The 270289-nt window shown below is 30.3% G+C and overlaps 9 protein-coding genes and 1 long non-coding RNA gene across 13 annotated transcripts; 2 read left to right on the plus strand and 8 right to left on the minus strand.

The window, feature by feature from the left end:
* Nucleotides 1–12978: 12978 nt before the first annotated feature.
* Nucleotides 12979–149641, plus strand: LOC126844894 (uncharacterized). The gene is made up of 4 exons (XM_050583363.1): nt 12979–13235; nt 145761–145927; nt 146375–146684; nt 147344–149641. Exons 2-4 carry the CDS (start codon nt 145765–145767, stop codon nt 148806–148808), a joined length of 1938 nt encoding a protein of 645 aa, XP_050439320.1. The 5' UTR covers nt 12979–13235; nt 145761–145764; the 3' UTR covers nt 148809–149641.
* LOC126844895 (alpha-tocopherol transfer protein-like) lies at nt 27435–61875 on the minus strand. Its single transcript, XM_050583364.1, has 7 exons — nt 61370–61875; nt 41301–41401; nt 41020–41173; nt 38617–38810; nt 32504–32614; nt 28638–28788; nt 27435–27745 (listed from the first exon to the last, which is right to left on the minus strand). Exons 1-7 carry the CDS (start codon nt 61542–61544, stop codon nt 27708–27710), a joined length of 924 nt encoding a protein of 307 aa, XP_050439321.1. The 5' UTR covers nt 61545–61875; the 3' UTR covers nt 27435–27707.
* On the minus strand, nt 67558–68727 carry LOC126844798 (repetitive organellar protein-like). Its single transcript, XM_050583210.1, has one exon. It carries the CDS (start codon nt 68725–68727, stop codon nt 67558–67560), a length of 1170 nt encoding a protein of 389 aa, XP_050439167.1.
* LOC126844800 (uncharacterized) lies at nt 114783–116851 on the minus strand. Its single transcript, XM_050583211.1, has 6 exons — nt 116753–116851; nt 116349–116472; nt 116172–116287; nt 115496–115747; nt 115286–115431; nt 114783–115056 (listed from the first exon to the last, which is right to left on the minus strand). Exons 1-6 carry the CDS (start codon nt 116849–116851, stop codon nt 114783–114785), a joined length of 1011 nt encoding a protein of 336 aa, XP_050439168.1.
* A 4739-nt stretch (nt 149642–154380) lies between the features above and the next one.
* Nucleotides 154381–180635, minus strand: LOC126844174 (alpha-tocopherol transfer protein). The gene is made up of 7 exons (XM_050582088.1): nt 179899–180635; nt 171833–171927; nt 161131–161278; nt 156444–156637; nt 155691–155801; nt 155473–155617; nt 154381–154590 (listed from the first exon to the last, which is right to left on the minus strand). Exons 1-7 carry the CDS (start codon nt 180086–180088, stop codon nt 154556–154558), a joined length of 918 nt encoding a protein of 305 aa, XP_050438045.1. The 5' UTR covers nt 180089–180635; the 3' UTR covers nt 154381–154555.
* A 6253-nt stretch (nt 180636–186888) lies between these two features.
* LOC126844173 (alpha-tocopherol transfer protein) lies at nt 186889–218329 on the minus strand. 2 transcript variants are annotated; one of them, XM_050582086.1, is made up of 8 exons: nt 218068–218329; nt 192481–192663; nt 191441–191535; nt 191200–191353; nt 190942–191135; nt 188090–188200; nt 187857–188007; nt 186889–187405 (listed from the first exon to the last, which is right to left on the minus strand). In XM_050582086.1, exons 1-8 carry the CDS (start codon nt 218093–218095, stop codon nt 187371–187373), a joined length of 951 nt encoding a protein of 316 aa, XP_050438043.1. In that variant the 5' UTR covers nt 218096–218329; the 3' UTR covers nt 186889–187370. The 2 variants fall into 2 exon arrangements, with proteins under 2 accessions (XP_050438043.1, XP_050438044.1); XM_050582087.1 differs by lacking the exon at nt 218068–218329 and adding an exon at nt 202883–203148.
* Nucleotides 218330–227123: 8794 nt separating this feature from the next.
* Nucleotides 227124–232028, minus strand: LOC126844804 (mitochondrial 2-oxoglutarate/malate carrier protein-like). Its single transcript, XM_050583221.1, has 6 exons — nt 231944–232028; nt 231618–231854; nt 229132–229216; nt 228822–229035; nt 228244–228343; nt 227124–227322 (listed from the first exon to the last, which is right to left on the minus strand). Exons 1-6 carry the CDS (start codon nt 232009–232011, stop codon nt 227124–227126), a joined length of 903 nt encoding a protein of 300 aa, XP_050439178.1. The 5' UTR covers nt 232012–232028.
* A 6778-nt stretch (nt 232029–238806) lies between these two features.
* Nucleotides 238807–246288, plus strand: LOC126844806 (EGF domain-specific O-linked N-acetylglucosamine transferase). Of its 2 annotated transcripts, none has more exons than XM_050583223.1 (9): nt 238807–239182; nt 239261–239449; nt 240404–240552; nt 240638–240792; nt 240872–241146; nt 243109–243309; nt 243652–243788; nt 244132–244234; nt 246006–246288. In XM_050583223.1, the coding sequence occupies exons 1-9, from the start codon at nt 239024–239026 to the stop codon at nt 246150–246152; spliced, it is 1515 nt and encodes a 504-aa protein (XP_050439180.1). In that variant the 5' UTR covers nt 238807–239023; the 3' UTR covers nt 246153–246288. The 2 variants fall into 2 exon arrangements, with proteins under 2 accessions (XP_050439180.1, XP_050439181.1); XM_050583224.1 differs by having other exon boundaries at nt 240872–241023.
* Nucleotides 246289–253195: 6907 nt separating this feature from the next.
* LOC126844586 (uncharacterized) lies at nt 253196–255167 on the minus strand. Its single transcript, XR_007686612.1, has 4 exons — nt 255039–255167; nt 254675–254779; nt 254478–254569; nt 253196–253990 (listed from the first exon to the last, which is right to left on the minus strand). It is a non-coding gene; the product is annotated as an uncharacterized LOC126844586 (long non-coding RNA).
* Nucleotides 255168–258813: 3646 nt separating this feature from the next.
* LOC126844127 (skin secretory protein xP2-like) lies at nt 258814–267850 on the minus strand. Of its 2 annotated transcripts, none has more exons than XM_050581995.1 (12): nt 267768–267850; nt 267455–267511; nt 267168–267296; nt 266983–267106; nt 264199–264299; nt 263479–263522; nt 263269–263410; nt 263152–263190; nt 260843–261032; nt 260604–260762; nt 259292–259705; nt 258814–259095 (listed from the first exon to the last, which is right to left on the minus strand). In XM_050581995.1, the coding sequence occupies exons 2-12, from the start codon at nt 267464–267466 to the stop codon at nt 259082–259084; spliced, it is 1368 nt and encodes a 455-aa protein (XP_050437952.1). In that variant the 5' UTR covers nt 267467–267511; nt 267768–267850; the 3' UTR covers nt 258814–259081. The 2 variants fall into 2 exon arrangements, with proteins under 2 accessions (XP_050437952.1, XP_050437953.1); XM_050581996.1 differs by lacking the exon at nt 264199–264299 and adding an exon at nt 266623–266723.
* Between the last annotated feature and the right edge of the window lie 2439 nt (nt 267851–270289).

Below are 270289 nucleotides of genomic sequence, written 5' to 3' on the forward strand. Positions count from 1 at the left end.
CTTAATGCAACATTTGGAAAAATATACATTTCGTTGTTATAGGAGTTTTGCCGTAGCACTTCGATAATTGAAGGGGTGAGTGGAAAAAGGTGTTAACTGATAATTTCAAAACTTTTTAGGAAGCAACATTTTATTCAATATATATTCAAATACCTGAAACTTTTTTAATTTTTAGGCTCAACACACATTTAACTGTTATAATATTTTGCTAAATTTTGTCATATAACCTAACTAATTCATTCATTCAAATTATTGTTATAAGTTATAACTATTCAAACTAAAAAATATTTGACAAAAACTGTCAGCTTATACCATTATCCACTCATCCCCATTTCCACCCCAAGCCCTTTTTTCTTATAGGCTGAGCAATAGCCTTCTTAGTACTAATCCGGATTTGAGTTTAGTTTATCTACTCACTGTTCTATCTCACAACAATTTTTTAACAGAGTCCGGACTATTAAAAAAATTAGGTATTTTGCCATTCTGGGTCAAATTAAAAATGTCAACCTATAAGGCATCATTTTAGTATTCTTTTTTGTCTTGGGAAATCTACTTTATGATCAAATAATATGTTTTAAACTTTTCATCCAAACCACGTTATTTAAACTATTTCATTTAACTCTTAAGTTGGAATGGGGGTCTTCAAATAAATAAACAATAGATGATAAAGATAAGTCTAAGTAGAAATATTTTATGGGGAAAAATGCTTATGTATGCAACAATAAAATAGAAAGTCGATGAAATTAAAACAATTTCAATTAATGAAAGTTTTGAATTTTATACGTTTGTAGACGGGTAAAATTAAAGTGTTCAATAAGATTATATTATGGTTAAATATAAACCAATTTAAAATTAAAATATTTTCAATTAAACGCTACGCATGAGATAGCTAACCTAAACTGTCACCTTGCTTGTCTGTCTTTCCAGCCGCCATTACTTTTAAACGTAATTCTAGAATATTTTTTTTTCTGTCGATATCATTTTAGTAAAATCTCATAGATTTTAATTATGTATAATAGAATTAAAGTTAAGAGTCATTTATGGAATATATTATAACATTCCGTATTTTATATTTTATAAATGAAGTATCATTCCACACATTCAGCCCTGTTTTCCACTTACCACTTAGTAATCTAATGAAGTTGACCTCAATAATGCCATAGCATTTATATTATTTAAAAACATTATAAAATATATGATTTTGATCAATATTATAGTTTCATTATTTTATGTGGCTATTAGTTGAAAAACGGTATAGTGTTAAGTAAAATTCGTGTAAACGTCAAATACATATATGAACGCACTGAGGAGGGCCGGACTCGTTACCTAAGCTGAGTTGTTTTTTTGTTGTAAGTACAGAATGCAAGACGATTACTTTTAAAATCTTTGCTTTCTTGTTTCGCTCGTTAGGACCCTAACTAAAAGCCCAAGGTTCATTCAATTATCGAATGGTCCATCACACATATTCACGTTAAATTATCGCCTTTAGAAATATCGCGCCATTGCATTTTCATCTTGTGCAGCGCACCGCCGCGAAAACAAAAATAATGTCTAAAGTGCGCAATATAATATTATAGTTTATACTTCATAAAGCTTAATACCAAGAAATCGTAATCGAGAAAATAATGTATAACATATTGTATAGCATATAGGTGTGCAAGCGTGTTGTTTGTGGGTGAAAAAGCGCAGGGCGCAAAAGTTGGCTAACGAATTTATCTATAGTAAATATAGCCGAATGTCTTTAAGGCGGGAAAACACGAAGAAAATGTCGGAATTTATTCGTCCGAGGTCCTTAATTGTATTTTGGAACCTTTTTTTTTTTGCAGAAGCCAACCGAAAAATCTTGCGGTTCTAATAGATACAACATGATGAGCGGGCTAACCGAAATACAAATTAATAATTTGATTGCCATTTCAGCGATTTCTAGAAATACAAATATATAGAAAATAGTAAGAATTACGGCACTCAGCATAAAAACATTACGTTACTTATTTATATTGATGATTGGGTATTGTGTCAAAATAATTACCTAATCAAACCCGCAGACTTAGCGCTTATTCGTCGTATCCGAGTAACGTTGCGATGGCGATATTCAGCTGGCCAATAAAAATGTATTGGTTGATAATGTGTGTCAATGCGATTGCTTCCATCACCGTAAAATACTAACTTGGACACTGCTATAGTTGTTGTAAGCCAAAAGTGAGCGCGAAATACCTTTCTAGTTCTATAGATATAACATTTGCATTTTGTTACTGCCAACGGCCTTAAGCAATATGATGTACTATGATTACGTTTTCAATATTGGGTTAGGGACATGGCATTATACAGGTGGGTTGGACCAAAAGCAGAACAATCTTGTTATTATGTATTCAAATTTGCCAAAAGTACGGCACAGAGGATATTATAATAATACAATATTGCCATGATGCGATACAGCAACGTTAGATGTCTAATTTTTCAAATCCCTATACATTATGTCCTGTACAGGCGGTAGGAAATAGGTACATTAAGTCCTGTTTATTTTGTAAAATTTGCTATCGGTTATTATTGGGATATTGTGAATGTTCAAAACAAATCAAAATTTAGAACCATTGGTAAATCTAAAAAACAGTCTGAGTATATAATGGGAATGCCCGGAAACCAGCATTCTGATGTAATGTGATAGCTGTTAATAACATTAATGATTTTGAATACTAGTGTTTTAATATTTTTTTTAACGTTCTATTTACATATTTTAAAAACAACGTTGAAATAGATAACAATAAATTATTACATATTTTACATACGTGGTTTACACCGATTTAGCATATAATTAGTTAAATAATTCTGGGAGTTAATCTAAACTGATTAAACAAGTGATCACATGGATTTAACTCCAGCAGTAAGTAATTTGGATTGCGCTAAATAGGCTTAAACCACGCATGCAAATGTAGTCATAAACAATAAGTAATAACACCTTAACCCTTTATAGTTAATTTAATTAAAATTAAATTAACGTACATTGTACAGTGTACAAGGTATCAAAAACCCTGGTAATTCGAAACAAATTTAAAGCGTTTTCAGACCCTAAACCCTGTAAAGTACTAAAAATAAAAACCTATCTCCAAATTCTCCGAAATCTAAAAAATATTGGTTTTTTGAAATTGAATTTTATATGAAACATACTCTCTCTATTAATTACCATTTAAAATGTGTTTGTTTAAATTTCTGTATATTTATTTAATAACAATAATCTAAACTGTATGCTAAAATACCTAGTATAGCGCTTTAAGGCATAAATGTTTGATAAGAAAACTATTGTACATTATTAAGAGTACATAGGTAAAAATATTCAATGAACAGAACTATGCAAAATCCGGAAAAATATTTACTTAGAAGTTTTTGAAAACCCGATTATACTATGTTGTTATATTCCAGCTAAATATCAGATTTTTAAAAAATGTTTATTTAAATTAAATAACATTATTTCAGACGATTATTATTATTTCCTAAGCGCTATTCGATAAAAATTGGTGTTTTCCTTTAGATTATTTCATCCATCTTAGTTATCAGAGAACTAAGATAATTTTATTTAAATAGAAATTACAATTTTTATTTGTATGGTTGTTGTAATTTTTACATTCATTGAATTGTGTATGATTAGTATGTTTAAAAATATTCATTTAAAAGAAATTTACTATATTAGTTGATAAACTCCTTTAAGTGTCCAAAGCGTTAATGACAAATATACTTATACCTATTAATTGATACCCGCCAACGAAAAACAGTTGCGTTCCCATTTTGTAATTGTTATAAATTTGTTTTATTTTAATTTTTACAGTTCCTTTGTTTAAATTTGTTTTTGAAAAATTATAGACTAAACGACATTATGGATCATCCGGACCAACGGTTGCTATCGCAGTATAGGTATACATGTTGCACTATTACACATATTATGCATATTTATTCTAAATGTACAATATAAAAAATATTGGCCCAAAATGGATGTAATTTCCTGGACAAACGGAAGCCTTTGACGGGTTTATTTAATACAACTACCAATAACTATTGCCATTTTCTGGAACAAATGGTTATATCATAGTATTATTACACATTATAGCACATTATAGTCGTAATATTATGTTTAGTGTATAAAAACAAAGGACTACATGTATAATACTATAACCTTTGCTGTGTATAAATTAAACGCATTCATAGAAGTGTAATATTTATTATATTAATATATTTTATAATTGTGTTATACTATGTAAAGTAACAATGTTCTTTAGTAATCTTAAGTGTAGCACCGCGTTTGGTCTATAACATTATGGGTAGGTATAAATACATACTAAACATTCAACTCTTGTAGGTATTGTATTTTTCAAACAAGATCTAATCACAATGATATATCGATTGCGTAGAGCTAGTATTCGTTTAATGTTTATTTTACTTCTCCGTGAAAAAAAAAAATAGTCCGTCGTTGACATTATTAACACATTAAGTGCCAGGCTAGAATTGAGTAATTGTGCATACTGCAAGTGTTAAACAAAATATTATAGATTATTACAACTATTTTATTACATCAAAGCGAAAATCGTGAATTTAAACTATGTTGTCGGATTATGATTAAAATATATACTATGATGGGTCATCGCGCGCATTTATTCAAACCCGGTTTGAACGTTGCTTGAGTATTTATAATAGTAAAATATAAATAAATAAGAATGGTATTATGATTTTAAGTTCAGTTGCGTTCATTACGGTAGTTACTAGTTTCTAAAACTGGTATTACAACTTTTATACTATAATTATTATCATAGTAGGTATAGGGTATAGTAGCGAGTAGGTAGTCTGTCAACCAGCTAGGAGTGACCAATAGAAAAAAGGCTAGTAACATAACTCACAAGAATGGGTCGTTGCTTGTTGTTATTTTGTTGTCATTCGTTTTAGGAGATATTTTATATAAATGCACACAACAGAAAATAACACAATATTTTTCTGCACTTTCTTACCTAATAATACAGCTGCTTAGTAATTAAAAACAAAGTTTTGAACAAATATATTCAGATTCTATATAATATGTAATTATATAAAAAAAAATATGCTTAACGTTTTTACAACAGCTGTCTAATTAAACGCCATAGAATTGTGAATAAATTGACACTCTATACCGTCATTCATTAGGGTAAACAAGAATAAAACTATTTATTTTAAAAAATACCCTTAAAAACATGTATAATATATTATTTATTATAATATGTTTAAGAGGATAACTTTTAAAAGACAAATGGTAACCTTCATATTTGATTTACCAATTAAAAGCAAAAATTATGACTAGTCAATGACCAGTATTGGATACATGTACTTGTTGAGTCATTTGTCTTTGTAATAAAGGCGGAGGAGTAGAAGTAGACTATAATATTTTTTTATCCGTCTGCATTACTCAAACGCACTTATGCCTTATCGTCTACAACTTAACATTTACCAACTAAAAAAGTGTTTATTCAAAACTAGTGGGCGACCAGTCATTATTTTCACTATATCAATATTGTTTAAACTTAACGTGTAATTTACAACATATTTTATATTGTGTAAAAAAGCGTGTCTTCCATGACAGAAACTTAAAAATATAAAAAGTCTTGGAAACAATTTAACACGGGGCCTAAGAGAAGTACTAACTTTAGTGTTCATTTGCCTGTAGTTACAAAAATTCGCCCTTTTAGACACACGGCATGAATTACAAACCTATTACAATTAGTCCTGCTATTAGCTACAATCATAGCCATTACAGTATTATTATTTCATCAAACAAAAATGTTGTATTGTAAAACTCCGAAAATTTTATATTTGCACCTAGGTACTTATTTTTCAATCAAAGTAAATGCTTGCTCCGCTTAAACAACAATAACACAAAATACCTCGGCAGTGTAAGACGTTTTCAGATTTCTATAATTGGGATAACAAAACACAACAGAGTGACGGCCAGGATCAGTAGCATTAATACAGGCCGATATAAGAGGTTGGCGTGCAGAGAGAGGGATGACCGCTGGCCGTTGTATGATAATGACGATCTCCGTGCACGGTCGATAAGCCGAATCCATTTGCTTGGTGTACTTGTATTTGTGTGTATTACTCTCTTCTGTAGATATTTGTGTGTATGTTTTGATGAGATTTTGCTTTTAGTCTCGATCCATCGAACACGGACTCGGTCGCATTATCTTTGTTGTCTTGATATTTTTCCGCATGATTTGACGACGGTTCGTCCATGAATAATAAAACGTTGGTCATTTTTTTCCCATATTATGTACATATTTAATTTATAAATGATTTAATTTATTAAAAAAAAGCCATTTGAAGTGTTTCTATTATCTTCACCGTTGTGTGCAATTTAATAGTACTATAATATTGTATAATGTATATTTTATAATGAAACATTATAGTATCTTAATATCTAACAACAAATTTTACTGTCTCAAAAAAAAAATTTGCTTCTTACCTTTTTTTTTTTAAGAAAAACGTAATTTGTTTGTTGAAAACTCACTTTTTGTATACAACGAAGTAATTATACCAGTAGTACCTTTGAAATAAAAATTTAGAGCTAAACGGTTCTAAATGATCTTAATTGAAATATTTTATAATAAAAGACGAAATACATACCAATTCCTATTTCAAATACATACAAATGGTAAAAATCACAAGATCAAGAACATATTGAAGGTGAACATTATTAATAATTTCTTTATAAAAAATAACCTCACCTGCCTCTATAAACATCGTATGTTAATAAATGGAATAACTAACAATTTTATTTTAAAAACAGAATTTCTATAGGTACAAAAAAAATTGTTTCAATTTAAAATTAAAATTGTTCCACAACTATGTCGGAATGCGAGCGAGTAGAGTACCACATAGGTTAGTTAGGCGCACACGCTTATTATACGGACTATTTTTTTCAATTAAATATTATATATTTTTTTTATGCATATTTTATCGAAACTAACCTAATACCGTATGCAATTGTTGTGTAACGACGATGGCAAAAGCGAAGGCGCCAGTGTACCTGAATCGACATCTCCGTGCGTCTTGAAGAAATTTCGGCCGGACCAGATTGGAATAAAGATAGATCCTTAAGTGAATGAGTGTGTGTGTATATGAGCTCACACACACACACATACACGGGTGGCTACAAAAATGGACTGCAATCATCGTAAATTATCGTTTTGTCGTAGGTATACATGAGTGTAGGCGACCGTAATGTGGTTTTAAAAGAACCTTCGGGTGGAAATCCTGTTTAAGTGGAAACAATCAATTCAATCCGACAAAAAGTGTGTACAAAAAAACGGTAGTTTGACTAAAAACCAATATTAGATGTAATAAATTACTCAGAAAACCCATCACGGTATTAACTATTAAAGGCGGTTATTGATTTAACAATAAATTATATTTTCTACTATTACAATATGGTTGAACTATTTGGATTTCCACTGCAAGCGGGCAGTACGACAATAATAATAATAATATATTACTACTATTATTATTATTATATTTATTATGTTTGCGTCGTGCTCACATGTAGCGCGTAAGAAATATTATAAGGATATTTTTGAGAAAATTCTATCATATGCTCAACCGAATATGTATCTCTAAATGTAGCTTAAAAAACATCCCGTCAGGCATCAATGGTTATAGGTTAGGTGTCAAAGGTGTCAACGAAAACACTGTATAGATAAAGTACTCTGTAGATACTGTTTTTTTTTTTATGTAACACAAAGAACAACTGCTGTGGGTCATCGATTGTGCGCCGTTTGTCGCGTTATCAGCGGCTCCTAAACTGTGTTTACTCAAAATTATGTAAACACCCGCGCACGCCGGTTTGAGTTTACAAAAATATTATAGACAGCTGTCCATTGAGCCTAATAATATGAAACTACTAAAAAGATAATGCCGCGTTACTGTTATCTGTGAAGGAGGTGAACGAGGCCGAGGCGTTATTCGACCGTGTTTAAAAACCCTTATGCAAACTCATCGCATCCTAACCACACAATAATAATTTATTATCACAGACGTTTTAATGTGCATCTGTTGTACAGAGTAAGAGTGTTGTTGTTCGAGGGTATCCTGTTTATTTATTATTTTTTTTTTTTATAAACAGCCACATCAACATGTAAATGCGCGTATTGAGTTGTGACGACAATAACTAATTTATTAAAAACGGACAAAATTTCGAATTTCGACTGTAATATCATTTTAAAGGGCGGATTTTGTAAATGGAAAACAGCCGGCCAGTTTTGGCCTTCCCTAATTGTGTTTGCTGTAAATCAAGAATGTTTATGTGTTCTCACGGGCTTGCCGGTGTTCCGGAATACGAAATCGTCGAGTAATATCATTGCCAAAATTTTGGATTGCTACTTTATAACATAACTTTTAAAGTTCAAAAATATATTTCTTATCGGATGTGAAAAAGTTATCTCTCGCTTTATTAATGCCATGCTAAACTTTATCGTCGAACCGGGAAGTATTTATTCAGTTAACGATCATCAACAGCTACACTTTCTTCCTATGCCTAAGTCAGTATACAATCTAGCCTATATTGCTATTAATAAGAATAGACATTTATTATTTGTTCAGTGAAACTCACGCTATACCGACTAATATTTGGTTGCTTATATTAAATATTCAACTAACAGTAGACAATAATATACATTAGCGAAAATGTGATTATTGTGTCTTTTCCCGGGATATAGGTGTGTTTATTTTTAAATATGTTGAATTCCTGCTAAATTAATTTTTATTATGTTACATATGTAAACTCAATAAGACACATTCTGCATAAATAATTCATAAAAATGAAATAATAATCATATAATAATATTATATTAAAACTAGGTTGCGTATATTATACTTGCATTTGGTACACAGGAAAAAAATGAAAATACGTGTCGTTTGTAATTTATCTTCAAAATATTTTCATATTAGTTCGTATACTTCGAAGAAGATAAGTACGAGTTTTCATTTTGGAGTTTTATACATTTTTGGCGTACACATATGAAATATTATTCGGTTTAATGTTTGCTCAATTTGTTTAACACGAATTCCTTTTCACATAAAATTGCACGTATTTTTATTACATTATTCTCTCTCTAGTCGCTAAAACAAATATGCAGGTTATTTGAATTTAATAAAATTACCTTTTAATAAACCATTGATCGTTTGTTCATAACAAACATATTGCGTGGACTTTTTTTTTGTTGCTAAAATCATTATTTCATAGCCTAAAGGAAAAATTGTTTGATCACAAAAGTCTAACATCTCTTATTGGAATTCAACTCGTCGAAATTAACTAATACTTTTTTCGAGTATGATATTACATAACATTTATTGTCATAACATATTATTATAACATTTATACGTACATTTATTTGTATCCTTACAGTGATTTTTATCGCGTTGGTCAATTTTGTTAATTTTTTGATAAAAAATATACTTATAGACTACAACACAGCTGTATTGTATAGTTTACAATCGTCTGTTAGCCGTATATGCCTATTGGAGCTTATTGTTATTTCATCATTCTATAATCATTCCCATAATTGTACACAATATTATACACTGCATAATAATATAAGTATGGTCCGACGACGAGGCTGTTTAATAGTTACTAACGGACAAACGTCGATAAACTTTTCACTGGGGTACTTAACCGAAGCGGCGCGAGCTTCATTTATTTTTAATACACGTACTTATTGTGGATGACAATATTATAATATTAGCAGCTGTAGACAATTGTTGAACCATTTTTTTTTTATGATAAATTAAATACGTTTCATAATTATTTGCGTCGATCTTACACTATTTTTTTTTTATCGCGATTAATCCGAAGGCGGTGCGGTTTTCAACACACGTTTCACGCGTTCAACAGACCATAAGCTAACATATTATATTTATAAGTCCTAGCGTACACACCGATATGTTATCATTATTGTTACACCTTACTGAGATTTAGCGTTTAATTAATGCCACGGACCGTTTTTACTGATGTTAGCAATTAACCGGCGTGATATCAAATATTTGTTTGGGATTTTTCACCCCAAAAATTTCATTTCGGATGGCAACGAAAAACTGATAAATGAAAGAGATAAAACACCGTCAAAATTTGACCGTGTATTTTATTGCCGTAACCAGGTGAATCACATTTTGAATTTATTTCTTTTTATGATAATTAATGGCTTTTTTAGATCAGTATTGCGTTCTCCGTGTTAGACAATGTAAGTCGCATAGATATTTTATTATAATGACCTATAAAATACACGATAAGAATATTTTTATATTGTTTCAATGCTTATTCATAAGGGAGAGTCTAGGAGTTGCGTCAATTGTGGAGAAAATGAGAGAGAATAGGCTGAGATGGTTCGGTCATGTTATGAGAAGAGATGAGGCAGAGGCAGTAAGAGGTGTTATGAAGATGCATGTAAAGGGAAAAAGAGGAAGAGGAAGACCAAAGAAAAGATGAATGGACGGAATAGAGAGTGATATGAGGATAGCTGGGGTATTTGAACGAGATGTAGAAGACTGAGCTCTATAGAGGTGTAGGAAGGGTGACCGACCCCATGTAGTAGGGGTGTAAGGCGAAGAAGAAGAAGAAGACTTATTCAAATATCTTTTAAATAATATAGCCACGATATATACACTTCAATGAATATACCTGTTGAAATATATGTTTGTCGATTATATTTAAGTATAAACAAAAGACTTAGCTGTACAGATGGCCTGTACAAATGATGTGTTATAAATTACTTCCACCAACAATGTATTGTTTAACGATCGCGTAGGTATACATTTCCTATAAGGTTACTAGTTGTTAAATGATGTACGCGATATTTAAAACTATTAAACCACTACTTTATTAATTGCTTGGGAAGACATTCGTTAATTTATGTTAGGTTTAAGTAGTACATTATTGTACATAAAATAGATTCTTTGAAAATTTGTATTTTAAAGTTAAAACAAATCTGTATGATATAAAATTCAAGTATGTGTATAAGATTTGAAAAAAAAACATAAAAAACATTTAAACATTGTTTTATTCTATATTTTTTTAGTTAATTTCTAAAGTTTTTAAAAGAATAATATTATACACGTTTTACATTATGGTTTACGCATTAAAGTATAATATTGTGATTAGGTGCTATTTGTATTCAGTGTTATATTTCATGATATTGACATTAAAAAAGTGTTGAACAGGGACACGATGAAGTCATTATAAAACAATATGATCGTGCCTAACACCCTCTCACCAGCTCCAACATTTTGTTAATGGATTTTTCGTTATTATATTGTGGTTTAACTTGCACTGCCAATTTTTAAAAAATGGCTATTTTTCACGCAAAAAGTTTATATTCTTCAAAATTAAATTTAAAAATAAACTCAATTTCTCTAAGAATTCTGTTTAGTGATGTTTATTATTTTCAAACAGTCTTAAATTTTATGTCGCCTTTATGTTAAGATGGATGACTTACTTTAGAATTTGGATATTATTTATTACGTAATAAATAAACAGCGAATGCTTGACATTATATAAAGTAATATTTATTTAGTAATTATTACTTTTATGTATTAATATAAATAATAGTTATGTAAATATGTGTTATATTATATTATAGTATGTTAGTAATTTATTCGTGTATCTGGGGTTACAATTTAGGCTATTAATAAACCCTTAGTTTTATTATCATAAAAAGTAATTTATTGAAAAAAAAGAAGAGTAATTGTCTACCTAGAGGACTTACTTCGAAAACAACTATTTCTGTTAAGTAGTTAAGCAGTTTAGCTATATTGCTGTGCTGCTATTTTAAACTTAGCATTTACTACCAAATAAGTAATTATCACTAAACAATCATAAATCATAATAAAAGTATTATTCAACACTTACTTAAAAGTAAGTATTGAAAACGTTGTATAAAAAAATAAATAGCTAAAATATAGGCATCAGTACATTATGGTTTGTTTAAAAAATAAATTGATAATAGGAAAACTTAAAAATTAAATTCTTTTAATTGTACTATAATTAGAAAGTATAGCTTTCAGATTTTTAGAATACTAATATTAGTTATTAGTACAAATTATTTTGTAAGTTTTATGTTTTTTTTTTTAAATAATAAATCTTTAAATCTAATATTGACATTTAGAAAACTAGTATCTTCGGCCATAAAAAAGATTAACATTTAGTTTCTTATGTAAAATGATCTTAACTTTCTGAAAAAAAATGTTGATTTTTTTCGAGTAACAGAAAGTCATTAAAATTGAGTTTATAACCTAAACAATTGGCTTTTTTGTGATGCCCAAAATTTGAGATTTTTACCAATATTTTTTTCAAAAAGCTGAGATAATTTTGCATATAATGTGTAAATTTAAAATTGAATTCCCCGTAAAAACGCTCAGAAAAACAAAACAAAAAAAGAGGTGAAATTTCATAGTAAAGTCGAAAAAAACGGAGAAAACCGACCACAGTAATTGAAATAGTTGAAATAATTATGTGTAAAAATAAGATAATTTTTCGTTTTAACCCATGTATATATTAGTAGAGTTGTGGTTATTTATTTTTTCAGTCATCATTGACCATATCGTTGTTATTGAATTATTTAAATATTTGTTAAGCCTGGGATCAAAAAGTGATCGGAAAATATATATAAAAAAGAGTTTATGCTACGAATTTATTAAATTATGGACCTGCATAGTTATCCCCTTTGGTAAAAGATTCACCGTTGCAAGCGGTGGCAAATCATTGCCAGACACTTTTGATGTCGGCGGGGGCCGATTCAATTCCAGAAATGCCGGCACATGACGTTTGCTATATTCCGAATGTGAAAATAAAAAATATACATATTGCCGTCCCCAGGAGCGATAAAACAAACTTTTTATAACCGTTAAATTCACACTCGAATAATCACACACACGTTGGTCGCAATAATGGCAATAATGATCAAAGCTTTATGTCGAATCGACGAGAACAGCCTATTACATTTTACAAGTATTATTATGTGTCATACTAGTGTGTTATTACAATGTACATCTATGTACCTTAATCTAACTTAACATAGATGTAAATAGAACTAGTGGGTGACTGTATATATACCTATCTGCAGTATGCAATGCTACACCGCTGAACCATCTTAGCTCAAGTTACTTTGAAACTCGGTTGTTTCTACAATTTACTTAGGCCAACAACACTGCGGCAATACTTCAGAAACCCGTTAGAGGTAGGTTTAAGAACATATTAGTACTAAAAATGAAAAATGGTAATGACTTTCGATTGGTATGTTTACATAATATAATATTATAATTGAAAGTTTTTTTTAAAATTAGAAGCTTTCTATATTTTTTCAACTAACCCTATCGTACAATAGTTAATAGACGTTTTTATTTGTATTTTTGCATTATTACAGCAGAGCTGTAATTAGGCTAGGTGATAGGTCATACATAAAATAAAATAACACATTATATATATATTATAATCACGGAAAAAAAATGTATAAAATATATATATATGGGCTGTGTATTTCAAAAAAATAAAGGGGGTTTTCTTTTACGATTTCATTTAACTTCATTCGTGTGTGTTAATTTCAGATACATACTCGCCGAGCTGATTACATATTTATTTCTCTCGCTCACCTTTTCTTGTAATTTCAGCACATACCTCTACGGTCTACATGTAAAGTTGGTAATATGAAATTCTTACGCTCAGGTTTTTTTTTATTAAAAATAAGGAATAACTTGGAAATTTACATATAAATATTAAATACATACAAATATTTGTATTTGATTTAGAATTGTATTTTATACTTAAATTAATTTAAAACTTAAAAGCCATAAGCAGTCGAAGAAAATTATCTTATTGAACGGAATATTGAATCAAACAAACATAATAAACACATACAATTTAAGGTTAAAATGAAATAAAAAAAAGTGTTTAAATTAAAAAAATGTTTGGCAAAAATATGTTTTTATACAATTATAATAAATAATAACATGTTTACGAGTATGCTCGCAACTCAATTTATTTTTACTAGACATAAAATAAAAATCATAAAACGTTCATTAAACGATACAATATAATTCTGCCAACGAAATTTGATTTATAAAAATGCATATGGTCTTATTGAACCAAAAAATATAATCAACTTTTATACACTTATGATTCAAGTATTAAGTACATGACATGTTTTCATACTTATTATAATATAAAAATATACAGTCAGAAATTGAAGATTTAATATTATTTTTTAAATTAGTTACCCGCGCAATTTGATTTTATATAAAGCAACGGTACTGCGTGGAAAGCTTGCATTCTAAAGGTTTCTTAGAACAGCTGTCAACTATTGTAATACATGTTTATCGAAATACAAATTACCGGTGGCAATGTACTTGTCAAATTCGCTGTTGCAAGAAAATATCTATTGTAATATTCGACAAACTAGTGTAACGAAATTCGCTGCTTCCGAAAACTTTCCTTATACTTATTTATATTTTATTTCTCTGAATAATATAAGTATATTATTATTATAGCTTCTTGGAAGTAGTTGATGTTGATTTTTTTGGGGGAAGGAAACATTGCCGTCGTCCTTCCGGTGTATAGGGGTACATAAAAGCTATAAAATACAATATTCTTTATGAATATATTATTCATCAAGTATAAAGAAAAAATACTTCATACCTTTCACCACCTTTTTCACGTGTCTGTGTGAATAGCGCTACCTGTGCTTTACTCTCGTACGGCGCACCTTCGGGATCAAGTTGAATTTTCCACCCTCTGCGTTTTGACGGCTATAATCAGTATTTTTATTGTGACTATTGTTGACAGGTTGGAAGAGAAGTAATCATTTTTCACACATTCCCAGTTCGCAAAAAAAAAATTATAGAACCAAGTTAGAGTACTAGAAGCATTACTAATTTCTTATTGCCACCAGCGGGGGAGGGGGTGAGGGCATAAAAGTAACAAGCTACTTTTTTACAAACTAGTTTAAGTTTAATTTAGTTTAAAAGTGTTAAGTTTCCAATTAATAGTCTACTGTAACAATTTTTTGTATAAAAGCTATAATATGCTATGTATAACATGAATATATGAATATTATGTTTTCGGTCTGGATACAAGAAAATATTTAATGCCGCCATTTTCGCGTTACACTTTCAGTTAGAGTTAAGTGATAAGTAATAAGATATGAGTGATAAGAAACTAGAGATGTGATAAGATATTAGTGATAAAAGGTTACACATAAGAGACAAAATATAAGTGATAACAGATAACATATCCATGATTGAATATTTTTCTGTGGAGCGAAGAGAATAACTAGGTTTATTTTGTTCAAAATATTTGTTGAGTTTTATGAGTAGAGTTTTTGAAAGCTGTTGTTTATAATAATATGTTTCACGAGATGCCATGTCTGCGCAGAAACAAAAACGCCTGACTCGTGCACTCCTCTTTTTGGTTTCACACTAAATTTTTTTTTTTTTAATTTTATGTGCGCCCTTCAATGGGTTAGATAATGGGGAGAGGGTCGTGTTTTTTAGCATTCTATCCTCAGAGTATACGAATTTGTACCAATAATATATTTCCTATATAATCCTAATATAATCCTATATTTTTATAGGATTATATAGGAGCGAACGCATTGGAACTGAACAATTTTTACTTACATTAGAAGGTCTCTGGTATAAATTACTGGCTGTAGGTGAGTTGCGGCCCGAGGTGTTGTTTACGATGTCGGAGACCGGTGAATTGCGGCCCGGCAGTTTTCAAAGGACGTATGAGTTGCGGCCCAGCAGTTTTTGATAGATGTATGAGTTGTGGCCCGTACAACCTTTTTTATCTTGAAACTTTTATCGCCAATTTAGTTATACAGGACGATTTTTTTAAAGAGATCCACTCAATATCTTATAGCCTATAGGTTTTAATTAATTTTTTAATTTTAATTTTCGCATTGTTTTTATATTATGTGATCTCGTTGCTTTTGAAGTTATTATAGTGTCAAAGTTAGGACAGATGAATTTTTGTCAACTCAATAATATAAAATAACTAAAATGACAACGACGGAATTGCTCATCGACAAATAACATGACGAAACTTGACCAAAAAACAAATTTTTGGGAGATAATTCAGCCAACCTCCCCGTGGTGTCTTCTGAGTAACGCTAATAGGCTAACATAAAGTGGTAATTATTATGTGGCCGCAACTACGTCATACGTCTCTCTCCTAAACCCGGGCCGCAACTCATACGTCCCTCTAATAAACCTGGGCCGCAACTCGTACTTGATTTAGGGATTGGGCCGCAATTCACCAACACCGAAATTACTGCATATGTTGAGTCATAAATAGTGCGATTGTTTTTAATTTTAATTATTTAGGATGCATTTTAGCTTCTTCGGGGACAAGTAAGGGACAGGTAAGGACAGGTAAGGAATTAAAACGAGTGATTAGAGACGCCATCGGATCAGAACGGAAAATGAACGAAGAATACAATAATAATAATAATACGATGATGATTATTATTACATATCATATGGTGTGTGTGTGTGTGTGTGTGTGTGCATCTCGTATTGTTGTTACACAATTGGGAAAACTCACAAATGGGTTGGCGGTAAAGCAAAAAACAAACTCTTATTAGGCCCTCGATTGTAATTCGCGTTAAATTAAATACACGTTGTGAGTATCTTATATTATTATTATGGTGGAAAAGAGAACGGCAATAATAATAGTTAGTATATGATGTACGATTCCAATTATATAACGCAGTTTGTATGTATGTAATTATGTGTGCAAAAAAGATACATCTATAATACACTGAAAACAGTTAAAAAGTTTTACATTAATTAAAAAGGAGGCGGAGGAGGTGATGTGGATGAACTCAGTCGAACAGCTATGTTTCGACAAAAGATAGAGGGCCTTAAGATAAAGTCTTGATGACACGATTGTTTTTTAACGAACCTTTTGACTCTTTTCAATATCGAATACCTACCGCTATTTAATTATAACATCTAACCTAAATACACCGTAAATTAACTCAGCCGTTATAGAATTTTATTAAAATATATATGTATAATATATCCAGTAAAATGTCTTTATGGGACGTATTAAAAACAAATAAAGGCGTTTTATAAGCGAGTAAAGGACCGGCGGCGAAAAGATAATAATATATATAGGATTATAGGAAGTCACGTATAATTTAATATACACTATATAGACTGCTTTTGTGCATTTGCCGCTTCAATTATAAACCATCGTAAACACGTCATGAATAGACAGTAGCTGTAAAACAAACTAATTATACAAGTTACATAAAACTTGCACGTTTTGTATAAATATTGACAAAATTATTTAAACACGTCAAATTTTCAAAGAGAGATTAGGTACTTCAAACGTTGATCGGCCACAACTCCTTTGCAAAAAAAAAACATTTCTGTAATTCAACTCTTTACTTATAAACATTTGAGGGTAGCATACAAAACATTTTTTTAATAATGTTATAATGTCACGGTTATCAGGGATAGTGGTTACAGCTACATTGGTTGTTACATTAAGCATATAAAAAAATAGGTACGCAACGTTTAATACGTTTGTCACGTCCTTATCCTAATAATAAAAGGTACACGCACCAATAAATAGATTAAATATTAAATAAGATAAGCTTCAAACTTATTTGTTTATTCATTTAGAACATTTGCCCCCCCAAAAAAAAACATTAGGTACTGTTCAACATAAAGTAGGACACTTTACACATAAAGGCCAAAACTCTATACAAACAGGACAATAGACAACCAAATACAAGATTACTATTTGTTTACTTAAACAAAAAACATAGTGAAATTAAAAATGTTTAGAGACGTTTAGTATAAGTTTAGTCCCTCTCTTTTGTTTAAAACACTCTATTGAAATGCATAACATGTATTTTAAACGTTATCATTTACCACTTACCAGAACCATAGATTAATGCCGTATGTGTTTTGGCAATGTTGTTTTGGATTCGAAGCTGTGATGAACCGTACATTTTTAGGGTCCATTCGTTAGCTTTTTTAATGGGTTTAGCTCCTAGATTACTTAGCTGGAACATCCCGGTAAAACTCAATTATTTAAAAAAAAAACTTAAACTCAAGAGAAAGGTCGTTTCAAAATAGTAATTAAATGCAAACAGAAACTAAGCATTGCAAATGTAAACAATCCGCTAATGGTAAAACTGTAGAATCAAAATCTCATTTTGAAAACTATAATTTAAATACATTTAAAATCCGTTTGTCTTTTACTTTTTTTTTATGTTGTTAACAATGGATAGTAAAAAAAAAACTAAAAAACACGCTTAAGTAGTAAAATAAACTAAAAAGTAGAAAATAATTTTCAATATAGAAATCAATTAATAAAAATAAATAGTGTTATTGTGAAAAAAGTGTGGGGCGCTTTTCAAGAACTGATATATGTAGCACCCCACGCTTTTTTTACAATAACACTATTTATTTTTTATTAATTGATTTCTATATTGAAAATTATTTTCTACTTTTTAGTTTATTTTACTATTTAAGCGTGTTTTTTAGTTTTTTAAACTATAATTATTTTCCACTTTTTAGTTCGATGTGCTTTAAAATCGTGTTTTTTTAATTCTAGTACATACGTGTCTCTATTACTTGAAAACTTCAGGTAAACAACAATGAATACACGCATGTACGTTCGGCTGCCTACCGCTTTTAGTTACATAGTTACATACAAACATACATACAAGTGAAGCTAATATAAGCGTGTTAAAAACACAACAAAATGTTTACGCTGTTAGAATATCAGGTGCCTATTTAAAAACAACAATTCTAATAGGCGAACAATTAGTATTTATAACCATTAGCATTAAAATTAATATTGTAATTAATTTGTTTGCTTATGCTATGCAAATTTAAAATTTTTATACTAACATACAGCTAAATTATGTTTAAATATTTAAAAGTTGAATAACCTTTTTCACGGTTTAGATTTTTTTTAAAAGATTTTTTCCAACCAGATCCTCATTTAATATTCGCTAAGTAATAAAAATAACGTTTGGTACAATGTATACATATTAAAATAAATTTAATGGTGTTTACATTATTTAAGAATAATTAAATTGTCGTTGCATGATTCAGGGTCGAGAGGGGAGTATAAAAGAAAATCGGGTATTTTTCAAATGGATTTTAGATTGGCCTCATTTAAAATTTAAATTTACGCCTTTTATCATTATTATTAATGTTATTATATCATTTATTTTTCTTCTGTTTGGAACTAATTTCTATTCCTGTCATTAACTTAGCAAAATATGATATACTTTAAAATATGTTACATAAATTATCATTATTTATTTAAAAACAATGTTAGTTTTAATTACTATATATCATTGCATGTTTAAGTTAGTTTCGATAGGTATAAATACAGCAATTGTTATTATGATATTAATATTGTTGACTGTTGTACTAAAGAAGTATAGTGGTAATTAGTGTAGTCAATAGACTACTGTTAGCATTTTATAACTGTATTTGGCTGACCCCATATAGTTGGGATAAAGGCGAAAAAGAAGAAGAAGTATATTATATTATTATAATACATGGGAGATTTTTGTCGATTGGCACGCGTTACTGAACATATGCCTTTTAAATATGAGTTCCCTGAACCATACATAGATTTGTGGCTTTTTTATTGGCCATATATTTATTAATGGACCATCGCTGCTACTATATTGCGATCTGTAAATGATACCGGGTTTATGGTATGTTTAAACCATAATTTATTTATGATACAAACTACAATAAAATATGTTATCAACGGACCTTTTAATTGGACGAACGTACAAAATATAGGCCTAAAGTTAAAATGGTTACACTCGTGTAACAATATAACCAAAATTAATTTTTATTTATATTTAATATTACCTAATATTTTTATTTTTACGCAGGTTGTGTTGTTTTAATATTTTTTACCAAAATATGTCTCGGGAGATACACGTTTTAACACGTTTTAACATGTATTTTTAATTTTCTATTAACATAATAATATTATTTATGAAGAATTTGTCTACATAATATTTACATATTAGGTCATTTTTGGTACTATTATAGACCACGTTACAATGGACGTCGATTTTTACATTTTTAAACGGACTCTAGTTAAAATCAAATTGTGCCCTTTTCATCTAAAAATATTTCAATAAACTCTTTAATCTTTAATTTTCTTCTTAGGGACACATGCGCTGAAGTTTTTCAGAAACTTGCATTTTATAAAACATGTTTTGCATTCTAACGGTTATTTAAAAAGCAGACTTGCAGATTATAGAAAAAAAAACAATAGTTTATTTTTGTATTTTTTTAAACACGCGTAGGTATATAAGTTTAGTGTTTAAGCCTTGTTTACTTTAAATAGGAAATATACTTCCAGGTTGTTTCCATCGCCATGTTTCAAAATCTGTTAAAGCAATATCGGATAGTAACGCTTGAATAAACAACGTATAAAAATTAAAATACATTGCACGTTATTCGCCAATGGCTTGTGCTACCGAGGCTTTCTTGCAGTTAAAAAAAAATTGATTTATGTTATCATATAAATCGCCTGAATTGGTATCTGCTATTAAATCCAGCGCTTAGGTGCCTTCCGTTAATCTTATTTGTCGCCGCTGACGATTGCCTAATGATTTTGAACTTTACATTTTGATAGTTTATAATGATTTCTTATTATTTTTTGAAACATTTTTTTTAAAAATTGTTGTTTATAATAAAAATCATAACTGTAAATTAAATCCTATGTATTATTGTTATATCTACTGTGTCGCAGTTCACCGAAATAAAGGACTTGTTTCTTTGTAATAATATAAGTATCATTTTAAAAATATGTTTGTCGTGCAATGGATGTGTGCGTGCGACGAACCGAGGCGGAAAGAATAAGATTAAGTGAAAGAAGTTTGATCTTATTTTGTTTTTTGTGTTTTACATTAAAACGGATATAGCGAAGCGGCAGTGCGGTTTGTGAGCTACGTGCGCCGAAGGGATTTGGCAATAGACGGGAGTAGGGAAGAAAAGCGGTATGGTATAACAATAAGACGTACTTAGGGTTAATCCTAACGCCGCCAATGTTTAGGTAGAAAAAAACAGATGAGTCTTCGGTACAGCTATCGACTCACCGAGTTTAACAGTCGGAAAATTGACTACGTCTTTTAAATTAAATCTCTTGCGATCAATAATAGTTAACGTCGTTGATTAATTTTAATTATTTTAATATTATTTAATGAATTGTTTGAAAATTATTTTAATTATTTTAATACGTTTTTTTAATTAAATCTCTCGCAATCAATAATAGTCAACGTCGTAGATTAATTTTAATTATTCTAATAGCGGTTTTCATTCGATTTTGGTATCGTTGGTTCATTTCTTGATTACTTTTTTAAATTTAATGCGATTTTACTAAACACTATAATATAGTTATATACACTCGAATCCGTTTGTTTGACAGTTTTACTAAATTCAAATCAATTTTTAAAAAAAGTCTAACAATAATTGAACATTTTTTTTTATGAAAGTTTTAATAACTGCAGACTGTAGACAAAAAGTTGTAGACCAAAAAGCCAGACAAAATTTCGATTACTTTGTTATGTAAAGATAAACTAATTCTTTAGCATCTTTACTAGCTTATGTATTAACCGATTTTTGATTATTAGCTGTTTTTTTGTAAAAAATTGCAAATTTAATTAATTTAATTAATTTAATTACAAGAAACTGAAATAATTTTAAAATGAAAATCGGCTTTCTACATAACATAGTAAAGTAGCCAAAGAACACGAATCTCTTTACAGAATTGAAATTGGACATTCCCATGTAGTCGACTTTTTTGTCTAAATAAACCAAAATAGCTTTTACTCATAGGAAATTTTTGGAAAATTAAAAATAATACCTTGAAGCTTATACAAATTAACCGTTTAATTAATTAAAATCGTCAACATTTATTAAAATCAATTTTTTCTTAAATATTGTCTATACAAAACTCCTTAAAAATAAACCGCATGCAATCCCCTCAACTTCAATTTGTTTTATAATCGCTATACGTATCGCCTTAATATACAATATGTGTGACGACTGCGCGGTGTCCTCTTAATATTATAGTTTTTGTTTGGAATGACTTAACACACCCTTTTCTAGGGTTTCCAAGTTCTAACTCTCGATATCACAATCCATTACATCCGAGACTTTCGTTGTTGTGTACCTACTCTTGGCTTGTGTTACCATTCACATGATACTTTATTATTTTAGCCGGACCAGATTTTTCTGATCACATTCATCGCTATGATAACGCAGGGTCGTCACGTTTTGTCTGTATTATTCATAATAGCGACAAAACTAATCATTATTGTGTCGGCGAACTACGGCTAAAGTTATAGGCAACATACGCGTCGGTCAAGTGTTTTGTCGGTATCGTTGACTTCGGCCGGGGCGAGGGGAAAAATGCGATGTGAAAACCATATCCATGGAATAACGGCAGCCGCGTGCAGTGTACCTAAGCGACAAATTTATTTTTATTTTTTTTACAATAATTATTAGGCTATTATTATTGTTAGCAGCCGAACAAATTTAACCGTAACACTCAAAGCGGCGGCGTTTCGGTCGTACTCCGATCGAACACACGGCCGTCGCTATCGTTTAACAATATAATGCAAAAACGGGACGCAATCGATTTTCCAGGGCCAAAATGAATGCCGAGGGGGAGGGCAAGTTAAAGCGATATGAGTATAAACTATAATCGTCGGATGATGTCTGTTTGTTCGGCCAGGGTGTGTTCGCATGTACCCGGAGTTTCGTATACTTGGCCCGGGGTTTTTAATATTACATCCGGTAGACCGGACACACACACACACACACACACACATAAACGAGTTCTTACACTATTTTTATTGTTGGAAATAATGTTTATTTTATTATTATTGTTTTAATACCTACTACGAATCCGAGACGCTCGCGTTATTATGAATAATCCACGCACTTATGCACCGTATCCGCCGATAAAGCGCCAGAGTAAATATTATAATTTATAAGAGCAGTTGCGTTTTTTTTTTTAATATAATAAACAACATCCTTTTTCCCAGTAATCGGACTGTGTAAACGTGACTTTGGAAACACCTAAGTACACAACAAATATTTCATAAAACGTGCGAACGTTCGCTGCACAGTAATATCGGTAGCAAACTAAACGGGACAAACAGGATTGGGTACCGTAACAATAAAGCACATTCTATAATATTATAAACCTATAATACCATATAATGCTCTTAGACATTGCTTTCTGGACCCTCTCCATTTATAACTAAACAACAACAGTACTATATCCTACTACTGCGACGGAAGAACTAGAGTCGGGAATGGTCCACTTAGTCGAAACTAGAAAATCATTAGGCCGCAGATGAAGAAACGGTCGAAAAAATGTGGTCAAATAATTATTTGTTCGAATTATTGTTTTATGTTTGATCAAAAACGATAATTGTATAAATTATCCGTCAGTAGTGATGCTCTTGATCTTATTAATGTAAAAATAGTAGGGCTTATAAGTCTTTTTCAGACATCTTAAGGCAGTGGCAATTGAACCTGTCGAACATCACTTTCAGACTTCAGTACAGGTAGATATAGTACACACAATCTTGGAAGAATGCAACCTAATAGCTTATTCGCATAAAACACCGTAATATATATATTTTTTTATGTGAATTAAAACCAGAATAACAACATATTGTTAAATGATACAAGTAAAATAGTTATTAAATTATGAATCTATACTCATGCATAAACAAAAAGAACTTCAAGTGTAAAAATCCGACAAAACCGGAGAAATTACACAGGAACCGTATCTAAAATATTATTAAATATAATCAAAATTAAAGAATGATGATCATATCTTACTTACACTTAAATGGAAAAGCCAGCGTCGAGGATGAATCTGGAAGTTACAAATGTTGAAAGGGTTGTTAGTACCCATAGAGGAGAGAAAGTTTAAAAGATTATTTTTGTTTGAAGGGAGAGAGAAGAGAGAGAGAATGTAGGGTAATGAAAAAGAAGATAAGATGGAAACTTCTATAAGCACATATTTTATGTAAACGAAAATACCGCCGTGTTTGATTATAGGTATACGCGACGCACATCTTTCTTGATTAAATTTATTCGGATGCAATAATTGTTAATTTATTTATTAGTAATTGGTAAGTCGTTAGATTATTCATATCGATTCGACTTCAGTTTCAAATATTTGGTGATAGTCTCCTCTTTGTAGCCGTTTCGTGTCTTGTGCTTTCTGCCACTCAAATGTCGTTAAGTAGCCGAATCAAATGGGTTTCGAATTCAGTTTGAGATTATTAATTAGTTCCCGACATAAAGTCGCTTGTATCTGTTTTCCATTATATAAATAATTTTGAATTTACTTACTTAGAAAATGTCTTTAAAATATAGGTCGTTTCTTGTAAAAGTGGTGTAACTTCAATTTTTTTTATAATACACACATTTTTGCTTAATGAAGTCACATTTAGCCATATAAATATCAATATGAAAGAGAAACAACAGTTAAAATAGAAAATACGGAATGAATACTTGTACCTATGTTTTTCTTACACATTAATTTACAAAAAGCTCGTTATTTCAAAATTAAATTACAAAGAGATAATTCCCTTTTATAACGAATAATACATATTTAAAGGGGAAAAATTAACTGCAAACGCTTATGTTACTCTTAAATGCTTTATTTATAAGATTAAATTAGCTGTTTTTATACTATTATTTTACTATACATTTCCTAGTAAGTTAAGTTATTTACTTGTTATAATCAAATATCCCTAAATATAAAGTTAGGTATAAAAGTTTTGTTTTAATGTTCTTTGCATATTGGAGGTAGAAACCTAGAGGAATCTATATACAACTAAAACCAGTATTATGGCACAATCTCAAGGCAGCCTGAAGCATATGAATATAATGATAAACATTTAAATTTTTATGACTAACCGAAAGAGTTACGTAATCTAACGTTGTTCAGCTTCTATTACCGCTACTATTTCAGGTGAAAAAATGATGCATATTAGAAGTTATTTATTGTGCTATTACATAGTGAAGTCAGTACAGTTTTGGTTAGCTTAGGACATACATTTATTAGTTATTTTGACCGAAAACTCTACAAGAAAGAAAGGATTGAAAATATGTTTGAATAAGTTAAAAGAGCAATTGAAATTAGAGAAAAATTAACTACGAAAGCACAAATATTTTATAAAATATAATATCCTAAATCGAATTATCTCAATGACCAAAATAGTCAGTTAATCTATAAAATAATTAGGTTTGAATCGAGAGCTAATTAAAAAAAAAATGTATTATAATACATACTTTAGAGATACTTATAGGTAATTAGAGATGCTAAATATTGATCAATTTTAAAACTGAAATATAACTACAGCCAAGAGTAAAACAAATTTACACATTCACCAACATGTTATTGAAAGAAATCATTTTTAGACCTTATACCGAAACATCCCTTCTAAAACAATTATCATTAATCATAAATCCGGTAAAATTTGTAAATTAATTATAAGTCTGTCTGAGTGTGCTGATTTAAGATTAGTGACAGGTAAGTCCTAATTAATATAAAAAATAAGTAATAGTATTTTTCGAATTTGCGGACTTAGGATTTACCCATAATATACTAAACTATAGTATAGATTATAATGCCCACATAATAATTAATTGTTAGGTGTTAAACAGCTTAAGCTTACTGAGTCACAGTATAGTGTTAGAAAAGTTTTCAGTAATCTGCTTAGTTGAATTTATATTTAATGTAATATGCAAGTATATTGTGTAATAAATAAAATCAGCGAGAAACACCAGCAGGAATAATTTTTTTAATATAGCCTTTAGATGTGCGTCAAAGGCCAAATGGGTTTTCGAGGTAGATATTATATTACATATAATGTATTAATTGGCCATTTTGACGCAATTTTAATTATCATCATTACCTGGGATCGTAAATCCTATGACCGTCGGTTAGCGCCTGTTTTATTTTACTTTTATATTTTCCTACCATCGGGTTTCCAATTGTTTGTATTTTGTAATGTAATGTTTAATATTTCTACTGTAAAGGTATGAAAGGTATGAATTTGTTTACAGAGAATTTTTTATTTTTATTAAATCGTTATGAGTGTAGTAAAGCGGTTTTTTTATGCATAAGCATGATAAATGGTAACCATCATTGTTAATACTAACAGTTATGACTTAAATTAAATAGTCTCAATAATAAAAAAATATATACAACTGTCACTTTATTTTCATTATTATATTCGACGTGGAGCTAAGGTGTTTTTTTTTTACAATGATAAGTTTTTATTTAATTTTTTTTTTTGTCTGCACTTATCTCCAAAACCGTTGATCACATTTCTTCTTGTTCAGAAATCGTACTTATAAGGTATTATTTTGTGGCCATAAAATTATAAAGTTCACTCCTTCCCCTTCAAAATCGTGGAAAACACCCGAAAAATGTATATATTTTTCATCATAAAATAACGGCGTTCTATAACTTTTTAAAACAAAAATAGTCGAATTAGTTCCAAATTAAATTTTAAATGTTAATTTTGACTAGTTTGATCATTTTTTGTAATAGAAAAAAAAATACCTGAATTTTGTTTTATAGCATTTTCCAATAATCCAGTGATAGTAGTAGCAAATTTTTAATAAAACTATTTACTGAAGATAAAGTTTCAATTCAAAGCGATATTTAGCTGTCGTCTTTAGTTGGCGAAAAAATATGTTATCCCACATTAGGTACCTATTCAATGTTCGGCGCATCTGGTTTACCTTTGGTATTATCTATACCCAAGCCTGAGCGTGCAGAATGCAGATATGAATATTTCTTGTTTTTTAAAAAAAATAATTCCAATTGGTAATGTTTTTCTTTCTTGACGTGTTTCGTTCGGTACACACAGATATGCATACACAAAAAAAAAAAAATTAAATATTTCATATACTTTAAAATAAACATTTGTCTTAAAATATATTTCTGTTGACGTAATAACTTTTAAGTGCTCGTCTCTGTTGTCTTTATTGCTAGCGAATTTCGTGCGTCAGATTCTAGAGGTATAATATTCAAGTGACTCGCAGAGTTGTATAAATCATTTTACGGTGACAATATTATAATATACCGTCTTCGTAGAAAAAAAAACAATAAAAGTAGCTGTCAGCGCATTAATTTAATACCAATATAGAGTGATGCGTCAAAACGTTTGACGGAACACCTAAACAACACAGAAGTGAATTGTTTTCCTTAGAATAAATTGAATGTGGTTGCGTTTGTCTAACAAACTAAATCAATAAATAAGTCGTTGAGCTGTGCTTAAGAGATTTTCCAAGTGTTTACCCAAAATGGTAATATATGCAAAAATGAAAACACCTCATTTGTATTGTCACGCTTAAGTACTAATATGATGTTTATTTTGAGTAATAATAATAATAATAATAATAATAATAATAATAATAACCAATAACAAATTATAACTTTAAATAGCGTAAAAGCATTAATAAAAATAGTTGAGTGTTTATACGAAATAATAGCGTCCGGCCAATAGGTCGAGCTAAGGTAAAATATAATAATAATTATAATGTAGTGGATAGTTAAACACAATGTCTTGTAAGGTTTTCACGGCATGATCGTTCGGTTCGATTGTTGTCTATTTGTTCTTCTTTTTGTAGCCATATTCGTTTGTCACTGCAACAAAACAAACAAAGTTAAAACCATTACACTTATAGTTGGTTAACAGTAATAATTATATTTTTGGTATCATCATCTTTTACTAAATTAATGTAGTTTTTTTCAGAAGACAACTGCACCGCTAAAAACAAGTTTGTTTGTACACGGCTGTTAAAAGTTTGCGCCTAAAACCGTGACTTGAGAGCTGCTGTACCTTTAGGGCTGTTTTAACTAATTATGACGGTGATAAGCGAAATAAAACAGAAAGAGGAAAATGACATTAAAGTACTCTGCCCATAGACTACAGTGTCGGCAGACACATACCAGATGTGATTTCACTTTAAAATACAATTTACAAAAATTGGTAGCTTTTTTACTGAATGTGTTAATAAAGGAAGTACATCAGTTCTGTAGTCTCGAGAGAGACAAGAGCGATATAAATGATTACAAGTAAAAGTTATGGTCGTAAAAACTTAAGCTACCTAAGTGTCAAATGTGTATTGTCGTAGAAAAATAACAATCGTGTTAAATATACGGTTAAGTTTTCGGGATGTTGTTTAATCAGACTTATGAGTAGGTAATAAGAAGAGAGAGTAGTGTAGTGGAACTTAAAAGATTTAAGTGGCCTGTATCGCAGCGACTGAACGAGATCAAGACGAGAAATGATTGTCGAAGAAGTCACGTAGGAGTAGAAATACTAGAAAACGACAGAGAACACAATGCAATTGAATAGTAAAACAGGAAGGGCAAAGGCTGGAACTAGATTGTTAGAGTTAATTGAGAATGGTATGTTAATGGCGACTTGGGGAGTGATAAATAATATGAGAACTACCGTATCAAGTGGACGTTAAGGACATCTCTCAAAGTGGGTCTTGGATAATAACAAAAAAAAAAATGCTTGAGACGTTACCTTTGTAGTTATCGTTGTAGTGGCAGAGTAATTGCCATAGGTCTAGACTTTGGTCTGTTTCGATGTCCATAAGCCCGCCGTACTTGGCTGGCAAACATTTAGCGTCCAGATACTCCAGTAAGGAAGAGTGATCGTAACCGTGCAAAAACATCTAGAAATAAAATATAAAATCAATAATTGAATCGGTTATTTCAGAAACATATTAGCTGGTGACAAAATCTAAATTTTACAGGACAAGTGAAAAACTTCATCGGCCAACACAGATAGGGGGAAGAAACTGTTTGACAACACATCATTTATTTTATAAGGCACATAACCGTGATGGTTTACACGACAGAGCAAATTTTTTATTTTGTTTCATTAACAGAAATTTGAACTTGAATTATTGGCTAGACTCGAGGGGGGGGGGGTCGAAGCATTGATTTAGAAATCCCATAAGACGGGACTTATGGTGTTTTTATTGTAAACGGCAAATCCCCAAATTAAAACGTTAGAAAATGTATGTCTACGTGTAGAATCATAAACAACCAAAAAAGAAAAGATTTTGGCTAAAATGGTGACTTTTGGGATTGCCGATACCAGAGGTTCAATTATTATTAAATCAAAAGATTCGCCTTGTGAGATCGGTGTCTTCTCCTTCAGTGCGTTGGTTCGAGCCAGGATTAGAGAAAAAGACGAATAAGAAAAGATAAACAAATCGATGGAACTCGAGTTTAATTAATTATTTACAATCCGTTTGCTCGGGGCGGCGCCGTCGCTTTATCCCGCCGTGCCCCGTACACCGCGTCCGGGATCTATCTGGGAAGCCGTTTGCCGGTTTTCGCCAAATAAAACGCAGCCGTATAGTTTTATGTATATTAGCTCGGAGCTGCTTTTATGACAAACCCTGAATGTGTGTGTGTGGGCAACCTAAACCGCGTGACTCAAAACCGTTTTGCACGGCTCGCCTATGCTATGGTTTTCCGTGAAAATCACCGACCAAACGTGATGCCATAAACTAGTCGTCCGGCACGAACGCCACCAACAGGTGTTTTAAGTTCCTATTAAAAAAAAAAATAAAAAAAACACCGTCGAAATGATGTGTTATTTCGTTTCGAAAATTCATCTAACAATAGATCGACCCCGAGTTTATTTGATGACGGTTAACCGATTTGTACAGTAATCGACAAATACAACGCAAATGATTAATTTCGACTAATCCGTAGGCGTATTAATTAAAGAGGAGGAGAGCTCGGCGAGGTTTAAATACAGCCCGACCAGTTTGTACAAGTCTCTTTATAAAAATAAATTAATACTCTTATTTAATTATAGCATATTTAATTTGAACACACAGATATACACTTGTAAAATACCGATTGTTTATATTTTCTCAGCGCTGGTGCATCGAGGGAATGTGATAAAATAATATTTTTAAAAATATTAATTATGTTTGTGTACAACGATAACCCACTGAAAAATGGTTTTGTTTAAAAAAAAAATTGCTCAGACAACATTCAACCTACGGGCTGAAACTTATGAATTTGTTTCTCTAATCTAGTCATTCTGAATAGTAAATATTGAGAGAGAAGCGGTTAACAAATAGAAAAAAAGTTATTTTACAGACGTATTTTCATTAAGGAGAAAACACAAATTATACTTTTTTTAAAACACACTTTATAGTTTTTCTTTTTGAAAACTTTCTTATTAATATTATTGTACATAATTATAAAACTACCTACTATTTACCTATTTTGTATTTCCTAGAGCGCTATTAGGTTTGAAAACTAAAATTGTAATGTGTGTATTTAATTAACTTTTTAAATAAATAATAGTTTACTGGAAATTTTGACTGGTTGATAACCAGTTTTGGATAAATACTATTAAAGTCATTAAATACTAGAATTTAGAATGGAAAGAAGGGAAGAGTATTATTTTTATCTGTGCACATTACTCTACCGCACTCAACCTTCCGTAAACTTTAGTGGTTTAAAAAAATGTACACGTTGCCATTTAAGTTTGAAAAATTGATAGTGCTGTGGGAAAAAATAATATTTGAATATTGTCTAATACTGTAAAACCATATTAACTAGTGTTTTAAAAAAAAAAAACCTATAAAACTGCAATTATTTTAAGAGAAAATCAGTGTCTTATATTTAATAAGTCGCCCTGTATAGTTTTAAATGAACTGATTCTTTTGTGAACAAATTTTAATAATTTACTTCTTAATAAATAAACCCTTGAATGGGTGATGTGGCATCCCTGAGTTTGTGCTTTTGTGTTTATGGCAAAATGACGTTAGTAATATATCTTGCACACGCGTCATCTGTCAAATGAAGTTATCAAGTTACAATAGCTTTATACTATTTTTGTTATAAGCTTGTTGTAGTATTTCTATATGATGTTTACACACTATTCGTAATACGATACTAATGCAATATTAATCAATGTTACATCCCGAGCACGGGTTTAATATAGCAAGGACGTTATAAACTGAACGTTATTCTAATTTCTAAACTATAATATAAACCCTTGGTCAGATCCCTTCATTTTGATCGACTTTGATTGGAATTCATTTGAAGAAACTTGCAGGCAAGTACTTTAAGTAACTTTAATTAACTTCTTAATGTTGGCCCTCAAGTTTTGCTGGCTCATCTGCACCTTCAGTGCTGTCCATTGTCTGGTAGAAATTTATCTAATTTATAATATAAGGTTGACTATAGATTTTCAAAAAATTGTACATATTGTAGCCGCAGACTAGAAATACCTACACACTAATTTAAAAATCTTAAGTCCTGATACTCTGTTTGAAAAGAGAAATAAACAATAAGGTTTCGTCTCTTCTGAGGAAAGGGTCTTCGATCATTGTTTTATTTGTCAACGAATATTAATAGTACTATATAATAAATATTCCATACAAAGTTTTAATTTAAAAAAAGTTAAAGACCGTCTTACTTTAAAAGTTGAAAAACATGTTAACTTTTTGTGTTTTTTTTTCGATTTAGAAAAAGGGTGAACGTTTTACACGTTTGGCAAAATAAAGTAACTTTTAGGTAGGATTTCCGATCTACTGACTAGCGTTACTCGAAGGAATTGGCTCAGCTGTTTGTAAGATATTATAGCGGGTCAAGTCACAGGAAAAAATATAAAAAAACATCGAATGTACAGAATCTACTGTACCTATCAATACATTTTGTAGATTGTTTACACAATGAACAAAAATCTGGGTGTTTTACATTCTAGTATACATTTATTATTCTACAACGCGAAAATAAGATTTTGAAAACTGAAAATAAATCAAAGTCCATACAAATATGAATTTAGTTACAACGCTTATTTTCGTTAAGTCGTATTCATACTCTAAGAATCTTAATCGTTTTGTTGAACTAAGAGAATGTCTAATAATTTATTCAGAAGTTTCTTATAGGACATTTTTGTTAAAATACATTTTTTAAAATATTATTATTTATTCCTTAAAAGAGTTTAAAAACAAGTCTACAACATCATTTAGAGTTATCGACGTTTTAGATTTACATTATAATATATTTACTATTCTGTCAACATTGTTGACAAATTAAACAAGAGGATATAGTTGATCATCCGCGTTTCCCTTTCTCGAATGAGATTCAATGTAAACATTAATTAAAACTTTAAAACGCATGGGCAATACCACAAAGACAAACAGTAAACAAGTGAATAAAAATCATAAGATGATGAGAAACAAGAGAAGATAAAACGAGAAAAGTTCAACGTTTTGAAGGTGCCGTCAGTTTACATAAAGTTGGTATCGAAAATTGCCAATGCGTAAGTCTTGACTTTAAGTAGAAGGATCAAGTTCAGAGAGACTTAGTAGTTAGTTCGATATTATGTAGTTTGTATGAATAACTTACTCGATTCCTGAGTTTCTCTTGCATGAAAGGCTTGAACATTGCGAATATCATGTTGAATATGTACGGTTGATTGATGACATGGACTTCTTTCAACCTCGCCGGCATACAATACTATAATAATTCAACAAAACAAAATTATATAAGTATATAAACACGGTAACGTTTACATGATTTGTACCCATTTTTAATATATAAAACAAAATTAGTGTGTTTTAGCAAAGTATATAGATAGGTATATTTTCTGCGTCCAAGTGATATACCTGTCAATGACATTGCCATAAGTTTGTGGTGTTTATTTGATTTAAAAAATTTAATTCAGTTAGTTTATTGTAGACCGTACACTAGATGGAAAAAACTTTAAGGAAATGATTTATATTTGACGGGTCGAAAACACGTCTAAAATTAGAATACACTTCTTTTACACTGTCTGATCTGAATTATTTTCTTTAGTTCTTCACTTTTTTCAAAAGTATTATAAGAGATAAAGTTTTGTCAATATAAAAATATGCAAATAAAACATGCCAATCTTAACCGTGTGTTTTCTTATACAAAAACAAACTTTTGTAAGACTTTAGGATAAGCATACCGCTTAATATTATTACTACTGTATATAACGGTTGTGCGATGATATTGTGTGCGTTGAAAGAGATTTATGAATTTGACAATCCAAAAATGGGTATTTGCAAACAATGACCAAACCTAATAAAAAAATTGTGTTTTTTTTAAATACCCCTGTATTCCTAAACTTTAAATTTAAAATCTGTGAACTTTTTTAGCTTTTATTTATAAAAAAAAATGCCAATCAATCAAAAGTTCCAATTAACGCATGTCTATATTGGTTAACTGTTAGCAAATAATTTTAGAACCTATGTTCGGAGTTCGGACTACTATATTTATTGTTATTTCCACTAATTAATATGCAATTTTTATGTGAAATCGTTAGAGGTTAAACAAGTGTAACACAGATTGTACATCGGCTAAGACTTAATCCTAACATGTTTACTATACTAATATTGTTTTTATAAATAAACTTTTTTTGATAAATTACACCAAATTTGAGAATTGTAGTTGTTGGTGTATTAGATTTTATTTTCAATTATTTTCCGTCTTAAACCGTTCAGTATGTACAAATGTATTATTTTCTTTATTAGAATCACTTAATATAGGTAAATAATTTATTATTAAGTATAAATGATTACTGTTCAAGTTACATACTTTTTTGTCAAATTATTATTTGGCTATTCTTTGTGTTTTGCTTAACTAGTACTTTTTATAACACAACTTGTAGTTATTTACATAGTGTTTTTTTGTATTCCAAACTAGTGACCACAGTCAACAATAGACCCGACAGCATTTTGTTCATATTTAGTTTTTTTTTTAATACTGTGCAAGTTTTTGTTAGTTGTGGATATTAGTATAAAATACCACATTTAGGTACAATGAGTCTTGAAGCACAAAACAGGTATTGTAAAAATTACAATTTAATCACTCATCTACATCTCTTTAAATCAATATATATGATAATTAATAGAATTATATTTTACATAGATTGCAAACTATTTTTTCCCTAGATTAATTATTTTTCATGCACTTAAGTAAAAATAATAATTGATAATATATTATGATAACATACGACTGACCTAAAAAGCCAATTAGGTTTTCGATAAAGTTTAATTCTATGTCCGTATCGCACATTATTCAGGTCAATATACATAAATCAGTAACGAATAACGTTTTTTTTATTGTTTTTTATGTACCTTTGATCTGGCACATTAGCATTATTAAAGCTATCTATTGACCTTTGCCCTTTGTATAGACTATAGACACATTATTTATTATTTCGTGTGTAAAAAATAAACCCTATAAAAACACCTTTGAGGTTATTCATCATGACTTTTATTATTTTTAATTTATATATTTTATCGTAAAGCCTTTTCTCAGTTCTCGTCGTTCAATGTTGATAATTTATATTTAATAAAGACACTCTGTACTTATGTCCAATAGGTATATGAAAATCGTACAGGGCCGACCTAAATTTACCAGTTTTCAGACGTACTGCTGTTTTAAACCAGCATTGAGCTGCAGTTAAGGTAATAGAAGAAAATTAATATATGGGTTGAGCGTTTTCTTTTTCGCAATAAAAAAGATAAAAACTCTACATAAAGTTTTTCTTTTAATTACTCTTACCGACGTCGGACTTGTTTGGGTTTGATGGTAGCGTTTTCGTGCATTGTATAGTCTTTTTTATGGTTCTAGGACATGTTTTTTTTATTTTAGATTTTATTTTTATTTTAATTCCTAACAATTGTGTCCGTCTAAGCCGGACTGCACTGAACGCCTCGGACGCAGTTGGGCAATTAATATTATTATTTATTTAGCGGCAAGAAAATCGCATCGGTTGTTTTTATTCGTCTCACTTGGAACCATTAATTTTTACGGTCTTATCGGCTTAATAATAAATATAAACACATTCTAAACGAAAAAAACGACGCGGACGGTATTAATATCGTTGATTACCCCGTTATATCGCGAAATCTTTTTTTTATTTAATAATGACGACCACAGACAGACGGGCCTAACGGCTGAAAAGCGCCGGGATCTTAACAGTAAGTATAAAATGTTCCTTGTGGTTTAACGGATCACCGCCGACGATTCTTATTGGGAAAATGATCAATATTGCATTTTACAGTTATTGACACCACCGTGGACCAAGTCGTAGCCAAAACAACAGTGAAACAAATCACCTTTGAAATAACAACCACATTAATAAGTTTACTAACATTGTTTTGTTGGTTTAATATTGACTAGCGGAGTCGAGTGATTTCTAGCAAATCATATAAATAGAACAGCTATATAGTTGTTGATTGAACTGTTCATTATCTATATTAATCATTTCTCTTACACAACGCCGGCTTGAGTACCAACTTACACGATTTCTATGCAAAACTGTCAAAGCAACATAAGCCGCTCTGTACAGATAACTGGTAGTTTAGAGAAAATGCCAATAGCGGGGAGCACAAACCGGAATGTATACTTAATTAGTAATAAGACCGGAGAGGTTATTAGAGAATAGGGCGGGCACGAATGGACGACAGGGTAGGCTCATGAAATTGATTAAAATAAAACAGGCCCTCGCAGGTGTGTTTAGGATTTTGTTGCTTTAGATCAAATCACCTGCCTCTCTGCCTGGACCCCCTACCACGTTAATTTGTTATTTTATCAAACAATTTTCCATGTCTTTAACAATTTTCATGTCACATTTCACTCTCTAGATCTTCAAATTAAAGACGCTTACAGTGTAAACAAAAATATGACCCTTCTACTAATTTGGAACACTGACAACAACTTACCTAAATATCGACAAAATTATAATAGTCAAATTTGCACATATTCAGAGCGAAAAATATTAGTCTTAAGATAAATCTAAAAACCGTCACCGGACAAGAGATAAGACTTCATTCATAATATACTTAGTATTATTTATTTATTTGCTTATGCCTCGTGGATAATAAAGTACAGTGAAACACAATAATATTTAACAAAACGGAACGGTAACAACTAATAATAGTAGATAAGATATAAGTACTATAAACAAAACATATACTACACGATATATACACATCATCTTTTTGTAAGTTTAGGAATAATATCAAAATGGAAATTAAGGTTTGGTATCTCATTAGAGACCAAAGCAAAAATAAGTTTGTGCGTAGATATGAATTAAAAATATGTAACTCTTTCTTAAATTAAAGCACACAACTATCCTGTCCCTGATTTATTATGTTGGATAAAGAGAGTAAATGAATTCCTAATAAAAAACCTTAATGCATTTTTACATACCTAATCCTTTTGTTGATGATAATTACTAATTGCCTTGTAATCTATCTTTCAGGTGTTAGGTCTATTGAGAAATGTTTTTTTTGTTTAATAAAATATATTTTTATTTAATAAAATTATTAGTTTTATATTTTTAGATAATTTTGATGAGTTTAAACGTAATCAGAGATATAATTATTATCAGACTGAAAATAATGAAAACAAATTAATACATTTTTTTCCATACGAATTAGTCGTATACAGTGTGTTTTGGTGGGCGTCTAGTACAAACAAAATTCTAAATGCAAAATAAGGTATGATTTGGCGCGATATCTAACTCTTTACTAACCAGCACCACCACTATATCCATTTCAAACATAAAGCATAATTATAGTATTTTTGTCATGTATTATATTTATAGTATAGTGTCTAAAAACTAGTACTATTGTTTAGTAAAATAGCGTAGAATTTAAACAAAGTAGTCTCGTGTATATATATGAAGGGTACAGGGGAAAAACGGTAGTTGTCACATTATGAACATTTTAGAGTATAGCAAAAACAAAGTTCGTGAATTCCTCTACCTCTTACACAAGAACAAAAAAAAAATCACATTAAATACCACTTTAACAATAAATGTATTTATTTAAACAATCTATTGACATAAATAAAAACAATTATTGGCATAAATTGAAAAAAAAAACATTCATAATGTGACAACTACCGTTTTTCTCCTGTGCCCTTCATATATTTACAATTAATTTGTAAGTATAAAAAATATGGAATTTTTTGATGTTCGTAATGTATAGTTTCTGGTCTTAGTATCTCAGTCTGCTCCCTTTTGTCCTTTTCATCAATTCTCTAAGCAATTAACTCTCACGATCCATAAAGTACTTATAATTACTGATGATGTTAAATTAGACAAGAAAATTTACTCCCCCGCAGACTGCCTGGTTTGCAATCTGAACTTGAATCTTTTTGCAGTTATTAGGTTCACTGTGTTGAATTCACTTTCAACCTCGATAAATGTCATATTATTATGTTTTTTAACAGGAGTTTTGCTTTTGTCTACCATTTTTATTTCCTTAATGACTAGTTCAACGTGTTTTCTCCGTTAATGATCTAGGATTTTATATCTCATTCCATCTTGTTCTTTTGATCAGCACATTACCTTTCCAGTAAATAGAGCGCTCAACATTTTGGGCTTTTACTCTATAGTTTCTTCACATCCATAACACGTCTCCGTCTCATTATTTCTCTTTGGACCGTTCTATTTTGAAGTATGGTGTGGCCGTATGGCACCTGTATTTTTGGATAGTTGTCAACTCTGTATTGAGCGATACTGTTACGTTACCTGAACATAGAAAATTGAGCACGGGAAAATTTGGCGCAGACAAAGATTAAAAGCTCCGGCCAGAGAGCGCGAATAGCTAATAAAATTGATCAACAGACAATCAATAGTTTTCCAATAGATCCAACACAATCGTTTTACGTTACTACATCGTTCTATAGCTGATGTGCTTATCATTTTTGAAATTTGTGGGGCGTCATATCATGACTAATCCGTGTTGTAGTCACCTAATCTTTATGGCGCCGGTCGACAGCAACGTGCGACAACATCGGGTAATAATAATATTTTACATAATTATTATTATGTAGTTGTTCAATATTGAAGTAAAGAAAGTAATTTTATGTATATACTTCATATACATACATATCTTGCTCCAAGTCCGTGGCGCTGGATATAAAATATATGTTTAATATTGGAAAAATATCAAAATATATCTAGAAGCTTAATTATTCTCTTGCGCTCAATTTTCCTTTGTTGCAGTGCCATGGAACCGTTGAGCGAGTGTAAAATAATTGTCTGTCTTATAGTGCTTTTACTCTTAAGATTGCGCCCCTCTTCACTATTATTCCATTATTCGTTATTCTTTAGACATTTCTACTTTAGCCTCACCACGCCGTGTTGAGACTGATGCTTATTTTAGTTTCTCCTTGGACCTTGCTTAATGGCTCTATATAATGCTCTTGACTTACTCTCCTTAGTCTCAATCCGTGTTCCAGCCTACCTTATGAAAAATCGCTCCATATTTTACATGTACAACTCTCTCCATAGAATGTTTTATCTTCTTAGAAAATCATACTTTTAGGCCACTTAAATTCAGTTGTTTGCATTAGTTAACTACCTACATGTATTCCATTACGAAATTTCCGTTACGGCGTTAAATAAATAAATATATAAACATGTTATACTATACTAGTTTCGCTAGTTAAAAGTCTGTCGATCGGTCGCTTACCTGTATCCAGTCCAAGACTAGTTTGGCGAAATTAGGAGTGAACTGCCACACGTGGTTTACGGTCAGTCCGGCAAAGTCGATAATGAGCGCCGTACCGGATACTTGCGTTCTGGGTTCCAAAATTGCAGCCTCTATTACCAATTCGACGCCCCTGAAGATCTCGGTTAGCGTGCAGTTCTTTACTTTCCACCTCTCTGCAAACCAGATAAACTTTTATTTGCAATTTTCTCAGAAAGGTGATTAGAGAGCAAGTGAGTGTTCAGCGAAGCACTTTGTAAACATACCAGAACTCTTATAGACCAAGACATTTTTTTTAAATTTTTTAGATTTTTTTTTGCTCTTATGCTGTATAGTAAATTGTACGATCGTGAGCATTCGTTTTCAATGGTGTTATAAAAAAGTATTGAGCGTACCCTCACGATCGTGTGGCTTCGGTCTGTAAGGGTTAAGCGTGAGAAAAGATCATATATATATATATATATATATATATGATAATGAATCCGTAAAGTGTATTATTGGGTGTCGCCCAAATAAATATTAACAGAGTGTGGAGGAAAAAAAGGTTAAAGAGGATTATGTCGAAAACAGTAATTGGCAAAACATTTATACGAGTAAACCGCTGCCGGGAACTTTAGTGGTAAAAATAATATTTAAACGTTATTAGTTAAAAAAAAAAAAAAAAATAGAACTAAAGGATTCAAATGGTATCTTGTAGTTCTTTTGTTGTTATTATAATGTTTTGTGAGCCCAAGGGACGCAAAAAAAGTGCATAGTAATAATGTTAATATTGTTACTGTTATTGTAATCAATAAAATTTAAATCTGTGACTTCAACGAAAGGCGTTATACTATCAATATTCACGCGTGTACATGCTAATGAACGAAATGTAAGGCAAAATCCACAACAGCATAACTATTATGAATGGAGTCGTTAATTGAACCAAACGAGTGAGGCGAAGGGGTAATTAATTTTAATGATGGTATGCTGAATCGTTGGCTAATCAGGACAATAATATAGAATCTATAATAGTTAATAGAGCATAACGTATTATTTTAATAGAAAATAACAATTTACAATTTTTTATTGTGGATAGGGTTTCCCGGTAATTTTATAGTAAAACCACAAGTTACTCTAATTTAAATTAACTAGGAAATAATATTTTATTTGACTGGTCACTGTGGACAATGACCGACTAGATCATTAAATCGTGTAAGCGAATTGGGATTCTGGCAACAGAATTATCCAGTTTTAAGGCCAGAGATAGGCAGTATTTAAATTATATTTGAATTTGCCTGGCCCATCTGTCATAAGGACACAAACGGGATGATCAACTTAGCGTAAAACATTAAATTTCTTTTAAAAATAATTACAATTTCTAGTTTTTCTCCTTGAAAACATTTTTAATAATTATATTACCTTATTATATATTTTTGATACTTTCTTGAGTGCTATCAGCTTTTGAAATTTAAATAATAAGTGTTAATTTATATAATTGTTTGAAATAAAAATAGTTTACTGAAAATATTATACATAAACAGTTTTAAGGATTAATTACTTTTAGTGTTATTAAAGTTTAAAATGTATAATGGGAGGTGAAGTACGGTTGACTAATGCATAATAAAAATAATACTAAACTTCCTGTCGTATTAAACTTTATTAAGTTTAAAAATAACTATTTAAAATTGGTTATGAACAAGTCAAAATTGTATTAAGTAATAAAATATAATGTATGTTATTACTTAAGTTTCAAAAATTGACATAGCTCTGGAATTTACCAAGAAAAGATAAAAATATTTCCTAATATTGTAAATGATCCTAAATTAAAATATCACAAAAATAATATCAAAGAAAGTTAATGTCTTACGTTAAGTCTAATACCCTGTATATAGAATGATAAATATTGTTTTTTCCTGTTCGAGGATCATCAAATTGTAATCCGTGAACGTCAATTTTTGAGCAAGAACAAGGTGTTTTCATGTACATATACTTAAGTAGGTACCTAGTTTTGTTTTAGGAGTCGATGTCAACATATTATTTTAACATCATATAAGTAATTACATAACGGCCGCTACGATGAAAACAAGTGAGCACTAAAAAATATTCAACTAATGTCTTGTTGGTCAATCTATGTTACCAGCTATTCGCAGTATTATTTAAAACAAAATGACCGACAGGTTCATACGATATTTACATAAAAACCAGTATTTATAAGTGTATGTTGGCGTATTCATTTCTCATTGGCGATATTGGGTGAAGCACTTTCCATACTGCGTTGGTCAAATATAATTTTGAAAAACTCATTTACCGGGGATATAAAAAAGGGTAGCTGTAGGGTGTTGCTGTGTTCAGGGGGTGGGTGAGAGAAGGAGAAGCACCGTGGACTTAGACAATAACTGTACTTACGTCCGACTTCTGTGAGCAATATCCGCCGGCCGTGTTGGTCGCGTGACGGCAAAACCGTGAGAATGTTTTGGGAGAACACGTTCTTTTCCAAACTGGGTATTAGGTCGGAGCAATATTTCGGGTTTTTCTGTCGCAATTTGTACAAATTCTTCACCTGAAATTAAAAAAAAAAATCGACGTGGTTTTGTTAAACAAACACATCAACAACGTGCACAAAGACCAGCAAAATGGGTGGCTTTCAATTAAAACGCATAGCAATGCGCAACTTTACAAGTACATACCCTTTTGAATGCGCTTTCCGGATAGAACTTGCAGACTCTCAAGAAGGCCAACAAGAGATTCTCGGTGGATTCGTCCGTCGGCAGGTGTAAGTTTTTCTCTTCTGCAAAAAGATATTCATACCCGTGTTATATAAATATAATATTTAACATTGTTAAAAGCGCTCTGTAAGCTTGTTTCACTGAATTCAACGTATGGAACGCGTATTGCCTATATATTCGGTTGCTTATGAAAATGTCCCCTAGTTGGAGGCTGCTATTTTGTGAACAGTTATTGTTTTGTCCATGATATGTAATATTTTTTTCTAGGATTTATAAAATAAACGACGGAGGTATCATCATGACATCATCACCTAACCTAACGTTTCTATTTAGTACATGACCACAGACTATAATATGAAAATAGTCTGTGATATGCGACGGTGATCTAACCCAATATTTGAACATTTTTACATTCTACGAAATTGGTACACAAAATGGTTGCATTTTTCAATTTGAATACTCGTCTCGTATATTATATCGAGTTCAGTGGCTTCTCTTTGATGTTTTCCACTATCCTAAAAGGACGGGTTTGTTGACATTATTAGATTTGCCGCCGGACAAACGCACATAATATTGGATAGGTGCAATATTATACCGGATCGGTGAAGTCCAAATCAAAATTCATCGAATTCGGCGCGTTCGGTAGTCGTTTGTTCGTATCCGTTCGAGCACAATAGTCAATATAATATGAAATCGAATGGAGTTCAAAATTAATATCGATTTTTTTTCCCACTCGCCTTTACACGCGGCGTATAAATTCTTGCGAAACTGTAGTTTCGACAGAAGCTGTCGTCTATATATATATTTGCCGGAAACCAGAAACTATTGAAACATAAAAAGTTAGGTTGAACGAGTCGAAAACGAGTGCAGGAAGGCGCAAACGAAAGTTTTGTGTGTTAATAGACTCGCTAGACTTGAAAATTATTTAACGACCGTGTAGCACAACAGGTAGTTCTTATGGGTAGGAATACATTATTTTTATTATCAATTAAAAAAATAAATAAAAAAACCCATACAGTCGATTGAGAAGTGATGACAATATGCGGAAATAAATCAGTGTAAGGTAGTCGCGAAGATACGATAGACGTTTCTACTGTCCAGCTCTGTATCTCCAAGGAAACAAAATTATAAGAGAAATAGCAAAATTAATGTGACAATAGATAAACATTGGAGTTGCGGTTGGACGACCAAAGGGTACAGAAAGATATCGTTCAATGATAATGTCTTAGGCGGTTAAGACTATTTTAAATAATATTGTAAAAACCGTACGAGAAATTGTTAAACGACCTTCTTTTGCTCGCGTGGCCGTAATCGTCAAAATCGTAAAACATGCTATAATAATAAATGTACATATTTTTTTAAAAGCACATAATTTGTGTCGCGTAAAAAGCATGTCAAAATCGCTGTGACACCACTGAACTTATCGATTTTTTTAAAATTAAACTACAATTAGATAAGCGAATTTGATTTGCATTAAATGACGCCTATTGTAAATTAAATTTAGTTCAATAAAAAATCTATAACACAACGGAAATAAATAATAAAATATATCAAAAAGCCACTAAATTCTATACAGCCATAATTTTGTGGAAAGTTATTGTTATATTAACGTAGTCCGTTAAATGTTTTCAGTAATTGATATGTTTTTTTACTGTTCGTTTTATTAAAATAGGAGTAGTGACGGTTGTTTATTATCTTGACATTCCGCCAAATATAACGACGATTTTTTATCGCCTGTACGCTAGATACATATTTTATAGACAATACAATATATTTTACAACGACACTTTGAACCCAAACCGTGCGCAGTAGAGTCACATCTACCTTTACTGAATGGTTTTTAATAGGCCGTAAAGGTGGAAACGCGTAAAATGTTACTGTAGAAAAAAAGTGGTCGTGATTTTTGATTTTGTATTGGCGTTTACTGGAATAATATTGTATTTATAAAAAAAATGAATGGTAACGAACTGTTGTCAAACAACTGTCAAAATCATGCATGTATTACACATACATTACCTGTATGACTATAATATACAGCCTGGTTTATTCTTTTATCATTGAACGTTTTCCGGGACTAGCCGTTAATAACAGTTGTAGGTCGGTATTTTTTTTTCTTTAACAGTTATATCCTTTTACTACTATTGAAATTAGAGCTGTTTCGGTTGCGGAGGAAAACACTATGCGGTAATTTTATGTATTGTTAGCTGGTGTTTTAAAATCCACGCATGTTATTTTTCGTTTCATACTATAATCTATTGTTAGCTTTGAACTCAATCAAGCTATTAAAATATACGAGTGAAACAAAATTACATATTTTTATTTTTTCTAACTGACAGCACGATTCAATGTAAACAATTTAATTGCTCTTTGTTATTTTACTATTGGCCTTTTTTTATTTACATGATAAATTATGTTTTTATCAAACAGAGAAATTAGTAATGAATCCAAACAAGGTTTTGATGAATTTCCCGATGGCAAAAACACAAGTAACAGCTGCTGTTTGAGTTTAATTATGTTTGATTAACTCAATAAAATAAGAAAATTTAACAATCCGCGACTCACAATCAGTAAAGAGTAGAACACAATCTTGTTTATCGTACGTGTGTTAATTAGACCGATCATCGCCATTTTTAACCGCTAATAATAATATTTTTTTCTCTATACAGGTCAAATTCCGAGCAAATAACGTTTCCTTTATGTAATCTAACTTAGCTTAAAGAATAACCTTATTGGAAATTGGAACAAACTCATTTGCTCGGCGTGACCTTTCAAAGTCATTGGTACATTTTGGGAAAACCACATAACATAATAATTATTGTACGCCGTAAGAAATTGTTGTAGTCGAAAAGTACAATTATTATTAACCTATATAAACTTGTACATAATATATAGTTATATGTAATAATTATAAAAGGTATTTCATTAGCAAATAAATCAAAATATGTCACTGATGGCCGGGGCCTACTTGGCCTGACCCGTAAAGTTTCGCATATTATGACAGCCAATATAATTCGACACTTGGTCGAACACTGTGCTATAATTACATAAAATCTATATCTAATCAGGATACACAATGTTATAGAAATTGTATTTTTCATATACAAAATAAACGGCTGTAAATATACGGGCTTATTGATGAAGTGGATCTATGGAGTGGTATTTTTTTTTTTTTTTTATAGTTGTTTTTTTCCTTTACAGGTAGTTTTAAAGAGACTCCTTGGCGTCTCGTCGGAAAAGCTTTGTTTTATATTCAACGGTTCACATTAATTAAGTCAGAAAAAATGACCCTGCATTTTCATTGTTGTTTATAGTATCGTTTAGATGTATTGTTAATTTATGGTTTGTTAACACAATAACGCGGGACTGACAAGTTAAAAAAATAATAATAATACAATGATAATACTCCGTGTATGAATATTAATGAAAGATTATGTCGCGAGCGCAAACAAATTATTCAAATACACGTTTTTTTTTTCATTAATATTTTTAGTTAAATGGAAAAAAAATGTATTATTTCCGCATCACGTCGGCATACGCGCATTGGTGGAAACCCGAAAATGTTAATTCAATATTATGATTTTAGAAAATAGCTAACCTAATACTATAACAGCTCTGTTAGTGAAACAACACATTATATTGTTTTTTAACATATAATGTATTATTTTTCTTCTTTAATTTCAATTAAATCTGCAGCTTAGCCAATCTCATGATTAGTATCTTTTGGTAAATGAACATTATACTATTGTATTTCCAAATGAGCGCGCATGGGTTTATTAATTAAATCCACGCTTATTTATCCTTATTTTTCTGTTACTTAAAATAATTGTTTTTACAATAAATGTTATGTGTTTTTTCAGGCTTGACACAAAGCATATATTATAGCCTTGTACATACATAGTTGGGCGTAAACCTATTCGGCCAGCATACTTTTCGACAAAAACTGATAACGACCGATTCCCTTTTTCTGCCAATTCAATTTAAACACTTAACCGATCATACAATACTAGGGAAACAATGATTTAAATATATACATATAATACAATATACTATATTATAATTTCGTGTAAATGTTCTATGCTCTAATTTATTATCATACTTAACGTTTTCCTTTTTAAATATTACAACAACATACTAAGAACAGATAAAGTACAAATCTCCTCGTCTACAACCTCTGTTTATCGCATGATCAATCGTCCACTCTGTTTGATAGATTTTTGTTGAAAATGTATGTTTTTTCATGTATTGAAGAAACTCTCAAGAACATATTTTAACAACAACTCAATCATTGCAATTCAGAAACAACACATGACTAAAATTAGATAGGTTGGTACACAATCTTGGATAGATCGAGTATATTTTAAAATCAGTATTGAACTAATTATTTCCTGTAATAGAATAATACTATAATAACATTATTAATTAAATCTTACTCTATATTATATTATACGTGCATTACTGCGAGTACCTGCAGCTTGAATATAATAATATATTTAGTTCGAGAGACCTTTTTCTTTCCACAGTTCCGCGGTAACACCGTAATATGTTGGGACAGGGTGTTAAAGGGTGTTAATTAAATCTATTTGGTTCCTAAATATGTTATTATTAATTTAGTGTACACAATGTCCTAGTTAAAAATTCGGTTTTATATTGATAGTAATAATTTAATGGCGAAAAAAAAGTCTCTGCTTAATATAAATAAACACCGTGTCAGTGACAGAAACACCACGCCGGTATATCAGCAGCATCCAAAACGAAACGAAAACTTAGAATGAAGAGTCTGCCTCTCATCAGTTTATCTACACGCAAAATACAAATGCTATAACCGTCGCACTAGCACCAGCGCCTACCTTACGGTTTAGTCAACGGTCGTTTTGCGTTTAGCTGAAAAAAGAAATCTACTCACTAGTTTAGCATTTGATAACGAGTTAAATAATCTAGAAAAATGGCGGCTGTTTGCAGGACATAAATCGTTATTATAAGTTTACGCCTGTACGACATTGATAACGTTATCCACAAAAAGGAACATTACATAATAATATTATGTGCCACGCATTACGTTTTAAATGCAAACCCCAACATTACGAATTCGATTAACGCGACTGAGATCTATATACGAATATTTTTTAATCTTCTAAAATTGTATAATATACTATTTAACAATCCTACAATCCTAGCAATCGCGCGTAATTCTAATTTTTTTTTTTTTTGTAAATTCTGGACACTTTGCAGTTGATATCGCTGTTTTAGCGCCAAAACTATATCTAAAGTGGTTAAATAATTTTTTTATCGGTGCATCGCGGTGACTATATAACAGCTTCTCGAAGATAAAAATATTGTACGCGTTTATCATATACATATATACATATGTAATAATAATAACTATATTGATACAATATCGCTTTTTAAACTGAATGCTACAGCCAATGTGTACATAGTGTGTGTAGACATATTTTGATTTTGTAATAATAATTGTGCTCGAATGCACCGTGCAACTGTGTCGACAGATAACCCGAGGATGGTCGACACGGTGACCCGCTTAGTGCCGGTTAGACATATTATCCAGGTCGGTCACTTATCAGCAGCAGAATACCAGCAGATTAACCGCCATTTTGCCAGCTATTAGATGATCATTATTGTCGGTCGTTGTTATTGATTTTACAATTTTCGGTCAAGCACTTTGGCCCGTGCCGAGTCCGCATAATGTATGGTCTGTCTCACCTATATTTTTCATAATATTATCTATACGGTTGGACGATAAATAATAATTGTGTTCTACATATTTTAGGCTCAGATTATTTTTTCACATACAAAAAAATGCACCGTTTACAACGAGCATCGTGGGTTCGAATACATCACCGAGTCTATCCAAAATATGACCAGTTTAAATAATTTTTTACGTATATTATACTTAATTAACTTTTTAAATTAAGAATATTTTACTAAAAATGTTGACTGGTTAATAACCAGTTTTCAACAATATTTTAAAAGTTATAACAGTTTAAAAGTTAGAACGGTAGGGGAGTGCGCACAGATAAAAATAATATTACACTCCACCTTTTCGCCTGCCCTAAACTTGAAACTTCAATATTATAAGTTATCCAAAATTGGTTTTCGATCAGTCGACATTTTTAGTACTATATTCTCAATTTAAAAAGTTAATAAAATGTACGCGTTACCATTGAAGTTTCAAAATATGATACAAAAATAATTCGTTTAGGAGGGGGGAAGTGGGTAGCAACATACAAATTTATGGAAAATTGAGGTCACATTATTTAAAAACACTATAGGAAAAAAATTCAGTTATTAATTAAACTTAATGGGATATTGAGTGGCTCATGATCAAATGATCACCTCGTATATAGTTTATTATTGAGCGATTTGTTTGTAAATGTTTACAATCGGTCGTTATTGTAACGTTATCGTGGTTTTTATATTGCATCTACTCTAAGAAAACGATTAATTCAAGTCGGAAATTTTATTGTTTGTAAACTCAACGCCTTGGACTTGAGATAATACTACTACGATGACAATCACGATCATGCTTTAAATTATTAGTCTAATACGATTTGGTCAGAATGTAAGATTGTATGCGGACGCCAAAACTAGCGTAACGTCTTTGGCCATTGTGAGGGCCGACAGGGCTTTGAAGTAGAAAACAATTTATGAAGAAAATGAAATGGAACCGATACAGTCGATTTGGTCGGTCAATAGTAGCTACGGTCCAAATGAAAAAAAATCCAGGATTCCCCGGATAATGTTGAATATATTTATTGAGCAGTACACGTTTGGTCTATACACCTATTTCCACTGTAATAATAAGGCATATGTATTATATCCTATTATATTCTTTGTCAAGCTATTGATTATATGATTATATCAACACCTACATCCAAATACATTAATAGTTGAAGGGCAGAGGGGAAAATCGGTAGTTGTCACATTATGAACAGTTTAGAGTATAGCAAAAACAATGTTCGTGAATTCCTCTACCTCTTACATAAGAACAAAAAAAATCACATTAAATGCTACTCTAATAATCAATGTATTTATTTAAACAATCTATTGACATGAATAAAAAAAATTATTGGCATAAATTGAAAAAATTTTTTTTTCATAATGTGACTACTACCGTTTTTCCCCTGTGCCCTTCAGTATTTAATAATTTAACGGTCAACCCGTTTATTGATTGTAATTGATAATATCGAAACGTTTCATTTCAATTAGCCTTACAAGTAAATGCAAATATAATACTTTATTTTGTGTAAAATTAGATAAAAGCACAGAAATAACAACGGCAAGGAAAAAAATTTAATAGGGGTTCCTTTAAAAATAATTTTGTGTTTTAATTATATTATCTTTGTAAAATGAACTGCCTGTGTTGTACTTAGCTTTTTATTTTTATTGTTTTATTTGAATATCGAGTTTTGTTTTGACGGAAAACTAAAAAAATGTACAAGAAGATTGAAAATAAAATACTTATTAGTATATTTTTTGTTTTGGCTTTGCTTCAGATTTCAGTGACGGTTAAATGATGTTTTTTGGGTGTTGAACCAAAAATGTATTACAGTATTACACCATTGCACCATGCTGAAACAGGTGTTTAAACTTGGTATAATATATATTAAACATTTTAAAAGCATAAACGTGTGTTTTTTGTTATACAAGCTAAAAGAAACGCTTCCAGGTCGAATAATTAAAGACAGTTTAAACGGAAATCTCCATAAATATTATGAATAACTTTTAAATAAATTTCAAACGGTATTTTTCATGTTTTAATCTGTTAAATTTCGAGTTGTGCGTTAACTTTGGTTCCTTTGAGAAAACAGCAACGACAAAAATGTTCATATAAATTCCAACTAACTTGGCTTTATTGTATACTTTGTAAACGTCGAGAAACTTAATTATTTTTCGATAGTAAACTACACAAGGCACAGTGCTAAACTCATTTTCTGTCAACATCTCCCTTAATGATACACTTGCTGGTGAGATTGATGAGAAGAAGGAGGGATGGGTTGCGGTAACGAAGGAACCGATGCGTTTGGTTTCGCCGAGTCAGTTTTTATATGTTTTTCGATATGGTTAACAGCCCTTTTGTTATTATTCTAATTATTATGATTATTATTAGGTAAAAACCAAAAATTTTATAATCCGGCGTGATGTCATCATACAAACAAATGGCTGCCGGTGGTAAAAAAATGCTGGCAACGGGCCATCCAAAATGTTTCAAGGTAGTAAGTATTCATAAAATGAGAAACAAAACAATACCGTGGTATTGCGTACCGATTCAGTTGCCAGTGAGAATATTGAACACACGCCAAACCGGAATGTTCACACTACGATAGCACTTTATCAATAACAGATTATTAACATTTACTCAATTAACTAATTACCATACGAATAAATAAATTATCTAATTGGACTGTGGAAAAAACCTCGATCATACCGAAAATGTTAATTTTTTTTAAAATTTTCTATTTTATTAGTTACAACTGTTGTTATTAACTAATTAATAATATTTTAAATAATAAAAGCATTTATTTTTTCGTTAGTGTGTAACGTTAAATAACCGGAGACGTTTTGTAATTAAAAAGGAAACAAAATGATATATTATTATGTCTTTGATGTTAAAAAAATACACCTGATACAGTTTTTTGCTAGCATTTAAACGAGAAATTCCCTTCTATAGTAGATAGCTCAAATTCGTTCGTTTGATCACATTTTAATAATTACCAACATCAAAAGTCCTAACCATCCAGCAGTTTATTCCATGATTACAACCAAAATACGCGCTTGCAAATTCTGAAACCCGACTTGCAAATTTTTGCAAAATATTAGTATAGAAGCGAGTTTAACTACTTGAGTGGGCCAACTTCACATAATATGTAAATACCTGTGTTCTGTTATCACTTCATAATTCATAATAACTATTTAATTTAAGCTTTGTATTTCATTCTTTGTCAACACAATATCATTACAACTATGTAAAGGTAAAATTATATAGAAGGTTATATCTGTGTATTTTTATCTGATATGTAACCAATATCAGAAAACAAAAAACCTAATATATTGTTTACAGTTCGTTTGAGTAAATGATGCCAAAAATATATTTTTAAAAAATGGGTAAAACTTTTTCTGATGTTTGATTAATTAATTAAAAATGTGTTTCGAAATAATTATTTACGCATAGTTTTTGTGAAAAACAAACGAGAAAACACAATTTTTAATTAAATTTCAGTCAATAATTTATTATACAATTACACATACAACTGTGCTCCAGATTGGTCTCAATGTCAAATCCACTTTTTTGTAGTTTTCAGGCAGTAATAAAGAATGTAAGAAAACTAATAATTGTCCATTGCATGTCGTCCATAAGACGTGTTGTTCTACAAATATAATACCAATTAAATGATTGATTATTGACATCACGGTTTGACAACAGATGGTTAAGCACATCTTGTTGTAATTAAGTACTAGCGTAAAATATTGGTTTCAACCCACATTCATGAACTATATTTTTCAAACTAATTACCTTTGATGTAATAAACTGTAATATTATGATTTTGCCTTATACGAGTTTGTAATTACAAACGAGTTTATTAATATAATTAAAATAATTTCATTTAGAAACAAACGTGCCATTTACAGTACCTAAAATTGCTCAAGATTAAGTACTACTTCTAAATTGACGATACGTTTACATTTGTTTGAACTCATAAAAATGATAATTATGAAATTTGTTACATTGCTATTATTTACATAACGCTATCTTAAATACGTGCATGCACTTCTTTTTATCTACTTTTGTACTTAATTGCGTAAAGAAGTTGTTAAAATAATATTAAAATTTACAGATTTCAATTTTATTATAAACTGTTGTAAATACCACTAACCACGGTTATAAATAATATTATAACGTTGTTATTATAATGGTACATCACAAAAATATGGACTCTACTACTAACATTTACTTAAATTACAGATTTAAATATATTTGTTATTAGAATAATCGGTATTAGGACGCGGAATTTGAAATCATAATTTTTTAGATAAAAAATTCAAAAAACATTACATTATTATGTTAACAATAGTTATCTGTTTTTGGAAACAAACAATACAAATATAAATGCCGAACATTAAAATAATCAATACGGCTAATATGTCGATCAAAATTCAAATTCCAATGTTACAAAGTACTGTATTTTATAAATTATGTGACTGAGTTTATTTAAAGGTATACATAAGTCTTTATAGAATATGAAGATATAACATGAAATGTATTCCTCGATAACTTGTACAAAGCTATTAAGCCAAACTACATTATAACAGAAACTGTTTAATGTTTATTATAGTTGTTGGTATATAAATGATTATAACTAAGTGTATGTGTATGTTATAAATTATTGTTTAATTATTATAGTATATTTATTACAGGTACTTATTAGACATTAGGCATACGTTTATATTATAACTATGTACAATGCCAGCGGTATATAAAGGTAATTAATGGCTGCGACTTGTGCGACTTATTAAATAATATAATTTTTTTATTCGTCTTCTTCATAATTTCACCATCAAATTTCTAATGGTGGACATAAATTGAGCTTATTCCTACAACTTTTGTATAACTAACTGAACAATGTTTGGGGAAGTTAAACGAATGTTATAATACATTTGTTGCATATCTACGAGCGTATGATTCCCAATTATACCGACAGAATATATTATACTGTAAAGGTGTCATTAGTGAATTTTTGTATAATTTTAAAGAAACATTGTGGAAAAATCGAATGCTATAACTATAATATCGTGTACTTGATAAACTTGACATGGCGTCTAGCAATGTGTTTGGCTTACAATATGTGTAAAAAAGTTCTAAGACATCTTTTGAAATAATCGCAAACAAAATCACACTACCGTAGGTCACACATTATCATCTATATTTTCTTTACTGCTCTTTTGAAACTTCCTCAATACAGTTACGTGTGTACGTTCAATTTAATAATGGTTTGTATTGTTCCGTTATTTTACGCACGTGGCTGTTCCAATTGTCGCCGTGTTAGCAAAATCAAACTGTAATTATATATTACATTATAATATCATTGAAACATACTGCACGCGCTGGTGGCATGGTTTACTGACAAAGGAGAAATTATTGTTTTGCACATTACGGATCGCTTAGAATACAATAAGATTCAGTTGCGTTTAGCTATTTCCAACGGCCCACGGTTGTTACTTGTTATGTTGACCTCAGAGCCAATACTAGTAAAAACAACCAAATTCGAAAATATTATTATTTTGAGGTCACTGTCAGTTTCGTTTGTACTATCGACATGTCGACGTATATATATATTTCGACGGCAGATAAAGTGTAAATACTGAAACACAGATAAGTCCTTGGATCGACGAGTTCATGGGCTTATTCGAACTTTATATCTATTCTAAATAATACATTATAATAGTTATAATATACAGCGTAGAAGTTAACCGAAAATTGCTCGCATTAGATACTAATATGTACTATCAGGAGTGCATCCATAATTCTCTCGGCAGTTATTGTTTTTTAAACTTTATTATGTCCACGCTATTATAACAATTTACAGCAGCACAATATTTCTGTGTTCTATATCGTTTTTGATCCGTGCCAAGGCACAATTAAACGGTGTTGAGATATGAGCAACAAAAACGTTTGGAGAATAATTAATTGATATATATATATATATATAAATATATATATTATGTATTATGTGTTTTTCATTTTTTATACGACTCACCTTTTTGATCGATAGTAGCCTACTCAAATTAGAAATCCCTAAAATTATATATCCCTAGCAAACTCCAAGTACTTTCTCATGCTTTTTTTTTTATTTGATTAATATGGGAAATTTTAATTGTTCATTAAAACAATTTTAACTTAAAAACTAATCAAAATAATTTCAATTTCCAAAAAGATTCCTAATGCTAAGTATGACATGTGAAATTCCTTCATTTAAAATTACGTGATGAATTTTTTATATTAAGTTATCAGTTTGATGTTGAAAATTAGGGGAAGCGTTAATCTTAATATATGTCGTCTAATGTGAAGCTGCCGGCAGCTACAAACCTTGAGAAATACGAGTGTTTTCTTGAAATGAGAGCTCGAGGGGGTGGGGGGTCGAGGAGTAGCTTTATTCTCGTACATATACTGATCTAATCGCGTAGGGTGGAATTTAATCCACATTCACTTTGTGCGCCATTTAATTCTCCTGGATACGATTATATTATAATATATACATATTATACTCGTTTCTTACACATACAACACCGCAAAAGACGGTATAGGCCGCTGCCCGTTTGCCGGCCTCGGTTTTCCGTGTAATGCACTCGGTTCGAAATTAGTTAACGCCGTGCGTTATGGTAAGTATAATATAAAAGCCTCGTATGCGGTCACCATTATCCCCGTCAGGCCTTTCCGTCACTCGTGAACAGCAATTAAATATCATATAATGTTTTCCATATTATATTGCACACAAAGGAACGCAAAAAACTAGGTAAACACCTGACCACGTTTTGTGACTCACATCTTACTTAAATTGTAAACCTGGATAGAATGAACTGAGAAAATTACGTTTGGTCATCGCTATAATAGTACATGGACAAATTAGTGAAACGTCCAAGAGACAATCATTTTTGTTGTAAATCATTTACTAACAACGAAAAAACCCCAATAAAAATACTTAGTACATTACATTGAAACAAGATAATAATGACAAAATAAATTGACTTATTACACAAAAAAAAAATATAACAGTATCATTATTATTATGTCAGTTATCACTGTAGTACTAAAAATATTTGCACCGTACAAATAATTAATAAAAACAAGTATATTTTATCTATTATAACACCACCATTTTTGTTTTATGTTATATTATACCGATTTTAAATATATTCATTATGAGTTATGACCTTCTTAAGGCTAAAGTCCGATCTGTACATAGGTTAAGTTTATGTATCATGTTACACATAGGAAGCAACATGTCGCTATACATATAGAAAGGTCGTATTGTCTTTACTCTTTAGCGGGAATTGGGCGGCGAGGGTCATTGCATACTGAACGTTTTACTAATCTTTTGTATGAGTAGGAGGCGTTTACATTTGCATAACTAAGGGTCACTATTTAAATTAATCTACTTTTGAATCGGTCCAATTTATAAAGCAATTTAAATTGCACAATTCTTTGTTGTGCGAGGGTGGTTATTATTGCACGTGAACCTATTTTAAGGATAAAATATGTAAATTGTTGAGAGTTTATAAGTTGTTAATATACATTTATTTTTATAGAATTAACGGAATGGAATATTAAAGCACCCTTGTTGTAGTAACTGCGTAGGCTAATTGGAAAAGTGGCTTATTTCCCTACAGTATTTTTCTTCTTTCCTAATATCGAACAATAAGCTTATACTTAAAAACACAGGGGTCGTCGGTCGTAAAGACCATTTCAAACGACAAGAAACGACAATTTCCAGAAAATTCTTTATTCGTGTTGTGTCGCGAAACAAGAACTATGTTGTCGCGAACGAATATTCCATTACTGCTGTTTGGCGCCTATAAAAGGAATATGTCTTATTTATCATAATAGAGAGTTCTGGTGAAGTTTTAAAGTATAACAGTTTTTATGTCGAGTAAAAAACCTACACGAAGCGATGTAGGGCTATTTTTTATTGAGATTTTCTTTTAGATTATAATAAAAATTTCTATTGCAAATGAAATATGTCGAGAAGGAAAATAGTTTTTAGTGGTGAACCGATGACACAATAGTGATTCTATTACTTGCTCAGAGACGGGGGGGGGAGGCAACCTTTTTCAACGACTTGTACGCACGACAAAGAAGTTATTGTTAGTTCGGTGGGGATGGGGCACGGAATAAACCTTTACGCTAACATCCCTTAGGAACGATAAGCTGTAAGAGCTCAGTGGCATTCGGCTCGGAATTATTATAGATTATTCGGTTCAGAGGCGGATTTTAAGTTTTTCTGTCCTAGGCAAACAGTATTGATCGTCCCCCGTCGTCGCATAAATTTACTAAGCAAAGAACCGATCGACTGTGGCGTTACATATTGGTATGAGAAGAGGAATTACAAATTTATCTATCCGAAGAAAGGTGCTCGGCACAAAATGACATCGCTCGTTTGTCTAATCGATAATCGTTACATAAACGAACGCTCAGCGTGATCAATTCAATTGTCTTCGATTGTTGTACTTGGAATTGAGTAATGGACCGCGAACGAGTTAGATTATACAAAGTCGGCAAAATAGGCTGAAAACTACGGTGCAGAACTTCAAGTGAACATTATAAGACAGTACAATCGGCGGTGACGTGCGAGTTGATCGCATTATCTATTCACCCAAAACAATATACACTGTACAGCTGCTATTCATGCTACATTATACTTTTAATGTCGACATTGTGTACGGTTGCAAAGCATTTACATTGTTTTTGTCTATTTAAAGTTACGAATAAAGCAATAATATAATATCAAATTTTGCAACGACGGTGTAGACCGAACGCTAGGGAAAGGGTTGATGTAGCCATATCGAAACCGTAGCCGCTAATTATTTATGCTGTATGTTTTTGATGAGGTATATAAACACTGTTGACCCACACGGGGGCAAGCCGCTGATGCTGGAAAGTTGCAAACGATAGGTATTAGATTTCGATAATCTCTCAGACGGTCAAACTGGTTTGGCCGACGGGCACACTCACGGGTAGCGCTTGCCCGTGCTCGGCGATATCGGTATAGGCGCTTTATTATTATTAGTAACGTATTACACACAGTTGCACAATGTGATAATAATTGCTATGTGTGAATTCCATCGTGGTCGTGGTCGTGGTCGTCGTCGTCGTCGTTTTTTCCCTAACCGGGTTACTGCGAGTCACCGGGTCGCCTTGACCCGCATCTTGGACACCGTTACGGTCGACTCACATACACAAACAGAAAACACACACACAAAATAAATATATAGGTACACTGCAGATTCCCGGGTGATCGATGGACGGCCACAGAATTATAGACGAAAGCAGAAGGTTCACTTTCAATGTAAACAAAAAAAAAAAAAAGAGACGGCCAAATGGTTAAGTCTATTTAGTATTAAATAATATATGTATGAGTCAATAATATAATATGTTTATATTATATATTTATATCTATGGACAACTAAAAATATCTTGACCGGACGCGTTTGCCAAGTTATTAAAAATTTGAAATTGGACAAACACAACAATGTGTAAACAATCGAATGTCGACAAAAAGTAACCGGATAGAGTGAGGTTTCCATCGATTTTGGACGACGGCGGTGAGGAACGATTTGACACGTCAAACTTTTTAGGTCTTCGGGTATACCTCGAATTAAAATATGCTTTCGATAGCCTGCAGTCCTGAAGAAAAACGGGAGCAACAATAGGATACCGAGTCAAAAATATAATTAAATTGAAAACTTGGAAACAGACAAAAAAGTCGTATTTTCCAATGTCGACAGACCAGCGAGTGCGCTTTGAAATATGCTATGAAAGTGCTACCCACTTCAATTTTTTTTTTTTATCGAGTTAACGCTCCGATAACAAGCATTATTACTTATAAGACTTGTGTACACAAATGATAAGTACGCATATTTTATTATATTTTTAATTTCGAATTCCAAAAATCCGTACGAATCATTCGGCTAAAAGTTTACCTTATTGGTTTTAATTTTTTAAGCAAAATACAATAAATTAAGCCGTATTACAATATATATTATTATTATAAATCAGTTTTCAAAGGTTCCGGGAAGTGCAAAACCCGGTATTTCGGGATTATACACTTGACCGCCTATTTCATCAATATTCTATGAACGGTTCAATGTGATAATATCGTGTAACGTATACAGTGTGTATTTGACAAGCCCCTAGCATCATTGTTGGTCAGAAAATGGACGGACGACCGAGGGGACTACGCTCGATTGTTGTGCGTTTGCAATAGGTTTATCTCGAAGTCAATTATTATTATTATTATTTTTTTTTTTTAGATTGATTCAAAACATAGCTGTATAAATGCCATAGCCGAGTTGTGTACAATACAATTTAAGAACACGAACTGGTGTTGTTGTCAGTCTACTGTCGAACCGCAACCGTCGATTTTGTGAATTTACATTTAGATAAGCCGTCATTGACGAGGTTGTGTATACAATTATTATCCGGCGATGTAAAACTCACGTTCCCGGCGCGTCCTCAAGTCTGTCAAAGAAAACACACATGAACATTGTACTTAGGCACACGCATTGGTTGGCCTTGTCGGTGTTTACATACGCAACGCACATATCTCACCCGTGTCTCTGTACGGTCTAAGTTATAATAGGTTGGCACGTAGTCGTTTTAACGCTGCCGACACAGCGTACAAACACCTAGCTATAATGGGTCTACTGTCAATATGTTTTTACTGTGCTGATATACACAATGATGTGTGCTTGTTAACGAGACAATAGAACGATTTTTGTTTTTTTCAATCATCGTTTACTATAGGTATACTGTTGTCGTTGTAAAGAAATAAAAATGAAAAAAAAAACATAGAAATCTTCTTTTCCTCATGCCCGGTCGACCACGATCAGACGCTTAAACACAATGGAGGAATGGGCAACGAAAAAGCAATTATACGATTGTTCCGACATGAAAAATTAATTTTATATCCGTCGCAACGTCCTTTTTGTAATGGATTCCCGGTACAACTGTGTATTTTCATTGGTATCAGATTCGGCGGTCTTAAACATTGACAAGGGATTTAATATACATTTTTTTTTTAATATAACTTTATTTTTTATTATCAAACCGCAATTCTTCGTTTCCGAAACGTTCTTAATGGAGGGAAAAAAATTAATACATTTTTGTTTTCGCCGATTATCATCATATTGTATATCTGGTATAAATTCGTTTTCCACCTTAAAGCTTTAACCGAAACGTCGCGGTTGTCAAACATAAAGAATACGCCGCACTACAAAATAAGATACAAACTAAGGCGTTAGACGTGCCATCATTTTTCAATAGCGCAGACGAACCTATATTATCTAGGTTAGCTTAGCCTCATGACCTAACTTCAAATTAATCGAATGATTCGAGTCCAACATAATATTGCTCAACATGTAAATGTGGGCGATTTCGAGATTATAGTCGCATATTTTCTACCAAGAGATCTAGTTGTTGTGGGTATCAGAGGGGGTAGGAGGGCTTTATCCGTTGACTACGCCTTTATAAAGTAATGGCAATTAAAATTAAAGGAAAAAACAAAAGCAAATTTTATAATATAAAGAAAACTACAGATGCATTTAACCGTACGTTAAATTTACTAAAAATGTTGTAGCAAAAAAAAAAGATGCCCGTTGTTATACATAAAATAGATATATACATTAAAAATATATTTTTTTTTTTGAAAAATTTAGATGTACATAACAATATTTCAAATGGCAATATTCTACATATTTTTTAGAATTCTTGGAAGCTATTAAGATTCAAATTTAAAATGCTAAGTTATAGTTATGCAAAATTCAAAAGCGTTATAAATATTTATACGTCGTTCCTGAAAAACAATAAACAAAAACATGATTTTAAATACATCTGACGTGTAAGTTAACTTTTATTACGTTGTTTTGCAACCGACCGCATCTAGGCTAAAACGGTCATATCCAGATGCAAATATTAATGTTAATCGTCAAGCTCGCTGATAATTTAGTATTCAATAAATTGTAGGTATAGGTTCGATATATGGGCTCGAGTAGTCAATACGTTGGCTTATACCTATATAGTGTTGTGGACGTTTACAGTTTACTGACCTAAACGACTTGGCGTGGATGTGACGTTGAGTTATTCAATTTGAGAGACACCAGCCAGTGTATGTAATATGGAAATATTTAAATCGAATTCAATTGTCTATTGTAGTTATCCGCTAATCAAAACTGACACAAAGTCACGGGTCGTTTACCTGTCTTCGACCGTCGTGTCGTCTACTAGTGTGAAAAAAAAAAGGAAGGGGGAAAGAGACACGTCTGTTGTTAAAATGCATGTATTTGTTTGTGCTTTTCGGTTTAATTCGTCACAGATCATTCGCTTAGGGATGTAAATTGTAATCGAATTAAAGCTCGCACATATTTAATATCGTCGTGCAATAGAACGTTAGTCAGCGTTTAATTGCTGATTCTATTTATTGCTAATGTATTAGCCTGTAACCCGGCTGCTTATCGGTTAGAACATAATAATAATATCTTTGGTAATAGTTAAAAATATAAGGGTTAACACTACATGTAATGTCAAGCTGGGAAGGACAGGGTTTTACACCACTTCATCATCGACAGGACCCGTTTATAAAGCAATTAAGTAAGATTAAGATTATTACGTAATTTTTATCTGCACTGCAGTTTATTTATTTGTTTAAAAAATATATGAATTTAAAATGAATATAAAGGTTATGATTTTACTATAGGCATATTCCCTCTAACATTATTTTGTTAAAAATATGTTTAAAAAAATCATTTTTTTTAACTATTCACTTTATTAGGTTTAAAATTTTAAATTACCGAATGAATCTTTTCAGTATAAAATATTTGTTTTTATTAATAGCTTACAAATTCATTTGAGCTATAATACTATATACCTACATAGAAATCCAAAATTTACCATTGTTTAAACGATTAAGGTTATTGAGAGATGAAGAGAATACCTATCTAATATTAGCTATACATAGTTTTGGCTTTAGCCATTTATTTTAATTTTTTAGACAGAACGCGCCGAGTGTTCATAAAAAGCCGTTAAGGTTTTTGGGATTGAAACCCTTTTGATGAAATTGGTGTATAAAAAAATTAACTAGCCGGTTTTATTTAATTCAATAGAGATATGCCTTGCCAGTAACACTCATAAACCATCCAGTTCATCTCTGTCGAGAAGACTAAATCTGGTATCGAAATTTAATCAAGAACACATCCGTAAGAAATGTCAAGTTATGGGGATGTATTAAGTTGCCGGAATATATAAAATTCCCAAGAGCCGGATTGTTAAGATACTTTAGGTGGCATGCCAATGATTATTTTGTACTAAGACTACCTTCAAACAGAAATATATGCGGTAGCTGGTAGAAATTAGAATGCAATCTCTGTCACTGTGACAAAATACATAGTATGTTTCTGAAACATAACTACAGTTGAGTTAAAATGTTTAATATTCTCAGCAACATAGTCGTTATTTAGGTAAAGTTCAACCGATTTAAAAATGTTTGTTAATTATAAACTACTAAAAAATAATTGTTTACTAACTTTAAAAAATGCACAGTTTTATTCTGAAACATACCGAGTAGAACACAATACAGGGTAAACGGTAAAGTCGTGGCCAAACTTACGGTCCAAATAAAAAAAAAGTATAAAGATGTCGTTTGCAAATTATTTTTAAAATAGTTTTCATTAAGCAAACAATTTAAAAAATCGTTTGGATAATATGTGTTTAATTATGTTTTCCAAAACCAAAAGTTATAATTAAGTTAAAAAAATATGTTATAAATGTAGGTATATTAATAATCATTATTATATTAAATTTATATTTTAATTACTAATGAAAAATGTCAATAATAATTTGATTTAGGATTTTTAATATTTTTATTTTAATTCAAAATGTTTTAATCTAATAATGGATGTTTTTTTTTTTATGTAAGAGACCAACAGTTGATATTGCTAGGTCCGTACGAGGGCCATAAGGTTACTACTACCCGTTTGATCACCCTTTATTGTTTTAAAGTAAACAACTTCTTGAGTTTGAATAATACTATGGACATAGTTTTAGTTTTTGTTTGTTAGAAGGTGGGCCCGTGCACTCGGTCCAGTAGTGCGCACCCTCTTTCCGAAGTCCTACATATTATTAACCCTTAACTTGGCAAGGCCTAATTTTTAAACATCCAAAATAATTTTAAAAATAATCTTTTTAGATTGGTAAAGATACAATTCAAGGGTTGATGTTATTATCTACGATATTTATTTTCGGTTACCTTCGATGAGCCGCCTAAGTTGGTCCAGCGCTTCTGCCCGTCTTTCCGGGGTTTCCCTCAGCTCGGTCTCGGCTTTTTCCCTGTATACTTCTTCCAAGTCGGGTTCGTCTTCGAATCTGAGAGCGTACTCCGATCCCATTTTCACGCAAGCCGATCCGTCCTTGTTGACTTGCATTTTGTTAAAAAAAATTGCTTATCAAACGGACTACCGTGGACGGCGAATAATTTCAATCGAACGTGATAGCTCGGACGGGATAAATTAATTTTTTTTTTTAATTATACAGATGTGTATATTTTAAACGGTTATTGATTGAAAAGATATCGGTGCGTCGATCGTCCGTTTACTGTTGCTCGTCTGGCGCTCAAGAAGCATGTACTACGCACGAGTCGACCAACCGGTACAATGTGAGACGTCGTCGGCAGCAAAACGAATGTCTGAAGGTAGAAAAAAAAACAAATAATGATAATCGGAGAAAAATTGCAACACGACCCGTATGCGCGTCCCGTACCCGCAGTGTGCCGCCGCCGTTGTCGTTTTGGACTGGTTTTTTATTTTTATTTATTTTTTACATTTATTATTATTATTGTGTTCAATCTGTCGGAGGGGTAGAGAGGGGCAACGGTCAACGAGCCTATCGCGGCAGCGACGGGTGTGCGTGTAGACCGTGTACGCGTGTAATAATAATAATTAACATCGGTTATTGTATTAGTGAGGTATACAAACTGGTACCATAATGTTGTATTACGCGGTATTCGCTACGACGGCTTTATTATTCGATATTGACGGGTTTGCAACGACGGATTCGTCCGCAAAAAAAAAAATATTATAATATATTATACTCGATTTTCAACTTTTTTCTACTTATTATCAAAACGTCATCGTCGTCAAAAATAATATTATTGAGGTTGGCACAGGCTCCGGACACTGATAAATTATTTGACACTGACATTATTATTTTTAGTTGTGTATAGACATAACATACAAATATACAATACAAAATAGACTTACAAAAATATGGTAGTTACATTTTTGTTTACATTGAAAGTGACTTTTGCTTTCGTCTATATTCTGTGCCGGAAAGGCACAGACAGTACTATACTACTATGAAAACAGATAGCCCACTCGGTCGAAAACAAAGGGCATTTTTCTAAAGACTGATTAGGGACTAGCCAAGTTATCAGTGTAGCCGCATGAATAGTATGAGTTATTGAGCAGATATTTTACAATATTATTGCACAAACTCCTTATCAATCATAATATTTAAATGACAATTGACTATATTATCACAGATTAGATAATTTATTTTTATTTAATCTGTTCTATTATTATGACATTTTAAACTTGAATCTGCGCCCTGCGGTCTGTTTTCATTTGGAGTCATGGTTTTTGTTTACATGCGGAGTGAGCTAACTGTTTCCATATGAAGGGCTGCGGGGAAAAAAGATCAATGACAATTATTTTTTTGGAAAATGATATTTTGGTATTAAATTATTTGTATTGAGGTATTGTATCTATTATGCACTCGAACCAGGGAAAAAACAGATTAGACGAGAGTAACGACCGCCGGATGTTTAGGCATACAGACAAAATGTATTACGTTTTGAAATTAAAAACATGATTTTCTCAGAATGAACAAAAATTGACATTGGTCTTTTTTCCCAACAGCCCTTCATATAGTCTGTGAGCAAAGTGTATCCACTCGGATGATGAGTCCATCTTGAGACTTTGTAACGATCCTTGTCGGTATCGAATAACCGGCGATAAATAATGTTTGTACAACGTACTAGTAATTTTTTTTCGTTTTGTACTATATGTATATTAAAATTTACAAATTATTATGAAATCATAACATTTAATGGATTATTTTCTGACATTTATCTTTATTCAATTCAGGTACTTACAATAATAATATTATTCTCACGTATAGGCGTAAATAATATTATTAACATCTCTCAGTGTGATATACCACTCAAACTCTGACTCAAACCTATAGTTATAACAAAACAAATGCATCTATTTGAAATAATTCTCCATTATTGTTTATAGTAGCTTATTTCAGTAATATGTTGGTAATACAAAAAAGTATTTTAAATACATTAAAAACTGATAAAAAAATGTACATTTTAAAAACTTCCTTCTAGATTTCCGAATTTAACTGAAAGCTTAAAAAATTCTATTGTTACGTTATTTTAATAATTGAGGAGAAACCAGAAAAACCCAAAAAATACGATTATATAAAAATATATCAGTTAAAAGTCTGTGTCTATCGCTGGCGATGTCGTCGTAGTTTTAAAGGTACGAATTAATTGCCGTTTGTCCTTTTTAATATTGTTTCAGTTTTACCATCTATCGTAGCATAGTATTCTTAGTGGAGCTCACCGCTTAATGTTATTTATACAAATTTAAAATATAAAAATTAATTATATAAACGAGAAGTTCCGCCACTGGGCGGTCTCTCCACAAGTTATTCAAGTTATGTATATATTATTTTATCTCAAATACTTATTGTATGTTTTATACAGATTGTATTTTATTTTAATAAAAAAAAAAAAATTATATAAATTATAATATGTACCATAACAATGTTAAATAGAAACCTCAATGCAAATTAAAATAACATTGTGGTTTTAATTCAACTTCATAATTCAATTATTGTCAGTTTCAAACTTCATAAATAACGATTACTGCGTTTAAGTTAAAATTTAACAACGGATATTAAATGTGGGTACTTTTTGTTGTTTAACGAAAGGCTATAAGGTAAATTAAGTTTGTTATAAAATTAAGTAAACTTATTTTTAGCTGTAATGGAAGCAATTAAAATGATTAATTTCAAAAGTTGGCGCTTGAATGAATACTAATACTTTTACCATTCGTATTACTTTTGTTTCACAAAATTATACTTACATCTGCTCCGTTTATTTACAATTTCCTCAAATACTTAAAATGAAATCTTACTAAGAGAATGGTTATAAACGTCCCGTGGTTTATATTAAAGTCCTAGTCATTCAAACCACCTACGTTAAATTTAGTGAAACCGGATTAGAATTATTTAATAAGAATAACGGGAGTACAATTGGAGACAAGATTTAAAACTGGTCAATAATTATAATATTATGGTTACAATTATACACCTGACACAATCGTGGACTACTTATTATAAGTTTAATGTAATATAATAAATAATTATGTATTATTATTTATTTGTTGAAAATGTGTTGGATGAAAGTCTGCATTGTGTCTTCTGGTATTTACATTATACTAAAAGTTTTAACAATTATTCTATCAAACAATTTTATTTTAAGTTAAAATAATGTTTGTTTTTGTATTAAATAATTATATTTATTAACCTAACCTTTGGTCGAAGATGATTTTTTACTAGCTAGCCAAGTTTCTAATAATATGTTCTTTTAAACTCTTAAATTGTTACAAGGTTTGCTGTTTTTAAATGTTTTAATTTCATTTGTTTGTTTTGTACGTCTTTTGAAATTAAATTTCAATGCTGTACTTGTAAATATCAAGTGTTAAATAAAAATCGAAGACAACGATTATTATTTACAATAAAGTTATAGATAATAATATCGAACGGCTTTAAATGAAAGTAATTATGTCACTTTCGATGAATTTTATTACTTTTTCTAAACCAGTTGTTGCTTTAAAACCAGTGACAGTCCTCTAAACCCATTGATAACCAACTATTAAAACACTTTTTTTTTCTTTTTTGGCCATTTCCGTGTATATTAATAGTTATTGTAAAATTTAACTCGCACTGTAAAAACTATTTATACCTGTTTCCAACCAATTGTCCTACACTGTATGTCTTTATCTTATTACATGCCAATTTCACTTAGGTATATTTTGTTAAGTATATCGTTAATACAATTACTTAGCCCAAAAGCAGCAAATTGGAACAGCCATACTACTTATTAGACATTGGCAACATACTTGTTTTGCAGAATATTGCAAGTTGGTAAATTATAATTTTTAAAAAGTGCTTGTTCAGTATCAATGGTTAACTTGTTACTTGTATATTTAAGCTGTTATAGTGTTATCTCGTTTACCGATACTGACTACTGTGTTATAATATTCGTGTAAATTGGCTAGGTTTTATTTTAATATTTTTGTCATTATCATTAACAGTGTTGGTCGAGTTTTTAAAACAGGCCAACTTGCAAACAATATCTATAAACTAACAAATACATACGTCTTGACATTTTTTTAAGGTATGAAGCATATTGAATTCAAAGAAAGTTGCATGTCTATGCAGGAATACAATGTCTTTAGTAATAAAATTACTTTCAAATAATTGTTTCGACGCTAATTTGTAGCTGATGTTAAAAAAAGTACTTAATATCAATAAAAGCATAGTTAAGACAATAATGTGCTTTGTTTGCCTATTCTAAAATTGTGTTACCGTTTCTAACCATTTACCGTAAGTAAAAATTTAATACAAATATTTACACATATCAATCTGGAAATTCATTACGACACGAGTCGATGAATTTTTTCAGTTAACCCTGTAAATATAAAAAAAGTCTGACTTTTGAGAAAATTGCATATGTTATAGCCCGTTTTAGAATTATGTTCAGTCTAATTTTCAGAACCTTATTTCTACGCTCGAAGAAATAAGTTTCCATTGTTCTAGTGGAAAAGTGGTTTTTTTTTAAATGTTGGATTGTCAACGTTTACGGTATGTCGACAGTAATAAAGAATAACCTAAAGAATATCTCGCACAATTTTGGAAGTAATTAGGCTATTTAAAAGAAGCCACCGTAACTTTAAGCTGAGGAACATGTCCCCTTGAAAAAGGAAGGGGTAGATTAAAATTTTTTTTTGTTTTCAAGTACCCTGTAGTCTTAATTTATTGGCGATTTAATAAAATATCGTGGGTCCAGACACAAAAAAAAAAAAAAAACAATAACATATCTCTGCGGGGCATTGTCACTCAGCACCTGAGGTTAAGCTGTGTCCGTTGCCACTTGATCCCGGATGTGACCACACGTGACTTTTAGCGGCAGCCCAAGCCATGAACCCCACCTCACCCGTGTTTCACACTTACCAACCAAATCCTAACCCAAATCAACCAAAAACACTAACAAAAAAAGATAATGACTTTAGTAGCTGAACCTAAAAAAATTGTTTAAAAAACAAAAGCTAAAACAGTTTTAATAAAAGTAAAAATAATTATTATAAATATAAATTTGTATAAATTATTCGTTTTGATGTAATACTCTCTAATAAATATATTGGATATTATTTCCATGTATTTCTCGATAAACTAGGTCGAACGTTTACTGTATAAATGTTTAATGTTTTTGCGATTAATTATTGTATAATAATAATTAACAATTATAATTATATTTATATAGGATGTATCGGAATAAACGTCATGCATTATAGAATAATTTTTTGTGTCATATTTTCAAGTTCAAAAACAAAAATGATAATAATTGTTGTGAATTAATTGTAGGTTCGATGTGGAGCTGAATAGTGTTAGCTAATTAACGGATTAGTTTTCAAATTATATTTTTAAATTATATATTTTTGGATCTACTATAATATTTTATTTCCCACATTCATTCTTCTAATTTCTTCATTCATAGTACTATTGTCTATTATTAACTCAGTAGTAGTACTAGTAGTATCCTGTGTTGACTCCTGTATCTTTTTAAAGAATACACATAGTGTTTCTAGAATAGTCTTAAGTATTTTATTGTACTTTTTAAATTTACAATCGTGTATTAAATTTGTAGATAATAATTTATGGCTTGTATTTTGCAATAACCAAAAACCGGATGTACTTCATTTAGATAAAATATTCGGTCATGTTCTAAAGTGCATAACTACTACTACTAGAAGACCTTACAGAAAATCGGAAAATAAATGCCAAACTTATTCAAAAGAAAAACTTTGTTTCTCTGACATAGTATGCGGTCTATAAATGATAGAAGTTTATTACTTATGCAATACCGACCAATAGTATATTTAAAATGTATTAAAACTTCCATTGACAATACAGACATTTTTTAAAAACGTATACGGAATTTGTTAATACATAAAATATAATAATATATAATGTATCCAGTTTGTTAAATTATGAGCAGTATTAACATTTTGAAAAAAAATTTTCTATAATCCTAAAGCGCATTTGCGTTTGTTTTACTCTAAATTATTACGCGTTAATTGGGCATTAACAGGGCGGTGACCGTGTTAATGAATCGCTGATCGTGCCCAGCTCCTTGACTAACTGTTCCAGGTTCCTCGGTTTTCCTTTGGAACAATCGTCGAGTGTTTTGCAGTCACCCGTTATTGTATCCAATACTTTACAGAAGTCGGCCAGCTGGTTTCCGATATTTTTGTTGGGGCAGGCGTTCATAGAGTTGGACATGAGTTTTTGGCTGAACTGCAGGTCGGCAATGGTCCTCTTTAGCTCGCAAACGTTTTCTGTTTCATCCGTGCACAACTGTCTCGTGTTGGTTAGGTCCTCTTCTAGCCGACAGATTTTCCTGACCGTTGAGTCTAATTTAAATTGCAGTTTGTGCTTCTCGTTGAAGATCGACTGGACTTCCTCGTCAGCCGCCAGCCTTTTTGCTTCGTTGCGTTTATTCGTCGCTTCTAAAGTATTTTGTAAATCTCTAACGGCCTTGTTCATTTTGTCGTTTTCGCATTTTAACCGTCCCGACTCTTTGGTACACACATCCATTTGGCAACTCAACGCCTCCACCTTAGCTTCTAAACAACATTTGTCTTTCTGGAGATTTTCTACGTGCTCGTCCGCTCGAGATCTTTCATTTTCCAGAGTGCATTTCAGTTCGTCTTTGAGCTGTTTCAGATCCAACGTTTTCTTGTTCAGCTGCTGTATTTTATAGTTTTGCCCGAGAAAAACGTGTTCCATCTCCACTTTTTCTTTTTCCATCGTTTCGATCTGCGACTCCAAAGTTTCCTTTTCTTTAACAATTTTCTTTTTCATCATTGCGGTTTCGTTTTTCAATTGCACGTAGTTTTCCCGTTCTAAATCCAACTTGCTGTTTAATATTCTCAAATCCGATTGTATATTTATTAGTTGCTCTCTCTGTTCTTCCGCCGTTTGCTTGTTCCTATTGTTCTCTTCGGATTTCTGTTCCAAGCACGCCTTTTGACTCTCGATTTTACATTTTAACTTGTCTATATTATTCAATTCTTCGCATAATCTATTTTCTAGAAATAACATTTTTTCTTCCAAGTGTTCGTTTTGTTTTATTAAGTGTTTTGCACGGTTGTTGAGTTTCATGTTTTTTTCGTTCAGTGCTATAAGTTCAGCATTAGTACCCGTTATCTCGGACTTACGCCTATCCAAATCTCTTGCCGTGTTTTGATACATGCACCACAACTCCTCGTGCCCTTTCGTTAACTGAACAAACATATCTTTTTGTTTCTTTATTATGTCTTCCATGTACGCAGACAAGCCGCCCAACTGTTTTTTTATCTCTTCCTTTTCTTGCACGACCTCATCGAATAGCGATACTTTTGTTTCCAATCGTCTTATGTAATATTTTAAATCTCCTACATTGTTTGTTGCCTCACCACATACACTTTTGTTCTATAATTACAAATATCAATAAACACCAAGCAACTAGTCATTTTTTTTTTCCTAAATTAAAATTTAATAATTAGACAACTACTTACACAACTCACAGACGAAATCATTTTTTTTTTTTAACAATTGTTCCGATGTTAAATTTTGAATTGTCCAAAAACGAATTCTACTAGGTGTATTTTGACAATATAACATTGTTTATTATTATCTATATAAATGAGACATTTACATAGTGACAGTACAATTAGCCAGAATATCTAGTCGTTAGTTATCCGATCCAGTGAGTTAGAGTTGTAACTGAAGATTTTAAGTGCCAATTGTATGTATAATAATAATAAATAATACAATAAATTAAACTCAAGGCTGTTGATTTCAAGGTTTCAAATTAAAATTTAAAAGTCAACACAGTGGGTTTGAAAGTGAACGCTCCGATGAGACTCTATAGAGAAGTCAGCATGAATTAGCACATATTATTGAGTCATTGTAATCAGAAATGTAATCCTCGGATTTATTTGGCCAGTTTTATTGAAAGCAGTTTGCTTACAATCTTAAAATAATTATCTGTCTCTGTTATAATGTGCAGATGTTTTAAAGATAAAATTAAGTACACACTCTAGCTTGAGACTAAGAGCTGAGAAGGGAATTTAATGGTGTCTTCTATGGCTAGAACTACGTCACCTTTTAAACGTATGGACAAACATCTTCATATAACTACAACTTACAAGGTCATAATATGGATTTCATGATACAGATTTATATCAACACTATATAATGCATAAGTGCTAAATGAAGACAATATAAATACTTTCTGAAACAAAATAAATTATAAGTAATGTTAAAAATAATATGACACCAAACTTTTAACAATTATCATTTTAAAAGTAATTATTAAATACTAGGTTTCAACCAGTAAGTGTTCACAAAATTATTTTTATCAAAAAAAAACTACTTTCATGTTTTTGTTTAAGTTACAAAAGTTAACAGCGCTCTAGAAAATACAAAAAAAAAAAAATTTTGGTTATTGTACAATACCATTAATAAAAATATTTTCTAAGAAAAAACAATAAAATTGTAATTATTTTCGGAGACATTGACTTACGTCAAATGGATCACTCTATACTTAGTTAGTAACAATATATAAAACTAAAACTAAAATTATATTATTGAAGAACCGATTTGCTGAATAGAATATAAAGAAATTATAGTAGACTGTCTAGTAAAAAAATAATTTCAATCACATGATTTAGAGAAAAATCTGTTAGTTGATTGATTTTTTTATTTCAGTTATCGGCTTTTAACCGGGTACGAGAGAGTTTTCAAAAACCAAAAAAGTTATAAAAAAACCTAAACAAAAGTTCTCTATAAAACAAAAATTTTAAAATTCCATAAGAGCAGTCAACTAGTTCTTAATAAGTTTCATTAGAAATTTTATAAAAAAAGTTGGTTTGTTTATACATGTTCTAATGGAACTTAGTTTTAAACATAGCTATACATATAAGTGTTCTTCTAGATTTAAAAAAAAAACATAATTCTTAAATTTAATTCCTAATCTTTATTTATTTATTTATTTTGACTGGCGGGTAGCTCAATTTTAATGAAAATTATTATAGTATACAATTTTTAAAATACAGATCATCAGTTTAAAAAGAAACGATACAAATACACATTAAATCCATCAATAGTTACACATAGTGAAATATCGACATTATACTTATTTACTTATTTCATACATCTAATCACAGGAGCATTTATATTATAGTTTGTTGACTGGAATGGCAGATAAAAAGTATTAGACTGCCTAGTACTACGACTAGGAACAAAGAATTTTAAATTTGAAAGTAAAATCGGACAATAAATGTTTCCATTGTTTCCATTTTTTCATCTTGTATATAATATTGGTGTAGTATTTAAACTAAACTTAGATCAATTTTAAACGACCGTGTACGTATTGTTTCACCTGTAACTATGCTCCACATTTGTCGTTTATACATTTTTTTTTTGATCTTGTGTTGTAAAAATAATTATTTTTTATTTCAGATTTAATTTCTTCAACCTGTACAGCACTCATATAAAAAAAAAACGCTAAATATGTACTTTTTCCGTAGGGACGATTTATAATTTATTTAGCGATTATCTTATCTATTTCGCTTGTTTCCCGTTTAAAGACTTTGAAAGCTGGTCGCATTTGCACCGTTGTCTTAAAAGTCGATGAATATATAACGTAAAGTAGATGTTGTATGTATAAAAAATCCTGGAATTTTCATCAGGGATCCAAGATGGTGTCGAATCTACCTGTCAATTTAACGCGTCCGGTGGGTAGATGGACGGTGAGTGAATAAATAATTTATTATTATTAATAGATATTAAAATTGACGATAAAGCTAATCAAATATAATAAAACCTATAAGTATACTGGACAGTGTACACAATTTATCTATACTATATAATATATATATATACAGTTTTCTCCTTTAAAGGATAAAAAATCACATAGTGGGGCACTTCACAAAGTCGCGTAGTTCTTCAAGGTAAAAAAATGTTGTAAAAGACATTGCAATTCAATCAAAAATGTCTCCAAAATGCACAACAACAAAATAATTAATAAACCCACAACGCTCCTGGTCGTGTGATTATTAATCAAATACATCGAAAGTGCTGAGGTTAACTATGGGTGTATTTCGAGACTTCGTAATTAAACAGGATGAGTAATTAGAAAGCAGTGTCATTTTCGCTAAATAATTAATTAATTCGTAGTTTTTAGACATACTTTAGAGACTCGCGGAGGGAAAACGGCTATAATTTCCCACAGTTTTCACACGACTAGACCGGTATCGAATTGCAAAAACGGACGTAATACCTTCAATATCTTGACACTATTACCTTCTTTATTTTTATTTTTACAAACTCTATTGAAAAAATACAATGTAGCGGTGTACACGCATAAACACTTCTATGAGCAACGTTGTGTCTACAGTTAAAACATTGACGTCGTTGACTTATTAAAATTAGTACCTGTAATAATAGTTGGTACTGTTGAGTTTAATCAATTATAAATTTAAAGGTTAAGACACATTTTGTATATTATAAGAATTGTATTTATGAAGTCTCAAGTGTTAAATAAAAAATTCAAATAATTATAAAGTTCTCTTAAAAAACTAAAATGTTTTATTTAAATCAACTATAAAACATCATAGTACCTAAGTGATAGTCAATAAGTTGTGTTGTTTTCCTTCAGGGTAACATATTTTTATTGGAAAATAATATGTTAACGTTTGAAAGGTCAATTGATCGTTTAGTTTTTACGCAACCTACTGGAAATGTCAATAATGGACAGTTAAACTGAATGGAACACCTAAATAAAGTTTGAAAGTATTCTTATTTTTTAGTTATTTTTCAATCAGTTGAAGTTTCTTCTTTTATTCGACAAAATACAAATAAACTCATTTGAAGCACCTTACACCTAATGGAAAAAAACTTACTTAGAACCTACTTATATCATGTATGTTTTTCAATAACACAGATTGTGATTCTCATTGATTCAAAACTATACTCGTAGAAGCGAAATAACAATAACAATTCCCAGCCATTCTGAAGGAAAACGTTTATGATATTTTTTTGTTTGTCCATGTAGTGGATAGTATAAATTCGGTAATTTTTAAAAAAGTTATAGGGCGCTGTACCCAGTATTAATTTGAAAAATATGTACATTTTTAAGGTGTTTTTCTCGATTTTAAAAGGAGAAGGGATGAACTTTTAAAATATTTTGGCACATTAAAGTATCTTTTTGGTATGATTACAGTTCAGTGGTTTAAAAGCTGAAGATATTGTCCAAATACAAACATATTATTTAAAATATATTTAAAAAGAAAAAACAATGGAAAGTCAATGTCGTTGTAAAAATAGTATCTTCTCAGCTCCGCATAGAAGCTAAAAAATGAATACTGCTACTACGCTAATAAGGAAAACTTTGACGGTCTTTGTTTTGAATGCAGCAAAATGTTGAATAAGTCATAACGCTAATTTCGTTAAAAACGCTTTATTTCAGTCTGTGGTTTGTGTTGAGAAATAATTTATCTTGCTCATTTTTATTTATTCACCTAAGTATGCGTTTTAAGCACCTATTTACCAATATTCGTTTATGGCAAATACCCGGTAATGTGTTCTTATGAATTTTAATGTGCACGGCTGTGACAATTAAATTTCAACCGTGAGTGTAAATACTCAAGACCTGATTTATAAATAATTATTACACAAAATCTGTATCCAATTAGCGTTGACGTTTGACGATACGCTCGCATCAACCGAACCGTTCAAGCGATTCTAGAGAGATCGTGTTAACTTACACTCGGTTAGAATTGTTGTAATTATTTTGTATCCTCAACGAAGCTTAAATAATAATAACGTTAAATATATATAATTGACCACAAAAAGCGAATAAAAAAGCCGCAGGAAAAACTATACATAGATAATAGACTAGCTGTAAATGTTAACAGTCTTACAATTAGTGAAATTTCTTAATACAATATTGTACTAAATATATTGAGGGATACGTATAATATAATAATTAATGGCTTACATAACAAACCGCTTGAAATAAAAAAAAATGTAAAATAATAAACGTTAAAATTAAACATCCGTGTTAAGATAATTTCATAACGCTGGATTACTAATAGAGTAATATTAACTGTAGTAATAATTTTAAGAGTTTCGTCTCGTGCATCCCTTGAGATTATTTTACCAATTCTGCATTAGTGCGTATGTGTATTCTTTAACGCGATATTATTATCAAAAAAGCCTTATAAGCGTTAGAGGGTTTTTAACTCTCTTGTACTTTGACGTTTCGGTAAATTTGTTTTGAAAATAAAAAAAAAACCCGTTCAACAATTTTGATTGAAATACTATTCTTTGGCTCATCATACAGTTTTTTATTTTAACAAATTTTTTATTAAAAATTCCATCCCTTGACTCACCATACAGTTTTTATTTTTTTTTTCGAATATATTAAACTGCGCGAGTCATACGACGCTGTGTTTTTTTTTGTTTCCAAAACGTAACAAATATTTTACCAAGGTACAACATAATATTATAATAAAAATGGTATAAAGTAAACAAGTACGAGTTATGAGTTTTATGGTACATGCGATATAACAAATTATTTTCTAATTTTTCCGGGGTTGACATTTTTTAAATTGTGCACTCATTTTCGACGAACGTTTCTTTATTTAAATGCATAAATAATGTTATGTTCAGAGGTGAAGCGTGATATGTTTGACATTCCTTATGTTATTGACAGAGAATAAGCAGGTGCAAGGCACGATAAACACTTAGATATTTCCGGCCAAATTCGTTTTCGAATTGTATATTAAATCGCCTAACAGAACTTTTTTAACTCACATCTGCAAAACAAATTATGTCTTTTATTCGAGTTTTAACATTTGGCTCTTTAGTAATATGGTTGACGTGCATACAATTCTGGTTCTGATGGTCGATAAAGCCAACTGCCTTTGATTTTGTAAATTCTCGCTATCGCAATTGTCCGCTTATACTGCAATTAACTGTATACCTATTCAATTGAAAAACTAACTAAGTGATCGTCAAGCGCTATGTTATCTTACAAGAAAAATCACAAGTCTTTTTTGTGTGTGATGGTTTTAAATATTATGGCAATTGCCGTTGCGATATCGTTTCCTACTTCAGCATGTCAATGGTTATTTAAAATATAGTGGCGTTTGCTATACTTCTAGGTATACATTTTTTGAACAGTTTATTCACACATAAAGATGAAACATATTTTTTCTCAGCGTCTCTTTAAAGCAGTGAATCTGTTAATAACGATGACAGACGGTAACATTGCGACACAGATAAATTTTGCTATTTTTGCAAATTTTATGTATGAATTGTGTTTCAATCAATAGTGTTGCTTAGTCAACAATATTTATTTGTGTAGTCCAAATAGTAGGCTCTGGAAGGAAGGATAAATGGAAAAAGACCTAGGGGTCGCCCTAGGCAGCGCTGGACAGACAGGGTCAACGATGATCTCAACAAGTGCACCCAGGGAGTGACAATAGCAGACAGCGTTGATAGAGATAGATGGAGGAATGTAGAAGAGGCAGCAAAAGTCCTTCAAGGACCGTAAAAGCTCAAGAAGAAGAAGAAGAAGTCCAAATAGTAGAAAAATATACTTAAAAAATAAGTCTGTATGCGGCACGGATTAATGGCGATTAAATTGCATAAATATCAAATTCGAGTTGTCTCTCTCTCTCTCTTATTCTTTCTCTCTGCAAAACTAAAACAACACACAATTTTATCTAAGTTAAATTAACGGATTCGAAGTTAGAACTTCGACCTGTTAGCTTATTAATAAGTTTTTAGATTTGAGCATTAATGCGTCAGTTTAAAAATGCAATAACAATATTTGTTTCTAGACGTTCGTTGGTTAAACTGAAAAATCGTCGGTCTTACATAAGCAAGCCGCAGAGGCTATACATTTTTTTCTATAACAGTGACGCAATGTATTTTCAACCATTTTGTGATTTGTTACACAAAGTTTTTAGTCAAGAATCAATTTCTTAAAAAATACAAAAACTTCTTGCGCCCAAGTTTAGGTAGGTATAATTATGATTTCTTTGAACAGCTACATTAATTGGTGGATTGGGGGCGTCACTGAAACTTTAGGGATTGCAACTCCGACGCTTTCATCTGGACGAGCAAGTATATAATTATTTCGTCAGGTGACAGAATGCCGGGTGGGTTTATCAGAAAACTCCAGTTTGAAAGCGACAAAAGTCAAGTGCAATTATTTCATGCATAGTTGTGCAAGAAACTGTAGTGGAACGCAACCCCGTGCAAAACGAGAATTACAGACAAATTAAATCTGTGTCGAGTGGTTTAAATTAAACCACTTCAATAGCTATTGTTAGATTTTAAATGGCTTGCATTTTGTTTACAAAGTTAAGAAATTATAACAAAAAAAAGGAGTGTTGTAGAAATGCGAAAGTTAGTATGGCTGTGTATCTAGAATGGTCAAATAAAGAAATAAATATCTGGTAAGTAGTTTATGTGTGACCCTCTGTTGTAGATTTGTAAAGTAGCAGAGATTTGGGAGAGGATATATTGGATAGGGGTTAGTAAGGTCGCTAACGGAAATGAACGTAGTTGGGTAATAATGAAAACAATAATATACCAATGGTTTAATGCAATATAACTACTGAACAAGTATCTCAATTCTATATTATAGATGTTTGTAAAGTAAATCGTTTTAAATGAAGTGACTCGAATTGTTTTTACAGTGATAAACAAAATATACATGGATTTATCTATTGTATTCAAGTCCTATGAAATTTGTACTAATGTTTTTACATTTTGATAATTAAATTGAGTCGTGGAATATCTTGCATACATGATACAAATATCAAATAACTTAGTAACAAGACTTCAATTGCATAAGTTATAGGACAACGTTATTTTAAACTAAATACAGTAATAATTATTGTATAAGAAGATTTATTGAGTTTGATTTATACAGCTGGAGAGCTTTTATTAAGATTTTTTATAATTTATTTTGTCAACCCATATAAATATAAATATTTTTTTAATTCTGATATTTTGAGTAAATTAACTCGAGGGAAATGGGTTATGAAACGTAGGAATAGTGCTGAGCTAGTGCGATTAAAATATAGTTTGTGTATAACATGTTGCCTAGTTTAATTTCATCATTGATTGTATAACTTTTAATCGTGTATATACTTGCAATTTGAGTAAGTTCATGTTTTTTAGTGTTTTTGTATATTATATGATACTTGCTATTTAATTTCAATTAAAATGTTATTATTGATTTTTTAAATCAATTTTAAGTATCCACCTTAAATAGACGATATTCCTTTGCTGGGTGATGAAAACTTGTTTAGAAAATTGGGGTTTTACCTAATGTGTTTTGTTGTGGTTTTTCTTTTAATACCATTTACTCGTAATTTAAATGAACCTTTATCTATTTTGTGTAGAAGAGGTATTTCTCTAGTATAATATAATATATTTTCTACAAGGTTTGTTCTATAGGTGCCTATTAGATTACTTCATCGTGGATTTGCAGAGATCTTTTATTGCCAGTGTTATACATTTGTGGCCGGTAATTAAAGATTTATAAATAAGTTCAGTAAGTAAGTAAGTAAGTAAAATATAACTGAGTGTTTATAATAAATACATTCCACGTTTTTAGCACGATATTTTTAGTTTCTTTATGTGAGTAGTACATATATGTTTACTGTCGAAGCTAAAAAAGCATTTAATCTTCCAAGTATACGAAGGGTGTTGCCGATAGGAACTTGGGAGTTTTTTGAGGTATAGTTAGAAGTTTGTTACTGAATTATCGTAAAAAATAATGCATTGGCTTTTTGTTGAGGGAAAGTTGAAACTTTCAGTAGACCATGACTTTAAAAGATAAGCGTCTGTTGAAGAATTTCAACTGAGGTTTTCATGTTTTGTGTACTGCATTATATACAGAAAACCGTCTGCAAAAGGGGGAATTTGTCGGTTTTGGTATTTATTTTTGAAAATGACATTGATTGCTGTGAAGAAACAATATATATATATATATATATATATATATGTATATATTTATTTGTATAGTCGACTTTAGTTTTTTTTTTTGGTAATTATTTATATGTTTATTATAGAGTAACATAGTCTGTAGTACGTGATAAATACAAAAAGTTTATGACAAAATATTAATACTCTAGCACAATCATACCGTAGTCACTATATTGAATTCAGCTTGCTTATATTATTTAGAATCCCTGTCGTGAGATTTTTGAGAACAAAATAAATTGTTCAGTTAACAATAAGATGCTTAGTTTTTCTTCGTTTTAATATTTGGGTAATAGAGATAAATTATAGTAGGAAGAAGCATCGTTTGATTCATCTTCCGGGTAGCTTAGCGTTTAATTTATATTGCTGCGTTTCTCGTGAATGACTTAATAGCTACCTCCAAGAAATGTAATTTTAACAGTAATACATAATGTACATTTTAAATTTCTACGCGAAGGCTTATCTCGATTAATCAACATATAATTTAAACAAAACCCAAACTCCAACCTACTTCAAACTATTTTTTTGGCTCAATAATAATTATAATAATATTTTTATCTAATACTGTATCAATGTACTTCAATACCTTGTGTGGACAACTTTAAGTGTATATATTTGATGATATCAAGTTTTCAATTTGTTTTAGACCGCGTGTGTAATATTTTGTAATATCTGGTCGTTGTGCCGTAAATACTTTACAAATATAAAATCATTATTGTTTAAAAAAGTAAAACAAAATTGTGAGTAAGTATATTTTGTGTGCAAACGCCTGAGTGTAATACAATGGGAGACAACAACAAAATGTTATTACGTGTGTTGGCTACAAAACTTATACACCCGACACTGCCCTTAGCGTATCAAAACTTTTCAACAGTTTGTTATTACTTTTTTGGCGCTTATATTAAAAATGTCAAAACACACTTTTTTCGATTTTTAGAAACGCATTGAAAGAACCTAACACATTACACACACATAACGTATAGCATAGCGACCGCAGGGGAATACGTTGTCAAGAGTATTTTCTTGGCGAAACTTTTTGACCACATTAAGATATTGTCCACGGTTAAGTTTTATTGGTTTTAGATTGCAATCTTAAAAATAAAATAGTAATATAACACGTGAACATATAATATTATAGTAGTGTAATATAATTTATATATATATATTTATTTTAAGGGTTTTCTATTTAAGGTTTAAGTTTTATAAAAATTTTGATTTGAGAGTAATCAGTAATCTACACAACATTAATTATACTAGCTGATTAAAAATTATTTACAAAAATACTTTTAAAAAATACATCTTTAATATTGTCATGGATAAGAATAAGGTTAATAGTCTGTCTATAATTACTTTTTGTCATTGTTATCCATATAAATTATAAGTTAAAGCAATATGTGGTAACTTTTTTGACTGGTTATCTCGATTTTGAAAGGGAAGGTGTAAACTTTTACTAATACGATTAAAGTGGACTGCACATCATACGGGTTCCTAATGATACAGTGATTTTTATCACTTATCAGACATATGTTACTGTTAAGTTTAGATGTTAAACGGGTATAATAAATTAAATATAAAAATTGTATATAAATAAATATAAAAATAAAACAATAATATTAATTCTTATAAAGTATAAATAAATGATTCAATGTCTTAGCATAAAAGCGCCTTATAAATAAATGACTGTAAATAAGAATGAAAATCTAGACACAATTTAAAAAATGCAGTAAATATCATAAACGTTTAATTAAATTGCACAATTTAAGATTTAAAAACAAAAATACATAAAAAAATTAATTTTTCGTATCCTTTAAAAATGTAACTCAATTATTTATAGATTGACTATAGCAATTTTGTAGATAAAATGGCTAGATAAAAACTCGTAAGTGCAAGAGATGCCGGGCCTTGCATTAGTAATATGTATACATACAATATATGTATGTATATATATATTATATTCTTACCGCAAATACGCTTGAAGAGCTCAACAACATATACGATTATACGAGAGCATCTCAACCGTGACGTTCAAGTATCCTATCAGCCCAGGCAGCGCTAACTTATTTTGAATAGTGTTGCTTTTAGTGTTATATAGGTGCCCGCCTGTCTTATCGAACCTTCATCTTCCGGCAAATCCTAAGTTGAGAACCTTTACAGATTACAGATTTACTACTACGTCGGTAATTTATTCTCGTATTGTACTCAACAGTAATTCCGTCACTACGTCGAAACGGACGCTTGCAAACGGATTACATAAATGTTATTATGTAGGTATAAGTCATTATGTGTCTTTGAAATCTCTCATTTTGTTTTTTTTTTATTAGTAAAGTCATCCGGCCTGTATCGAAGCTGGTATCAAAATATGTAACTTGTAAGAAATTACACGCAAGTGTTAATCGCTAGTATTATTATTTCAACATTGTTTATTTTTTTACTGTAAACATTATTTACTTAAGTCTTACCAGCTTTAATTAAAATTTTTTTAAGTATATTTTTTATTTAGCAGTATTGATCATTTTATGAAACTTTAAAGTCTTTTGCAATTTATGTTTGTCGGATCAATCGAGTTGATATACAGAAAATAGTTTTTAGATTTCGTAACACATTATTTATTACACTTATTGTTATTTGCGAGCATAAAAAACAAACATTTTTTGTTAGCGTTAATCTCTTTGCTTTCATGCATTGTTTTTACAAAGATGTCTTTAAACTTTCTTTTACATTTTTTTGTGTCTGAGCCCACGATATCTTTTAATCCGCTGAACCAATTTCTTTATGTAATAAGTGTAATTTTTATTAGAGGCATAGTGTATAAAAAAACTCTTATTATTTAAGCACGCATGTTAGGTTTAAACAACAAATAACGAACACATAAACATGTAGCTTTACTATGATTACACACCCTAAACTGTATAAAACTGAAATAAAACTGTTTTCTATATACTGCTATTTTAAAAACAATCTGAAAACCACACCATTTCATTCCTAGTAATTTTTCTTTTTATTTAAAACAAGTATAATATTATCTTTTATGTTAAGGTTTGAGCAATTGAGAGACATTTTGTTAAATACTCGAATACCACATTCATATTGGATTGACGTTACTTGGCCACACAACAGGAGTGTATAAGGCGGTATTTAATAATTATCTAACAGATAAAAAATATAATATAATAATAATTGATCGTATAGACGTCATCGCTTTTGATCTTAATATAAAAGGATAACATTTTATACAATTCTTAATATGCTAGTATTTTTGTTTTTATAAATCTTATAGTAACAGATCTTAAAATAACTTGAGTTATAACAACTTTACTTACACGCTTGATTTATTTTATCCCCCTCGATTAGGTTCTGTCGTAAAAAAATAATATGTTTTTAATTGTTAACGTAAATTGTCCTTGTAACGTTGTTCAAAATATTTGTTCTGCTCCATGATACTCACATGTCTGTTTTGCAGAAGGTTTTCAAACTAAATCGGATTTTGCATTTGAATTAAAATCATTCGTTATGCGTTTCAGAGCGGGTAACTTGTCCCAGCAAAAAAACTCGGTTTGCTTAATGCAAAGGTTCACTAGGTAAAAAAATCAGTTTCTTTTTTGTACAGCAGCGTTAAAATATTTGATGTACCAAACTAGAAACTAGATAAACACCACATGATCTGGTTTAAATAACAAATCCTACTTGTACATTTATAACTTTATACATTATTTTTCATGATCGTATTGTACAGTAATAGTTTGGATACAAGAAGTTCCATACTGGATGTTAAGCGACGGTTGCAATCAACTATTGTCGAACATCGACGGCTTTTCTTAAGAAAAACGCTGTACATGGCATTGGTATAGGCGAAAAAATAATTTTGTACCACCTATAATTTAAATGCTGGCACCATACACATACATCACAACACTGTTTGATTGAATAGTTTTGTTTTCATTTTAGTTAACAAGTTTTCAGACGAAGCTAGAAAGGTTTTTATTGGAAAATCAGTTTTTTTACATAATACAGAGATAGAAACGACACAATATTAAAATTACAGTATTTACCTTAAAATATTATCAGCATAAATATAATTTTAAGGAAATTTATTACCCAATAATTATTAGTCCTCTAAAGACAATCAAATTAATTTTTAAAGTGTATATAAAAGGTTTTACTCGCTGTGTTGAAAATAATTTTGACGCTGAACCGCTATAGCTTAATTTATTGAATTATTAGTTCAATTTATCTTTCAAACGAAATGAATTTAGTTATTAAATATTCCATTTGCGAGGAAATCATTGTTCAATACGAGTTCTCACAAAATTACACGGAAAAAGTATATAATTGAATTACCATAACTATAGTTATTAGTTAATATAAGGTCGCATTCTTATACTTGGAACAACTGAATAAATACTAAGGCAAACTACATAAATGATTAATTGAAACAATTTAATTGACCTAAATATTCATTTAGCTGTTCTAAAATTAAATTTCACCGTGTCCCAATTTTAGCCAAGTATTTTTTTATGTGTGGTTTATTCCGAGTACACATTATATTGTTGTGTTAGTTCGATGAAACTGGGTACCTACTAAAGTTAATAGTACAAAGGTTATTATTTCTAGATATTATTGATATTTTTAATCTACATACATTAAATCGATGACTATCTTGTTACTCGATGACGGTTTGCGTCTGAGCGTTGGCAAATTGTAACTTTAATGTTTACAATATCATCATTAGAGGTTCGGACTAGTTTTTTTGTGCTAGTTGTAGTTAAAAAAGTATTTAAATTTAACTTTACGGATCAGTAAGTAGATTTAAAATTAATCCTATGACATGCTATACCCTTTAAAAGTCCTATCACTGACTTATACATGGACTATACGAATTGCTTCTTTTTTTTTTGTAAGCTGATAACTCTACCAACAGATATATTATTACGTTCGTAAACAAGAAAAAAAATCACTAAATTGCAGCAAACCAAAAGTCGAAAATAGATAGTAAATAATATTAGAAATTGCACGAGTGTTTCTTTTACCTTGTTGACTGAAATTGTCTGTTGGTTGAAGATAATATATTGACATTAAAAACCCTAATGATATCTCTCTACACCACAAATAGAAGAAATGTATTACTTTTATGTGTGTTTTTTTTCAGAAAAAGTTGGGATATGAGAACTTAAAAGTTTCCGGGAAATCTTGTGTTATAATAAAATGAAAACACAAAATCAATGGCCAGTGTTGTCGACGGACTAAAAGTAAAAAAATACAGATCATATAAAAAATAATAATATGTTGTTACTTGTTACGAATATTTTTTTTAACGTTGATGTTTAATTATTAATATAATTTAAAATCGGTTTAGTCTTGATGAGTTCGTTAATAATCAACTGTGAAAATACCAAAATCATCCAAAATAATCACCCGGAGCTAATCGTATAAATTCGGGTTTAAGTAAGCATGCTGCTAGACATTTGGGAATTGTACAGTTTACCGGCAAATGGTCTTCAATTTGTTAATTACTATTATAAGATATTATTAATCAATATTACGCTATACGTCTAGCGGTAAAAAAATTATACGCTTAACAATTATTTAAAGAAATCTTATATTATATAAGTTATGTAATGATCTTTAAAGTTATCATTATTGTAGTAATTGTGTTTAATGATTTCGTTAATAATATACAAATTTTCATATTGATGACTATGTAATGGTTGAGTGTTTTATTATTATCAACAATATTGTTCACGTTTGTCGCCGATAGTGGTCTTACCCTCAGTGGGTATTCAATTATTAATGCATTTTGGAATGGCTAAGATAACTATCTTAAAGCGGCCGATGCCAAAAATATACTAAATAAAGTAAACGATTCCCGTTGTGTAGATTAACCCCAGACTATTTCAATCTAGTAAAAATACACATTATAATTATTATTGTAGGACACCGCACGCGGTGAAAACCATCGAGAATTAAAACGAAAAATACACTAACAATACAATAATAGTTATTACAAATAATCACGTTTTAAAGGATTTTTGAATTGACCTAGTTGCGACACAAATCACAATGAAATTGCATAGGCGTGTATTATATGTATATAATATGCGACGCTGTTGCCCATCTCTCGAGCTGCCGTAACGACCTCGGCCAAGAGAGTTTAAATCAAACTTGAAAAACACAATAATAATAATAATTAAATTCAACAAACAGCGTCTGGGACCAGTCAATAATAATGCCATGCCATTAACGATCTCGTTGATTTCTTCACCATACCTATATTGGTTCTCGACTGTAACGTCTTACCATCGGGTCAACTTATCCGAAAGGTTACCTCGAGTCAGTCGCAAAATCCTTTATTTTCACTTTCCATGTTATGATCAATAGGTATATACTATAAATATACATTTAGGTATTACAGGTGATTATGTTATATTGTTATTGGTTGATCATTACATTCATCGATAATTGTTTTTACAACGTTTAATACCAATGTTAACGTATTAACGTTAACTATAATTTACAATAATATATTATATTTTTATGGTTATTACGAGGCGGTCAATGTCAAGAACGCTATGTAGTGTGCGACTTTATATAATAACATTATAATATTTCCGATTCATTGATCCTTAGAGAAGAACCGAGGTTGTATACTTAAATGAAGTTAACGCGCGTGGGTGTTAATTTTTCAGTTTGTACCGAATTTTTGTTCTTGAAGAGTTTTTTTTCTATGATAAACAGCTTCAAGTGTGAATTCAAATAATTGTTTGTCGCATACGTGCAATATATATAATAAACAGTAAAGGACGGATTTATGAAATATGTTGCGTCCGACGCGACGTGTGGGTCGAGAGCACAGGTTTTTAATATAAAAAAACAATACTTGGCGTTTTTAAAATGGAAAAAAAAACGTTCAAATACCAAGAAGTCCAACATAAATTTCGCTTATGACGATTAATTGCGCACAAAAGCTAATACAATGGATATCATATACACAAAGGTAAGTGTACACATTTGTAAGTGTAAGTCACGTTCGCCCTCGTGCTGCTATAAATCTCCAGAAACTAGGATTACAATAATATATTATGACGCTGGTTTAGAACTTGCGGGTTAGTGCTCAGGGGACGTAGTTGGAACCAAACTCAAATAGACCGTTAAGATAGTCTCACTTTTTTTCAACATTTGTGGATTTGTAATCAGCGCGATAAACGTTATGTCCAACTGCTATGATTAAAAACACACTTCCTTTCTAGTTGTAATTACTTTTTTGAATAACCATTTTATTAGCATTATGATAAAAAAATTTACCTCAATACATTACACATTACACATTACACATTACACAACACACAAAACATTCCATGTTACGACCCAAACGTTAACTCAAGTAATGTAAAAGTAATATATATATAAATTAAAGCTCTTTTATGGGTGGTGTAATGTTTAGTATTTTACCTCTTTTTAAGGGCAGATTTTGGAAATCGCAATTATTTTCATTTAAGGAAAAAATTATGCCATTCTTGGTGTGTATTAAACCTTTTTTGAATATCCGACCCTTGATGCTTAAATAACCTTTTACTATCTCCAGTTTTATACCTAAGATATACTAATTCAAATTTCATAAAATGCAATTTTCATAACTCTATTGAGATGCAATCTAAGTATGGAACTTAATAAAATAATCAAATTAATTTATATCCGGTTATAGTTTATTTTGAAAAAATGTATTTAACTGTATACCCGTTTAGTTTTGTTTTTATTAGTTCTCGTACAGCCGATATTTTCAGGTTTAATAAAATGGTTTACCTCCTGGCTCCCATTACAAATCATAATCTAATAATTGTATAATACAGTCGTCATGGTTGGAATAGTTTTTTCTGTTGAGTTCTATGACCTGTTTAAACTAAAACTTAGTTCTTAACCTACTTGTAAAACATAATAATACAGTTTGGTCCTAGACCTAAGGTTGATACATGTAATTATGATTATTAAAAGAGTTTTTTTTTTTTAAACATATTGTAGTCAGGAAAAAAAAATTACCATTAACAGCTGATTGGTAATCGCGACGCAATAGCATATATTGTCTTATGCATTGTATGTATTAGGTACATGTGGTTTTTTGTATACCTAGTTATGTTAATAACTCTTTCAAATCAAACGGTGTTATACACATTGTCAAAGTTCAAAGAAATCACAAAGGTACGCTTGCGAAAAGTATTAATTGCTAAAAAAAATGCATTAATGCAATAAATTACGAATTTATTGTTGAGGAAATAAATCGAGAAAATAATATATGCGTTTTTATAAGTGAATACCGTGTGATGTCTTGGGTGTTTATTGGGAAACAATCTTGTGTTTTTTTTATTAGAGAATCAAAATAAGAACACTTGAAGGAATACAGTCGAACAAAAGTTTATCCGTACACCGAACACTTATCCATGATGTAGACATCAATAACGAGTCTAGCGCATGTTATTTTGTCGACGGGTGTTGTGAACAAGAGTGGCTGTAAAGAAAAGTGAATGAATAATAACTCTAGATACAAAATTCCTCTAGGGACTTAAATTGACTGAATCAGGTGTATTTATATTGTCCATTCACTGTCGGAAATAAGTTGTTTTATTATTATTTTTTTTTTTGTTTGTATCGATTTGAAGTTTGGCACAGATAGTGTGTATGTGTGCTCAATGCCGAACGCAGCTGTCTGGCAACAATTTAGGAATGACGTTACATTTTGATCCAGCCATAATACAGGCCTGTTATGTTAAGTATACGACGAATGCTATTGTACATTGTTTTTTTTTTTTAATGGTGTAAATACGTCGCAGCTGGTTGGATTTTGTGAACAATGCTCTTTTAACGGTGTTTGGTAGTCGCAAAAAAAAGTTCAAATCACGTTGAGCTTAACGCAAGAAAGGTTGAATGTGTTAACTGGCAGTTAACAACTGCCAAGGTCATGTCGTTAGTACTTGGCCCCAGACAAATATTAGAGCCCCGAGGTTTAATATAAACTATTTGCATTTCATATAACATTATACCTACACTTAAAACAGAAAAAAAAAATAAAATGCTAATGCCATGTTAGTATAAATTAAGTGTTTTATTTTTAATTTAACCAAAATATTTGGTCATTTTCTATCCTTAAGCGTTTTTTACGAGTGCTGATAACATAATAATGTTTCTTAAATTGATGTGTACAACTATTAGGTAGTTCCGTCGTTAATTGTAAGTTAGATGTCTACTATATTATTTTTAGAGTGTTATAAAAGCCATATAAATACTTAAAAAAGTCAAAAAGACTATTTTTTTTCAATTCAGTGGATACAGTTTGCTAATACTTTTATTTTGCGAGAGTGCAATTAAAAACATAATTATGTTAAACCCTTTCAAAGTTTATTTATAAATATATGATTAGTCCTTTATTCTTTGGGCGCGTTCTTGTCAGCTTAGTTTAAAAATTAAGTACCTTATTTATCAATATATACTAAAATTATAGGCTAAACCATATTAAAATATTAAGACAAATTGGTAAGAACGGTCATAGTTCCGTTTAATAAATAATTTGCAAACTAATTAATTTGTCTAATTAAAAATGTAACTTTATTTTATTATTTTACACCTTGGTTTTAAACAAAACGTTTTGAGTTTCACAAAATTATATTTTAGACTTTTATTAAAAATTGAGGAGAGGTGCTGTATGTAATATAATCCTCATCAGCCAACACTAAAACTTTTACATTGATTTAATAATACTATTTTACGTAGCAGATAATTACTCAAAATTGGTTATGAATTCCTAAAAACAGTTTTAAATAGTACATCTATTGTTCAATTAAATAATAACCATTTAATAAAAGAATAATAAAGTATGAAATGTATAGGTTTAATTTAAAAATTAAATGTATGGTAATTATATATTATATTTATGGTCATTTAAAGTTAATATTTACTCAGGATACTTGTCTCTCTAGTTTTTCAAAAAAAAAAAACAATAATAATAATATAATATAACATAGTGTCTGAAACAAACAATGACACCATTGACCATTGTAAAAAACATGGTTTCTCGAATTCTTATTTTTGATTTTTAGTTGCTTGTTACCTTTTAATCAAGAAGGATGTAGAAGAACTATTCTTTGACCAATCAATAATGTATATTTCTTTAACACTGGAAATATTATTATAAATTAAAAACGGAATAATATATATATTTTTTTAAAAGTAAAAATATATATTTTAGGTTGATCTAGAAACTTACTATAGTTATGTAAATTATCAAGTACAAACAAGTAATGTATTTATAACTCTCACTCTATTAAATTAAAGTTACTAATGTAAATATTGTTTCAACAAATTTAACGTTTAAATTTCAGGTTCATCCTTTAAGAACTCGATATTATTTTGAACTCGTCAAGACTTTAATTATTGTATATAAATATATAGGTATTACTTTACCTTGGTTCTAAAAAGGTATGATATAAATTGTTTGCCAAAATCAATACATGAGTATTAAAAAAATCGTTCTTTAGATTGTGTTGAAACTATGGCACTTACAGAATGAAAATTGAAAAAAAAAAGTATAAAGAATCTTGTCAAAAATTAAATACGTCCTAGTCTTATAGAAAAAAAACACTTATTCGCCATAAGTTAAAAATGTGATTATTTTATCAGTTAAAATGTGTACTTTTTTGTTTTAGTATTTACTTTAAAAAAAAAAACAATTAAATATTTATGAACATTTAGCCTGTATTACTTGTTGGCGGGTGCCCTATATATATTAATTTATTTGAATACCGCAGTATCGTGCGTAGTGAACGTATCTCAGCTTCGACAAAGTTGTAATTCCTTTGATTAGAAATAAACCGTTTCACGACACTATCTTTATAATACGCTATTTGTAGATTATTTGTAGATACCGCGTATTCGCTCATATACTTGGTTCTAAGTTTGTTACTTGTTTGACGAACCGTAATGTCACATCTCCTCATGCGTATACCGACTTCTCCTATACCGCAAACTCGTATAATTTGTGTTGAGTGTTCAATTTGGGATTTGTGGTAAATAATGATGATGTTAAAACGTACACTTGGCTTTCGCACTGCATTTCCGAAGGAAGTCGACTTTTATGGTTATTATAGTATGTACAATTCAAATAAAAATTTAAAATTATAAATGATTATATTTAGCATAAACCTCGGTCGTTTTTTGCCGAGTAAGGCTGCAATATTTACCTCGTTCCATGTTGTGTACACTCGTTTAATGATTTTAATAAAAGTATTTAGTGTTGGGCCGCACGAAAGTGCGTTAAGAGTATTACTGGTTAAGTAGTGGAACATAATATTTTGAAAATACAGTTAAATGGCTTATAATACACTGTGCAATGCGGAATGAGAGTAGAACTCGAACTTAAAGTCGTAAAGACCAATAATATAATATTATGGAAATAATAATTCATAGTTTACTTCGAGGAAGTGGATAATTTTATCACTACTCACGAGACGTCTGTAACAGTACGTTTTGCCTAATAAAAACGACTGAGCAAATTATAAATTGTATTTTAACATAGATTTTTGTTAATGATTCACGCATAAATGTCACACTTAAACGCTTAAGTTGTTTCGCCAACATGTAATAGCTATTGTCAATAACCTCTAGATACTTTTTATATACTTTATGTCTGTTGTTCAAGTTTTTGTCTGGATGATACTTTGTCATGCATGCCAACAGCTGTCACACGCGTTATTGTTTTATTGTACTACGAGGACGCCATGACACTTGTAATCAATTAAGATATTTTGCAATGGGAATATTTTATTAACTCTGTCTATTTAACCGTATATCGGTATAAATTATTTATCTTACACAATAAATAGCCTAATAGCTAGAACGTTTTATTTTTTAACAATGTTTGTATAAAAAGAACGTAGAAAACTGCGATTAGCTTTGCACATTTATTTGTGTTCTTTATAAACGATAAAAAAATATACTTGAACATCAAATCGTTACAATAGCATACATATTAAAGACACAGAATAATTAATGAAAAAAAAAAATATATATATATATATATATTGTTAATATGTGTACACAGTCTACACATTGTTAATACTAGGTATAAAAAATCCAAAATTAAATTATTTTGTTTGTAATACTCACTTGGCCCAACAAACACATATAAAATATTTAAAATGTGATCGTTAATATTCTATTCGTTATATCGATATATTAAAAAATCGTAATTGTGGAGTTCTAGAAGTGTCCACTTATAACATTTGTATCAAATAAATGAAAATATCTATATGAATGCTAAGCCTTTGAGATAAAGAACAATTATATGGAAAATGTTTGACAGTATTACACCATCCCTTAAAGATTACAGTGACTGATTCAGAATTAAGGATTTTTATTTTAATTCAATTTTAGCTTTGATACAGTGCTGAGAATGTATCATTTTTACTTAACTTCGATACATCTCTCATTAAGAGAGACATATTACTAGAAGAACTGAAGTAGCTCAGTATCAAAATGATATTTTGTAAACAAACGATTGTAATATAAATATTAAAGTATAAACAGTTTGTTTGAAAAGCTTATACCACTGTATACCAAAAATGTACAATCAAATTACCGGTTTCAAAAGCACATTATGGTTCCTCATCATCACCGTCTTAATACCCAAACATCAGCAATTGAATATTTTGTTTCGATATTTTACTTTTATACAGGGTTAGCGACAGTTGTGTGGAAATGCAGTTCAATGATGAAGTCCCACACGCAGCTCAGCTGTAGTTAGTGCAGCCACCCAAGAGCGAAAGGTTCGATTTCCGGTCTGATACTAAATTAGTAATAAAAAGCTTTAGACTTGACTTTGATTTTTTAAAACTTTTTTAATTTATTCGTTTTCAAATTATAAACGGTAATTATTAATAAAGCGCATTACCGAATTACTCGAATGGTAGAAAACTTTTTAATCAGGGCATCATTTTTATCGTCTCCGTACGCGTCCGGTTCGTTAAAACTTTTTTTTTGTTTTAACTCATCGTCATGTCCCAATAATTGTGAAAACTATATTGCCTTAAGTACTATAAGGGATACCCAACTATACGTTTAGAGTAAATTTAATTGTAACCAGAATTAAACATTTTTTTGGGCCTTATGGAAATTCAGCTAGATTAGGCACCCGGCTCAATTAATTTATAGGGTGACTTATTAAGTACAACACACTAATTACCGCTTAAAATATTCGCAATTTCGTAGTTTATCTTTTTGATAACATTTTTGTTTATCATTTTTTTTCTTTTGCTTTATACGCCATGTAGGCCTTTCGCAGCGTCTACTATGCCCTCCAACTATCTCTATATTCTCCGTATCTTATATTTTTGCCATTTCATCTGATTACTTTTTACACGCTCTATCCAGCGTTGTCGTAGCCTCTTTCAGTCTGGTTTATTGAGTAGAAATATATTAATCAATATTGGTATTTCGCCCTTTATACGTGTCCAGCCCACTCCAATCTCACTGATCTCAGAAAACTCCGAATGCTTTATATTTTATGTTATTGTACAGTTTTATTCTGAAATTACCAAATATTTACCTATTTTAGTATTTTCTAGAGAGCTAACAATATTTAACACTTAAATGGAAACGTATACGTTTAATTAAATTTTTATAGGAAGAATAATTATGCAGAAATGTTTTAATGATCGATAACCAGTTTTGAATATTTACTTTTAAAGCTATATTTCAGGTTTAAAATTTAAGACGGAAGTCGGAGTGTGGTCGAGTAATGCGCGTAGATAAAAATAATAGGTAGTACCATTGATAAATTGATTATAAATAATATAGATAGCCCGCTGGCATGTATTTTTTGATGCGCGTAAATGTTGCCGTTGAAGAGCGCTTTATACTGTTTTTAGTTATGGCGGTAGATACCCTGAGCGCTGACTATCGACGCGCAAGCGCACTACGTCGTTCCTGGCTGTATTACGCCGATCGTCAGCGCTCACGGTGCCTACCGCCATTACTAAAAACAGTATAAAGGTCGATTCACTCATATCAGTGACGTGACAATGCCGTGACCGTTCCGAGATTCCGCCAGCCGTGATTTCTATTCACACTGGTCAGTGTTTCATCCGTCATTAGGTCTAGAGGTCGTGGCCATAATGTTTTCGGAAAATGAACTACTGATGATTGCTATGGTTTTGGACGAAGAAGACTGAAGAGGAAGAAAAGGTGCTTAAAAACGGATGTGGGTTCATAAGGCATGGACAAATAGGCCTACAGATGGGGAATTTTCTACATTATATAAAGAATTAACAGATGATGGAACGAAGTTTTTCGAATATTATAGAATGTCAGAAAATTCGCCGTTCATATTTTTAAATCACTATCTACAACGACCAGCTGAGAATAGAAAGAACCAGAAAATAGACGGAGTTTTTCTATTCACAGCTCGCGCAACACGCAATAGCTGAAAACCCTACCGACACGCGGTCGTGAAATTGAAAAAATATCGTCGGGAATTAATGTGATGATCACGGTACGGTGTCGGCGAAGGAAATGTTTGCACTGTCACTGTCACGCGCCGGTCTTGTATGAACAGGCCCTTTTAAATGCCTGGAAGAATATTTTCGATCTTGTCGGCGGGACCACGTCCCGGTCACGGCACTGTCACGTCACTGATATGTGTGAATCGACCTTAAAGCGCTCTACAACGGCAACAATTTACGCGCAGCAAAAATTACATGCCAGTGGGCTATCGATATTATTTATAATCAACGGCACTCCCGTCCTGAAATTTCAACTTAAATAACTTTAAAAGTAATTATTTAAACTGGTTATTGACCAATCAAAACTTTCAGCAAATTATTCTCCTTTTAAAAAGTTAATTAAATATATACGTTCTCGTTTAAGTTACAAAACTTAATAGATACCTAGGAAATAATTAAAAAGATAAATATTGGTTAATTTCATAATATTGTGCAATATTATATTAATAAAAATGTTTTCAAAAGAAAAACTAAAAGTTTGAAATTGTTTTCTGTAAAAATTCGTGTCTTTTGTCAGTAATGGATCACTCTGTGTATGGACAGTATGGTATTAAGGTAAAGTGAAAAATGTTTCTCGATTCGGATTGTAGCGTACCTAGAAAAAGTTTTTAATGCTGGGAACTCACTCAGTATTCAAACAGTGTTTTGCATAGTTAATTTATAATCGTATCAATGCTAATAATACATATTCCTAATCCCCAGGTATTCAAACACTTAACAAATATACAATATACATAAATATAATTTTATATAGTTTGTATTGCTTGTATGCTTTAGTCGTGGATTATTTTTTACCCAACACTGTTGGGCCTAGAGACCAGACCTCTACTACCCCATCCTTTTTTTAAATCCAAGTACCATTGTGATAATACAGTAGTTCTAAACAACAACAAAAAAAAAGTGAAATAATATAGAACATTCTTTTTTTTTTATCTAGATCCGGTATTGTGTGATAATTGTTCAATTATTATTCAGGTCCAGATAACAACGCATTAGTTTAATAATAAATGATTGCTTGTGGATGTCAAGAGGCGCTACAACTATTTCCAGCCGAATTGACCGTTCGATTAAGGTTGGCGGTTGTCGTATGGCCATGCAAATGAATGATCGTGGGCAATAAGCGTGGACGGTTTAATATTATAGAATTGCAATTGAAGTGTTGGAGAATCCGAAAACAGATTAGGCAAAATAGCAAACAGGTGGAAATGCGTTTATTCACGCCCCGACGGACACCGGTGATAATCGTGCGATTAAAACAATGTCGACGCCGGTAGCCCATATAATATTATTATACTACCATATAACAAACGAAACGTGTCTACCTGACGATTTAGTATTATATAATTTATATAGCAGGCTTTCAAAATGACACGGATCAGTAATTTTTCCAGAGTAATAATAGTTGTTTAAAAATTAAAGTAGTTTAAATTACAATTTTTTTATGAGATCGAATGATCAAAATTAGTTTTTAATACCTTCTATGCATATTATCAAAAATATTATTTTAAGGTAGGTTTGGAGAGGTTACTTTCAAAAGTCGCATATAAAAACTATTAATTTGATTTACCGAATAAATACAGAATAATCTTATTAAATATACGACTATAGTGAATAACCCCTTATCGACGACTACCTCCAACGTTTTTTTATTAGCAGTTAAAAATATAGACCGGGGGAGGGGTGAGGTAAAGGTAGCGGAAGGTAGAATTAAGGGTGGTGTTAATTTTATCCGTCCCCACTACTCAACTGCTCATTCCTCCTAGCTTACAACTTAGTTAAATAACTAAAACAATATTAATTGTTCAAAATTACCTATCGACTAGTCTTGTACATCATTTATGTTAAATAATGTAACTACTATTTGTAATCATATATTTTATAGCACAATTATTTCTGATACTTTTATGTAATAATTTAATTTAAAACAAATATTTTATAAAAAAATTAATTGCTTCATAATATTATTTTAAAAGTTCTGTGTATAATGTAATACAATATACATATTATCGCTTTCAAACGGCTTAACCGTTGACCAAGCTATTGTTTTTTATATTATATATTTTTTTGACATTTTGGAATCTAAACTTCATCCGTGATAATATTAAAAATATCTGATGACATTTTAAGGCATTAACAATATTAATAATTATCTCGTCGTAAACCTAACCGAGCACTTCAGTTCAGAGACCACTGGGTCGATAAAAAAAACCTACAGTCATCAGGAAATACCCCAAAAGTGAACCAATAACCGTTGCATCACTTTCACTATCCACACACGGTCACCAAACATTTTAATGGACAAAACAGTGAAGCAGACGTAACATGTACAAAAATTGGCTGTGTATTATATGGCTGAACCGTCCGATTGTCAGCGACCGTGAGTCATTTGCGTGAAATCTGATCGGCTTGCACGAGAATAGCTGTTGAGCTACTCATCAGACTCGAAGATTACAAAATGTTTGTTTTGAAATACGTTTAGTTTCGTATTTTTCTCTGTAATTTATGTTTTCGTTAAACTGGACACGCCAAAGAAACGGCCTCGCCGACAGTAGTAAGACAACAATAATATTCAATACTACCAAAATACATATCTATCCTTTCTCTAATGCAATTCAGCAAGTAGGTATCTATAATTATACATATAATATATTAAAACTAACTGGCCCACAGTTATTAAGGTGTCCATCAAATGTTTTCATGTTGTGTACTTGTGCAATAATCTCAAACAACATGTATAAATATGATAATTGTTTTGTCCGTACTCTTTATAATTATTTTAGATAATTTTATTTATGGAAACACAAATTTCAACTTTATCTTTATTAATCTTTACAGCTTAATTTAGACGTATTATTATTTATTTGACTAGTGCGTCAATGCGTCCGTTATCTGTTAATTATGTGTTATGTTCATGAATCTGTTCGCTAACAATAAAAGTCACGAGCAATGCAAAATGATTCGTTCATTGATCGCTTACACATGTAATATAAAAGATTCGTTCATTCAAATAACACTTTCTTTCTTAACCTTCATTCATACAATTCAAAAAAGGAAAAGTTATATTATTAAATTTACTTTTACAAAATAAAAGTTCCTGTTGAAAACTTTTATGTATAGCAAAATATAGTAGTTGAACGAATATTTATATTATGTTACATTCAGTTCATAGTTTACTAGTGACTTAGCGATTACATTTTAACCATTCATGTTACCCTGTTGGAACCCTGTATGCCACATACTAATTGCATATACCCTCCCAAAAAATAGGGATTTGCAACCTTTCAGTCAATATGTATATAGTGTTAAAATAAAGCTGAGATATTTACATTGCTATGCTATGTGCGGATGAAATATCTATGGCTTGGAGTATGAAAGTAAATCGTCACCATTATATTGTATATTAGGAAAATGATCATGCGAATCGATCTTTCCTCAACTAGTGGTTTCATAAATAGGCATGCATCATACATAATATATATCCCTAAGTACCTAAGGTACCTTGTCAAAATTATAATACCTATTATCTAATTTAAATAACAGTCATGAATTCCATAACATATAATAGAGGTATTTGTAAACAGATATTGCGTTGCTATGATATCCATATTTTAGTTTTCTACAATGTCACCTTAATAATTTATTTAGTGATTAATTTATTAGGCATTATTATTATTATTAACGACTATAATTTAAACTACTTTTCAATTGTCACCTAAGGCTTACAGATAATGTTCCATGATAATATGTTATTTACTATTTACCATTTGTTCTTTTACATCTACACAATGACTCACATAAGAGTCGTACATATATTATGATGTATATATGCACTCTATCTCCCGTCCTGAAGTTTAAACTTGAATAACTTTAAAATAAATCATTCAAAACTGATTATAGATCAGTCAAAATGTTCAGCATGTTATTCTTCTTTTAAACAAATAATTAAATATATACGTTCCCAGTTTTAAGTTTCAAATGTTGATAGACCTCTTTAATTTCCTACATATTAGTATTTATTATATTTTGGAAGTGGCAAAATTGTTATTATTACTCATAGTCCCAGTCACACTTTTTAAAAAGTTCGGGGTCTTAAACGTTAACATAACATTGTACCTAGCACACGCAGCAAACGACGTAGGATGTACTTGTTGCAATGTAAATCAATTGCCATCAATCTTACTCTGTACATGCGTAGTGCGTACAATACATACATAATATTATTATTATTGAACTAGCTTATCTGTGAACCACGTACTGAGAAGGTATTACACTAAAGTAATTGTGTATTGTTTGAATACTGCGAAACGCGAGGCCGAAACCCAAATGTTCGCAAACAATGATATTATGTTATAATTGTAATCAAGAATACATGCCTAATTTTGATAATGCTCTTTGTACCTCCACCTCTGCTTTGAACACAATAAACGTTTCGTCAGTGTGACTATGTACAGTGAGGTGTTACGTTACCCATACTATTCAATACACACGCTTAGTCGGTCAATTTGGGTATATGTTAAATTTACATTGAGTATGGTAGACAAAAATTCATTGAAAACTCGCATTTAAATTTGCAATAAATTATACATAAACCCGTCATTTGTTTGAAAGGCAGTTAAAATGTTTAAATCGTTGGCTTCCATAACATACTAATTTTCATTTATGCTCAGTTCGATTGTTATTGACAATTTGATGTTTTTACATTTATGTTGGCAGCAAAATGTAGGCCTGCAAAACATGTCAAATATAAAGTTGAAACTTCGTAACAATATCAGGCATACATATTATACTTGAATTTATTTATTCCATGATGGTTTATGGCATACTTAAAAAGACTTTTAAATCAGCGATTCCACTTCATCTAGATTTTTTATGTTATTTATTAAGAACAAGTGATAAAACAGTTAATCAACTTTTAAAACTAGGCTGCTGCAATATTTATTCTTTTTCTACTTAACACTATATTTTTTAAGATGCTATGCACTTTTATTTGTTGTGATTTGTTTTATAGTTTTGGTTTCTGGGGACATCTTGGGACATGGTTTACACGATAAAAAGTTATGAGACGGCCTCTAAAGGTACCTACTACTGCAATACTAATTGTAAATGTATTTGTACACAATATTGAATATAATATTCTGATTCTAATTATTTTCCATGTAAAGTAGAATATGTTTTATTTCTAATTAAAACCGTTATGTCAAATCAACATTGTTTGACTAATAACACTGATGTGCAATATTCAATCAACTTTTTTGTGTCTGGACCTATGATAGATTTAAATAGCTAGACAGACTTTTTTTTTGTAATGCATGTCTAAAGATATAAAAAACGTAAATGAAAATACAAAAATAAAAATCTCGTTATCCTTTAAAATCGATAAGGACACCCTAAAAATGAACACAAATTTCATCTTAAAATTACAAAATTCTTTAATTTTTAGAAAAATTATCGAATTAGTTTCAAACTTATGTGGGAACATTTTTTACCTAAGTATTTACTACCGACATACAGTGAAAGATTAAAAAAACATAATAAATTCTTTCCCCAAATGGGATGAAACTTTGTTTTTTCAGCGAGTTTTTTGGATGTAAGGTCTGAAATTAGACTGAAATCTTTTATAGTTAATGTGGTTAACATTTTTTTTTATTCTAGAATCTTCTAGTAACAATTTTAGTTAAAAAAACTTCAGAAAACTAATTAACACGATAATTACGATTATTACATAATAATTATAAAGAATATTATTTATATTTATATTTAATAGTTTTTACCATCTAAAGTTGGCTATTGCCAAACGACGACAGCGAATGATAACTGTGATTCTAGGTGCTACAATAAAAACCACAAACCTATGTTACAACAGAGTGCACCAGCCACCACGACTTTCTTTTTGCCAAAAAACAACCATGTAAATTATCATTTTAAAACAAATTGCATAGAACTATACAAATCCGTAAGCAGACATCTAAGGCGAAACAAATACAAATTGCTAGAGCACTAAACTGCATATATACGGAATTATTTTACAAACAGTGCATTCAATTAGCGTTTAAATAGTTTTGCAATGACCTTAGTGCATCTTTAAGTACATTTTTACTAGATCCGTAGGTACTTATTTCACACTCTTAAAATTCCCTTTTGAACACTTTGGTAATGTATTTATTTGAAACATAAAAAATATTTTTTAAAAAAACCGTATAAAGCGATTAACAATAATAACGATGAAAATATGTCAACACCGTATCATATGATATTTGTGGAATTTAGTAATTTATAGATTAACTAGTGGATAATCGTTTAAACCTAACCGATACGACCATTATACATTAAATTTTAGAAGAATAATTTAATTTGTGTATTAACGTTAATCCCGATAGCATTCTACTGATGACTGGCGAGTAAAATTAAGTTTAAAACAATAACAATGTATGCCATTATCAAACAGATTACAAATGTTGTACTAGTTTTTGATTTTAACTAAAACTCTTATATCAAATTGACGGTAAATATTTAAAACTACATTTTAGCATTAACGTTGGTTTTAGAATATAGTCAAATCAGCGGTGTGTACACAAAAATTGACATCGATTTTAAGCGCATTTTTGTGGGTTGGATGATGGAATTTGCATCCCTCCATTATAATATTATTAAATAACTAAGAAGAGGTGTTCCTCTGCTGACAGCGGATAATATGATATGTAATTTATTCAATGCCCGCGTGGTCTAAAATAAATAGCCAAAGGTAAAAATTATGTAGATTGATACCAACTATAATAATATTTAAAATTATAGACGTGTTTACAAAGATATTAGTTAAGAAAATAACCACAATTTTAAATAGCTTTATAATGATTTTAGCAGCTTATCTGAGCCCATAACTATTAGTTTGTATTGGTAAACAAACAACCATTATTTTTTAAACTAGGTATATCATAAACAATCGATTGGTAAATCCAACCAAATCAATATTTGTTACATGACTACACAATTCTATTAGATAGACACAATTATAAATAATACCTTTTATTTGGACAGACTATTACCGTTGAGTATACACTCAATGCTATTACTATGCAATATTAATATCAAAACAAATCAACAACACGAATACGATAATATTTCTTTTGTCTAGTTTCCATAATACACATATTATATTTTTGTTTGGCAAAAGTGTAAAATTGTTTAATAACTCAAATTTTTCGAATTTTATTTATAATGTGTGTTTTAAACCATTGTATATTTGAAAGTTTATAATATTATAAATTGGCCCGTTAAGCTACATGGTGATGATAATATTAAAAGTGAATTTTACAAGTATGAGTAATATTATGATATACTTAGGTAGGTGGTGTACAACAAAAATTAAACTCCAATATGTGAAACATGCTGTACCAAAGTAACCGTCAAACACATTCTCTCTGAATGTCGCAAATACCAAATACACAGACAACATCTCAAATAATTGAATAACTGAACGAGTCATTGGGACTTGAGGAAAAGAATGTCTTTAAAATGATAAGATTATTTAAAACAACCGATTTGTACAAAAAAGTGTTAAAAAAAATGTAATAATGAAATTAATAATTATAATTAATGTTTAACAAATAACCTATGTTGTCGATATTTCAATAAAAATCAATAAAAAAAAAAATTTATTTAGAGCTTCAATAAGTTGCAAACGAATGTTTCAAACTGAAAAATAATTACATCATGTAGATAAAGTCTGACTTCACTAAGAGTTCCTCAATCAAAAAACAAGTGTAACATACAATAAAAACTAAGCAGTTAAAATGTTGGCATAGTTAGAAATATAATTTACAAAAAAAAAAAAATGTTTTACTTATAACTTCAAAAGTAGTATACACGTTCCGACTTTACCATTATTTTTAGTGTTGAAAAACACGTATAAGGAATACAAATATTTTGAAAAAGTTGTTTTTAACAAAGTTATTGTATTTTAAAAGAATTTAAGTAACATATTATTATGTCTTTGATCATAACTTCAAAAGTAAGTCCAACTTTGATGATTTCGCCGTCAAAAACTACAAGATTTAAAAAAAAAACCAAACTCCCCCCCTGGTTGCGCCACTGTATGTATTTACTCCAAAATATGCCATGGCGAGTACGATACAACAATACTAGTTGAAATACTTTAACTCTACTCAAATTTTAAATTTATTTATTAAACTGTTGACGCCATCTAGTGTGAATTATCGGTTCTGAACATCCGACGATTTTTGGCTAGATGGCGCCAGACAATATGCAATCTGGCAAGCCAACTTCTATGTTATTAGGTTTTATGCGAAATGCAAAATAATTGGTGTTAAAATATTAATTTTCACAGTGACCTAATTATTTTTTACTCTAGTGGTTTATATAAACTTTTTTCTTTTGTAAACAGCCCAAAGGCTGGTTTACGTTAACTTTCCACTCTCGACGCTTCCCCACTTCCTATTTAGTTCACAATACCATCTGCAGTTCATATCTCTTGCTATTTCACTAATGTAGTCCAGTGGCCCTCTGAAATTATTTCCCTCAATGTAATGTGTCCAATTAACTTGTGCTTGGTTTACTGTACTTATTAGTTTCCTCTAATTTCGTTGTATTGCTGCCCTACTGGCAACAATATTCTAAAAGTTTGAAGTATCTAAATGTCAAAACAAATCTTGATGTAGGCAATATATTAATAATGATGATACTAGGTTTTATCTTTGGTAATCAGTATCATTAACGTATATCACCAACATGGCTTTACCGACGCCTTAACACATGCTAGACACTTGTATCTATCTGTCTTTGGGCAGACAACTGTCTAGAGAGAAAGAGATAGAGCTACCATTCTCTTCATAGACAACCGAACTAAGGCCTTATAACCTACTTCCAGTCAATAAAAATCCATACACAATACCACATGTCAAAACTGCCAATTTAAAAAAAAAACATCCAGGAATAATACGAGTAATTAAAAAAACTGTACCAATACAAAATTATTGGTTTTAATACTGAACAAACAGCCTCTTGTAATAAATAATTCAACTGACAGTTAAGGTGTTCTCCGGGCAAAGAGCCCATCAATTTATAGGCCTTTTTTGAACCTTGATTATCAAAATTATACAGGGTGATTCTTTTATCATTGACCATTTAATATCTCACTGGGTTTAATTAATTGATTTTTTTTCCATATGAATCGCTTTTTGTTAATAGGGAATATTATGTTACATTTTTTGTTAAATTTGTTTGCTAGTTTCAACTAGCATAAACTTAAATTAAATATTTTTACAGTATCGAAATTTGGTATAAATGTCGAGTACCATGCACGTCATAAAAAAATTATTTACAAAGTTACCACATTTTGAAAGTTATGCAGTTTTTTATCATTTCTCAAAAGGTCACCTATTGAAACATGTGCCCCTTTTAACAAAATCGGTTCATATTGTTTTTATACAATGTGATCTCAATTTTTCACAATTTTGTTTGTTTTTACGCCCCTTTCAACTTAGATTTTTTGATAGCAACTTTTAAAACTTAAGTGATAACGTATAAATTTTATTACCTTTTAAAATAGAAAATAATGTATTACAAATTTTGACTGGTCGATAAACAGTTTCGGATAACTATTTTTGAAGTTATAAGAGTTTAAAAAATAGGATGGGAGGGGAAATTCAAATTTCTATCTTTAAATTTTTTTTTAAAACTCAAAACATACCGCATACATTGAATAACATTTTTTTAATTAAACATAATTGGCTGAAAATGCTGCCTGGTTGATGACCAGTTTTGGATAATTACTTTTAAATTTAGTAAAGTTTTAAATTTAAGACGGAAGGTGGATTAATTTCTGCTGATAAAAATAACATTGCATTCCTCTCTTCCTCATATCTTAAATTTTAAATTTTAACAACTTTAAAAGTAATTATTAAAAACTGATACTAAAAGGGTAAATAATTAGTACATTTTGTATTATTGTAAAATACATATGAAAATGGGTTTAAGAAAGAAACGCTACAAAATTGCAATCATATTAAGAAAAAATGAGTGTCTTATCCTTAATGAATGAACCACACTGTATTTATAATAATATATGCGTGATAAAATGTTACTTCTTTCAAAACTGGTCAAAGTGACCATTGTTTTGCATTTTATTTTTGTATTTTTGGTTGGGTTATCATTTTAAGGGCTCAGACTTATAATTCATTATGAGATTGTTTGATAAAAAATAAATAGTAATGCACAATTAGGCCAGGACTAACTGCGCAGTATAGACCTTTCCTTAAATAGTTCACAGAACGGATTTGGTGTTTTTTTATAAGATTGATCTGCTTGGAGTTTTTCTTTAATTTGTAATAGTAGGTTACTGTCAAACAATTGGGGGTAAAAATAGTTTTAAGTACATATATTATATATAGATATCAATAATCTTGTTAACTAAACTATGAAATTATTTGATACTAGTCTCAACGTGTATATTAGAAAACAGTGTATTCAAATTTAATTTATTCACTCCCGATGAAATACCCAAAAAAATTGGCCTTACTGAAATGTCTAAACATTAGGTATAATTAGGCAAGATCCATGATCTTGGGAGCTCAAGTAATGACTAAATTTACAATTTAATTCAACCTAAAAAGAAAAAAATACTTCTATAGTCGTATATGTTACAATAGAAATCACTAAGCTTATAACCGTGTGCGTGTTACCTTTGTATAAGTTTAATACAATTATATTTATACCCTTGTAGAACATAAAATATTGAAAAACAGTAAACGATTGTAGTATAAAAATATACACGTAAAACAATATTCTATAAACGCTACAATGGATTAGATAAACTGTTATAGAAACCTAAAAAACAGAAGCTTAACGGTAAGCCACTGGTGACATATTGTAACACCTGAGTATATACTGAATTACAGTTGTTTTTAAAAGTTGTAACATTATAGTATGAACACTTGCAATAAGGTACAATAATCACAAAACGTATTAAATGATTTTCGGACAATCTTGTTCAAAATTATGGATTTTCTCTTCATCTTAATCACCGTTTGTGTCGCGTTCGTAAGTGCAGGATCAACAGAAGACAAACGAGCCGAGGACTTTAAGAACTATGTTACTACCAACAGTTGGAGAAAGTTAAAAACTGTTGATTTGTATATTGGAAACAAGAATACGACATTGGCGAAGGAGATACGATCAGTTGGTTCAAAAAGTTTTGACGAGAAAAAGGTAGACCACTATTCAGATATGATGTTCAAATCGTTGTGCTGTAAGTATTCACATCAATTTATTGATTTAATTGCCATTCTCGAAATGCTCGTAGAAACGTGCAAAACGTCGGCTGCAATGTTTTCGGAATGTGTGTCGAGTATCAAATCGTCAGTGAAACAAAAATTTCTGTTGGATATTCTTGTCAATATTTTTTCTTATTCCGAAAAATTCGTTTGCGAGGTGGACAAAAATTTTGCTAACGCGGTCATGTACTTATACATAAACAGCGATAAAATGTACTCCGTTTCAATGCATGCTAATCACGATCGGATAGCCATTGATCTCCTGACTAGATCAATTAAAATAGTTCACTTCCGTCTTAAAAATATGGTCGAAGCTTATACAATTGCATGGTGCACACCGCCGATGTTTGACGATGACTTAGCGCGCAAATCCGCTATGAGTCGGGGCAAGGATAGGGACCTGTACATTGAAGACGCTATGGTAGAGCATCAAGACATCGAGGATATGTTTATCCCCCGATCCAGTCATCAATATGAAAATGATATCGCAAAAATCTTTGGCGTAAACAAATTGATGTTAAAAGAATTTCTAAAACTTAAATTAACCAATCCCAGGGGAACTATTTACTTTAAGTTGTTAAAAGTAAAATGGAAATTCGACGTTATCACGCTGTACGATGCATTCAAATCTGTGTTGGATAACATATTTTTCGAGGACATCGTCAAATTTCAACTGTTGGCGTTTGACTGTTTGAGAACGGTCGCATTCAAATTGATTTTATTACTTATGAAAGTCGACCCGATCACTTTTCAAAACCGTACAATTGATAGTCCTGCTTACAATTCCGCTATTAGCGCTCTTATGACTTTCCAGGAACTAGGTTTGCTTCAAACGCAGGACTTATCGTTTAATATTCTCAACCCAAAGATTCGACTCAACGAATATTTAAAATATTTTATTGCCGATTATTTGACCAAATCGAACGTCCTCACAGACGTAACCGATAGTTTGCTGGAACAGTTAGGCGTAGAGTGCAATTCGTTAATGGTAATTAGTGTTCTCGAAAATTATATGGAAAGCATAAAAGCCTTAAGGTCCTACCCCGCAGACGTTGTACGAATCAACAGCATGCTTAGGGATGCCGAGTATGAGGAAGTGGGTTACACGCAAGTCATACCACCGTTGCATAAGTTAACTGACGTCAATGTTTCCTACATAACGGTTAACTGCAACTTGGCTTATCTTTTAAAGAAGCACGTAATGTCGGCTGATTTTATATTGTCCAAGTGTGAGTATTTAATCCAAGAAATGATTTCAGGCAAAGAAAATATTATATGGACTATAAGAGTCAGGGATTTAAATAAATGTTTATCTCATGTAAAAAACGCTATCCTTTCGATCAGCAGGAATTTACCGGTTATATTTGAGACTATGCGAGTTATAATTGAGAACAAACCAGATGTTTATCCAGTTAACCGTAATGTTATTGATTCTTGCTACGCTTTACTTTTGTGTATAAGCAATAGAGAATTATTAAGCGCGATCGGGGTTTGGTATATAGGTTCAATTCAGCAAAAACTTAACTCGTTGGGAAATATCAAGTCAAACATGACCGTATTTAAACGGTACCAATATATGATCATGAATAAATTGGAGAACTTTTCTTTAAGTTATTGTCCCAACTCATTAGCGGAAATTGCCAGTCGATCTGAATATGTGTCGGCCGAGGAGTTACCATATGACTCGATTAAAGATACGATGAATAATATAGAAAACAATATGACACTTCTCGTGTCTTCTAATGAGCAGGCCATTTACTTGTACTTGGCCGACTCTCTCAATATAAGTACACCCAAGGCGAAAATGTTTAACATAAACGTTGTGTTGTTAAAAAATGTAATCACCAGTGCGTCTAATAATCATAACAGTTTGTCAATTATAAATGAACTCAGGGTCGAATTAGATGGTCAGGAGAAAACCATCATCGAAGTCTACGAACTAGCTAGGAATATTGTACATCCGAAATACCTCACTTGGTATCAGCTAGTCGTGTCCAAAGTTGTCGCTTTTATTGCTTACAAAAAACTCTTAACAATTTTACAAGTCATGTATTTTAATAACATTATCTTATTAGAAGGCATCAAATACGATTCCCTGACAAAATCACTAAGCGAATTTTCGGTTATACCGTTTTCGGAAAAAATACCAATGTACATAAAAAAATTGCATGACATGTTTGTGTTAAATATTTTTGATACCCTCGAGAATTTGCAATCGTCAATTGAATTTGTTATCTTAGCGAAAAAATCATTGCATATTAGAGACATTGCACCCGACATAGACGTTAACGAAATGACCTTAGGATATGCAATTGGAAACTTCAGGGTATTTGTCAATGATATACTTGCCTTACAACCGGATTTGGACTACGTTTTCTCGTTCTTAAAACTGTGGTATTCTAAAAGAATCTTTATTTAAGAAATTCAAAAACATAACATTTTTGTATTGTTGTTAGGTAAACTCGCATATTATATTATGTTAAATTGAACACAATTTTATCATTAAATACCAACATATCTATTATCTTGTATGATTATTTTAAAATATATATTTTTACTGTATACACTAGAAATTGAATAACTTTTTAGTTTTTTTGAATACCTTATCACGTATTTTATACATGTATTTGATGTATATATAAATATAAATATAATGTTTAACAAAATATGTATAATAGTAATAACCGATGCATAAGTAGATTTTAGGGCATTGACCAGATTTATAATTTTACAAAAGTTTTCAAAATTGTCCAATAAGTGTTTTCCATTTCTTTGTGATTTATATAAATTATTTAAACTTTGTTAATTTAAACGTCTAAATTAATATTATATTATTATTGTAATAGCTAGGCTAATTAATATTTTCAAATTCAGTTTGTTCTATGTAAATCAATATTTTATTTAAATATCAATAAGAATTATGGTGCAGGCAATTTTTTAATAATGGTGTTATTAGGACTTATGATTAATTTTACTCAAAACAAAAATGTTTTTATAAAATATTTTTTGTAATGTACCACTAGTTGGGCTGTAATATTATGAAAAATTTAGTTGAATATTAGTTGAATTAAAACTTTATCAAAGGCACAGCCTACTGGTACATGTACATCATTGTAATACTAATACAATCTTAGCTCCGTATTATAGCTAAAATTTATAGCATTTTAAGTCAAAGTGGTTAGTAAAATAACGTTTTCAACCTAGGAGATTAAAAAAAAAAAAAAAATTACTGATAAAATAAAAAGTCAAAAATTTTCAGCAGTTTTCTCTGTTGTGTGTTTTTTTTTTAAGTTAAAACTTCTACTTGCTATTAGTAATAGTAAAAGTAAATGTAATAGTAGTAGTAATAGTAATAGTTTTAGTTAAAGTAATACTATGATAAATAATAATAGTAATAGTAATAGTAAACGTAATAGTAAAAGTAATAATAATAGAAGTAGTAAAAGTAATAGTAATAGAAATAGTAATATTAATAGTAATAGTAGTCGTAATAGTAGTAGTAATAGTATTATAAAAAATAATAGTTTTAGTAAAAGTAATAGTAATACCTAGTATCAGTATTATAAATAATAACAGTATTAGTAATAGTATTATAAAAAATAATAATTTTAGTAATAGTAAAAGTAGTAGTTGAAGGGAAAGTAAAAGTAATAGTAAAAGTAGTAGTAATAGTAATAGTATAGTACAACTATTACGAATACTATAACTATTAATATAACTATTATTTTTTATAATACTTTTACTTTTACTGTTATTATTTATAATACTACTACTATTACTAGTACTATAACTAGTACTATAACTATTATTTTTTATAATACTATTAGTATTATTATTTATCATAGTATTACTTTTACTAAAACTTTTATTATTACTTTTACAATTACTTTTACTATTATTACTACTACTATTACTATTACTATAAATAACCGTAGAAATGTAATTAGCAAATAGGATAGAAGTATCTTGGGTATTATCAGCAAAAATATTCTCATAACGCATGGTGTCAGGCAAAACATTTAGATATTTTCTATCTTTAACAAATTTCCAGAAAGAACGAGGATTGGTAATTAGGTTATTTTGAATTTTAAGTAAATAACTATCATAACATTGTTTGGAGAGTAGTTTACACCTACGATGGATATTTACGAATTGATCATGGATTAAAAGAGCACCGGATTGTTTGAATTTTCTATGTAACTTTTTCTTGCAGCGATTCATATTTTTTAGTTCTAACGTTATCCAAGGGGGGAAAGAATCCTGATAAGAAGTGAATTTAGGAATAAACAAATCTATGGCACTTAAGACAGCATCATTAAAAATATTTGTGGCAGTATCCACATTCTTACCATTAAAAATGTTAAGCCAATCCACCATTGCTTAATGAGAACAAAGAGCTGAAAAGTCAGCGCGTTTAAAATTATATTTACATTCAGTTAAATTCATAGCATTAAGTTTAGGTTCGAAGTTAGAACTAATATTTAACGGTGGGTGGTGACAACAAAGTTGTTCAAGTTTGAAAATACTAAATCTAAAGTAGAACCGGATATATTGCGTACCGAGTTAAATTGACGGAAGTTTAAGCGAGCAAAATTTTCAATAATCGCAAGCGATTTCGGCGACAACGGCCCGTCAACTGACAGACCGAGGAAATCGTTACTGATGTGAATGTTGGGTAAATTGTAGTCGCCCATAAACAATAGGTTAGCATTTTCACCACGATTAGATAAAATCTACTCTACCGTTCTAACATAAGTAAGTACGATTCTACCGCGCACAGAGGAGGTAAATAATGAACCGATAATACATTTAGTGTTGTAGTAAGAATTGACTGATATAAATAGTTGTTCGACATTATTGAACGGAATAGAAATTAATTCAGCAATATACTTTATCTTACACAAATCATAACTCCGCCATCTCTGTTATAAGAACTAGTATTTATGTTTCTATCAAACCTAAATACATTGTAATTAAAAAGGCCAAGATCATCAATTGTAAACTCATTATTTAGCCAAGTTTCGGTAAAAACGAGGTAATCATAATCATAGCAAGGAACATTACACCTAAATAAATTTAATTTCGACCTCATACCTCTAACGTTTTGGTAATAACCCACAAAATATTTAGACATAAAAATATAGTTTAAACGAGAGTTATATTTATTTACTGTTGGAGCACTGGGGTGGCTGATTAGTTTTTTTTCGATAGTTGGGGGTAACCGTTTATGTACTTGTCGAACTGAGCAAGTAAAATTAGCTTCTAAAGTATCCCACGTAATTAATGATAGTTCAGGTGTACCACAAAGGTGTCATTTATCACCCATTTTGTTTTTATTGTTTGTTAATGAAATCCCTATGAAATGTCTAATGTTTGCGGATGACCTAAAAATATACACGGAAATTACATCTGAGGCTGACTGTTTTAAACTTCAGGACGATTAAAATAAATTTGTAACCTGGTGCATGAATAACAGTATTAGTAATAGTATTATAAAAACTAATAGTTTTAGTAATAGTAAAAGTAGTAGTAAAAGTAATAGTAAAAGTAATAGTAATTGTTAAAATAATACTAATAGTATTATACAAAATTCTTGTTATAGTAATAGTAGTAGTAATGGTAAAAGTAGTAGTAATATTATTATTAGTAGTAATAGTAATAGCAGTAGTAAAAGTAATAGTAATAGTTTTATAAATAATAACATTAAAAAAAATAGTATCATACAAAATAATAGTTATAGTTGTAGTAATAGTAGTAGTAATAGTAATAGTATAATAGCAGTCGTAAAAGTAATATAATTAGAAATAGTAAAAGTAAAACTATGAAAAAAAATAATAGAAATAGTTATAGTATTATAAGTTTGAGTCATAGTAATAGTATGATAGATATTAATAGTAATAGCAATAGTAGTAGTAACAGTAAAATTAGAAGTTATAGAAATAGTAAAAGTAATAGTAGAAGTAATAGTAGAAGTAATAGTTGAAGTAATAGTAGAAGTAATAATAAAAGTAATTAAAATTGTTAAAGTAATGCTAATAGAAGTAGTTCAAGTTATATTAATATTTATAGTAATAGTAGTTATAAAAATAGAAGCATTAATAGTATTAGTAAAAGTTTTAGTAATAGTAATAATTAAAGTAATATTATTAGTTATATTAACAGTAGAACTATAAAAAATAATAGTTATAGTGATAGTAATAGTACTCGCAATAATAGTAGTAGTTAAATTTAGTAATTAAAATTGTTAAAGTAAAGTTATAGTAATGGTTGTTGTAATAGTAGTAGTTAAAGTTATATTAATAGTTGTTATAAAAAGAGAAGCATTAATAGTATTAGTAAAAGTTTAAGTCATAGTAATACTATGATAAATAATAATAGTAATAGCAACAGTAATAGTAAAAGTAGTAGTTATAGTAAAAGTAATAGCAATATTAGTATAGTTATAATAAACAAAACAGTAATAGTAATAGTAAAAGTATTAGTTAAAGTAATAGTAAAAGTAGTAGTAAAAGTATAACAAAACATAAATATTATAGTAACAGTAATAGTAGTCGTAATAGTAGAAGTAATAGTAAAAGTAATTAAAATTGTTAAAGTAATGCTAACAGTAGTAGTTCTTGTTATATTAATAGTTATAGTAATAGTAGTTATAAAAATAGAAGCATTAATAGTATTAGTAAAAGTTTTAGTAATAGTTATACTATGATAAATAATAATAGTAGTAGTAATTGTTAAAGTAATAGTAGTAATCATAGTAAAAGTATAAGTTATATTATTATTAGTAGTAGTAGTAGTAGTAATAGTAAAAGTAGAAGTTATAGTTATATTAAGAGTGATGGTAATAGTAGAGTTAATATTGATAGTAATAGTAGTTATAAAAATAGAAGCATTAATAGTATTAGTAAAAGTTTAAGTAATAGTAATACTATGATAAATAATAATAGTAATAGCAACAGTAATAGTAAAAGTAGTAGTTATAGTTAAAGTAATAGCAATATTAGTATAGTTATAGTAAACAAAACAGTAATAGTAATAGTAAAAGTATTAGTTAAAGTAATAGTAAAAGTAGTAGTAAAAGTAGTAGTTATAGTTATAGTATGATAAATATTAATAGTAATAGTAGTAGTAATAGTAAAAGTAATTAGGATTAGTTATAGTATTTTAAATAATAATGACACGACAAAACCACTGTCGTTATCTCGTTATTTTATCGCCTGGGCTATATTACTCTTGTAGGTTGAGTTCAGATTTAGTGTTGGTTTTTATGCAGTATACCGCCCCAAAATGTATTTTATTTTACACATTTTAAAAGGATCATTAATGTTTTGCATTTTGTTTTACTGTTATTTATTAAAAGAGCTTGATAGTTTAAGTTATCTAATATTAGATATTCTGCTTTGTGCTAATTTTAGGTTTTAATTTTATCAACTTGTTGCTTTAATTTTGTATAAAATATTTTATTAGTTTATTACTATGTTCATATTAAGATATATTTAATTATAATTAAAAGTCATGGATGATAATACTTTATTTTATGACTAGATCAAATCTCGTGAACAATTAACTTTACTGCTTCTATATAGTTATCAAAAAAACATAATTTTTTAAGTCTCCATAAAAAGTCATTGTTAAATAACAGGCCCCAGCCGACCGTTATTGGCTATAAACACGTTAGTAATATTTAATTAATAAGTAATATATATAGGTAAAATTTATTGTTTTCTCCATCACAGTACCAGTATACGATTTAATTTTAGTTTAGATGTTAGAAACTCAATTTTTCTTTAGAAAATAACAAGAAATTAATATACAGGTGGGGCAGTAAAACGGACGATTTTCAAATGTATTTAAACCCTTTTCATTTTAAGGATCTATGAAAAGGTTTTTTTAGTTGTATTTTGTTTTGTACATTGTCAATCTTGTAAAATAGAGTATAATAGAGCTTTGAAATAATATAATTTATGAAGTATAAATAGTTTGTGTGAGATTGCTCTAATGGAAGGATATAATACATAATTATTAATTTTATTGAGAATAAGCGATTATAATTTAAACTATGGAGTACAAACGATTGAAACATAAATCGTCCACCATTCCGACTAAATTTAACAAGACATTGTATATGTGTTATTTGGTCCACTACATTTTTGCAAAAAAAAACAGTACAGTGGGGTCGGGGCATAGTGGGTATTTTATACAAAAGGACTAGTACAGTAGAGTATAGGCATAATAGAATCAAAGCAACGAGGGGACGGAGAGGTCACAGGTCTACAAGAATTATTATAAATAAAAGTGATAAAATTGAATAAAATCACTTTCAAATAAACGCTTTGATACTTATTTATAAATACCTCAATTTAATACTTTCTAACTTTGCTGGTTTATACTGTGCTTGGTTTGGACTGTACTATCTTGAAAATACTAACTACCGATTTGCATCGAAGCGTTTTTCTAAAGTGATTGTATCACTTTCAAATTTAAAAATTCCTATAAACCTGTGACCTCCCCGTCCCCAATATGCCCCGACCCAACTATGTTCCGTACCCACTATACCCCGACCCCACTGTACTGTTTTTTTTTAATATGTGTGGACTCTTCTGGTATATATTTTGCTGTCATTAGTACACTGAGTACCACGTCTTTTTTTTTAGTTTTTTTGATTCCCGACTAATAACGAAGTAAGTTGAGTAAAAAGAATACTTGTGAATAATTAAGTACGTTTAAATATTCAACCTGTTAGCGTTTACCAGGGAACATCACATGGAGGTTACTAAATAGTCTCCCAAAAATTATGTTTTCTATATGAACCACATATTTGAGAAACAACGCAAGTCCAAAAAATGTAATTAGGAGAAAACAATAAAAAAACTGTTTTAACGCTACCAGTGTTATATATCGGCGAAACTGAAAGGTCCAATGGAAAGTGCTCGTTTAGGATACACAACTTAAAAAAAAAAAAAAATATTGACCTCGTTCTGGCCTTGGGGGATGCATTTGAAATTGCTGGACTTACGTCATTTCTCAAATACATGATTTTCCGTCATGCAAATGTGTGGTTTTATTACTGTAGTGAACACTCTGGACTTATGTTCATTCTGAAATACACGTAGTTAATCATAATAAGGCGTGTTTACTTATAATACTATATATCAATATAAAACGTATCCCATGTGTTATCTCATTTTTCAATATTTGGTGACTTCCGTTGTTTCTCAAATATGTGGTTCATATTATAGTATTATAAAAAAGTTGTTCGTGATTTTATGGCAATAATGTCTTGTCAATAACAAAAAATGTTAGGTTTCAATCCGTATTGTTTCTTCGAACATCCTTTTTCCGAATGCCAATAAAAAAAGTTTTTCAGCCGAGTCTGCAACCACGAAAGAGCATTTACAAGTAGTGGTGGAAGTATATTAAGATTCAGTAACAAGCTAGTATATTAAAACATCAAGTTTCTGGCTAATATTGTAGTGTTTAATATTTGGCTTAAACAATTCATAGAGAATTTGGGCCCTTAAACTGTTTTGAATTTATTATTTAGTTCTAATCTAAACGTTGAACGTATAAAATATCTCTTATCTTTTATATCTTTCCCTATCCCGTACCCACTAGCTCCCATCCCCTATCCCCTATCTCCTACCCTATCTCTCATCATCTACCCCCTATCATTCACCCCTATCTTCCACTCTATCTCCCACCCCTATCACTCACCCTATCTACCACCTCGTATCTACCACATCCTATCATCACCCATATCACTTACCCCCTATCTCCCACCTCTATCTTGTTACCATGTTATCTCTTATCAGATAACATTGTAACGCTTTTTTTGGTAACACTTTTTGACATTTTCATGTCTTAGTTCTGGCACATAACCGAAAAAAGCGTTACCAAAAGAGCGTAACGAAAAAAGCGAAAGAGTTGAAGATAAGGTGGGTATGGGAAAGGGGTAGAATTAGCTATGACAAATAACCGAAAAAAAGCGTTACCAAAAGAGCGTAACGAAAAAAGAAATGGGGTGGGTATGGGAAAGGGGTGGAATTAGCTCTGGCACATAACCGAAAAAAGCGTTACCAAAAGAGCGTAACGAAAAAAGAAATGGGGTGGGTATGAGAAAGGGGTGGAATAAGCTATGGCAAATAACCGGAAAAAAGCGTTACCAAAAGAGCGTTACCACACGGAGATGGGTCGGAGGTGGATATAGGGGTAGGGGATAAGGGGTTAGTGATAGGGGTGGGATATAGGGGTAGGAGATAGGGGGTTAGTGATAAGGGTAAGATATAGGAGATAAAAAATATGTTGTACGTTCAACGTTCAAATTAGAACTAAATAATAAATTCAAAACAGTTTAATAGCCTAATTTCTCTATGAATTTTTTTAAGCCAGATAATAAACACTACAATTTTAGCCAGAAACTTGATTCTACATAATTATACTAGCTTGTTACCGCTCGTTAATATACTATATCATTATCTATAATTCCACCACTACTCTAAATTTATTCGGTACTTCAACAAGACATGAAAATGATCTTTTGTGGTTGCAGACTCGGCTGAAAAACTTTTTTGGTTATGTGCCAGAGCTAAGACATGTAAATGTCAAAATAACAAAAATGAATAGAATTATATAGAATTATAATTGTATAAATTCGTTATAACTGAATACAATGTAGTATGAGTACAATAGCTATAATACTATTGGGTGTTACAAAAATGAAATATGAATACATGTGACGACAAAGTGTAGTGTTTACAGTGTTACTTAAATAATCATTAATTGATAATAATAGTGTCATGTTTTAATATTTATTCCACTCAAACATTGTAATTTATATTGTGTTTCAATAATATTTTTAGGCAAGTCAAGATGAAAAGACACTTAAGCATTTCTTGTAAATATTTATATTTATTAAATGGCAATGTCAGACTATGTTAATGTATTTATAAATATGAATATTATCAGAATTAAATTCTACACGTAAAATCTTAGAAGGTAAATTAGAAATATCTTCTATAGCTTTTCTCTGAGAGTTATGTGTTAAAACCATAGGCTTTAACACATAACGGATAACTAATAATCAAAAAATAAATAAAATTAGTAATAATTAAAAAATAATTGATTTAAAAAGTCTAATATTTCTAAAACATTGACTGCGGGTCATAGTATCACCCTGTATCTTGTGATTATTTCAAAAATTAAAATAATCTGTTCAATTGTTCATACTGTTATTAAACATATCACATGACATGTTTCAATTACTGAACAAAATTAACATTACCATTTGTAAGTATTAACACGGAGAGTGTCCATATTTTCTGAGATCATTTTTTTTTTTTTTTTTTTAAACAAAACCTTTTAAGAAAGTTTATATATGTATATTTATGTATCGGTTGCACAACTGTTACGAAACAAACTAATATGATGGTTATCAACCACACTTTCTGTCCTCTTTGATGATGTGTTTGACGAGATCCAACACTCGGCAGGCGTATCCCACTTCGTTGTCGTACCATGCGCCGACCGATATGAATTTGTCAACCACGTTGATCTGGTTGCCATCGACTACTGAAGAAAACTGAGTGCCAATGAAATCCGAGCTGACGCTCTTCTCTTCGTGGTAAAACACCACTTCTTTCATGCAAGACTCCGCTTGTTTTTTTATCTCGCATTTAACATCCTCCACGCACGCCGATTCCTTAACGCTAATAGAGATAATGATAAAAAAAAATGGTTACTGACATTTTATACAGATTTCAATTAATAGTATTTAAACAATGACTGTGTTTAATCTCGACCCGACATCAGTTTAATCGAATATACTTTTTTGGAAATGTAGTCATTGGCCGGTTAAACATGGGAGTACAAAATGAGCATTCCGAGTGACCCAGTCATATCGCTACCCCCCGTGTAAACGACGTTTGGTGTAAGTACTTGACAAACAGCTTCAAAAGCGATACGTCCAAGGTGGGCACTCTGGCAGCGTCTCCGTTGATTTTCCCCTTGAGTTCTGGCATGACAAGCGCCACTGCCTTTGCGGCACCTGTCGTGCCGTGAATGATGTTGTATGAGGCGGCTCTCTGTGTGCCAAAATCACTCAGTTAAGACATAAGAAATACCCAGTGTATCACAGGTCGTATTTACTTTCTTCAACCCATCATGGACGTCCTGGGTTGCGGTCATGGAGTGTACGGTCGTGAGCAAAGCGCTCTGAATGCCAAACTTTTGGTGCAAGATCTTCACCAACGGGGCGGCGCAGTTAGTAGTGCATGAAGCATTGGACACGACCTCCATGGATTTTTTGTACTCGTCAAAGTTCACTCCCCTGACAAAAGTGGGGGCGTCTTTACTAGGTGCAGTGATCACAACCTTTTTGGCTCCTGCGGTTATGTGTTTCTATACAAAAAACGGTACAAGAAAAAATATAAACAATTAAAAAAATTTAACGAAGCCCAAAAATTATGTAAAACTTACAACAAATCAACAAAAATATTAGTAAATTGTAATTTTGGTTAGTTCATAATATCAACAAAACTAATATCATTACACTTTATTTATAATTGACAATTATTTTTCACGCCACTATTTAAGTTAACCTCCTCCCAAATTAGTTGTTTTTATATAGACTTTTGAAACTTAAATGGTAACGTATATATTTTGAGTAAATTGCGAAGATAAAAAAGTAATATTACACTCTCCTCTTCCCATCCTAAACTTGCACCCTGTACATCTATAAATAATAGTTATTTACGATAGCTGCCCAATAATTGTTGATAAGCTCTAATTACTAATTTAAAATTTAGATAGCTTAAATGAGAACCTTGGCCGCTTCCACTGTAGTGAAAACTCCGGACGACTCGAGCACATAATCCACTCCAGCGTCTTTCCATTTGATGTTCTCCGGATTTGCTTCGTGAAATACTGTGATGGTTCTCCCTTTAAACACACGCGGATTAGTCGCTTATACATATTACCGTAGAAAACATTACTCGCTTACCGTTTACGAGTATACACTTCTCTTTCACATCTACTTGTCCGTCAAAGGCACCGTGTACGGTATCGTACCTGAGAGAGTTGGCTATCTGTTTGATGTCGAAAAACGGTTGATTAACAGCCACCACCTGTGCGGACGAATGAACATTCAATTTTACAAGTATTCAGAACCATTAAGTACACCCAACGACCATTTTTTTTTTTGACAGTTTTTTTCATAATTTGTTTTGATTTTTTTACCATAAAGAGTATGTCTAATATTTCGAGCACGTTGTAATCTCAATAAGGATTTACAATATTATTTTTAGACATAACAAATTTAAAAATAAGAAATTTAAAGAAATCCTATATGTAATATTATGGTATATATACACGCTAAAGATAAATATTGTTTGCTAATTAACTTACGTTCACGTCTTTAGAACCAGCCAAACGAAGTAAACACTTGCCGATACGGCCAAATCCGTTAATGGCGACCGCGGGACATGACCCGTACCTTACGCCCATGTCCATCATTGACCTCTTCGATACAAACCACGAAGGGGCTTTGAGAAGATTAAATAAAGGGCGCATGACGTTTAGCGTTATTACCTATTGTAAAGATAGGTAATACAAATAAGAGAATTGTCTTGGGTTTTATTCTAACGCGACCTACTAACAAAACTAGACAACAATAATATCGAGTATGGATAGAATAGTAGAATAAATCAATAGAAACGCATTTTTTGTTTAATATTTTTTTCACCGCCAGTGTTGTTGTCCATTATTTTAGCCAATACATATTTTTTAAATGTGTTGACGTATATTATTAACAAGGCTATACCGACGCCTGAACTCAAAACTAGATACTCGGCTACGGGTGATGTCTCTCTCTCTTTGGGAAGGAAATTGTCTAGAGAGAGAGAGACTAGAGACTATCATTCTCCACATAGAAGACCGAACTGAGGCCTTATAACCTACTGCCGGTCAATGGGAATCCATACGCAATAATAATAAACTCAAAACTGCCACAATTAAAAAAAAAAATATTCCAAGAAGAATACGAAAAAATTAAAAAAATGTACCATTATAAAACTATTAGTTTTAATATGTTAACTCAAAACTGTAACAATTAAAAAAAATATATTCCAAGAATAATACGAGAAATTAAAAAAAATGTACTATTACAAAACTATTAGTTCTGTACCGTCTTTCCCTTAAATACCGTATTTCTTTTTTTTTTTTAATAATATAGCGTATATTTGAAAAAATAATGTATAATAAGTAAATAAGGAACAGTCTCTAGTGGTAAATAATTCAACTGACAGTTGAGGTGTTCTCGAGGCAAAGAGCCCAACAATTTATAGGTCTTTTTGAACCTCGATTATCAAAATTATACTTTTAAACGTTAAAATAGTATTTTGATATGACTCATTTTTACAAGTCTTTTCTTACTTAATTTTTTAATTGTTTTTAGTAACGATATTAGAAATTAAACTCCAACAAACCTGTAGGAAGTCTGTATATTTCTAAAAAAAATTTAAAATTATTACGGACTACACTACATGATATGTGTAAATCATTACGGAATCTGCGTGGTGTACATGATGCCCGGAAAACAACCGTCTTTCCCTTAAATACCGCATTTTTTTTTTTTTTTTTTAATAATATAGCGTATATTTGAAAAAATTAAGTAAGAAAAGATTTGTAAAAATTACATGCGATCATGGTGCAGCAGGACTTTTTTACTTGATTTTACTTTTAAGTCATTGTTCATTATCAATATCAGCTGTTGTGCAGTGAACATGTGTTCTACCGCGCAAATATATAGTTAATTTTTCTCTCTGCATAGTTAATATTATCTCATTATGCCTAAGAGTGATACTCTTATTAAAAGGACTGGTTTCTTAGCCAACGTGGCTCGAGGCGAGCCAAGTTTAAGCGGTATTCTATTGTCGCAAAATCATTAGTCATCTGAAGATGACAAGTTTGCAACAATTGAAAGTAAGGCTGAGACCTGGCTAAACGAGTCTATTTTGAATGCTGAACTTGGTTTTGATGAGTACAGTGTGTACCGTGTTGATCGAGTGATACAACTAGTTTTGTTTAAGAGGTGGTGGGGTAGCCATTTGTGTCCATAAAAGCTTAGTATATGATGTTATTACCACTCCACACGACAACGTTGAACAATTCCGGTAACAATCTGTTACCGGTGGTGGAAGTTTATTCTCGGCGCGTGTTATATTCTGCCGACTAGCCCGGTCAGTGTTTACTCTACCCATGCTGAGTCCGTTGAGTACATCTTATCGAACGCTAGTGCTAATAAGACTGTTATTTCGACAGCTGATTATAATCTTCCTGGTGTTAAATTTTATATTGAAGGAGTTGGTTTAATTTATAGTGGTTTAAGAACACAGAGTTCTGACGTGATTTTCTTGTCATAATATGTATCAACACAACCCAGTTCTTATTGTTAATGACATATCTCTTAATTTACTGTTTTCAAATTCTAGTTCAGTTTTGGTAAACCATGCTTTAGATATATTAGTACCTCTTGATCCACATCATCCAGCACTTCCAATAGTTTAAAATGATAATACTCCTGTTCAACATGATTGTCAATCCACTTGGTTCTATAATTTCAAATCAGGAAGACTATATAGGTATTAGGGTGGTTCTTATTTGGGTGATGTCTGAATTTTTACTTTGCCGGAGTGTCATTCGATTGGAAAAAAAAATAAACAATTTTAAGCCTAATTAGAAATTTCTAAGTCAATCCTAACCTCTGCCTGTAAGCAGTTAAAGTTTTATATTTAAAATACATGCAATTTTTGAATTTTCTAGTGATTATATTGTTACGATGACTAGTTATTGCCGAAAAAATCCTAATGTATCACACCGTTTTGAAGTTTCACTTCTGCCGCGGGTCCCGAGACCCACACAATTTTTTTTCTTTATTACAGTTTTTTAAGCAAAGTTTTAAAAATTTAGATCTGAAAATTAGACCGAAGGTAGATCTAAAATGGAACTATAACATATACAATTTTCTCAAAAATCTGTAGTAAACTTTTTTTTTTATTAAGGAAAAACACCAAAAATTGGGTAAATTTACACTTTGGCCGTAGTCAGTTTCTAGGTTGCTATGTGTGAGTGAATCAACAGCCAATAGGTAATGAAAATATTTTCATTATATTGTTAACTACGATATATGGGTAACTATGACAGTACATTTCTATAGACAGACGATCAACCCTTATCGTATAACTGGTTTGAACATACTATCCACAGATTCTCATCGAAGCGTTTATTTAAAAGTGATTTTACCACTTTCAGTTATAATAAAATCTGTAGATCTGTGACCTCTCCGTCCCCACTATGCCCCGACCCAACTATGCTCTGTATTGTACTGGCTTTTTACTATTATTATTATTATAATTATGTTCTACAACTATTATCTTAATTATTATGGTTTATGTGTACTCTGTTGCCCTGGCGTGCGTAAATCCTTTAAATAAATAAATAATAATTGTGTAATTGTTTATTGTCGACAAACTAAGGCATCTTAATAACGATGCGCAGGCCTATTGACTGAAATGCCTGGATTATTCTTGTGTTTATCGGTATCCAAGAAGAGAACTCCGTAAGACCATATGGGCTGGAGTAAGTACGGTACTTAAACAAAAAACCCTTTTAAAAAAGAAAACTATCAAACCGCAACTATCTTAAAAATAATAATAGGTGTCTTATCCTTAATGACTGAACCACCCTGTATTTATAATAATTTAATCATGATAAAATGTTACTTTTTTCAAAACTGATCCAAAAGACCATTGTTTTGCATTTTTTGTTAGCTTGGAATTTTGAGGGCTCAGACATATAATACATTATGAGATAGTTTGATAAAAATAAATAGTAATGCACCATAAAGCCAGGACTAACTGTGTACCTAGTGTATACGAGTACAATTCCTTAATTACTTCACGCACCGTAATTTGTTTTTTTTGCTCCAAATACGCCACGTTACCTATACATTAAATATAGACCTAGTTTTGCATTTTATTCGTACAAGTCGGATGTGTTAAAAACAACAACAGTCTTATTTACTTGGTAATCAAAAAAAAAAAAATGTACAATTCAATTCAATTCAAACAGAAAAAAATACGTCTATAGTCACATACGTTACAAGAAAAATAACAGTAATACGTTTGTGTCTTTACCTTCTTACAATTTAAAAACAATGATATCTTTGTAGAAAATAAAATATTATTGTAACACTTCAGCATATAAAGCATTTCAGTTGTTCTCAAAAGTTGTAACATTATAAAATGAATACTTGCAATAAGGTACAATAATCACAAAGCGTATTAAACGATTTTCGGACAATCTTGTTCAAAATTATGGATTTTCTCTTCATCTTGATGACCGTTTGTGTCGCATTCGTAAGTGCAGGATTAACAGAACACAGACGAGCCGAGGAATTTAAGAACTACGTTACTACCAACAGTTGGAAAAAGTTAAAAACAGTTGATTTGTATATTGGAAACAAGAATACGACATTGGAGAAGGAGATTCGACCAGTTGGTTCAACAAGTTTTGACGAGAAAAACGTAGACCACTATTCAGATATGATGTTCAAATCGTTGTGCTGTAAGTATTCACATCAATTTATTGATTTAATTGCCATTCTCGAAATGCTCGTAGAAACGTGCAAAACGTCGGCTGAAATGTTTTCGGAATGTGTGTCGAGTATCAAATCGTCAGTGAATCAAAAATTTCTGTTGGATATTCTTGTCAATATTTTTTCTTATTCCGAAAAATTCGTTTGCGAAGTGGACAGAAATTTTGCTAACGCGGTCATGTACTTATACATAAACAGCGAAAAAGTGTACTCCGTTTCAAAACATTACAATGGTGATCAGACAGCCATTTATCGCCTGACTAGATCAATTAAAATAGTTCACTTCCGTCTTAAAAATATGGTCGAAGCTTATACAATTGCATGGTGCACACCGCCGATGTTTGACGATGATTTAGCGCGCAAATCCGCTATGAATCGGGGCAAGGATAGGGACCTGTACATTGAAGACGCTTTGATACAGTATCAAGTTATCGAGGATATGTTTATCCCCCGATCCAGTCATCAATATGAAAATGATATCACAAAAATCTTTGACGTAAACAAATTGATGTTAAAAGAATTTCTGAAACTTAAATTAACCAATCCCAGTGGAACTATTTACTTTAAGTTGTTAAAAGTAAAATGGAAATTCGAGGTTATCACGCTGTACGATGCATACAAATCTGTGTTGGATAACATATTTTTCGAGGACATCGTCAAATTTCAACTGTTGGCGTTCGACTGTTTGAGAACGGTCGCATTCAAATTGATTTTATTACTTATGAAAGTCGACCCGATCACTTTTCAAAACCGTACAATTGATAGTCTTGCTTACAATTCCGCCATAAGTGCTCTTATGACTTTCCAGGAACTAGGTTTGCTTCAACCGCAGGACTTATCGTTTAATATTCTCAACCCAAAGATTCGACTCAACGAATATTTAAGATATGTTATTGCCGATTATTTGACCAAATCGAACGTCCTCACAGACGTAACCGATAGTTTGCTGGAACAGTTAGGCGTAGAGTGCAATTCGTTAATGGTAATTAGTGTTCTCGAAAATTATATGGAAAGCATAAAAGTCTTAAGGTCCTACCCCGCAGACGTTGTACTAATCAACAGCATGCTTAGGGATGCCGAGTATGAGGAAGTGGGTTACACGCAAGTCATACCACCGTTGCGTAAGTTAACGGAAGTCAGTGTTTCCTACATAACGGTTAACTGCACCTTGGCTTTGCTTTTGAAGAAGCAAGTAATGATGGCTGATTTTATATTATCCAAGTGCGAGTACTTAACCCAAGACATGTTTTCAATCAAAGAAAATATTATGTGGAATAAAAGAGTCGGGGATCTAAATAAATGTTTATCTCATGTAAAACACGCTATCCTTTCGATCAGCAGGAACTTACCGGTTGTATTTGAGACTATGCGAGTTATAATTGAGAACAAACCAGATGTTTATCCAGTTAACCGTAATGTTATTGATTCTTGCTACGCTTTACTTTTGTATATAAGCAATAGAGAATTATTAAGCACGAATGAGGTTTGGTATATAGGTTCAATTCAGCAAAAACTCAACTCGTTGGGAAATATCAAGTCAAACATGACCGTATTTAAACGGTACCAATATATGATTATAAATAAATTGGAGAACTTTTCTTTAAGTTATTGTCCCAACTCATTAGCGGAAATTGCCAGTCGATCTGATTATGTTTATATTTCGGACGAGGAGATGCCTCGTGACTCGATGAATAATACAGAAAACAATATGTTACTTCTCGTGTCTTCTAATGAGCAGGCCATTTACTTGTACTTGACCGTCTCTTTCAATATTAGGACACCAAACGCGAAAATGTTCAACTTGAATGTTGTGTTGTTAAAAAATTTAATCGACAGTGCGTCTAATACTCATAACAGTTTGTCAATTATAAACGAATTCAGGGTCGAATTGGATGGTCAGAAGAAAACCATCATCGAAGTCTACCAACTAGCTAGGAATATTGTTCATCCGAAATACCTCATATGGTATCAGCTAGTCGTATCCAAAGCTGTCGCTTATATTGCTTACAAAAAACTCTTAATAATTTTACAAGTCATGTACTCTAAGAACATTATCCTATTGAAAGGCCCCGGATACGATTCCCTCACCAAAGCACTAAAGAAATTTTCGGTTATACCGTTTTCGGAAAAAATACCAATGTTCATAAAAAAATTGCGTGACATGTTTAAGTTAAATATTTTTGACACCCTCGAGAATTTGCAATCGTCAATTGAATTTGTTATCTTAGCAAAAAAATCATTGCATATTGGAGATATTGCACCCGACATAGACGTTACCGGAATGACCTTAGGAGATGCTATTGAAAACTTTAGAGTATTTGTCGACGATATACTTGCCTTACAACCAGATTTGGACTACGTTTTCTCATTTGTAAAACTGTGGTATTCCAAAAGAACATTTATTTAAGAAATACAAAAATATTACATTTTTGTATACTAGTTTATCTTTATATTATGTTACACCGAGCACAATTGTATCATTAAGTACCAATACGATACGATACGGTATATCTATCACCTTGCAGATTATTTTCAAATATATTTTTTAACTATATACAATGCAATATAATCGTTTTTCAGGTTGTTTTAACGCCTTTTCACGTATATTTTACATTTATTTGATAATTATATAAATATATATAGTATTTTACAAAATATGTTTAAGTAGAATTTTGTGCAGTAACAATAAAGTACAGCTAATCCATATTTATAATATTCAAAATTGTCCAAGATACATTTTCCACTTCTTTGTGATTTATATACATGATTTTAATTTTTTTTCTACAATAACAATATATTATTCTTTTAATAACTAGGCTAATTATAAATAATTTAAAATTTAGTTTGTTTTAAATAAATCATTATTTTGTAAAGTACAATTGGTAATTACAATTATGTTTAAAATATATTATTTAATATACAAACAGTGAACTAAAAAACAACAATATTGCTGACTTGTAATAGAAACTGCCGTCCTATATCCCGCTGTAAAAAAAATGAAATGTACTGGACCAATTACTTCGAGTAGCAACTCTTTAAGTCTCAAATTTCATTTAATTGGTACTTTGGAGAAGCAGAGGGAAGTGGAAAAAGTCCACTTCTTCACCATTCAAATTTGAGGGAAAAACCATACTATTTTTAAGGTTAGTAACCATATCCACCCTAATATCAAAAAAATATACATTTTTAAGCACATATTATTGTCATTTGGAACAATGATTTTATCGATATTTGCTTTTTTTTGTTAACATAAACGACGTATATTCGATACAAAACACATGTTTTAAGACGCTACAATTTGAATTATTTTGCACCGCTTTTTCTTCGTCGCGAAACTAAAGTAACTATCCGAACACAATTTACTGCGCAGCCACCTTTCTATAGAATATAACAAAATTGTCTATAAAAGTATATTTTGTATGAAAAAACTAAATAAATATATAATATTGCGATGAATTGTGTTTTAAGGCGTACTGTATACGCTTCGGACAAACGAGCAAATGCATATGCTAACAACCTTGAAATCAAATTATCGCTAATTATTATAAATACTTCTAGGGGTAGAGGTTTTACCATTATTTTTGTAACTTTAATTCGTCCCTAAAGCAGGTCTAAACCTAAATTTGAATTCAACACGATTTTCAATTTAAAATATTAATATAATTAATAAAAATAGAATATAATTTAATATATTCTGCACTATTTTATTTAGTCCCTCAATATTATAACTCAATTTAGGTTATACCTATTAGAAATAGAAACGATAAACCTGTCACCTGCATTTGCATAGTAGACATATAAAAGTAAAAAATAAGGGGATGAATCAGAAGTATTAAATAAATAATTAGAATAGAGTAGATAAAAAAGACAACTTTATTTAATCGGTAATAATTTATTTTATCGGTAGACATGTCATGACACAGTATTAGACATAGAATATTAAGTACATAGTAACAAAATGAGTAATATGGCATATGTTATTGGAAAAGTCCCCCAACGGTTCTTCTCCCGTAAGGTTAGGTTAGGTTAGGTTAGCTAGACTATACCTAATATAAAGCCTAACATTTTAATATAAGGGGGAAAATATGTTGGAAAATTGAATTTATTACCTTTGGGAACGCCAGACCTTATATAGGTACAGTATGGATAATTCTTATGAATGCTACTGTAATTCTTAAAATGTATCAATATATACATATAAAGTACCTATAATAAATAGTGGGCAATTAAAAGAAAAAAGTTAGTAGTTGCATTACAACGGAACAGGTATAATGACGAATAATATGAAATTCCTAAAACCTTTATTTTATAGTTATTGTGAATAATTGTGATGCGCTAGCGAAACGTGTGACGCCATCTATGAATAAAAAATCGCACGTCAAAGCTATGGTGCACACTTCATTAGTGTTATTTACAGAACGTTTATCACTGCTTATCACATGTGATCAAAGGCGCCAATTGCTTCGTTCATACACCAGTAACAAGATTTCCTTAAGTGTACTCGCTTCGGAAGTACATATTGTTCAAATATTTTATGTCACTGTAAACAAACATAAAACAAAAATATGCTCGATACCACCCACCTTTTTAGTTTTGGCAGTGACAACAGACAGTTGTGGTGGTCGGTGTGAATATTACACCGTTTATTAAATAAAACGTTAACTTCCAATTATAATTAAATTTATATAGTAATATTAAACTATTAGATACGATGATGATGACGGCGTTGGGCCTTCGTGGTCCGCTAAGGTACATGATGCTGATGATGAGATACGATGATTACATGGTATTTGTCAGACAAAATACTAACTGTTAAAAAATACAAATTTAGACTGCATAAAATAGGTGTAAATACAATATGGTAGAAAAGAAAGTATAAATTAATTTATTTGCCCTATAATAAGGTTGTTCGCTACATTTGAAATTTCTGAACAAATATTTCGAACTTATAGAACTTTCTGGTAATACAGAATAGTCTTTAACCAACTTGCTTGTTGCTAATGGCCTTTAAACGGCTTATAAAGCTTTCTTAGTCTTTCACATTGTACACTTGATTAAATGCGATTGCCAGACTGATATTACACAAGTATAGGTAAGCATTGTGAAAAGTTCACTGTACGAAAAAAAAATAATAATCAACAACTCTTAATTTGAGATAAAACACTGCATGCACACTGAGATCCGAATAAAAGAAATACGAAAAGTGGTCACGTACGGATTCTGTAGACATTTTGACGTTCAGACAATTGCTTTATTTTAAAGGAGAGGGGCATGTGGGTTGTTTTGGATTATAAGTTAGTTTATTTTAACTCTAGCCCAGTGTGTAGGAGATTTATTTATTTAATATAACTGTGAAAATACAATGTATATAATTGTGCAAATGACTTTACAAGATATTTATTATAATTGGAATAGTTTCTATTTATGATTTAATAGTTCCTTTTTTCATTGTTGTTTTTAATTTATTTATTACTATTTGAAGACATTCTTTAGCGAAGTCAATTAAATTTGTGACTTCCTTTTTATCCTCATTTTGTTTCTGGTATGCTAGTTTCAGATACTCTACAAATAGAGGTGCACTCACATTATCTAAAACAAACAAAAAAAAATAAACATTTTTTAACAAATTAATAAAATATCAACAGCAGCTGTACATGTCCCAGTAGCCCAGGAATATCCAAAAAGCGACCAAATTATATAAAAAATTATTGAAATCGGATTGAAATTATTTTTCGGACTGTCGTCTGTCACAGCATCCTTGACAGCGATTTAAAAAAAAATTAATTTTTCTCAGGCTTCATATATATAGTTAAGGAAAGAAATTAATACATATTATTTATGACAAAATTATCTGTGTTTCATCATCCGTATTTTTTCGATATACCTAATACGCTATATCATTTTTAAAAAAGTCAAAAAAGCCCTTTCTTGATTAATTAATTATTCATTAACTGGTTGAAATATTTAAAAAAGAACGATGGTAGAACACAGACAATGTTGTCGTCTATATTATGTGAAAATTCGGTTTCTTAGTTTTGATTACAGCCTTTGTAAAATTATTCCGCGCAAAGCGGGTTTTTTGAAGAAAATAACGGGTGTGTGGCGCCCTCTTAATCATCACCTATCATTCGACTACAAAAAATGTATCCCATGGTGGCGGACTCGTACGCAAGCTGTTAAAATATAATATGTAATACCTATGTGAAAACCGTTCATCCAAAATATGCATAATAATAACTAACGAAACCTTTAATAGTCCATGCTCATTTTCTAACCCATCACGAAAAAAGAGAAAGAATAAATGCTCGAAAATAAACTACCACCTCACGCAGTTTCTGACGGGGCATGAGAGGAAATGGTGTGCAAACAGTCTCCTCCCAGGTTGTCGATTACTTGAGAGAAAAAAAAAATATGTTTATGTATGTTTTTTGTTTTCTATGCCAAGCTGGAAATTATATACAAGGTTTTTAAATGAGACTTTTGTTTTCTTAATGCCCTAAAACAACTGCTTGACAGCTTCGCAACGAAGCTAAAAAAATGTATTAAATGATAAATGAAATGTAATAATATATGCTTACCTATAAATGCCTGTAATAATTCCTTTTCCTTATGGTATTCCCTTATGGCTATTAAAAATTCGCTATTGTCAGTATAGTCACCCACATATGTTTTACCAGGTTCAACAAAGTCTGCAAAGGCCTCGAAAATTGTTTGTAGTTCCGACTGAAATTTGTTTTAATTTTATCATTCAACGAATCAATATAAAGGCGTTATTCGATTACATATTTATTTGAATATATCATGAATGAGAAACTTTTATTCTATTATTCATTCATTTAAATTTAATAAAAATTAAATTAACTTTTTCCCCATGAATTCAAGTACTGCCCAAAACTAAATTAACCATTTAGGTCGTCAGTGTCAATTTTATTTTTACCAAATGTTAGTTTTTATATTTTTTTTATGTTGGCTTTAAGATATAAAGAATGTTTTATATCAGAATTCCCAGTATAAAAAAAAATGGGATACATTTAACAATGCTAATGACCTTAATACACGAACATTGTTTATTTTTTTATCAACAATTATTTTTTTATTAAAAGCTTTTTAACCCTCTAAAAAATTTTGTTCAAACATAAAAATATAAATCCTATCATTCTCCGGTCAATTAACGAACAAAATTAATATAGTAACATGATAACATTTGATCATTGAACGATAAAATAAATAACAAAAATGGCAAAAAAAATAGTAAGAAATTTAAAAAATATCTGGGCATTAAACTTTTTCATTTTTTAAATAAATATATTTAAATTATACTGAAGCTACAAAACATAAATGTAAAACACATTGAATGTTAATATATTTTTAGTGTTATGTTATTTTCTGTAGAATTATTACCGTTATGGAACAATAATAGATAGGAAAAGAAAAACAGTTTTTGTTTCAGTATAATTTGAATATATTTCCGAGTAAAAAAAATGTACCAAACTTTTTTAAGTACTAAAAAAATAATTTATTATGTAGTCACTATAGTAGTTGCTTGTAATCGAACGAAGAATATGCTAAGGTTTTTTTTTATTTAAAAAAAATGAAGGTGAATTTTATTGTTTTGTTTTTATAAATTATTATTTAATTTAAATACGTCAACTGGGGTATTAGCGTTTTAAGTTTCTTCTTTTGTTAGATGTCCATTGGCAGCCAAGACACACGATATTAACAAAATAGTGAAATTATACATTTTTATTAGTGTTTCACTCAGGAACAATAGCCTACACAAAAACATTTTTCTATTATTTCACTTATACGTGAATTAATTTCAGACCCTAAATGTTATGCTTATAATATTATTATCTTAAATCATTAAACTTTTTCATTTCCAATCTTGCTGAATTGTAGTTTCTACACTTGCCATTAGTTTAACCGGCATATAACAATATAATTAATAAATACTACTGGTCGATAACTATAAATATAGTGTGTACCAAATATAAAAAAAAATAATAGCCGATACTTATTTTTATGTAAACTAATAAAATAATGATTATTATGAAAAAGAAAATGATTATTTTTGTAATAAAACATTTTATTTTTATCCATATTGCAAATATATGCAAACTATTAAACATTGCAATGCATAACAAAACGATAAAGGCATAGTATTTATGTATATTTTAAGGTTATTAGTACATTTAACACCATATTATATAATTATCATTTTTTGTTTATAATAATATTTCAATTTAATACAAAAAATTATTACCTATTCAATAAATTTAATTTATTTGAAATTTATGAGCGACTAAAAAGAATATATATATAGTTAGTTGAACCTCCATTTTTATTTATGACTGCAAAAATTCTGTCGGGTATAGTTTTTTACAATTTGTTTAACGGTTTTTGAGGAACACTAACACAAGATTTTTGAATTGCTTTTTTTAATTAGTTTGTTGTCGAAAACTGCCTTTAACTTTTATAAACATTTCTAGATAGAATTCCCCAAACATTTTCAATAATATTTAACCGGTCAGTCTAAATAAGGAACAGAATTAGTTTCAAACCATGATTTAATTATTCAAGCAGTGTGAATCGGGGCATTGTCCTGTTCAAAGATAAAATTTGACTTGAATATGTATTGAAAAATTGATTTTTGAGATGTTAAGAGGTTTTTGTATTTGATAGCATTTATTCGGCCATCTAAAAATAATACATGTTTATAAAGTTAAACATATAGGAAACATATTAATACAGTTTTGTATTTATAGTCTAAATTGTATACCTAGTATGAATTGTACCTTTAAAAATTAATTTAAATATTTATACTTTTCAGTAATTATACATTCGAATATTTCTTATATTTTAAAATTATTAAGTTTTAAAGTATTTTTATCATAAAGACGCACACCTAATAAGTTGACATTATAATGAAATTATAATTTCGAATAATTAGTTTTTATAGCTGATAATAGAAATAGAAATAATAGAGTAATTAGATAAAATAAAAGCAATGTTTATAGATCGAGACAACCTATGGACTATGACATGGGCAAAATAGGTAGAACCGTATACGTATTGTCCAAATGTGATAGAGGAGGAGTTAAGTTTTAAAATGAGACCTTTTTATCTGGTCACCATATTTATACCCAATAGTCCATCATACCATAACGGAACCTCCACTCATTTTACATTTTGAAAGTATTGTTTCTTCTTTTCTTAAATCATGATAGTAAAAAAAATAACCGTCAGGACTATTAAAACAGAATGTGACGCAGCTCTTAAAATTACTCTTTTCTCACGATCTGACAATGCTGGAGGTCGTCCAGTAGATTTTTTAGTGTTATAATTTCAATCAAGTTTAATAAAATCGTCAAGAACTGTTGAGCTTCTACTAAGTCGACGGTTGGAGAGCCCAATTTCCTTGAAAGCCATAATTTTACCATTTTCTTCATCTGTTAGTGGTTCTCCTAAGCCCATAGTAAATTATTCTCAAAAAAATTATACTACTATACTTTTCCAGTATTTTGTATTACATTTTAACGAAAAATCATCAAATAAACAAAAAAATAAAAGTCAATGCCTTTAAAATTATATCGCAAAAGATATATTCAATTTTTATTAACAGCCATTAATTCATTCATTGTAATTCAAGAGTGTTGTTATTAAGACCTTAATGTACAAGATAAGATAAACCCTGTAGATAAATTATGTAATAAAATTAATAGGTTACATATTTAAGCTATATTTTATAGACATATTTTTACAAAACACCCTGCCTCCAACTTTTTGTCTTGCAGTGTATTCCATGCAATTATTGGTCTCTGGACACCTACGAGTTACCACATACGGTCATGAATAACTTTACTGCTTTATTTTTTATGTCATTTAATCCCTTTTAATTATATTTTCTTGGTTTTGTCGTTGTTGTTGCTTTTTTGTTGTATTATTTATTGAAATAAGGAAAAAACCAAATTTTGTTATGTTTGAACAAGCACAGAAAAAGACTTGTTCAAACAGTTACCTGATGTCATACACCAATGCGTGCAAAAACAAGAATATATATCCAAAACAAAAACAACATCTTTAACATCGACCAATTTGTATTATTTTAAGTTTCTAAAATTAACGATAGCTGTTAAGCTTGTCCTTCAGCCTATTTCTCAAAATTCTCCATACATATTTGTATAACATAATATAGTAAAATTATATAATTATTTAACTGTTCTTTACCATTCTTAGTACAATGCAAAACCAAATTGTGTTTTGAAAAAAAATGGAATAAAATTTACAGGTCAATACCGAATGTATATTCGAATACGTTAGTACGTCAGTGAGGTGGCATATTGTGTAAGATGGTTTTCATAGTGAGGATAGGGATAAGTCTATATACCTAACAATGTAACAGTAATTTTACCTATAACTACATTATTTCCGGGTACCGCGTCCAATTATTTCATCCGGCTACCTGCCCTTTGTGCACACCCTTTCAATTTGGTTTATCCGCTCATGCGGTGAAATCATTTTTTTACACTTGAAAATAATTGGTTTTCTGAACGCGGTTTTATATTTATTTTGGTAAACAGTCTGATGAAAGATGAAAATATTAGCGCTAAAAAAACTACCACACAGTGTTATGGTTTTTTTTCTGGCTCTGGACAACATTCATTTTTAACGAAATATTTATTTAAATAAAAAAAATACACGGATTAAATATAAACGATAATAGTATAACACTAAAAATGAAGAACTAATAAAAATTGAGTTGTGTTCAGCAATAATGCGTTTTTTTTAACCTTTATTTTTTTCTGGAAAAGTATTTCTTGATACATTAGGTATTGTATTGTGTATTTATGAACACAGATTTATTATTATAATCCCTAAACTAATAAATTTACCGTTAGGAACTAGGGGTAGCAATTCGTCTACTTAGGCTCGCAGTATAGGACCTATACTGATATGCGTCACGCTATTGCTAAACGCTAGTGAACAATTGTATCAACATCATCATTCATCTCCAGTACTTAATTAATTTTGCAAATAGGTAACATAATATATAATATTTATCTTAAAATATTCATAAGCTAAAAGATTATTGCATGTTACATTGTGATACGCGATCAGGTACAGAACAGCTGTTCATTGAAGTAAAATTATAAAAGAAAAACGGTTGCTATATTGTCTAGTCCATTAATATACTATAATATATAATATTATGTCGAAACCGCAGATAAGATACTATTTAGGGTAGGGCAAAATATTATAATTTACCATATTGTCCTTTCAGATTTGACCACGACAACCTTTTATGTTTGGTGGTTTACATTCTAATACATACTAATGTTATATTAATTGATGGTTTTTACTTCATAAATACTTTCGCCACTCTGCATCGAAGCTAAAAGTATTTCATTTTTTATAATATTGATTGGGGCATAATTAACCAGTCATCCTGCATATATAGATACACTATTTAATCACTATTAACACATCACAATATAACTGGACAACGGCTTATTTCATTAATAAATCACTTATACTATTGCTATGAAGAAAAATGAGTTTTAATAAATTGTTATAATGGTTAATGAGTATTTTATTTTTCGAGAAAACGTGATTAATACTTTAAAAGGAAGTAAGATGAAATATGTTGAACATCATGGATGTTTTGCAAATATTATATTATTTGTATTATTTTTCTGTAAAACATTTTTTTACATAGGTTTACTATCTACTATATTTTTTTTTACCGTTGGTGTTTACACCTTTTGTCGTCTAACCTGAGCTTAATTAAATATACGCAAAACACATGTGGTATGCTACCGTAGTTTGACTTTTGCATCTCGATGTAACCAAAATAAAATAGCCGTAGAATATATAAAAAAAATGCAATAATGTTTTGGACAAATTAGTTTTCAAGAATAATATAACATACCCTGATCTTTTATTTATTAAATAAAAATAAAAATTGGAGACAGTAAATGTTGAAACTTTAATTTTAAATCGATCCGACTCAATACCAAGAAGATACATTTTGTGATTTATAGAATTGCCACTCAAAAGAATTGGTCCAGACACAAAAAAGTGTTATATTTTACACGTTGAAGGTCTAAAGGTCATATTAAATCGTCGAAACTTGAAAATGTTATCGAATCGGATACACTATTAACATACCATTTGCGCACATAGATATTGTATTATTGTACGACTACTGCCTATAATAGTCCGTAAAACAAATAGTAACCTAACCTTAAGTATGGCTATCGACAGATATTCACAAGGGAAAAAGCCATTAAAATTGGGGTCGGGACTTAAATTGAACCGAACTGACTGAAAGTGATAAAATCACTTTTCAAAAATGTCATTAAAACCTAAAACATATGCTTGGGCACTCAAAACTTACAAAAACACAAAAAACTTTGACCTCTAAAAAAGTAGCAGTCTATACAGACAAAAAAAAACCTACACCATAATGCAAATATATTTCAGATACCAGCTGTTGACTGTTGATTCACCCTTACTCATTGCAACCTACAAACCTACTACCGTAACATTGTAATTCCCCCCTTTAGTTTGGTTTTCCCCTAATAAAACAAAGCTTCACTACAGTTTTTTAAGTAAATTTTATGTGCCCCATTCTAGAAAAAACTTATGGTATACTAAGTAAATACAACTTTTTTTTTTTAATAAGTAAAAACTTAAATTAAAATTCAATTTAAAGATTAAACTTGCTCCCAAATGATTAATTTTAATACTTTGCAATTATTTTTACTACCAGATGCTTGTTGTTTTAATTTTAAGCTACTTAGTTAAATCTCAGCCAGACACCAGAATTTTGAGTGATAGCTATTTATGCCCACTCCACCTTTACCCAAATGACGGTACTAGTTATCATAAAATTTAAATTATAACTTAATATTATATTAATGTAGCGAGTGAGGATGTTATAGAAAATTTGCAAATCAAATTAAACCAGTATGACGATAATAAGGATAGTTTAATCTCTAAGGGTTTTTCAGATACTATTATTCGAAGTCAATAGGTATCCATACTAGATATATTTAATTCTTGTTAAAGCGACACAACAACATTCTGCGTTCATATCGTTTACAATCAGTTGACATAAATATTTTCTGGAGATGATCAAATTATATTTAAAAATGTAATAAATTGTAACCGCTAATGACGATTTTTAATTTTTTTGCATTTTTGCATTATTTTGATTCTTTTTACTTATTTCCTTTACCTTTTTTTTATGTATTAAATTACAATAAAAAGAGCTTTTTAATGATTTACTGTTACAACTTTTAGTAAGTTACATAAAAAAAATGTAGGTACTACATTCACAATTTGCCTATATTATATATTTTGTTCCAAGACGTATACATTTGTATTTGTGTATCGTCAGCCGTAGCAGCTGAATCGCAAAACAAATAAGAAGACTCACATCATAAGTATACTTTAACAACTGTCAACTAAGGCCACCGTTCGACTGTTTATGACAAATTTCAATATTTTACATAATTATTGTTACTTTTGTCTTTTAGTAGTTAGCATAAAAAAATAATCAAAATATCAATTGCTAAAGATTGCTCTGTATTTTCGGCAAAATATTGTTTATAATATTAAACCGAGTTAAATGCATTTTCTTTTTGGTATTATAAAAATAGTTAACAAAATAATTTTGAAAAGTATAAGCAAATGTCCTACTGTTGCCAAAAAAACCCTATCATGTTTAAATATACTTTAATTATTACTCCCTTGAAACTATTAATGCAGTTAGAAATTTAGGAATTCTTTTGTCCTCGGAATTATTGTTCAATGTTCACATTGACTTAATAATATATAAGGAAATAAGGATTTATCAGGCGTAATTGTCAACATTTTCAAATTGTAGCATTTCTCGTGCATATTAGTCTATCGGTTCCTAATGGAATATTTTAAGGTTTAATTAGCGCATACTAGAATCGTATTTAAAAATGTTAAAAACCTAAAAAAAATCGCGTTTCTTGAAGTTTTTTTTTCTTTAAAAGAGCATTATAAACAATAACTAAATATTATTTTAAAGCCTGGTTGCTTCGTCAAGGGTTCATCAGCATCGCGATGCCGTCGTCCGTAGTCCCGTCCATCGACCTGGCCCTCACCCTTATGCGTGTGGGGAAGTTTAATATGATATTGATTCGCCGTTGCCCGTACAACATCCAGCCTAGATCTACCGGCAATGCGTTGCGCGTTCTTGGAAATAGGGATGATCGCCATGGATACGGTGAACCGGCAGCTCGACGGGCGCAGATGCGGCGGCAGACCTGCAGCCGGGTGTACCTCGGGGCTGCTGCCTGCACCCTGAGTACAGTTCAACTTTGATCGACTACCGGGGTGACGGCGCGGCGGCTGCTCAGACTACCAAACACCAGTTCAGAATTTGGTCAAAACAAAAAAAAACGCCGAGCACGTTACTTGTTTTCGTCGACTTCAAACCGCGCGCCACTAGGTAATATGAACATAATATAATTAATAATAATTGTTGTATTAGTAGTTTGATGTTATACATTTTTATGAGCTACAGTCGATTAACGGGTGGGCGTTAAAAGCGGTTATGTCAACAAAATCAAATATTTTAAAATACAAAACGTTATTATGTAAATGTAGATTGAAATTAACTTATTGGTTTTAAAATCAAAATTTAAATATTTATCTTGCCTAATTGATTGAGGTTTTTTTACTTACCGGCTTAACTTACTGTACTTCTGATATTGAAAAAAACAAAATTTGTGCAATTGAGTTATGAGCACCAACTGGTGCAATTTCAACCAGGACAGACGTTTTATAGCCCAGGTTGAACACCAGGGTAAACATGTTTTCGCCTTTTTTAAATAATATAATGTAATTTAGGAAAACTAAGAATTTTCGTTCTAAAATGTTATATTCATAATAATATTATTCCATACTATTATTTGCGTATAGTTCGCGCCATCTAGCGAACTCTCATAGAAATATTTATCCCCGAGACTTTAACTTATATTAAAAAGGAATATGATTCATATTTTCTCAACTATATGGCGCTACTGCAGCATAGTAGTTAGTAACATTAGCTTACCGGACCACCGCCCATATTATACCCAATCATAATATACTCTTAGACTGAATTGGATGTAGTCCATATAATGACATTACATATTAATTATAATTAGAGATATACGAATAATAATTGATTATAAAATGTATACTAGGCGGGTATAGTGATAGTTAGGTCATAACGTACCAATTTGCCACTTGCAAGACTAGGCACTAGCGTGATGTTAAGTTTAATATAATTAAACAAAACAAAATTGTTAATTTTCTATGAACAAAATTATCGCATATTATTATTTAAAACATCTTATTTTTTTTTCCTTATGCTTTTTCACTGCTTTATAGAGGTTTTGCTGCACCAAGTAATACATTTTAGTGTTTCATTTTACTAAGACGGAACGATTAGCTCCAATCTGGAGAATTAGACTGAGCATGTATTTATAGAAAAACTAGGGGCGCTAGATCATATACTAGGTATAAGCTAAACGACGAACCCTGGTCAATTTTCCTACGCTAAAAAAATATAGTCAATACTTAAAATTATCAAAAGATAGATAATGTCATTTTCATAAAAAAAAAAACACTGTTGTAGCAGTCGGCTCAACTGCGTCATTATTATATTATATAGTGTGGGTCACGAGTACTAGGTAGGTTTATATACAAAATAACAAATGTTTGAGCATCTGTAAAGCTTTGTGCCCCACTCTGTTGTAAAATAATGTCTGGTCATTAAACATTTATAACGGCAATGATAAAAGTGGAAAACATTAAAATAAACAAGTTTTATACAAAATAAGCTGTTATGTTATTATTTGTTTTTTTTTTTAATTCGTTTAGATAATTTTATCAAAAGCAAACAAGTAATCATATAAATTTTTAGGAATGCAGCAAGTACAAGGCTATTAATATATTTATTTATATTGGTTTAAATGATTTTATAATCAATCCTGGTTTTATGAAAACACAAATTTTTATGACCCCACTTCTATTTAAACTTACAATATTTTCCCTTAAAAATACAAAAAAAAAAAAAATTGAATATACAAAAAACAAATACCTAGCTATTATTTCCTTTTATTTAAAAAATCAGTTAAAATATTGAACGTTTCAATATGTTAATTTATAATAATTAAATTAACGTAATAGTACGTTACTATTTTTAAAAATTGTATACAATAATCCATTGTAATTTAAAAAATAAAAAAAATACCTAATACCTAATACCTCTAATGTAAATGTATTTTAAAGAAGCAAAATTTAAACTACCTGTAAAAAGTATTTGAAGTATTGTCCATCGTTGTATTTGTACCTGGGTTTTTAATTTAAAAAAATATCAGAAACTCGCTTAATAATTGTAATAAACAAAATAAGAATACTACTATTAATATGAAAAGAAAAACTAAGAATGACCGTAGTGATCGAAATAAAATAATGCTTACAAGTCGATGAGGGTAGAAGGGATAGGGAAATATTTACTAACAATGTAGTGGTATGCCGAGAGAGAGAATTATGGAAAGTAGTGTGGGACAAGTTGAAGATACGATAAAGGGCAATCTTTTAATATTTGTTAACTAAAACAGTTTACCCAATTTACACACATACGTCGGTAAATAATAATAGTTAAGGAAGTGCTCGTTGTGCGTTTAAAGATTAATTATGGAAGAAGCCGCCAAGTCGACTGATCGTTAGGCTTTAAATACTACAAAGTAAAGAAAGTTGTACAATCTCGTTACTGTAAAATTAGCGTAATAGATTATTATTATGTATTGGTCAAGGTCAAGTATAACCCCATTTCTGAAGCCTTGTGTTTTCTTGTATGTTGTCACTATCGTATTATAGCTATGCCTGGCATACTGTCTACTCCTGCTGCGACTTCCCGGAAAGGCATCAAGCCCCGCAGATTAAGAATTAGAGTTCCCGACGAAGCAAGGCCTCCGACCGATGAAGACAACGACAACGACAAAGATGATAGTAACGTAGTTCAAGTACAGCGTTACTTGGATTCATTGCCGCCGTCTCGTGGCCCAGCTATCATCGAGCTGGTTTACATGGCTTCAGACGACGATGACGAGGAAGAAGATAAATCGGATATCGATAGAATGTCAACGTCGTCGGATTCCGAATAAATATCAAGTAAGATATGAAGTCTAAATCAAATGGTCAAGTGTTCACAGTAGGAAAGTAGTTGGCTATTTCCGTCTTACCATCAACTGAATAATTATAATATTATATTTGATTATCTGGATCGATAAGTACTCGGAAATTCTATCAGTCGGTTTTAGCAGAAATATCGGATTTTAATACACCGAGTCAATGAATTAATTAGGACTTATATAATCCTTTACGATTAATAACGCCTAACGAAGAAGATCTAGGCTTACTGTAATATCGCGTATGTTATAAAATGAAGCTAAAAAACAAAACATCAGTTACACAATTTCAAAACTCACCACGCCACTACACCGTGTTATGAAAGTTGTTTTATAATCTTAACAAATTTAATTTTAACAGCAAGGTTGGTGGTTACTGTGGGGTTTAACTTGTACAGTCAAATACTGGAACGAATACTGTGAACATACAATTCTTGTATTGGATTATACTGCTTTATCATAGAATAAAAAATATATGATGAACTAATTTGGCCCAACTCCCGTAATATACAAACTCTTAAAAAAATTCAGATTCGAAAACGTCTTAAGTCGTATAATTGATAAAAGTAACATTGTCAATTGAAAAATTTGATTTTATCCATTAATAATTAATGTTCAATATTATATTTTAACCTATGGTAATATTACATTACTATGATAATATTACATTATTATTAATAGATATATTCGAACAATTTATTCAACATGTGTTTTTTTCTTTTTAGATATCACGATTTCGACTTCTTTATCCAGAAAACACGATGACTCATCGACCTTTAAACAGTAAAATTTAGAACAGTAGTTATTAATCTTTTATTTCCCTGAACATATTTTTAATGAATAATGTACGACACATGTTTGTCGTAGAGAAATACATTGTAGCCTGTAGATAGTGTCTACTTGACACAATATTATAAAAGTCTTAACTCTTAAAAATATTAGAAATACTGTATTTTTATTTTGAATTCGGGATAATGAAAATGGCCGTTAGTAATTATATATTCTATTATTATAATATGTATATGTATATTTCTTAGTTAAGTAATTATTATAACGTGGACTTGGACTAATTATTTTCCGTACCTACTCGGTGTAAACGACCGGATCAGATTTATTGGCAGTTTCATTAATATCTGTTACTTTCTTTATAAACATTTCCCCTAAAAAATTCCCTATAATTCCCTAAAAGAAATTAACAAGCATTTTGTGATCATCAACTTGCAGGGTAATGTTTGCTTAAAAATGTATTTTGAAACAATAGCGATTTTCTATGATCGCCAACATTTCTGCATTATTTAAACTCACATTGATCGAATATCTATGATCGTTACCCGGTGCGAAAATTATGATTTGTTTTTTTCTTTAATGGGTTTTAAGCATAAATTAATGTTAATACCCTACACCTCTGTTCTTCACAGTTTGCCTCTTCACCCTTTAAACACGTCCACGCATCATTCAAATAATATTTATATCCAATCTGTAATGCTTTTAATTTCTCTTATCTTAATGTTTCTGACTTATTTTCTTATCATCTTAGCATATTCCCATATATTAACTCTGTTGTATGCGCGCCTTCTGAATAAACTTTTAATGTCCTAATTTATTTTTAACATGCACATGAAGCTAGCAATTTATTATCTTTAATTATTTTTAATAACTTAATTATTCATATCATTTTTCTTTAAATTAATACGATTAAAAGACATTATTATAAACACCGACGTAATTTAATTTGTTTTTTTTCTTCTTCACTTCACTATTCATTTTTTCTCTTTTTTAAATACATACAATTTACAAAATTTTAACTTTTATTAAATTTCTCCAATTTTTTATTCCATTATATTTTAATTCTAAACTTTTTAAAAAATGTATCTAATCTACATTTTTTTTTCTTTCATTTATATATCTTAATCTTAATATTCAGACATGTTCTCTTTAATTATTTTTAATATATCTTAATTTTTCTTGAAGGTTAAACTTTCAAAAAAAAAATCGATTAACTTTATTTTTAAAGCGATCTTCTTATTTTGTGTTCACACTAATTTTTTTCAATTAATTTTCAAAAATATAATTTCAAACGTATTTGAAATTTAGTTTCCACATATTTCATTTTACTAAACTCCATGTTTCTAATTATAACTTAGCACATTTCTTGCGTCAGTTTTTCTTATTCTGCTACTTATCTTTTGATAGTGTCTATAATACTTTTTACCTTATAATACCTTATTTCAAATATCCCGTCATCACAAGTGACAACTTATTTTGTTTTATATTTTCTACTCTTCTAATTTATTTAGATAGTAATAATATAATTAAACTCTTTTCTTTATACATAAGTTATTTTTCACTAATTTATCTATTCTATATTTAACACATTTGTGCACGTTTCTCTAAATTTTTTTCTATTTTCCATACAATACACTTTGTTCAATTGCTTCACTTTCAGTTAGGTACCTATAATTATTTCCAAGTATAAAACTGCCATAACTAAATTATACTATTACTCATTATTAGTTTCTTAATGTATTTTAGTTCTAAAATAAATTATAAAATTACCCTATTGTGTTTCATTCTTTTCTATGTAAAATGGACGTAATTCTATTTTTTAAGTTTGTAATAAATTTGTTATGTTAAAAAATATACATTTTTAAAGCGTACTTATTCAATCATTAATTTTAAATGGGGTAGTATTTTAGTGTGTGGCTCATTTCTATAAATACACTTCATACTAGTATTACTTTATTACCACGATTTTTTTTGTCGCTTTATTGTTTGACCTTTATTGTTTTCACGACACTCGTCCATCTCTTCCATTAACAGTAATTTATTGTAATCTTGATTGTATGAAGACTATCTACCATTTAAACATTTTCGTATTTGAGATAACCAGTATTCTTGTGTTATTTGTGAGATATGTATGTTATAACAACTTGTCTAATCTGAAAATAATCGCATTTAATTGTATTGAACGGCCTAAACAGTTTATAATATTAATATTTTACTATTGTATACGACGTCGACACGATTGACCTCGGCACAGTGTCATATTATTATAATTCTATGGAAAAATACATTGTACAACAGATTTGATGCGAACAAAATAAGGTGTAAGTTTAGCGGATATTTTATACAATTGAGCTCGGATGGGATATCTTCACGCGGGTTGGAATCGGATTTTAAAATATACAAAGTCCATCGTGTAATCCATTAATATCCATTAGAACATAGATGGATAACGCTTTAATACATTATTTGTTATATCAACAGTCAATATACAACGGCCATCATCGCTAATGAAATTTGACAAGTTCATGTCTGGTAAAAGCCTGTCGGCATCAATATTCTATATTGTATACTAAATTATAGACACCGTTCGTATCAAATCTGTTATGATAATAATATACATATACATATTTATATATTGTTAACGAGCATTTTTATTCTGATTTTTGTACCTTCTGTATTTTGACTTTGTACCGATTACCTAATTCTACCAATAAAGTTAATATTTATAACGTTAAAATATAAAATTATTAACCGAACCAGTAACCGAATTATTAACCAGTTACATGTCCACGCACATTTCAATATTATCAGATTTTTTATTAACAATTGTATTCATTTGTTTTCTGTTTGTGAGTTAGTATTTATGATATTACGTACTTTCAGTCGTTTAGTTCACAACAATGTAAAAACTATGAGTTGTGGTTTTAAGCGTGCTTAACCATGTACCTCAATTTATAAATAGTTAATTGAATTGGACACTTTACAGTTTTTTTTGGTCTAAGCCAGTAAAGGGTTAAGAAGGGTAAATTATACTTAGCCTATACCTAAGAAAACGTACACAAATTAAAATACATGCAATAAAATTTAATGTAAATAGTTTATTCTGAAGTCACAGAGGTTGCAAAATGGTTGGTTAATACAAGATCAGCGACTTTCAGGTATCATAATGACTTCCAAACCAATAAACGAAGAACGTCGGCATTTCCATTGCTGGAAATATATAAATATTAAGCTTAGGACTAAGACATGATAACGGACTGTCTGTACTTGAATTAGTTATAGTAAAAACTACATTTTTTTAGAACCCAATATTACATTTTCTATGCACTACAAAATAATATAAAATTATAGATCACATATACATCAGGACTCAAATACAAGGTGGACAAAATATGTAGCTTACTCATAAAAAAAAATTAATTCTTATTATTAATAATTAATATTTTGGAGCGTAGCAAAATAAATACTTTAAATTGGCGAATATAACATATCATTATTATTAATATAATATATCATATACTAGAATGTATGATCATATGACTGGTCTAGTAAATTTTCTTAAAAAATAGAAGTCTTCACCAACGTTCATTGAAACGGGAAACACAGTTAAGCTTTTGCCATTGTACAGGTGTAGACTGGCAGATCCGGAGACCAGGAAATTTCCCAAACGCTGGCCAAATAGTGCAAAGAGTTGACCGAAGCAGAGAGCGGGGGACGGGCTATTGTATCTATTGACGTACACTGCATATTTTTTAATAGTAAAAAATTAAAATATATAACTTTTTATCATAAGTATCCTTCCCTGGAGAAGTCGTTAAATTGTAATTTCTATCATTTATGTTGTAATAGCTGATAAGAATTTGTCGAATATAGTTTGTTTGGGTGAAAGGATCTCCACCACTCCTTAAGTTGTCTCGGCGATAAATTTCATAACACTTTTTTTATATTTTCCACTAGCGTTTGTAATACAGTTTGGGTACAGCATTTGTATTTGGATCAATAAACCATTTTCGATAGGTACACATTGTTAACAATGTATTCTTTTAACTTTTATCCCTTACTATTAGGAAATTGGTTACTGCTTTTGTATTTGCTTTTATAAAATAGATCAACTAAACCGATAATGATATTATGGCCCGTACCCCCTATGAATTGTTATTTTACTAATAATATTTTAACGTTTGTTTTGACAAAATCAAGCATTGCTTATAATTAAATATTTTGACATCAATTAACACCTATGTAGATCCTAATATGTAATTTTTGATCGGAAGTGCTATTCCGGATAACATCTAGATATCAACAAAGTTTTCAGAGGTAAGTTGCTTGAAATATTACTAAACCACATTGTACAATAATATCGACTACCATATTATTAATTTACAATAGAAAACGTAATATTTTCCTCTGAATAACATGCTTGAAAATGAATAATGCTATTGATAAATATTTACTTTATTCTGTTTTATCAAGATCCTTTTCATTATTACTTAAAATACATATTTATGCACATACATTTATTTCCACAATGCTTTTTCTTGATATTAAATACTTTTACCATCTACAGATATGCAACGAAGCGTTGTTTTATATTATTTAATAGTATAGTTACTTAAGTTAATTTATAATAATTCCTGAAAAGCTGTGACCTCCCCGACCCAATATATTCCATTCTCGCTATGCCCCGGTCCAACAGCTGTGTTGCCTTTTAAAACTTTATGTGACCCCACGTTAGTTTTTTTTTATTAAGAAACGAGTTATTTTCATTTCCATAGAACTCCACAGTGAGTGATTTGATTTCGATTCTAACATCTATAACCATGAAATATCAATAATTAATACAAGGGATTTACTTATTTACACAGCTTATACCCATGTAATTAAGATATCGCTTAAATTATTATATAACTTCCTAATAGATGCTGAGTCAAAGCCACTTTAATAATATACAGTTTTATAAGTGTTAGGCAATAAGCAGGGTTGTAAAATATTTCCATATGTATATACTTATTTACTTACTACTACTATACTACTTTATATACATATTTAAATACTTTTTAAATAACTAAAGGATAATTCGATAGTAAATAAAAAAACATTTGAATACAACTATTTTAAAATACATGTCGAGTCACTTAAAACATAGCAACCTAGAAATTTAATACTGTCAAAGTGTAATTTTTCATTTCAAGTTTGATTACAGATTTTTGAGAAATGTTATAGGTCCGTGCTAGATCTATCTTTTGTCTGATTTTTATGTTTTAATGCCTAAAACTTTACCTATTAATGCAGAATCAAGAAAAAGATTCTACCCCTTGTATAGGAAAGGGCTTATGATTTTGTTTGGTTTGTCAACGTTTATTGTTAGACTATGTCTAAAGAATATTCTATTCAAATTTAGAACTATTTCGATGGTTTTTGAAAAATGTTCTAAAGCAGCATATTTTAAAGTCAAAGCTATGTACATTTATTGTGTGTTTTTCATGATTTTGAAGGAGAAGGAGTGAACTTTTAAAATTTTCTGCTTAATAATGTACCTTTTAGATACAATTTCTGATCTATAGACTTACTACATAAATAAATCGGTTCAGGTGGCTTAAATGTATCGTGGGTCCAGAAGACAAAAAAACGCATTATTGTAAAAATGAATTAAAAATGTTTTTAAAAATCACACAATAACGAAATAAAAAAATGTGTATATCTACTAGGGACCTTCATGAGACAATGAAGCGCAAAGGGTCAACCTATGCACATTTACCTACATGGCCCGGTCTAATGGAGCCAGTCCGCACCTGATTGTACAGTTCATATATTAGATTCATGACACTATCGAAATTGGGCATAAACGCGGTAATACGCTTAGGTCACGTTAAAAAATGATCCAAGTTAGTTTTTTAACATAAACATAGCAATATTTTATTTAATATTAGCTTGAAAGTAATTATTACATTTTAGAATCCGAATAAACTTTACAATTATCTGACTTATGATATTCTTTAATCAATTATACAATTTTTTTTAAATCTAAAATTTAAATTTAAAAAAATATATAATACAATTTGTTTTGCAATTAACGAAAGCTCATTTCATTAAGTAGATTTTGAAGTAATATAACCAACGCCTAATTTATATTTCTTGAAGCCTAATCAATAATTATGAAATTTAACACAATACCATTGAGTATAAATTGTAAAAAAGTGTATAATTTACTGCAGTATATTTATGATTGTAATTTCATTTTAAAGGTTAATACAGCATTTTAAGTCATACCAGTTGGAACGTTATTTATGGGTGGAGATTTGAGGGAAGGGGGTTTGGGATTCTAAAACCTTTAAAAACCCTTAAAACACAAAATTAGTGCCAAATTTATTTTTCTTCAACAAATCTCTTACTAAAAACTAAATGTAGGTATTTTTAAAAGCACTAATTTTAAGTTTTTAGTATCCCAGGTCCCCTAAATCTTCACCCATGACGTTAATACAACTGTACAGTGTTTTATACAGTTATACTATAAAAGCGATAAAATTATCTTATTGCCCTTTACACAGCTATAGTCACGCCTTGTTACAGATAAAAGTTGTGCTCTAAAGCTTTCCTAAATCCTAACTAGTATTGAGTATACTATAATATGTGCTTGATACAAAATGGCTTTCAAATGACCTATAACTATGCTTACGAGCTACTGAACAAATCATGTTACCGAAATATTTAAACTCAGTTAAATACCGTTATTAATAATATTCTTATGATTATCTAGATCAATGCAAAATAAGTATCAGCACTATTCAAATACGAAGTCGTTCGTTGTATGGCTTACCTTGTTGACATTAATAATATGGATGTTCACCTATTATTCAGTGACAAAATATGCTTTCGCTGACGACAATGGCGTCAAAGTCGAACGGTTCGATTCAACAATGTTCAGTAAGTAGTTGAGAGTATAAATAGTTTTATAATTATATTTAGTACTATTAATTATTAAGTATATGATTCGGTATATAGTTAAAATAGTATTCACTATTAACACCAATAGAGAAAGGGATATACGGATATTTTATATGCTTTGAAAAATACGTTTGTGAATGTAACTGTTTATAGTTTAATATGTATATAACTTTATATTAATAGTGTTAATATAAAAACATTTTTTTTTAAATATTTTATTACGAGTATGAATATTGATTACACGTTCAAAATGTATTTCAATACATATTTTAGAGGAAAAAGTACCAAGCGATTTTTTTCTCATTTTGCAATATTCTGAACAAGAACTATATAGAAAACACTATCTTTTCATAAATAAATTGATAGTTCAATTTAATATAAATTTCCATTTTCGCTCTAGCAGTAACCAGTTTGTTTGCATTTCAGTACCAAATGGATACTTGATCAATACATCAGGATGTCGGATACCGGAAATGTTCACCAGGGGACCGTCGGTAGACAAATTTATGGATACTGATCCTAAAGTAGACTGCACTAGCCACAAACATGACAGTCGTTTGAAAGGTTTCAAGGCAATTACGTCAGATGAGACAGACCTCATAATAAACCCCGATATCTGGACTAAGTTAAATTTATCCAAGAACGATACTTCATTGACATGTTATTATCAACCCGTGAGCCGACTAAAACCGACAGCTTCGAACAAAAAAGCCAAAAAATTTGACAATGAGTTTTTGTAAGTGGGTTCTGTCTAATAATTAACGCCTATATGTCCAGTTTTATCAAGCATTATTAACATCACTTGATATATATATTTTTTTTAAATTACCATTGGTCCGGGAATTAATACCTATGAACACCTATAATGTTCCAGAACAACTCTTGTTCCCTGAGATTATAATTCTAAACGCATAAAATGTATTAGCTTAGGATTAAAATTTTTTTTTAAAGTTTAATAAAAATGTATTGATAAATGTGTTGTTAAATTTAAACAATCACATTTATATGTAGTTAATCAATTTTAACGGATATAAATTCTATCGGGTATTATTTGCCCGTTTATACATTCTTCCAGGTATAATTTCCCCTGGCCACTTTAAACTATAATTAGTTTTTCCGTCTACCATTTCTTAAGCACGTTTATTTATTTTTTAAATCACCTCTAATTGTGTAGAACAAAATACACCGTTTTGTGTTACTTCCAGCGTGTTCTGTACATTTTACAATGTTCTAAAAATTATTATGTAGTGTTTTTTATTTTATTTTATTTATTGAACTCGGAACGGAAAAATAATGATTAAAACAATACATTTACATACTAGAAAAATACTGGGACTAGACTAGACCAAAGCATGTATGAATGAATTTAAAATGATTTTTTTTTTTTGTCATTAGGACTGGGACGAAAAAACAATTCAACGATAGGGTGACGGTGAAAGACGAATTCGTGAAAGCATGGTGTATATTAAAGTCGACCGAAGTGTACAGGTCCTATCACGGATTTGTGATTCCCGGGTCGACTACCGCAGCGAAACAAGTCGAAGGAAACGTCAGCGTGCTCGTGATAGGCTTAGACGGGATGTCGCGGTTGAACTTTAACCGTCAGATGCCCAAAACAGCAGAGTTGCTATCCAAATTTGGAGTTGTGGAAATGTTAGGCTACAATAAGGTGGAGGACAACACGTTTCCAAATTTAATGCCAACGCTAACGGGCCATTCGGTCCCCGAACTTGCGGCTAGTTGTTGGTCCAAAAAAGAAGATTTCTTTGACAACTGTTCGTTTGTATGGAATACCTTCAAGCGTGCTGGCTACGAAACCGGTTTTGGAGAAGACTCACCGTTAATTGGCGCGTTCAATTACCAGAAGAATGGATTCCATAAGCAGCCTACCGACAGGTACATTAGGCCCATGATGGTTGCCGCCGAAAAAGACATCGGCCATAATAAACCGCTCAATACGGAGCTGTGCATTGGTGACAGCATGCAAATGGCGTTTTTGTTGGATTATATACGGAAGTTTGTTCAATCCACGGACGACCACTTGACCTTTGGCTTTTTCTGGAGTACCAGTCTCACGCACGATTACTTAAACATAATGCGTGCCGGTGACGAGTGTCTGAGAGATTTTTTCGAATTCTTAAACCAGTCGGGACATCTAAACAAAACTGCGGTGGTGCTGATGAGCGACCACGGTCTAAGGTGGGGGCCGTTTAGAGAAACCTACCAGGGTAGTCTGGAGGATCGACTTCCCATGTTGAGGTTGATTCTACCAAAATGGTTCCAGGTAAAGTATCAGGCGGCTATGAAAAACTTGCGGGTCAACGTCGACAGGCTGACCACGCCGTACGATACGCATAAGACCCTTTTAGATTTCCTCGACCTAAAGCAGTTGGAGAACAATGCTATCAATCAGCGATCACTGTCCCGCGATCTGGGCATTAGCCTATTCATGGAAGTTCCTGAGAATAGGACCTGCGAGTTGGCCGGCATACCTAAACACTATTGCGCTTGTCACAATAAGGTCACCTTACTTCTAATTAACGACCCAAAAGTACAACACGTGGTTAGCGCTCTCGTGCACCACATTAACGTCAAGTTGAAAGTTCATCCGAAATGCGAACAGTTGAAGCTATATAAGATATTGTCTGCCAGCGAGGAGACCGGCGGCAACGGCAAGCTTGAGGACTTCGTAGTTCAAGTGATCACCACACCGGGAGAAGCCAAGTTCGAAGCGACCGTTAGGTACACGGACAATAAGTATCAGGTGATCGGCTCTATAAGTAGACTAAACTTGTATGGCAATCAGAGCATATGCGCTAATGATACCGAAACCAAATTATTATGTTTTTGCAAGAAATGATCATCGCAATAGTGTCCGTACGATCCATAGCAGTTCTATGAAAGAAATATTTGTATTCATGAAGAAAAAACGTCCCCACAGACAACATTTTTATAACATATTGTGTACGCTTGTCTTTTAATCAATTTTGGAAATAATTTATATAATTTAAAATACAATTTTTCAATAGTTTTACGTTAGTATAGGTTCGACGATTTATAATGTAGGTATAAATAACTTATGTTAACCATATATTGTACCAAATATTTCCGGGTACTCTCCAAACTATAAAAGTTCAGTCTCATAAACGAATTTCACTGACTTGTTTTAAGAATGAGTTGAAAAAATGTATAATATGTGAGTATACATTAAGGCTTAATGGTTACATTAAGCCTTTTTATAAGCCGCTAGGAAGACATATTGTGTCGTCCGAAAATGGTTACTTCTTAATTGTATACATAATACATATCACTAAAATAATAATACCGTATATTATTATTTGTATGTATTAATTTCCAATACAAAGTCATTGTTTGCATAATATATCAATAATAAAAAGAACTCCATAAGCAATACGTATGTACTGAAAATAATTAAAATTATAAGATTAAACTTAACTTTTTTATTATATTTATGTATTATTATGGGAATCATAAAATTCCGTCTTCCACCATTGAACATTACATTAAGTAAGCCGTTCTTAATTTTAAATCCGAAAAGTATAACAGTATAGCTATACTAAGTGTTTACTGATTTTGTTACTCGGATAAAATGCAAAACTCTGCTTTACTCTGATTTATTGTTGACTGTAATATTGTCTGATTTAATGTGTGTACGAATTTAATTATTAAGGAATGCGTTTGTTGTAATTTAATATTTTTTACACCATCTATGTTTTAACATGAATAAAACAGTAAAACTATGTTTGACTTTAATAATTGTATTGCTGACAAACGAAAACGACATTCGATCGGTTTAATACACTTGATTGTCTGTAGTATTTAGTTTATATATTTTACCCATGCACTAAGTATTACAAAAAAAAATAATAAACATGCATACCGAAAATTTAAAATTTGACCGAGCTGGTAAGGTAATATTGTTTAATAATCATTTGTGTATTTTGGTATACAATGATAAATATATATTCTTTTTTAATAAGTATATTGTTTTGTCTACACCGACAATAATTGTTAAGCCGATTCATATAATTTATTAATCAATGATCGTACACTAAAAATAATTTATACTAATGCTCTACATAAGACCAAAAGTTAAAATAAATCACTTCTACGCGGTATTAATAATAGTTGTAATTCTATAATAATAGGTCAATAATATTTTGTCTTTTATAATATTTTACACAGTATTACCGTTTTTTATATGCGTATTCTATATTTTGCTACGATACACATTTAGGGCGCAACCGAGAACGGAATTCGTGCGGTTAGCGGTTTTGTATAGGTAATATTTAAGAAAAAAGTGGTTTAAATAAATTTCGACCATGTCAATTGATTTACCGATTAATGTGTATAAGCTTCGTGGTATTATTTTTAATTTAAATCATTTTGTCTATGAGTAAAAGCCATTTTAGTTAATATAATAGTACGTTTGTTGTCCATCGCACAGGCCGAACCAGTGATCCGATTAGTAATCAGGAAACAGATTTGAATTCGTTATGAAGTTTACTTGGGATCCTACAAGGTACTTTTTTGATATTTTTTTCTTACTATGAATGAGAAACGTTTAAACATTTTATAAAATTTCAAATTTTTAAATTAAATTTGTAAAGGGTTAAATTCAAAATTGAATAAAGTGCCTCGGGGATCTCAAGTAAACTTCATGAAAAATTCAAATCTGTTTTCAAATTTATTATCGGATCAAAAAATGGACAAACGGACAAAAAATGATGTTTTGACTGAAAAAAACGGCCGGTATCGAAACCCCTTAATAGCTATTAAAATATTACACTATGTATTTTTGTATTTGGTGGTAGATTTGCCATCCTGTGTGGAGTACAATCGGCTATAAAAAACTATATATAGATCATATTGGCTAGTGTAATAAATCCTCTGAGTGTGTTATATTTTTATAGGTAATTTCTAAAACACAGTTAATTGGCACATTGGGTACTCATGTATCAGTTACACGGATCTCTACAGCTGTGACCCGGAGCGGAGGCCACGGCAGTGAATCATCAATATACAAAATATATGTATATTATTATGTCACACACACACACAACTCGCTCGTTGTGGCTTCTGTTAAATTTGTATTACACGCATAATACTTGATGTTTACTGTGTGAGTACAAAAATGATCTCCGACTGGTATAGAGATATCGCTGGACGAACGACCCAAGCATACGTTCAGTGTGGTCTTCGAGGCAGTTACTTTTTACGGGCGCCAAGACGCTGCAGAACGCCCTGCTGGTCGCCGTGCTGTCCCCGGGATCTGCCCTTTTTCAAAATCACGTTGACCACCAGCCCGTCGCGATTGCAGTGGTCGCAGGCTTCCTTCTTGACGAACTGCTTGACCTCGTCCACCTCTTCAAAGTCCGGCAACGTGCCCAGACACTTCTTGAACCCGTCCGGCCTCCGGATGTGGATTTTTCCGTCCTTCAAGTACACGTCCAACGACTTGTCCGACCCACACCTCGTCACGAACGTGTCGTGAGCGATCATATGGACGCCCTTAAGGGGAAACTGCTCTGCCAACGACTTGCACGGTCCCCTGGGCGATGAGATGTGCTTTTCGGCGCCGCCTGGATCTAGCGGGATCGACAGGCGCCACCGAGCCGGCGTGTCGGCGTTTGAAACACCAGCAGCGTTAGCCGTCGTCGTCCCAGGGTTGTATCGTTCGTCGTCTCGGTGTTTGTGTCTTTGATACGCTTGCAACATGTCCTCGTCATCAGCTGAAAAACATGTGGTCATCAATTGAATGACACGTGCATCATTCGAGAATATTGTACAAACAGCGCACCTACATGACTGATAGCTTTAGGATAGGACAAATTGAAATGATTCAAACCAAAATAGTAAAAGTGATTTTTACAACATTATTTAAGCGACCAGAATTAAAACTGTATTATTTTCAATTCATTCTCATGGATGATGTTCATTAGTTTTTTTCTATATATATATATATATATATATATCTTTTAGTCAATGATGAAAATGTATGTATGATATTTTGATGTTATGACATATGGACTGGTTCATGGTTAGTGAATCACTCTGTATGATAACACATTATACATTGTTAATAGTTAGGTTCAATTACCTACCCTCATTTATAAGACAACACTTATTATCAGATTTAGATATAAAATGAGGTGGCGTAGGTGAAAGAAAATGTCTAAAAGGGATAATGGGTGGGATTTTCACACCATCATTGACAAATATATAGTCAAAATCTTGTTATTGAAAGAATGACAGGTGTTTGTTTCTAACCACTTCAATTGAATTAAAGTTATGAGGCTACTTCAATGGAAGTAGAACCCCACAGGCCACACGTTTTGTATATATATAATTACTCGAATGTATGACGTATACTCTTTTTATAAAGGTATTTATAAAGCTGTTTTAATCGTTTAAATACACTCGGGCGATAAATAAAAAATTATCAATGTTAATCGTTTGGTCAAAATAATGGATGCCGGATGACTTTTCATTAAAAAGTCCTCTCGACTGCGGACTGTGTATATTAGTCAAATCTACAATGAAATATTTAAATAGTATATAATATTATACTACCATTCTATAAGCTCCTCGAACAAAAAATGGTAAGGTTAGGTTAATTAAAATATGTAGGTATACACATCCGTTATGATTTTAGGTGAGACATCGGATATTAGAAGAGTCGTAAAGAAATGTTGGTAGCTAACTTTTGTACTCCGTAAAATGAAATGAAGAAGTTCCAGATAGTTCAAAATAGATAAGAGATAATAGCCTATTATTTAATAATGGAAATAACTCACATGTACAAGACGACCATTCTCCGTTGGATATGTTGGTAGTGTGTTTTACCGGCTTGGCGAGACCAACGTATTCATGTACAAAGAATTTTCGGCCTAAGTTTTTTGTGCTAAAAGGGTCAACGCTATTGTCTTTACTCTGAATTTGGGTAGGCCTTTGATGTCCTGATTCGTCTTGAGTCACGGTAGAAGCGTTTTCGGCTGGGATCAAAACGTAACAACGCTTAACAGGTAAAACTGATAAGTCATTCGGCATCATTAGAATGTATGCAAATTGTGTTTAAAAACCGACATACGGATTGAGTTTCCAGACACTATGTTTACAAAAGGAAATATTTAATAAAAGTAGTTAAATTTATACCGAAATCAATTTAATATATCACTAGTGAAAATTTTAAAAATATTATTGAACCAACAATATATAGCATTTGTTACTATAGTTATGACGTCAAGCGGTTTTTCAATAAATGTATGTATATATTATAACTCGTAATTACTATTTATATTGGGTCTTAAAGAGCCACTCACGCTTTTCGTTACTTTTAAAAATTGAGTCCCAAAGTTAATTTTTTTGCAAAACTTAACACGTAAGGGTCTGACTAGCTTCGTCAAAAACTGCCATAAGCCCTGTCATTAAACTTATTTTTTAGGCAATGAAGTGCGTTACAACACATAGATACTACATATTATAATATATATACACTTTTCTATTGTTGTAGTTACTAGTTAGCCATTATGTTTTAATTATCATTTATTCTCCCAATATTAAATACGATTATTTTCATAACATACATATTACCGTCGTTTACTGAAACTATTCTCGTACCGCTACAGGCTACTACATATTATAGCTAGTGGCGAACCGGGATTTACTACTTTATGATGTTATCTATACATTGTCTCACGAATAGAGGTGGTTAGACGGGTTCAGCAGTGCTAGATGCTTCATTCGAGATGCGCAAAACACTGCCTATCTTTCGAGAGATAGAGTATAGAAATAATTTTTTTTTTTTGTCCCAATCTGCCCCTAGTGCTAAACTATATTATATATTAGGGCGGTCCTAGTCGATAGGGAGGATTGTCCTGAATTATACTTTTTAATTTCGTTTGAATACAATTTAAAACGTTTTACAAATTGAAGGGCTGCGGGGAAAAAAGATCAATGTCAATTTTTTTTAAAATGAGATTTTGGTATCAAATTATTTGTATTGATGTATTGTATCTTTTATGCACTCGAACCATGGAAAAAAACAGATTAGTCGAGAGTAACGACCGCCAGAAGTTTATACATACAGGCAAAATGTATTACGTTTAGAAATTAAAAACATGATTTTCTCAGAATGTTAAAAAATTGACATTGATCTTTTTTCCTTGCAGCCCTTTAATTGTTCAGACGAATTCGATAAAATCCGTAGTAGTATGTAAACGTTCAAACTGGAACAAAAGGAAACAGACCAAGTACCTATCTAAATAAAAAGCTACAGCTTTATAACGAGGTTAGGCTCTAGTTAAATTGTATAATCTTTAGTGCATTTAAAGTTTATGATATAATAATCATTAGTCATTATATTATGTACTTATGTTAAGAAAAGGGAAACAAAAAAAACACAATTTCAATATTATACAAATAATATATAATACCTATCATATATATTTATACTTATCTAATATATTTAAAGTATTATGATTTAAAAAGGAATAAAATGATTAACATAAACCAAAAATGAAAAGGAAATGCATAGAACTAAAAATTAATGAAATATAGTATCGATCAAGTAGTCACTTGCGTTTATCAAACATGTACGTCGTAGCCAAGACTTTCCATTTCTGAAACAAGAAAATAAAATGTGATTAAAATATACAATTAAATAATTCTAAGGAATTGGAGTCCAAAATTATAAGTTATATAAGTAGCATCACCTATAATTATAAAATTGTTTTTAAAATATTTGATCAAAGTAATAATAGTATTAAATTAATATCACAGCAGCTCTAAATTATTACAAAACAACATTTAGTTATTGATTCATACAGTAAATTGCTAATGCCTTATCTAAATTGTTTGATAAACCGTTTATACACATTTATAAAAGTAATTTAACTTTAGGCTATTTATAAACTATTGGATATAATATAAATTATACAATGTGTTCGTTCTATTCTGGTTTTTCTCAATAACTCTACAAAATTTCTATACTTAATAATTATTGCTTTAGAAAAATTAGTTTTTGAGTAAAATTATGAAAATATTGCACATAGTTTTATTTTATAGAAAATCCACTAAAAGACATAAATAAAACCCCGGTATTATAATTATTATTTTAATAATACCAATTTAAAATAAATAATAATTCAAAATAGTAAAGGAAAGGAAAAAAGCTACAGTCTACTTAAAGCCTAACGGCTAAAATTATAAAACATGGAACATGCTTTAGCCTGCTGGCTCCTGAATAGTGATTATTTCTGATTGATAATCTCCTTGCGATTAATGACAATAGTATAGTCATAATTATATGTTCTGGTCAAAACGTTTGAACGACGACTCGTTATATTATATGTTCAAAGTAGACGCGCTACTTTCGTGTCGCATTTAATGTTGTTATTTTGTGTCGTTTTCGAGCTGAGAGGCCAAGGCTAAAGCATGTTCCATACTGGAACAAACCGCCTAGTGTGTAAGACACTTTAAAAAATATAGGCCTAATAATATACCTTCGACGATTCGTTTGTTTTTCTTCATGTTTATGAACCAATGTTGATAGGGGTAACTTGGTCTGATTCCACCGTATACCGTTGGTAAGTATTTGGGGTCGATGTGCTTGTGCAGTGACTCCATGTTCTTTCCGTGGAAAAAAAGCTGAAACACAAATACTTAGTTAAGTTTGACTATCTCAAACTTTTAAACCAATACACCAAAATATCACACTTACCATTTCGTGGTATCTGCGACCTAATAGTGGTTTGAACAAGTTAAACACCGTGTCGAATACCCAAGATTCGTTCAGTATGTGAATAGCATACGTTTTTATGGGAATAGACGACTGAAATAAAACACAAAAATATATTAACAAAAAAAATTATATTGTAGTATTCGAGCATTTCATGAAAAAATAATGATGAATATATCTGTAAATAATATAAATGAATGAAATATTTCAATAGGTAATTTCATTTTTCGAACATTTATTATATTTTTTTGTAATAAATGCAATGTTGGTTTAATACCAACAAAACTATGATTTTTACCGCTTAATTAATCATACTGCATTATTCCAATGCAGATAACCAATAAATTATTCAAACGTAAATTATGTATTTTTCTAAATTTTTATTCAAATCTCCTCACTTAAGGAACTATTATTTTTAAACCTATTTATTGTTTTTCCAGTACTGTAATCACTATTAATTAGTAGGTATTACATTATACAAATGTTATAAAACATTTCTTAAACGTGTAATCGTAAAAAAAGTATAAACGCGAAATTTAATACGAATTTTTGGTATAATTCATTTCCATAACTGCCAAATAAAAATTACCTATTACAAAAACCTTGTTGTCATGTGTGATTCTTGACATATTACAATATTACATGATAAAATATATTTGAGATATTTTTTAGCAAGATAAAAATAAAAAAATTGACTTCATTATGAACATTTTACATAATATATCTAATACTTACAACAATGAGCTCAAAGATTTTCGAAACTACTTTCGGCGAAACTTGGTAGGCGTGTTGCATTGTGAATCCACCCAAATCAAATATGACCACACCACCGAGTATCTGGGCTGTTGGCTCAAGCACGCCCAGTTCGAGTGTAGCATATGAAGCTTTCAGTATTTCCGTTATGTCGAAGTCGTTGATGTTCCATTTGCCTATAAGTCAAACGGCTATGGTCAGTGTTGTAGCAATGTAAGTAGTTGAATAGATGAAAATATATAATTATTTGTTTATACGTTTCTATATTATTTTAATGACAATTATTTAACAAGAACAATAATAGGTTTTTTCATTTTATATTTAAACCTTTCTGACTTTATTGTATTGTCTGTTTAATAATTAGTATAGTTTATAGTATATTCGAAATATCATGTACAGTATTATTCGTGTACCTAACAAAAACATGAGAGAAAACATAATTTACGAGGGTAAATAATTATAATTTGTTACGGGCATACTTTAAAATGTAACTCTAACTTCACAGCGTTGGCTACAAATAAGCCTTTACTATCACCATTACAATTAATAGAATACAATATTGTCTTTAGTCACCGTTCCAATTACGGCGCTTCGGTTATGTAATTTTGACACGAGACCGTGTGTAGGTTAGGTGGTGTTGAAAATTCGTTGGGCGTATGTTGATGTTGATTGCCACATATATTATGTTTTTTCTGCACAATCATAATGATCGATTCAAATTTTAATTACGTTTACTAGTGCACTGAAAACATGATCGGATAAAAAATTGTTGATCCCGGTGCGATAGGAAAACGTGGAGAATTCGATGTTTAGAAAGTATTATCGGAATTTTTAAATGTCATGGGATTGGATTTTACACATCAACACTGTAAACTACACAGATAATTCCATAATAGCATGTCACGTTGTAATAGTAGTAGATCGAGCCGAATTTCAATTGAATTTAATCGAGTCCTGATATCATTCTGAACAAAATATATTATATCATCTTAAAAACTAGACGGATAATTTTTTTTTTTATGAAGGACATTATTAATGGATAATAACATTAGTATTGGCCTGATCAAATGGCCGGAAATTGTTTTTAAGCATTGACGCCAAACATAAGTCTTATACTCCTTACTGAATTAAACTTAATCCAACACAGCAAAATTATAATCATTATGTTTTTCGATTTTTTTTTTTTAAGTTATATACTATAAGAGTATTTTTTAACTAATATAACTAATTAAAAACACCGTCCACTTGTTGTTTTTGGAAATATGAAAAAATGTAACATAAAATGTCGATGTGAATCGTTCTCAGGATAATTTTCTTTTAAAGAATAGTAGTTTTATTGATTTAATATAATGTGGCAATGTGTTTTATTATAATTACTTAGTTCTAAAATAAAACTAGTACTCAAAAACGATTCATTTTCTAGTTTTGTTTACTACAGTGGAATTAATATTATTTTATTTTTAAATATTATTTTTATTATTTTTTTAAGTTTCGTAACGCATTTGAAAACTTAGGGCTGTCCACAATGAACTAAAATGATAGTATTAGATATGTGTAAATACACAGGGTGGTTGATATTATATAATTTGACTATCACCTGGACTTGTTTACGTGTACCGTAATTATTTAATTGACAACACAAAAATATTATCGATACGATAATAATTATTGTCTACATATTTATACTTAGATACATGGAATGTCTCTAACCGTCGACATTTTTTTGCTTATGCATGCAGAGACCTTCGCCGTGGTATTGACACAATAAATACATAGCTGCATTATTATTAATGACAATAACTGCGGGAACTTGCCGTGAATATAATTTTCCTACAATTACAATCACCGGTAACTACACATTTCACAGCGATTGTGAATTAAAATGTGAACAAATGAACAAAAAAAAATAATAATAATAATACCGAATCTTATATAGAATATAGGACAGTTTAAAGTAGAAATTAAGAATTTATGACACCCAAACTGAAAACAATTAATTTCAATAACAGTTATTGTTTTACTATAACACAATCACAACCAACGCATTCGAGGAACTATTAAAGTTTAACCTCTTACGCAAATTGCATTTACGATTAGCAAAATATGCTATTTAATAGTATTTACTATTAATTCTATTATTTTATAGTGGTATTTTGCATTATCATTAGCAGTAAAGCCTAAGCGTATTACTAAGCGATTTATTGCTGATTTTATAACGATTATTTCTGTGAAATTCAGGATTACAATTTAAAATGTGTTTCATAAAACATAACGATATAATAATGATAGCCTTATGAGTGTAGTAACAATGGATACGTTTCGGAATGGCCTAAAGGTAGAATAATAAGTAACACATACCCTACTACAACACAATAATTTAAGATTGATCAAACTAAATAACCAATATAATATTGTTATTGGGTCTGATATATAACTGATTGTTAAAATAACAGTTATTTTAACAATCAGTGTGATTTTCAAGACAATTTTCTAATAGGGAATTACGCGATACGATCAACAAACTATATCACGAAATTGCTTATGCCACGAAAATACCTTCCTTCACCCTACAACGAGTTTGAGCCAGGTTTAAAGCTGTTCCTACAAGCATTATAAGACTTGGCTATTTCAACAAAATACACGATAGCTCGCAGAACGGTTTAGTTTTTATAGCTAAGACTTGCAAACTAAATTTGTTTAATATAGTTACACAACTTATACATTTATACGCATCGCTTAAGAATATTTAATAATTTCTGTTAACATTATTTTAGCCATTTTATCAGAAGAAGTTGAGTGGTAACTTTTAAATTATCATGTTTTCCCCTTTACACACGTCATTGGCCCTAATCAGTTTCCGTAGGTTCTATAAAAACCTAAGATAAAAGTACAGTTTTTAACATTTGATCTTGTTTATGTTTTTTTTTTACTTTGTTGCATTTTATAATCTACAATTAGCACACTGTTGTGTACTTTCATAGTTAATTATACTGTTGGACTTTAAGCAATCCCAATTGAAGAGAATAAAGTTATTTAAAAAATAACGTTAATAATTATTCTTATGTATTATTTTTAGTTTCTAATCAATCGTTAAGATTTATGACGTATGATTACGAAATATTTATGTTATTCGATTCTCATTTCTTCTCTGATTGATTTCAATAATATTGATCAAATATCCTAACACATTGTTATAGTTTTATACTATTGCTTTATTGACATTAATAATAACACTCATTTTCCTCTCACCCCTCGTTAATTCAATATATTTTAACGTTCACTTCAACACATAAGACCTGGTCCCACAACAGTGCTATTGAACAAATTTCCTTTCACCCACAGCTGCACATGTTGCCTCTTTCCGCCTTATCCAAGAACACAAATTATCTTGAGAAGCCACATCTTCAATTTCTCCATTCTCTTGTATGTGTCATAACAGATATAAAATAAAATAATTAAATTTCCTAGTATTATTTTATTTATACCTCTTATAATATGTAAAGACGTTATAGATCCCCAACTCTGTTGCTATTAGTAACTTTAATTGGATTAATGATAATAGATAATATTAATCGTTAAACGAGAATATAAATATCAGTTGAGTTCTGATACTTAATACTGTTTTGTTTCAGTACATACACTTGCTCTGCGACTCCTTTTATTATTTCTAAATCAAATATTTTGCCATTTATTTGATTTTCAAGCACGTCCTTTAGGTAAAATATTACTGGTTATAATCAAATTGACATATAGCCTACACTGATCCATGTATTTAACTATTTATAATAACTATACAAACTTTATGTATAAATTGAATTTAGTGTAATTTTGTGTCAATTAACATCTTAAACGTCAATGTTCAGTAAATGTTAAACGTTCAACAAATATATTTTAATAACAATATAAATTTTCCATAATGATAACTTTTAGAAAACCTTTAATAATGGTAGATAATACCAAATACTAATATGCACATTACACAAAACTTTGATACTCATTTATTTAATTACTATCATTGATTTGCGGCAATAGCCGTTCCATACGCACTGTTTTTTACGGCCTATTGGCTATAAGCAACGATCGAAAGCGCTAAATCAGGATTTATCGGATGTGTTTACATTTAACAAAGATGTCAAATCTAACACTTAGTGCATAATAACATTATGTAGGTGGGTTAAACGAAAAACTGACAATAAAATAATAAGCATAAGGAATTTGTGACTTTTCCAATTGTTTACCAAATGATTGTCTAATATTACAACGTTTTTGGCAGATTTTTAATTTTAGCAAATAACGTTCCATAGTAAGTTAATTTATGAAACCTTTCGCAAATATTTTGTAGATGGTTCAGTTATTTTTGTGAGCAAGTATAAATTCTAAAAAACTACTGATAAGCTGTGGTGTGTACTGTGTTTACCGGTATTGTAAAGTATTGTTACCACGTTACTAATATTAACTAATCTACCAAAGTTATTAATTTTTATTATGATAGCAAGTATACATTATTTAGTAATACCTATACCGTACATTAATTATAATAATAAATAATTATTTCAAATTATTAGTGTAATTAATCGATATGCAGAAGTACTACTACATCTAACAATGGTTTAGCACTAACTCATCGTGACATAACAATTATTATCATTACTATTATTATGATATTCACCTATTCTGTAGATCAAAATTCGTCTTCCTGTCTGCTCTGTGTACGGTAACACGCTGAGCACATCGGCGTCTCCAATGAACGACAAGTCCAACGGATTGATTTTGTAATAATCTGGGTTGTTTTCTCTAAATCTACAGTAGTTGACCAACTGAAACACAAACAAATTCACTAAATCAGCGATAAAAACAAATAGAAATATAATTAAAACTATCTTTTATTTATGCCTAAAATACAATAGTAATTTATAATTACACAAATGTTAAAATACTCTACTGTGATAACTATAGTAGGTATATAAGAGCAATAATTTTCAGTGTAAAAGAGCAATGTCAGCAGTATAAACTGTCGTGTCCCGGTGTGAAAAGTAATTACCAAATTGATTAAATTTAATTTTTGTAACTATAAGTATAACCTATTTTTTTAAACATTTCATTTTCGAGTCCTTCGATACACGACCTATTTATTTAATAATTATCGTTGTTCTTATTTTTCACTTTAACCAATGAATGACGTTATACTGATTTATATCAGCTGTATTCAACGGATCGGTAACAGTGCAATAATATTATAATAATAAAAAATAATTAAGATAACGATAAATTGCGGTACGCCAATTGTGTGGCTATTACAACACACAATGTCGCGTAACGATAAAATAATACTAATATTAATAATATAATACAATTATTTAATTTGTTCATCATTCATTTCTGGTGTAACGCTCGACTAATTTGTCACTACTCGACCGGCAAATCAAAACCCTGTGGTTAGTCTCATATTGGGCAATACTAAAAAAGTGTTTGAATTTAATAGCACACTTACATCAAAATCATATTTTATTATATTTAGAAAAAAATTACTAATATGTTTCTTTTTTGTCATATTCTTGGTAAACATATTAGTATTGTTCTTACAACCTTAGAGAATTAAAACCAATCGTCACCACGACTCTATCACATCACAACTACTGCAACAACCAATATGATGATGTTGTTTTTAAATAATTATTACTGACTAGTCTGCATGATATTAATTTTAAACGTTTTATTCACATCCCAATTTTCGATGAACCCACTGTTAGGCGTAAGGAAAACCATAGGATAAATAATAAATAATTTTTTTACTTGATGATACAGCGTTTTAAATTTTAATAATAAAATAAAAATAAAATTAAAAAATAACAATAAAAGAAATTAATAATAATATCTAATAAGGATATTGTTTATCTGTTTTTAATTATAAAATGCTAAATGCAATTAATCCTTTTTTGTTTTAATTTTGTAAATTGTATTAGGCGATTTGCATGTTGTCAGGACTCACGTATAAGTAATTTATTATATTATTATTACTGTTATGGTAAAAAAATAAGACCTCGGTTAGGTTAGGTTAGGTTAGGACTTTTATTTAAAAATAGTCAAAATGGGAAATGCTATCAGCTATCGTAATATTGTTAGAATAATCACTGAATTAATCTTAAATGTAATGTGCAACGTGTTAAAATATACACTGCTGGTAATAAATACTAAACAAGCTAAAAATTAAAAATCCATTAAATATTTAATTGATTTAGGTCCAGCTAAGAGTTAATATTAACTGACTATAGTCAACTAACTTATATCACGTTAATTTTATTTAAAATCTAATATTTTCAACCCGGGTTATTAGATTTTTTTTATAGATTAGCTGTTATCAAGCATCTTATAATAATACGAAACAATATCTGGTCAAATTAAATATCAACTATATTAACAACTTAAAACCAGATGTTTCTACGACCAGCCATTAAAAAAAATTATTGCAATTACTAGTTATGATTCGTCGAACTACTGTTGATTTTTTACTTTTTCCGAGTAATACTCTTACCAAGTATTTAGCAATATCGTATACATTAAAAAACTTGAAAAATTGTGTTGTCATAATAAAGAAATAATGTAAATAAGTGAGGTATGTTTTTTTTTTAAGAAATAAAATCGAAACCAGATTCACAACACAGACGGTAAATACGTCCTCGCCCTCTCTGTCGTTTATTAAAAGTCTAACATAATATTATCATAATCCGTAAAGTTGCGTTATCGTCGGTCATAAGGAGTTTGTAATAACTAACCAATTGTCAATATTTCGAGAAAAAAAATTTAATAATTAATTGATAATAACGACGCGACGATAAAAAAACACTATTGTCATCTATCCATTGTTTTGGGTGTTTCTAAAATAAAAAAAAAACGCACACAGACATAATTCGAGTGACCTACTATTAATGTTATAACTGCACACGGTGCACGTGTCGTTCATTATTTTTTTTTTACTTTGTACTTAATTGATGATGGCTTATAAGGGACCAAACTAGAAACGTATAATAACGTTCCAGCCTTTCGTGTTATTATCGTAATTCATAATAGTTGAAGGGGTGAGTGGATAAAGGTGTTGCCTCACAATTTCAAAACTGTTCAGGAGACAACATTTTAGTCAATATATTCTAATGCTTGGAACTCTTTTCATTTTAAGGCTCAACACACATTAAACATGTTATAATATTTTACTAAGTCGTGTGATATATCCTATAACACTCATTCATTCAATTTAATCTATTTTTAAAACTATTCAAACTAAAAACTATTTTATAAAAAAAATGTCACTTAACGCCACTATCCACTCACTATCCTACAACCGTGATCAACAAGTGGAAAATCGGTGATGATAATATTCGAAAATTTTATAACGGCCGAAAACAAGCAAAACGTCGATCAGCCGTCGTCTGAAAACGTCACGTGTTACACGTTGAAAGTACCTAAATGCTTGTTACGTTTTATCATATATATATATATACACACTCGCATGGTGTATAGTGTTATATTATTATTGGCGAGTACTCAACACAGTTTGTTGATCCTTTGCTTTCACGGCCGTCGGTGAAAGGAACCGACGCGACGAGGCCGCGCACTTATTTACACTAATACATCAATAACGTGCGCCACCTATGCCGTCTAATGTGTAATATCTAGTAAGTAACAGTAAGTTAAGTAGTTAAATAGTAAAGTAAGTAACTAAGTAAATTCAAATAAGTAACAGTAATATGAAGCCCGACAAATGCGAAAACACAAACATAATCATAATTGTGCATTATTCGAATAAAACGCGATTATCTAAATATAATCAGATCACACATTATTCTTGTGAAAATTATTCCAATATATTTTTATTCAAATAACTTTCAATCATAAAATATAATTCAAATAATTCCCACGTAATTTGTTTTAACACGATTCCGTAAAAATACAATAATATATAAGAATGATGGGAATACGAATTTTCACAACTGGGAACACAATTTAAGCAATGAGCTTATATTATGAGTTGTGACCTTTTTTAATTTCCACGGTAAGCCGTCGATCTATGATTTTTTCCTAGCCTTTCATAGTGTTTAGCCAACATGTTCTAAGGAACCTATTTGGTATAAGCGCCGTCCTCGTCGGCCTGTATGAATGTTACAGCAAAACGGCACTGCATACAGACTGATGCATCAAACCAGTTATACTATAATACTATGCGGTCGATGAGTGGCATAAAAAAACGTTTAAAACGAACGCACAGATGCAGTATCGAACAGTTCAAAGACGCCGTTTCGAAACACGTTTATGGTTCGACAATAATTATTATTATAATTGATAAAAATAAATAGAATAAAGGTGTCTGTGATGGCCCCGGGGCATTTGTAATGCATCCAAAAGGTCTTGCGGTTACGACATATTGTTTCTCATTATACAACCGTCGAGATGGATGCAATTTGAACAAATTGTGATCGGTCATACATAATATACGTCCATACGGGCAACGAACAAATGCGAACCATACGGTTTAACGCCAATAGCTATCACTATCAATCATTAGATAACATAGTAAAAATACATAATATACGAGTACAAATTGTACTTGTGCTTTTAAAAGTAATAAAATGTCGAACTCCTGCGTCAAACCGATACAAAATATAATATAATATACGGTTGCTATTTTAAAATTTGCTATTTTCCGGCCGCAATAGTATGCTATTACCATCCGAATTGGTTACATAGTCTGACTGACTTTACTGAATCCAATTCGAATCATGATACAGGCAAAACACACTCGGATAATAATCATCTTTAGGTGTGCAAAATGTCGACTCTTTACACATAAGCGATATTATGATTTAATGATGCTAATAACAGGGTCACGTCACACCCTGCTCACGGTTATTAACGTCTCCGTCATTTGCATTGTCTTCGTGTCATATTTTTTTATTATTTTTTTATGCTAACACGCAATATAAGCATAGACAGAATAGATAAAAAATATAAACATCAAACTTTACACAACCATGATGACTTTATCGCCACTTAGACACGCCGAGATATCCTCAGTCGACCGCTATATTGTCTTGATTAGCGGGCAATTTGATTAAGGTTATTTCCATGCATTTAATCTCCTTGAATTTTACTTCTGAGCCTTGATGCAGCCAGAGAAAACGACATGTTACATACGTATTTTATTACTTTGTTTTATAATACACAATAATTATTACTCGTGTGAAAATTACAAATAATAAAATATTATTTTATCGCGTTCTATGCGTTTAATGCGAGACTTTTTAGAAGTCTGTACTTTGAACACTATTCACAAGCACGGGAATTATTACACAAGAAGCATGCGTAATGTGTTTTCAGTTTTTATGTATCACATCTCAAGCTCGTTTCATTGTTGTTCTAGGTATATGCATCAAATCAAATTCGACGCAGTGCTGCGAAGGTATATTGATTTTACAGTGACAACCTTATGCCAATATCATACAATGTTTTTGTGCGCGGGCCTGGTTCTATGATGCCATTCTAACTACTGCACTAGATGGATTTATAGTTGAAACAGTTCACACCTTCTCAATAGATCTCACCCCAATAAAATTTTGCTTATATTTTTCGGCTTAAACCCTCAGCTAGTATTGATAAAAAGTTGAAATAATCCTCAAATGTATTTGCGGTATTAGCCACAACACTCTAGATTATACAGCGAAAAAACAAAAAAGGGAGACTCGTTTTTGGATTAACAATAAAAAAACAACTTTTTAAAAAAATTGTATTAAAAATTGGTAATTTTACAGAAAAAACTGTAAAAAAATCAAATGAATTAAGTACGACATATTATGTCATGACTTAGGTATCCTTTTCATTGTAATTTGTATTAATATTTTTATTTTTGTTATCTACGGCCACATATTGGTATTAAAGCGTTTACTTGAGAATAATTGTATCAATTTTAATCATAAAAGTAATATTCTGTTAAATTGCAAAGTAGTTACTATAAGAAGTCATAACTACAGAATTCATAATGTCTATGAATTTATAATATATGATGACAAAATATGCAAAGAGAGAAAACGTTGAGCAATTTAGATGATAAACTATGTTAATCCATTAAAACGGGACGTCCCGTATATAAAACACATTTAGGTAATACACGCCAAATGTTATTATAATTTATTCTAAACGAGGCACAGCAGTTTTCACTTTTCAGAGGGCAAGTACGTATATAATATCTTATAGTATTTGACGTCAATACATATATAGTCGAACATCCATGTTTGGCAGAGCATGGTCCATTCGAAACCAATTTTAACTGTAGACAAACGTGCACGGTATACGGATCGAGTTAATTTTTGTTTGAATGAGAACACACCTAGACCATACCCCTAAGTAATCAATACAACAGCGTAATTAAATATGTAATTATTACTTATTAATATACTGGGTGTATGCTCAGTCATGAGGTTTGAGAAATGTGGGCGTTTCAAATCAAATTGATTTCATATCCTAAATTTGTTTTTGCATAATTAAGAGATGGGGTTAAGGCAACAAGCGTTCCACAAAATATCACTCATTAGTCATTATATATAAAAATATTTTTAAGGTAAATTAAAGTTTTTAAATTATGTTTTTTCCGAAATGTTTTACTTTTTTTGACTGTTACACAAACTTCAAACTTTTTAGTTTACCAAATTTTGAGCAGATTTTTTCAATAATTGAATTACTTACTAAAAGCAACATAATTGAAAAATATCAAGTTCCTTATTATTGTATTTGTTATTTAACGGGCCCTCTCGCAGCCTCATTTTTTGCTTAAAAACACGCCTCATTAAGTGGTTTTGTTTCTATAATTTAAATTTTATTTGAAAGAGAAAACTTATTAAAGCGCATCTATTTCCGATATTAAACACGCTCCTATTTCCCATACCTATCGACTATTTTACGGTTTAAAAATCATACCTCGTCAAAATTACTTTTATAACACCATCGCCTCCGTTCAATTTTTTTTTTGCTATTCCATCTCATTTACTCTTTGGCTCATCGTGACAACATCTCATTAGCCACTAATAGGCAATTTTACGACTTTCCATCATCTATAATCCTAATGTTGGAATTGACAAGAGTAATATTTCAGAACTTAAAATTAGCCTTAGCCCCCGAGTATTAGAAAATTATTAGACAAATCATTCTAAATTATACCAATAATTGTCCTCTGATTGGACTTTTTTTTATGTTAGTATTTGTATGTAATTATAATACATTTATAAAAGTAAACCCCCTCATAAATTGTTGGCACAATCCTATTCCATGGTACCTACACGTATATAAAGGTTAAGTCGACGTTAATATGGATATAATTTACAATATAATATGCCATGTGGCAATGGGAATCAATTAAAATCATTCGAGTGTATATTAAAAACCGTAATGGATAAATGAGACATCGGTTTAACAGTGACATTGGAATGGGTATAAGAACGGCGGCGAGAGGACGAGGTAAATTTCTAGAATGTTCCTAATGACGCCACGTTATTCCTTACAATAATGTAAATACCAATGCTTTGTGCTGATAACCGTCATAAAAAAAAAAAAAAATCCGTACATAAAAGTATAAGTAATTGTAAACGAAGGTAGCCGTTGTTTGTCAAATTGGCATGCTCGTGTTGTGCAATATGGCTGTAGGTAAAAAAGCATACTAATAACAACCTATGCGCGTTCTGGTAACATAATGTACTTGTTTTCGATCCGGACGGGAGACTACCTTGACCGTTAAAAACCGGAATGCTTCACCGGAAACCCGAGATGGCGGTCGGTAAGGCAAACTTGCGATTATCCGTCGCCGGAACCTCTCCTTTGATTTCGGTGATTTCAAGTAATCCTGACCAGGGTCAAATCTATTTCTTGTATTTTTACCATCCCGGACTTTCCGGGGTTCGCATGACAGTAGTTCCGACTCAAATAAAAAACGTTGTATTTCCTGTGCCGAATAAATTAAACGACCGTCCCATCCAAACCATTAGCAGTTTAAATCAAACCCGATTGGATAATGTAAATGTATGTATATATACCACATGATTATTGAAGTCATCCAGTAAATATTTTTTTAGACAGGAAGAGTTTATTGTCAACACGGCCAAAATCCGATTTTAAAGCCAGTTTAACTATACCTACATTGGCTAGTGATCAAAATATTACTTATACCAAACAAATTTAACGATGTGAAGTGCTTGGACACATTACGCACAGCTCTATCTATAGAATATTAACGGCGTGTATATTTTTAATTTAAAGTTCTTTAATCCGGCGTAAGTTGTTGCCCGTTTATTTAAATTAATTATTAATAATTAATTTACATGGTTTATGTATAATAATCTTAATAAATTAAAAACCTGTAATACTAACTTAACTGAAGTTTACCTAAAAATAAAAAGATTTTAGCTCATATTTCTATCCTAAACATTAGTTTCAGGCTAATAAAAAAATATGTTGAGTTGGGCAAATACAAAGGAAATAAGTGCTTATTTTACTATGTTTACTTGAAATGTAATAAGACAAGTGAAGAAGATAGTATTAAACAACTTGTTACTAGCTTTAGCTTCTCACATCTATATCAAAGATCACTAATCAAAAAATGAATACGCGCTTGTATGTAATCATTCATAATAATTCCATATAATCTTGAAGTAGAAAACTAACTGTAACGTTTAGTTCTCCTTCAAAACTGATTATGTAGAGGAAAGCGTGCTGTGTATATACACTATAATTCAGACGTCGTGTCCGTCCGTGACCCAAAATTTATTGAAAACCGTTTCCAAAATATGCGTACGTTAATGCAACGTGTTACAAAATCGTTTTGCTCCAGTTAATAGTTTAACAATGACAATTGCCGTTGGAATCTGATTTTGGTCATCTTCAGTAATCCGACGTAACCAGGAGTGATTTTCAAAAGCGGTGAATACAAACTTTGAACCTGGGTCTGGCTGAGCCACTGAAGGTATGCAGTATTGTTTTAGTGCTGGGAATTATTTAGATCAATATACCTAGACAAGCTGTTATCTAGATAAAACCTACTCATATTTTATCTTTCTAGATAACTGTTTTGTTAGTAGTGTTTAATACTGATTTTTTTGCATATTTATTAAATTAAAAGTCATGAGTGTCAAGTAAAAACAACGAAAATCAGAAGTACTACATACACAATAGAAATATAATCCCATTCCAGACTTACGAAATAGTATGTTATTATTTATTTTTCCGTACCTCAGGTTTAAATAGACCTCCCGGTGTTCGAGGGCGGCGGGTGCGTTCGTACCGGCCCGAGAACGCACCACCAGCAATTGTAAATAAAGTTGTATAAATTAGTAAAACTATTCTATAGTAGTTATAAGGTAGTTATTAGCTATAAGGTAACTTGTAATTCAATTTCAATGGGGCCTAATGTGAATACTGTTGTTGGGCCGCCACCCGGAGAGGGTGTGTTATTTATGCTGACCTCAAATAGTAGGGATGAAAACGAACGAGAAGAACAAGAAGATTTAATAACTGGATCACAAGCCAGCTCACTTGTACACTGCCAAAACACAGTAACACCGACATATTTTGGAAAATCTTGTACTAACTAATGAACATTGTCAGCCCGCTAAATTATTAAACAGTAAACAGTAAGCACACTGCACAACTAGTATAACACTAACTTAACGAGTGTTCAATGTTCAGTAGAGTTGCTTTTCATTGCGATTTTCCAATTGTTTTTGGTTACTGTGTTTTGACATTTTGCAGACGTGCCGATTGCGTGTCTACCTTCTGTATAGATCTGTGAATTACCGCACCAAGACATTTCGAACCGAGACGGACGACATAGTCCGGTTCGATGGAATATTGTTCACAAATAGACGTGAACAATAATATATTAGTATTTGGCGTACGTCAGCTTATTCTATTTTCGAAGGCGTCGCGGATTAAACAATAAATGATCAGGTGCACACAAAAGATAACTAATAGCCCTCACGGAGTCTTGTTTTGAACGCTATTTTTCGTTATGACGCCGTCCTTCGACTACAGTGTTGGCATTAATTATTTTTGTTGTCATTATTATATATAATAATAATATGTTTTGCGAAACAAAAAAACCATCGTTGTCGTACGGAGAGAACGGTCGGAATCGCGACCTCAGACAACAATCGTCGCTTTCCCGCAGTAAACCTAATTCACAGTAATTTTTTTCCAAGAGCCTGAACAACACAAATGCGTTTACACCTGTTGGCCAATTCGTATTTGCGGCGCAAACGCGGTCTACGTTGCACGTATACTATGAGATATCCTTTCCTTATTTTCCCTTACTCTAGCCAGATTCAATGCGTCTACCCCTGAATCCTCCATAAATAGTGAATATGTCTCTGAATTGTTTAGATACCATAGACTAACAGATAATACATAATATAGATGGTCCAAGAAAATAGATAATATTTTTACAACATTAACTAAAATTTAAATATGTATACGGGTACCATGTAATACGGGTTGTGTCATAATATGTAAATAATTAAAACCTTTATGATATGTTTTGGTTGTACTACGTTTCATACGACACAATTCAAATATTTGTAAATCATTTAGGCAAAGTCTAGTCGAGTCTAGATTACCGATTGGACAGAGTTCAGGTCAATAAAAAAAAAGTAAAAACAATTCCCAACGGTCTGAGTATGCTATCGCATATTCTAATATTGCCAAATGTAAAATTTATAATGTTAAAAAATAATAAATGACGCCATAAAATACTTTGTCATAAATTACATTTCCTTTAAAAATAATGTCAATTTAGTAGTTTTTCATTTTGGAGCGCTTTAATTCTTGTTATTTTACAATATTAGACGATAATCAAATTTCATCTTTTAATTTTTCTCCAGAGCTCTATTCAATTTAAAACTTAAGTGGTAGCATAATTAATATTTATTTATCTTTTTAGATTAAGAATCATTTACTGAAAATGTTAACTGGTCGATAACCAATTTTGGATAATTACTTTCAAAGTTACTTAAGTTAAAATTTAGGACGGTAAGGGTAGTGCCACAGATAAAAACAATACTACACTACACCATGCCTCCCGTTCTAAATTTGCTCTGGAGCTCTGGAAAAAACTATAAAAGTTGAATACTTAATAATTTTATAATATTTTAAAATAAGATAAATAAAAATGTTTTTCAAAGAAAACTACAAAATGATGCAATTATTTTCGTAGAAAATGAGCGTGTTACGATAAATAGCCCACCCTGTATACGCAATAATATAGTATACCACAGTAACAATACTAATGCAAACAAATTCACTTTTTAATATTATTGTATTATTCTAAAAAACACTTGACTCACCAGTTTGTACGACGGCATAAGTTTAAAATGCCGAGCTCGCAAAAATCGCAAAAGAAACAATTCGTCCATTCTGTGAGGTGTGATTTCTCCTTTTTCTGGAAAAATAAAATAGTACAAAATCAAAATAATGTTTTCCACAATTGTTTTTTTTTATAAATTGCTTATAGCAACTTGTTGTGCACTACAACACATTGAAGAGTACATTTAGACTATTAGTTATTACTTATTGTTTTAATAGCTCTTTTTTTTATTATTGTTTTATTTTATTAATTATTATACGTCTTGCTCTTTTGATCTTTAAAGTATGTTGTATGAATCTAAAATTTTTTTTTTTAATTGAAGAGAACCCAAAAAACTTAATAACATGATTATTGCATATTATATAGTTAGGTTAAAAGACATCACCAGTATTGGCTACTATGGCCAACAATAATTTATTTGAATATAAAATGAGATGACCATAGATAGGGAAAATAAATTCTTAAGGTAGCAATAGGTAGGGTCTCCACCCTAATACATTGACCATAATATACAGGGTGATCAACTTATCGTGAACCACTCAATATCTCACTGGGTGTAATAACAAATTTAATTTTTTTCTTTACATAGTGTTTTTATGCAATGCGCGATCTCAATTTTTTTTTTACCCCCTCCCAACTTAGTTTTTTTGATAAAAACTTTTGACGTTTCAAGTTCAGGGCAAGAGGAAAAGTGGAGTGTAGTATTATTTTTATCTGTGCACATTTCCCAACCGCACATTTCCATCCATCCAAACTTTTAAACTCTTATAACTTTAAAAATAGTTATCCAAAACCGGTAATCGAACAGTCAAAATTTTTAGTACATTATTCTTAATTTAAAAAGTTAAAAGTTAATACAATGTATGGGTTACCGTTTAAGTTTCAAAAGTTTTCATCAAAAAAACTAAGTTGGGAGGGGGTAAAAACAAAAACAAATGTGAGAAATTGAGATCACATTGTGTAGAAACATTATGTAAAGAAACAAATTACATTTTTTATTAAACCCAATGAGTTATTGAGTGGTCCACGATAAGTTAATCACCCTGTATATACCTACCACAATAGTACAAATTAAAGTTTGCTGTTATTTAATGTACAAATTACAATTTGTTTTAATTTATAAACATTCACTTACGATTATTTAAGATTAAACCAATTTATTTTTTATTGACGTTGAAAATAATATGCTAAACTAGTTTTCGGCTGTATACAATTAACACACCATGAAGACTGAGGAGTAAGCTTAAGTAAATGTAAGTTAGTCAGTTAGGATAGTTTAAACTTTTTGACTTGACAACGTGATCGTTGAACGGCTACAACGGTTTACAAAAGAATAGCTTTTCATTTATTCGAACACAGGTTGGCATAATAAGCGAATACACTCATCATTTGTACACTCTACTGTACGGTTTACAAAATAAAACTTGTTTCAGTATTTCATACGAAAAAGAGGAGAAAAAAAGTCACCGAGCTCGTGCGTAATTTGATAAATGTATATAAATCATTATTAGTTTTGTTTTTTGTTTTCGTGCAGACAGCGCGCGAAACCTTGAAAAACGATTGAAACCGAAGGAAATGATAATTACACGGACGTAGTTAATTCGCCATCGTTATAATTTTATATTACAGTACGTACATGCTAGTGTTTATGTATTTTTGTAATAATAATATTACCATTATGAGCCAAGTTAGAGCTGCCGGATCAGCTTAAATATGAGACAGGAAATAAATTAAATATTCGCAGAACTCGTTCGAAATAAACATTTCGTTTTGCGAAATAAATACTATGCAACCCTAAGGGACCTCATAGGATTTATCATTTAAAGCGTTATTACCGATTATTATAGCTTCAATAGTAATGCAATATATTATGTTTTTATAATCATGTTGTTAGAATTTCTTGCCTTTTTTTTATATTACATTTACACGCAGCTAATTCTACAGTCAGCAAATGTTCAATAAAAATAATAATACAATTCAACCTTATCTGAGAAAAATGGTTGATGTATTTTTTTTTTTTTTTTGGCTGCAGATTGCCAAAGTTATTTCTAAAGAACACCTATAATATTTGGAACTATTTCGGCTAGTTTTAGGAATGTTTTCGAGTACCGTATTTTAAACCAGTAACAAGTAAAATCAAAGATGTTTTCTCAATTTTGAATTACACAATATAATTTAAAGTATCTATAGAAATTATTATAGACTTGCTACACGACGAAGAGTGGTTAAAAAATTACTATGGCTTAAGATAAAAAAATGCATAATTACAAGACTGCTGCAATTTGAATTGTGCATACTCATGCTCATCAATTGGAGAGTTACATTAATGTGTAAAAAAAAAAAATTGCTACATCAGAATTTGTTCATAGTAATTTTTTTTAAATTCATTAATTAGTTGCGCGCAAACGGAACAGGCGTGCGTTTATTATAATATTGATGTAGTAATTATACTTTTGTTTATTTGATCAGTTTTTTGAACTAGAAGAAACAACGTAATTTTATCTCCTGCCTAAAAAACATGCAAATAGAGGTGTATATATACACCGTGCAATTCGTGCGTACGATACGTTTACTTTCGAAGGTAAATGAAAATTTCCCCAGTATAATATTATATTATATAATAATAACCTTAGTCACGGTGGTCGGTGTCAAAGCGAACGCGGTATATTATCATAGATAATATTATTTATAAAAATATGAGGCGTTTAATAATAATGTACAGCTTATAGCGGTGAACCATTTACAGTATTTTAATTTACAAATTAATAAGCACTTTTAGTTGTGATCGACTAGCTGTTCAATGTGCATTTTTCGTAATGATAATCCGGTCCAGATGACTGTTTTCTATGGCCTAAGGTCATTAAAATAATGGACATACAATAACCATAAGTCTATTACAAAAGCAAAACTAAATTTATAAATTATTTACATAGTTTCAATAAAACTAAAATGTTTATTAGCAATACTATACATTAACACGTTTATAAACATTTCAATCGAGTTTAATATTTGCGTACATCTCTGAATAACTTCATATGTACCTAAATATTTCGTCCGCCAAAAAAAGTGTTAAATATTAATTGTTTTGAAATAAAAAACAAATAAGAGTAAAAAAAAAAAATAGTAATTTAAAAAAATGTTTAAATTAACTTGACTGATTGATAAGTTGATATTTGCTTTTAACTTTAACGAAATTAAATATTTGATTAGATTTTAACTCTGAAATAATGTAATAATATTGTAGTTGGCCTATCAGTTAATTAGGGTAAAATATAAATAAATAATATACTAAATAAAGCCTTAAAATTAATTATATATTTTTTATTTCTTATATTTTTAAATTTTAAACATTTTTATTTGTAATTATAAATCATCTTATTTAAAAATAAACCTTTAAAAGAACAATAAACAATAGTGTGAACGAGTGCCCAAGTCCCTAGCCCAGCTAATCGATTATATAATAATTATACTAATTTTTAGTTGATAATTATATTAATTATAAGTTAATAATTTATTATTCGTTATGAATAATTATATTTTTAATTTTTGTTAAAAATCCGCTCTTGAGATGTCGTTATGAATAAATAGAACCAGCAATCTAAGGCCTATTTTTAGCCCTAATGTTTTAAATATATATGTTTACTAAAACAGCTAATCAGTACCTCGTTAAAGTCCTCATATTATAAGCTAGAGTAGAATGGAAACAGAACGTGAATAATCTAGGTCAGCTATAATGTTATAATGAGTATGTCGTAAAAAAAAATATTGTAAATCTTACAGAATATTAAAAGAAATGCATTATTATAAGAATTATAAATTTACATGAAACACCTTCATGTGGCATATGTAATTGAACTATTTACTTTTGGATTAATAATGATATTTGGCAAGTACCTAAACAAAAACCAGTTCTACGATTTAAATAATAAGAAATGTTAAACGGAAACGATCAGTTTTATCCTGTCCTGATAATATAATTATTAAACACATAAACTAAAAGCCGTTGATAAACAATTGAAAAAAACCAAGGACATGCCGTGTTTATTATACTGTTTTTTTTTAAAGAAATTATTGTAACGATAAATCGTGCGCGACGTTGAAACAGGAAAAAGAATATTATGCTGTAAAATCCGGAACACCTTGGTGAGACCATGGTTCGGTCTCGGATGTGGTAAAAAGTGGTTGAAAACTATTATTATTACTTGCTTAGGTACGAGAAACGATATATTTTTTTTATTATCGTTTTATAGGCACTGGGTAGTTATTTCCTTAATTGGTTTTTGTTGTACATTTTTATACTCGTAACAACGACAACAGCGTATCAGCAGTAGAAGTCTACATTAAATTCTTAAACCTACGTTATGACTGTTAAAAAAGTGTTTGAATTTTGATTTATGAATAATCGTACATCTATACAAGCCGTTGGTCGTATGAAACTAATTTATAATAGGATCAATATTATGCACAAATTACCCGTCAATTATAAAACCACTATCAAACACGTTAACTATTATAATGTTAAAATCCAGTTAGTTTTATTATTATTACTCAGAACAATTAGTTACTATACTGTACACGAGTATTGTAGTAATTTGATCAAGTGTTCAATATTGTTTTAAATAATGCAATTTAAAACAATTAAATTAAATAACAGAAGTATTAAATTTGCACGAGAAATAATAATATGACAATTATACACAATTTTTGTTTTTGTAGCAATCTGGTGACAATATTGACTGAGTATTCGATTACTTGGCAAATTTTCAAGGCTGAACACGTTATTATGATTTATAATCATTAAATGAATTGTAATAATAAATAACATAATATCTAATTCTAATGGTTTATTGAAAATTAAACTAAATGTATTAGAATAAAAGCTATTAATTAATGGTTGTGCGATAAATTATGCTAATTTGAAAGAAACATTAATTCTATTATATTTTTTATATTTCTCTCTTTTTAATTATTTCATTGATGAAAAATAATTGATTAAATAGCTAATTAGCTAACCGATAATTGAGCAACTTATAATTTTGTAAATAAGTTTAGCAATATTAAAATAAAGATAAAATGTTTTAATATATTTAAATTAATCAAAGTGCTTTTTATATAAGCGTTGGCCTACGGCGTGATTTTAAACAAAAAAAATCACTATTTTTTCATTACATCTGCGAATCTAGGATATTAAATAGCAAGTACTATTAAATAAATGTACAGAATGATAAGTCATTAATCTTAAGTGCCAAACGTGTTCACTGTTCACATGCCCCGCACTACAGGCAATCCCTACATTCTCCAAGCAGAAATTCGACTGTTTTCTCAGTCCTCGGTCAATTTATTTATAATAAAGTGACGCCCGTTATTAATTATTATTTTTATTATTAATTGTGTGTGTATGTACTATGTAACTTAGTCGTTGGGCTAAGTTTGACGGACGATACAACACCATTAGGTATTGTGTAAAGCTATTTTTTTTATTGAAGTTATATATTTTAATAGTTTACAACAAGTAAAATTATTATGGTAGGTAAGGCTTAAGAGGGCGTCGCACCGCCCATTTTTAAGGAGTAAAGTATAGGATTTTTTTTACAAAATCTTAATTTAAAGGTTAAACTGTGATGTGTAATTATTAGTTCAATAACTAGGACTCTATTTTGGTAGTTAATTTATTTTTTGGACTATCACAGCATCCTTGAAAGCGATTTAAAAATGTTTTTTCATCTCAACTTGTTTAAGCAGACTGAAAATAACTCGCTTATGTTTGCATTTAGAGTAAAAGCACCAATTATAAAATTAAAAGAGAACAATATTTCGGAGGGCAACACGGTGCGTTTTTTCATTATTCTAAGTATAACGCTCAATACATAGTTTAGAAATAACGACTATTTTAACATTTTTAAATGACTTTAACTTTCTAAAAAATTAATTTTTTTTAAAAAACGCACCGTCTTGCCCTCCGGAATATTGTTCTCTTTTAATTTTATAATGGGTGCTTTTACTCTAAAACCAAAATTAAGCAAGTTATTTTCTGTCTGCTTAAACATGTTTTTACCACTGAAAATCACCGGTGCGACGCCTTCTTAATGTAAAAAAAACATACTATAGTTGGACTATTAGGTAGATTATTGATGCTGAAATATGATGTCTATCTAATAAGAATAAAGTCATGTGTACGGTATGATAACCTACAAGCGTGATAAAGCATTTGTCGATGAGTTTGACCACTTTATTATAATATAATATTTGATTAGAATGAAGTGTACATAAAATATTATGCACAACGTAAACAATAATATAAACCATCATTTTATCATCAAGCAGTATTCACATAAAATACATCCATAGAATAGATATTTTATTAAGCACTATGCAAATTTATTAAAATATGCGAGAAAATCTTGAATCTAAATTAAAAAAATCACATTAGTAAAGTTAAATTGTTTACAATGATTTATGACATTGTTAAACGTTTAAAAAAATTCGATGTGATGATTTAAAAACATTTTATGTCAATGTCTGCGCATCATTAATAAAGTGTTAAGGTTTAGTCACGATTAGGTTAGAGTCAATAAGCTAGTCATTAGTAAACTATTTGCGGATAAAATGGCCGAACAATTGGTGGTTTGATATGAAAACACAATTTATTACCTCCGAAATAAAACATATTAGAATCTGAAAACAATTAAAAACTAGTTACTTTATCAATTGCGTTTAATAAGTCCGTTTTTTTTTTCAATTTAATTTCCTACGTACAAAAAACAAACATATTACATTATCTAAATAGTTTTTAAAAAAATATTGAAAGTAGGCAAATATTAAAACAAATTAGCGTTACGTCACTCAGAATATGTTATAATTAAATGCTTAACTACACACCTTTTTGTTATTACTTATTTTTAAATAATAGTTAAACTAATAATAATTGAAATTTGGGTAGCTCGTCCTCAAAAAACTGCTGTTTTTAAAACAATGTTTTTATTTTTGCTACGATATAGTTAACGTGACTCTATGGTTGAACTTAGCCATTTAGGATTCTATAACATGTTATAAAGACTTCGATAATAGTTGCGCAGTTAATAATATTATGTTAATTAATTTTATAGGGCTTATAGAATTTTAAAGTTTTGACCGCTGTATTATGCAAGACATTCAAAAGCTACAGATAACACTTCCTCAATTGTTCTATTATAGGACATGCCGCGATTTTCTTGGTGGTCGTACATGGTGTATTCTACATTAGTTCCGACTAATTAACAGTGAGCCAGTAGAATTTTCTAAGTTTTTCTTATGAAATTTATATACAGGGTGTACCCATAAGTCGCATTCTACGGGACGTCTACATAATAAGCTCTAACTTCTAAGAATAGATGTTTTGTATTTTTTTTTTTAATGACAAAAACTCAGGGTATTTCGGATTCTTGCAGGTTTATTTTTAAAACTTCCAACAAAAGTAAAAATAAACCATACCACAGAATTTCCCGAAAAACTCTATAAAAAAAAAATCACTTAATTTGTTTTAAGTTTTTTTTTTTTTTAGAAATTTCCCATAATCAGTTTTTACAATAAAATTATTCGTATTTTTATTATATGATAATTAATAAATAAGCACTAAAACAAAAAATTATTTGATCCCACAAAAATTCCTGAAAAATGTCCAAATTATTTTTGTGTCACACCAAAATTACGAAATTTTGGACACAGTTAGTCGAAATGGATAATGACCATTTTTGCAAAAAAAAATCTAGCTGCCCTTTTTTTATAAGAGAATTTTTTGCAAAATTCCACGGTATGTTTTAGTTTTAATTTTGGCGGATAATTCACAAATAAACCCGAAAAAGCAAGCTCGTATTTTTTATATAAGCAAAAACAAAATCAAAAAATCTATTCCTAAAACCATCCGTAGAGTGCGACATTTGTATATCCGATCCACCTACCCTGTAACATTTTTTATCATAGACAAATGTCGTTTTTTTTTTATTAAACCCTTATTTTAAAAATAACACCAAAAGCCACGTTAGTGTAATAATATAGTATTATGGTTACCGTAGATCATGTCTTCCAGCTCGGCCAATAGTTGGGTGCGGCTCTCTTCGGTCTCGCCGAGCCGGACGCGCGCGTACTCGGCCGCGTCTTCCGTGATGGTTTCCAAGTCCAAGTCGGCCAACACGTCGGGGAAGTCCACCGACGTGCCTACCCTGGTGGTGTCTTCGTCGTCCGAAGGTAGCTGCGGCATGTTTTCTAACTTGTCACCCGGTCCCGGACCCTGAAGGTATACTGAAGGACAATAATGCGCGTGTACAAATATCGGAAGACGATTTCTTAATCTCGATAGCTAGGGATTCAATTTCTTAACGACGCTGTCAAGATCTCGACTCATAAGACGCGTCAGGGTGGGCTGTCGGTTTGCGTGCGACTGAACAGTGAACAACGACCGAAAAGCGATAATGCACGTCGAGAGCGCGTCCGGTGTTGTGTGTATACACACACTAATCGGAAGGACCGTTCAAGGTCGCTTCTCCGCTGCACCGAGTTATCTGTTGAATCTTTTTGAAAACGGAAACGGCGTTGAAGCGTCTTGGTGTTTTTTTTTGCACTGAAAACACCGACCTACACACACACATTCGATATCGTTTTTAACTATTACATTTTTTTTTGTTTATACAATTTTACCCGTCTACGCATGAACGTGGAGAATGGAACGTGTGTCTAGAATGTAGCTGCTGTCACACACACACACATACAACAGGTACCGTTTTGTCGTTGCATCATCATCACTACTGCGGTAGTTGCGCAAGCCGAACCGTAACGAAACGCTCGCCAACACCGACCGCCATAACGTGCGGTGTGCCTGCCATAATAACGACCGGCGTACACAAGCGTAAACGATAATAACAACCGAGTAGTATATATGTAGCTGGTATAACGATATTTGATAGCAATAACCGCGATTTCACTCTCGGAAAATCTTGTGAGATTCGACCCGGTCGTTTTTCCTACCGCAACGTGCAGTTTTCCTTCCTCTTGTCCTAAAACAAAACCGTTGCACCAGTATGTTGCTGAATTGTTACCCAACGCCGACGTTTGTTTTATTATACATTATCAATGCAAGTAGCGTATGATATATTTTATTGCTCTATAAAATATATAAAATCTAATAACGCCGACGTACTGAAGAAAAGGTTAGGCAAACAAAAGTTGCAAAATCGATTGTTTCCAATATTGCTAAGTCGTAGTTAAAAACACAACCATAGATTAAATACATTTATTTTATCTATTTATTATATGTATTTAATCTATGACACAACTCTAAAGACTGCAATAATACCTGGCGGTCCCGGTGCCTTGTTTAACAATATATTGACCAAACGATGGTCGGTTAGGGTTTAGTTGCGAGTAATAATTTCGATTATATTATTCTTGTTTTCCTTAAAAAAAAAAAATACATTTAATAGGAGTAAAAGTAATGTTTTTTAGTTTTAAAAACACTGGGGGAATGTCAACTACATATTCAATGCATAAATGACAACATTTATTTTCGTTTTCAGCAAAACCTAAAATAGTTTTTTTTTTTTAAATATTCGTTTTACTTAAAAAGTTCTACTACGTTTAAATATAATTAATACTCTTTCTTAATGCTGAACTTAAACATTTTTTTTTTATGTAGTGTTTAGGAATAACATTTAAAAGTAAAATAACAACTTAATTTGTGTCTTATATATTATACCTACTTAGTTAAATTAAAAAAAATTATTATCATTCTAGATAACATTATTTGTTTAAAGGATAATTTTTAAATGCCAACAAATTATTCGATTAACTAATTAAAAACATAATGGTATATTAAGTATAATCAAACTGGTAATCTAACGTACAAAATGTTTTTATATGTTGTACAAATCTGTGTATAATAATGTATATCTTTATAAATGTATTTTCGGATGGTATACCTACTTAAATGATACATAATTATTCTACAACCATTTTTGTGCAGGGTGATGCACTTTCTCCTATACTCTTTAATATCGCACTGGAGGTGGTAGCTCGAAGCATGCATAATAAATATAAAGGAATTGATGTCGGAAAATCTGTATCAATCTTAGCGTATGCTGATGATATCGTAGTACTTAGAGAAACTGAAGACGACATAAAACTAGCAACAGAGGAATTAATACGAAGTGCCAAGACAATAGGATTTTAAATAAATGAAAACAAAACCAAGTATATGTGTATAACAAGACAACAACCACAAATACATCAGACAAGGAATATACAGATCGGAGAGTACACATTTGAAAAAGTACAAAGTTTTAAGTATCTTGTAGAACAGAACTAAACAGCCAAAACAACAATCACGAAGAAATTAAGAAACGTGTTCTAGCAGATGTCTACATGCACTATCTAAGTACCTGCGCTCAAAGCTACTATCAAAGAAATCGAAAATGAGACTATACAAAGTAATAGCAAGACCTATCATAACGTATGCATGTGAAACATGGCCAACAATGTTAGAGGATGAGAGAAAATTGGCTATAGTAGAAAGAAAGTTTCTAAGGAAAATATGTGGACCTAAAATAAATAATGTAACACAAAGGTATGAAATAAGGTCAAACGAAGAAGTGTACAATGCCTTTGGAGAACCAAATATAATTGGAGTAATTAGAGCCAAAAGACTAAGCTGGCTAGGTCACATACTAAGGTAGAAGAAATAAAGGTATTTATGCATTGATAAGCAAAGATGGAAAAATACTCTTGGAAATAGAACAGAAAGCAAAACGATGGAAAAAATATTTGAAGGAATTATACAACGGAAATTTGAATGAAAGCGTGTTAGAAAAGGAAGAAACTGCAGAAAAAGGCGATAAAGGCGAGTATATTCTTTAGTCAGAATTCGATGCAGCGGTCGAATATACCAAGAACAATACAACTAGTAGAATAGACGAAATATCAGTAGAATTAATCAAAAATGGAGGGCAAGCTATGAAGACTAAGTTATATGAGATATATCAAAGAGAAATGATGATAAATGACTTTAAACCCGGATTAGTCGTAACGTTAATAAAAAAGAAAGGAACAATGAAATGCAAAGAACACAGAACAATTAATCTCACATGACACATCTCTCACTTCTAAGATATTATGTAGAGTAATAAAGACACGAATAGAGAGTAAAAAAAATAGACTCAAGTCTAAGGAATGACCAATTTGGTTTTAGAAAAAATATAGGTACTAGAGAATCATTGAGAATCGTAATAGAAAAACAAATACGAGTAAATAAAGATATTTTAATAGCTTTGGTCGATCTTGAAAAGGCTTTTGACAATGTAAATTGGGACAAAATGTTTAATATATTTAAAATACTAGAAACAACATACAATGATCGTAGAGTTGTATACAACCTATACAAAAATCAAGTGATCCAAATCCAACTAGATGGAATAGAAAAAGTAGCAAGACTTGGTAAGCGAGTAAGGCAAGGATGCATTCTGTCCCCTATTTTGTTTAATAAGTATATTGAAGAAGCTATAAAAAATATAAAAGATGAAATACAAGTAGGAGTCAGAGTAGGTGGACAAAATGTAATAATACTTCGCTTTGCAGATGATAATATAGCGTTTTGCACTGAAAAAAAATAAAACTTGAAAATATTACTTGATAAGACGGAAGATATTTTAGGAAATTACGGAATGAAGTTAAACAAAAATAAGACCAAAGTTATGTCATGTAGTAAATTAGATAAAAAACGGCTAAACATAAATATTAATAGAGAACCTATTGAACAAGTGCAAAACTACTACTATCTTGGCAGTAAAATAACCGAGGACGGTAAAAGCAAGTTAGATATTATAAATAGGATTACACAAGGAAAAAGAGCATTTCAGAACAAAAACCACTTACTAACTACGAACAGTGTAGAATTAGACACAAGGAAGAACTTTCTGAAAATATACTTATGGAATGTAAAATTAGAAGCTTTTGAAATGTGGTGTTACCGGAAGACGCTCAAGATTTCATGAAACGACAAAGTTACAAATGAAGAAGTTTTGAGAAGAATTAAAGAAAAAAGAAAAATTATAATTAATAGAAGGGATTTTGATAGGGAAAACGCCATGATAGTTTGCTGAAGCTAATTATTGAAGGATATGTGAATGGTAAAACCGGAAGAGGAAGACCAAGAATGCAGTACACTTCACAAATTATGAAGGACATGGACATGGGAAGTTACCGAGATTTAAAGGAGCTGAGTTTTGACAGAGAAGCTTGGAGAGCTGCGGCCAACCAATCGAGAGATTGAAGATCAAAAAAAAAAAAATAGCAAAACCAGTAATCGAACTTATATTTAAATTAAATAATTGTACCTTATGGCTTATCGTCATAAGAAAGTAAATCAAACATAATTTAAAAATATTTAAGAAGTTGATAATAACTACCTACTTAAAATTGACAAAATTAAAATTAATATTTTGCTTAAATTTGATGACAACATTGCTAAAATAAACAAAAATATGCAGGTTTATTTTTATTTTTCTATTGTAAAATTATTATATATCCAATTATTTTTAAGAAAACTGAGTAACAAAACATACAATTTATGTTAAAAGAAAATAAAACTAAGGAGTTTTGTATAGGCAATTTTTAGTTCTTCTTAATTTAGCTAACTAATAGTAAACATTTGACTACTAACAACTTTTATATCAACACTAGTTGCGTTTCCCGGGAAGGGAGGGGGGCTATGCAATATGTCAAACTGCTCATATGTCAGCTGATTATCTATTGGAATAAACTTTCACTAACATTTTAAACTTGAAATTTTCCAATTTTCCGGTCAATTTTTCTATCCGCTAAAACCTTATTCGAACTGTTACGAACATTAAAAAAAAAAATTAGCTAAATCGGTCCAGCCATTTTCAAGTTATGCACTTAACAAGAAACAGCAATTCATTTTTATATAATAGCTGCCTGTGTACCCAGCTTCACTCAGGTAAAGAAATACAATAAATTTGCAACAAAGTACTTACAAATAATTATAATACACCTATGTATATTTTTTATTTGCTTAAGTTGTATGATGACTTAGAATAGATTATAAAAATGAAGGCATCGTTCATATGAGTATTATATTGTTGAATTAACTATTATAGGTAAAATAACTTCAACAATATTTAATTAATTATACTGTGAATTTTTCTACTCTGGGTAGGTATTTATTTTTGAAAAAACTATAACAAAATTATAATTGTAAAATTATTGTACTATAAAATCGTTTAATACTTGCCAACTTTTTAAATTGTGTTACCTACCAGCGATTGTTTATTTTACCAATCTTCAATTAAATAATAGTAAGTAAAACCTGTGGAAAACCAAAGCCGAAATTTAAAAAAAACTGATTATATTGACAATATGATCGGCAAGTTTTTTTTTCTTAAAACCTGTTTGTATTTTAAAAACTGGTATGTTATTAACGGCGCTGTGCATCAACAAAAATAAAAGAATGTGAATAATATTCACGAATTCAAAACATTACAAAACCCCAAAGAGCCTTAACCTAAATATTAAACTTTTTTGTTTTTTTTCCTCCATTATTTCCTCGCAGAAACAAAGACAACAATGCGCGCATATTCAATAATATATCACCCTGGGAATGCTAATTAACTAATAACGTTATTTTTATACTATATTACTCCGGTTAATTAATAGTTACTTAAAACTTAAAATATATTTAAAGTTATGTAATTTATCTATAAATGCGCCTATATGAGAACAAAAGAAATGTCCTAAGATATGTGGGGTTTAAGTTGTTTGTTTGGTCATAAGAGACTATCCATGATCACGTCTTCAAGAGAAATGCTAACGATTTTTTATTTAGACTTTGTGGTTAGAATTATTAGTCTTAACTTAAAAGCTAGTAATTGAATTATAACAAATTTGTAAGTGTATATTTCGGGTTTTATTAGTTGTTTTATGAGCATAAACTTTCAGGTCCTATCCGGAACTCAAAATTAAATTCTTTTGAATTTCGGATTTGTTGAAATCCAAAGCAAATTATTTTTTTGGCTTTATTTTTTAATTTTCATCAAAAATATTTTATTTAGGTACATAGCTTTATATTGTAATAGTATTTAATACTTAAACGATTTTTAAGTAGCTTAAATAGCGTTTTTTTTTTGTGAAAATCCGGATTTTCGGATTCCAATCACTAGTATTTATATCTTCTTTATTATTAATGATTCTTCATAAATCATCTAATTTTAAATGTAGTGGTCATAGAATTTTAATATAACTTTTGTTGACACATAAAAAAACAATATTGTACGACGAATTAGCAAACTTCAAAGCCATAAACTATGTACGTAGGTAATCTACAAATAAAACTACGGTTAGGTTAGGTTAGGTTAGGTTAGTAATTAATCGTTAATAAAATATAATTGAAGGGGTCAGTGGATAAAGGTGTTAATTAACACTTTTTTCGAAACTGCATTTTATTGCATAAATAAAAGGGTTACAGTGTTATAGTATAGTATAGAGAATCTCTAGACCGATATTTTCCCTCTTATAAGGTTATTTCATCTATTGAATATACAAAAGTTCCATAGCTTTCGTGTAAAATTTAGTTACAAAAGTGGCGTTCCTGAACAATTTCAAAAAATGTCACCTTTATCCACTGACCCCTTCAATTGTGAGTTACTGAAATTTTACAAAAAACAATAATAAATCACAGCTTATAAGTTTAGTCTGTCACACTTATGGTGTATGTTATAACTGTACAGCAGCTGGCCAAGCCGTAACATTATCATTGGCTAAACTGAAGGCTTAGACAATTTATTTAAACCACAGACCACTAATAATCATTATCAGTCCCTGATTAAAGTATTTTATACAAATCAGAAAAACAATTTATGTGTATAGCGGCGTTTTCAACTTGAATTAATGTTGGAAACAGAATTAACTCTGTTATTTTATTTGTAGGTAAAGAATAAAATCGAAATATAAATACTAAAGTGATGTTATAATAGGTACGGCGATATAGTAACATAATTTCTAAAAAACTAAACATGAAGATGTTATGTTATTTTTATAAAACGATACACTTAAAATCGTCACATTTTCAATAGATGGTAAATTATTGCAATAATAATATGAATACAAAAGTTAATAACAATAAAAATATTCCCTTTTAAATGTATGGCATTGATTGAATTAATAAAAATAAAACAGTACTAAAATAGCATTACGTCTACTGGTTTTATGTAAAAAAAAAAATAAAATAATATAAATATTTACCTTATAATATTAAATATGCATTGAGCTTCAATTGTATCGTTAAAAAAATGTGTCAAATATATATATGTATATTTGACTTAAAAATAATTCATTTTTAAGGTAACAGACTTACAAACACCGGAAGACAAAATAAATATTATATTAAAGTATAAATGATGTGAAGTTTCCATTGACAACCACAGTATACGGCATCTTAAGGTCTTGACTCGAGGATCGTTAGTTTCCGTTGACTACAATTATTTTTTCCCGATATAACCATATTGTCTGATAGCTGTAAAAGAGTACAAACACGTTACCCATTATTTGTTTTACAGGGGGGGGGTCAAATTACATACTACACTTAATATTTCTAGCAATAGTAGAGGTAATCTAACACTATTATAAACATATTAGATTATCGATAACATTGTGCAAGTGAGCGAAGTACGTTTTTTTTTTTTTTTTTAATATTGAGTTATGGATGGAGCAATAGATATAGATATTAATTAGAGCTTGAAATCAACGAGTATTAAATGGCTTAGTCAAGGAAAAAAATCATCCGAAAGCTATGCACTTATCGTTACTTAATTTATATTATTGACAATAAATATAATATAATATTTTATTTTGGGATTATTGGGAATGAAGTGAATTATTGTAGAACCACGTCAGCGAACGATTCTACTACTCTACTTGTCTACTCAATTTTTAACGTTTAAGTCTAATATCAGTTGGCCTATTACCGGTGAATTCTTTATCACACAGCAGCAACAGTTCGTGCCACTGGGGTCCAGTGACGGTCGCCACATCAAGAGTGCCTCCGTAATGCTCTGGGAGAGAAGACGGGTTGATATGTTTGTGCAAAGAAGCTCTATCGGTACCGTGAAAAGTGATCTGCAAAAAAATACAACAATTATTAGCTTATATGTTCAATATTTAAAACTGGATTCATTTGATTTTCGTCGCAGTTACTCACTCTAGACCGCAGTTTTTCCCTCAAAAACGGTTTGAAAAAGTTAAAAACTACGCTAAATATAACAGGCTGGTTCACTATGTGAATTGCCTTGACTCGGGCCGGGGCACAATCCTAGAAAACATAATAATTAAAACATTGATTAATTGACATATGAATTAGTTATTTTAATTAAAAACTTAATAAAATAATATTGGATTGCAAAAAAAATAATAACTATGGTACCTAAACTAAATAGAGAACCCGTTTTCTAGTTTAAATTACACACAAGTAATCTACAGCTAAATTCGAGTATAAATTTGTTATTTAACGCCAGTAAAGACATAAAGTAAGGGAATACGATCAAATAAAAAAGTTAACTCCAAACTATTTAAAAACAAGTAAAGTTACACGAAAAAGTATGTAAGTAACTCAAAAAACATTTAAGTGCGTACTCTTCAATCATCGAAAGGTATAACAAAATTGGTGACAAAATCGGACTTAACCGTTTTTTTTTTTTTTTTTAATTTTGTTTTTATTGAAATATTAGTACAAACTATTTATTTCTACAATTATAAGTTAATAAATTCATGAATTGATGCTAAAAATTAATGTGTACAAACTGGACGATATTTACAAAGACAAGCAACTTAAAAAATAATTATTTACAGCAATTACAAGGCAAAGCCGGACTCAACAATGAAGAGAAGGACAAATTTAATGATGGGAATGACTGAGGAATTGAGAATGGAATAAGTGTCAAAATGGTTGATATTATAGAAGGATAGGGTGGTGAAGAGAGGAGTACGAAGTTGAGACAAAGCAGGACACCATAGCAGATGGGGGAAGTCGCAAGGAAATTCATCGTCGTGACGAGGACAGAATGGGGAATCGTTAAGGGAGAGTTTAAAGGCGTGGTATGGGAGTAAATTGTGACCGGATCTTAAGCGGGAAAAGGAGATTATTTCTCTCCTAGACAAAGGGAGGAAATAAAACCACGGGAGTTTGTTGGGCGCGGAAGTGATGGTTTTATAAAATTGGGCATAATTAGGGGGAGAATTCTTCCATAGTGAGGACCAGGAGACATGCAGGGCCTTGCGTATGGGAGGAACGAAATCGGTCCATTGTATATAGGTGGAGGGATCTGGGGTCAGGAAACAGGCAGCTCTGGCGAGGGAGTCTGCCCTTTCGTTGTCCGAGATGCCAACGTGGCCAGGAATCCATACAAACTCAACAACGACGTGAGAAGTGTGTAAGGATTATAAAAGTTGTTTTATCTGAAAGATATAAGGGGAGAGCTTGGAAGAGAAAGGAAGAGATTGAAGTGAAGTGAGACAAGAAAGGGAGTCGGTGGCGATGAGAACGTTGCTAAGGGAAGAAGATTTAACGTATTTCAGAGCTTTGATAATGGCTATGCATGACTTTACCGTTTTATTTGTTAACATTTAGACTTTAAAAGATCAAAAAACTGTTCTCAACACTTAAAACGTAGCCGATCGGTATCTCAAATGTACATTTCCTGGTCATCAAGAAATTGAATAAGGAGATCTTGCAGAATGTTATAGCATGTTTATACTTATTGACTGATTGAATACTCTGAGCTCCCCGCGATCGCGTAGACAGAATGACGTGGATGTGGTGGTATGAGGATCCCATTTTTTATATCTATTTTTCTTTATCATTTTTATTTTTAAAAATTTGTATAAAGCAATGCAAATTGTGTATTATACCATTTTTTATATTGCACAAGAAAAATGTTTTCGAGCAGATTTAAGATACAGAAATTGTAAAACATTTTAAACATATTATTTTCTCATAACTGTGATGTTATTGGAATCATTGGCGACTTCTTGTGAATTTATTAAAAATTACGAAAACATATTTAACAACAAGGACAGCGAATAACAAAATATTTAACAATTCTAAAATGTAGGCACTACTACCACTATATTGATATAAAGCTTTAAAATGGTAATAAATAATCTAAACATAGTCACAATTCCATGAAAATGGGCATAAGGTGTTTTTTTATTGCTTTGTTTATTGTTTGTATTTAGGATGCATTTGGTAGGATGCTCAAGGTCTTAAATTGTTTAGCCCATTACAATGATGTCCAAATAACAAGAATAAAATATTGTAAGGATTTGCCGTTTAAATATAATTACTATAAGACTTTTTTAATTAAAAACTATAATAAAAATTGATATTCACACACTGATTATAAAAAGGCAACACCGTAGAATTTTATAAACACTATAAAAGATTACAGTGCCCCATAATTCAACTTGAAAATTAAAAAACAAGTTGGTGAACCATCATCATTCATTAAAAAAATCTTCACGTTCGGATCTCTGCTTTAGGTACACGTTGTTAAATATATACACACAGCAACAGCCTTATAAGCGCAAGGTTATACAATTCTTCTGACAGAAAGCGATGTTGTATTACAAACATGTACATTAACGTTACAGTGTATACCTATATAATTATAAGATAAATCATTTCATAGCACTCCAAATTACACAAACTAATATTCCCAGAACGGAACAGCCAACATACTTGAAAAAACTATAGAAAACGTCTGTAGCCAAAAGGAATTCAAGCAAAATTAATTGTATAGATAAATTCTGGAAATTAGTCAAGTCGGGGGTGCATACAGGTGTGTGGTAGATTTAGGAAATAATTATACACAACGGTATCTCTCTCACGGGACGAATTCGTCAGGAAACCTATTCCTCGGAAGGAAGCAACGATGATCCTAAATGGGTTGCTTAAGATGTTTCCGATCTCTTTCATTAAAAGGCTAGGCATAGGCCAGACTTGACCCACGAACAAGTACTTGAGTTTTTTTTTATTAATAATGTAACGGTGCCAACTTGAAGCCAATCGACGATCCTCTTGGCAAACGGCGGACTGAACTGCCACGTCTGCTGCAGCGTAAGGCCGTCCATATCGAATATGACTAGAGCGCCAGCAACTTGGGTGGCAGGTTCCAGCAAGGCCGCCTCCAAGAATATAACTGCGCCTTTGAACACCTCGTCCAACGTGCACTTCTTATGTTTCCATTTCTCTGAGAAGGGAAAAATACAATAAAACCAAGGTCGTCGAATCACAGCCATAGTCTGAAAACTCACTTCCTAATTCGATGACTAATATACGGCGCCCGTGTTGGTCACGCTTTGGCAAAACATGAAGTATGTTGTGGTCGAATATGTTCTTCTCGGTCCTGGGCGACAGTTCTTTGTACATGTTGGCGTGCTTCACTTTGAACTGATAATATTGTTTGATCTGCGAAATAACGAGCAAAAAAGCAAACATTCATTATACCATCAATGAGGATTAAGTTAAGCCTTTTGAGGTGACCGACGTGCTTACCAAGTTGTACGCGCTCTCAGGATAGTATTTGGTCGGCCGAAGGAATCTAATGAGCCAAGCATTGTTATGCAATGGTGTCTTTAAGTCTTTGTCCTCTACAACAAAAATGACCAAACACATTCGTTAGTACACTATACCAACTACTGTAATACAACAGCCGGTGTCAGACCGTTACCTGTCGTAACTTATGCATAGGTGTGAGGTAAACGTACGGAGGGTTTCGTTAAAAAGCGCCCCCCCCCCCTCTAAAAAAAAGAAGGAAATTAAGTAAACAAACACAGAAAATTAAATATCCATCTATTAAGCCCTCGCTATTGCACAAGTATGAAAACTACAGCGCTGTGTTAATGATTCAATCCCGCAGTAATATTAAGCAATAGCACGCAATTCGATTATTGTTTTTTGAACTTTGGTACTTATCTATAATACAATGTTTTGTTTTGATATTTTAACGAATTTATCAATTAGATAGTGATTTGTATATTTTTTGCAATTCAATCTTCAACACAAAGACTAATTCAATAATAAATGACGAATGAATTGGCGTTCCGTAAGAATTGCTTGTCACGAGTATATAAATTAATTTCAGTCAAGAGCAGGCACCTAGTTCAATATGAGTAACTACAAAATTCGTAGTTGAAGTTTATTGATTCTTATTGCAATGCAATAAATTGAGTCTGGCGGTATTTTACTATCAACTCAAGAGCGCGGTTTTGTGCTTGTCATCAGTGTACAATAATTTGTGCACGATAGTTAGCTTATTTAATTTAACATTACGCGTTTAAGCTAAGATTATACTTCCCGAAAGTCACGGGTCACGGTTCACCATTAAAGTACCTATGCATCGTGCAGCTACTGCAACGCCTGTTTTATCAGCAAGTCCGACATTAAAATATTATACTTAAATGTTCGATAGATGAAAAAATAGTACCAACTTCCAATGGTTAAACAAACGCATGTGTTAGGTACAACGACTACTAAATTCAAATTGCATACCCACATAGAAATAACATAATATGAACATAATTATTGACACTTACGTTCAAGCAACTTTTTTAGTTCGCAGATGGCATCTTCTTTCCGCTCGGGTGTCTCCCTCAGTTCTTTCAGAGCCACTTCTTGCAACTCAGGTGACAATTCATCGTCGAGTTCCAAACGGAGCGTAAAACTCCCTATCTGGATGCACGGGACTTTGTCCAAATCCGAAAGGAATGCATCGCATCCTGTAAACATAAAAAACAACATTTGTTAAATATATTAATTATACAACTACTTATCAAAACTAAACTAAATTGCATTTGGAACACATTAGTTCATCGTCATAATATTGACATGAAATTTCGACATAATATATGGTTACATGAAATACAATATAAATATTATTAAAATATTCAAAGAGAAAAAGTTCTTGTAGGTATAGTAATATATCCTAACAAGTCTATGACCTGTTAGGTCGATTGGACAATCTTGCTCTACTAGACATAAGAGTTGCCATCCTGGGGAAGTGGTTATGGTGCGGTGGTTTCCCATTGCCTTCCGCACCATAGTAGTAATATATAAATATTAATAACCTTTAAGTTTTTTGAAGTTAAACTGTTAAAAAGTTGTATTTTGGGCTAACGCCCGTATTATAAAATAAAATAAAATGAGAATAATAACACGTTGATTTCGTTTTATTGTTTGTTGTGATAAACAATAAACGATGCCAACCGGAGAGGAAGTAATGCGAAATCGGTTCCTCCAGATGTGGCGGTTTTTTTTATAAAAAAAAAGTAGGAGTAATAACACCAGGACAACAATAAATCCACATGAAAATCTGGAAACTGGGCAGGTAGAAGAGTTCACATACTTGAAAGTATTATATATGCGAAAGGAAAGAGCAAAAAGAAATAGTAAAGCAAATTCGTCAATCTAAAATGGCATTTAATCAATAAAAGGTTTTTTTTTTACTTCAAGAAATATTAGCTTACATATCAGAAAAAATCTTCTTAAGTCATACGTTTGGCGTATCGTGCTTTATAGATTAGCCTTGATTACAAGCATGATTACTTGGATTAACAGCTAAAGAAGGGTGTGCGTCGTGCGGGAAAGTAAAAATCACAGGGAAAGACTGCGTTGGAATATAATATATGACAAAAATAGTGATGAACCAAGAATTCATACGAGGAAATTAAAATCAATTAATAAAGAAGAATGGATATTTCTTGCAAACTAGTCATCGGATTGATCAACAGAAAAAAGAAAATACATACTGATGTACGCGAAAAGCTAAATTTGAGTAACATGCCTAGACCATTTACAAACATCTAATACTTATTAGTTATAATACATAGTTGTTTTCATTCATTGTACATCTAGAGTGGTCGGATTATATAATTATTATAACGAGTATGAATCGCATAATTAAGACCTAACCGATGTCAGTTGACAATTAGTCACAATTGGCAACTCCGCGGTATGAGTCATAATATTGTTTCTCTACCACAATTACGTTGGTCGCCTGAATAGAAAACTTGTGGTTACAAAAAAGGTGGTTGACTTTCTCTGATCAGATGATTCGTTTCACAATATTGCTAAAATCACAATTTGTTGCAAATTAATGTATGCACGATTTGTATAGCTAAGGGTCTGAACGATTGTCATCATTTTTTTTTAAGATTACAATATTTTTAGACTAGACATCAGTTTTTGTTGGATTACCGGCGCGATTTCGGACAAATCCAGATTTCAAACAAACAATAAGTTTACAAAGAAAATGATTACACGTTTTAAACCATATAGATGATTAAAAAACCATAATGCGTTGTAGCGGTGTTTTAATTGTCAACCAAGAGGAAAAATTACCATATATTCTATTTGTAGTCATCGTTATTATCATTAACAGACCTTGTGCCAAAGTGTGGCGTGCACACGTCAAGGCGACTAAACGAAAAACTTACACTATAAAACACAGGCGATAAATATAATAATAAACGTTTAAAAAATATAATCGCAGCGACGATACAATGATGGCGAATCACGATTATCAGCGGCGTAGATACCTGTGTATCATGGATAATTTACAAATTACCGACCGTGAGAACATGCAGTAGCTTCCGAGTTATTTAAGCCAGACATAAACGAAAATGATGCGTACACAGCACAGAGGCTTGCATAGATCCACGAGATAACGCGAGATCGCAGGGTCACCACAAACTAAATAGGTACCGGATAATAATAACAATTATTACAAGTCGACAAAGTACGAACGAAGGTAAAACGTGAGTTGGATACATCGAAAATATCCCATTTACTAACGACTGCCGGCCACTGGACAACAAGGTAAACGTCCGTCTTGGTAATGGTCGATAAAGTACCTGGTAAATAATAATATTATACGATTCGACCGTTGTTGTTCTTTAAACATAATAATATAATATATTTGTGGAATTTAAACCATTAGTAAGTATGATAACATGGGGTTTTTCAACCACATTGGCTATACTAGGCATACAATATTTGTCAACATTAGGTTCATTTGGTTCAGTATGAAAATTATAAATTTAAGAATAAATATATTTTTCGGATATGTTTATATTTATATTTGTTTTTTAGAATATGGAAAACGATAATTTCCAAAATTCACAATAACAACAACTGATGTGACCTTTGCTATCGTACACTTGGCTCCATGGCACCAAAAGCTGACGATTAGTCGATTGTAATTGGTTTTGTCACGCATATCGTAGATAAACGTGTAAGTACATATTCCGTCCGAATTAAAAACAAATTTACATAAGCCCGACGTTCACACGTTCTGATGATGTTGCGTCCATGATAATACCATTTATTATAAGTCGGTGTACCTAGTTGAAACCCAACACCTTCATCGTAGATTAAAAACAATCGTCAAACAACGGTTATTAATATATTCTGATATATTATGCGATTACACTGCACAAGCAACTCGAGAGACGACCTTGACCGAGTGGAACACGTTCGAGTCGAGTAGTGTATGATAAAAAAAAAACAAAATAATAATTTTAGGGTTTAGACTTTAGACGAATCTAGTCTGCCGTTCAAGAAAAATTAACACCTACTCATGATAACCTAAATGCAATTACACTTGCTACGACCATTTTTTATTTTTACAGTTTTATTAAGTTTAACATCATAATTTATTAGTCGACACTAACTATCCAAATTTGTAAACACAATTATGTGGCAATACACGGGTAAAATAAAGTTCTCTTCTCCACCCTGGCTTTTGGTTTGATACTGAATGACGTTCTCTGCGAAGGCATTTCTATTCTATTATTTAGTAAGCTGAAATCAAAACTCGCATGATCCAAAATTCACATTTTTCAGAAAAAGCAAAAGAGTAGACATGGTTTACATGAGCAATGTAGAAATAGAAAATATATTATTCTTAAGTAATTTTGGCTAAGAAAATCAAATCTGTCAAAAAAAAATTTAGTAGTCATCCGTGTTTTTTTTTTTTTTTTGGTGGTTGAAGTTTGGAACATGTGAGTTTTGATTCTTAAGGTATGAAATACATAAGTTATAACTCAAAATATTAAAAATTAGATACGACGAAAAATACTGAAAACTCACAGGATAAATACTAATCTTGTTAGTTTTTATACTAACCACTACCTTCAAGGCTGAATCTAACCGGTTCCGGTATGTTTTGAAACAAAGATTTGGATTTGGCGTCAAAAATCCTATAAGACATTGTTGACAACACATTTTCCCATTTTTTAGAGCGTGTGATTTTTGATTTCAGCCTACTCAATTTTTACACAGACAACTTGACGATTTTATTAAATATAAATTAATATATACATTCATAGACATATTATGTCATATTACAGTATTTAATCGGTAGCAATCATTCATTATGATAGTATTGATGTCCGGAGGGCGAGAGGGCGATCGCCTAACCGAGGACGGCTGTTTTATATGTTTTTAGATGACCAAATCATCTATATATTTGTCGGCTAAAATAATTTTCGGTAGAGAAGAGGTTCTGTCGATTTGTTTTCAGTTAATTTGCGCGCTCACATTAATATTGTCAGATAAACCGCTGACTCTTCGATTATGTTTACCGTGGCCCATTGAAATTACTATTAATTACTAATACACTACACCGTGTCCCTCCCAACTTGTGTATTTGTGTCGGAAACGGTCGACAACGATAATAGTAATAAGTAGAAGCTAATAATTACTGACGAACACGATGCCGTAGGAATAGACCCGCCTGCCGGTAATCAATTTGATACAGCAGCAGTCGAAAAAAAAATCCCAAGAGTGCTCACTGCGGTCAACCGAGCAATGTCTGGTCTGGTTATACCCCACCCAATTCAAATATGTGGGTTTAACCGACCATCGATGACGTCCGAGCACGTTGAATAATAATATAATACTTTGTGAATAAAAAAAACCTTTAGGCAAAATTAACAGTAGATATGTTATAACCTTAGGACCTGGTTGTATTGTTTATCACAATGTCATGTTGTTAATACACAGTGTTTATTCTCTGTAGTCTATTCCCAAAAATCCGACTGTACCGTTTTAATAAATATTGCTAATTATCTTTGGCCTTAAAAAAAAGTAAGCCGCAGCGGCTGGTGGATATCAGGTCGCATAAAAGGAACCTTTGTATTTTTTTAAGTATATACGTTTGAGGCGGATTATGCAACGAATGAAAATTAATAAGCCAAATGTTATGTGCATGCGTTCAATCTGTTTTTAAAACAAATTTTGACTACGCATTCGTATTATTATGTTTATGGCGAAGAATCTAAATCGAACTCACTAAAAGAAGTATTCAGAAGTTAATAATTTATTACGCATTTGATTTATACGTTTTATTGTTATTTATTATTAGGATTATCAGTTACCTACTATTATTGAGACTTTTTTCACTTGGCCTACCATCATACAATATGATCACTGCCGGAAATCTCCTATTATACTGATAATAATATGACTTCGTTTTTCAAGCTTTTCCGTTTAAACTGGGAACATTAATTTACATTAATTACTCCAATCAAGACCGTAGAAACAGGCGATTAAACAAAATATACAAATATATCGTCCTATATCAGCTATAGATCTGCTGGCTTGATTACGTGCGTACACTTGGATATGTATACAATACACTATGCATATTTTTTAAAAATAAGAGAGTAATTTGTTGAGCAGATAAAAATTGTAAAATACCTTATAAAACAGTACATTAGAAACTAGTTTTAATTTGTTTTAATGGAGGCGTTAAATTATAATTTTATGATACAATCTTAAAAAAAACATAATATATAATTATATATACACGAGTATTGTGAGGATTCAGTTGAAGGAAATCCCATATAATATGATATCACTATATTCGTTTCAAGCGTTGGTCGTGTGCTGTACGACTTACATTATTATGTTATGCAACGGGTATTTCCAGTTGTACTGTCGAGAATTCCATGCTGAGTAATAAAACCAAACTAGTTAGCAGACAGTCAATTTAAAATATTCCGTCGACATGCCTCTTCGGTTCCAGCACAGATGATTTCAGTAGAGAAAGAAAAACGTGTAATACAACTTTTTTACAATAGGATATAGTCTGCGCATAAAGGTCAAGTTCCTTTTAAAATTATACTAAAGAATAAATCCAATAATGATTCCTGAACGTCAAGGTTGTGTAATAACTAATATTTTTCTGTTAAAAAGTTTTTAATGTAACATACAGATACAGAGTGATCAATTTAACGCCAGACACTCATTTTCTTGAAAAGTAATGAGAATTTTTTTGTTTTTCTTTTTGAAAACATTTTTATATATTATGTTATTGTACAAAATTATAAGGCTAACAAATATTCACCTTTTTTAGTATATTCCATAACACAATCAACGTTTGAAACTCAAATGGTAGGTTACGTACATATTATTTTATTAACGTTTTAAATTAAGAACAATTTTCTGAAAATGTTGACAGTCCCATAACCAGTTTTGGACAGGTAATTACTTTTAAAGTAATTAAAGTTTAAAATGTATGACAGTAGGTGGAGTGCGGTTGAATAACGCACGGAGATAGAATCAATACCACACTCCACCCTTTATCATGTCATCAATTGTATGTATTAAAAGTATTTAGTAATTTTATAATATAGTAAAAAATATAAATAAATAGGTTTTCAAAAAGAAAAACTATAAAGTTGTCATTACTATTCGAGAAAATGAGTGTCTTATGTTAAATTCATCATCCTGTATAAAACTATATTATATATAAACATAAATGATTTCACTATTTCGCTTATAGTTAACGATCTAGTAAGTCATCTATATCTGTTGTTGTGTCTCGCGTTTTTACTTTCCTAATTATAAATTATAATTAGGTCATTTGCCTCCATAATAATTAACAATCATAGGTACTTAATAATGACCGAATTTTCTTTTAAAATCAAACAACTTTCGAGAATTGTATTTTATGATACCAAGGTAAACGTTCTGTCAACAAGATAAATAGGTAGTAAAATTATAATTAAATATTCCATTGACTTACCAGTAGTTAAAAGTTAAAACTATCTAGTTTGAGTATATGATCACCTGTAATTAGTAATGTATAAACGTGAAACACAAAACCGATATAGATGATTTACCTAGATCGTTAACTAAAAGCGAAATAGTAAGTCATACTGACCTGAGCATATATTTTTGCTTAGAGAAATATGTATTTATCGCATAAGGAAAATATATACCACACAAGGAACGCATTATTATAAACCGTTGTTTCTTTTACTATTAATGAAAAATATGTATGAAATGGTGTCCGTAAAATCCACAATATTAATAGTGACCATGCTTCACTCAGTTTTTTTGTCTATATTTGACAGAAATCTATTATTTACAATCTGTAAAACAAACAGTAAACTACAATACTACTGTAAAATAAACTATAGTTGTGTAGAATAGTTGTTTATTAACGCGACTAGTGCATGGGCCGAAGATCGTCGAGTTTTAACAATATCATTTTAAATTTAATATTAAAATTGTATCTTAATGGTCAAAAATCATGGTATATTATGTGACCACCAATTATGGTTTAATAATATGATTCGTCGAATAATGATTTTGAAAAGTCCACAAATTAAGATCAACTTCATTATTCTAATAACTCACATCTCTCCTACAGCATTATTTTTTATTAGAAATTGAAATAGGTAGTAAACGTTTGCGTGTCTCCTGGGGTATTGCTGAAGACCTTAGTCGGTTAGAATCACTCAGTATATACAATTATTTTTAACGGTCCTAAAGTTCCCTAGAGGGACTTTTGCATGCGTCAGTCGTCTATCAAACGGTATAACTATATTGGGTCATTAATAAAATATTATACACTGTCGTATACTCATAAATTACAAAGTGTTATATAACCCTAAATGGAAAATAAGCTGATTGAAATATTATGTATTGAACAAAGCTGATAGCGCCTTATGTTTTATTCCAACCCATCGGTCTGCCTTGGATATCGCCGGAAGTGCGACAAATAATTTATTTTGTATTTCTGTCACGGACGCAATATAATATAACATGTATCTACAATATAATGTTATATAAAATATATAAGCGGCAATATACTAAGATTTAAGACTTGTGTTAATGAAAAACTAACATTTTTGCTTTATCTATTATTTTGAATCGATATTGAGATAATTGATACATTTTAAATAAAGCTTTAAATAATAAAACAGGTAAGATATACTATAATAAAGTTGGCCGAAAAAGAAGTGGATGAGTGTTAAAAAAAAATAACTGATCAAGTGGATAACGCACAAAATGGATAAACAAATAAATGTGTGTAAAGAATGGATTTAGCTAGTCGACCACGTTCGTTAAGGATAAGGAGAAGGCAGAAGCAGATGTTATTTTGAAAAACAGTTGCTCTTAAATGAACGTGTAATAATGAAAATGAAGATTAATAGTGAAAAGCAAAAATTGCTTTGTAGAAAACATTTTAGAAAAAAAAATACAAGCAATATTTACCGACCATTATGCGTGATTTGTTACAGTAGATTATAGATGAGATAACCTAATCCCGAACAACTGCGGTTGAACATGTCCTTGGACAGTAAGTGCAAAATCCATAAGACACCGACGAATCGAAAACAAATTGTTCCGTAATACTTTTTTTAGTTTTTAAACAAACGCGTCTGCCCGACAAACGTCGATAACGCTTACATTACACATTTGACACTATATTATACGTAATTATTTTTCGTTAAACGACACGGAACATCACTTGCTATCATTACACGGCCATTCAAGGTCTAGGTCGTTAACTAGATTGTTGTAGATGAAAAGACAAAAAGAAAACAATAACGAACCACACGCTATGGCCCAATGTCCTAATAGTCCCTTATCGGGCGCGTACACATTTTTATACTATTAAGAATGAGCAACTTTACACCTAGTTATGTTATTATTATTGTACAGTATGGCTTTATCTAGACCACAACCGACCCAGTTATTAAAAACACCGACAATGTATATTAAGGTCATTCCTACATTAAAAAATACAGACGTCCGATAATAAACAAAGAATAGTTTGTACTATGTACCAACGTACACGTTTATTGTACTCCATTGATAACGAAACTGTTTTAACATTTATACTAATGAATATTAACCGATCAATATTTATGAGGAATTTTAATTATTTAAGACAAATACAGTTGAAATATTTTTCATAAAGTCTCATGTTTTTGTTAAGACCATTGCGATTGTGTTGGACATTTTGAAGTAAATGGTTCAACCGTATTAGCGTTTAAAATAAGATTTATTTTGATAAAACTTAATGTAGAGTATAAACTCTTACAAACCGGATTACTGAACAATGTAATTAGCGTACGATCATAAAAAAAGCGTTTTAACGACAAATTGTATTGTGCATGACAAAATATGTGAATTCAATAACTGGCTTGGTCAAGTTACTAATGGCATACAGTTTAACCTCGTATGTTAGATACATCCTGTTAGCGACTGACCCAATCAAATTGGACAACAAATAAATACTGGTTTTATTTGTGTATATCTAAATAAAAATAACAGAACAAACGTACAGTAATAACGGTTTATTGAAACCTAATTGGCTAATGGGACACCGATACGAAAGACCACGATGATATTAACATGTTTTAGAAATCGAACAAATCCTAAAACTCAGACGGTACAATAATGTTTTAAACATATTGTTCCAGTTCGTTAATTTACATAGAGATAACTATATTTTAAAAATCGAGATGGGCTTAGCAGTTTGAACTGAATGTGAAAAAAAAATAAAAATCTATTCATCATTGTTGTAGGTAAAAACAAGGATTATTTATGTATTTTTATTATAAAGTAATATGGTAGTGAACTTGTATTTAAACTGATATCAAAGTTTGTTATCAATCATAATTGATAAATGAGGCGTCTAATTTCAAAACCAGCAAAAAATAAATTTTTAAAGTGGCCACACTGTATTACATGGTACGTAAAGCTATTATTGAATAACAAATAAAAATTATAACTAACTCAAACTGTGTTGGTAAAATCTTGGTTGATTTTAAAATCACTTATCTGAAGAAATTATTTGTTGTTTGTGAACATTTTCAAAAATTGCTTTTACCTGGTACTTAATTTAGACGCCTCAAATATAACAAACGTTTTGAACGCTATTTTTTACAGTATAAACAGACCTAAAAATAAAAAATACCGTTTATACAACCAGGACTTGTTGGTACAATATCTAGTCATTCCATTTGCTAAACCGGTAAGATAATGGGCCGACGAGAGTATTGCTTCATAATAAGTAACAAAACAAATTGATAAGAGCTGACTTTGACTCAAACTTTACTGAAAATACTTATTTAGGTTATATTTAACAAATACCTACCTACATAAAACTATTGAACAAGAAAACAAATCTGTGAATAAATTGGCGATACACAATTGACTAGAACAGCGCTTCCCAACCTGTGGTACGCATACCACTAGTGGTACTCGGAAAGCTCATAGGTGGTTCGCGAAGAAAATCTCCTTTAAAAAAAAAATTGGTATGAATCATTAGTAACCTTTTAGCAGGCGCCCAAATATGTGTTAACACCAACCGTCTCATTGAAGTAAACCATAATAATAATAATAATTTTGTGCATTAAATACGTATATTATCATCATTTTGTAGTAACAAATTAACTAATAATATAAAATTCTATACATAAAATAAACGTATACATCTTTAATAAGCAAAAAAAAGGTTATCAAGTCAGGTGGTACGTAAAATTTTTCGAACTGTGTAGGTGGTACGCAAATATAAAAAGGTTGAGAACCGCTGGACTAGAACATTTCAAGTTTATAGTATCTAATCCTCTTAGACGGCCATAATACTTGGACGTTTAAAACATACATCAAGCAATGAGGTAATGTTAAACTTACCATTTGATTTGATCATTTCGAACGCCGGTGTATGTGTTGCACGGTGTTAAGTTTCTGATAACACTGTACCGATCCTAAATGTTATGGCGTTAGTGTGTGTGTGTGCGCGGGACGTTTGCGTTCAGAGTGCGGATGAAACGTGAGTGAACGCGGCCAGGCCGTCGAGAAAACTGGTTGATGCGGCGCGGCGCTCCTGGGTGTATACCGCCGTGTATAATATTCGGTATGAGCAACGATGGCGGTGGACTACCGGCGGACAACGCGATAATAACCGATTCGACCAGTTTCCTATACGCTATATAGCCGTACCGTTGGCCTGACGACGGTGACGCCACGTCCACGGGAACCTTGCCGTGACTTATCACCGTTGGTGGCCGCTCGTTAGCTACAACTCAATGCACGTGCACCCCCCCGTCGCGGGAGCAACTCCAGGCTGGGACAAGTAGTAAACCCATTAGGAGTGTATAGGACATGTGCCCTACTTATAAGTTTAGTTTTGCCTCAGTCATGGTTGCTAATTTGCTTGACTAGCGAGCAAGTCTGGGGCTGAAGATTGATGATTGGCAGAAAACGCGCATTCGTCTAATAGTTAAATTTTATTGTGGATTGGGTTTTTTATAATGATTTTTGCCCTTAGTGTTACATATTTCCCTCTTTTTTTTGCCCCCCCCCCCCCATCTCTATCGTCCCAGTGTATATCGATCTATTCTCTCTCATTTTACTTGGGTTTTGGGAAAACTTCCAAACTATCTCTTACATATGTTCATGTATACTCATTCGGCATCCCTTATTCTATCTGTGGTAATTTTATTAACTTTTATTTTGTCTCATTTGCCGTTTGGTCTGTTATTTGATTCACTCTATAGAAGTTAAACGGATAATTTATATCATTAGGTTTGGAAACCCTGTTTTATGGGTTGTTTTTAAAATATGCCACACAATTACTTAGCTAGAAAAAAACACGAAAAAGTCATTTTAACGAAAGAACTATGTTTTCTAAAGCAAATATAGATTATTTATCTGTTATAATTTACCCTCTAAAATTATCATTTAAACTAAAACATTTAACTTTTATTGAAATATTAACTTTATTTTTAATTATTTTTACCACAAACAAGTATTTAAAGAAAACCCTACTGTAACATGTAATTCTGAGTTCTGACTACTCTTCATGTTATGATATGTACAAAAACTACTTTTTATTAGTCAAGTAAGCTAAGAACGAATCTAACTTGGTTAGGATTACTCTTATGTCGAAGTTTGACGACATCCCTACCACTTCATACAAGGCGACTTATTTTTTGCAACACAATTTATTTTTTCTTACTAGTATAGAAATAATAATAATAATATTAAAAATTAATTGTAATCACGTTTTTTTCAAAAATACCAAGAGGCGTGTTTTGATGTCGGTTGCACTGCTCTATCTTTATTACATAATAATTCGTGACAAAAACTAAAACACTGATTATTTATCCATGACATTGATCCTGGTGTCTGAAAGGGATAAGACATATTATACACTTCGTTATCGATGTTATTTTTGTATGCTGAAAGCTGTTTTTTTATTTTTTAAATTGTATAAATGTACAAGATCATGAAACAAGAAGTACAACCAAATTCAAATACTCAGTGATCATTGTTTTTCTAAAACTAATATAGATTTTAAATAGCCAAAGTATTTATTATTGTGTATTTTGTTAAATATATTACCCAATTATAATTATATTCTCCTTCAAAATTAATAAAAACTCCTTAAATGTAAAAACATTTTCCACTTAAAACTATGACATGCTATTACTTTTTTAAAAATAATGGAATAATAATCGTCCGCTCCCTATTGGAGCGGACGATTCTTTAGGTAACATACTGTCTGAATGCAGTAAAAAAAAAAATATATATATATATATATATCATTATCACTTCCTACTAGAAGGGGTAGAAAATGGTTTTTATTTTTTCTGTTTTTAGGTAAAGTTTTAGGACTTTATACAAATAATAAATATTTTTATAACATGTTTAGGATTTTTCTAAAAAAAAAAACTAGCACAGACCAAACTAAATACAGCATAAACAGGATAGAAAAAATTAGCGAAGTTGGGTCAAAGTAATTATAAAATCTGAATGTGATTTTATTACAATCAAATGCTTCAATACGAACTAGAAATAGTAAGAATCCAACACAGCTTAATTTAGCATATGACAGACGGTTCTATAAATAGGTACGTCTAGTGTCTCGTTTATAAACCAACATAATAAGAGGATAGTATAATGGAGTAGGACCACCATTAGAGGCCATCTGGTTAGGAAATATAAATACTATTTTCAGAAAATAAGGCAATTACAATAAACCAAGTATTGTCAAAACCAGCACAGTAAGAAATAACTAAAGTGGGGTCCAGTATCCAAGTAATTACAGAAAAAATAAAAAACCAAGGAATGTTTGAAAATTGGGTTTGGGGCAATTAGTGAATAGAGGCTTGCCTATTGCCTAATAAATATTTCTATACAAATTTCGACTAAATCCGATAGTTTTTCGCTAAATTATAGCACATCATATTTAAAGATTGAAAACCCGGTCACACAAGACAGCTGGCAGTACCATAACAATAGTTTCTTTCACAATTTTGTAAGTTATAAGACAACTGGCTAGTACAATAAAGCTAACAAAGTAAAATATAATAAACTAAAATAAAAGTAGTCAGTAGATACAAGTTTCTAAAAAAATCCATTGAAGTAAACGCTTTTATAAAAATCTATGGTTTAGACTGTACATGGAGTCAACTGTGCTTGGTTTGGACTGTCTTTTTTTTTACGTTAACATTATATTATTTTATATTATAGAAAAAAGAATACATTTTATAAAGCTTGAGTTCATAATTTATTCGTAGCTTTACAAACCTACATTACAGTATTCTCAATATAATCAACCTTACATATTAAACATGTTTTATTATAACTTCTTTTGATCTTGCAAACAAGTACGATACATAACATTATAGGTAAGTGTTATAAAAATTATACTACTTTTATTAATTTATTGGTTAAGATTAATATATCCATTATGCTGTATTATTTGTTTGTGAAATAGAACATATCGTTAAAATATATTATTAGCTCCGCATCGATGCTAAAAACCCACGTGTCATCTATAATCCCATCTAGATAATTATAAAATAGTCATTGCTCAACACTGCTTATTAGGTTAGTATGACATGCAGTTTGTAAGAAGTTATAGTGGAAATCCACATATGTCAATCGCAAAAAAAACTATTTTTTTTTTAAATTGTTTTATCAAATAAAAAATATTACAGCACGAAAATTATTTAAATAATCATTTTGAATAACTATATAAATAGAGGAGAAGAAAATTATTAGAAAATATTATTCTTTATTGTTTATTGGAAATAATTTAATAGAAAACTATTACTTATTTTTAATTTTAAAATCGTCTAATGCATAACAAAGGTTTTATTTCCTTCAGCGGACACTATCAAAAAAAAAATAAAAATACATTAGTTGCTTATATATACCTTTTTTGGAAAGTTTTGGTGTTTTTACTAAAACATTTCAAACACGGCAACAAAAGCATAATTTTCTAATTAATTTTTTCGTTTACCTACTATAAAATATAATACTATGAAACAACTGGAGAAGTGAAAGTCAGCACTATGCTGAATTTCGATGCTTTCCTTACAATATAAAGTTTAAATATGTTTTGCAGGTAAAAATAAAGCTACGTATTGATACAGACGGCGTTAATTAAATAAAAAAACATCAATTTGACAGAATCAGAATAATTTTAAGTACTTTGATGTATTTATGGTTTATGGCGTAAGTCTCAATCAACATGATGTAAATAATATTTAATAAAAAAAAATTGACATTGTTGAAAACAAGTTTAGGATTTATATTGTTATATGTTTTATTAAATTTGTTATATTATTATTTATTGTATAAATCTATCAAAAACAAAAATAATAATATTGTAGAACGATAATTTTTCAGTGACATTCAGATGTAAAATAAGAGTATACATTTATAATGAGTTCAGCATAGAAATTGTAATATTACAGAAATCAAAACCCGACCACTAGTAAATGGTTTGCGGTAATAGTTCAAATATATATTTTATACCATAGTCGATAATACTAACTTTGCTTATACACATTCGCAATAATTATATTAAGACACATAATATTAATTGACTGAGATTCGTCTTTTACTAAACAAAAATTACAAAACCTAAAAATTAAAATTATTTATATTCAAATTTCGGTATACATTTCTTTTTTTTAAAAAATGATAACCTAAAGAATTATAGTTGGTGTAAGTTTTTATATTAATAGAGTTATTATTAACGAGCAAAAATTGTTATTATTTACAATATGTACTGGAATAGAGTCTCGAGTATACTGTATAATATAATCTTGAACAATAAATGCAAAACAGTAATGTATCCTTATCAACAATTGGTTGTGTTCACTGTGGTAGCCGGTAGGTATATTAAATATTATGGTATATTTAATATACCTACCTACCCACCTGAAAATATTGGTAAGCTCGAATATTTTTACTTTATATAAGCTACAAACGTAATCAGCCGTCACTTTTTAACATACAGCAAAAAAAAAAATTAGCCTATTAATTAATATTTTGATGTTTTTTTTCAAAATCAATTTTTATTTTTAATTGTATTACATACCAAGAAACAGTATATTATAAAAATGGACATGAGCTCCGCTGCACGGAAGTACATAGGAACATGGATACATATCCATGTACTACATGTACTACATGGGACTCTGGTACTTTCTAATAGAGAATGTTTTATCTCTAATCTCTTACCTCAACTCCAGCATCCAGCTGGACCATCTCAGCATCTTAACTCTAATCTCTTATCTTTATTCCTTTATCTCTTTTTTTATCTTTTATATCTTATCTCTAATCTTATGTATATACTCGGTAACGTTCAGCGTTATTCACGTTTTATTTTAGTTTTTTCCTATTAAAATATTTAACAATTAAACATTCCTACATTACGCCTTGACCCCCGGCACTTCCGCATTCGAGAAACTGTAATTATAATTAATGTGGTGTGAAAGTAAGAAAACAATTTTTTTGTTAACAATGACTGTACGATTCCAATGGTTTGAATTAATTCCAATAGATATTTGTTATTACTTGTTAACATTGCAAAAAGCATTGCGGCCGCTTTTCTAAGAATAATTGTATTAAGCAAAATCTTGGAGGCGGCTGAATCAAACGCGCGATTCTCTGTTTCCAATGTTCGAAATGCTCCCACCAATGCTTCGTAAAAAATTAACACTTCGCCCACGATGCTGAAGCCAGCAAAAAGGAATGATATCTCCAACAAAACCCTAATAGTGAAATAGGGCCAAGTTCCAGACCCCCTCCCAAAAAAGTCAGCCTATCAAAGTAGTGATATCTACATTGTGGACAAGTCTGCTAGTTTCTGAATGCGGCATAAAACAGACAATGTACAGCCATTTTTTTGGGAGGGGATCTGAACCTTTTTTCTTTTCTTCTGAGTTATCTCCTTCCTATCACCCATGTAACTCATAAGTGAGTACATTTGATAATGATGTTTTATGCTTCATTCAGAAACTGGCCAAGTGTTAAACAATACAAATAAAAGAGCAGTGTTGCAGGTTGCTCATGAAAGTAGGAGTGAAGTGAGATTATGAATTTAAGAAAAAGCAGACTTGGCCACAATGTAGATGTCACTACTTTGATAGGCTGACATTTTTGGGAGAGGGTCTAGCCTTTTTTCACTGTTAGGTTTTTGTTGGAGATAGAGTTACTTCAGTTTAGCGATTAAGTATTAACTTTAAGTTTAAACAGATTTTTTTACATACGTTTTAGGTATATTTTATACCTATCTTCAGACTAATCAATTTGTTAATCAACTATTGTTGAATTAGAATAGGAAGTCTATATGTTTTATACAACAGGGTACTCGCCACTTAACACAAATTATACCAATTATTTCCAATTATAATATTTAATAATATGTATCACTAATCAAATATTTAGGATACACTAAAGTTCAAAGATTAATAGTACAAGGTACAACAATATAACATGTGAGTTACACTTATGACTTACCTCTGTCTTTAATTCTAAATGATGGCCTACATACACTATGTAAATATTTGCTAAAATAATTATTTAAATCTAAGACAATAATACCTATATCAAGGATCTAGATTAAGTTTCGTTCAAAAATCAAATTTTACTCGCTAACTAAATAAATGTTTTTTTTTCTAAAATCAGAATTGGACTAACTAAAACAAAAAGTTGTAGGTACACACAATTTTTTTAATATGTAAAACATTTGTTAACACACATTTTAAACGATTCTGAAAATTCCTCAAATTTACATTTTTTACTTTTATTACAATTTACATTTTTGATTTAATAGCGTTTAATAAAAAAAAAAATATTTTGCTCTTATATAATTTTTCATAGAAAAGCGGCACTTGCTATTTTTTTTATACTTAAAACGATCGAACGAATTCTCCAAAGAAGAATAACACGGGTATACGGTATACAGACTGAATTAAATAATGATATTATTACGATTATTAAAATATTCTGTACTTGATGACCGATAAATAAAATAAAATACAATACAGTTACGAAAACATTATTTTTGATAAGTACTTACAGTCAATTACAAACAAATTACTTATAACCATATTTTAACACTGAAAGAGACCATTTGTTTCGACGGCGCGAGAATCTAATCAAGCAATATTCAAGCGCGTCACATCATGCATTTAGAACTAGACTCCCTAAAGCGGCATTAATTTTGAAAAAAATTACAACTTTCAGATTATTCCTATTAGTTACACTATAAGATCTACATTTGTGCCAAATTTCACGTTTCTACCTATACGGGAAGTGTTTTATAATTTTGATGATGAGTGAGTAAGTCAGTCAGGGAGTCATAACAAAAATGAAAATTTTGAAATTCTCCCCTTTTGAACAGGCTTACTATTAAGGGCTCAAATTTGTACAGTATCCTAAGCTACTTGAGCTTAATCTATGTTTCAAATTTCAAAAGCTTAACTTAAGAGGAAACAAAGATATGTGGGTTAGAAAAACTGGGTGAATTGGTTCGTGTAAAGATACACTGGCATTGCTAGAACTAGGCCTGGCGCACTGCCATGCGCTCAGATAAGATTACAATTTAATCATAATACATTTTAATTAAACTTACACCTAGTAATCGTTTTATTTCTTCTTTTGTCTATTTGTATCAGTTATTATTTCTATCTATATACTTCTAGGTAATCACTATTATTATAATATGATTTGTAAAAACCAATATGAACTTTATGAAATAACTGTGAGAATAGTTTCAATGTTAATCACTTAATTATGTGAATATCGATAAGCGTTATTACGAAAAAATACAAAACAACAAATATTTGAATGAAGGCCTTTAAGTTTTTAATACACAATCATTATAATAGTAGGTAGGTTGTAAATTAGGCGATATAGTCTAAAGTCTTTATAATGTTATTTAATTGTCTTTACATATCCCATAAAGTGTCTTAAGTGTATTTTAACAATGAAATAAATACTTATCATTTTATTATCTAGTAAATAGCTAATGTTTTTTTCTACAAGTCAAATATAAAAAAGCCATTTGAATAAGTTAAGTATTAATAAAGTTAATTTGAAAATACTATTTTAATGACACAAAGTCGATACATAAGTGTAGTTTTATAACAAAAAACTAAATTTGGGATACTAGAAATATTTACCTTGAGTGTTAGGTACATAAATCAACATTTTTATTTTAAGAAATAATCCACCACTATTTAAATTGGTTGTGACATTTCACAGTTTTAACAAAATAGTTTCAACTTCAGTACGTATACAATTTTCTAAATAAAGGTTTTTGAAAAATTTGGTAATAAAAATTTCAGCTAATTATACAACATAATTTTTATGACTAAAACTGTTTTAAACTAAAACTGACTTCAACCAACAATTATGCTTTGGGAATTTTAATCTGCATAGTTCTGCATGTTGTATACATTTTACGCTACTGACATTAGGATAAAATAAAAACTAAATTTAATTAGTAGTAAGTAGTAACTACTTTCGGGATATTAGCTGAAATTAAGGAAATATAATGGATAATAGTGGTAGATGACAATGTACAACTATGTAATAGTGGACCTTTTAAAAATGAATTACTACCATATAATTAAAAATGCATTTATTACTACAAGGTTTAGCCGTTAGTTATTAACGTGACACATATATTAGGAAATAATTAGATCTATTCGCGTCACGTACAACTACAAATAATCATTTTACTGTATACTACTAAAAGTACTTTACTTATGAATTTGTTCTTCAGGCCATATATTTAAAGAAAATTAGCTAATGTATACAAAATAATTAATCACAATTGCATAATCAGGTGGAAATGTATTAACTTGAGACGTTAGTAAAGACAGACAACACATTTATCAATTACTTTTAGATAAGTATGAATCTAAGAATAAACACACATGTATGTTTCCACAAATATCGCGGTTCACAATAGAAAATACTTTAAATAATCCTTAAACTTGATCATTTCTATATCAAAGCATCTGACATATTTTCGCTCGTATTTAATTTGTTTAATTTGCTATGCTGTTTTGAAATAATATCTATACACAGGGTGTCCAACAAAAATAAGACAAATTAAATAACTCTTGTTATATTGAATATTTGTTGTTTTTTTTAGATAATTTATACTCATTTGAGCTATTTGAGGCACACTTAACTATTTTACTTTTTAAAATTATTTTTTTTGTTACATTTTTTTTCAAGATAGCCATTTTATTCAGAATAATTTTCAAAAAAGAATTGGTGAAAAACTATTCTGAACGAATGGCTATCTTGAAAAAAAAATGTAACAAAAAAAATTATTTAAAAAAGTAAAATAGTTAAGTGCAATAAAAAACTAGGTGCTTATATCGCAAATATGTCAAAATTAATTTTAAAAAAAAATCTTAAAAATATTCATTAGAACAAGTTATTTCATTTATCTTAATTTTGTGGGACTGGGACAGCTTGTATACATTTCATCGATCTGAAATCGTTTACCAATAGTACTTAAACATTTTATTGAGCAATACATTTTTTAAATCCGTTGTCAAACGTATTAACTGTAGTAAACCCGAGAATATGTAGTAAAAATTTTACCATCTAAACATATCCATACTGAAATTATTTTCTAAGGAGTGATTTTATCTGTTAAGAGGACGCCACACCATCCATTTTTAAGGAGTAAAGTATAGGCAATTTTTACAAAATCTTAACTTAAAGGTTAAACTGTGACGTGTAACTAAGAGTTCAGTAGGTAGGACTCTTTTTTAGTAGTTAAATTATTTTTCGGACTATCACAGCATCCTTGACAGCGATTTAAAAAAAAAATTCTTGAATTGAGTTTTACGCGGATTAATTTTTCTCAGGCTTCATATTATAAAGTTAAAGAAAGAAATTCATACATGTTATTTATGACAAAAGTATCTGTGTTTCATCATCCGTATTATTTCGATATACCTAATACAACCAACGCTATATCATTTTTTAAAAAAGTCAAAAAAGTCCTTTCTTAATTAATTAATTATTCATTAACTGGTTGAAATATTAAAAAAAAAAGCGATAGAAGAACACAGACAATGTTGCTGTCTATATTATGTCAAAATTTAGTTTCTTAGTTTTGATTACAGCCTTTTTAAAATTAATCCGCGCAAAGCAGGTTTTTTGAAGAAAATAACGGGTGTGTGGCGCCCTTAATGATAATTTTTAAATCTCTGTTTCCATATAGCATTAAAATTAAAAATAGTCTATTCATTAAAGGTAAACTACACATTTTAACACTTGTATATTTTTTATAAGATTATAATAGTTTTATATTTTTCTATCGTAACGTAAGAAAGATGTTTTTGCGGAGACTATTTGTCAAAATTTGAGACAAAAAAATATCGTTTCTATAGCATACACAAACTATAATTGTAAAGACACTATAACTTATTATTATTAAATTTTAAACCAGAAAATATAATTTAAACTATAGTTATTTTATCCGCAAGATAGAAAAACTATCTTAACATTTTTGTTTTTTTTAAACTGATTTACTTAAGTAACATTTTTATTGGTCAGAATTCATGTAATTTAGTGGGTAGAAATTTGAAAAGGTTTCTTCATAACCGTTTCAATAATATCAGATTTAGTAACAGGTATGACTCTAGCGAAAACCCCTTAATTAATGCAAAATAATTTTAAAAAAAAAAACTGTAAACAAAATCGCATATAAATCAACAACAAAACCAAAACGAATGAACTTAATTATTAAATAATAAACAATAGGAAGACTTTTGCTTATTACTGATATTATAATAGCTTAGGCTGTATATCGAATATCAACTTATTTGATTAATCAAAACATAAAATATTGATAATAGGTTTGTTTTATATTGCTTAGCATTTTGGTATTATTTAGGTTTTTAAACTTACAGTCTTGTGGTTTTTGGGTTAAAGGTTTTTAGTCCAAAACTAGTAGGTATAAAACTTAGTTCTTTATAACCAACCCCCCCATCCCCCTAAAAAAAGGGAATATTTTAAGTTTTATAATCCCATTTATGTAATTTTTGGACTTGATACCTTTTACCGAAACACCACAGTAAACTGCGAATAGTGACTAAATAAAATTAACATACTGTGACCGGGGAAGTTTTATGCGTAGTTCAACTGAATATAAAATTAATTAACTAAGGCTGTGTACTACAACTACAATTTATTAGAACCTGTTAAGGTGCTCCGTAAACAGATTTTAACAACGATATTAATAATTATGAGCCTTGGGTTTCCCCATCCAACTGACGTTATCAACTCTTTGAGTAATAACACATAATATATAACAGCATATTGCAAAAAAAAATTTGATGTCAAAATAGCATCCTCTTGAGCCTAAGTCGTTATAAGGATTTCCTCGTTTGTTTAATAATAAATATATGTTACACAATATTTATATATTACATCTACTGCGTATATTATAGTACTGATATATTTATTTAAAATAATGTAACGGGGTTTTGTCTAAGTAGAAAAATATTATAATTGGTAACTAAAAAAACAAGTAAACAGAGAGATACGATATAAGAATAAACATAACAAAATAAAGGATCCTCGTTGGCCAATATCATCAAAGGATTAATATGCATCTTCCATGGTTGCGTTTCAATATTTGATGTAATTGTGTACCTATAATAGTATCGTTCGTAAATATTAGTGTTCTACTATCTATAGGATCTATTATGAATTGTATTATAAATATAAACATGAGCAATATAATCGATTGTACTAAAAATGTGATTGAAATAAGCAGTTATAAAACACTAAACATTTTAATTATCCATTGTATTTTCTTACTAATTCTACTGCGGTCTCGAAATTCCAAGATCAACTCTCACATAAAAATATTTTAAAAAATAATGTTGATGTATTAACTTTTTTCGCAATAACAACTTTAATAAATTTTCTAATGACAGCTAATCTAATAGATTACATATTTTTTCGAGATTTCTTTTTCGTAAAATTTAGAAATATCAAAAACCAATACACGTTAATAACAGGCGTTTTATCATGGAACAAAAAATCGACACAAAATAACGATCGAAATTAGAGGTATAAAATGAAGTCAATGGTAATGAAAATGTATTATTTTTGAAAGTTAGTACATAGATAATAAAATTACACAGTGATTACTTAAGATTAAACAGTGGCCATGTAAAAGCGTGTGAAATTTGTAAAACAATAGCGACGATAGAAGTACGTGTACAAATGTAAGTATACATTTTGTATGTTTACGAAAAACAAAACTGCATTTGCTAGAATGAAATTTGTAGTATTGAAGTTGAATATCAAAGAAAATAACGAGATACTCAAAAAAAATTAATGTGAACTGGACATATATTATGACGTTGCTAATAGCTTATAGAAAGACAAGGCGTGCAATTTCACTAAAACATCTTGCTTAAAAGCGTGTATGCTTAATTAACGAAAATCCTAAGTCCCAGCTCTATACAGCTTAAATAATGGAACACACACACAATTTTGGGGTTGTACTATCAAAACTAAGAGTGCTAAGCTTACCCCAACGTCTATGTGAAAGACAACAATGCCAAAAAGGAGATAAATTATAGTTTACAATTTCATTACATGATAGTCATATATATACAATAAATGTTTATAGATAATTTAAGTTTAATTTAAAGCAATTTGTTCAATTATATCAACAAATACTCATAAAATGTAAACAATTTATAAACTTATTGTTATTTATAAGGTGCGTTACGTAAGCAATACGTGCAGCCGTGCATGAATAGCTGCCTATTTGAGTTTATTTTCAGGGACTAATAATTGATTGTGGCATATTATTATTATTATTTTGTGCTATTTTATAGCTGGGGATTTTTTTTTTATAAAATTGTTTTTGGCTCAACTATTAGTCGATTCACACTCATTTGTGAGTTGTAATCATCACTTTTTGGTTCATTAGAATTGACCGATTAAATTAAAAATATTTTAAGTTAACTTGGCTATACGTTTGAATAAAAATACAAGTTTCCGTAAAATAACATTGTTTTAATTATTATGAACATTATTATATTGTAATATGATTCGCCCTTTATAAAAAAAAAGAAAAAGCCTATACAAGTTTGCCTCATATAACATATAGTTCTGACAAGACATTAGCTCTACGATACTTTTGACTTATGGTGTATTTTTATTTTTATAGGCTTGGTGTACAATAACCATCTATAATAATTGTTGTTAATGGTAAAAAATACAAATAAAAAAATAGGCCGTTACAACAGAAAATATCCAACAACCAAATATACTCATGTATTTCCGGTATAAACGGATATCGTGCTCTGAAATTCTGTTAATCAAATTCCAATTGACTTAAGTTATACAATACAACCCACTTTTAGCATTGGCCATTGAATAAACGTATTAGTCATAGTGCGCAAGTATATATTTTTTTTCTAGTGTAGGCGACGAATCTACAAATACAACACCACATACTGTATTGATAATAACACACAATTAATATTAATTTATAAATGATATGATGTTTAAAATAACACTAAAGTTAGCTGATAAAGCTCTCAGAAACATCCTAAAATATTTTTTCATTTCATTTAATTTCACGAAATCAGTAAACCTAACTTAATTTAAAACCTAACCTAACCTAATTTAATGATATATAATATTGCAAGTTTCATTTATTGGCACTGGATTTAAGTTTTCAAAATTAAATTAAATGTTGCGTTTACCTATAGCGTATGGAAACTTTAAAAAAATCTGTAGTGGAACGCTTAAAAGAAACTAAAAAAATAATTATAAACACAATATTTGCAATAAAAAAAAATACAATACAATAAATGTAAAGCCAAACTGTACGTCTAAAATATTATATTCGTTAATTAAAAGAAAAGTCTCAAGCCCATTTCGTTGTTTACCTAGTTATTTCTTTGTAAAACCATTCGATTTAAATCTATAGATGGTAAAAATTATTAAGTACATTTTATAAGAATTACTGTAGAAGCAATGCTGTGTTTATAGTTACTTTAAGACAATGAGGTTATTGCGTATTCCTTTAAGCATTCGACTACAGATTTTTTAAATGTTTGCATACGCTATAAGGAAACACAACATCTTCATCTATTTGAATTTTGAGAAATTAAATCAAGTGCCATAGTCAAGGGGTTCCAGAAGGTAGATATGTAGGCAAACACGTAATTATTGTTGACTGTCTTAAGAAATATACTATTCTAATTAGGACTTATACCATAATATATTTTATAACGCCCTCTAAAATCAATGTCTGGCTAAATTACTGCTTAAATAAAAAACTACCATAGAAATGATAGATAATCATAGATATAAATGTGTACCATAATAATAATTTATAGATATTTTTTTTTCATTTGACAAATCAAAAAATACAGAAGTTTTTAAATTTGTTTAAGGAACGTTATATCGTGTTAAAATTGTTCGTTTACAATTATACATATATTTTTCAATTTTGGTAACGAAGACAAAAAATATTTCAACTTTTGCGTTATACAATTGTATATTATATGAAATTATCTGTCTAGCGTTTAAAAAGTTGTCGACACTGAAAACAAAAATTTCGTAAAATAATTTTGGTATAATATAAAATTTAATGCCCATAATACAAAAATCGAGTCTAATAAATAACAACTGCTATTATTGTAAAAATTCAAGTAAATTAATTATAAAACCTTTTACTTTTTCCCGCTTTTCTAGTTACATTAATAATAATACCTAATTTTTAGTAATTGTATACAATTTCAAATAATCAATGTTTAAATAGTAACAATGGGATTTATTTATTTTAATTCCCATTTACATTAGTTAAATAATACCTAAAAGAAGTTAAACACATGGAACCACTATCTCTGATTTATTAAATTCCAACTACTAATAATAGCTATTATAATTAATACCTCCAGAACATTTATAAATAAAACGTTATTTATATTATAATAAAGAATATTTATACAATTATTGATTGTTCACTGGAATTTAGATAACAAAATGTACGCTGTAAATAATCTAGTGATACCCTTTTAAACAAGAACAATTAAAAATTCACAAAACTGATAGCTTGCAAATAAATCCATAGGAAAAAAATCAAAGGCATTTTATTAAAAATATTCAATCGTCAATCAAAATTCAAAAGTGAAATAAATTTGCCCCTTCCTATTAAAATTGAGTGAGTATTTTTACTATTCTAATTCATAATAATGTTTTAGATAGTGATCGTTTCAAACCCAAAATATATTCCTCCATCCCCAGCGTCCTGCAATGTACGAATTACTTACAATATTACTATTACTACTATTTTTTTTTTATTTGTTCTATTTCATAACCCTTATTATATCAATAATGTCTTGCATCTGAACAATATTTTTTAAACTAAAGCGTTGCGCTATTATTGCACGTAATTACGTTTAGAGCATATCTTGACAACACTAAAGCTATACATCTTAGCTACTTGGTAAATAATAACAACAAACGTGCATGCTAGAAGACAATTATGTATTTTTACATACCCGTCGGTAGGCTTTCCAAACAAATCATATTGACGAAAACCCGTCTTAGCTTCGAGTGTTGGAAATATGTTTGCTGTGTTTTTGTCTCACACGGCCATCAAACGATATCGTCTTGAGTAAAAAAAGCAAACAAACACCCACGAATAATGATTGTAATAAAGAAAACCGAATAACAATCGGATACTCGTTGACCGAAACGTGTGGGTCTGGTTGTTATGAAGTTAATTTTTTTCTCGTCTGTCCGTATGATCTGGAAACGGCCGCGATACTAGTAGCGTTTCGTTTCTGTAATAATTAAATATGTGCATTTATGTTGGTCATTTCCTGTACTAAATAGATATCAAATCGTACACGACCGAGCGTACCATACAAACTACCCATACCTACACTCGCTCAGTGTATAAACCGAAAACCCATTGGCGTTAATGTGTACGTTGTGCTTGTGTGTAATTGTGTGTATAATGTATATGTGTGCATATTATATTTTATATTGTGTTCGAAGCCGTTAAGTCTTCTCCTGTTGTACAATACACAGAGGGGACCTCCGACAAAATAACGCAATACTTACATAAGACGGGTGGTGTACACCGTGTTTAAAATAAACGTCTCGACGGTGATTAATACTACGATGGCGATCAGGATGAGATTGAAGTATGTACCTACGTACAACTGCACAAGGGCATAACGTCACAATAGCAGAGCCGGTGCTCACAAGGTGTTATTATCTATAGGCCGGATTCCGGAAGAACCCGTAAATAGTAGGCTGTAGTGTGCGATTATTATGCGTACAACATCTGCAAACAACAAAACAATTACTATTATATTTTAAAATGCATAGTAATTTGTATTTAATATCTACATATAATCAGTATACTGTATATTCCATATGACGTATGCCTTGTATGAACGTGCTCAAAGCGGCTCATAGACGTAATTTTTATCTTTAAAATTACATCTGAATTGCATACTTACGCCCTCGCCAACCGGACACACGTGCAAAACAAAATATCAACACACAAAATAGCTTGGAAGCTAGGCTGACTTATGTTTAAGTATTTAAACCCGCCAAATCCGCTACTTTCCTACCCAATCATCATTAACATATTATCTCATATCATGTGTACGTAGAATATCTCTGTGATAAAACAAACACTAGTATGTGTAGATACATCCAAAATAAAAAAAAAAACATATCATTTTAAAGCTAACATGCATAATATTATATAGTTCTCTATAAATGTATCTGAATTATTCTAGACTAAGACATCACTAACAGAATCTATGTGTATATAACCTTAAAAAATATTTAACAGTTCAACATTCATCACATACGATTTATAACACGGTTCTACAAAATTTAGGGTAGTGTTTGTCCAAAGGATGAAACCAACACTTTTCGTTAGATTTGTTCACGAGGGATCCAAAATTTTTGTAGCACGTCAAGTTCCTGAGAAAAAAATTGTTAGTCCGAAAAAACCACTAAAAAAATAATTATTCAACTGTGGGTTCAACAAATTTTAATTAATGTGTTTTATTGTTTTTAGTATTTTTAGGGGTTTATACAACAAAGGGATTATGTAATAATTTGTATGATGTATTTAATATTTCTGAGTGTTTATCGCTGTTAAACTTGATGGGAACAATTTTTTTTTTTTTGAAATAGTGGGGTGTTTCCGATTTTTTTTTCATGAAATTGACGTGCTACGATAAATTTGATCCCTCGTGAAAAATCTTTGTGAAAAAATAGTGTCAGTTTCATCTTTTGGACAAACCCCCCCCCCCCTAAATTTTGTTGAACCGTGTTATTAATGGTATGTGATAATGTTGAATTGCTACATATTTTTTAAGGTTATAACTGTGTAATTAATATTCAGGATTAATAAGTACACTCGTAAAGTATATAATTATTAATTGTTGTGTTATATTCTTTTTTATATATGATCAATAATTCGTGCTGTATACATATTATTCTTATCATATCTTTATAAATTTACTTAGATTTAATTGTTAAAATAAATGTATAATGAATATTTTTTTTTATAAAAAGAAATAGTAAGAATGTCACAGTTAAACACTATGTTCAATAAATTATTTAAATAGCTATCTAGTTGTCGACTAGTAGGTAGAGCGTATTACTAAAGCCAAAACAGTATTATGTAGGCACTTACATAAACTTACTAGTATTCAGTTTTTAATTAAATCCTCCTGTTAAATTTTTTTTTTTTTGAAAATTTGAATTTGTGCGATGACTAAAATTATATTAATACTAACAAAGTATTTATTTGTAAAAAAAAAATTTTAAATACACTCCTTCAGTTATATATTGCATATATTATATGCAATCAATTTATAAAAAAAAAATAGTTTTGCAAACTTTTGCTGAGTAACGTCCTGAAAACGAAGAGGTATAAAAATTAATCACATTCGTTTTATGTCCTATACAAATTATGAGTTAAGGAGCAATTAACATTTTTAAGGTGCAACATACCCAACTAGTTAAAAAACAATTTAAAAACGATTGGTCAACTTAAAATAATGTTTTTCCTGTTTTTAAAAATCGTAAAAAAAGAACCATAAAAACGTCATTCTTGTGTTTAATGGTAAAACCTAAACAGTGATAATTAAATTAAGAATTGGAAGTATTTTAGTAAAGAGTGATTTAACAAAAAGTATTGTTTATAGCAGTTTACTGCCATTTAGACTATTGATTACAATTTTATAATATCATATAAATAAATATGTTCATATAGGTACGATTGAAAGATTAAAAAAAATATAATTCAATGTGTCATTTTCTATTCAAGCTGGAAAACTAAAAATCTATTTTTTATACATAAACGTCGCTGTTCCTAAAAAAAAGGCTTTAAACAATTATAAAAAATATAAAAAAATGAATAGCTAATAAACAGTAAAAATTACCTATAAAACAAATAGGTAGTAGCTTATCTTCAAACGTTTTTTACTTAATCCGGTATTACAATTTGACTACCATGCTGAAACAAAAAAAGTCTCAACTTATTTTTCATATACTATAAATAATTTAATTATAATATCATACCTAAAAATGTTTATTTTTACTTTTTAAATACCAACTACACAATACATGGACAGTAATCAACTGTAAGGATTTTAAATAAATTAACCTAAGCCAAAAAATAAAATAGAGGTTTACAAAAAAACTATGATTAAACAATAAAACTTGTTTTCTTTTTATTTCCATACCTATATGTTAGTAGATAAGTAACTATAATTTAATTATGTTAAAACTTATCTCCTTTCCAGATACTTACATATTGGATGCCCATTTATTTTTATTGCGAAATGATGCGCAATAAATTATTTAATAATATTTTAGGAACGCATAATATTAATATCAGGCTCACCTATTCATATTAACAATTCAGCCGCCTTACCATAATATTATTACGTACTACGTGTATGAGTCACCGAAGCAATGTTGTGACAAAGTATTTTAAATGACCAAATTATGCGACAGAAAAAATACAAACGTTATCTCGTGAGCAATATTGACAGACGACAGAACACTGTCCCTGGCCTAGTGTCTGGTTTATAGGCCATTCCACGTAAAATCACCTAATGGATGTGCGACTATAGTTAAAACATTTTTAAAATTTTTGTCATACATTCTTTATAGGTCCTTAATGATAAAACAATTAAAACATTTTTTTTTTGAAGTTATCCAAAAACACCTCATGGTCCCGACTGTGTAATTTAACCAGACATGAAACCTACACATTTAAAATTCTTATTAAGTATACTTTAACCATATTTTGAAAAAAAATATTTTTTTTAACCCTGAGGAATTTTTTTTTTCATTTTTAAATTTTCCAAAAACTTTCATTGGGGGTCAATAAAAAACTAAAAATAAAAAAAATTTCTCAGGGTTAAAAAGTAAAAAAAATATTTTTCAAAATTTGGTCAAAGTACACTTAGTTATAATTTTAACTGTGTAGGTTTCATTTCTATATCACTATCGGCGGTTAAATTACAGAGTCAGTAACATTTTTTAACTATAGTCGCACACCCCTAAGGTGAGTACACGTGGAATGACCCTTATACGATTTTATAACATTTGTATAATATGTATATGTGTTATACTATAATATATTATTTTTATAAGTCATTATTTATTATACAACAATTTTGTATAATCAAATATATGATGTTTTTCTAAATACATAGTATTTTTCCTAAACGCTTTATTTGCAAAATATGTAATATTTAACTGCCGGTATTATGGCTTTTAATGGGAACACTTAAAGATTTAAGCAATAAATTATAATAATTACAATGTATGAAATTATTAAAAATAATTAATTTTGTAAAAATAAATGCATACCAAGTCACGCAATCAGTAATGTCTGTCAATTACATGGATGTAAACGGATCCCCGATCCGTTAAACACGAGTTAACATCAATACCTATTAAGAAACGCTTCAAGCAAAATGTTTGCCATACTATAGTAAATATTTAATAAAGACATTGTATTGTCCAATTAGTTTAAAGAGCCATACATTATAAATAATTGCTTTGGCTAAAATTAAATGGGGACAACATAGAATTTTATTGTTTTGTTAGGTGTTTGTCTACAAAAATTATTTATGTTTAAGAAATACAGTATTTTGTATACAGCTCTATTATGCGTGTGCACTGTGTAGGCGACATATCAAAAGTTATAATAAAATAGTTTCAATTTATGCAATCCTTAATAAGGTATGTTATTAATAAGACATGTCACGTGTGTAAATAGTCTAAAAGAGACTGTCTAAAATTATTCTGATTCATAAACAGTCTTCGTTGTGTTAATAATGAATATTCTGTATAATGTATGTGTGGAAAAAAAAACTATCACCCAAATTAAAACAGTTAATTAAAGTCAACATTACCTACACTCATTGTATTTTTATTACTTCTAAATTTATGAATTGTTAATAGATAAAATATAGTATTTTAAAAATAAACGGCTATGACGTCTGACGTATGTATTCGTAATTGCTGGCGATTGATTAATTTACATAACTTGGCATTATTAATAAAAATCTAGCAAGGAAAAAACAGGTTAGACATTATGTAAGTGGAGTCAAGGTATGTATAGCTATTAAATTTAAAGTGAGTTATTTACTGACAAATATAATTTTAGTCCCTTATTTTCAACTTAAAATTTATGCAGGACACTTTTATTTCAATATTTTGTACATAAAATAGATTTAGGTTAAGTATTTAAACATAACAATTGATAGCGCTCTGGAAAATTATACTTATATTTGATAATAACATAAGTAGGAACACAATTTTTTCAGAAAGAAACACGTAGCAATTTTTGATTATTTTCCGAGAAAACGAGTCTTAATTAAACGGATTGCCCCGTGTAAAAATTAAGAAGCCTTAGACCGAAAGAAGCATCTTCTTATTTTAACGGAACTGCGATTTTGCGCGAACGAGTGACAGCGTCCATTCGGAGTATTTTTTTTTTTATACATAAATATTCTGTACAAAATATTGTCTTGTTTACAATAAAACTGTTGGCTGATAATCGTTGAGACAATATATAAATATATATATATATACTTTGTTTACTGACCCGTTATAAAACCCAATAAACGTCAACACGTCAATAATTGATGAACTGTAGTAGCCGTCAGAACTCACTGAGAATCGTATTTGATGCGTTTAATTGATTTGATTTAGAAATGGTCAACAAAAATACTAAGTCGCGCCGAGTGGACGACGAGGTGTTCGAGGATTCTGACGCGACGGTATTGTATAGCGACGACGAATCATCCGTGGCGTCGGCCGCCGTCGGACGGCACCGCACCGCTAGCATGGCTTTTGATACCAGCGAACCGAGTGACGCCTGCAGGCGGCGCAAGCGCAGGTGCCGCCGCCGCCGCTCGAGGAGGAGCTGTCGGAGACGCCGCCGCAGCTGTATACCCCGCAGGAGGCGCAGGCGATCGTGCGCGAAAAAGTGCAGCGAGGACGATGAGTCTACCTCGACGGAAGGTTGGAGCGACGGCGAGGAGTCTGACGAGTTGGACTTGCCCAACGAAGCCGGACGTCGCTATCTCAGCCCTTCGGTTACGCCGATAGCTCGGCTGGGCATGGCCGCTAGTGACGCGAGCTCGCGCAGGTGCCGGCGCCGCAAACGTTCGTGCCGGCGTCGCAAACGATCGTGCCGTCGCCGCAAACGATCGTGCCGCCGCCGCCGTCGCCGCTGCAGCACGGGCGAAGAAGAGATGGATGACAATAACATGACTCTCGCGGACGGGCCGACGTTGAGACGTCGCAATCGTAGCCTCTCGACCGGCAAATTGCGTTTACCCCGCACCGCGCCGTCCACTTCCGCCGACAAGAGTGTGTAATCATGTGTTCGTTGTTCTAAGTGGTTGAAAATATTCCAAATTGTATAAATTACTTTTACTTTTTTAAACTTATGACATTTATATGTCTTTGGCTATGGCACACACACGGAAAATCGACACCGGTTATCATAACAAAAAATAACGGCTGATTTATCTGTTTAGATAAGAGAGATAAGAGAGATAAAAGATATGGTTTTTACTTTGGAACACGACATCGGTTATCATAACGAAAAAATCAGCTGATTTATCTGAGATAAGGGAAGGAGATAGTGGGTAAGAGATAGTGGGTGAGAGATAGGGATAAGAGATAAAGGTTGGGATTGTGGGTGGGAATAGGAGGGGGCATATGTTGTATTCACAACGTTCAAAATAGAAACGAATAAAAATTCAATAATTTAAGGGGCCAAATTCTGGGCCAGATTTTATGAAAATACTAAAATATTAGCCAGAAACTTGATATGATTACTAGCCACCTTAGATACATAAAAATGTATCCCGTGGTGTTGCGGACTCGTACGCAAGCTGTTAAAATATAATATGTAATACCTATGTGAAAACCTTTAATAGAGCCTCGGGCCTCCATTATGAATGAATGATTGTTTAATAATTGGCCTTAATCGATATATTTTGCTAGTAATTCATCTAAAATTCTGAAGACTCTTTTTGAATAACAGTTGGACTATTGCTATGACAATTACAGATTATTGATAAGAGAATCAGCTAAAACGGTCGAAAAACTGGGCATGACCTCCACTGCACGGAAGTACGTAGGAACAAGTATAGGACCCTGGTACTTTTCTAATATCTAATCTTTTATCTCTTATCTCTAATCAACCCTCTCCTCACCTTCGCCGACGAAGAATTTATTCTTTAGTTGTCATATAATTTTAACATTTTGGGGAAACTACAAAAATGCACATAATATAAATATAAAACGATTAATTAAAATATGAATTTTAACCAGTGCATACTATACCAAGTTCAGTATAAATCAGTACGTAAGAAGTTAATAAAGTCGAATCAAAGCGATTATGAAATCAGAATAATATGTATGATTTCATTACAATCAAACGCTATGCTGCGAAACTACAAATACTTAATACAAATCCAGCCCAGTATAAACCAGCACAGTCTAAACCAAACAGAGACAAATCCAGCTCAGCAAGAAATTATCAAAGTAGAGTACAGTATCCAAGTAAATGCCTCCAAAAAATTGTATCCCCTAAAAAACGGGGAAACGGTTGAAAATTGGGTTTAAGGCAATTTGTAGACAGAAGTATACCATTGCCTAATAAATAATTTTATACAAATTTCGACTTAATCCGATCGGTTATAACACATCAAACTTAAAAGTTGAAAGCCCTGTCAAGTTGATAAACCGCATACGATTTCGGATCTATAAGTGCTACGAAGTAATTCGGTTAACAGAAAAAACGTTATTGTGTCCTTAGACACAACAAAAAAACAACCAAAATAAGTAGTATATTTTTTAATAATTGATTGATTACATTCCAACGCATTATATATTATGGTTAGTTGGTAAAAATCCAATTAAATAATTTAAGCTAATTTAATTTAATTTAATCAATTTAAGAATTTAATTATATTTTCAAATGAAATCGCCATTTATTGATTACTTTATATTACTAATGATTCATGTTTAAAGTCTAATTGAGGCCTTTTTAAAATGTGAGTAACTACATAACATCATTAAAATGAACATAAACGTTAAAGTGATTCACACATCTTCAACCCTGCAATTACATAAGGCCTCTAATAGTTGCTTATAACTGGTAACTCAAAAATAAATGCATAGTTCAAAAATAAAATGTTTATTATCAAAGATCGTTTAAGAGTTAAATAAATTCACACCTTTCCTATCAAAATCGATGGAGTATTTTTACTATTCTGATTCATAATAATGCCAATCGCAAGTTCCAATCCCAAAATATGCACCATTCCCAGTTGCCTGCAATGTATAAATAATTATTTCTTTTTTTGCTTTTGCTGTATTCATAGATCGTATTGTATAAGGTCTACGCTATGTACGATTGTTTCGAACTAAAACGTTGTTATTATTATTGGTGTAAACTATAAAAGTGGACTGTTTTATGGACCATGTTTACACCAGATAAGACTATTGATTATAGCTTTATGGCTAGGACTTATGTACAAAATGCAGCAGTCAAGTCCTTAATCCACTTACTAAATAATTATTGCCATTTGGCATTTCGTAATATACTATAATAACATAACGAGAACACACAGCAAACAAACTTAAATATTTTTAAAATGCTGTCAAACTTGTTATGTTGTAACTTGTAAGTATTGCATTTTTTGTCGTCAGTCCCCTTTATGTACAGGGTGATTCATGATTTTCTTGGAAAATGATTCCAGTTTTATAGTTTTTATTTATATTATTCAATTATAATATACAGTGTTAAGCAAGAAATTAAATCAATATGAGTTTGCAACTCAATATTGTCGAGTAAGCGAAGATACTCGTAATGAGTTAGTTGATACTGATTTGGAGATAAATTTAGGAGCATCACATATTTTATATTTATGTACACCATTTTAAGCAGAAGAATTAATATAATATAATAAACAAAAGTATTTACAAATACGAAAGTACAAATAATTAATTATGTACACAGATAATACAAGTGGGAGGATTAGAAATATTTTCTGTATGCGGAAGTAAGCGTTTCCATATAGATAAACAGCAACACGGTAGCCGGCGCTATTCGCAAATAATAAAATGGTAACCCTTTCCACAAAGCCGTCACTCCTTCTTGTTTTATTAGTTTATGAGCAGCGTCAACCATACCTGAGTATTCGCCTTTGCCGTCGACGTATTTTTGTTGCTGAATTCTTCAGAATAAAAAACAAATAAAAATTAATAACATAATTATACTCTACAACGACTAATTAGATTGGCAACTGTTAAATAATTATTATTTTAAAAATATATAATAGTTTGTTATTGTTAAAATCGATTAGGTACAACAATGACCAACGTAATGTAGATTTCTAGCTACTAACCGATTGCTCAGAACCGGCAGGGAGAACTAACTGTACTATAGACTAAAATATAGATTATTTATATTTTAATGTACTTTTATAAATAATACAAATAATAACTTATAGTCGAGAGGCGGCCTTAGAAAATAATGTCAATTAACTCCATCGTTATCAGTTGCCAGTTTAATAAAACAAACACGTTCACGAAATTCACCAATTAAGCATTGAGAGTTGTAGTATATAAGTACGATTGTGAGGTTCAATGGCGGGAAGATATTTCACATTAAAACGTGAAACTCGAATAATGTTGATCACACTAATCGTTTTATTTAAAATTACCAATACAAATATATAATAGATCATTGAATTCGAAAGCCAATCTAACGTTTTTTATTAATTGTTAATATTTATATTGCCATTATTATGCCAGAATTAAAATATGTACATAAAATTATATCCAAAAAAACAAATTTGATTTGGATTTTGAACGGTATTTGGCGGTATTTATTATATTATTAATTAAATTCCTAACCTGTAAAATCATTTAGCTATAGTAGCGCTCAACGCAAAAGTGGTAAACGTTTTTGTCTATTGGGCATTTTGAGATGGTGAGCGGGGTCTATATTATGCAAGCAGATCTTGACAGTTATAAATCAAACGGTTGGTAGCCAAAATTTCTAATTGCGTGGCTTTGCTGTTTAAAACAACTTTTGGAAAATAGTTATAAAAAAACTCTTCTAATTGAGTGAGCTATGGTTAACGACTGTTTACCTCGTTTTGAGTACATCCATCGGACAAGAACACACGGCATACACTGCTCCGGATACCATGCTAGAAGCCGTGTGAAGACCTAATCCGTCTTTCATACCCTCTAAAAAATAATAAATACTTATTAAGTTTTCGACAACATACTCCAAATTTAAAAGGAATGCTATGTAAGTCGAATTGATAGTTTTTATATATATTTTTTTTAAACATAATTACAAAATTACTATTATTTTTCAGGAGCTGATGTGATAATGTGACCTTTGAAAATTGTGAATTTTCCCATTTATGAAAAAAGAAGATATTTATTGTGTTCTTTGTAGCAAAATTTTCTATTTCATACTTATATTTTCTGAAAAAATTTAAAGTGCACACAAGGATATTTTTACGTCGAGATCAACAAGTAGAATTTTTATATCTAGACCTCTCCCCCCCCCCCCCCAAAAAAATGCTTGTGAAATGACTACGGTTCTAAGGTTTTTAGGCCCGAAGCGAAAGATTTTTTGGTCCCACGTGACATTCGCTAGATCGATCCTGGTGAAACGGTTACTAATTTATAAACTATTGACGAGAAAAAACGTTACTTTTTTCCGACAAGTACGATTTAGCATGATCATAAGACATCAACTGCGTAACGTTGGCTACCATTGCCCTGGACACGGTTGGTACTGTTCCCCGCCAAAGTCCAGCGATTCCTTCATCCTTGCCGATCCTTGAGAGTGCGTCGAACACGTGTTTGTAGTTGCGCCTTTGATCCGGTGGTAATCGACCATCAGCCGTCATTCGAACAACAGCCACCTGTTGTATCACAAAAAATTTGACACGATTTTAGTTCAGTAAAATTAAATTATGGGCTGAATTAAAAAAAAAAAAAAAGTAAACTTATCGACGTACGTCGGCTGGAGTAGATATCATAGCGGCAAACGCTCCTGTCGAGCAACTGTTTATTATCTGATAGAAGAAACCTGTGTAACCTCGCCTGAAAGTAATAAGTGTTTTTTATTTACAAACTGCAGTGCCTCAAAAATCCTTCGTTAATATATTTTTATAACAAGATAGCTGATAGCAGTAGCGCAAGATTGTGTAAGTGGGAAGAAGGGCTAACCTAATCTAATTTAAGCATCTTCATTAAGAGGACGTATACTTTTTGGTTATATACAATAACTAATTTTAAAGAGTATGATTTTCTACATATTAACTGGGTTTACACAAATTTGGAGTTACACGAATGAACGATCCATTTGTAATGTAATTTTATATTATTTAAATATCAAGCTAATAACAAATTAATTTTTGATACGAGACTGATAAATTATTGGTTTTACGATAATGCGTGTATGTTTGTGTCTGTAAGCATGGCATTTTTTCCTGTGGTTTTATATTTAAAATAAATATGAATTTTACATATGAAATTAAAATTGTATATTAGCTTAATTCGAAAAAGAGTTGTGGTTTATTTATAGCTCAGGACAATAAATAAAATTACGTTTTTTAATGCATTTTACAATACAGACGTTTAATATGAAATTACACCCAGGAAGATAGATATTACCTATAGAACTGTTGTTTTCCAAAATTTTAACTATAGGTAAAAAGGAGATTCGGTACTACTGTTTGCATACACTTACAACATAAAGTCTGGATTTAAAAGTTTAAACTAAGTATTGATAAAATATTACAAGTAAAATAAACGAAATAGCGTTATGTATATTATCCATTTGACTGGTCGTAACATTTCAAGTAATCGAGAAGTCAAGGTAAGCGTATATAGGCAGGTATTCAATATGAAGAAAAATTAATCGGAGTTTAAAGGAAGCGCAATTACATGACGTACGATAGATCGGTTTTCCGAGTCATGTGGTAATCTAATCGTACCAATTACACAATAGTGCTAAATTTCCTAATTACAATAGTAATAGGAAGTATTTAATTATCTTATGTCATATTATGCTATTGTATTTAGAACAATAACAACGTACATAATGTTTTATTAAATGTGCTAAGTTCAAGTTCGACTTATCGAGAATTTAGACAAACATTTTTCTGTTAATAATAAATATGCACCTTTATGATAACCTGCCAATTTTTTTAACAATAGTAGAAAATTATAAAATTATAAATAGATTGAGTAATCAAAACAAGACAAAACAAAAAATAATTACTCAATATATTAACTGATTCGCACTTCAGATAAAGATGGGCAATTCTTTCTAAAGCAAAAAACAACAACAAATAGATTGCAAACGATATTTTTTATAATGTTACTCCTCAGACCTCATGGCTAGTAAATACGTTTGTTTAACCTTAATTTAAACCCAGTTAAATTAAAATTTATAGTTTCCTGGAAAATTGACTTATTATTGTTATCCATTAGAAAGAAGAAAAACTTAATAAATTATATCCTAATTTTTAAATATTTTTGTTGTTGAATTTATGAACCTAACAATCGGTTTTTAACCGAATAACTTTTTAATCGATTAATATGAAATTAATTTCAAACCCTAAATAGCCATGAATATTTATAAACTAAAAAAAAAAAAAAAAGCCAGTACAGTGGGGTCGGGGCATAGTGGGGACGAAGAGGAAAATTTGACTACAGATTTTTGAGAAAATTGTATATGTTATAGTTCCATTTTAGATATACCTTTGGTCTAATTTTCAGACCTAAATCTCTAAAACTTTGCTTGACAAAGTGAAATAAAGAAAAAAATGCTATCCCTTCGAAGAGAAAAAGTTTATGATACTTTTTTGGTTTTTAATGTTTATCGATAGTACTATGTTTGAAGAACAATTCAATCCAATTATAAATTTGGAACATTTTCGACTATTTTTAAAAAAGTTATAGAGCATCGTAATTTTAAGTTGAAAAATGTTTTAATTTTTTAGGTGTTTTTCTCGATTTTAATGGGGAAGGGGTGACTTTTTTTGGTAACACTTTTTTTCGGCTATGTACCGGCTAATTCTCACCCCCAACCCCATTCCCATTTCCACCCCAACCTCATCTTTAACCCCATTTCTTTTTTGGTAACGCTTTTTTGGTAACACTAAGTAAATAACGCTTTTTAGGTAACGCTTTTTTCGGTTATTTGCCAGGGTTATGTGCCAGAGCTAAAACATGAAAATGTCAAAAAATAAAAACACATCATTGTAAAAACAATACCTTCTCAGCTCCGCACCGAAGCTAAAATATGCAATAAAAAAATGTACCCCTTTACTAAACGGTTGAGTTATTTTTTTACCATAGTCAATTGTAAACTTACAACAAGACTATATATAATTTATTATGTATATAATTATATACATTATGTCTATATATAATGTATCATACAATAAAATATAATATGTATTATTTATGTATAGTTCTGTTTTTTTTAACTTACTGTTTCAATTCGTCCGAAATGGTATTGTAGGCGCCAATTCTCGTGGACGTGTACACTACTTGTCTGGTCAAATTAGCCGATAGTCCCTTGTAAAAGCCTGAAATACTTTCATTTTTCAAAATGTTCTTTATGGCTTGTAACGAATTCTTATGATCCTTGGTCGAACCCCCTTCGCCACTGAGCTGCATGCGGAACTTGAGAACGTCCAACGGATGGACCATACCGGATGATCCCATTCTGGAAACGTGACAATTAAAATATTTTAAATCCTAACGATAATTAATCTGTATACAGATATTTATTGAATTCGACATTATTATGTATACCCAGATAATCCAGCGATAATAAACTGCGCCGTAGACGATATATGTTTTTCTGATGACTTTCCCGACATTTTAACTAGGTATAACGGTTATGCAATATGGAAATATAAAAATTGGTTACATAAAAAACCAAACCAGCACAGTAACTAAACAAAATCGTCTAAGAGTCAATAGTATGGTAACCATATGTATATCGTTTATTTTAAATTACAAGATTTCAAGCCAACATTTATTTATATTATATATTGTTATAATACTACTTATTTTTTTCAAATCCAAGTTATCATTCATTCCCATGAATGGAGTAAGTATAGAACTATAATTGAAATTGGATTTTAATTACTATGGAATTTTCGTTATCCTTGGTTCTAGTTAAATTTATCTACTGAAGTCGCGGTATAAAAAGTAGTTATTTTCAAATAATTTTATTACAATTTATTTGTTTTTCGAAATTTTGTTCTTATAATTCCATTATAAAGGTCATTGTTCTTCAACAATTTTAATAATATATTTTAATCGGGATCAGGATAGTGACTCAATTTTGTTTACCGTTTTTAACATTAAAATAAACGAATTTAGATAATAAGTTAATCGAGATCTTTAATTAGACACCTGTAAATAATTTTCATTGAACGATAGTAACTCTTATAACGATTATCAAATGCTCTGTAAAATGAGACGTGTCTTTCCGCACACGAAAAGCAAATAAACATGCCCTACATTCAGGCACGGCGCCAGAATTTTTTTCTTAGGGAGGCGGGAAAGGTCAAGTGAATTTTTTGGAGGGGCAACCACAATAATTTTACCTACTTCTGTCAATAAAAACAATTATAATGATTTATCAGTGAATGACTTTAATATTTATAAGTAAAATAGTATAAAATATGAATTTATTACAGATTAAGGGCCAATATATACTAGTGTACAATTTAAGTAAGGCAACTTTTTTAAATAAGCGTTATTTTTACCTGTCGGCCATCATATAGCTCTTATTGTACTCTATGAAAGTCGAAGTAAAAATGAAGGCTTATAAAACGCCCAACAACCAGTCAGTGGAGATTATAGTTATCGTGTTATACCTACATTCTATTAAACCCAAACAATCCGTCAATAAACACTGCATTTTTGGAAAACACACACAAACGTAAATATTATAATTATATATATATATACACCAAAACACATAATTATATGGACGACGGATTATTGATAACCGATTGCAAAAACACTCAAAAAATATTGATAAAAATAGGCCACATTTGGTGGCAATGTCATAACTAATAACTAAACTTGTATAGATAAACAGGTTTAAATCAAAACAACAATTGTTTTCACAATTTCCGTAATAACTAAATTTGTATATATAAAAATACAGTTATTTAAAATCTGGGTTTTAGGAATAATAATCAAATATTTAAAATTATACTATTTAGCAAAATATCTGGGGGGGGGGGCGAGAGAAGGGCAAGAATTTGTTATGAGGGGGCGACCGCCCACCCTCGCCCCCCCTTGGCGCCGTCCCTGCCTACATTAAAAATATCATGGACAAAGTTTTATATAGTTATACGGAGTGTAACAGAATTTACAGAAACAAATGTCGCACTCTACGAATGGTACGAATGGTACTACATAGAATATAATTTTTTTAAATCAAAAACCCAGAATTTACCGGGTTTATTTGTAAAAAATATATATAAAATAAACCATACCGTGGAACTTCCCGAAAAATGTTCTCATAAAAAAGGAGTCACTCGATTTGTTTATTTTTAGTGACAAATTTCCCATAATCAGTTTCTACAATTAATTTAATCGTATTATCCTGTAGAAGATCATTAAATAAGATAAAACCGAAAGGAATAAATCCCTAAAAAATGTCTATAGTAATTCATGAGTCACACCAAATTTATGATTTTGGAAATAATAAGTCAAAATTTGCGGTGGTAATGATCTTTTTTTGTAAAAAATCGAGTGCCCCTTTATTTTATTAGGGAATTGTTCAATTTTTATTTTTGATGGATATTTCACAAATACAATCCGGAAAACCCCGAGTTTTTGACATTAATATAAATTTAAAAAAACATATTCTTGAACCCCCTCTATGTGGCACTACTCATAGAGAACGACATTTGTTATTGGGATACTCTGTATAATTAAACAACGTCTATTAATATTCATAACACATAAAATAAATTATAAAAATAATACGATGGTCGATGAGTATATTTTAGTTTAATAAGCTTAGTACATAATCAAGTGACATGTCAAAATAATTAATAGTTTCGAAAGTAAAGTTACCACGTCCTGTGGCATCGTATCGTAGCAATCTTTGTTTGTGGTTGTTAGGCGTTCTAATAGAAAACAACAACAAACAAAACATTGTTTTTTTAACTAAATAAAATTAATCAGAAAATCTAAGTACACCTAAATACATACATAGTCAGTGTGCTGAAATGAACAAAGAGCTCAACAATGCCAAAGATGACACAGTAACCACCAACAACAATAGGCAAGTAATCTCAGACAGCTCGGATTCCATTTTACTTGTTACGGTCGATATCACAAAGTCCAGTGGACTTTTGGCCAAGAATTTAGAAAGCATGAACACTATTGAAGAAAACTCAGACGACGCACAATCAGTTACGACCGACCTAATATCAGACCGTAGAGAATTTGCCGGTGAAACAATGGCGATAAATTCGACAACGAACGAAACGAATTCCATACAACACGGGCCGCCCATGTCAAATTTAGATGGTACTGATTTAGAGCTCAAAAAAAAAAAACCTTAAAAATAACTAGTAACTCGATGTGCGATATGCTTATAAAATGTCATCACATATCTACATATTATACTCTATCGCTGATTTCCTCAAAAATATAAGTGTTTTAAAGTGTCAAATACAATTAGGGTTTTTGATGAACATAGCGCACAGGTGTAATAATTGTATTTTTTTAGAAATGCGAGCTAAGTACAGTAATAGATACCCAATATAGTTGTCTATAAATTAATCAAACCTAATATTGGAAGCTAAAAATCCAAATTTTCGCTGCTAGAGGCCATATTAAGTTCATTAAATATGTGGAATGATACAGTTTCAAAGGTCATTCCTAAATTATTTAAAAACTCACTTATGATACCTGCGTAGTATGCTATCGATATTATTGGCCACAGATTTAGTCATGCTATGAAACTAAAGTCATTTCTAAGCGTTTACCAAATGAGGCTCAGGAGCCAAGGAAACAGGTAAAGGGTGGAGTGCGGTTTTAGAATTTTTATAAAAATGTGTTTGTAAATTATTACCTTTATAGTAATAGTACCTTTCAATAACCACAACGTAAGCCGGCTTTCTCGGATAAGGCCGCCCATGTAAGACCACATGTCACAAGTTTTCAAGCCGATAACCGGGGTTATATATTATACTTGAACCTTTAGACTATATTTACTCCTAATATTGCGTTAAGAGTAATTCAATAACAGCTATATTCTATTAACTTGCCTTCTCATTTTAGGCACACTATCTGATTTAATTGAATAGCTGGGCTCTTTATTTTCGGCGACATCTCTTATCTCTACCTAAATATAATAGTAATTAGGTCACAAGGTTATGAATTGTGGACAATATTAAATGCTTCATAGAACTAAATTATGAAAACGGAGGCGGTTGATACAAAATGAAACTATGAGTTTTGCCAGTTGGATTAGGCCGAATAAAACCAAAAGGACGTACCAAAAAGAACAACGTAGAATGTGTAGGTACGTAAATGGCGACCGTGATTTGCCAACACCTGCCCACTTCGTATACGACATTGTTTAAACAATAAAACACAAGCATTAAGCGTGCGTTTACCAAATATAGATGTACAAAAATTCGATTTCATACAATAAAATAATAATTTTCGTTTTACAATAAAAAAAATAATAATAATGAAATAAATTAATCGAAAAACTCGACCCAATCTGTACTATATTATCAGTTACAAGTTTATGCGGGTGGCGAAGTGCTATGCAATAGCCTTCGGACGGTTATAATAATATTGTAATACCTACCCACGCCATTCGTGGTGTATAAAAACATATCTTGTTAAAATATCAGTTATCTTGCGTTGGTTTATCGAGCCTAAAAAAATAACTACAGCTAACAAATTAATCGAAGGAGTGTATGCAAAATGTTTAATGGCGCGCACTACTCTTATAATATTATATATAGACTATAGTTTAATAGGTAATATATTCATATCCATTAGTAAAATGATATTTATGTAATGGATTTATAAAAACAGCTAAATAGTACGTTATACTGGGTTACGGACTATGGTAAATTATTATTATTTTTTTTTTTTTACTATTATCATCATTAAATATAAATAAAAAAATCAAACATTCACATCACGAAAGATGTCTAGGGATTTAAGAAACTAGTTAAGCAAAAAGAAAAAAACTTTACATACATAAGCATTAGACGCAAATTCGTTAAAAATATTGGAGGTAATCAAATTCCGACTTAATTATTCGATTTTTGGGGCACTAATTTCAAAACTAGAGGTGCTATGCATAAAACCCTAATTTGAAAAAAATAGTTTACAAATTAAAAAAACATTCAACCACATAATAGATTTAATCTATTCTGTGATTCAACTCTTGTGCATTTAAAAATGATCCTGATGAAAAGTACTAATGTCTATTTCGGTTTGTTGTGGCCTTTAAGACAACAATATTTTATCTCAGTTAAAGTCGTCGCCGTAGAATCAAAGGGACCAACCAAAAATTGTTTTTTTTTTGTTCAAATTAAATTTAAGTCCTTAATTAAAACATTTCCTATTAATTTAAAGTATAATAATTTGTAATGCAATTGAAAGTAAAGGTTAACTTAGATAATTTTGTTTAGAAACGTAATAATAGTTATAGTTTTTAATAGATTGAAATTTGCCTCCATGAAAAAATTTACATTGGTGAATACGTCCCTCTGATTCTACGGCAACGAAGTGTTACACTATAAAATTGTGACAATAATTTTTCCCGCCATCAATAATTAAATTTGTAAAGTGTAAATACAAAATTTATTATTTATTTACGATTGAAAAATAATAGTTATTAATTTTGTATGGAGCAAAGTTTTTCAAAAGAATATGATTTATTATTCATCAAAAGCATGACAAAGTATGATAAATCCAAATAGATTATAATATTTTAGAACTTGATAATTTTGTTCGAAAATGTTAGCACAATTATAGAACAGAGAGATGTCAAGAATAAAGAAGTTTAGATACAGCTATCGGTGTATTTAACAGTATACTGATACATCTATTCGAATGGAAATAATATCGGACTACTTGATTAAGTATGTAAGACTACTACGACATAGTTCATAAATCATAATAATAAATATAATAGGTATTACAAGCTAACTAGCTTATGAATTTGAACCCCACACTCTAAAGATGTTTATACACATCCTACTATACTTCGGAAAATATAATTATATGAAGACAGATTTATTTTAAATTTGTATACTTCGAAATGGTAATACTTGAATTCAGTTTTTATTTAATATCTAAAAATGTTAAACTTAAATGATGATATTTTCTTTTGTGAACAAGAATATTTTTAAAAATCTGATTACACTAATCATGTAAAAAATAACATTAATACAATAGATGAAATTAAATATTATCTGATTATCATAGTTATATTTCAAAATTGTTAGACGTTTCCTCTATAAATAATAGGTATGATAGGTGGCGGAAAAGGTTTTCAGAGTTTCGAGGCTCGCAAATTACTAAATAGGTATGAAATAGTAAATACTATACTAGTTATAGCAACATAAAAGTTCGTACCACAATTATTGCAAATGAACTTAGATAGATTTAGCGATTCTCTAAAATATGAATTATTCCATTCCTACATGAAAGATATTGATGACAATTGACAAAGCTGAACGCATTTCTCAGTTATTATTAAACAAAATTACAGAAAAACAAATTATAAACCTCGTTTTTAATAATATGGTACATAGTTTAATAAAATTGTAATAACTTTGTGAACTGTATAAAATTAAAAGTTATTAATATACCGGTCCATTTATTGTAGATATAATACATTAATTTTTTTGTAAAATGATGTAAATATACATTGAAAATCGATTTACTAAGATTATATAATATGCAATTTATTTTAAGTTTGTTGTTAAAACCAATGAATGCAACAAGCACCAGCCAAAAATCCGTATAATCTGAGCGCACGGAAGTGCGCCAAGCCAAGTGCTATAGCAATGCCAGTGTATCTTTACACGAACCAATTCACCCAGTTTTTCTAATCCACATATCTCTGTTTCCTCTTAAGATATGCTTTTGAAATTTGAAACGCAGATTAGGCTCGAGTAGTTTCTGAATGAATCATAAAACATCATTATCAAATTTACTCACTTAGGAGTTACGTGGGTGATAGGAAGGAGATAACTCAGAAGAAAAGAAAAAAGGTTCAGATCCCCTCCAAAAAAAGTCAGCCAATGTCTTTTTAATGATCGAAAAAATCTCTCTTACAACACTGGGTTTGTTTTATTTTTCTCAAATATAGCTAATAAAATATTTTTGATCTAAAATTTTGGTGGAGTTGACGCTTAATAGTTTATTAGTTATCGGGTATAGACTTACTTTATTTTGACACGTCTTCTGACATTAATTAATATATACCTACACATTATATTTACATACCTATTATGCGGTAACCGACACGGCTCGGCGATTGACGCCGCACCGTGTACGGAAGTGTGCACCTGTCATAGCCAGTTTGAGAAACCCTGAATGCTGATAACTGTTTTTAGGTTTGAACTAGTAAACATTGATTTGGTTACTTGTAACAGCAGCCGCTGCCAGCTGCTATGGCTGTGGACTGTTGCCTGTTAATGCACAGTCCGTCTGCATAACGGTCAGTCGTTGTCGATCTGTTTGCGTACCTATGTTTGCCTACCCCAACGTGTTAAAAAGTTTTACTATAAAAAAAGGAAAAAACTACCAATGCTTTTTTCTATAATGCCACTCATTAGAGCGTTTACTTAGCAGTTAATTACCGTTTGTTACGCAGTCATGCTTTATCTAAAAATCATAGCCATACCGTGTTTGGTTTTGTCCAACGAATTTGTTCACTCGACTCGTTCAACGACCGATTTAAATATCCACCCCGAGCATGTACCTTATGTATTGTTCTCAGAAATCTCGCAGACGACAATCGACAAACCTACAAGCGTATGAAATGTGCATTTATTTTTCTAGATTTAATTTCGATTAATGTTTCGACAAGTATTATTGTTTTTCATTTTATAGCGATGTTGGGGATATGAACGTAACTGTAGCAGACAACGGCGATATTCAGAACCCGATTGTCCTGGTTCGCAAACCGGCTGGGCACCAACAAAAATCGAACAAATCGACACATTCTTCAATCAAGGAGATTTCGGTTACGTTAAGCAACAGAGAGATGAACTCACTTACATGTGTGAACCTACCAATCCAGTAAATTCAACTGTTAAAAATCTTAATTTAATTTGGTCAGAGGTGCAAACAATATATTGACTTGGGATTTCTATAAATAAAATCGAGCCTACATGAAAAGTTAATGAACTAAAGAGCTAAAATATTTAATGTATTTGATTTAAAATTGTCTTAGATCCGTTTTAAATGGTTATTAGACTTTTTCGCCTTTTAAGTTGTTTGTCAAAGAAGAATTTAAAAAAAGAATGTATGGGTTGTAGTGTCAACCTACTTGGGTACTTTTGACAGCCAAAGGAGAAAAACGTAAACTTCTTCCTATTTATATTCGAAAACAATTGACATATTTTTCACTTTACTAATGTAGTTAGTAGTACCATTAGCTACGCACACAGTATCACAAAATCAATGTATGTAATGTAATTAAGTGTACAAGAACTGATTTTAACTGATCTTAACAGAATTGTTTAATAAGTTACATAAATTCATCAAAATTGTATTTCTAAAATCGCTTAAATAAAAAAATTAAAAAAATAATCTTCTTTTTTTTTTAAATTAGTAGTTTTTTTTATTTATAAATAAAATTATTTGTAACACAATAAGTAAAAACATATCATAATTAACTTAAGTTTATTTAAACATATTTTTCATAAATACCTAATAAATATTTAGATATATTTTTATATTTACACAAACTTTACACAACATTTCAAAAGAGTGATAGAAAAAAGTTATTAAAAGTAATAACAAACAAATAATATAGTGTTAATTTAAAAAAAAACGTAAATAAATTGTTTGATCAAATACTAAATAATAAACAATTTGGAAAAAAATAGCTATTAACAAACAATTATTCCATAAGTTATTGAAAAATAAATGATTAAACATAAAATAGTTTTTATTAGTCTAGATATAAGATATAAAATTGTTTAAATAATGCACAAATCTTGTTATATCTTATTTTAATTTTTTATCCAGGATGATTCATCATTGGAGTGTACAAATCATTTAAAATTTTGTCGAGGTCATAATATTAAGATTGACTTCAAGAACTTATTAAATCAAGATCGACCCTTTCGTTATCAAATGGATGTACTAAGTGATGGACAAATAGGTGGAAAGTGCAAGTAAATTATGTACAAATTATTTAATTATCTGATAATTTTTTTTTTTAACAGCCAAAAATACATAAATAATTGAAATACATTTTAGATTTTACAAAGAAAAACTTCATGCTCAATGTGATCATCTAAGCCCATTACAGTCTTGGAGTCCTGAATTAAGATTCTTTTCAACTATTAACGATTATCCTGGAAAATGTGATTTAGTTTTTACTAAACCGACAATTATCATGAAGATTGATGCAAGTATGTAGTATGTCTAACTGCATGGTTTTCTTTGAGTATTGTTTATTCAGCTGAAAAATAATCTATGTTTTATGTATAGCTGTTAATATGTATCATCACTTCTGCGACTTCTTGAATTTATATGCTTCTCAACATGTAAATTCCACTGGTCCTGACATGTTCTCAAAAGATGTACACATATTAATTTGGGAATCATTTCCATACGAGTCTGCATTCAGCGATACATTCAAAGTATTTACTAAGCATCCAATATGGAATTTAAACACATTTAGAGGACAAGTTGTTTGTTTTAACAATATTATTTTACCTTTGTTACCTCGGATGATTTTTGGCTTATACTATAATACACCGTTGGTAACTATTTAAACTATTTACCTTTATAATATTTGCGCTGCATCACCTATTTATTAAAGATAATGTATTTTTTCAATACTACTTAAAAGCTAAAATTATATGAAGCTTAACAAAAGTTTTAGTTAAATTAATAACGCATAGTTAATGGAATTCATGTTTAGAAAGAGAACAACTATTATTTAAAGAATAAAGTGGACTGCCTGTCTACCAGATACCTAGTCTATAGTGACACAGTTTACCTATCAGACGTTATTGTTACAAGTACAGTTTAAAAACCCCTTAAAAATACACAATTAATAGTGATAGTCTAAGACACATAAAATAGTTTGATAAATAATATTAAAAATATAGGAAAATATATTAATATAAATGTCTGTGTATTATGATTAAAGTATCCATCCTTCATTATTTCTGGACATATTGTTCTTAAGTATTCTTTTTTACGCATACGAGTTTTAAAAAGGCCAAAATTAATTTGGAGGCGGTACCTCTAGCACCAAATCAAAAGCCTTTTGAATCCCAGTAATTGATACCGTATTGATGTTGCAGGTATGGTGTGGTGGGTTGATAGATATTTCTTTTTTCCTCGTTTTTGTTTTCCCAGTGCTTTGTCCACCTGTTGCCTGATTGGCCATTGTGTTCATGAACATTTTTATTGAGTTAGTCGATTTGCTACTGGTTAATTCTATTTTGTTTGAGACCCAACTGTTAATTAATGAATGTGCAATGTTCGTACCAAGCCACACCGAAATAGTATAATATATCTTTCTAACCCTTACAAAAATGGTTTAAGGGGTTAGCGGAAGTCAGGATTTTAGGAATAGATGACTCGATGTAAGTAGTTAAATAATTGATATTTCTATTCATTAATCGAGTATATAAAACTCTGAATGAGTTTTTCTCGAAACTATGTTTTCAAAGTCAGGGACCACTGTAATTCAAAAACCACTTGACAGATTTGAATGAAATTTATACAGCTTATTGAAAGCATAAAAAACTAGTGCCTGATCGAAGGTTTTTTTTTAAAATTTTAAATTATACTTTTTAAAAACAATAAACTAGTGCTTTTTTCCTTGAAAATCTGCGAGTAAATGACCAGAGGTCGCCATTTTGTTAATTTTCAAAAAAAAAAAGCTTCGATCAAGCACTAGATTAACTATTAAACTAATGATTTTTTTAGGTTTGATTGATTTTAGAACCAGTAAAATTGTATGTTGGTCACCGCAAAGCACTACTTGTGAGACGGAGTCCAACATATATAGCAATAACTTGGTCTACAATAATTTTTTTTTTTTAATTCTGGTCAATAAAGTTAAAACATAATATTTTAACTTTGTATTATTTGTTATATGAAATAAATTAATCTACTGTCAAAAAAAAATTATTTGAAATACTCATTTTTTTACCCCGCTGACTACTCATAACCCCTTAATTCATATTGCACAAAACAAATCTTAGGCAAATAATATATACTTTCCTGTGGAACGTAACAGTTTTAATGTAGTAATTGAAAATTGAAAATCAAGACGTTATCCATATTTTGACAAACTTACTAAAGTGTAAGTTGTAGGACTTAAGTTTGAGTTGTGCGCTTTAGAATTGTTTATCAAAAATGGCTATAAAGTGTTGATCATTAACTTCTTATGAATATATCATATTATAATTTTTGTGAACACCGCACAGTTCCTTAAAAAATGGCATTTCTAATAATGGATTTTGATGCACTTAAAAAAAAAATTGGAGGGCCTCCTCTTAATATTATTGATCCAACTCTAAATCTTTAAAACTGCAATTCCTTAAAAATAATTAAAAGCTAATGATAAATAAGTATTTGTTTTAAATTAAATATTTACGTATTATCTGTCAGTATAAACACAGTTAAGTGCTAACACCTATGGATAAATATTGTAATACATAAATATTTAAATTTAGGTACCTATTTATGATTTTTTACAATTTCAGATAGAGGGCTGCGAAAGGAGCGGATTGTTTAAATCATTTTCTCAACATATGTTACATCGTTTAAGCATAAGTCAGACTTCTAAAAGTTTTGAAAAAATAAAAATCACATTCCTATCTCGAAATACAAGGTACAGAAATGTTTTAAACGAAAATGAATTAATTTCGGCATTAAGAAATAACACTGATTATGATGTTAAAAAGGTATGTAAAATGCGATAAAAATTAAATGAGGGTCACAAGAAGCTTTTTTTTATTTTGAAGTACAAAATTTGTATTTGATTAACCAGACAATCCTTTGTGCATTTCTTATTAAAATTTTTCTAACTATCGAACTAAATATACATTAAAACATTACATAATGTAGATTAATATGCTTACAAAACACAAATAATAAAAACATGTTTTATAGCCCTAATATAAAATATTAGTTTACGCGAAAACAATTTAGTTTATCAAAAGCTTGTGTCCCACACTTAATGTATTTATTTTTAATATACTTTAAAATATTTGTTTGATTTTTCGAAAATAATTTTTATTGTTTAGGTCATTTATAATGGAAATTATTTGAGTTTCACGGAGCAAGTACGCACAACTCACAATTCTGACATCTTTATTGGCATGCATGGTGCAGGATTAACACACTTGTTATTTTTACCAGATTGGGCAGTATTGTTTGAATTGTAAGTATTAACTTTTAGATAACTTTTATTTTACAAAATAAAAAACAAACTAAATAATTGTTGCAATTTAAGTTCTGTTTATCTTGTACCCAAGTTTTAGAACTTAACTGATTATTAAAAGACCTATTTTGTCGTTTTTTGGCGTGCTTTCTATGACAACACATACTTACCTACCATTTAAAACGGGTTTAAAAAAATTTGGAGGAATCATGTATGATTGAAATTATAGAGAAATGTAGAAATGTTTATTATGTATTTTATTTATTATAAATTATTAAAATTGAGTTATTAAAATTTAATTGATTAAAACAAAATAAGTTAAATTATTTAAACAAATTTTCAGATATAACTGCGAAGACGAGCACTGTTATAAAGATTTAGCTCGGCTCAGAGGCATAAAATACTTGACTTGGCAAGATATTGAAAAACTCCACATGGAAGATAAGGTTTGTTTGGATAATTATGAGTATACACAATATACTTGTGATATGTCGGAACGATTTTATTATTTCTTCTCTGGTATTATTGAGGCTTTAAGAAATCTTTGCAAGTTGACCTAATTTCAAGACTCATCATGGCAACTATAGTGCTTTTTGGAGATTTTCAGTTGGTCTGATTTTGATTTTTGATTACTACGTGGTTCGGTTCAGCTCATATGTTTGCTTGGTTTATCAATGGTATCAAGTAGGTGTTGTACCACCATCAAATGTCAGTCATTAGTTGTTTTTTGTGTTGATTCTGTCTATAGTTTTATAAACCACTACAAAATTATCTCAATACCTTGATCATTTGTCCACTCCGTGTTTCTTTTTATTCTATCGTATATGAGTAGTTAATTCATAGAGTTAATGCACAGTTTTCAGGTAATAGCGTTGGTGTTACATTTTATCACTTCAAATTTTCTAATGTACAGGGTCGGCCAGGGAAGTATGGTGTATTTGAAATGACTGTCACACATTATTTTTCAAACCAATTTTAAAATTAATTTTTTTCATAAATTACTTAAATATCGCCATTTGCAAAAAACAAAAAAATTAATTAACATCGAAAATTTACGTCAGTTAGATGGCGTTTCCCAGGACGCCTGATTTTATTGCGTGGGGTCTCCTCGTTCACCGGACCTATCTCCTTGTGAATAGTTTTTATGGGGCTACCTAAAAGCTCATGTTTTTATCAGTAAACTACATACTCTTGAAGCGCTTTCCAAAAACAAAACGTGGGAAATTCAAAGGATCCCATGTGCCATGCTTGAAAGATGTATGGACAATTTTGCCACCCGTCTACAAGAATGCTTTGACAAAAATGGATCCACCTGACGTAATTTTTCAAAGTTAATTTTTTTTTTTTGCAAATGGCAATATTTAAGTAATTTATGGAAAAAATAAATTTTATAATTGGTTTGAAAAATAATGTGTGACAGTCATTTCAAAAACACCATACTTCCTTGCCGGACCCTGTATATTTAACAAAGCTAACGATATTCTAGAAATTAAACTACTTGTTGGGTTCCTTGGAAAAAATTTGATTGTGTTGTATGGTTATCTGACCACCGCAAACACGCAGCTAGCTGAAAGAGTATAATGGAAACTTCTCAAGTATGAAATTTAGGTTTTATATGTGAAGTATCTACAAACCTTTACCTTGTTTCTATGTTTTAAATTTTTCAATCCCTAGTGACAAGAGGAAGCAGGCCAACTTAACTTTTTTGAAGAAACCCTTTATTTGAAACTATTGTCAAGTAGTTACTCTGCCTTGGTGTCCACAATGAACTTAGTGTTCCCCATTTATCATAAGATTAATAAAGCCAATGAAGACCTGTCTTTTTTGTTATTATCTCATTAAATTAGGTAATGATCATATTATCATCTAACTATTGTGTAGTCATTATTGGACTTTATTATTAAATAAATGATTAGAATACATGTCATTGTAATTACAAAAATCATCTTTTCATAAAACTAAAGGAGATCAATAAAACATGTGTGACTCAAACATACTCATTTAACATTTAACCATATCGGAAAAAAATTTATAGTAATCATAATAATTTTACCACTTGTAAAAAATAAATTTTTTTCATTACTGTCAAATTTGTTATCATTATTTCTATTCAGAGTAATCTAAGATAACTTATTATATGTGATTGTTATAAATGATCAATCATTTGAATTTTACTGTCGAACAACAATATTTAACAATATGTATTAAATATTTCAGAGCACATTTCCTGACAATGGCGCACATGCAAAATTTACAAATTATTCGTTTGATAAAAATGAATTTTTACGACTTGTAGCTGAAGCAGCGGAACATGTCAAAAAGCACAAACACGGTTATGGTCCTAAATCACATGATGAACTATAAAAGGAAATCATGGTGCTTAACATTATTAACCTATACAATGAAAATACTTAAATTTAATGTTAAGCTACACGTTTTTTATTTTTTATTGTTAATTGTCACTTTTTTATTTGTTTTTAATAAAATTTGTTTTTTTTTTTTAATGTTTAATTCTAATTAATATTACCTGTTTACATTAGCTTCAATTTATATATTATTTAATATTTAAAAGGATGCTACCCACCCGTAGTATATCCGCGAAAAAATGGTTTTACGGAACCAAGAATGTGAGGGCGATATTTACAGTAATCATATAAAAATTTGTACAATGGATAGAGAAGAACTTTACCAATGGGGTAGCGTTTTTAGTTTTTTAATAACTTAAGCTCATTCAAAATTATTCATTCCTGAAGATTTATTTGTTTTCTATTTGGCGTATCTATTGGACGGATTTCAAGTTTTTTTTTATGGGAGCTAAAAGGCCGAATTTTGATTTAGCGACTAAAAAAGTAGTTAGATGCATCAGAAAAAACTATAAAAAAGTAAAAATAAAAATGCTTAAAAATATTTGTTGAAAACAAAAATAAAAAATCGGCCTTTTAGCCCCCATAGAGAAATATTTTAAACTATAAAACAAATAAAAAAATATTGAAATCGGTTCGGTAGACACTTCGGAAAGTGACTTCGCGTTTTAGTCTTTATTTGTAAAAAAGTTGACGATTTCCGTTCCCCTTAAATGTAGTGTACTATAGTATTTCTACATTAAGGTTTGCTATAGTTCTGAGAATACCTGGAGAAGTCGAGGAATTTTTTTTTAAGTATAGTTTTTAAGAGTATCTAGAAATTCTAAAGTTGTTTTACCACTTATTGTAATTATTTTAAGTGTGAATGCTTTGCAATGTGTTATTATTTAAGAGTTAATCAACTATATTCTATAATATAATAGTATACTTGACCCCTTCAGAGTTCAGACTGATAGACTCTAATCAAATTATCACTGATTTAATCACTAATGACAATTTCACGTATCTACAATTTGGCAACATTTCAGGAGAAGCAAAAATCTATTTTACTTTGATTTGAATGAAGTAGTTTTACTTGTACAGTGCCGCAACTACCATTATAGAGGCCCCGGTGCAAGCTGATTTTAGAAGCCCCTATTTACTATAATGCTCGCCCAAAGTTTTGTAGGGTCCCCAATTATAAAACTAAAGTTAAACCCTATTTAATACTTACTTAATCTTAATAAGATCTGAACTATAATTGGCAGGTAGCTTCAACTTAAACGCTTGAATACTTTTTTTTTAATTACCTTTATACTTGTTACATACGTGTATAAATCAGTTTATTACAAAAACAAAAAAATCTTGAAACATATTATGATTTAAATATGTGTATGAGTTATAACATGTCAAAAAAAAAAAAATGTATGTAACAATAATTATAATTCAATTTTGGTTTATTTAAGAAAATTTTGTTTTCTTGCTTTTTTAGTAGCAAATATTTGAATTATTTTGTTTATATCCAATTCTTTTGTTCTTCCTCGTTCAATATTTAAAATACTTATGTTTATCAGGCGATCTTGAGACATTGAATTTCTTAAGTAGTTTTTTATGATTTTTAATTTTGAAAACGATCTTTCTGCATTGGCTACAGTAACTGGCAATGTTATAAATATGATACATGCACTAAAAATATCATTGTACATAGAGGCCATATCATTTTCTAAAATACATTGTAAAAAGTGTTTAATACAATGTAAATTTTTTAATGAATCCTTTAATATAGATTTAAGGGATAGAATTTGCCTTGTTATATCACTACTTAAATCATGTTTGTAAAATATTTGAAAGTCCTAAGATGCTTTTGTGATATCTTCTTCACTAAATGATAATATATTATGCGGTACCAGAAATTCAAATCTTTTAGTAACCTCAAATAATCCTTTAAATAATAATCCTTTGAATCTTTCTTGAAGTTGTAAAATTGCTGTATCTATAACTGGTAAAAAAACCATCACACGAAGATTGTCTTCAGAACTATCGAGTCTTCATCACCGGCAACATCACTAAAAATCTTTTTTGAATACACACGGCGACGAATAGTTTTTTGGATTGGTATATTCCACTTATTACATTGCTCACTTGCAGAAGCAACTAGCTCTTTATAATGATCCCTTAAACTTATAATAGAAGAAGAAGCCTCTTTTAAAAATGTACATGCATCATGAAGATTTGTATTTGGGCTCTGTAATTTTTTAGATACTAAATGGAAGTTCCTTATTATATTTTCCCAGATTGTTAGTAATAAAATAAACTCAAATGATTCAATTTTTTTTTTAGTCCAATAGATGTGCAGCGGCTGGGTGCGGGCGCGTAGATAGTATCATAATACAATAAATCTATATATAGTTTTGGAAACTTATCACTCCTGTTATTAGATAATACATGGAAATAAATGGAATAGTTTTTTTTCTTAAATAAGGTGGTTATCTGTGTTTGGTCTCCATTTAATTTTTATATAAATATTTATAGCCTTTATTTATACGACACACGTTTGGCTATCGAGTGGTCATATAATCATAATATCGATAACTACAGAAACAAAATAAAATTTATCAATTTTAAATCCAATGGCCAATGTAGATATTCAAGTGTCATCATTAAAAATACACAATCGAATACTAAAAATTGTTTAAACCTTGTTTTAAGAAATGAATGTTTAGACTTGAATTGTTATGTCTTCATAAATATGAGGCCCCTTAAACATAACCCGGAGGCTTGTCTGGCGGTGCGATGCACCGCCTGCACCGGCGGTAGTTGCGGCACTGTACTTGTACCATATTTGTATATTATTTATCCAATTTTAAATAGTTTTTTCTTATATTTCAAGCTATAATTATCAGTCATAATAATTGGGTAATTATCAAATTATTTACGTTTTTCACAGTTCAATAGTAGATACGCATTATTACTTAAACGTGATTTTGGAGGGAAATAACCGATTATATGAAAGAGTTGGGGGTAGTTCTTCCAAAAAATGATAACGCGTGATAAGAAAAAAATGTTACATAACCTATAAAATGTGTAATACTACAGATAGTACCAACATCGATTTTACCAAAAACCCGCCAAGAGAAATTTCGTATTTTAATATCAAAAACATTACCTTTAGTTAGGTTCTTATCTTTATTGCAAATTGTAGTTAGATCTTTATCAATTATCTAATTTTAATCGTATACACTATACACGTAAAATTCATAATAAATTACATTATATTATAGTATATACCTATCATATAAGTAAATGTTATGATTTAATATTATTTGGTATAAAATAATAATAATTTTATTAAAATTTCCCTCAAATTGTTTATATTACTATTTAAATAAAACATTATTTTTACTTTTTACCTAAATTAGTTAACGATTTCAGAATTTGGCTGTCAAGTATAAATTAGTTTTACCACATCTTACATATGTATTCTGTAGTTAAAGAATACAGGTAGGAGCTTATAAGCTTTGTCTTCAATCTTGTCTTTTAGAAGATATATTATTAACAAAATTTGGTACCTAAAGGATATATTAGAGCAAGATAACGGAACATATGACACTTGTAGTTTAAATACCTTACATGAATAACTAGAACAAAACACATATTTCATTTTCAAGTTTCCACATAAATCAATATATACATTATAAGGTTATAGTCCAAAGTGAACCTTTTGCCAGATAAAGACTCGTGAAGAGAAAAAAATTGTTGTACGGCCCCTTTTGCATGGGTTAATAGGTAGATAATACGAATATGGCATAATATAAAATAACTGTAAACTAGATTTAACAATTCTGTTGTATTAATAAAAATGATCAAACTTGGGTCGTAATCGTATAAACATCATACTCAATAAATATATAATGTAATTTAATAAAAACTTGCTTTTATGTTGGTGAGATTATCAAATCAGACTGATCGGTATTAAAATACCTTGCAAGACTGAATGTTATTTATAATCAATTAGTAGGGTTTTAAAATAATTATTATTCACTTAATATTTTACAGAAATTAGTTTATATTAAGCTACTCTGGGTATATATTTTTATTATATAAACCAAACTAAACAATATGAATTTGTTCTGAAATAGTTATTCATATGATTTAAAAATATGATACAATTTTTGGTCAATATAAATTTGCAAATTTACAATTATCTCTTGATTTGAAAATGTCCTTGTTTGTTAGAAGATTGCATAGCCCATATTTTATTAATCTATGTACTTATTCATTTAATATGGCCATTTACTTAGTGAATAGTTAAATTAATAATTTATGAATAATTACACCAGAAATCGCATAATATGACAATTGATACACATTAATGCGAGCGTATCAAATACTCATCACATAAATGTTGATCTACCCTTGGTATGGTACAAAGATCTTAATTAAATAACTGCAAAACTTCTTCAAACGATTGTACTGTTCCATCCTTTATAAATTAGGTATGGTACCCTCGTGTTTAATATATATTTTTCTGTTCTAGGAACTTGCTTTCTGTTGTAGTTAAATAATTTTTGGATTAAGTCCTGCCGTTTTACGGTGGACAATATTGACATAAAGCTTTTTTTTAATTATTTTAATTAATACTCTGATAATCAGATAGTATAAAAATCTATTAGAAATTAGAATACCTACTTAGGTATATCCATATTTCATTTAGATCTTTTAAAATTATATTTTCATAGATCCATAGATTTATAAGAATTTTTGATATTGCACATTTCCAAACATAAGTAGAATTAAATGTCTAAAGTGATGCTGTAAGATACTAGTGAAAAGTAATAAAATATTTTTGTACAAGCCTGGCAAAGACTTGGCTAATTATCTTTTACCTCGATTGCCTTTGTAGAAATACAATTTAAGTGATAATCAATACAATTATTTTCAATTAGATTTGTTTCTTATAGAAGTGATATTATAACTTTTCTGTTATTAATTCTGCCTACATTCCATTTATTAAGAAATGTATACTTTTCTTATATTATAAAAAAAATAGAAATAATACATATTATAAAATAAATAGATACAATTGCAAGTTGCAGCATCTCATCATATTTATTTATCTCTTATCTCGTTCTCATCGAGATCTGCTGTTAAAGGTCTTTTTGCCCACAAAAAGTTTAATAAGTTATAATAAGACTGATTTAAGTATGTTAATATTTACTTAAGATTGGTGAAGTTGTGAAAATTTAAATGATATAAACGTAGCTATGGACATATTTAATGTGAAAACTAATGAGGCTATTTCCAATTCCACTAATATGTATATAATAAAATTGTCAAATCAGAAATTAAAAGATTGAATATCAAGCGGTCAGGTTAACTCTATTTTAACTAAGTGAACATTTAAAAACAGATTAGATAATCCCATTTTTATTTAACATTAATTAAAAATGGTATAATTGTGTTAGGAATATCTTATACCCCCATAATTTTGGTTAGAAATACTAGATTAAACTAGTAGAAGATAATTCTAACTTTATACTGTTAAACAGTTGTACTTTACTAAATTGTAGTTAACAATGAAAAGTATAAAAGTTGTAGGTATTTAATTTATCATTATTTTCAGGTAAGTGCCCCAATAGTTTTAACAAATGTGTCTTCATTCCTTAACACAAAACAGGAAATAAATAATTGTTCAGTAGTTGTTATCTATTATTTCAGTCGGTAATTATAATTACTAGGGCTCTAGTTATAATTACTAGACTGTAGCCATTATAAACCAATATCGTTATCACTGTCTCTATCAAAAATATTTGAAAAATCATTAAATCCCAAATAATGAAGTAATATAATATTTAGTTATTAAAACATATTTACATGGTTTTACGAGTTTTTATAGTTGAATTTGAATAAAACTGAACATATGGTTTCAATATTCAAAACTATTTTAATCTGGATAACTTAAAGTTTAGAGGTCAAAACTGTGTAGAGCTACAAAATTGTGTTTCATGAATTATGATTCATATAAGATGTAACTGCGTTACTATTAAAAAGAAAATAGTTGTATACTTTGATTCATTGATAACTGACTAAAATGAAAATATCAAAAATATTGAATATGTTATAAAACTATTCAATTATTATCAAGACATTATTTATATATATAGTTATTAGATAATAGCAGGTATTGTTAAGGGTTAAACTTACTAAAGCTAATTTATTATTTAAATGTTGAATCTATAATTATTTACTACATTATACTATGCATATAAATAAAGATAACGGTATCTGGACTTTATAATACAATTTATATCGAACACATCATTGTATACTCAAAGAGAGTATTCAATATGTTAAACATCCTTCGTTTAAACGTATTATATAATATCACTTAATACAATACACAGATACAAATCACTCGTTATCGAGAGTAAACGTGTCTATGAGAACAGATTTAGAAAAAATACATTTGGTTTACTTTTACTTTATTGTCTCAAAAACTACATCTAAAAACTAATGCATTTCTAAATAATAAAATTATAAACAAATACATACTATATACTAAATACGCTTTGAATTTTTATCATAATTAAATATTATTTAATTAAAAATTATCAAAAAAGTAAGTGGTTATTAAAACATGTTTTCAGTTGTAAAATAACACAAAGAAAAATGTTTTAAAAAATAATTTTACCTAATTGAAATTATTATGAGAGAAAATTAGTCAATCACACTATATAATTAAGCTAACCAAGAAAAAACAACTTTTATTTCTAAAAAACAATATAGACTTCCTGTCTATCAGGCTACCTATAGTAACACAGTATACATTTCAGACCAATTTTATAATTTATAAAGTACAATTCATAAAGTTTGATAAGTCATTCAAATAAATAATAAATAGTAATAATAGAAATAATAAATGTAATAGTTTAAAACACATAAAATAATCTAGTAAAAAGTATAAATAGTATAAAATGATACTTAAGTAAAGATATTTTTAAACTAAAAATGTATATATTATAAACTAAACATCAAAATTTACAAATGTATAATTACTTGGTTTAGCAAAAAAAAATTGTACGGTTTTTTTTTGTAATCTAGGTATTCAAAATTTTGACTACACAATTTTTCCTAACAACATCAACATAATTTCACAACAGTTTACAAATTTTCAATCTTTCAGTTAGGTCAAGATATTTTTACAATAAATTAATATTTTAATGTTTTTAAGGTAAGTAAATATTAATAAATAAGCAAATACAGAAGCTACATTTATAATTTATTTGGTAGGCTAATAATTATGTTTGTCAAAATTGTAATAGTAATATACTATTAGTATCGTTAAACTAAAGATACTTGTATTGACACTTAAAGTGTAAAAATATTCAAACAATAATACAAGTATTCAAAAAAAAAAAAAAATTTAAACAATCTTAATTTTGTTTTAATGTAGTTGAAAATTAAAAATATTTAGCCAAATGAGATATCAGTGTAGTGGTCATAAATACAGTACAGTTTATATGGACGTTGAAGACAGGATAATAAGTTATTCAATAAATAAACAACTGAATTACAGTTGATTAATAATAAATTATAATGAGACTTTTTTAAATAAAATTAAACAAAATATAAAGAGATTGGAGATGATACTACGATGTCTAACAGCAGGTAAACAGAAATACTGGGTGGTGTTTATACTGTTAGTCTGATACAGAATATTCTTCCAGGGGTTTTGCACAAAATCCAATTAACTTCAACAACAAATATTCAAATATAGTGTCAAAAATCTGTCTATGGATTACAGTGTCCATGGAGAAATACATGATATGTCCATTTAATCTTCCTCTGGTCACATTCTAGCTGAAAAAACAACAAATGGTTAAATAATATTAATAATAATTATAATATAAAACCAATTTTAAATGAATTACTAATGTTAACGTTTGTTAATTGTGAAGTTAAAATTAAATATAACGAAAATTGATAATGACATTTTTTGATACCATTTAACTTCCAACTTTTTATACCATTCAACTTAAATTATCTATCAATAACACTTGGAAGAGTGATTTCATGAATAGACTATATTTGTGACCGGTATTTATCAAGTGGACCTAGTTTGTTATCTCATACCAATGAAGCGTAAGATCTACAAGTAAATGCAATTTTTCTTGTACAAAAACTAACAATGTTAGAAAATAGTAAATTAAATTATTAAAAAGAAAGATAATTTACATTTGACTTCTTTTTTTTTAAATACCCTATATTAGGGTGTTTTAGATTGATATTAAACTAATTTTGTATCAATATTTGTATTAATACTACAAATCTAGAATGTTTTCCTTACCTAATCTATTTAGACAAATGATAAAACAATTATTTCTTCCAGTTAGTGTCGATGGAGAACTGTTCAACCAGAATCTTTGACTCATCTTAAAACTGAAAGATATATTATTAATAAATAAGTTAAAAGTTGAAATGTTAATTATTAAAATAATAGAGATTAAATCAATTAAAACAATTTTACAAAAAATAACTCCATACCTGTTACCACACTTAATCAGACTAGAGATAGTTTCAGGAATCGAACCGCTCTAATGAATAAGCATACCGATAAGCTTTTTATGACTTCAGACAACTACCATCATACTGTAAAACATAATTTACTTGTATTAATAGTTTTATTTAAATAGGATGTAATAATATTGTCACACAAATTAGTACAATATAGTGTATGTATGAACTTTGTCGCTAGGTACTATAATTGATAAATATATTATGTTATTCATATTAAATATTGCAAGTTTATATTATGTGAAAATAAGAGTTTTGAATTATGAATTAAAAAAGAATTCTAATAAAAATATTCATTTAATATTAATAAGAAACGAAAGTAAATTTTCTTTACCAATAATTATCGTTGTCGTCATATAAACTAGTTGGTTTTTTGTCATTATAAATGTATCGTAAAAATGTGTACTATTTAAGAAAATATAATATATTTTAACACGGTTATTTTTTTTATCATTTGAATTATTGCCGTTTAGTTCTAGAGATAACAGTTAACTCTGACAAACGTTAGTTATATTTTAGTTACTTTTATTCTGATAGAATTGGCAGACTGATAGAATGTGATTTTATATTTTGGTGTTTCTGGGTTGGTCACGCTGATAAAATAAAAATTGTGTTATCTTTTGGAAGAACTCTTATCTCTTATCATTTTTTGGAAGAACTGCCCTAAACACTATATGAAAAAAAGTTGATAATAAATCATGTGCGCAAGGAGATTACGAATATTGTTATGTATAATTCTCATTTTTGATAAAATGTCAGTTACGTGCTATTGTCAGTTGTCATTAGTGTAACGATATGTATTATGTAATAAGTAATTGTAAAATAATTTTTCTTTATAAATAGGATCCCGGTGCAAAAATGCCTCAAACTTCTGGCAATTTTTTAATTTTGCTTATGTTAACTTTATTTTAGTTTTATTAGTAATTAGTATTGCCCATTACATATACATAATATATAGGAGAATTTTTCAGGGGACTCGCAACTGCGTATTTTTCATCGAAAACAACTCATTCTAATACTTTTAAAAACTGATATACGACTAGATTGTTCAATACTTGCTTAAGGGGCCTCTACACTAGCATTTATTAAGGCGCATTGTATATTCAATTTTTATAAAAAAAGAAGTATCTATTTTAATAATTATTTTTTTCTTCAACTTTTTTAATGCATATAGGATCTATTTTTGTAAAAAAACACATGTTTCTACTTCAAACGTACTGTTCTTAAGAATGCATCGATTTAAATTTTTAAAAATCATTTGCATTCTTCACAACATTTTCAAGGCATCGGTCGTAGTACAATTTTAAAATTATTTTCATTTAATTAATTATTTTAATATAAAAAAATTAAAAATTGAATTATTTTCAACTGAAATAATCAGAGTATTCTTAGGAATAGTGCGTTGAATTATTAGAATGAGTTGTTTTCGACCAAAAATACGCATGTGTAGTGACCCCTTAAGAGGGCGTCCACCTCAAAGTATTTCGACACCAACGCTCAAGAGGTGGCGTTATTTTCCATCGGCGCGGCGACGGCGGCCTATAGCTACGCCCTTACGAGTGCGGCGACGCCGTGCTCTACAGTCAGAACGGATCGATCAGTCCAAGTACCTTTTTCTATATTCGTTTTTAACGTTATTGTAAAAATTGCAATTTTTCCTATAGAAATTATTAATTAACAAATAAATAATTTGAAAATTTTGCCACGGCCCACGATCCCTTTAAAAAGTTTTGAAGAAGCTAAATGTTTTTTTTTAAACTTAAATAGGATTATTTTTAACAACTTTCTGTTCGAAGTAGAACACATATTTGTATACAAAAATAAAACCTATGTGCGTTATAAAAGTTAGAAAGAAAAAAAAATGTATAAAAATAGAGCCCTCTTTCCTGTAAAAACTCACTGTTAACTTACTGTTAAGTTTTAGTAAAACATTGCCTTAATAAACGCTAGTGTAGGAGTCCCTTAACGTACATTTCTTTTACACAAAAGCCATTTTTCAATATGCCTGAAAGATTAGTTATGATTCCTTTTAGAACAATCGGACTTTTTTAATTGTTTTATTTGAAAGAGAAAAACTTCTTATAGTCTTCATGGGGCTTAGATTTTTTATTATATTACCAGAAAAAACAACATGGTTTAAGTTAACACAGCCGTCTAAATCAAGCACAGTACAATTCAGTATAGTAAGAAGTTGGCGAAGTTTGCTTGAAGCAATATTTAAATCTGGAAGTTCTTTCACTTTTACAATCAAACGCGATGATGCGAATCTGCGAGTGTGAATAGGAAAAATCCAACTCAATATACACCAACATAGTAAAAAAATATTAATATGGGGTTCTGTATACACAGATTGGTATTGAAGCGTTTTTTAGAATGTGTTCGATTGTGATAAAATCGCTTTCAGACTTAATAATTTCTTTACCCAAAAATAATTCAAACTGATAAAAAAATTAATTAGTTTTTAGATTCTTATTATTTGTATAGCTGAGAACAATTGCTATTATTATTATTTGTTTTATTTAACCAAATCATGGCAATATAGCGTGGAAATGTATACAATTTTAAAAACACTACAAATTTCAAAATAATTCCACAAACTTACATTTTTTTTTAAATATATTTCTATTTAAGTAATTATTAAATAAAATAAAATCAAATAATGATTCTTATTAATTATTGAATTAAAGAAATTAACAACATAACCCGTGCTTACTCATAAATGGAATGCTTTTCATGCATTGTAGTTTTTGCATTAATATTATTAATCAGTAAAAAAAACACAAATTGTTTACTAATTTTTCAGTTTAAATTTACGGCATACTTTAAAATTTTGAAAAAAGGCAAGTCGGTCGTGTGATATTATTCAAAATCCAGGAATTATCATTAACTCTATCCCATAAAAAAAGTGAAAACTTATACTTTATTTAACGCTTTTTTATATGTAGTTAACCATTAATGTGATTATTGCTTAGTGGACATTAAGTATCAAAATTAGATGATTGTTGATCTAGTGTGACCCTTTTTACCATATTATCATTCTTATATTCTGTGATATGTTTCTCAAACATCTATTTATACATTTTTTTTATTGAAGACAAAGCTGACAAAAAACACGATTACAAATATACAATTACAATACTTATTATACGATTTCATAATGTTACCTGCACCAGGTGCTTATTGTGATTTAAGTTGATATTTAATTTTTGTTTGTAATGGTTTAACAGGGTGATCAATTTAATATAATAAGCCACCATATTTTCGACAATAATACTCATTTTTATAATCGAACCTTTTTTTTTTGAAAATATTTTTTTTGATTATTATTTTTTGGTATAATATTTTGCAATATTATAAAATTTCCATATCAATCAGTCAGAGTTAGTAGACAATTCTCAACTTCAGGCCCCTGGAAACCGACCAATTTTAAGGAGTTTTGTAGAGATAATATTTTTAAAAAAAAGGGTTTTAATAAATTTCGTCCATGTCAATTAATTTACCAGTTAATTTGTATAAGCTTCGTGGTATTATTTTTAATTTAAATTATTTTGTCTCTGAGTAAAAGCCAGTTTAGTTAATATAATATACATTTTTTTGTCTATCGCACAGGCCGAACCAGTGATCCGATAAGTAATCTGAAAACAGATTTGATTTCATCATGAAGTTTACTTCAGATCGGCCAGCGTACTTTTTTGATAACTTATTCCTATTACGCATAAAACACGTTTGAACATTTTATAAAATTTCAAATTTTCAAACTAAATTTAGAAAGGGTTAAAATAAAAAACTTAAAAAAATTCTTTGACCGATTTCAAATAAACTTCATGACGAATTCATATCTGTTTTTAGATTGCTTATCGGATCACTGGTTCGGCCTGTGCAATGGACAAAAAATAATGTGTTGGCTAAAAAAACGGTCGATAGTTTTCAACGCTGTAGAGCTTAAAAAATATAAAAGAGAAAATATTTGGAAATTTATCTTATTGTAAAACAACAAATAAAATCTGTAGGTAGTCACTTTTTTTTATCGAAGAATTTATCACTCAGTTATAATATTCCTGAATACCTGTTTTGATTGTCAATACTCATTTTAGTAATAACTAATTACATTTAGTGTGAATATTGAATGTTACATTTAATCATTTCTTCTTTATACATAAAGCCTGACGTATTTAGGCTTTTATTGTAGATTGTTGAACACTAGGTATATTTTTATACAGTATTAAAAATACACAATTGGTAAAATTTACAATAAAATTAACCCAATAGCTCAAAATATACAATAACGATTATTTCAGCAGTCCAGTCAATTTATAATCAAAACATTTACAAGATGCACGATTGAAAGTCTCGGTTTGGGATTGGATCAACTAAGAATTATTCGGCAGCAACTGTAAACATACGTTACAAAAATTGCATTAATTAAACATACCATAATAAACATGAAATATTTAAGTGCATTATACTCTAATTAATTGTGTATTACTTTAAACAAGTTTGATGTGTCCACTGATACTACTGCCACTACTATTATACTGTAACGTTGTCTTTATAATTTATTCAGGGGTCAAGGAAATGTAACAATACCTGCTGGTGTCTCCGCTGCTGGTGCTGTATCGGCGGGCTGCGCTGGCGTGTCTTCAGACTTGGCTGATTCATCAATCACAGCTGGAGCTACAGCAGGATCTGCAGCGGGTTCAGCAGGAGTTGCAGCGGGATCCACAGGAGCTGCAGCGGGATCCGCAGGAGTTGCAGCAGGATCCGCAGGAGCTGCAGCAGGATCTGCAGGAGTTGCAGCGGGATCAGCCGGAGCAGCAGCAGGATCGGTTGGAGTTGCGGCAGGGTCAGTCGGGACAGCAGAAGGAATTATAGCGGAATCATTTGGTGCTGCAGCCGGATCAGTCGGCGCTGCTGGGTCAGCAGGAGCAGTTGAATCTGCAGGTGTACCATCCACCGTTGGCGCATTAGGATCGCCTTCAGCTGGAGGTCCACCTTCGAGTCCTAAAACCGATTGGTATATGTAAGTGTAAGCATAACGTTGTAAAAGGTAAAAATAAATTTAGGTAATTATGGTAATTCACCAGTAAAACATTCTCTTAACTAAAAAATAATATAAAAATTCTTGGATGATCACTTGCAAATATTGTACATTTTGACATAACTTTTTTTACCGAAAAACACTAGAAGAAGCCAACTGAACTCTAAAACCTAATAAATGTACCGTCAGTAGTCACTGAAGTATCGACTTCGAGAAGACTATTTTTTTTTTTAGTTGTTAATGAGAATAGACCAAGATTATTAGTGATTGGTCCCAAAATCGGAAAAACCCTTGAGAACAGAACCTACCTTCCTACAGTGCTAAAAAAAAAATATGCTTGTATTATTTAATATTGAAGATAACTTTAGACGATTATTCATTAGTATTTAGTCTCGTGCATTAAATAAGTTGTGCTACTGAATGAGATGTTACCAGTGGCTGTGCTTAGCATAAATGATAAAACAACTGCAAATACGCTGTTCTTACAGTAAAATACACAAAAGCTATACTTACACTTATAATATATTAAAAACTATACCTAACCTTATATCCGGAAAATGTCGTTATAACAAACATTATTAAGTAGAGTTTATATTTACAGTAGAAATGTGAAAATGTGCTTGCAGCTATGATAAGACAACATGTACATAGTATTATAGTCTACTTCGATGTTTACCAATTCAAGTAAAATTAGCGAATATTGAACAAAAGTCTCTACAAAGAAAATTTTGTTTGCGACTTATAACGGCTTTGTAGCTTATTTAATTAATAGTTTTTTTTATGGTCTAATGACTTTTAAACAGCTGGATTCTAAGCTATATCGCATTTAATCATTTTCCAGTACGCTAAAGATTGATTTACCTTCGTCCACCGACTGTTGTTTCTTGATGGTGTCTTTGACGACCGAGTTGAGCAACGGTTGTGGTATAGCCGTCACGGCTGTCATGAGTTTATCGACCAAATCGTCAACGCTCAGAGGGTTGTTCGAACAAACCGTGTCCTTCAGGTACGCCCAAAGTTCTGCACAAAAATACCGAAAACAGTGGCAGATGAGTAAAATACAACAAAGTCGTTTGGACAATATCCTATGAAGACGTTACCTTCGGGTGCCGGAGATGGTGGTTGTGGTTCTGGTTCGGGTTCAACCTCTGGTTCGGGTTCGATCACTTCGGCATCACTTAGACCATGGTCGTCGGTGGCATCAGTCAAAGCTCCCGCATCCGATTCGCCTTCAGTAGTCAGACCGTCGTCCGTCTTGTTATCGTCTTCGCCTTCTTCTTCTCCTTCGCCCTTTTTAAACACATTCAGAGGTATTACTAACAATTTGGTTTAATAAATTAAAACACCGTTTGATCTTCAACCGAATGAGATATTTTCCATAAGATAAGCGCATATTACACTTCATGCCAACGTTTGATTGCGTATTTTATGAGACGTGGTAGTAGGGAATTATATTCCTTCTCACGTTCAACAATTTTACCCAGTTTAAAACAATTACATTTTAGCTTCCGTGCACAGCTAAGAAGGTGTCCATGCTTTTATAAAAATGATGTATAGGATTTGCTACTGTCAATTTATTATATGATGAAAGTAACTCGAACAAAAGTAATGATGAATAGCCAGACAGCGGTACAGATTGTTCATCCTAATGTAAAATATCATTATCAAATTAGTCCCCCAATGAACTATGTAAAAGTAAATATTATGCAAAATTAAAAACTTTAATTAACTAACTTTCCACAAAATACGAAATAGGTGTGGAATAATAATAATAGTATGAAATTTAACTTTATAGCTATTATTTACAAAAATATTTAATTTAATTTCCAAATTCCTAATATATCTAACTGCCTATAAAAGTTATTTTTTTTTTAATTGGAAAGTTTCATTAAAAGTGGATTTTTATGTATGTTGTCCTATTTGTCATATATTTTAACAAACGATGTCATTCATCATAGTGTTGTCAAGTAGTTTAAAATAATTTGATATTGGAAAAATAATTTATAAATATTATGATAAATGTTACGTAGTAGATATGAGTTGCCTAAATAAAGATCAATTATTTCAATATTTTATAAATATTGTACGTTTTTTGTCATGTTTATTCATTCATGACATAAAGTGAAATAATGTTACTGGAATACATTATTTTATTTTATGTGAAAGTTTGGGTACTCTCCTGCTAGAAATAATTATATAGCAGCTACCTACTGTTATAAAACATGTTTTAGTCTAAAATATTTTGTTGCGTGTATTAAACAGAAATAGAAAATGACATATTCTCTAATTTTACTAGGTGCTTTATATTAGAGATTTTAATATTTAATCAAACAGAAAAATGTGATCATGACTCCTGTTTACAAAAATTATACACAAATGGATTTTAAGTATAAAAAAATGTGGTCTATTTTACAAAAAAGTATACACTCATGTGGTTTTGTTAACAGGAAAATACCACAGTTTGATTGTTAGGCAGTTAATATTCACCTGAAAAAATCCACTATCCGGTAGGAAATTACTTACCAACAGAAAGCATGTGAATTATCATTGTATTAACACCAATAGGTACCTATAATCTTAGATCAATGACATTTTGATAATTTAGCGAATGATCCAAGTCTATAACTAATTGTATGTTGGTAATTCAATGTTTTAACGTTCACATAATTAACCAAACAATTTAACAGAAGAATATCACATAAGTAGAAAAATGGTTACATTTGGAAAAACATATTGAAAAGGATGCACATATATATAACTTAAATCACAAGTCATACAATTGTTAATGGATAAATATATAGTTAACATGCATATACTTTGATGTTTAATTATTGTACGAATATAAGTCGATCACTTATTTTCACCAAAACATGTGTACGCCACAACAATTATAATTGTGTTTCTTTGCAAAATTTGGCTTGTTAAATTTTTGGCGAAACTGGGTGAAAATCAACTTACCAAAATAGATTTGATTCTTGAAATGTAATATGATTATAATTGATAAGATAACAACATTAAAGTTTTTATATATTCGCGATACATAAATTTAGGCTCGTGTATCACTTCATGAGTATAATATTCTGTTGATAGGAGATAGGTACATATTTCTGAAGTGATACAGTAAATGGAGGGATGTAGGGTGTAATTATTGGGATGATATTTGTTTTTTGTGTTATTATTATATTGTTAATAAACATGTACACAAAATAACGTTTATAAGTAATTTACAGAACATCCGAGTGGAACAAGTAACTACATGTTTTCGATTGTTTATGTAGATAACAAATACATGCTGGTGGTGAAATAATAAAACATACATATATAATAATATCATGAAATAAATAAATTCTGGATAAAAACGGGAACACAATGGTAGTCGTGCGGGAACTTATGCCTCGCTTTCCACTACCTTCTTTTCATCGCCCTTCTTTGACCAGTCCGGCTTTTTCTGCAAACAGACCACGTCCGACATTTTTATATGATTGAACGGAAATTGTATTACATATGTTATTTATAATAATCGCACCTCTTTATCTTCTTCTTCTAAGGTGAATTCCTTTTTCTTCACGACCTTCAGTTGATTTCTGAAGTTGAACTCGGCAGCTTTCTTTTGTAGTTTGGCAAATTTATTTTCATACTTGGACACTTTTTTCAAAGTTGGTTTGACGCTGTTAACATTAAAAAAAACAATTATCATTATTTCATTTTTCTTGCGTCAAACGCGTATGGCACTCACAATTTTCCTCTTAAGTCGTTTACTTGGCTGTTCAATTCGCTGATCTGCAAAGCGAACACACATCAAAGGTTATAAGAAAATATCGAGGTTTTATATTATTTCAATTTGTTGTAGAGAGCAAACAATGCAAAACAAAAATATCTAAAAGTAATTTTCTACCAAGACACAAACGTTATAATATCAAAGTGGTTAAAAACACACGAATAAAGAATAAAGCAAAATTCAAAAGAAATACAAATATAATATTAGTGAAAAACAGGGGCGAACTGACTGTAGTTGTAAAAGGGATAAATTATCTCACTGGCCCATTGTTTACTCCTTGGGACCGAGTATTCAGTACACTTTTTTTTAAGACATAAATTACAAGTTAAGACTTTAATTAACCAACAAGTTAGTTCCCATTTTAAGATATTTGTTTAATTCTTGTATGACATTTTTATCAGACCGTCCGCGTGACTCTTTTTTTTTTTTTTTAATACACCAATTGCAAAAACTATTTGTGCGATTTATTTATTTAGTAGATTCCGTTTAAGGTTAACAAAAACGTGGTTTTTGTTCCACGCATTTTGAACATTACCTTTTACCTACTCGTTAATAAAAAACTAATAAGATATTTAATTGGTAGTTTATGTGTTTTCATAGCTACAAACAGGAATAGACGATCGTGATTAAAAAGGGTTGGAAGATGCTGAACATGCTGCAACATCGATTAAATATTACCTCGAAAACTTTCATCCTGATAATTCTTTCTAAATCAAATTTAACGCCTTCCAAGTGATATACCCGCTTCCACAACTCTTCGCATATCTCGCCAATTTCCTCTAAACATCATTACTGTTAGACAGCGGAATAGATAAAAATGCAAAACTACATTAGTTCGTTTTCCACGGTGTAAGTTCGTAAACAACTTTCGAAATAATTTCACGATAACAATATAATAATAATAATAATGTAGTTGTTTAACACTATACTTCATATGCGTCTGATAACTTTTTTCGATTGCATTATATTTTCGTACAGTAAAACACTAAAAACAATAACAATGTATGCAAAATATAGGTCAAATACGTGTCAATCTCCCGTCTGTCAGTCCACAATAGCCAATAGAGTAGATGATACTCCCATTGATTTATTCATTTACGTATAGGTACTGTGATTAAACAATATTCTCTCAAATATTTAAAAATCGAATATGTCGTGTTTTACTACCAGAACAATGTAATACGTAAATCAGTAATATTGTTTTGCATAAAGTAATGAGAGTGTCTAAAAAAAACTTAAGCCCTTATGGTAATATGTAATAAAATAATAATAAAAACCCTTAACCATAAAAATTATATACTCTCCGCGAATACGTCGTATTTCGGCAACAATGTTGTCATCTTCAGCGCTCACGACAGACTTTTTTTTTTTAATGAGAGTGTGACAAATGTGCAACTTGAGTCGGTTAGTATAAGTGCTGGACACATAATTGTTACATTTTATATTCCATTTTTTTTTAACACAACTTTAGAACATTAAATTATATTTGAGACTAATTTATACTGAAATGTAAATTGTAATATACCTTTACAAAATGTAAGATGATTTTAAAGTAAAAATGTACATTATATAATATTTTTAAAAAATAACACCAGAAATAAAAAAAATTATATTACTTGTTTTTATTAAACAATTCAAAAAGAAAAAAAGCAAATACCGTCAATAGTAAACGGTTGCTCAAAAATTAGGTTAGATAAAATGTTTTCTAGAGTAAAAAGAAACCTACGTATACATTTGTCATAGTAGAAAGTAGCATTATAAAAAGAAAACAAATATTTGAACAATTTAAATGTATAGTTAATATATTAATTGTTAAGCTTTTGTTGATATTATTATTAGTTATTGAATAATACGAATATTTGGACGTAATTTTAGGAAAATAATGAAATTTTCCAGAAATGTATAGCAGTATTATTTATTATTAGTATTATTTATTTATACTTCATAAATTGGGTAACAACTTACATAGATGTACTTATAAGTATCTTTACAATAACCATAGCGCCTAGGCCCTCCTAGACATAAAATGCTAAGAAGAGGGAGATCGTAAACTCTCTGGACTTTAAGTGTTAGAACTTTGAAGAACGATAGTCTACTATTGTATAATATAAAATAAATTATATTATGCAGGAAGAATACATATACTAATTAATATAAATATGTGTTATACTTTAAACAAATTAAGTTTTAATAAAAGTATATGGAATTAATATTTAATTGACATGGTTATATTTTTTAAAAGTTTTTGTCTGATAATAGTCATTAGCATGGAATACAGTTTGTTTGGTTTTTTTTTTGTAATTTTCAATACATATTTAACGATTTTTGAAAACCTTATCTTAGCATAACACATTGAGTAATAACAAGCAAATAAAACTTCATCAATCAAAAGAATTTTAGATATATTATTTTAGTATTTTTTTCCCCATGTATGCTTTATTAAAAAGTATCTAAACGGTATATATACGTTTTTTAAAGAAAAACCAAGTGGGTCATCAAGGATAATCTGTCGGGGTTACTCTCCCGGATCATTTGCTGATCGCCCAAGGTGAATGGGAGACATATTTAACATACATTGTAGTTTATAATTCGGATACTGGCCGTTGCCTAGTTAGTAATTGGAAGCGATTGTGTCTGGCTCAAGATTTGGAGTCATTTGTTTGCGGTTTTGGCAAACGTTTCTCAAAGTGTGTGCGTGCCTTTTTTTTAATCTCGGCCAAAGCGATTAAATACGTCGGACAGCGACGCCCTTGCATGTTGATGTTTAGCCAAAAAACGGCCGATTTCCGACGAAAGAGTTTTTAAAACAATAAGTATATAATGTCAAGCAGCCAAATAAATAAATACAAAAGCAATCACTCATTTATGTATTTACTTCTTAGCGCCAAAAATATTTTTTAAAGAAACGTCTGCTACTTCACTACAATTTCGTTAGGTATCGGTTATATGTATTACTATTTAACACCACCTTCTAGTAATATTAATATACAAATACAACACTAGCGCCTTTTTATTAAACCTAAATTGTTTTTAGTGTTAAGCCTTGAGGAAGAGAGATATATGACTTTTAAAAGCGTTAGGAAATAGCTCGTAATAGCTAACCTCCCAATCCTTCTTTTTTACAACGTATTCCAGGTCGAATTTTTGATCTTCCAACTTTAGGATCCTTTCGTAATAATCTTTTATCACCCTCTTGATCGTATCTACATAACGCCGAGTTTCGAAACACCGCGACAACAACAACAACAACAGGTTAATAAACAGTAATAATAATTGTAATTATGTCGAACCGTCTAACCGGTGCAATAATGTTTATCCTAACTTGCACTTGATGTTTGGCATTCGCTCAACAGCGAAATTTGCATCATTACATTAAGGACGAATATCACATATTCGACACAATTGACTTAAGTACTTGATTGTAAAAAATGAAAAAAAAATAATAATAATTTGTTGACTCACCTTCGCCGGCGTCGTCCACATTCTTGGGTTGCCCACACCGTTCTTCGATGATTCTTCTCCTTTCGGCGGCTTTACGCTCCTGTTCTTTCTTCAGCTCTTCGGCCGCTTTCTTTCTCAAAAGCAGCTGCGGGTGACAAAGTTGCGTTTAGAAAGCCAATTATATAAATGGAGCACACAATACTCACACGAAGTTTCTTCTTTCTGTCCGGAGTCATGAAACCCTTTTTGGCCTTCTTGGCTTTGGAAGCTTCTTCCATTCTTTTCCGGACTTCCGCCCTCTTGCGGTCGATGTCCGCCTGTTTGGCTTTCTTCGCCTAACGCACACACAACACACGTTACAAAATCGAAACAGATCCGCATTGGTCGTTTTATTAAAAAAAAATATCGACATTGGTACAATTAATAGGGTGACTCGGAGAGCCAACCAGACAATTTAGCTATTTTAGTACAATTGAACATTGTTCGAACTCACTTCATCATCCATGTTTGCTGCGGTTTTGCTATTGGGCCGGACGCGATAATAACGAGTCTGAAATAAAATCAAAAACAAAAAAGGGTCCAAATTACATTAGTTATTTCGTTAATACTTAATACGTTTATATTGATAGTGTTTTTTTTTTGTTAATATTATTATTCGACTTGCTATGCCGTGTTGGGGACCGAAAGTCTTTTACAGCAAGTCCGGAAAAACAAATATAATAACTACAACTGATACGGTATTAATGTTATTTAGGTTATATGAATGTTTTGCGATGCGTTACACATATTATTTTTTTATAACCAACCTGAGCTTGTCGGCGGCACGGCTGTCCTCACCGGATTGAAGGAGACTCTTTGCACAGTTTCTATCTAGGAAGAGATCAGCAACGCACGCTTGACACACAAAACGGACGGCGATTGGTCGGCGCGACCGCCCAGGCCTATTTTTAGCCAAGCTTTTACTTTTAGCCAGAGCGGCTAAATACTATTATATTATACAGGCGAAATACCAGAGGATATGCACCGCGCCGTGATGTAGATAGGGTTTTGCTCGTTTCCGAAGCTCCCAGTGAATGCTGGCTATTTATAACTGCCGTCGCTTCCTTCTCGTCCCCTTCCTGTGCCGCTATCGTGGCCGACCGTATACGCATTATACCACAGCAATATTTGATTGATTATTAACGCACATACATATTATTATTTAAACGTTTCCGAATTCTCGGTGTTAGCCTGAGCCACCGATACGGTCGTGATAGACAATCGGGCATCTGGACGGCAAGAGATGTGTTCAAGCACGGGTTGTACTGTAACCCCCTGGGCGGTGGGTCAAGGATGCGCGAGGCCGGTATGATGCTTATGCCCCAATTGGCCGACCGCTTCGTCGACTGCCTCTTTGTGGCGCCAAAAGATTGGGCCAACGTGATTTTGTCACGGAATAGGAGGATGAGTTGGTAACCGAAGTTAGCTAACTCAAAAGAGTATCTCACTCTTTCGGACAATTACAATAGATTCTATTATAATCATTATCTTACCGCCAGCGTGAATCTGAGACAGAATTGTTTTTACAATGACGGCTGATTTTATTTAAATGTAAAGTCTCTAGGTTAGAAATCCAACATATTCATGTATGAAAAATAATAGAAAAAGTGCACCCTTTTTTCGAAATTGAAAAAATACACACTTCTAGAAAACTCACTCTACAAAAGTCTTTTCCTCAGTAATGATCAATTAAATACCTTTTTGATACGTTTATCCCATACCACCCACGAAAATCGATAGTGAAATGCCACCCATGCAACCTCTTTTTTTTCCTTCCATCTCTTTTTGAAAATTTAAAAGATTCTACTACATGTTAAATGATATGTTATTTTTTTGTATAAATATAAAAAATTATACTTTAAAAAATTATTACACGCTAGAATTAGTTACCATAAGTATACTACGATTTAAGGGCAATGTTAGTTTTGTCGATATTTAAGTTTGCTTAGCCATTTACAGATTTGCATCGAAAAGTTTAGGTGTTATAACCAAACGTGTAATAAAATATCCTAAAATTAGATCTCCGTAATCTCTTGTCTAATTTTTGTGTTTTCTTATTATAACTTAATAAAATAAACAAATATAAATTCATAAATCACACCAATTAAACCCAAGACCCGATACTTAACGTATTGATTTTTACTGTAAGCAGTTGCAGTCCCTATATAAATCATTATTACTGTTTATTGCAAAACTCAACATTTCTAATAATGTAGAAAAAAGATTTCCTACATGGTCGATAGCCAATATCATAAAATATTTCACGAGTCACATGCGTTCAAGACTTCAAAAAAATATTGGAAATGTGGTTTATAGGTAGAAGGGAATAAGTCCACTTATATGCTCTTTTGGATATGGAAGTATGAATTATCCCCATGCATCTAACATAAACAATGACTTTTTTGACACAACCCTAAAAAAGTAACTTTTGAGTTGTATAGACTTATTTTTCACAGCCGGGGGTTATCTTAGTTTAAATTTTAAGGCCGTTAAATAGTAACCATACAACTGGGGGACAAATGATAAAACAATAAAACTACACCAAATTACAATATAAAATTACTTCTTCGACATACCAAATATTTGTTTTTATTTTGACTGCCACAGTATTGGCCTATACTATAATAATAATGTTTTGAAATAAATACATTTTTAAAACCATAATTACTTCAGAGACTACTAAAAAGTATAGACCGGAAAAAGTTTTGGGTCATCAAAATCGATGGCCAATAAGCAGCTTATGAAGGAAGACGCGATGAAAATATTATATATTTAATAAGTTCACTAAAAATAGCTATTTATTTTATGGTGTAAATAATAATAATTATGAAGATGATATTTTGTGCTTATTGGTTTGGTAGGTACTATACAAATTATATATTTTTTCGTTATAATCTATCATTGAGGCGAATATATACCGTTTTTAAGGTTACGAGAATATACATAACTGTAACCTACGATTTATGAATACAAACCTTACCTATATGCAAATCAAATAAAAAAATGTGGGAACGAAATACTAAGCTATACTAAGACGTAAGGATAATTGACATTTTATAAATAAAATATGATTGTTCTGTAAAATTAGAAAAAATGGTAGTTATTACACTTATTTTTTTACATACATTAAAACATAAAAGCGCATGACTGTTAGACATAAACATTAATTTGAGCACTTTATGTTTAAAGACAATTCCAGGGTCATTCATTATTTTATTGCATCGTGAAACTGAGTAGGTGTTTGATAATATTATTGTATGAATAATGTTGTTCTTTCCATACGTTTTTT

The sequence above is a fragment of the Adelges cooleyi genome, unplaced genomic scaffold, assembly GCF_023614345.1.
Source record: "Adelges cooleyi isolate 19-005CV unplaced genomic scaffold, UGA_ACOO_1.1 ACOO_flye_CR_arks_rails_tigmint_CR_PRNA_651, whole genome shotgun sequence".
NCBI classification, from domain to species: Eukaryota; Metazoa; Arthropoda; class Insecta; order Hemiptera; family Adelgidae; genus Adelges; species Adelges cooleyi.

Bases quoted from the DNA above. Each gene is read 5' to 3' on its own strand.
- LOC126844798 (XM_050583210.1), bottom strand. From the start codon at position 68,727: ATGTATCAAAACACGGCAAGAGATTTGGATAGGCGTAAGTCCGAGATA.
- LOC126844127 (XM_050581995.1), bottom strand. The intron at 263,411-263,478 runs GTGAGTGCCATA...TAATGTTAACAG, and splicing joins AACGACTTAAGAGGAAAATT to CGTCAAACCAACTTTGAAAA. The intron at 260,763-260,842 runs GTAACGTCTTCA...ATTTTTGTGCAG, and splicing joins ACCATCTCCGGCACCCGAAG to AACTTTGGGCGTACCTGAAG.
- LOC126844800 (XM_050583211.1), bottom strand. From the start codon at position 116,851: ATGGGCGTAAGGTACGGGTCATGTCCCGCGGTCGCCATTAACGGATTT. The intron at 115,748-116,171 runs GTTCTCATTTAA...TTTTTTGTATAG, and splicing joins CTACAGTGGAAGCGGCCAAG to AAACACATAACCGCAGGAGC. The intron at 115,432-115,495 runs GTAAATACGACC...TTTGGCACACAG, and splicing joins TCCATGATGGGTTGAAGAAA to AGAGCCGCCTCATACAACAT.
- LOC126844174 (XM_050582088.1), bottom strand. From the start codon at position 180,088: ATGCCGCAGCTACCTTCGGACGACGAAGACACCACCAGGGTAGGCACG. The intron at 161,279-171,832 runs GTGAGTCAAGTG...TTTGTGTTTCAG, and splicing joins TTATGCCGTCGTACAAACTG to TTGGTCAACTACTGTAGATT. The intron at 155,618-155,690 runs GTAAGTGTGATA...TTTGTGTTTCAG, and splicing joins GTCGCAGATACCACGAAATG to CTTTTTTTCCACGGAAAGAA.
- LOC126844804 (XM_050583221.1), bottom strand. From the start codon at position 232,011: ATGTCGGGAAAGTCATCAGAAAAACATATATCGTCTACGGCGCAGTTT. The intron at 229,036-229,131 runs GTACGTCGATAA...GTGATACAACAG, and splicing joins TGATATCTACTCCAGCCGAC to GTGGCTGTTGTTCGAATGAC. The intron at 227,323-228,243 runs GTAAACAGTCGT...TTTATTCTGAAG, and splicing joins ATGGATGTACTCAAAACGAG to AATTCAGCAACAAAAATACG.
- LOC126844894 (XM_050583363.1), top strand. From the start codon at position 145,765: ATGCAAAATAAGTATCAGCACTATTCAAATACGAAGTCGTTCGTTGTA. The intron at 145,928-146,374 runs GTAAGTAGTTGA...TTTGCATTTCAG, and splicing joins GTTCGATTCAACAATGTTCA to TACCAAATGGATACTTGATC. The intron at 146,685-147,343 runs GTAAGTGGGTTC...TTTTGTCATTAG, and splicing joins AAATTTGACAATGAGTTTTT to GACTGGGACGAAAAAACAAT.
- LOC126844173 (XM_050582086.1), bottom strand. From the start codon at position 218,095: ATGATTTGTTTGGAAAGCCTACCGACGG. The intron at 191,354-191,440 runs GTAAGCACGTCG...GTTATTTCGCAG, and splicing joins CTGAGAGCGCGTACAACTTG to ATCAAACAATATTATCAGTT. The intron at 188,008-188,089 runs GTGAGTAACTGC...ATTTTTTTGCAG, and splicing joins GGGAAAAACTGCGGTCTAGA to ATCACTTTTCACGGTACCGA.
- LOC126844895 (XM_050583364.1), bottom strand. From the start codon at position 61,544: ATGCAAGTCAACAAGGACGGATCGGCTTGCGTGAAAATGGGATCGGAG. The intron at 41,174-41,300 runs GTATGTACTTGT...TTTTAATTTCAG, and splicing joins CGGAAAGCGCATTCAAAAGG to GTGAAGAATTTGTACAAATT. The intron at 38,811-41,019 runs GTAAGTACAGTT...TCTGGTTTGCAG, and splicing joins ATTGCTCACAGAAGTCGGAC to AGAGGTGGAAAGTAAAGAAC.
- LOC126844806 (XM_050583223.1), top strand. From the start codon at position 239,024: ATGCTTTATCTAAAAATCATAGCCATACCGTGTTTGGTTTTGTCCAAC. The intron at 239,450-240,403 runs GTAAATTCAACT...TTTTTTATCCAG, and splicing joins TGTGTGAACCTACCAATCCA to GATGATTCATCATTGGAGTG. The intron at 243,310-243,651 runs GTATGTAAAATG...TTTATTGTTTAG, and splicing joins CTGATTATGATGTTAAAAAG to GTCATTTATAATGGAAATTA.